At 40.0% G+C, this 258,960-nt stretch overlaps 4 protein-coding genes across 6 annotated transcripts in view; 1 reads left to right on the top strand and 3 right to left on the bottom strand.

The window, feature by feature from the left end:
• Nucleotides 1-5,780, bottom strand: part of LOC109863965 — a 10,171-nt gene extending 4,391 nt beyond the window's left edge. Inside the window, exons 1-5 of the mRNA XM_020444698.1 lie at nt 5,284-5,780; nt 4,711-5,090; nt 4,347-4,566; nt 4,046-4,265; nt 3,594-3,831 (exon numbers count right to left, since the gene is read on the bottom strand). Of these exons, the coding sequence (XP_020300287.1) occupies nt 3,594-3,831; nt 4,046-4,265; nt 4,347-4,566; nt 4,711-5,090; nt 5,284-5,761 (1,536 nt within the window). The 5' untranslated portion in view covers nt 5,762-5,780. The remainder of the gene's footprint in view (nt 1-3,593; nt 3,832-4,045; nt 4,266-4,346; nt 4,567-4,710; nt 5,091-5,283) is intronic.
• A 30,551-nt stretch (nt 5,781-36,331) lies between these two features.
• Nucleotides 36,332-162,903, top strand: LOC109863975 (transmembrane and TPR repeat-containing protein 1-like). Its single transcript, XM_020444707.1, has 15 exons — nt 36,332-38,940; nt 89,235-89,412; nt 104,864-104,937; nt 106,826-106,957; nt 107,220-107,292; nt 111,834-111,937; nt 127,573-127,762; nt 136,914-137,035; nt 137,119-137,283; nt 137,732-137,845; nt 149,037-149,177; nt 151,213-151,412; nt 151,597-151,732; nt 157,869-157,998; nt 159,179-162,903. Exons 1-15 carry the CDS (start codon nt 38,612-38,614, stop codon nt 159,362-159,364), a joined length of 2,274 nt encoding a protein of 757 aa, XP_020300296.1. The 5' UTR covers nt 36,332-38,611; the 3' UTR covers nt 159,365-162,903.
• Nucleotides 162,904-224,701: 61,798 nt separating this feature from the next.
• Nucleotides 224,702-227,607, bottom strand: LOC109863961 (UDP-glucuronosyltransferase 3A1-like). 3 transcript variants are annotated; one of them, XM_020444692.1, is made up of 6 exons: nt 227,078-227,607; nt 226,476-226,846; nt 226,074-226,118; nt 225,899-225,995; nt 225,590-225,809; nt 224,702-225,419 (listed from the first exon to the last, which is right to left on the bottom strand). In XM_020444692.1, exons 1-6 carry the CDS (start codon nt 227,562-227,564, stop codon nt 225,122-225,124), a joined length of 1,518 nt encoding a protein of 505 aa, XP_020300281.1. In that variant the 5' UTR covers nt 227,565-227,607; the 3' UTR covers nt 224,702-225,121. The 3 variants fall into 3 exon arrangements, with proteins under 3 accessions (XP_020300281.1, XP_020300279.1, XP_020300278.1); XM_020444690.1 differs by having other exon boundaries at nt 225,590-225,776; nt 225,899-226,118; XM_020444689.1 differs by having other exon boundaries at nt 224,703-225,419; nt 225,899-226,118.
• Nucleotides 227,608-228,936: 1,329 nt separating this feature from the next.
• LOC109863956 (UDP-glucuronosyltransferase-like) lies at nt 228,937-232,430 on the bottom strand. Its single transcript, XM_020444674.1, has 5 exons — nt 231,878-232,430; nt 230,689-231,059; nt 230,112-230,331; nt 229,803-230,022; nt 228,937-229,634 (listed from the first exon to the last, which is right to left on the bottom strand). Exons 1-5 carry the CDS (start codon nt 232,362-232,364, stop codon nt 229,331-229,333), a joined length of 1,602 nt encoding a protein of 533 aa, XP_020300263.1. The 5' UTR covers nt 232,365-232,430; the 3' UTR covers nt 228,937-229,330.
• Nucleotides 232,431-258,960: the final 26,530 nt, after the last annotated feature.

Here is a 258,960-nt window from a genome sequence, read left to right as displayed (position 1 = left end):
CTCGGCCGCGCGGCCTTGGCGGGGCACTGACCTCGGCCGCGCGGCCTTGGTGGGGGAGGGTCACTGACCGCGGCCGCGCGGCCTTGGTGGGGGGGGTCACTGACCTCTAACTTCGGTCACGTGATTACGGTATATATATATATATACGTCTTATAAACCATATATATATAATACACATATGAGAAATGTCAGAAATAACGCATGAAAATCAAACTCAAAAAATAGTTATTATTTCTGACATTTCTCATATGTGTATTATATATATATATGGTTTATAAGACGTATATACTATCTATCATCGCGGTGACGGATTGTGTTCACTGACAACACGTTAAATTAAAATGACAATAGCGTGCGCGTAGCGCGCGCCTGTGTTGTGCTAGTAATTCCAAATTAGAGATTGTATTGAGCTGTTAGAATCTTGAGCGAGATGTTTTGCCATAAAGAAACACTTAAAATTGATTACTCGAAACGTTTCGATATTTGTTTTTAAATCAAACTGTCTATTTAGTATTTGGTAAAGAAATTAGTGGACTGAGTAATGTATCTAGTTATAACTATACTGTATTTAGTTATGTTAAATCTAAAACTCTATTATCTTGTACGCTTAAAATGAATCTCGAATGTATTATTTTTGACACTCTCTTTAAAAACAATTTGTACAATAAAACTCAACAGTAACGTTGAAGAATTTTGTTTTGCAAGTTTTGATAGAAGAGAGAAACGAAGTCTATATACTGACAACGAAATGGCATCCGTTTGAGTGCAGCGAACGCGATCGCGGATATTCCCGCGCATCTCCCTTTTTTTCGAGCTTCCGTTGAAAAATAAAATATTTCTCGCAGTACCTCACGCGTTAAGCGCATCCCCAGATTGACGCACCTTTTATTAATTCATGGTTGTCCGGAAAGGTAGCGGCGCGCGTGAGCGAGCACGCGATCCGCGCAAGCACCTGCGGCGTTTTCCTCTGGTTCCCGTCATGTGAACATTATAAGGCTGCCACGGTACATAGCGCGAGGCTGTCGGAAGCTTACGACGAGGAAGACCGCGATATGAGTGCGCGCGCGGGGAATCCGACAGTTTGCATTATAACGCGGGTGGAAAAGCCGAGGGAAGAATTCAAGAGGACGTCAATATAAAATCCGTTTCGCGACGTTCGCTCGTTCGGTGTTGTTCTCCGTAACGCATGTTCAACGAGAAAAGAGAGAAGGAGTGACAAGCGATATTCAATGAGCGAGAGAAATGTTTGCATTGTCATTCTGACGCCCGAACACGTGGGATATTCTTAAAGATTACGCGCCACGTGCTCGGCTGCGACGTCAATGCGACAGTTATTTTTCTTTTCAAACAACATTCAGTTTCCTGAAACCGCGAGCGATACACGCGTAATGTTTCGTCGGAAACATTTCCTACTTTGATAAAATCTTTTCATTCTCGTTATTTGTCATCATCTGCGCTCATCAGCCGTCGACAATACATTATGCAATCGGATATCGATGTATCTTTCATTAAATAAAAGTCTTTATATTATCTTACAATCAATTTCTAAATTATCTTACAATATTAGTTGGTTGATAAAAGAACCTGCTGAAATATTTTTCGAACATAATTAAAACTATCTAAACTGCAAATGTTTGTTAAAAATAGAAACATACAGGAAACATAGATAGATTGCGGTTATTTTAAACTGTGCGCGATATGCGCGGTGAACGAAATAAAGTTACAACTGCTTTTCGAAATATTATGTTTGAATTTACAATTGCAAATATACACATTACTAACTTTATGTGGCAACGTCAAAGTAACGCGGTTGTGAGATAAAAGCGCAAATGCGTCGATTTGGTGACGATTTAGCGACTGAACACACTAATCGACAAAAAAAAAACCCGTGAAATTGAAAATCAATCAGATTATGCACATATTTCAGATGTATACATATCGTTCTTTGACTTTATATTTATAAATATTGTATCTTTTGCTTTCTTTCTCGTTGTTGATGCTTTAACAGTTTTTTTTTTATCTGCATTTATAAAATTTTGTAAAATGCGATTAATTAATATCTGTTACATTAATTAACTTTATCACAAAGTAACGCGACGAGAGAGAGAGAGACAGAAAGAGGAAGCGGGGAAAAAATCTGGCGGGGAAGATAAGAATTCGTCTAATTGAAGTATTTTAATTATTCCGTCCTTAAAAGGAAGTTCAGAAAGGGCACGAGTAAATTTTAGTAAGTATCACAGGAACTTCAACTCAGACGACTCGTCGACTATTAAAAGGTAGTTAAATAAAATACCAGCTATCTAAGGAAATTACAAACGGAACGAAGTATAATTACTGAGAGGAGCGTCATATAAAATTCATCGTTTAATTGCGATTTCTACTTGTCTACATTGACTTGCCGTGTTTTCCGTTCGGCGTCGTGCAGTAATACACATATAGAAACAGACATGTAAAAATTTTTCTACGAACGTTTTTTTAACACAATAGAAAATGCTGTCTAAAAATAATATCGACTGCGGCCGCATGTTCGGCATTTTTCCAAATACGCTTTGAGCAAACATGTCTGCAGTGCATTTTTTTTATCGCCGCGACCGTGAACGCAAATATGTGCTAATGGATGTGCATCGGTAAAACATCGACAATGTTTAAACATCACGTCAATGTCAAACCTGTCGGTCGTTTCTGTGTTAGATACCGATTGTGCAAACATTATCGGGCATATCGCATCGGTGCGGTCAAAATGCGCGTGTTGCACTTTCGACTCAGAAATACCGATGCCGCGATTTCGATTGCGTCACTTGACATATTTAATATAAAAACAGATAGCATACACAGAAAGCAAAGATATAATCACAAAAAAATATCCATATGTTAAGTGTTTTACTTCATATTTTTATTTCTACGGCGCACGCTCAGTCGGAATTACTGCAAATTTCTGTTTAAAGCGCTATGGAACATTACACAATGAGCACAATTATGTGAAATTTTTAAGACGTGATATGACAAAGAAATCCACCGCAATTTATCCGCACTGTGTATATTGTTGTCAGTGATTCGACCACCGAAGCGGGACGGTGTGTGGCCACCGTTTGTACCTACCTTCGATTCCGTCATTAAGGCAACACTCATGGTTTATTCAGATGACCGCACCGAGTGAAGCAAAGAGAAAGGGAGAAAGAGAGCGGCGAAGCTGTGTGTGTTGCCCGCACGATGTCGACCCTCCGGAGTCACTTGCTCATTCATTCAGTTGATTACGTCGATCCCCAAGTATGGCTCTTTCCCTATGTCTGGGGCAGCCCGCAATCCCATCAACGCTATAGATTGTTTTACGCGCGATCTTAAAATATCAGTTGACCCCATCGACGTTTACAGATTCAAACGCGAAAATCTTTCTCGTGTCGGCGATCCACATATCTTTTTTTTTTTTTTGGTTTTTGCAGAAACGTAAATAACATATAACGTTTGTATTACTTCTACTTTTCTAGAGGTTTCTCGAGTTAAATAATGTTACACCTAATGTCACTATATTGTTATTGAATTTATATTATTTAATTTTATAATACGTATTTTATTTTAGAAAACAAAAATTAAACAAAATATCGTATAATATGAAAGATGATTAGCGTTATTATAAATGCCGCTGTAAATAGTATCGTGATAAGCAGCGCAATGATGTCGATACTGTAAAGTTGATACCACGGTTCGTCGATTTTAAATTGTAGCTGCTCCTTATGACGCATCACGAATTCTATCCACCAAATTGCATTTTCCATACTGTCATATGGTTGATCTTTGAAAACAGCGCTTATATGCTCCATTTTTTCTTTATACCTAAGTATTTAAATATTCGTTAAATATTGTTTTAATCGCATTGTTTTGCATTTTACGCAAACATTTCTCCAAGTAATAATATATACATATCTGACTTGTGTATTTACGTGTCACAGAGAAACTATATATAGTAAACTTGTTTGCATTTATATCTTGTATAATTTATAACAATAGAAATAATGTTATATATCTTATAGATCTTCACGCACGATACCTGTTATTACTGGTAGTCTGATTAATAACTGATCGAAGCTTTTCTGCGGTTAATGTTCTGGAGTTGATGTATAATGCCACGCCTAAAGAGGCCAAGCGATGAAGTCGACCTACTTGCTCGTATATAAAAGGAATTCCCACGACTGGAACCGCGTAATGAATAGCTTCCTCGGTACTTTGACATCCGCCTTGATAAATAAACAGCTTGATCTTCGGATGAGCTGCGCGAACAAATATATAATTAATTCATGCAACTAAGATTATCAATCGTGTGAGTAAGCGGGTCACACTTTTAATTTTACCGAGTATGCCTTGTTGCGGGAACCACTTCGAGATAAATACATTATTACCGAGCTCCTCCGGTAACTCCTCGCGCGCAAATTTCCATACTACTTTATATGGTAACTTCGAGAACACTTGAACTAAAATCTTCAGCCATTCTCTTGGGAACATTTCATTGGGAATAGTGCTTCCAAAACTCACGTAAATAAATTCATCGCCGTTTAGGAATTGTATTAAGTCCTTGTTATTGATTATATAAATTTATTGCACACGTTTACATTAAACAATAAACGTATGCAATAAATAACGCAAGTAAAGCTACGCAATTATTCTAAATATATAATGTAAAAAAATATACAATATTTAAGAAAAAAATTTACATACTTTTGGCAAAGGTGGTGGCGTTTTTTTTATATGAAAACCGCTGAAATGTACTAAATTTGGATGTTCAGGTCTGGGATACACATGTACCGGATTCTCATTGGTCAAAAATAAATTTATATTCTTCAGTATATCTGTGACAGGTGGCATGTCATTTCCGAGATATTTTTTAATGGTTTCTTGTTCAAAATCCACAAAAGTATTCATCCAGTAATAAACATATCTCCATGTAACGATAAAGTTTCGCAGTCTTTCCCAAATCGACGAGTTCTCAGTCGGTACATCAAATTCGTAAATAATTTCCCAATTAGATGCGTGCGACGGATATATAGGACTACCAAATACGTATCGGTGATAATTGTGCATATGCAAACTCGACAATCCTGTGTGTTTAACAAGTTAGTCAATATAAATTTTCTCTTCCAGAACATCATCAGATATTCCAAACATAAGGTTAATATTTAATCTTTCAATATATACTTATCTAAATAATAGCATAATTTTATTTATTATTTTAGAATCTTTTGATTTTTTGACTTTCTCGTGTATATTTCATACTTACAAAAATTATCTCACCTATGATAGAAGCGTTAAATCGATGTGCCAGAGCGAATAGAGATGGGCTGCTTACTGCTTCAACAATAACCGCATCGAACTTTTCATTACTGTCGTGTCTATAAAGTTTTTTAACTTCTGGATTATTGAATATAGTGATGCTGATTTTGCTTGATATTTGAGTCATAGTTATGGGCGTTTGTATCGTAGACAATTCCCATATATTCATATTAAGCAATACACTGTCAATCAGGAGTTTTACTTCCGATACGATTATTTCCGTATAGTTTTGTGATGTATTTCTCATTGAATGTGGAGTTATGACGACCAGCTCGTGTCCGCGTTTGTTTAATTCTGAGCAAACTGACTCGATAACCGTTTGATGACTGTAGAAAGGCGCGATTGTAATCACAAGTATTCGTTTGGCAGTTGCTACATTGTTTGTCGATAATGAACATAAAAGTAAACTGATACACGTTGCACAAGTGACGAGCCACATTTTGTCATTATTCTATACCTCTCTGTCATTATTCTAACCTCTCTGTAATACATTTTTCTATATATATATATATATATATACATACATATATATATATATATTTATATGTATATAGAAATAAATATATCATTAAACAGTACATATCTGTCTAAGCGCAGTCCAAGTCATTGGACTATATTAACATATACGTGATAGACAGGTGATTAGATATTGTTGCAAATGTGACAAAATATACAAATTTTATGCAAAATGTATAAAACATGTGCTGCACGTGTATTCACCAAAAATATTAATTATTTTCTTATATTTTATTTTTTGAAAATTCAGATTATAATGCTCATACAAAATGTGGTGATAACTTTTCCATCTATATGCCACTTATTCACACAAGATATGAGCAAAATATTCATAATATACTGTAAATATACAACTGCGTAAGAAATATGTAACACGCATAAGATGCGTCCATTTAAGCACATGTAGTATGCAAAATAGAAAATTCAATTTTTACATGTCTTTTAATGACAATATACATTTCTAGATACCGCTATTTTATCTGTGTATATCTATTGATAATAGTAGAATATATACTATACTTTATGTAAGAGAAAAGTAATAATAAAAAGTATAATGGAAAAATACGTATGGCAGTAAAATGTGTATATAACATACCAAGGTTTTTAAAAAAACATTGTAAAACCGTAGTGTAGACGAACGAATAAAAACTGTTTGCTTCTGCGTAAGTCCGGAGGCGCTTGTCTAACGAGCGAACGGTTTCGATCGTCTTATGTCGTCTTTTTGTTCGCAAAAACTTTTCTTCTAAATCTAATGTATAAGTGCAACCCCTCAAGGGTATCTTTGATTAAACCCTGCGCGTACGGCAACACACAATATCGCCTGAATATAAAGTAATTCTTCTCTCGCAATCCGAATTTTCCCAGGCAAACGCTGAGAACTATCTACCCGATTTTAATTAATACCATCCTATTGATATATTTGATCCGCGAAGCGCGTTTGCAGGTACCAAATGACGTATTGCATTTCGAGCTGCACGTTCGAGTTACACGCGCGGGCGCGCGCGCGCGTTTCTCGTGCTCTCGCATACTTTCTTTTCTCTACACACAGAATCGAATATCCAAGTTATGCGTTGATGTTGTGTATAGTTTTGTGAATACACGAGCTAAACGCGGGAGAAACTGTATGAACGCGTGCTTTTTGTGTGTTCAGAAGAATATCTATTCGCCAACATAGCTCGCGCTTATATATATATATACATATCCCGCGCTGTGTGTGTTTCAAATTGCACAATAATATTTCCCTCCCAGTTCGCGCTTCTCTATCCGTTCGTGCTCGCCCCCGCACTTTCTCGCTAAACGCGAAAGAAAAGGAATTTCTCGGCAAAGTTTAAGAAATTCTTCGCTACCTGCCGCGCTCTTTTTACGTAAATAACGTTCCGCCAGTTTCCCGAGTAATACTCCGAAGTATCATAGCCCATAGAGAAAGGGTCGGGGGATGTGCTCGCTCGCCTCGGTCGAGCCGCTTGAAAGATTCCGCCTTCGGAATTTCATGCCAAATCCCGCTACGGAATTTCCGGAGTGGACGTTCGACCTAACCGACAATTCAAATCGCGACCGCAGAAGCAATGGGAATATTTTTCTTTCCCGACGATCTGAATTTCTGCCGATACACGACTACGACTGGAGAAACAAATCTACGATCTCTCCGTACGATTGTCCGACGACGATCTGAAATCGCACTCTATCGCACTTTGCTCTTTTGTCGTGAAAATCAAACATAGTCTCCGTGTCACATATCCATATAATAATCCAGTTTATTTTCCAACTTTTATGCAATTAATGATTAAAAACGCGTGTCTTTCTTCTGCCATCCGCTTCTCATATGTGAAACATTTTGATAATATGTGTGTGAATGTTCCGTGATAATTAAAATGTAATTATACAATATGTATCTCAGAAGTTTTAATTATCTAGAAAACGATTATTTTTACAAACTCTTCTATCTTTTCTAAGTCTCTCGCGATCAATAAAAGGTTTGCGTACATTTTGCTTCATTTTTTTTTTTTTTTTAATCTACGTACGTCTCGGAGACCCGATAATTTATCTCTCCTCAGTGAGTTTAGCGTCTAGATTCTGGAGTTTGTCAGCTCATCAAGAAATCACAGCGAGGTATCGAGAAAGTACCTCGCCAACTCTGAAATACGATTCTTCCCTGGCGTGGAATAATTTTTATCATCGTCATAGACAGTTGAATATTCAGGGGAATCCGTTCGATTCATCTGCGCACGTGAATATTCAGCAGTTCCGCTCGTCCGTCCCCCGTTCGCCCTTACACTCTTCTCCTCTCATTTCCTGCCGCGCCTTTCCGCTCATTCGTATCTATGATTCACAAAGAATCCGCGGTTTTGTGATACGCGATGAAAATAAACCGCGTGATATCACCGTCGCGGTTCCCTTTGTCAACCGTGAGTGTGAGTGTAATAACGCTGACGTCTTTTACTTAAAACGCGCTTTAGATTCATCTAAAATGTACACTGATATATTAAGTTCTTTTTATTGCAACAATTTTAACTCTCTACGATTTTCGACGAGATAAGATAAAATTGTAAGAACAGATCACAAAAATTTGTACAAACTCTTAGACTAAAATTTTTGATTTTGAACAAAAATTTATTTAATATCAATATAAAGACAAAAAGTACACATTAGAAAGAGCTGCAGCTGAGATAGAATAAAAAGTAACAATGTAAAATTAATAAATCTTTTATAAACGTTATCATTCACACGAGATAATATATATATACATATATATATATATATATATAACTATCTCATATATCTGTTCCAAGTTTAATCTCAATCTCTGCTAGTGATAGCCTCGATAGTATTATCAACGGTTCTAGGTCACTCGGTTCAATCCACACACAGATCTCTGATCTTCCTTTACGTACGTTCCCACGCGTGTTTTTCTCTGCGCCAGTTTTTTAGATTAGAGAATTAAAATTGGACGGGTGGGATGATGTAATCGCGCGGATGCACGAATCTATTTCCACGTTTCTCTCCACGAGAGAACGGAGAATTCAAATGCAGTCACATCAGTTGCATGGCACGCTGGCTCCACATGCTTTTGAATAGAGAGCAATCGCAAAGCCGAGTCGTCTCGACAACTTGTAGCAAGCTTCAGCAAAGTGGAGAATCGTTTGTGGCAGGCCACAGGCCTTTATATGGTAGCAGGAAGCTGCGTGGAACTCGATATTGCGCAAGGCGCAACGTAATGACGCGTCGTCGCGCTTCATTCCGGCGGTTTCTCATGGAAGAACTCGATCATGCCGACGCGACGAACTAAGCTCCTCACCTAAGTTTCTCTTCTCGCAAGCGCGCACGTAGTCGCGCGCGAATGCCATTAATCCCGTGTGACAATCAGATCCGCGGGATATCTCTGGCGACACGTCGCTTAATCGCCACGTGACATTCCGCGTTTTTGCGTCACGCCAGGTGGAAAGGCGAAATTAAAATTTCGCCCGAATACGCACGCCCGATATGGCGTGGCAGTTGCAATTTCACGCATGGCGTGGCAACCTCGCCGCGCCACGCAGCCTCGCGCGACCGCACGATCCGCTGCCGGGAAATTAATACCGCGCGCGCACTCTCTGCCGCCGCCGCCGCTCGCACGTGATCGCGTATGGTTTTTCGTGGATTTAAGAGTACGCAGCTGGCGCGCGAGCCGCTCCCCGTGAGTTAGATAGGCGTAAATTCTAAATTTACAGGACATCGTGATATAGGCGACCAGCGACGATAAACGAGTCTCCGACTGCTAGACACAATTGAATTTGCTAGCGCTGCGATTAGACGCGACGATATCCGCTCGTATTTTGCACGTTACGATTATTTTATTAACGACGCATACTACACCTTACTGATGAATGTATTTTCGAAGCGACGTTTTTCACAGAGCGATCATATTAAAAAAAAAAAAAAAAAAAAAAAACAAACGTATTGCGACCGTATTGTTACAACGCGTTACAGTCTTCGAAACAAATTTTCTGCAGTGCGGATCAACCGTGTTCGCCTTCCAATTTCATCACGGTCATCGTTTACTACGCGCTGCAGCGGCAATTTGCAAAGCGCGAGCGACGCAGATCGAGTGCGAAGGCAGTAGTAGCGAAAACGCGCGAGGAACAAATGAGACTTGAAAATGTGACGAATCGCGGAACGACTACGACGCGTGCCGTCGCTGGCATTTGTAAACGTGCAACAATGAGCGAAACGTATGACGCTGTGTCTTCCCGCTGACACGCGAATTCACACGACGAAAAAAAAAAACGTTAAAAGACGAAATGTTGCACCCTATGGCAGAAATACAAAAAGTTTGATCACTGAGGCTAATACTTCTCTCTTTCTATTGAAATATTTCTCTTTTAACACTTTTTCTTTTAAAAAAAATATAATTAAAATAAGAGTTATAAAAAAAATTAATTTTCTTGATGGATCTTTTTAGCGTTCAAAGAAGACATCACATCAATTGAAGTCGAGCCCGCGCGTTTGTTTTTTGTACGTGCGACGGTTCGCCGGAGAGGAAAATGGGAGGAATATTAGGCACTGCCGCTCGAAAATCGGCTGAAATGTGCAAAATCTTGACATCTCTACGGTTTTAAACGATACCAACACTGTCACAAGTGTCGTGTTATTTGTTGCCTGGTACGCTTTAACTTCTGTGACGCGCACGTATCGCGTTTTATTATCGCGCGCTCGTGTGTTCGTCGCCTGATTTTCCGACCGTGACTACTGGCGGGAAATTGCGGCGATAACGCATTTAACCCTTTGGCTTTCTCGCCATGGATCGTATAACGCGGTGAAACGTAATATTGCCGTCTACGGTAACGACGTATTCGAAACCTTCTCGCACGTCTTTACGTGTCACGTATAAAATGATCAGAAAAACGAGATAAAATTTTCGTAAATAAAATATCTATCATCATAGCGCAACAGAAGTTTCCTTGTTAAAGAAAAAAAACACGTGCGATGACGATAGACTTGTTTAAATTAGTATTAAAAATAAAAAAACCTGAAAAGAGAGAGATATATAAATATAAAAAATGTAAAAATATATCGTAAATGTTATTCTGGAACATTTGAAACGATTTGCGCGTCAAGGAATCTTCCCGGATCTTTTGTATGTACGTACAAAAGATTACATAGAAAAACCGTTGGCTTGGTGTGTACGCGAGAGACTATGCAGCGATATATATATATATATATATGTATATTTTGTGAAGCGAGCTTATCGGATAGAATGTGTTTGCGTCGTATTTTACGAGACCTTACTCGGGAACGATTACGCCGCGTATATGTATATTTAAGTACGACTCACATGGTTAACGACTAAGATAAACAACATTTGCGTGTGCAATATGACGAAGACAAGAGTCGCGCGTCCAAGTAAGTAGGTGCAACCTTGTTGCATCTACTTGTGGCTTAGGCCAGTTAAGCTTCATCGATGTCTCGTGCATTAGATACTCCCACGGTAATCTCGGCTTATGCAGATAGGAGGATCGGGAGAGATTAATTACTCATTCAGTTGGGAGTTAGGCCTATTGACTTAAAGCTTACCTTCCCCACCTGTTCCTCTCGATCAGATCAGAAATTAGTCGGAAAGCGTATCCTCGTATATTGAGAATTTATCTAGGAAAAAACCTGCTGATTGCTTCAAACGCGAAACTTTTAAACTGAACTTGAATTATGTACATGTGGATAATTCTCCGGTGAACATTGGAAAATCTAAAATTCTATTAAAACTTTCACCAAGCCGTTAAATTAAATTAAAGTAACTATCTTCGGAAATATTTTCACTTGAAGAAAAAGTTTTGCGTGACTTTTTGGAAAATCAACGCAAGGAGCGGAACTATCGGTTATGGGCTAACAAGAGAAATCCCAGCGCGCATTGATACAACGATTAGAGGATTTTAAAGGTACAATCGGTGTAATAAGTTAGCGTGTTGCAAAAAAAATAAAAAACAGAAAACGTATATCCTTCTTTTTTGGACCCGGTAAAGCTACCGTACGTGACCGGGATTCCTGAAATGTCCGGACGAAAAATGCGACTGTACATATATACACGTACGTATCTCTGGATCGCGGAGATTTACAACAAATCTTGCGCTGCTTGTGTCTCGCGTTAATATTAAATCTGTTGAATTGTTCTTTGTCTGATATATCATTATGTTTATTCTATTTATATTGTATGCGCGGACAACAGAGAGAAATGTGTTACGTCGCGTTTATAACATTCGGACATCTAGGTGAAAAAAAATGCAACAAATTTGTTAATACCTTTTTTTTTCATCGGTGCACAATAAATTAAATGCATTATGCGGAAATCAAAAATATATTAACAAAGTAATGAAATAATTTCGGCAAAAAATTTTTTTTTAACTCACTTTACGCGTATAAATTATCCAATTTTACGCGACGCGCAGGTCATGTTTGCTCAAACAATTATGGATATTGTCAAGTTGTAACTTTTACACCATTTAAACTGCACCGGCGCGCCAATTAAAAAGAAAAAAAAAAAATTCGACAGCTGCGAACCTCGTTCGAAACAGCGCGCCGTCGACATTCTAGAACGCAACAAATGGAATTATACGTCGCTGCGAAATTGCATACCATTCACTGATGCGTATTTCCAACAATTTATTTAGCCGAACACTCGTTCTTGCAGCGGGTGTAAACTGCTAACCGGATTTCATTCTTTTGCAGAACGTGTCGTTCGGTATTTATGTTATTCCAAAATGTAATCGTCCCGGTTGTGTTTAATCGCATAACTTGATTGAAATGCTTGGCAAGTTTGCGCTGGCGGGCTGAAGTGTTTTAAACAAAAGTTTATGCAAAACCATCCTGCGGATATATCATCGGCGCAACACATACCGCGCAAAATTGAAATGCCTCTTGTCCCTACGTCCTCGACTGAACGAGAACGATAACAGTACGTAAGTATGTTTGCGCTGCCAACGAATGGGATGAGCTCGAACGAAAATAACGACGGAATTGCGACAAAAGGGTCGGAGAAAGGAAAACGCTGTCAAATCGACGACGCGCGGATGAATATGACAGACTGCGAAAAATAACACACGTGCGCAAGCGTGCTTTGCATATTACTTTGCATATTACTTTGTAAAACGAAAAAGAGCGCCTCAAAATATCTTTACACGCATTGAATCAAGACGGTTTCCCTTTAAAAAAAATTCTTCCGTTTTTTTCATCCAAAATATGCACAATAACGCTAATGCGTTTGCAGCGCGAAACGCAAGAGAAGAAAACACAATTTCATACCGTGACTTCCTCAATTATGTGAAATTATACGAGAGTGGAGAGCCGCAAAGCGGAACGAGGGGTGCTTAACTTTCGCGCCGTAAAGCTCGCTCGATAGAATTTGCGAGTACACGAAGTACTCCGATGCCAAATGTTTTTACGACTACAGCTGACTGGTGTAACGGTAGAAATCCATTGTTCTCGGGCAAAACCTCCTGTCGAGTTTCGGGGACATTATCCGCAAGTAAGTTATCATTTCTTCTTACAATACACGCGCTATTCGCGACGTGTGGTGATCTTTCTTTGGAATGTCTCGGTCGCAGGACAAAATGTTATCACAGATAAACGTTCTTCATCCCTCAAAAAAATTAAAACACTGCAATTTACACATTTGAATATATAAAACAATTTACAACATCTTTTATCATCATTATTTTTATCATCTGATGTGTTTTTTTTTTGTAGAAACATATATGTAGGCTCTTTATATATTTTTGGGGGATAACAAATAAGATTAATATATCTCTCTCTTTCTTCTGAAATCTTAATGACGAGATTTGTTTTACACGTCAGACTTATGTCGATCATTTTTTCTCGCGAGGGTTTCTCATCTCCCTTATCGTCAAGAAACGTTTATGGGATGTACCGTAGAAGGGTCCACTGACATAATCCGAAAGCTCTGCCACGTTGATGGATGCAAAATGTGTACAGTGTGATAATATAGAAAAAAAATTGTAGTAAAAACAACGAAAAGAAAAACAAGAACGCAATCTCTCATTTTGGTTTTTGTCTGTTACACGTTACCGCTACTTCTAAAGTAATTGTTCTACCGTTAGTTTCTTCAATTTACATGCGCGCAGCAGTTTGTAACAGCGGAATTACGTACACATTACATCGAGCGAGCGGGCGAGCGATGATAATTCTGTTACGCAAATGATTCAACGTTGAGTCGTAATGTTCATTACGGCTGATTGCACAAAAATCAAGAACTTCGAGTTGATTGCAGTTTCATGACGACTAGATTTTTATACGGTCGGAGTTTTGCGTCGTCCATTGTATTTGTCGCCCAGGGAGTTTTTGTTCATTAAAATTTTTCGTGCCGCGGCGACTATTGCAGGTCGCAACGGCATTAGCGAAATCCCACAGCTGCGACTGTATAAAACTGTGGACGATGTTGCTCGCGCGCGTCCGGATGTTTCGCATCTCCATTAACATACCTAATTAATCTTCGATAAATAAAACCTCCCCTCTCGTCGCTGCCAAGCCACGTCGCTCGCCACGCATCATTTTTATGCGGGGCGAATCTCGTGAATAAGCACAAAGTCATAATAAACGTAATTAATGTTGGCATAAGCAGATATATATATATATATATATATATGTATATATATATATATATATATATGTTGCGCGGTGCGCTTTTGTAGATGGGTACTTGCGAATTTTTAAGCGGAGAGGCCGGCTTTAAAGAGACTCCACGCTTGGTTTCGTTTTTCTCGTGGAATAATTAAAATTTACGAAAACGCGCGCTCCGGCTCCTCTCTTCTGCCTGTGGCCGCGTCTCTGTCCGTCTCTATAGATACATATATAACGCGGGCCAAAGCTAATAAGAATTATATACTAGCTTATAAAACCATTAAAGGATAGCGTACATAAATAAGTATCTTGAGAGTCGAACGCTGAAGAAGGCGGAAGAGTTTACTAGTTTCTTGCTAAGACTGCTAATCCGAGTTACTCCGCTCGGTACGAACCAAATAAATAGTTGGCCAAGTTTCCACCAACAAACAGCCGCACTACTTCCTGAGTTCTTGGCATCAGGATTCTGTTAATCTCCATGTTTCTAGAGTAAAGCAAATTAGTCGGCCTTTACTTATATAACGTGCACGTAATCGTTCAATTTATTCTTTTGTTGATTATTAATTAATGTGCGCGGGAAAACTGAAGGACTGAGCATGTGTTACTCGTATATAAATTCACGCAAAGAGAAATATGTTATTACCAGTCTGTTTAATCACGTCGTCTGAGTGTTTCGTGCAACAAATTATCCGTGAAATAGCGTCTTGATAACGGCAAAGAAGCGGCTGACGAAGCGAAATGGAAGCGCGTTATAACACAAGACAATTAATTTAAATAAGATGATAAAGAGTCGAGGATTATAACTCAGAACGTGTTAATGCTGTTCCCGGATGTAAGAGTGGTTCCGAAAACTCGCCCAAAGAGGAATAATGAAATACGACGGATACCATATCTGTCAAACATTGATAATGCGCATACGATCCAGTTCGCGCGCTTGTAATCAAAAACACGAGGCAGCGGACTTAACTAACTGACTTAATAATGACAATGTTGCCGCGAGGATCCTATTTAAATTTGAATCAAGCAACGCGATTGAGTTTCTAGCCGACTCCTTGATGTACCATCCCAACGGGTGCTTCGCATTAATTAAGGCGAGTTGCTCATCAATCTTATTTTCTCTTACGCCGCCGCGGTGGAAGGGAAGATTAATGTAGGTAAGACAGAAAAATCGAGAAAAACCGAGACGCGCATCCTTCCCGTAATTTACAGCCATAGAGCGGCGGGTCGCCGAGATGCCGCGCGTGTGCGCGGAAACGATTTTCAGATTCATGCAAATCATTTTTAAACCATTCGTGCAAGATCTACGATTACTCGTGTTTTATTATTATTATTATTTTTTTTTTTTTGAGCTTTATCGGTTACGTGCCAAGAAGTCTGTTTCTTTTCGCGACGTTTTGACGTAGCAATAAAATTGATTCACTGGAGTAGAATGTGCTTTAAAAGCACACATTGATACGTGTGAGAGCAACGTGTGGGAAAAAGTTGGTTTTATCGGCTTATCCCGATTATAATATTAGCGGATTAAGGAGCGCGCCAGCGAACAGGCGGCTTTTACTTTGCTGCACGACCGCGAGTAAAAAATTGAATCGAAATAATGAGTCCGCGCTAATGTTGAAATTACAAGTTGTCGTTATAGGTTTTACGATAAGGAAAAAAAGATGCGAAGTAGGTGTTTGATATATTAAAAAGACTGTTCAAGCTCTTTCCATTATCTAAAAAACTGACAAAGTGATGTAATTTATATAGACACAATAAAAAGATGAAATTGATGAAACACTCGAACAAAAATTGAGATCACATTTTCTGTTACCACTTAATAATTCTAGATGTTCGCTTACTAGATGTCACTTGTAATGTCACTTATAGTGTCTTCTGATGTGTATTTAAGTATTCATAGAAATGATTTTTTCACATATTCTACATGGAACTATCGTGGATGCTTGAACAATTTCGCAACCATTTCCATTAGCTAGATAAATTGACTTTCGAATGCATTAAATTGAACAGCAAATGGATGTAAATATGATTGGTCTAATTATAATAATAATTATGACATACTTCTCTCTCTGTCTCTCCATAATTAATTGAAATCAGGTTGTGATATACACAGATTGCTATTTTGAATAATTTCGTAAATTTACACATAATTCATATATGTACATTTGGAAGAAATTTAATATTTTCGAATTTATCTATTTTTTTCCAATAAATTTTTATTCATACTGCGATAGTCGTTAATTAAAATTCTACAATAAATCTATAATATGTATTTATGTAAAATTATACTAATAAATAACTGGAATAACTTTCAGAATATTAGGTATGCTCAAACAGCTCTCTCTCTCTCTCTCTCTCTCTAAAGTGCTATCGTATGCTCTAAAAGATAATTTCACTCGAGAGCAGTGCTCGTGCGCAGGCAAATTGGCCATATGGGATAGTGTCTTAACGGGCCGGGCGTAACATCTGATAGTTCAGTAAGTGCAACGTTAAAGCTGAATATAAGGTGGCAGTCGCGCCTAAGCTATGAATCTTGACATGTGGCGAGATAACATTCGCCGCGAAGAAGGAGCGCGCGAGTGTGCGTTTATCGTTAAAAGCATCGAGGGAAATTTCGTTGCGAAAACGAAACCGTAAGCATCCCATTATTCTGTATTATTCCACGTCGTCTTTTGTAACACACTACGACTCGTATTTTAAAAGAGCTGAGTCTCGTTCTCCATTTTCTCGTTATTTCGTTGCTCGGCAAAGAAAGTAACGTTACCGTTCATTTTTAATGAACGTCGAGCGGATCAATAAAGCCGCGCGTTCCGCGCGTGAAGCTATTTAAACACATTATTTATTTATATATTTATTTGATTTGCTTAAAAGAAACTGCGCTTTTCCCTGCATTTCCCGATTCGTTCTTTCAGACATTCTCATTTACTCCGTATCTTGTTTGTTTGCTACATAGTGATGTAATTTAAAGATATGCGTGTCGCAATTTGCTTGCTTCTAGTTCGATGTTAAATTCTTTTGATTCTACATTTTGTACAACTGCAAACATTTTTATGATTTATTCGATTTTACTGGTTTTGTGTATGGTTATGTGTGCGTATTGTTGTTGTTGTTGTTGATAATTATATATTCGCAATTTTACATAGATTACCTAGTTAATTGGACAAGGGAGGATAATCTGAAACCATTAGTAATTGAGATATTCCCTCTCCTCTCTTCCTCTGCTCTACATATGTGCGTGTATATTGTATATAATAATCCTCGGTATTACGGATTTATCAGATTAAATCGAGAAACGGAAGTGGCTCTGAATACAAAGCTGTTTCATCACTCAACCCGTATCCTATTCTGTTCGAATTATAAATAGTGAGATGTACAAATTTTGCGCAAAATTCTTTATTTAAAATAATATGCTCGAATATATTCATATTGAAAACCGTAAACATCAATGTCAGAGCTGACATTAATCAATCTTTTCGTTATTGTCGTCTGCGATAAAAAAAAAAAAAAGGTAAAATCCCGAAGAACGAGACCAAAGCTTGACAAATACGTTCTTTAAATACCGAGGCATCTTCATTCTCGCTGAAAGAGACTTTATAAAAAGTATCGTTACAATATTCTTTTTCGCTTTTGATTGGTCAAACATAAATAAAAGACCTCCCCTCCTTCGTTCTGTGTGTGCCGCGACACGTCCGACGAGTAAACGCAATGTAACGTATCTCGAGAGAGAAAGAGAGAGAGAAAGAGAAAGAGGTAACGTTGCGCTGGCGTGGATAAAATATATTTTTGCAGCGGTGCCGGACCTCCACGTCAGTTACAGACGTACTTCGCCGCGATTGCAGCGCTTTTATGGACCGTTTTTACGATCCGCCTCGCTTCTCTTCGCCCAGCCTTGCTTTTCGCGCCGCGCACTGTACGCGAAACCTTCGCGTGCACACGTTGCACACGCAGTCAATTGCAAACACAAACACGATAAGCGCCGTCGATGCGCGCCCTGTGACGGATCTCAGCGTAAATCGTGCACTCGTGTCGTGCTGAACGCGCGACGTAGTAAGTATATATTTTTTTCTCCGAGTTTTAACGCCCCGCGTAATCGCTCGTCTCACATGTTACTCGTTACATAAATAATCCCTTGTAACCTTCCAACGGTCTTATACCGCTTCGCAGTACGAGAATAGGTTGCAAAAACCAACGGAGAACGAATTGTACAATATACCTAATGGAAGGTCTCGACCAACAACGCAGTAAACTGTCCAATCGCATCGTAGAATAAATTTTATTTACCACATGTGAATTGTGTGTGTGTGTGTATCTATCAATTGATAGCACGTGTGCAATCAAAGCGTTTATCTAACACACCCAAATTATTGAAGAAAATTAACTTGAAAAAATAAAACAAAATATTTGTATCTCAAAGACAATATTTTGGACAATTTGAGTTTACATGCGTGAGATATATAAAATGAATAGCGCGTGTTTAGAGTTTGCATACAAGATCAATGTTTTATTTCTATTAACTAGCGCAACACAGGCGCGCGCTACGCGCACGCTATTATTGCTTTTATTTCAACGTGTAGTGTCAGAGAACTTAATCTGTCACCGCAACAACAGCTGATGTATACGTCTTACAAACAATATAATACATGTGATGTACATATGAGAAATGTCAAAAATAACGCATGAAAATCAAACTTGAAAAATAAAACAAAAAAGAGAGAATAGAAAACAATAAGTGTCTAAAATCACGTGACAGAAAAAAGAGTAAAACAGAGAATATTATATATATTATATATAATATTCTATATCTATATATAATACACACACACATATATATGTATGTGTGTGTGTGTGTATATTATATATAGATATATATACCGTATTATATGTATATATATATACACCGTAATCACGTGACCAAAGTCAGTGACTTTGCCGCGGTCGCGCAGCTGAGGTCAGTGACCCCGCCGCGGTCACGCGACCGAGGTCATTGATCCCGCAAAGGTCGCGCGGCCGAGGTCAGCGACCTTACTGTAGTATGTATATAATACATATAATACAATGTAAAGTATAATATTATAAATATATAATAAATTTATATGTATAATATATATTATTTAATGTTATATATAATATAAATTACAGTCACGTATTGTTTTTCTACTCTTTCCTGTCACGTGACTTTACTTTAGTCACGTTTTTAATTTTTTCTACGTATACGACGAACTGTCAAAATCGCTTTTCTGTCGTTATTTACTCTTTCGATCTTACCGATTCGATTTGACTCGACTCAACTGGATCAACCAACCAAGCGGCAACACGGAAAAGAGGCAACAATAGATGCAATACATTTGATATCAAACTGCGCAATTCGCGGTCTAAATAGATTTATATATACATATATATATGTATGTATAATATAAAAAAAAGAAGAAAAGAAGGAGATATACTAGTACAAATAAATATATAACTATCAATATATCTTACAAAAATCGTAACAATGGTTTGATGGTTGGTATTTATTTACGGACATTATGCGGTACGGATTATGCCGTACTATTTGTCACAATAGCGCGATAACGCATTTGGGAAGATAATATAACATTTAATTATAAGAGACACAATTAGAATAAAGAGACGATAATGCGCCAATACACACAGAGCAAAACGACGTCCCCAGCTTATCATTTGTGTTCCACCTCACCGCAAAACAATGCAGCGAGATCGCCTCCTCGTATTGTACATCCCCGGTTGTGGCAAACTGCAAGTAGTATAGATACGCCACGTGCCCCGGCTTAGTGTCACAGAAAACGTTAACACAACACGAGCGGGATTGCATTTCTCCAAGAGTTACGATATTGGCCAGGTGTGTGCGTGCGCGAGATTTGTGCGTGCTCGCTAAGGCTGCATTCACATAAAAGAGAATGAACGGAAAAAAAAATTGCGAGCTTCTCGTTTATGAAAAGTTATTGCGGCGAAAGTGATATTACACAGCGCGAGACAAACAACGGCGTGTAACATTGTTTACTTCGTGTTTTCCCATTCCGGTGAATAATGTGAAAGAAACTATAAACACAATAACTTATTTCCTCGCACACGGAAAACATATGTTCATGACAATGTTTTTCTCTGATGTAATTATATTGTTGCGCAGCGCGATGAATACACAAACATTTTATTTGTTTTTACATATTAAGTGAAATAAAACTGTTCATGCGATTTGTAAAAATGTATAAGAAGCGTAAGAACTCGCGCGAAATGGGAAAGAACTTTCTACCAGTCCGGGATTTTGCACTGTTATCTCACACCGAGCGAGAAGATCGGCTACGTTATCCGGCTCGATGAGAGCTCAAACCATTTCGTCGGTTTTCTCCACCGTTCAAACTCCCCCATCAAATAGCTCTCCCGATCGAACGCTCGTAATCTCCATTCGCTCGTTCGCTTCATTCGCCCGTTTGCGTTATTTCGCTCGAACGTCGATGTGAACGTAGCTTAAAAATCCGGCGCGGCGCACGTGCTTCCGCGAGAGCTCGACCCGAACGCGAGATACAACCAGGCGCTGGCTTTTACTGCCACGACGGGCGCGGCACGCGGGGTTTATTCGCGAAGTCGTAGATGCGTTTTGCGGTTGCGTGACCGCGTCCATTCCTCGGTAATAAAATCGCGACAAATTGATTTCAATCATCAAAGGGAAACGAGAAAAAGAGAAGAGCGACCGACCGACTGGCCGGCTTTAAAACCTTTTAAAGTTCTCCCGAGCGCATCGAGCATTTTCAATCCTTTGCGTAGGCCGGCAGATAAAATTCCGCGCGCGTACACCTCGTACGATCGTTTTCGCATGCGGTTGTGTTGCTCGCGCTTCGCTGGATGTGCGACGGGAAGAGTATAAACCCTGCGCAAAGTCGGTTTATCGCGACGGCTTTTGTTCCCGCGATCGTTTCAGGAAACGCTCGCGTCGGGACTATTTACATATTTCGAGAGTTACTCCCTGCAGAAATTTGATTGTTCTTACGCACTGACGGATATTAATTCGTATCCAGGCCGCACCCCTCTTCTCTCTCCCTCGACTCACCGATTATCGTCCGCTTGGCTTATCGCCCCGTTATTTATCCGGCTTGTTAGCTCTCTTGCCTGTTAGCGCTAATTGGTAGCTTGCTGGATATTTCCTTAACATCGAGGCATAATACAGGGCGCAATAGTGCAGACTCAGAATTTTTGTAAAGCCCAAACACACGAGTACGCGAAATTAGAAACCCTATTCAGGAACGTCGTTTAAACGAGAACAAAGATAAATGTGTTTTTTGTTTTTGCACCAGATACAGTCCACACATAAATTGCAAGTAAACTAATTAAGGTTTAATTAACTGCAATGTACGCGTATATATACGTGTGGTGTATAAAACAATTTCAATCACGACCATACACAGTATCGCAATTCCCTCGATTTTGGACCTCTTCAACGTCAAAAGTGCCGACAAAGAGAAGGGGAGAGAGGGGTGGGCCACTATATAGATGTACTTTGACCGCGGTGTACGCGCTCGTGTGCAAACTGCTAGCCACGTGCAAACGTTGACGGCGTTAAAAATTGACCCACTCTCGGATTACGCAATGAGAGCGCGCCGGTCGATGCGCTTGACGGGATAATCAAGGAACAACGAGGTCGAGAGTTGTTTTGTAACTGGCTCGCTACTCGCACGAATAACGTGCAACCGACGCGGTGGTAACAGCGGTAACCGTTATGTCCAATTGCTCTAATTGCTCGGAAAGTTCGACGACGAGTGTTTCGGTCGGAGCGGCGGACACGTATCGTGATTTACCGAAGTCCCCGAAGGAAAAACTCGCCGTCTTAATTGCCCGGGGGCGCGGCTCTTGCGAGTTCGACACTATGATATATAATAACCGTAAGTGCTTCTCGCATTAGGACAGCTCGAGTTTCTCATTCAAATGACTTCGTCGCTTCGTGTCGCGATCCGAGTTTAAACCCGACCTTAAGAAAGGTCCTATTAGTCCCGCCACCTGCCACCAGCATCCCTAGTCCCTTCCGCGGGGATCATTGCGTGCGAGTTAAGCGAGTTATGTCGGTAATTTAATGCGACGAAATTGAAATGCGTCCCTCGCGAGACGGGCGCGCGCGCGCGCGCCCGAGTTAATCGACATCTCGCCGAGTGCGCTTTGTCGACGACAACGACGACACGTCGGTGCGAATTTACTCACGACAGAAAATTATGTCGCAATGTGCGCCGCTGTCTGAGAGATGTTTAATGCATGCGCCGCCGCGCCTTCGCGGAACATTGTTGGAGCTGAATTGACGTGCGGATCGATGATGAAAGAATATAAACGATAGAAGACATGCGCGGAGAGCATAATCTTATTATAAGGTATCAGCTTTTTCGCGAAATTTCACGAAGAGTCTTTATTTTACTTAAGTTTCTATTTGTCATCTGACGAAATATGTACTTGTTCGTATCTCCTCAATCGTTCCGCGTTTATATACGCGTTTCTTTTCCGCAATGTCTGTTGACGACCGAGACATATCTTTATTCGCACATACGTTTCGGTTTATTTTATTTTCCTTTCGCCTCCGCGTTATCTTTATTTCAACGATATTCGAAACATGAGAGTAGAATTTGTGAATCTATGATGCGTGTCGGTCTTTGACAACAGAACGTATAGAATAATATAAAAATACGTTATATTTACTTACCAACACACACAGAGAAACGGAACAAAGCGTGACCGTCTTACAAACCATATATTACACATATGAGAAGTGTCAGAAATGACGCATGAATATCAAACTCGAAAAATAGAGGAAGGGAGAGGTGGAAAAACATCACGTGACTTTTTTTTAATATTTTGTTCCGAAGCGATTGAAATTAAAACAAAATTGATTGGCTTAGTCGGTTTTGATATATTACCCCAGAAAAAATCTTCTCGATCGCGCGAATAAGAGGCACGGATTGCTTCGCGCCGTTTGAGCGCGACTTCGTTGCGCGTGAACTCGGCGCGAGGCAGTACCGTGTGCCTTTCTTGATTCGTTTTGTGCGATCGCTCATTTCACTTCCTCGCTAGCGTCCTCCTCGATTGCGTTCGATACGAATATTGCGTCTAATTAAAACACATGGCGCAGTGCCGCTTGTTTTCGGGGCCGCATCGGGATTAATAAGCCATATACTAGCACGAGCGCACGATAGCGCGTCGGCTATTTTACACGGCGTAGTTGACTACGTAAATCGTAAAGTGTATTATAGGACGGGCTCTTTCTCTCCGACAGAGAGAGCGCGGTCGCGATTATCGTTCGTCAGAGTGTCACGCGCTGCTCGGTAAAAAGTTCGCTACAATAGCCGCGCCGCTGTTATAAATTACCGTCACGCGTATGTGACTGCGCGCGTGTAGTATTATCGCGCCGTACACGCGGTACAGATAGCTCGTAGCAAGCCAAAAAATAAAATTCATCTATTAACGAATTCCGCGTGTAAAAAAAGCTATCCGTTCCCTTCATCGCTACAAATGTTCGGAACCGTGAGTTATCTTCAAATCGCTGTCAAACCGCGTCGACGTTTTTCATTGCAAAATTGCGCGCACGCGCGCAAAACCTATTCTCTTTGTCATTCACGCGATGTTTTTTTATTTTTTATTTTTTTTTATTTTTATTTTGCGGAATTCCATCCGTTCCGGCCGTAACCTTCGCAGGGACGAACATCTGCGTTTAATTACAATTGCGCCGGTCGCGCGTGTTTTTACAGAGATGGTTCGCCTTTTGCGAGAATTAATAAATTACAGACCCGCGTCACTGACGCGCTCGGCATTTTCAACGCGCGCGCGGATTAATTCCGAATAATGTCCCGCAAACTGCGCGACAGTAGGTACGCGATCGAAAATAAAATGCCACCGTCGACGCGCCGCACAAAAAAAAAAACCGGGCATGTGTGCTCTCCATCTCTACTCCCTTACGCATCGGTCCGAAATTTTTATGGGGTGTACAGCGAGTTTTATGGGCCGTGCATCGTGAATCACTGATACCCCGACCGAGAATGTCCGAGAGATTCCCCTCGTTGCGCCTCGCCGGGAGAAACGAGCGAGCCGTTAACCTGATAGTGCCTTTAAATGCCGTCGTCACGTACGTCGGTTCAAAGCAGCTAACGAATTCTCGGCAGAAATTCGTTGCACGTGAACGGAAATACGCGCAGCAGCTGCGGCGGGAAGCGATCGCGCATTCTTTCGAATAGATCCGCTTCCGCGTGGCTGTCACCGAAACGGAAGAGCACGACGGCTATGTACATGTTTGCCGCTCGTCGTATTTTTGAAACATATATTAACCGTTTTCGCGATAATGCGAGATTTGAACTCATTCGGAAAGAGTAAGAGAAAGAGAGAGAGAGAGAGAGAAAGAGAGACTATATTTGTGTGACACGAGCGGTAAACGTTCGTCAAAATTTTACGTACATAGCTACTTCTTTTACTGTTACGTTTTACTTTATTGTTTTCTATTAACTATTGCAAAATTACACATAAATCTGATACGCGCGATTTTAAATATTTATTGGTCTACGTGTCGCGCCGGTTTGGGTTTATTATCTTATTATATCGCGGCCGATAATTGGAACAACACAAATCGAAGCAGGGTAAACGATATCTATCGAAAGCCGTAGCCGTGGTTCAATAAGTGCATTTAATCGCGCGATCTAGCGACAGTGCGACCGTATAATATAATTGCTGAGCGATTTGCTTAATCGAAGCACCGAAAGGGCAGGCTGAGCGCGGTATGTATGTACATATGTGATTTCGGAGAGGTAACACCGTCGAGAGGCAGGATGCCACGTCTAGAACAGTTCGAGATTAATGGCCGACCAAATGCGCGTGGCCTGTGTGTGTATGCGTGTTGCCGCACTTTGTGCGTCGTCCAAACGCCTATATTGCTTCCTCGCCGCTTTTACGTAGATAAATGCGAACGATATGTGGAAGACTCGCAGGCTCCCAGCGCGGGATGAGCCCGTGTTTCTCGCGCGCGACGGGTCGTAGTAAATGAACGCGGGGGAAGGAACCGGAAATGGTAATTTCGTCCCTTCGCGTGATGAAAATACACGCGTTACGAAAATTGAGTTTGACCGTTTTGTCTTCATGTTTGTTAGTTCGCACGTCTCGGGAAAGATGGCTCGACATTTACGTGTTACGAGGGGATCTAAATGTGCGCGGTTCGCTCTCCCGAGCGATTCTCCCCCTCTCTTTCTCACACACTTTCTCTCTCTCTTTTCTCTTTTTCTCTCGTTTCCAAACAGAAAAGTGCTCGATGTCTATCGAAGGCAATATTGGCCCGTCACGTCGGTAAATCTATTACGTGATGCATCCACGGCTCGGCGCGGAAGTAAGTTAGCGAAACTGGGGCATCAGATAAAGCGGAAGATCGTCGAGAAGCTTAGGCGCGCCGCGGAGAAACGTTGATACCCGTTATCGTCGTTCTTCGTTATTTTATATCGGGTCCCGACCGCGGCGAGCCGATATAACCTACCTTTCTCGCACAACGCATAAAACCCGATCGCTTTATCAAAGTCCAACAATAGCGCACTTTGCGACGAAATGTTTTTCTTCCTTTCAAGTTCAGCCAAAGATTGCGGATCTTTGAGACGAATTTCGTAGAGCGTGACGCGCGTAAAACGCAGAGATCACGATGTTTCATGCATGCGGGTCATATTATTATTCCTCACGACGTGTTTTCGTGTCTCACCTTTGACAGTTCCACCACGGCGAGAGAAACTATATTTTTGCGCCTTTCGATCCACCTTCTCTCGCTTTCCTCGTGCATTTCATTTTACATCGAGATCGTTCGCGTAGCGACACGGTCGCCAGAGAGAGAGAAAGAGAGAGAGAGAAAGAGAGAGAGAGAGAGAAAGAGAGAAAGAGAGAAAGAGAGAGAGAGAGAGAGAGAGAGAGAGAGAGAGAGAGANAGAGAGAGAGAGAGAGAGAGAGAGAGAGAGAGAGAGAGAGAGAGAGACCGAGGAAGCGCGCTATTAAAAATTCAATAAAGGACGCTCGTAAGAAAACGTAATGAGTGTCGTCTCTCGGTGTCCGCTTTATTTATTTACCGTCGGCGCATCCTCGCTTGCTTGTATTCATGCACCGGTCTCGAGAGGAACTGCCTATCGTTCTCTTCTCCGGGCGATAAAACGGATGTGAAAAGGGAGACACCGGAAAGAGTTTTCCTGCGTTTCCGACGCATTTTCCGCCGAGGTGGCGGGAACTCGCGGGCGCGCGTAAAACACGCGTGCGCGCGCGCGCGCACGGTAACAACGTTAGCGGAATTACCGTCGGTTTCGCGGTCGCGCCCGCGCGGGACCAATTTTGCGTGACGCTAATTGTCGACAGTCGGCGGACACGCGAGAGGGGACATCCTCCTCTCCTCCCGTATATTTAGTTACCCCGGCGAATCAATGAGACAAATTTCCAGAGTAAATACGGCGCCCGGCGCGCGGCGCGCGTTGCATTAAATCAAAATGCATTATTCAAAGCGTATTATTCGCGCTCTAACTGCGAACGTGATAAAACGCGAATTCGCTTGTTGATAAAACAACGCGCGCGGCTACACGCACATAGAACGCCACACCACCACGTTATAGAATCATTCCGCTACGTTCTGTTTTCCTTTACTTGCTGTTTGTCCGGTAGCCGTTGTTAATATAACGTTGTCGTTAGCGCCCGCGCGACGTATGTGCGATTATTACAACCGTAACGATCGCTATCAACTATTGCCGCGGCGTATTCCGCGGCGGAATTACGAGACACGTAAATGTTTCGTATCATTAGAAAGCGGAATTAGCATGCCGGCGCAGTTCTCGAACTCCAACGGCAAATGCGATTTAACTTTTCAAAAGGGGAAAGGTATTATTAAGCTTTTGCACGACAATAGCGGGTGTTTGCCGCGCTGTGTAATGAAACCGTAACGAGGCTTGTGTTTTGCTTTTTAAATAAATGGTCGACGATTGTTTAGGTTTTGTTCCGTGAAAATATGATACGCTTAAAATGTAATCGATTAAAACACAAATTAGACTGGAGATGGTTGAATTTCTAACTTAATTTTGTGTGTGTGTGTGTGTGCGTGTGTGTGTACAACATAAAATCTTATCAGTAACTATTCAAACGTGATTCGCGTAAAATGGTCGTAAACTTTTACTGCAAGTACGACTGCAGACAGGTCGAAGTCGCAGGACGACGCGCGATCAAAATTCCACCGTTAACCGTCGTAAGAAACGCAGCCGATTCTTTTCGTATTACAAGCGGCACTTTGCGAAGTTCATTCTGCGCACCGTCGAGCATTCTGGAAGTTCCCAGATCTTCCAGGACAATTTGGTAAAGGGCGATAAAGTCTGCAGCACCGTAAAAGCTTATTCCCCCGTTCATCACGGGGTGCGAGGATACCTCGCAAACTTCTTCCGGAGATTCGTCTCAAGGACGAACCGCCGACAAGGAATTGTCGGCGTGTGTTCTCTCAAACGAGCACAAAACGCGGATAAAGGGCATCTCCATTCCTCGAATGCTTGAACGATGGCAAAGAAAGAGAAAGAGAGAGAGAGAGGGGGGATTTAAGAAAGAGTTTGCGGAATGTGAGGAAAAGACGCAGGATCGAGTAGCGATATTGCAGCGAAATTTTCGACGTTTGGCACGTAACTGCGTACTTTATAGAAAAAGCTTTCTACTTTACTGGCTGCTGTACACGTCCGTGCAGCCGCCCCGGCGGGTCTCTCGCGCAGCTTTATTGCACATTCCGGCACTTTCCTCTTCAGTTCGACGCGCGTCTCTGCAACCACGCGGGGGTGGTTCGCGCCCCTCACGGCCGGGTGCACGGATAAGGGGGTTCGCGTCGAAGGCAGGCGTTCACCATCCGCAGCACTTATCCAAGTTTTCAAGGATAGCGAACATTCGGTAATTGCAAAAGTTTTGCGCCTTAAATTTCGGCTCATTCGACTTTACTTTCCCGTTCTATGTTGTCGCAACCCTTAATTCTTCGCGGGGCTCAAGATTTCGGTCGGCGCGCTGAATTATACGCGAATCCTTGCGCGGAGGATATACGAGTCGACGTATTATTGTTATATTACTGAGAGATGACTTCCGCGCGGCGCCTTTCTTCACGCTGGATTGGACGAGCAGCCGTATTCCCGATCCGTCGTTACTTCCACTTTTATTCCGTCGGTATTACCGCGCCGTAGTTACGTCTCCGCATCGATGAGAAATTTTCCGACCTTGACGGCGCTACTTTGTGACGACGACTTCTCCGCTAAAGCCGCTCAAGAAGTTTGCGTCGCGGATTCTTTCCTCTCCCGAACGTTCATATTTCCCGCTCTTCTTCTTTATTTTACGATCGAGTATTTACGCGAAAGATAAAGCAAGCGATAAAGTTATATCGCTGACGTCACGAGAGCTTCGTCAATGATGGATTTTTTTACGAAGCCGTACGTGCGTTACAGTTACAGTTGACGCAAATAAGTCGTAAAATTAAATGTCTAATGTAGCGCGCGAGAAATACGATAATGGACGTCTTATATATATTATTCCTGTATTAGAAGATAAATAATTTCCATTTCCGTTTGTGCGTTTCCCCAAGGCGCTTCGCTCCGCTGAATATTCAGAATTGAATATTGTATTCGATTCCGTCATCTCGATTAAGTATCTTCTTTCAGCAACACACATCGGAACTCCCATAAGAGTTTCCGTCAGATTACTGTCCCTATTTTTTCTATTTACAGATAGATCGTTTTAGTTACTTTTCTCTTCTGTTAATTTTGTTGATGTCATAAGACAGACGAGAAGATGGATCGGCGAGTTATGGAAGTTTGTCTCTTGGTGGTTTTTGAAGGTCGAAATGTTATCATCATGTCACGCCAGTAATAACGAGCGAATCGGACTTTTTGCGATCGGAAATCCGACGTGGAAATGTTTCGTTCGTTTTCTGTCACGTTCTCTCTCTCTCTCTCTCTCTCTCTCTCTCTCTTTCTCTCTCTTTTTCGTTCGGAAACGAAAGTTCGCTGCTGGAAAACTAAGAGAGGTACAGGGATTGACCGCTTCCGGGACATATCCTTACTTAGGATAGAAAAGTCAGTCGACTGCGTCGACAAATCGCACATCAGCTGCGAAAGAGAAAAACCGAGACGGGAATGTGATCAAAAACGAATCTACAAAGTATTACTTCGTGACTGCGGCGAGCTTCGCATGACGTATACGAATTTTTGCCAGATTTGAAAGTGACATTTCCTTGTTCCTGACAGTTACACATCTCGTAACAAAACCTTCTCTCCCACATTTCGTTGTTCGCCTTATTCTCTCTCTCTACGAGGGATAAATTATTAGAAGAAAGCTTCGAAGCCCTAAAAAAGAAGTTGCTCTCTCGCAAGAGAATCCAGCTAAAAGGAATAAAAGAGGTGTTGGAGTTATAAATACGAAGTCGCAGAAAATTGGAAAAGTTTCGACTTTGGGCGCGTTACATCGACGGTTTCTCGCGCGAAACCATCGTTGATATGTCGGGCGACCAATCGTTAGAACCGATAACTGAGCAACCTTATCGTCGGAAGAAAAATTCTCATCGCGGTTATCGCGGTGTCCCAGCTCCCATTACTTCCACGCGGCTGCGAAAAGCCGTACGTTTACTACTTACGGCCGATTGCTGATATAATCGTGCAATTTGTCTCATTTTCGTACATATTTCACGGAGTTTTAAATTTTTAATTTTTTTAAATTAAATGTAACATTTAGACGCGCGCGTCAGTATTTGTTGTATTCGACACGGTGTTCGCCTATCGCGAAAATTCTTTGGCAAATAGTATTTTACATACCGTAAATCGCGCGTCGTGCAAAACAGGAAAACAATACAATTTTGTAAGCTCTTTTTTTTTCTATTACCTTGAAGAAAATTGCGTTTCACAAAATAGGTGACAGCAAACTAAATTGCGATCGCAGATAACTAATGAAAAGGTCCGACTTGGAGACAAGCACGACGGGGATGTGCATCGAATTACGTTGTCCCACGTTACACTGGCCGTCCTCATTTCGCCGCTTGATTTATCGTCGTGTTACTTTAAGCGGCGCTTTAAAATATTACATGTCGATCTCGTAGTTTTGTGTCGGCCATTTGTATCCGGACCCGTTTTCCGCGTTTAAATAATATAAAACGAGCAAAATGTTTCGATCGGAATCAAAAATATGGCGGATGCGAAACGCATCCTGTAACCGGTTTTGCAATCCGTGCTTGGTTCCATTCTGATCGAACCTTTATGAAATGTTGATGCGGTTGTCGTAAAATCCCACAATTGAAAACGGACGTTGTCGGCAGCAGTGGCTCGCCCTTTCACCGCGTCTATCGTCAACTGGCACTTTTGCCGATTTTTCATAAAAGTGTATTCGAATCGAAGTGTATTCGCGATCGCGCGGATGAATTCTCGTACAGATCAATAATAAATTAACGATCGAGCTGGCTTTGATCAGCACTAGTCGTCTGATCGGCTGACGTCCGATTTTGTTAAAAACTTTCGCAAGAAACATTAACGAGCTTTTTTGTAATTTATTTACTACTGCCACGTACGGATTCTGCGCTTTCGAGTTTTTATCAACGGCGAGCAATGGCTTATATTAAATGTCGCGCATTCCTCTCAAAAAAATTTCAAACCAAACTCGGTTGGATAATATAATTCGATCAATACGTCGCGGGGCTCGTATATAATCCGGCTGGTTATGCGTATCTCCTTGAGAGATCCTCCGTCGCGAGAAACTCTAGTTCTCGCTATTGAGTATTCCCTATGACCAGTCCTTCCGAATCTTGTTGAGTCGCTAAGCTACCGATCGGAGATAGTGAACGTAGCTCGCGCGGCGCCAAGTCGATCACAAGAAGACCGTGAATTTATTACGAATGCGGCGATATCCTTGTTTGGTCAGCTCTCGAGAAACCGAAATTACCGGAGTGCTCCGTTAGCAAGCGCGTAAGCCACCTCGTAAGTCCACGCGCCACCAAAAGCCGTCCGAACGCGATCGGTGCTTCACGCCGATCCGTTTACCAATGCGATTATATTGATCGAGCGACGACCGGGGGCCCGTGTTCGAATACGAGAGCGCAAAAATCTCCGCGCGCGGAGATCTACGCTTCAACACGCTCGATTCGAAAACGAAAATGCGATCTAGCAAGACTTACCGAGCGCGACCGACTTAACGTGCGCGTTATTCGAACATGCTCGCGAAAAGTGGAACGCGTTTTTTCGATTTTTCAGGTAATCTCGTGTAACTTCCTTCCGATATCTTTCTCTCGGAATCAAGCCGGAATAAGCTCGTAATTAAAATCGTACTCGCGTAGTTCTCGCGTGTATTTCTTCGCCAACCTGGACGGAAGCACGTTCTGCGAGAATTCCAGCTGACGCGGAAAGATCTCACTTCTCATTACATCCACCTGGCCTTCTTTCTCCTGTCGATCTCCTGTCCGCCCTTCGTGTTCGGTAAATCGCGGCGCGGCGCGAATTGTCCTTCTGATCGATAAAGTTGAAAGCACAGACATGAACATTTGGAAAAAAAAAAAAAAGTGAATATTACGATCGCAATAATTTGTGATGTAAAATAAAGTCACGCGCGTGCAATAAAGCGAATTAAGCAAGAAAGTGTTTCCCGGAGTTCAAAAGGCGAGAGAGTCGGAAGTTTCCGCAATATTTTCTCTCCAAAGCATATAATCACTATAAGCTCGCAGCGCGCGATACCTCGAAACATTAGGTAATATTTCTACGTACAATGTGCAAGGAGTTCTCTTCTCTCTTCGTTCTCTTCCTCCCTTGTCACTCTATACTCCTGGAGAGGGGAGCCCGAAACTCTACGCTCGAAATCATTCCAAGTTTCCCGTGTAGTACCGTGAAGGGTGTCGGGTGGCGGGCAAGATCCCGATTACGTTCTACCTTGCTCGGCTCTCGTCGGCGAGATTCCTCCGACAGTTGTAGCCTCGGGAACGTCTACGCCCTTCTCTCGTAAGCTCGCGACCCCGCCTACTTTGGTTGGAAACGCGGGGGAGCGAAAAAGGGAAGAAAGAGAGAGATAGATATACAGAGATAGAGAAAGAGAGCCGCGTTCCGGAAGAGCGCGAAATTTTGTTCCAGATTTTGGCTGTTCTCTCTTGTCCAGAATCTCACAATGCACACGCGGGCGCGGGAGCGAGACGTCGCCGGAAATTGCGGACGCTGTCTTTCGTCGCGGGAATAGCGACTGTCGGACACCGGTCGCCAGTACGAAATCCAAACGAGTTACGCGGTGAATTCGACAGCTCGGTCCCGCCGCACACGCACGCACACGTGACGCGCTACGTGTAAGTTTGTCGCGTACGTGCTCGCGCTACGCGAGCTCTCTCTTTCTCTCTCTCTCTCTCCTTCTCTATGCCGCGTGTACCCGTTGCTCGAGTGCATTAATTAAATACATTCCTCCCTCGACGCTCCGCACGTGTCACTATCTTCTGTCCGATCCGACCGAGGTCCGCCACCTTTGATTGTCCGCGCAGTTTCTATTGTGACCGGCGAAACTGTCTCTCTGACGCGCGAAATCCAGGAGGTGTTTAGATGAAACCGCGCCGTCCGAATTCATTAGTGGCGTTAACAGCTTTCGCAGCAGTCGCGGTCCCGCCGGGGGACTGTACGAGTGACCGGTCGCTAGCGATTTTCGTGTCGAGATTTCGGACGCGATGCCATTTCGCGACCGAACGTGTCCGCGGAAGGGTTACGCGAGCTTCGAGATATCGATGCGCTCAGTTGGATTTCCGTGCGGGGCTCTCGCTTTTGCGCTCGCGTGTTTTGCGTTACGTACGAATTATAGGCATTATTTCTCGCGTCGGCTCGCGTTTAAGATTTCCTCGTCGATCGATACGGCACGTAATATATATACATATATATACACATATATATACATATATATATATATATAAAAGTACATATGTCGAGTAGGTAGTATCCAGTATGTGATTTCTCGCGGAAACATTCCGCTCTTGAGTCGCAGATAGCATCTCGCGCCGAGAGTCGAAATATTTCACGAGATGAAGATAACCGAAAAGCGATTTCACGATTCGCCGATAAAATAGACAAGAACCAGGTCGTGCGGCGCGATAACAAGACGCGAGGAACAATGAATACTTTACGCGGGAAATTTAAATGAGATACCGGCGGACGATCGGACTGTGTCTGAGTTGTTTTCGTCGGAACTACCGCGCGAGAATACGAAAGGCGCCTGTGTTGGCCGTACCTATTGGCTGATGTTTACGTCTCTGACGGGAGGAAAAAAGAAAGAACCCCCCCAGAATGTGTGAGAGAAAGAAAGGCGCCAAGCAATTGGTCGATACACGCCAAGGCGTTTAATAAATAAAAAGCGCACGTGGAAAGCAAAAGGTGAATACACGGTCGTGTCTTGGGAATCGATCGTGAATCTTTTTTTCTCTACAGTAAACTCGTAAAAAAAAAACAAACATTCTCACGTACAATCGAAAAAAATGACAAGTTTTACATCGTTGGAGAATCATGGATTAACACGTTTTGGTTTTATCTACATTTTAAACGAACTTGTTGTCGGTGTAGTGTTTTTTTTTTCTCCCTTTTCTTGCCTTGTAGTCTGCGAAGGCAGTTGTGTGGACAATTCCTTCGTAGCGCTCGCCCTTACAACAGCACCGACACCTTTTCACGGTCGTTAGCAGACCTTGCTCTCGTGGGGCGTCGCCGTCGTTGGTTAGGTGCATTATTAAATACGGTCAGGCGACGGCAAGCGTTAATCGGACGGGTATAACGAAGTAGGCAGCGAGCGAGCGAACGAAAAGCCGCTGAATATTCAGGCGCAACGAGCGTCTGAACACTATATTTCAGTGCCGTCTACAGACGTTTGTTCCGCAACTATAAGTTTCCAGTTAGAAACTTCCGCGGCAGCAGCATAAAACCAATTTATACTTCAACGCAAAGTCCACAAAGAAACGGTTTGAGCGCACCTTTCTCGCGCGCTTTAGCGAAATCTCGTCGCGAAGAGGTTATATCGATTTTTTTAAAGCATTCTCCGATGTTAGGTCGTCGTACGTGTGTGTGTGTGTGCGCGCGCGCACGAGATTTGCGAAAGATTGGCGTCGCACTCTCAGTCAAAATGCCATTGAAAGTACACGAGGCTTAAGATCATTTACGTAAAACGTGAGATACGCAATATGTCGTGCGTTTATAGACAAATTTGAACCGAGGAAAAATAAAGAGTGCAAAATAAATTATCGCAAATAAAATGGCAGTTCGTTTTTCGCGGCGGCAAAAAAAGTCACAAAGAAGCTTCGTGCGGGAAGCAGTTCCCACGACGCTTTGAGCGCGGCAAGCCAGTAAACCTGACACGTAAGTGGCGTTTTTCGTTCTATAGGGTCGTAATTAAAAATTCTTGTGTAGTTTGAAAATGGATTCATACGGAAGTTCTCAGCGTTGCTGGCGCGGTCCAAAGTTACCCGCTCGCTCGCGAATCGTGCCACTGACGGCTACTCTCGCCACCATCCAACTAAATGATCATTAATTGCGCGCGCTCCTGGTGTATTATGCGAATTACTCGAGCGACAGTCATGTCGCTAATATTAAGTTTCCCGTTGGAAGAATGCCGGCATCTCTCGCTCAATTATAACTTTCCTTGGAGAAACTTGCTTATTACTGGCGACGAAAAATCCTGATCTATCTTTGCCGTTGGTATCTTTAATAGTTTAAAAATAATTTTTTTTCTACTTATCTCAATCTTACTTAATCTTATATATAAAAAAAAAAACACAACCGGGGAAAATTGCTTCTGTACCAAAAAGTAACTTTGTTTTACGAAATTTCATTGAAACTTTTGTTTTACGAAATTTCATTGAAACGGTGTCTTGTCATAAGTTTTGCGAATTGTAAAAAATATAATTGTAATATATCTCTTCAAAATACGTATGCATTATTGTAAACTTCGTTTTCTTACAATTACACAGCATAAATTATTACGTTAATTGTTCTATTTCTGATAATTATTTCAGGCAATAATTAAAATTGAATTCTAATTATGTCTTGATGTAATTTCAATTTGATGTATGCTCGAACGCTTCGACGGAACGGTGTAACCAAATTCAATCATACAACGCAGCATCACTTCGCCACTACGGGCTCGTTATCGTATCATCATCGTCGGTAACGAGCTCGTATCGTCATTACGTTCACTGATTCGCGCGCCACGATCCGTTATATTGTTAGATTCAAGATATCCAGAGGGAAATGTAGATAATAAATAATTGGAACCGAATATCATCTTTGGCTCGTAAGAGCCAATTCGAGTGCTATTAACTAATGCATAACGTAGCGTTTAATTTATACAAAAAACCCGCCTTTAATAATTAAAGGCATAAATCGAGTGAACTCTGAGTACCGCAAAGAACGGAGCAATTAACTTAAGTATTGCATTTTATTAATAGACTTAATTATTTTTTAAGAGAATTGTTACCAATCATTTAACAAACATATTTCCCCTCTCTCTCTCTCTCTCTCTCTCTCTCTTTCTCTCTTGCATATTTTAAATCAGTTTAATTAACAGCTACTAATTTCCGCATCGCAAAAGCTCTTGATAAGCAACATTTATCCAACAGTTTGAACTCCGACCACTTCATCTTGCTGCATCCTCGAGATGATGTTTTGGCAGGTAAACCATAGGTAAACAACGTGACGTCAGTGAAATCCAAGGTTGCGCAGGTGCCGACGCATGGGAAAGAAGAAGAAAGGGTAGGCGCAACGACGAGGATGCAGCAGGCAGGAGGGAAACTCGCCGGGGGTGGCTCATGCGCGGGCGCGGCTTTGCGGGTCAGAGTGCGTCGGCTATATAACCGGGCGGATGCCGTCGTCCCTTAGTCTCGCGCTTATCGTCGTCGCGACGACCCGCTCGAGCTCGACGTCGCTCTCGCGATCTGTGACGTTCCGATGACGATGCGCGCTGCGTACCGATCTGCGCATTCTGTCGATCGGCAGAGTGCCTGATAGATAGCGACATAACGACGATAGATCGTCATCGGGAGGTGACTGCGTATTTATTCCGTCGTATAATCGCGTTGTTGTCACTTCCGATAATCAGTGAAATAACGATTTCGCTTTTTCAATTGTATTTTAAGCGTCTCTAAAACCAAATGTGGTATTTCCGATACCGCAAATTACATAAATGATAGAGAAATACTAAAAAGAGAACACACAATAAAATCTATGATTTAAATAAAACACTTGGATAAAATTAACGATCAAGCGTATCCATCACGTATCTTCAGTTAGAAATCGTTCGTAGTTTTTTATCGCGCGAAGTTTATTTCTTCTCCAAAAGTTACCGAGTGTGATCCTCTCGACGTGGATGACCGAGGTGAACGTTGAGGGAACGTTTACTGGCTGCCACTTGAGCGCAGAAAACGCCCGATTTTTCACTCAAGTGTCATCTCGTCGCGGAGGCGGAGCAGCACGTATCGCGCCAGTGAGATCGCCGGAAGTTCAATCCTGAAGATCCCAAGTCGAGGAAAAAATTATCGCGACACTAGTCTCGAGATTGAATTCGACGGCGCGAGAGGCAAAGCCAGAAGACGGGGAAAAAGAAGAAGAGAAGAAGAAGCAGCGGCCAAGTGGCGGTGGCGACGGGGAAGGAGGTAGAAAAGCGGTAGGCAGAGCTGTTCGTTCGGGGGTGAGACTGCTGCCACGAAGGATTTCAAGTCGTGCCCCCGAGATACGAGCCGCTTGTATAGATCTATATGCACAGCAAAATTGTGGCGACGGAGGTGACCCGAGCTAACGAATATCTGGGTCATAGAGCCGTCCTTTCGCCGCAGTCTGCTCTCCATAATTCCGCGGGATTTTCTTGATGCAGCAAAAAAAGTCGAGATCCATCTTCGAGGAACTTCGCGCTCTTAAGACGAAGGACTCGCCAATCTGGGACGGTAGAAATAATCGCAAGGTCGTTTCTTCATTATCTTTCATCGAGCAATTTCTCACCGTGTACTTGCGCGACGATTTTTTTTTTTTTGTGAACAGTATAATTTATGTGTTTTATATAATAATACACATACGTAACACAATAAGATCAGTAATCGCAACAATCGGAATACAAGGCGCAACGTAAAATCCAAAATACACTAGGTATACGACGTTCCCGTATTTTACATTGCGGGGAAATTTGTCAGAGTAGACAGATATATTGAGTATGCGAAATATATACACGATTCGTCGCGAAGCAAGCCGCAACCTGCAAAGCGGTCGCGTTAATGTCACTTATAAACGACAAGTGAGACTCGCAAGTATATCGCCGGTTTGATCCTCCGGGACGAATACGTAACGATCCCCGCGGATCAGTGATTTGCGGACGAAGAGACAGGTCGATCCGACACCGACCGGTAACGAGCTGTTACGTCGTTACGCGGTTACGTAAAAACTACCACCTCCCCCCGAGTGAATTCCCACGGGGACAATTCACAGAGGAGAGTCCACGCGAGAACCATTACTCGCCTCTTGAGAAGCGGGTGGCGTGTGCGCGCGCGGAAACGCGCCGTTTCTTCTCTTCGTCGAGAGTGAGAGAGAGAGAGAGAGAGAGCACCGAATCCAAGGTCGGTTGGCGCCAGGTAAATAATGAGTTCCCGCAGTCATTTATCAAGCTCATCGCAAAACGGACAAACGTTCGGGGTATCATCGTCGACCTGAATGGAAGAATCCAACGCGAGGTACCAACCGCGACACATCGCGTTGTCGTTTAGCCGCGCGCGCGGATACCGCGTTTCTCTTCACTCGACCGGTGCTTCCTCGAAAAATAGCTTCGCGACTTGCCTATATAACTCGCGGGACTATTCACTAACTTTTCCACCGTACTCTTATGAAATATACTGCGCGCCGTGAAATATTGCGATTCAAAGTGGAGCTTAGCAGCGACCCGTAAACTGCTGAAAGGCAACGCAGTGCGCTTGATCGTGAACTCTTTTTCCCCCGAGCGCTCGCTTATAGAAATGCGACAGTCAGCTGATTTCGATCGCCAGCGGTGCAGTTACATCGCGCGAAACGATCAATCGCGCAAAAGGTAACGGGTGCTCCAGAGAAGTGACTTCGCGACTTCATGATAGTGATTGAGTTTCGGGCTCGCGAACGAACGAACGTGAGAGCTTATATTCCGCGCGTACCGAGCGGTGCCGGGCAACATGAAGCGTCAACGCGTTTACAACAACGGCTCCACCTATTGCTATCACTCGGTTAAGAAGAACGTGCGCAACGGATACAATGAGGTCGAGACGAACGATCCACCCGGATGGTGCATCTACGCGTTGGTCGCGGTCGTCGCGATCGGCTGTTACTTTAACGCGCTCGATTGCGACTTCGTGCACGACGACATACCGGCGGTGGTGCGGAACAGAGACGTGATCGGCGAGGCGTCGTGGAGTAGCGTGCTCAACGACGATTTCTGGGGCACGCCGATGGAGAGCATCAACAGTCACAAGAGTTATCGACCTTTCACCACTTTGACGTTTCGGTAAGCTGACATTATTCTCGCGCTTTACAAAACCGTATGTGTTGTTATTGTTATTATTGTTGTTATTATTATTATTGTTATGTCATATGAAAATTAGAGAGAGACGAGTGACCCAATTAATCGCCACTCGAAAGTCGGCGCGACAGGAAATCAAATTACTGTCACGTGAAATTACACGCGCGACAGGTCGAGCATGTATTTCACATGAGACGGTCCAGACAGACGTCCGGCTGTCATTTCGTACATTATTTAGCGCGCGTTCTTTTATATATATACGCGTATAGTCGGTCTTTCTCTCTTTCTTTCTTTCTCTCTCTCTCTTTCTCTTCTTTTCTTTCGCAAACATTCGTCGAATCGGTCCCGAAGGACAATCCGTTAAACAGAAAAGTGAATACGCTTTTGGTGCACGGGTCGTATACGTCGGGATGAAATAAGACGGGCAAAAACCCCGTCTCGAGAAACGTGTCTGGCGTTGCCTGACGTTCCGAACACATGGCACGACCACGTAGCTCGCAGCGCCGGCATCCGCGCCGTTCTTACCGTGTAGACGTAGTAGATTCTGTGTATACGTACTACGTGTACATATGTACCACCGTATGTACACACGTCTGTACATACATGGTACGTATATACACACGTAACCCATGCAGTCGGAGATGCGCCTTATGGTCGTACCACCAAGAACGGATCGGCAAGAACCGTTCTCTGACCACGACGGACGCGACCGAGCATACGAGATAGTGTGCGCAGCGGCGTGTCGTGTAAAGCACACGAAACTTCCATCTTCCCTCTGTACGTACCTTGGCCCCTGCCTGTACTCTCTCCACCCTCTCCGATTTGATGCATGGATACCAGTTTGCCACTCCACGTGCAATACTGCATATTGGCTGGTATTGGACGATCCATCACGTCGCAAGACACCGGTACATCGCTCATCCACCTTTAACGCTCCAGATGCTGTTGCCAACTTCGACGAGGTGTGCGGCCGCGGATACGCGAGGGCGGGGCACAGGGGGATCGAGAAAAGGTGCAGCCTTGGGTGTTGGGCGAGAGGAGAAAGAAGGAAGAGAGAGGGAGAGAGAGAGAGAGAGCGAGAACGGCGCTAAACACGCCTCCGCACGTTTCGCGCGTTATCGGAAGTGGAACGCATCCATAATCCGTTTACCGGACACGAGAACGCCGGCGTCGCGAACCGCATTCGTCTCGTCGTCGGCAAAAGACGAGGCTTTAACGATCCGGATCGCCAGTGACGCGCGCGACTGCCTTTGTATCACGCGGCCCTACATCCCATCCTTCATTGTTGCCACCACTCTCGAACCGCGAGCGGTTTATGCACGCGCGAAAATGCACCGCTTACGCTGACACACGGCTGAAAGGATAAGCGAAGATTTATGCGTCAGCCGTTTAAGGCGACACTTGTCTCGCCACACATATTGGACGCTTGATGCATCGCGCTTTCGATCACTTAACGCGCCCCGTATGTATCTCTTATTTAGTTATCAATTTTAGCTGTTTTATCGCGTTTTCATGAAATTGAAAATTAAAAGAAAAAGATTTACACTCGCGACTTTCTTTATCCGTTGAGAACTTACGTTTATATTTTAGATGAGTAATTTGTTTTTCTGGACAATCGCGCATTAGTCTTTGATATATGAAATTTAAAGGGTTTTGAACATTTAAAAAAAAAAGAGAAAAAGAGAGAAAGTTCATGTGTGTTTTATTTCCTATCCTTCTTAAGGTGAGTCTCTTTTTAACAGCCTCGGTCTCTTTATTGCCGCGAAACTCTGACGGTAGTATGCCGCTTTGAGGATTCGAGTTCTCGGATGAAAACGTGCCGTCGACCTCAAAAGTCCAGAGTGCATTCGTGCCAGTTGACCCGACACCTTCTACACACTCGGACCGCTCTAAAGTTTCCGAGAGATTCCCGAGCGTTTCCTCGAAGAAGCAGAAATCGCGCTCGCGTATATATATATATATATATACTATTTATTATATATACATATATATATTTATATATAATACACTTTTATGCGGTGGTCGATATTATCGCAGAGCATGCATCGAGGCTGTACCGTCTATTCGCGGAATGACAAGCCGGACAATCCTGCACTCAACATACGCGGCGTATCATTTCGTTGATCGTATCGCGGTTGATAGTTCTTTTCCCCTGTATTTAAACTACCAATTTTGTTGTTTTTCACGCGACTTTTCTTGACGCGACGAGTGCTAATTGAGATGATATCGGCGTGTCTTATCGGCAACGGAATGAGTGTTTGGCAAGCAGTTATCCACGGTTATATTTGCAGTCCTGCAGAATCGCGTGGACTCGTATTTGATAAGAAAAATGGGATTTCATGCGGGTTGTACGTATTTCAACTACTTCGTTTCGCCCGGAAATAATTTACGGGTGCGGTCGAGCGTGAGTCTTTGCCCCGGCGTCGAATGAATAACGCAGAAAGCTCGCCGGGCGATTCGTTTCCACGTTTTCGAGAGAGAGAGAGAGAGAGAGAGAGAGAGAAAGCAAGAGAAAAAGAAAGAGAGAGAAAGAAGGAGAGAGAGGGAGAGAGAGAGAGCGAACTTCACGGGTTGGCGACCATGTTAGATTATAACGTCGGCAAATAGAAACGGACTGCGGAGCACGCTCCAGATAGTCCGATAAAAGAGAAAAGCTTGGATGAAATCAAACGACGCGTAATCTTATTACTGCGACCGAGAGGACATGTAAGTGTCCAATACTGTAGCGCTCGAGATTGCGGCATAGTTTGCAGCAAGTCGCAAGCAAAAATGCCCGGTATTATTTCCGAGACGCGGTTAGGTGAAATTTGTAAAACATGCGGGCTGTTCTGTTTTGTTTTTTTTTTTGTCGATTTCGAGGTTTATGAATGAAAATATATTACTTGCCGTAAAAGAGTGATGTGTCTTCAAATACACGCGGTAATAGCGCGAGAGCGATTATTTGAAGTTCGGCAAACATTAAATTTACACTTTCAATTAACACCGCGCACTCGTTCGCGCGATATCACGTTATTTACGTCAATTTAATTAAGAGAAATCTTCCCGTCCGCTCTCTCTCGGCATGCTGTGGAATATTCGCCGCTCTATTACGTTCTTCTATTACGGCGGATTTGCCGACGCACTCAGTGTACTTTGATAATACACATTATACACACTCACACGCTTCCGCTCACCGAACCCTTTGTGTCCGTACAATGACGATCGATATAATCGCGTTCGCTTCAACTTGGAACTTGTATCGTTTCTGTGAAGATTTTTCTTTGTCTCGTCTCACTCGGTTAGAAAAGTACCCGGGCGTTTCGCGTCGAGTAAAAATTGCGGATCTCCGGTGATTTTTCCGCGATATCGGGCGACTTCAAAAGGCGTTATTTAACTTTGGTTCTGTCGATCTTTCCGTAACATTAAAACGTGATTTACGAAGCTTGCTATATTACTGTTGGAGATGCTTTCAGCCGATTAGATTTGACATTTCTTTACATTTGAGCTCGTTTATGTTTGTTATGTACATCGTTAGTAGAGCGAGAATAACGATCCAACCGTCCCGACCGATGATTTATCCATCTTTGTTAACGATTTAGTTGTAATAAACGCGACGCCTTTTACCGGTTTTGAGCGGCGGTTAGCATTTTACCGGCACTGCCGGTTAAATCGCGATCAGCGACTAAAGCCGCCATCCGGGTGATTTATGAGTCGGTCGACGGTGGCGATGGGTCGAGCTTTGCGCTTGATCTCCTCCTCCTCCTCGGTCACTACCGCGACGGAATAATTATTATTAAATTACTTGACCGAACGCACGTGGTGGAATCTCGTCCCGCGGCGCCGCCGACACGCATGAATGATTGCGTTGCAAGCTCTAATTTAGACGTGTGATATAGCTTTGTGTTGCGCGCCACGTACACCTACCGCCACTTGATCGCGACTCGCTATCCATGATGTTTCATTCAGTTCTCGCGAGTAGGTAATTCTCATTATTGTAATGTAAATGCGGCAATTTATCGCTATCGCAGTTGATTGTTGACTTGTCAACAATGAAGAAGATTCTCTCACGTAGTTTTGCAACAGATTGTATGCGCAAAGATAAATATTTACAAAAAAACCGAAGTTTGATTATTCAAATTTTTTTATTTTTGCACGAATATGTGCAAATTTGATAAATTGCGCACTCGAATAAGTGTGTAAATATAGAAGAGATTTGAGCCACAGAAAAGTTAAAAATTTTTATTATTACAGCGCATATATAAATGCCACGCTGTTATAAAATCTGTACTTTGTTGTAAACAGACAAATCGCAATTTTTCTTGAACAGCTTGACATCTTATCGTGCTAGCATAATATTGCAATCCAAATAGCTACTGGTACAATGTCGCATTTTATGTATTCGGTATACGAACAACGGAAGAAAATCACGTGGATATGAATACACGTATGCCGGTTTGAGAATTGATGCACTCGTTCCGACGATACGCGGTCGTATTTCGGTGCAAGTTCGAGGAAGAGACATAGCATTCGAGCGAGTCGCGCTTCCACTTCAAAAGTGGGCATTTCAACATTCAAGCGCATCGCGTTTTCTTCTGGTGTGTTTTTCGCCGTTCATGACGGATGGAAGTTCTTCCCATTTTATTTGAGTTATTCAGCTGGGACAGTTTCATGAGTGAACTCACTTCTCTCTCTCTCTCTCTCTCTCTCTCTCTCTCTCTCTCTCTTTCTCTCTCTCTCTCTCTTTCTTTCTCTCTCACTCACTTTCTTCGGTTCGAAGTGCATTCGGAGACACGACCTTCGACTTGCGCCCGCGCCATCGATGCGCGAGAAGAGAAAGAGAAAGATAAAGAGAGAAAGGACGAGCACTGCAGTTTCAAATACGACAAGACTATACCATTTTATGTATCTATGAATGTCCTTTTCAACTCGTGATCGTGACGAGGAGTCTGCAGCGCGCATTTGTCTTGCGCGAGATGCACCACTCCCGTTTATTGGATCGACGAACTTAGAGTTGTGTTACATACAAACTACGGTACATGTAGCAAGAGGATGAGATTCCGTAAATCCCGAAAGGACGAAGTCTAGCGTTTCTGAGCTCTACGAACGTAATAGCGTTCTCCTAGCAAACTAGATTACGTATATCACAACTGAGTTAAATTCTCGCACATTAATATAATTAAAACCGTTTGTTTTTGTAAACAACACATTGTAAAATATAAAAGATATACTTAAGTAAACAAATCTTGAAGAGGGAGCGTACACTTGTCAACAACCATTTTTTAATTTCCGTGACGAAAGTTTTAACACAAGAAATCTCTTATCCGTTCCGACGTTCTTGACATTCTCATCGCGCTCGCTCAGTCGTGATGTTCTCATTTCCAATGTTAGCGCGAGAATTATCATATTTCCCGTCGATTAATCGTACAATCGAACGAACGTGAGCCATTAAATTTTCGTCGTGATGAAGTGCGGCCGTGTACATCAAGGAAACGGTGGATTAATCAGGTGCGAGGTACAGGCGGTAGAAAAGATAATTCGCTTCCGCATGGACGCGCGTCATTGCGCGCACTCTCCGGGGCCGTTCACTACTCCTATATCACTCTGCATGTACTTCGTGCTACGCAGTGATTCATCTAAGCGGGGTTTCGTGACTCGCGGCAGAGCGTGTCGTGAGCAAACGCTGTAAACTCGCCGCACACTCGATGGCACACGTATATTAAAGGAACAGTTTTCGCGAACGGCCCGCGCCCAAGCGTGCGCACACGTGGAGAGAGAGAGAGAGAGCCGCGATATAAACCTCGTGGTTTCGACACTTTATTGCATCCGCCATATAGATAATACGCACAAATTCCATTAACCTCGATAAACCGAACGAAAAGGACGAATTGCGCCCCAGACCCGACCTCGAGAGAATTAATTAATGATTAGGCGCCGCTCCGGCTTTCTCTGACCGAAACTCTCATTATCGCCGTTCAATTATTGCGCGCTAATCACATCGCGATCTCGCTTGTTTAGCGCGGCTAATTAAGCGCGGATTCTGAAATGTGATTATCGAAAAAAATTTTACCTTTCGGCACATGAGAGTTATATGCACATATGTTATGTAAGTACACATTATCTAAAATTCGCGGAACATATCGCGCGGAAGTAACATTCGCGTGTTTTGATTTCGCAACACCCCTGATACTTACAGAACAAAAAAAGTTTTAAACGTAAGATATGAAAATATGTGTTAAATATAGATGGTTAAATACGCGTGGTCAACGCGCATTGCGTGCAACAGTGTTAAACAGTATAAATAATAGTGGTTAATATAAATCTCACACACGTAGGATATTTTTCATTAGTATTAATTATATACGATACTGCAAATAAGATAATTAAATACATTTCTTTGTGTGTAGTTAGAGACAATTGCAACTTTAATAAATATTTCTCACAAATTGCATCAGCTTTAAATGCGCATACTCTCATAGACTGAGATATCGAACGGTGCGCTTTGCAGTCTTCTCTGCTAGATAGTTAATTACTTAATTACGTCGTCGTAATTAGTTCACGGTTTCAAAGTCGAGCGTTCTGTAGTTACCTGATTGACATATCACGTAACAATAAATCGTTTCCTTACGTGTGCAAGTGTATGAAGGTGTTTCTCCTTGCAGAGAGAAAAAGAGAGAGAGAGAAAGAGAAAGAGAGAGCGAGAGAGAGAGAGAGAGAGAGAGAGAAAGTTAATATCACAACGCGCCGGCCAAGTTTGCGAGCGTTAATTTACACTGCATTTAAATGGATTCACTTATACCTCGAGTATTATTTTTTAACTCGCTGATTCCCGAGTTCTGCAAACTTTGATCTAACGACAATTATTTATCTTCATTGTTACTCGTATGAAATTTTCAATGGGAGTAAAAATGCATAATACGCGAAACGCCATTGTAAAGCTGATATTAAATGTATATATATATATATATATATATTGCATAAAGAATTTATCACTGAAAATTCATGTTACGCGGGGAATTTAATTTACAACACGTACAGACAGGTGCTTTATTCGCTCGAGCAAATTCAATTCTATTCCAAGGCCTTTAACTTTCTAAGTTTCAATGCAAAAGAGTTCAATTACTCCGCCTTTGTGCGACGGAACAGGTGACATCTGAGACCCAAGAAGTAAGCCATGATACCCGCTACAAACGATTTCGCCCGAAGCCTGTACATCCAGCGCCAGAAAGAACGACGCAAAATTTCTAAAGTAAATTTAAGCAACGAATCAACAGAAGTCTATTTTCTGAAGGGTAACAAAAAGAAACTAAAACTCTCGCGGCTCGAATACAATCTTAAATATGAGCGCATAATTAGTATTTATATTTTCCACGTTTCTTCCTCAATGAAATAATTACACGACGTGTTTAGATTTTGTAAAATTAATTAATGTCTTTCCGACTGATGCTGATGTGATGTTTGGCGTGGCATAATAATTAAAAACTCTTTGATGCTCATGTTTTCATCTCTCTCTCTCGCTTGCTCTTATCTTTTGTACGAGTTCCTTCCAGAAATACGACGCTTCTGGAAGTATGCACGCTAGAAAGTAAAAAAATTTTCTTTCTCGCATCGCATCGTATGGCATTCGAGTTCTCGCGGAGCTTTCATCAGAAACAAAGGTGTCAGACCATTTCTTTATTATTTGCATTCTCTTTTCTTTGTCCGAACGACGCGGCGTGAACTTCGCGTTCGTAATATTCACTTTAATATTGAGAGTATCAGCAAAATATGAGATAACACGGATTCGAGGGATAACTGACGCTCCGATAATGTAATAATAACAGGGATAAGCCTCATTGAATGTTATTAAAGCGCTGGATACTGATCGGATTTGATATGGTTGACACTAAAATCACGCGACTCCGAATTTAAATATCATGCTTTCATAATTATAACCACAATGATTAAATCTGATCTTCACAGCGGGAGACAATGACTTGCTTTTCTTCGTTATCGCGTTTTGTGTCTTTCCGACACATTGTAATATAATCTCATCGTGATATGTACAGCGATTTCTTTCCTACGTTATTCCCGACGTTATACGCAAAATATCTCAAATTTCTCATTCTTTGCGTTATCCTTCTCGCGAGAAAAAGGCGATGTTTGTTGACGCGTGTAATTTACATCGCGGATAAAGTTTTTGATGACATCGTATTAATTTGTCCGCATAGCAATCAGTCTCGTTGGTTATCGCGTTTCATTAAGATGCTAATAAGTGGGTGCAAAAACTACAAAGCTCGAAACATCTTATATATCGATTTCTTCTTTCATTTTTCCGCGTAAAAATGGAAAATATCGAAATAACTTTCGGCACAATGGAGCGACACTTGAAAGACTCGTGGCGCGCGGCGATCGAGAAGAAAAGGCAGACAATGGATTAGGGAAATGTAATGGCACACGAGAGCAATGGTACATGACGCGGTTCGCAATAGGCGGTGAAGGAAATCGTCGAGGATTCATGCGAAATTTATATCCACGTCGCGAACGAACGTGTAACGTATAACAATAATCTTTCATTTCGCTGCGGATCTTTGCGACATCAACACGCCAACGGAGCGTTGTATCCGTTCTCATTTCCGTCCGGGTCGTTCTAGGGAAATTGGATCTAACGCGCATCCCGCACAGCTGCTTTTTTTTTTTTTTCCCCGGCTTTTTTCTTCTTTTTTTTCTTCCCGTCGCAGACGCGAACACCCCGCAGAAGCGGGGTTCTCATATCACTTGTAGGTCGCAGTAAAACCCGGGAATGTCGCAACGTTAATCTCGTGGCAATCGTAAACCGGGTTATATCAAATGTGCGACCTCTTGTGATCCCGCGGTCGTGATCGCGCATTAAGTCCAACTTCCGGCCGAGATGTTTACCGTTGCCGCAACTCGGTGCGATATTGAGTCGCTCGAGACGAGCTTCATTAAGTATTACAATATAGTAACGGCTCTTCTCCCGTTATTACACCGCATTTTCTAGCGTCGTCGCTTATCTCCCTCCCTGTCTTTCACGTAGACGGCCGTCGCGTGCGCGCCGGGATAACAGAGGCGTTATTAAACAGACAGTGCAACGGGCCAACGAAAGAGAGAGTGAGTGAATAAACGAAAGAGGGAGAAAGAGAGAGAGACAGAAAAAGAGAGAGAGAGAGAGAGAAAGCTGTTCTCTTACGGCTGGAAATGCGATGTTCATAATAGCGGTGTCATTGTGATCGTGGCAGGAGAGACGTCAAGGAGATTAAAGAACTATGTCGCTCCCGTTTCTGTGTTGACATTCGTGTCAAAGTTTCATTTTATGCCTCTCTTGAAAATTCTTTTCACGGTAATTTCTCTTTAACATCGCAATTTTTGAAGAAAAAGAAAATCAGTGATACGATTTGGTTTATAATGTCAGAATAATGGGATATATAAACGCGTACGGGAAATAAATGTATAAATAAATGTAGTATAAACGACGTAACAATCGAATTTATTTGTTTTATTTATTTTCATTCCGTGTGTGATGTGTAAAAGTACATACAGCGGTATAATATCTCCGTCAAACAATTCGCGGATAAATATTAATTTCTTTCGACGGTAATAAAGCCCGGCGTGATGGGAACGTCGCTTGATAAATAACTCATCCGTTATTCATACGTTCACGAGCAGTCGATCATATCGAACACGATCGATAGAAATTTCGCGATCAAACTATTACTTTTTTCTCGCGATAAAACTATGAATATCGTGATAATCGCGTTCTGAATGAATTATGTTCTATTATAAATTCATGGGCGCGTTTATTCCGGCGTTTTGACGTCGACAAAAATACGGATAGCGTGGATGATGATTATTTCGAGAAGGATCCGAGCTGCTGCCGGTGCTGCCTGCGCGGTAAGAGAGACGCCTCGTAATAGGAGCGCGCTCCCTAATAGCTCCCGTTCCCCAACGGAATGGCTTATTGGCTGTCAATGTTCACCGCCGACCGTTTCGCCGTAGTTGCCGTACACTTCGGGTAGAAACAGATTGCTTCCCTTTTACCGCAAAGGGACCGCCAAAAACACTGTCCTCCCGGTGGTAGCTTTTCCAACCCGCAGACATCGTTCTGTCGTCGTCCCACGGGAAGGACACGGCCCCGCGCGTTAGCAGGGAAATGCATCGATGCTATCGGAATCGAGGATCTTCCGTAGCGATCGTCGGGACGTGACGGATCCGCATTACGAACGTGACTAGTCACCGTGTCCACCGGCAAACGCTCAACCGGCTTCCCCATCAGTGCTTTCCATTACACCGAAATTGTGGCAGGTTACGGTAACGCTTGACACGCGATTTCCACCGCTGTGGATATTTGGTCGCGCAATACTTCCGGGATTCCCCTTTCTCTCTCTATCTCTCTCTCTCTTCACACAGCTATTTATTGCCTCGATCGTTTATCGATCCGAATCGCTCACTATGCGCAGCAAAGAGAGAGATTGTAGATTTTGAGAAGATTTTTCTTTTCACTTTTTTTTCTTATCGATCATTCTTTTTTTTATAAAATTTGATTTGATACTTCACATTTTTTTAATAATCTTGCATTTATCACCCGCTTGTGATAATCCAGCTAATTATTTCCTAATCCTAGCTCTAAGTTTATGTTCCACTTTTACTTTCCTTCCAGTGATTTCAATAGATAACAAAAAATTGCGAGGTTACCCGGTCGTTGATGGGAATATAGAGATAGAGTTGGGCCGAAGCAATTTACGTTTAACCAGTGCCGGGTCGTAATCTGTTTAAACTCCCAGAACAATGTACGAAGGGCAAAACGTTATCTACGGAGCTTAGCGAGGCTCAACACTCGCAAACAGTAAAACACGGGTTGACAGTAGAGTAGTGGCAGCGACGACGACGGTAGGTTGCCGCTATCGCAACTTACATCTCGCCTACCCGGTCATTCCAATTGTTCCGATGTCGCGCAAAATTCGGGAATTGTTTAAGCAGCGTATAACACTTGCTATATAATTTCTCCAGATCTGGAATTGAATACAAAACGTTAAACGCTACTAGAAATACTTGTCAACGTGCAAAATTTCGGATATTTCTGATTTTGTGAAATATTCAACGCGAAAAGGAATTGATTGATTAATTTTATTACACAATTATATAATTGAATAAAAACTAAATTAGATATTGTGTAACTTGAGCGAATCAAGCAGTGATTACACAGGTAGCAAATGCGAAAGCGAAGTTGGTTTAGATCTCTCAAGTATATCCAGCTACTCCGATGATTGGAGGATGAAATCGTCGTGGTCAGCTGGATTATGTAGGTCTGATTCGATTCTGGCGTAGTCTCATGCCAAGATCCATTTTCCATCGCAAGGGTTGGCCGTTTGCGAATTGGGCCAATATCGTCGACCACTATCCGTAAGAAATGGAAAGGGGCCAGGAGTGTCATCGAGAGCCCTCTTTAGAGACCCCGATTCTCCGCGTTGATAGTGAAATGATATAGGCGCGGAGAAATTTAACCTCCGCAAGTTTTTCACTCTCGGCTCGTCACGGTCGTCAGATTTTAAGTCGTTTTACGTCGAGATTTGTTCGAAATTGTTCATTCGGAACAAATGCGCGAAATATTGTTTTTATTTCCAAACCGCAAATTGATCATTTAGCGATTCTCTTCTCAAACAATTATCTAAATTCGTGCTGCAATTACGATTGTAATTGCAACCGAATATCGTGTGTTTATCAGATAATGTTTATACCTCTAATTGCGTAATTATCTTTGGTAAATACAAATGTTGTTACTAAAATCATAAGATCGAATTTCAATTCGTTGTTTCCTCCCCGTAGAAATCTGGAAACGGTCCAATCAACCAATACCAAATACATCGCGCATAGTTTAACGCGCTTACTACCTCCCGACACGCTAACCATATCGCTGCGCGCTTCAGATCTTGCACACATACACGCGCGCGCACATATATCCGCTGCGCCAATACCTAATCCGAACCGGTAATTGTTTTTGTACCCTCTGTGTCAGGCAATTATCGGCTGATCCGGAGAAGCACACGTAATCAATTATCTTACACCGCTTCACCGCGCACACATCAAATATGTACCCGCATATACGATCGTTGTATTTTATGCATTTGTTATAAAAACTTTCCAATATAAATATCGTAAGAGCGTAATAAAATTTCAAAAAAACTGATCTGCGAACAAGCAAATGCACACGAACGCATCTTTTAAAGTCTGCACAAACTCCGGAACGGCGTTCCGCTGGAAACGAAGATCATAAACATGAATATCTTAAACGTCTAATGCGTTTCTCGCCAAAGTCTTTCGCCAAAAGTGACGACGAAGCAATATTTCGTCGTACAATAACATCGTATTTACGTAAGCAAATTCCTCTCTCTCTCATCGAGAGAGAAAAGGAGAGAGAGAGAGAGAGAGAGAGAGAGAGAGAGAAAGAGAGAGAAAGAGCTCTCGAAGAAGAATTTGCATTCATTTAGAAGTAGCTTATATACCAGTTGCTGGAAGGCCCGTTCCTTTTTCATGCAAATTCGAAGGACTCCGTCATTCCCCGCGGGGAATTTCGAACTCCGCGTTACAAAGTAGCAGTTAACTTCTCTTTCCGTGTCGGGGCGCAACTTTTTGCCGCAACTTCGGGAAATGTTAAAAATATGGACATCGCCAACGACGACGTTATACTTTTCACGAGCGTTGTCAACCGCCTTGGCGAAATTAACGCGTCATCCGTCGAAGCTCTCACACAGAAGATGGAAAGGAAGGTTTTATTCACGTCGTTATCGCGAAGCTCGGATACTCTCGGAAAGAGAATGGCTAATGATACCATTCCGAACCGCGCGCGTAATGGCAAACCCGAAGACACACTTCCCGCATTCGCCGTGTTCCTTTGATCGTGCGCGCGTCCAAACGGAGGGGATGCTCCCTCTCACACATATATAGCATCTCTTGGAAATTTATGGATGCCGAGCTCACCAATCAATGCCAGTAAAAGTACGGCGGAATTGGAATGCCGGTGAGCCGAAGCGCAATCGAGTACGGCGGAATTCGCGCTCTCCAGGTAGTGTACGGGCTATCCGCGAATCACAATGAAACCGGCAATGACGTATGACATCGTTCCCGAGCGCGCGCTCGTGGGGACGGGAGCGGTCGGAGTGTACAAGGGGTCGGAGAATGAAAAGCACGCGGCGGCGATATCTGAAACGTGTTTCACATGTACGCGAGAATAACGGCCTCGGCACGAATCCGCGGCCGCTGCCTCGATAATTGGATGCGCGTAATTGGCCAAAATGGAGGGAAAACGGTATCTGTGCCGGCTATCCGTAACTGTTGTGTTGCGTTTGGCCATATGACGTAACGGCGGGAAAGGCCTGTATAGTTCGTTAGATCCTAACGATCGCGCGCGTCCCGAGTATTTCCGTAATGCTCTTAATTGTTTTGACAGATATATGAAGATGTTTCAGACAATGGAAATTTAAATTCGTTCCAGTTATTTGACGATATAAAATTCTATACAATAACATGATTAATTTTGCGCTTTTCAATTAGCTGTTACTACAAAGATCGATCGGTCTGAAGTTTAGTCGTAAAGGGAAATCACGCCGAGAACACGATGTAAAGTCTCACTTTTTACAATCGCGTATTTAGGAGGAGTCAGGGACCTCGCAGATTATGCTAACGAGCTTCTGTCCCGATGTCCATGGCATCTTAACGAGCACCATCGCATTATAAGTTCCGCGGCAAAGTTCGGGCTTCGTTTGGAACGCCCGACGTTTTGCTCCGAAACGTTACACTTACCGCCGTTTCCTGTCGCCGCGCCATTAAGAGACATTATTCCGACGCTGTCGCGCGGTCGACACCGAATATCGTTATGTGTATCTGTTCCTTTCCCTTCCTCGAAACTTTTCCGCCGTTAAATACAATCGATTCAACACTCGGGCACCGAGAAGATCCTTGTCGCAACACGCCACATCACCGTTCAAAGACGTTCTAGAAAACTCGAGGACATCGGAACGCAATGTGCTCCCTACCGCTCGCGATACGGTCGGCGGATATAAGAACGGAATTGGAACCGAGAGTATCATACGAAGACATTTTACGTGCGATAAGATCGGAACGTAGAGAATTTCAGGTACCAATCAAATGTCGTCATCGAGTCCATCTAGTTTTTCGTATTTTCGCGAACCTTAACGTTTTTTTTTTTTTATTCTGCTTATCTAGCATCGCGCACGCGCGAACAAATGAGCATTACTTAGTATTATCGCTCGCAAGCAAAGTACCGCGACGAGATAAGCGAAGTCTTTAGCCGGCGTTCGCCGATTTTTGATTACACATCCAAGCGCACTTTGTTGTCACTTGTCACCTGTGTAATGAACGAAGTTACATAAGCTGCTGCCGCGGGTGGCGTGAAAGGTTTTCCGCCTGGCTGCGAGTAAACCCCGCGTTTGCTGTACACTTTTCAAAGTAAACTTTTCGCGGCGTCAACAGCTGTCGAGAAGTCCCAGTGCGAAGTAATGAATTTCGCGAAGACAGCCCGACTTCGGCTCTTAAAGCGAGCGTGGGTCGGCAATAAATCTCGCCGGGCTGCCCGGCATGCATCCAACAAATCTCGGCGGCGCGCGGCAAGATTTTCCCTGCCGGCAATTCGAAAAGTGGAGTCGTGAAAAAAGCTCTTGCCTTTCTCTCACCCTCCCCCCCCCCACTCTACGCGTACTCCCGCGAGACCGCGTCTTGATAAACGCAAATCGCACGGGTGCAATTTTCTTTTCGTTTCGCTGACCCCCGAAGTCCAGCTCTTTCGAATTCTTTTTGTTGGGTGCGAGAAGATCCTTTAGGATGTGATTTCCCAGTGGTAAAAAGCTATGTGTTATCAATATTACGTCGACAATGAATTCTTTCCACGGCAACAATTTCGGTCTCACATAGTCGGCGCATTTTTGGAAAGTTTTGGGAAATTCCAGCCGCGTCGGCACAAGCCGCGCACGCTTTGAGTATGCGTTATGAATTTGATTAATAAATGAAAACCTCCGCGTTTAAATGTGCACTATGTTGTATCGCGAGAATTCTATTAACATAGCAATAATAACAAGCTTGAAATTGTCGGTTTTTTTATGGCTCTTGAAATGAGACTTCAAGGCGAATAAACGCTGCGTTATTACACAAGCGCGTTGCAACAAATGGAAATAACGAGCATTCGATTATCATATTAAATATTTCAAAGCATAATAATTAACAATAAAAAGTATAATATGATATACCACACAACAAAAGAGAGAGAGAGAGAGAGACAGAGACAGAGAGACAGAGGGACAGAGAAAAATACCGTATCACACATTACATATTTACGCGAGATATGATTTTCAACGAACGTTTAACATATCACTCATCTACATTTGATATACAAATTATGCAAAATCGATTTGCGTTCTGGTTTAATTTGCGAAAATATCAATGATTCTCACGTGTTTGAACGCGCGTGTATAGGCTGTACACACCAATTTCTATGCGGGTCGAGGAATGATCATTTTTTTCGACCACCAGCTGCACCAGCTGCGCGAGATCGCCATTTTTCACGACGGAAGATTTCCAGACGCCGCACGTACCGCGCACACTTCCCTTCCGCCTCACGATAAAGAAACGCTTTCGTATCACGCTCTCATTAGACGACACCCCGTTACGTATAGCACGGACACATGTGCGCTCGAATTAATATTGATCCTTGCGAAAATTCGGGATATTTGATTTTTTTTTTTTTTGTAACATATTTCGACGGGGAAAACATTTTTTGCCATAATGGTATCCCAATTAAATTTTGCACTTTGTATGCGATTTGCTTTATGTACAATTTCAACTCTTTACGTTCTTTAACATAAAATTAAAAAAGAAATATTCGTGTTGGTAACAACATCAGTTATTTAATTCAACTGTGTGTAATTAACTTTGCGTAAGCAACTTTTACATTTTATTTTATTTTTTTTTTTTTGCCACAACAACATAAAGGAACATGTACACGACCTAGTTCTCTCTAGATCTCTCGCAATTTTGCTTGTACTATTGTTTTACTTGCGGGTCAAAGAAATTATAATCGCCCGCATTTTGGCACATGCTGGCGCAATTCGGCCGGTGACAGTCCGGAACTAACGGGTGCTGCTCGGTCGTCGACGAAATGGCGCGGCGATTATATCGAGGATCGGGGTTGGAGAACATAAACGCGCAGCATGAACGGCTAGAAGGACAGCGTTTGTGGCCCCAAGTAAATCGACCGAATCGTAACCGCCGGGTCAGCGTCCCGACCTCCTACTGGACCTGTACTTACCGTGCTTCTCCCGCTTCCGCGTGCCTCTCCGCTCTCCCTTTCACATCCACCTCTAATTAACCGAGAATTACCTACATTGTCGGTCTCGTGCCGTTTCGCGATGCCGTTTACGCTTACAACTGTCATTTGCAGGGCTAATTGTCGTGATTATTAACTGCTGTTGTGTGATATCCTGTCATTTCGTCGATAGAGACGTGCGTTACAACGACGACGATGACGACGACGACAACGACGTCAGCATGCGAATTCACGTTGCGCTTCTGTCGACAGCGTTTCGCTTTGCGCGCGAGTTTCGCGAAATGTAATTAGACTTCTTCGCTGAAGGAGACCCTGACACTTGAAAACAACTTTAATACAAGTACTCTTTGCTCTGTTAAAAAAATATTTCCATTAAATATTTTTATTATTCTTTGAACTCGCGAACTGTGTGCACTATTTCTGATTGCGAGACAATACAAACAGCCAATCGCAATTTATCAATATTGTATGTTATATAAATAAATCTGTACACGTTCACAGACAAAAAGGGTATGTGTGTGTTGTATGTAAAATATGAATAAATAAATATTTCAATTTATTTTTAATCAGTCACGATGTATTGATGGCGCAGATGTGGATATTAATTTAGTACACCTATATTTGAAGTGCAAATACGAACACGGCGAACGAAATTAATAAAAATGTCGCTGCAAGAATAACGAAATTTTCTTTCTATGCATAAAGTCAACAAAGGTTAGCCTCTCTCTCTTTTTCTTTCTCTTTCTTATATATATACACACATATATATGCATACGCATGTCTCAATGATAAAGCATAACTGTACCGTTTATAAATAACCACGCGGAGACAGTGCGACAAGTAAACATCGTATCTCTTCTTATGCGCTTGTGCAGTTATAACTCGCGCATAAACGCTTCGACGATTTTGTAATTTGTGGGCCGAGAGTTGGGTTTAAGAGTTATGTCGCTGTGCCGCTACGTTGCCCCGGTAAATACAACGGGCGCGGAATTACCGCGTAAAGGATATATAATCCTATTTCGCATCGAGAGTATATTAACAGGCACACAGCTGTCTTCGCGCTATCGCGCGCGCGCGCGCGCTCGATTCTCTTTATTAAGGCGCGCTTTACTCGCGGCTTTACGTTCCGCTTTACGCGCGTAACGCAGCGATACAAAAGAATAGAGAGCGAAGAGAGCGCGTAGTAAGTTGAAATTACACACCGAATTCAAGGACAAAATATGCATCGTCGCTTAATTCAAGTTTACGGAAAACGTTCGCGTTGGAACAGCTGACAATTTTTCACAACGTAACTGGAGCGACAACCCGTCGTTTCAATTCTTTTTTCTCGCTCTATTTTCTCAAGAAGAGAGAAAATATTCTCCGTGCTCTAGCGTTTAATCAAACGAGCGGCAGGTGGCGGTTTGGCGGAACATTATTATGCAAACGCGCGGGGTGATATGCGTCGAGCGTATTAACGGAACTGCTCGCTCCCTTCTCGTTAACTATGCCCGTGGCGCTCTTTATTAACGCACGCTTTACACCGCCGCTATTTACGAAGGTTGTCCTTTCGCCTTACTTCGAAATATTACGTAATCCCGTTGAGAAACGGCGGTGCTCCGCGTGTGTGTATGCGAAAATTATTTATACGCGACAGCGCCATTCCGACGTATTCGAGAAATAATGCGTCCAGGGCGTTTTTAGCTACTTGCAAAGCGCGGCGCTCCCGCGAATTGATATATTACGCCGGATCGTTTTACCGCCCGGGTTTTATCCGCGCCACAAAACACCGCCTGGCATTAATATCGCCCTCGAACGAAGAGTCATCCTCGATCTCTCGCGGCGAGTCGAACGTAATTGTAATATCGCGATTGTTTAAATTATATATTTTACATATACATGTGATATCGTATATGTATAATATTGTGTGCAGATTAAATTTTGACATAAAATAAATACAAAAATAATTTTATAATTACTGTTCTATTTTATATTACTGTTCCTTAAAAAAAAAAAAAAAACGGTTCAAAACATAAGTTTCTCGTGAAATTTCCAAATTTTAATCAAATCGTTTCTCTCACCTATAGTAAAATGTACTAACAAATAAAAAGAGAACTCAGCTATCACTCTGTGTGCATAACTTATCTGGTCTTTTAGCCGCGTTAACGCTTGATGCACCATAATCAAGTTGCCGCAGTTTTCGAGTGAGGGAACTGCGCAAAGCGCGCTCGTGCGGGCGAGTATACATGCTCTACACGTGCGTGATTAAAGCCTTCCGCGATCTCGCGCGGACACGAGGAGGACCGCATTTTGACCATTTATCTCGACGTGTCGTTTAAAGCGTGAAATCGGCTTAAGCTGCGCGCGCGCGCGCTCGCGGTGCTTTACGGCGCAAGATAAAGAGGTGCGCGCGTTTTGCGTCGGTGCGGGACGTCGAGTAATCATGTCGCGCGTTGCTGCTCTCGTTACTCTCCCCTCTCTCTTTGTCGCGCATACACTTCTTCTCGTCTTGCGCGCATTTTCCCGGCGCTTTCGTTCGCGAGCATATCGCTTTTCTTTCTCCCGCGGTCGAAAGATTATGCTTTCACGTCGGTCCGTCCTTCAAAGCCGGCACAAAGGCCGTAATCAGCGGTGGTGTTACACGCGGTAATGGGCGAAGGGAAGAAGGAAGTGACCGCCACTTTCAAGCTCGTTCCGCAAACCGGCGACAAAAACGATGTCCGGCTATTATCCGGTAGTCTCGTAGTCTGGAGGGCTGCGACAGTATCGCGGGATGAGCTTCTCAACTGTTACGTGAGGAGAGTACCATCGGACCTTTCTTGTCTGCCAGTTTCTCTCTCGCGTTCTCTCTATTCTATTAAAGATACGCGAGAGAGGGTATGTGTGCACGAGATGTGCCTTTGTGTTTTCCTTTCCTACAGCGCAGTTCAAGCTCCGATGTATCTGGTTGTACGCATACGCGAGTTCGTTATAGACACAGACCGCGCGATATATATAATGTTATTTTAAGGATAAATAATAATTCTCTACGTATATGTACCAAGTACGTAGAAAATGTCTCTGTGCGCGGTGGAGATTGAAACCACTCTAATTTTCGCGAATTCAATTTACGATATTTTTATGTGCAACAACCGCGTATCCAACATTTAAAAAAAAACATTAGTTTTGCATTTTGGTCTCTTCAAACGTTTTTTTTTCGCTCTCACGCAATTTGCAAAACATATATACAGACATCACAAATATGATAATAAATTGTTTGTCTAAAAAAAATACGCGGTCAAAATTATGCGCGTGCAAAATGTCAATATCATTTTTCTCGCTTCGTGTGGTTCGCGTACAATCATCAATCGTCAATACGGCACGAAGTTCGCGATTATCGCACGACAGAGCGAATCCGACTCGTATTTCTGGGATCACGTATGCATGATCGCGGTACTTGCGTCATGAATAATTTCATTCTCGTTTGCATGCAACGAGTGAGATTTCATAAATTATATCAGCGCACTTTTCTCTCTTTATACGGCGCAGCCGTAACGCGTTCGCGTTTATATGCATCATCGTGGCAACATGTGTCTACTGAAGGTACTAAAACCCATGCCCATTAAAATGGACGTGCCGGCTAAAAGGTTCCCGGGAGCTGCTGCTCCCGCCGCACCGTCGTGCTCACCTTCCCTTCTTTCTTTCCAACATCTCCACCTCCGCCTTCCGGTCCGCTAAGAGACGAATGCAGCATCGCTCCTGAAAAATGCATTCGTTCCTTCGCATACGCTCTTGCGCTCACGTAACTCCCGCATTGCGTTTCTGCCGTCTCCTTTCTCGCGCGTAGAATCCTATTGGATTCATTCGTGTACACGTACACTTTTCCTCTGTGAAGAAGAGCATGCGCGACGTATATTCCTCGCGGATATTTCAGACACGATTCTCAACCGTGCTCGCGCGGATATTTCGCGCGCGATGCAAACGTTCCACGTAATTTCCTGTGAAACAATTAAGAGCAACGTTCCAGATGAGACGTTATGATGATCATCCGTCATAATGTCTCATTTGGACTGAAATAAAAGAGATAAAATTTGTTGCGTCAGGAAAAGCGCTATACAAACGTGCGTATCGCAATAAAACGTGAATGCGCATATTTGCAATTTGTTTTTTACTAGCACAATACAGAAACGCGCTACGCGCACGCTGTTACTGTTTTTATTTTAACGTGTTGTGCCAGTAAACTTAACCTGTCACCGCAATAACAGCTAGTATATATGTCTTATAAACCATATAATACACATGATGTACATATGAGAGATGTCAGAAATAACGCATGAGAATCAAACTCGAAAAGTAAAACAAAGAGGAGAAACAACACTAAAAAAGTTACATGATAAAGAAAGGAGTAAAAAAAAGAGAATATTATATATATTATATATAATATACTATATCTATATATAATATATATATAATATTACATATATATGTATATATATATACGGTATATATATATATTCAATTTACGATATTTTTATGTGCAACAACCGCGTATCCAACATTTAAAAAAACATTAGTTTTGCATTTTGGTCTTCAAACGTTGTTTTTTTTCGCTCTCACGCAATTTGCAAAGCTTTTAAGAAAAGCTTTGCAGTTGAAGCTTTTAAGAAAAGGTATATATATATATATTGTAATCACGTGACCAAGATTAATGACCTCATCGTAATTACTTGACCAAAGTCAGTGATCTCGTTGTAGTCACGTGATCAAGGTCAGTGACCTTTTACCGTAGCATATATATAATACATATAATAGAATATAAGGTATAAAATTATAAATATATAATACATTATATATATAATATATATATATGTATATTATATTTATTTTATAATATATAATAAGTACAATATATATATATATATATATATATATATATAATGTATATAGTCACGTGATGTTTTTTTTCTTCTTTGTCACGTAACTCAAGTCACGTGGTGTTTTTTTTCTTCTCCCTGTCACGTGACTTAAAAAAACGCAAGAATAATTTTGTTTTTTAGTGTTTTGTTCTGAAGCGATTCAGATTAAAACGAAAGTGATTGATTCAGTCGTTCTTGTGTGTGTGTGTGTGTGTGTGTGTTGTGTGTGTGTGAGATGTTGCTTTATGAAAATCTTCTCACTTCTCAATTGCATGAATTTTGCGTATAAAAGACACTACCGTGCGTCTTGATGTACGACATGAATCAAGAAACACATCCTAGAAATGTTCAATCAGCGTCAAGATAAAAATGACAACAATCAATATTGAGAGAATCGATTGTGATTATTTACACACGCTTTTTCTGGTAGGAAACAGTAGAACTTAATTGCATTTCGAAATACATTTGTGTAGTATAAATGATTAACTGCACGATGTAACAAACATAAGTAAATATCCTGTGTGGCAGAATATTGCAAATATTAACACAGAGATCCAAAATAACCGGCACGCTCGGTATGTAATACATACATACATATATATATATATATATATATATGTATATATATATGTTTAACTGTAATGGTGGCTGCTAGATAGAATGAGATACTGTGTAAGTGGGATCGCGAAATCTATATCCTGTTTATAATCGATATCAGCTGTTGCCGTTAATACAATAAACACGTATGAAAGAATTTAATTTTCGCCCCATTTCGCGATCAGCGCGATGATCGCCAAATTGCGATATCCGGCGCGCCTCATGTCAAACGCGGGCAGCGCCGGCCGGTCTAATTACAGGATTAAATTTGCCGTGAATTTCCGTCTCGCGAAAATTCGCGCCGCGCGTTCGTGATTTTTGATTACGTGCCGGTGTCGCGCGCGCGATAACGCTCGCAAAATGGCCGGGACGCGCAGGTGAAATCGTTCGAAAGAATTTATTTCACCTGCACGAGCGCACATCCGCGAGGTTCCGTTCTGCATTTATCCCGGGCTATATCGCGCGCGAGCGCGCGATAATCGCGACCCTATAATAACAATCGTACTCGCCCGTTGCGTAACGACATTTTGGTTATTCGGTGAATTTGCAACATCACCACCTACGCGCTATCTCATCGACCTGGTATAATTCTTGGCGTGCGTGGACGGCGTAAATGTGTTCAGGAAAATACGATTATAAAGCGATCGAGAAATCCTGCGAAATTTTTTTCTGCCGCGTTTACCTCCGCCGTATATCGTACGCGCGTTTTTTATATTTTTATTTTTTTTTTTTTTTTTTACAAAGCGTTGCATGCGCGAAGGTTTACGACCGAAAATTCCACACGCGTTGCAGTATCGCGCTTGAGCGAAATACAATTATGAGAATGCTTCGGCTCGTACTGATGTGTTTACAGGTCGATATTGATTCAACGCTCGATCAATTCGTAATTTGACAAGCGTTCGTTTCGCGCGCTCTCTGCGAGCTCGATTGCGCTACCGTGACGACGACGATGATATAAGAGATATTTTTGGAATTTTTGACGATGGAAAAAAAATATATATTTTTTCGGCGTCGCGCCGGAAAGCGGAAGCGTCGCCGAACTGATCGACAAATTATTTCCGAAACAGCCTTCGCGTTTGCGTCTGGCGGGACTCGATCGGGAATGAAATGTCCCGGATGTTGACAACGAGCGGAAGTTTTGCGGTGACACCCGACACGAATTTTTGTGTGTTCTCTCATTCGTATAGTGTCGGTTTCGTCGTAGAATGAGAATGGAACACCGGGAACGAGTAAGACGCGAATTGCTTTCTCCGACTCATTTTTCACACGGACGTACACCGGAAAATAGACTGTCGCCACGTGGCCGATCGAGCACAATGCCATACGCTCGCTGTTTGGCAAGTCACTCGTTTCAATCAAGCTCAGATACGTGAAACATGTAATGCTGGTGACGCGAACAACTGCGGTTTAACGCAAAAATTGCAGTTTTTTTTACGCAAGCAGACGACGGCGACAAGAAGGCGAAGACGAATACGAAAGCAAAAAAAAAAAAAAAGAAAGAAAAGAAAAACACCGCGATCTCGGCAAGCCATACATCTGTCATTCTCGTTGAATGTTCGTTGTCAGAAGCATGAAAAAGCCAGAGAAAACTTCGGTTCTTGCCTCATCGGAAATAGCAGTCCGTCCCGGGACAAATGGAAGAGGAAGCTTCTCAGACTTTTATTGTATGCAAAGTACTTAACTGCTCTACAAGAATAGCGTTTTCTTTGCCAATTTGTACGCTTGTATTTCTGCGCTCCGGCAATAATTATGTGCATTCTCTCTCTCTCTCTCTCTCTCTCTCTCTCTCTCTCTCTCTCTCTCTCTCTTTCTACGTTATATCACGGGAAATGTTGCGGAAGGCGGAACACCGGAATATTATTTCCATGCTCGTCGATATATTGTTGGTAGGTGCCTCGCTATTTCGTCGTTTAATCAAGTTAAAACGAATTTCAAAAGCCTCTCTCATGTTTACGTTGGAAATAATAATCCATCGGGAAGCCATTATGCTCACGCGTACAGTAAATGTACGTGGCAAACTTTGTACTCGGGAAACTGTTCACCCACACGCGTCGGAAATACAGGAAATATACTCGATTGAAAGTATACAAATGTTTACCGCGCGAGGCGCGCAAGCGAAGTATAATTTTGCTATTCATTCTTTGGACGCGATTTACGGCCGATCTCTTTCCACGTCGGCGAGAATCATCCCAGCGGGTATAATTAGCCGTCTATCGTCCTCGGGACGTTGATCATCTTCGGGCAGCCGAGGAGAGGATTTTTCTAAGGGATATAAGCGCGGACCGGGGGGAATAATGCGACTCCGAGGAATCGTATACCCTTGGCGGGAATTGTTTCCACAGTCCGTGGCGAGTGCCCGCACCGCCCATCGCAATTCTTGGCAAGCATTGTTGATGAGAATGAACGATGAAATGGCTCGCCGTGGCGGTCTCTGGCCGTAGGTATGGAGTCGTGCGGTTGATGAATTGGTGCTGCGCAGACCCTGTGCCCCGTATCCTCCCTTTGGAGCCTCCCCCTCTCGCCCCGCCGCTCTATCTCCCTGCTTTCCCAATCCCTTCTCTTTTTCCTCCCCTTGTCAGACCTTTTCCCCTCGTCTCTCCTCGCTTTTCTCATTCCTCCCTTCGCCGCACTCTTTCTTTCCTACCCTCTCTTTCAGAAACCGTCGCTATTATATCTATTCTTCTCCTCCATTATAACTCTTCCGGGAATGTCCGCAGCTTCTCCCGCGTCGTGTCCACCTCCATCCTCGAACCGCCTTCTTTTATAATTGTTTTCCGCGATATCTCTCGATTCTTCTTTTTTGCTACGGCGAGCCTGCCTTTGCGCGGCCACCGACTCGACTCGAGAGTTTTTCCCCGCGGAAACGAGCGTTACACGAGAATCTAATGCGACAAACGAGCGGAAGCGCATCTTGTATGGGGAACGAACATTGAGATAGGACGAAGCGTGTGTTGGCCGAGTTTAATCCTAGTACGCGGCGCTAATGCGTCAAAACGTACAAAAACTTGTCTAGCGGCAAATCCGCGATGAAATCTTTAGATGATTTACGAAATACAGTCATGGTACATATATGTTTGAGAGACTAGAGAGAATAAAAAATATTATATCCTCTCATCTGTGTATTATCTTGTTTTATACATTTCAAATAAATGTTATATTAACACACAAAAACTTGTATCTGTTTTTCTGCCGCATACTTCGTTTATAACGTGGTGATTTTGTAAATTGCTAAACTAAACAAATCCGCGTGAGCTACTATACATCGTCACGATCATGTTAGTCAGATAGTGTTAGCTACATCCTTTTATGTAACTTCGCGCATTTCAGAGTGAAAGCGACACTTTAATTAACTTCTGTCGATACGCCGCAGCACATGCGTCTTTATAAATAACGGTGACGCTGATCCGAATAATATTCGGCCGTGTGTAATTTCGTATCGTGTGTGTAATACCAGCTCGTATCATTCGTAGATTATTTGCCTCCTCGCGCAAGCGCCCGCTGTGTGAAACACGAGGAAACAGCCCGAGAACGAATTATTTCGCGCACAAATCAACGGCGAAACGTGCTACAGCGATGGAAGATACCGGTAACGAAACCCATTACCCAGATGTGTTATTCGTTATTCTCACTGGAAAAATAATTGTTCTCTAATTCACGCGAAATTCTTTACCGTTTTTTAATGCATTAAATCTAATATCAGCGAAAATAATGCGAAGTATACGTACGCGCGTGTAAAATGCCTCGGTAATTTTATTTTCACGAAAAAGCTTCAGTTTCTCTAGAATCAAGATATTTAAAATATCTTGTCTGAGTCTGAAGTAAAAATTTTCGGGAGAAAATTGCGACGGCTGCAAAGCAATTTTTCGCAAGTAAATTTCACGGAGAAAGAAATTTCTACTTCAATCTTGTGTTCCTTAATTTGCTGGTAAAATCTTTTGGGAGCTGCTCTAAGTGAGGGCAGATTAAACAGTCATTGAAGAATAAGAGAGAGAGAGAGAAAGAGAGAGAGAGCAAAAGATTTCGTTAATATTAAATTACTTTAGAGAGACTTAAATGCGAGCGTAAGTCTTTTTCAAGGCTAATACTTTAATCTGTTGACAGTTAATGTTTATCAATTTTGTATTTATTCGCAAATAATAATGTTGTAACATAAAATAAAAGTACAACGTTATATTTTAAACTATTGAAGAACTACACATTATGTGAATATCGAGAAAGAACGAGAGGAAATACGAAACAAAATTTTTTTAACATACATAAATACAATAAAGTTGAAAAGTTTTCTTATCTCTGGCATTGATTAAAATATTATTCTGTATTTTTCTTCGCCATTGCATTTTCACTTTTTGGAAAGTAAGAACGAATAAATGATCGTTTTTATCGAAAAATTTACTGGTGATTGTGATAACGATTTTGGCTGCCGTGACTTTCGCGTCGCGTGGTGTAGTTTGACACGTGTTTTACCTCGCTCGACACGTACACACGCGCGACCACGTTCATTACACGACGTCAAACTTGGCGCGATGACACGTTGCGATAAGTTCTGACAAATATTCACGCGCCCCCTCGGCGCACATCGGCGCACGTGTGTACGTGGCCGTAGCCGTGATCCAAATTTCACGTCAAACCGACATCACAAGTCGTTAACGCTTCGGCAAAGGTGTTCACTAATTAAAACGTTCCATCCCCGCGTGTATCGCAACATACATTAATTTTGTGCGGCACCACCCGCAACACAATGAAAATTATTTTTGTTAGAACTTTGGATTAAACATAAAGATCTGCAAATCTCTACGTTTTCCGTCAACATACAAAAAAAGATTAGCTTGACGTTTAAAGGGCCGTCTACAATAAAGGTAATAAGGCTGTAAGAGTAGAGTAAGGTTCTTGAAGTGTGTGTTATTTCATTTTTGTCTATATAAGTAATTATTTTACGTTTTTTAACACACGTTTTTCATTGGTTAACAGTAAGGCAGTAGATAATGCAAAATGAAAATTGACCATTTCGTTATTCCTGTTGTTTCTTCGAACCGAAAAATAGTTTACTCTTTATTCCTACAGCCTTACTACTTTCATTGTAGACCAGCTATAACATATTGGTCAAACACGATGAAACATATAGTTTTCAAAAACGCACAGTAAAAACGTCAGAACTCATTTCTCGCAGCGTGCAATTAAATCTTTTGCTTCTCTTTTATGGAAATTTAGTTGAATATAAAGTTTCGTATGCGAAATGGCCGCGAGTTCCATTATACTTTTTCCCGCTTGTAGCTTTCCTGTACAAACTTCCAACTAATTATCACGCGTGCAAATTTCGCCGGCGATGCACATAGTAATAATAATAATATCAATGGACCAACATTAGTTACCAGTTACAATACCAAGTTTGATGGCGTTGCGAGAAACGAGGATGAATACGTATTGAAATTTTTCTTTCACAGTGTGGTCTTTTCATTGCTATACTGTATTCAATATTATAATGCACTAAAATATTGTATAAAAGTACTGGATAATAATTTTTAGGGACTTTACCAATTTGCGCAGTCCAATGTCAAAGGGACAGTCATTATTGCAATTGTTCACGGCCTCGAAAAAATCCCGTGAAAGGAGCTGTCGCACATGCACCTCGGTTTAACAGGCATTATTGACGCTTGATAGGTTCGACGATCTAAGAGGAAAATTGAGCGCACGTGTGTGTGTGTGTGTGTGTGTTGGCGATGCTGAGAACAAGCCTTTGATTTTTACGCCGGGTTTTTTTCGGATGCACACAGGCATCGTCCTTGACGCTCTTTGCAGTTCTCCCTCTTTCCTCGGGGCTTTTTTCCTCCTCTTCTTCTTCGTGAATTAACCCGTATATGCAGTCACGTTAAACGTATCGAATCTAGCCGTTAGCCGTATCGACATTCGCAATATTCGCATTTTTATGCAGCAATAGCTGCCGCGCGCGGCGCCACGCTCTCGGTACAGACTTTAGACTTAACGAATCGATCTTCGATAAATTGCACGCGCCTTTGCACAAGCGAGCGAGCGCGACGATACTTTGATTACAACTGGTTGCAGCAGGATCTATTCGAGAACACGCTGTTTCGCCAAGCGAAACATAAACAAAAAAAAGGTATTGATAAACGATTCTTCCTTATGCAGAAAAAAAAAAATAAATAAACGCGAAGCACGACGATACATTTCCGGCGCACGTTTGTAAACAGGTTTCAAGTCAAACTTTAGAAATGATGTTCGCGCTACTACATTTCCGCGGGCGCGCTCGAAATTGCCTCCATGTTTTTCAACGCGTTCAAACGAGACGCAATATTCACGAATCGATACATACGCGTAGGTCGTAATTTCTTTGCCTTTTACGGGGAGAGATCTGCGCACTGGTCAGATTTTTTTTAGAAATTCCGGCTTCCAATCTCCAGCATGTGATTTGCAAAAATATCAAAAGCGAGAGAATCACGCGAATTTCCGAAAGCGATATTGCTTTCACAGGCCTACAGAAACGGTCTCTCTCTCTTTCCTCCCATGACGTTTACCACAAAAAAGAGGGGTGGCAAAGAAGTCCGCGCGCCTTTTTCTTCGACAATGGGCCATCCATTTGTCAGAGATGCGTTTTACGGGCCATTCGTCTGTCTGGCGCTGGCGATTTATCAGTCCGAGCCTCGACGTCTACAAGACCGGGAACACAGATTTTGCGAGAATCTACGAGCAGGCTTGTTCCGAAATCCCAGTAACTTTGGCCGACGAGGCAATGTAATATTTTTCCGATAACGCGTCCACCGAAAATCAGCCGAGTCACGTAGATCCGGTATCGTCTTTCGGAAATCGTCTTTTCGCAAAACAAATAGAGGAGAGAGAGAGAAAAAGAAAAATAACAAAGACACAAGTCAATACTTACTGCCTCCGAGGGTTTGCACTTGCGCGCGTGATGAGTCATTAATCAAACACACTCTGTACATTTCTCCTCTCATTTCGACGTATGATGAAAGAGACGCTCGGCTTCTCTCATCGTTTAACGCTACTGTAATTCGAGTAGCGGGCGAGCAATTCGCTTAATTGAAACTCACCTTTTTTTTATGATGAAGATTAATGACAGTACGCAACGGCCGATTGATAGATGAAACGCGATTCCGACGATCGCACACAATTCGAAAGTTTCGAAGGGCGCGTATATATGTCTTCGAAATTTTCTCGCGCGCGGCTCGCGCCGAGAACGCCGGGCTCGGACGACCGTTGAGTATTTTTCTCGCGATTCGTCAGGAAATACGTCGCGCAAGACGTATCCTCGACATAAATGGTATATATAACGCCGTCTCATCCATTAGGTGTTTGTAGAGTTTAATCGAGCCGTCGTCGAAGTCACGTAGCTCGCCGACGCTGCAGAACAGATCGTTTATTGCGATTCCCGGCACCCGGGCGGTTATACGAGCGCTTTAAGTCATCGTCTTCAATTAAGGGTAATCGGTAAATTGCTCGAGCTTCCCATCCCTCGACGGCCAGGCGAAAGATAGGGTAAGGCAGAGGCGAAAGGGGGGAGAAACACCCGCGACTTTCCTCCGAGATACGGCACGAATCCTACTTCTGCTTTCGCCGACATTTGCATGCATTAAACCTATCTCGACATCTACGACGCCAGGCGTGATGATTCAGACTCGAGTACGCTCGAAAAAGAGAAGAAACCTCGAATAGAGTCCGCCACGGAAGATTTTCTTCTTGATCCGGAGCGGGTTTTAGATTTTTCCGCCGTTGTTACTAACAGAAGAGAAAAAAAATCTCCTCTCCACGGTTTTTTTAAAGATTTAAAGGATGCAACAGACAAAGAATTTTTTAATAAAGTTACAACGTGTCTCTTGCACAATAAAACAAATCGCAAAGACTAAAACAGAAATTTGTGTAAAATATTATTATTTTATAGTTTTAAATAAACAGTTTTAATTTAGTTAAATATGTTTATATATCAAATTTCATTTTCCTTCTATGTAATTTTCCAAGCGCTCGGAGATGTTGCTTCGCAGTGACTCCGTTCTTTGTGCATCTTGTTGCAACATGTTCGTAATCTCCGAGTACTTCACCGGTTATATGAAATTTTGTATTCTGCTGTGTAGAAGCGAGTTGTTTCAAAGCTCTCTCTGCATAAACGACATAAAATGTTATTGCGCACGAAAATAGCCGTTTCGAGTTCTGTTCTTTTATTTTTAGAAAATGTCCTCATACGCGCGCAATTATCGCACAGTTAAAGCCATATTTATTATGAACTTTTTTTTCATCAATTTGACACCTATTCCCACCTTATGAAATTGCGTATTCTCTCATTTTGACCATAGATGTTTTGCCATTCCGGTTGATACTCCGTGCAAATGCGAATACGAATTTCCGCGTTTTTTTGTTTCGCCGCGCGAAACGGCTGTAACGCTCTTTCTCTCTCTGTCTCTTCCGCCTCTTTGATGTCGCGGAAATAAATCGAGACTCACTTGTGCATTCGCTTTTTATTTCAGTCGACGATTCTCATTCTTGTTCGCACTCTTTCGAAGGTTTTCGATCTTTTCTATCTACTTTCTCCACTTTTCGCCTATTCTGTTCCTACAAAGATCACGCAACAATATACTTTTCGAGTGAGTTTGCTCGACTTGTCTACACACGCGCGAGATTCTGTGAATCTCGAAAAATTTTATTCATCTTGTGCGTGAAAATTGTTTGTGTATGCGTGTGTTATCTCGGGACGTAAAATTCGACGGATCGCGAAAACTCGTTGAGATATGAATATGTGTCGCGCACTTGTCGACAAGATCTCGATGGCGCGTAAAAAGAAAATTGCGGTAATAAATGTCACTTTGACAGCTCTCTCTTTTTGCGCGCAACGAGCGATTAAGTCTTGACAGCGGGGAAAGAAACGCGCTGCCGTTTCCGTTTGCATAAAAGGGAAATCTGGTTTATTAATATGATGAATGGTAACTAGAGGTTGAAGTTTCTACGACGGTAGGTACTCGTCTCTCGTATTCCACGTAGCGCGCCAAGGCCCGCCAAGCTTCTGACGAATACAAATCGTCGCTCTCTCGCTTTCCATTCGGACTATCCTCTACAGCGGTTCTTGCGTTTCTTCTTTCGCACGGAAGAAGATGAAACCGAGTCTCCTCTCCGTTCTTGTACTCCGAGCTACGTGTAAGATTTATTGCTGAGTTTTTCTTCAGCCGCAGCGATTCGTTCGCGCGGTATCGCATCCATGCGTCGCAGTTATCAAGCACGTTTGCGTGATTTTCGAACTTTCGCGTTCGTGCGCGACGAGGAATCGTTCCAACATTTTTAGGTCAACATCCGAACGAAGTGGCTCGTACGACGAATGGGCGCAGCGGCAAGTACAAAATTGATTTCCAACGATGTCGTGTCTACTAAAGAAGAGAGAGAGAGAGAGAGGGAAAGAGGGAAAGAGTTTTTCCTCGATCGTTATCAAATAAAACTGCTCGGCAGCCACACGGCAGATAATAAATGATGGCGATCGAGAGTCTTCCCGGTGAGCGCGAATCAAACCGTTGGCAAGTTTTTTGCACCACTTCGAGCGACGCTTGCTTATTCACAGACGGCAGTTCATAATCCTTCGCGGCGGCTTTCCGGCTCCATTAGAACCGTTCAATCATAGATATGATCGATCGTATGTCAGCTTTTTCCATCCGCGAGGAAAACCATCGCCCGCGTGAGGCTTTTGCCATCGTCGTTGCAACACACAGATACGTACGAAGGCGGAAATACCGGATAAGCCGAAAGTTCTTCTCTGTCGGAGAGAGAGAGAGAAAGAGAAAAAGAGAGAAAGAAAAAAAAGACACGCGGAAGACGGAGTGGTAAGTGCCGCTTCGCTAACGCAATAAGACCACCGAGCTTTTACCTCCGTTTCGCGGCGAGCAGCAAGAGTTGTTTCGTCGGATCGCTTGATCGATTACTACCGACCGATACAGTTGCTCTGTGTCTCGTTTCGCCGGCTAATACTTTAATCCGACGCGTCGTCTACGACGAAAAATTGATGAAAGTCAGTTCTCGGATGGAAAAAAAAAATAAATAAACCGACGGGAAACGTATGAGTTTTCGCGAATTTGTCAATAATAAAAATTCTATAAAAATAAGAGTTTTCCTGATGTCAATATGATTTTAGAATCATATTGCATTAACGCGGAATGTCAGATAGATGGTAATTGGGGTGTGACGTTATCAGTTGTTTACATAATATCATCCACCATCTAATATATGTTGATCTTTGACCTGAAAGAGCGACTAATAAACCGCGCGTCTTTTTGTTGTACGCGTTTGTATCATTACATAGGCGACAACAATTTACTTTCTCGGCTCGAATGTTCCAGCGAAACGGACATAATTTATGAACTATGATATCATCTAAACGCACGCGCGCGCGGCATACTGAACGTGCTCAGATATGACGTTGTTACATAATTCGTTGCTGTTGCATGTTTGCCACAATTGCGGACTTCGTATAAATCGCATTATTACTGTTATGACGTTACAAACACGATTAGCAATTATTCTCGACGTTTAAATGCAACAATAGTTAACCGAGGATGTAAACGAGATGTTCGACAACAATAACAACTGATAGTTAGCAATAATCGATCGATGTTCGAGCATTCGGACGATTATATTGCGGGCGGAAATAGCGTTCTAAACAGCGATAAAGAAGAGTCATGGTAATCAACGACAAGTTTGCGAGTTCACGAACTCGATTAAACGTGAGCTTTAAGTGATATCATCTTACTAATCTGTCTAAGTGACTTTTAAATCTCTTTTGATAATTTTTCTTGAGTTGTTCAAAAGGCAAATGTTTGATTCAAAACAAACTATGTCAAATCGTCGTGTAAACTTCGCACATCCGTAATTTAGTCGTCGTCCCTAAAATATTTGTTTAATCGGTCGCGATGGAAGTTGTTCCACGTGACCAACTACCACTCGTGAAAAATTAGTAGGTAAATTACTATTTCGTGCGATACACACCTGTCGTGTCTAAAAAAAGGGTCACCGAGTTCCCGATTCGTGCGCGGCTAGTAGTTTCCTGGCAGAAACGGAGTTTCCTTCGCGCGCAGCCTAGTAATACTTCGATCAAATCAGATTTGTACTCGCGGAGTCATGTAAACGGTAACGTCTCCCCGAAAATTGACGATTTTCTCACAAAGTGCGGATTAGGGGAATAAATTGTGTTGTAACTAACGCCAAGAATCTATAGAGAGAGCTGGGGGAGACGGTGACATACCATCGGTTCGTTTTATTAAGGGAGATTAGTAGCTTGCGAAGCTCTTAGTGGGTCCGGCCTTAAGTGAAAGACGAGCAGAATGACTGCCGGGAATGATTGATCGCGTCACGCCCACCCTCGCGCGTTGACCTCCTTTATAGGACGCGTTCTCTTCTTCTCTTGCCGCGTTTCCCGGACAAGTCCTCGAGAAATATTCTTTGACAGTGAATAAACCCACGCTTAAAAACTTTCTCAATCTTCTCACTTCGTCCCCTCGGACGAGCCTAAGACTCAAGAAGAATCACGTTCTTGCCGGAGTCGTTCGTGGTATCGATAATATACCAAAAGCAAGTGGCTTAACGAGCAAACTCGAGTTTTATTCTTTATATTTGCACACGTATACACAAAAACTCAATCTGTTTTCGTTGAATGTATTATAGTTTAAATTTGCATTTTCGTTTAACTTTACCTCATTGTGTTTCTATAAATGTGATTTATGTAAACGTCACATTTTCTGTGAATATACACTGAAAAAAAATTCGGTTGAGCGAAAGACTGAGGGCGAAATATTGGAGGGAGAGAATTTGATCAAAATATTTCAACGAGATCGATGCCGGATTGGTTGTCTAATAATTCTCGCACTCGCAGCAAAATGAAACTCGTGATTAAAATCGATCGCAACTTGATTACCCTTAGGCTGTGTCGCCAATAACGTAGTACAAAAGTAATTTGCAAATTGAATTTATTGTCTATTGACGATGAAACAACCAAGATTCTATTAAATTTCCAAACAACAAAATGTTTACAATGCATGATATCAATCATAGCTGAAACAAAAACAAATTAATAGACTTCAATATAGAAATAAGATACAAATTATTTATTTCTCATTTCTTTCGTATTATCGCAGCAGTGATAGCACGTGTAACGAAATTAGGCGACGACGATGTGACGTTAAGTACCGTTATTTGTTTTTTATTACCGGGCCGTAAGAGGCAGAAATACCGGCGGAAGGAAGCAACCGGTCAATAATTATTGGTTCAACCTTTTCGAAGAGGGGACGGACATCGTCGCACCCTCATCATTTGTTCTGCGGTCTCGTTTACGCGATAAAATTTGTCACGCGAAAAAAGGTCCGAAATATCTTCGTTTATTGAAAAAACATTGAATCGAAAAAATATTGACGGCTTTCTTGGATTCTTTTTCCAAGATTAACAATCTTATTACACATCACTAGCTGGTGCGTACGTCATTCTTTCGTCCGCGATCGCAAGAAGAAGCGAAAGGACCTCCCTTCGCTTGAAGAGAAAAATTGCTCCCGTTCTTCGAAATGCCACCGTAATTTTCCATACCTTTAACCCCTCGCCGCGCATGGATTGGAAGACTCGCAATGAACCATGACTTTGTCGACGAGATCGACGCGACATTCTCGGGCCACGTCGCGTGATTTTTCGTTTTCTCTCGTTCCGCAATCACCACGGGGGAGAGAAGACAGATTTCCCGCACGTTTACACGAAAGCACGAGTGACGATTTGCCGTCAACCAATTTCGGACTCGTTCCGGATCGGCCTCAGAGATAGGAGATTCAAAGCACCGGGGAATTTTTTTTTTCTAAGCAAAATGTTATTTAGAAATTCTCTTCTTTAAAAACAGTGAAATTATCTGAAAAATAATTTAAGTATATATATTTGCCGGTGTGTAAAGCATATGTCTTATTTAAGAAATAATTTGCACCAGAAAATAATTTTATCGAGTAATGTCTCGCATTAAGATTTTGAAATAATCAAAATTCTTAACTGGTCAACAATGCGCACGCCGCTGTGGTTGGCCGCTAAAACACTCTTGAAATACAGTCACTCGAGGAAGCGATATGTCACTCAGGGACTACCGTACACTTAAATCTCGATCATGGCTATGATGAAACAATATCGAGAAAATTCGGTGTCATTCCTGTGGGAATATCGCCGGAATTGAGTCGTAACGATAACATATCAGACTTCCTCAAACTCGGCGAGATTGTCGACACGTTTGACATCGGAAGTCTATCTGTTCGTCCAATCTATGGATGGAAGCCGATCGCACGCGCGATCCGTCTGTCGAGGGGGGTAGGATCGATTTACGGACGTGACCCAGTTGATATCACGTTACCTTTGGCGGGGGCGCACGTCTCGATTCCCTTGTGCAAGCAAGTGCGAGATCTGAGAAACAAACCGATCGTATGGGATTACGTCAGGATGAAGAGAATTGTCGTAAATTAGACGAAAATCTTACCATTACAATAGACTCGACGCAAAGAAGACATCTCTGATCGTTCAGCAGCAAAACCCAACTTCCAAAAAAGTCGAGCAATCGTGCGCAATAGACCAAAGGATTGTACAAAACAAAGCTCGTTAATCCGCGCTGTTGACCGCAAATTGAATCGTCACGCATTTCTTAAAAACAACGCGCGTTTGTGTCGCTCTAACACGAACAAAGCTTGCAATTTTCTTTGACTCTCTAGTCTGTCTGAGTTTGCGGCGCGCTACTACTTCGGTTAAAGAAAAATAAAAATGTCACCCCGTTTCCTATCCATCCTCACGGGACGCTCTGGTTGCAAACGCAAACTTTCCGAGTTTCTCTACGACGTGCGCTCGCAATAAATTCGGGAAATGCATGTTACAAAACCGATTATCCAAGCAAGAATGATTTTTTAATATTTACAAGACAACATGTTTATTTTCTTGATATCTTTTCTTAAAAAAAAAAAGGTATTTAGAGAAGTCAATACGAAATATAAATTGTTGAGAAATAACGCTTTTCGATCGAATACTATATTGTTGACCTAATTCTGTTTAAGTTTAATTGCGGCGTTGTATAAATATGGAAAAACTTTGTGACGGTATAAAGAGGCGATCAAAAGAGATTTCTCTGCCACTAATGTTCTTTGAAGCCTTGAATAACTATAATTCATATTATAGTTCGCAAGAGTTTGAGTATAAATAATACATTAACTACAGGTTGTATGCGTACAAATCGCGACTACATGAAATTGCAGCGAGTCGTGTTTTTTGTTTGCTAACACGTAGCGCGTGTATAGCGCGGAAAGTGATATTTACCGCTGCTTTGTGAAGGTGGATTTAATGCATGCATGCGTACACGCGGGACGCAGAATAATGCAGCAGCGGTAAGTTATATGACATTTAGAGGGACAATTTACAAAGGGAACGCGTTGTACCCGCACGACTGCGAGAGGTGTAAATATAAAAAAAAAACTTTATTTCCGCGCGCACGACGGATTCGCAGTCGACGATATTGTAAAAGCTAACAAATCCGCGCTTGAACGTCAATTATGTTCAATGCGGCGTATACAGATTAAATTTTCCGTACTAAAATTTATCAGCATACAAATTCCGCCGATGTTTTATATATGGAATTTCAATTCTCATATTTATAAAACATATCCCGTAGTTTAACATTACACTGATGATGATATATACGATGAAAGTTGTAACAACACATTGTAACATTATGATGCTTTTCACATATCGGCGCATCCGCAAAATCCAAATTCGATAAAATTACACAATTGCGATAAAATTACACGATATTAAATAACAATTTAACAAAATTGTGCAATATTGTATTTTATTTTGTAAACATGTATGAGAACACAGGGCGCAAAAAAAAACAGTAAAATGAACTAACGAGATCAGACAAAAAATGTACAACGTACACGAGAGAAGCGTAGCCGATTCGCTTGCGGAAAGAAAAAAAATTCGCGAAGAAACGCGAAGCGGAAGAAAGACTAGAAAAAAAATCTCTGCGAGAGAGAACCGCGTGGATACCGATGAGTCAGAGGCCGCAGAAATGAAAATTCCGAGCAGCTCGTTCGTGAAACGCGGTCAACCGTCCGTGAGGAAAGAAATTAGCGCGCAAAGTTTAGATCGCTAATTACGTCTACGTTGGGACTGTGCAACGTGTGGAGGTGCACGTCTTTACCTGTGTGAAAGGCACCGCGGAACGAATTCCCTTATTTCGTGCCGCGCGACGACAGCGAAAAGTAAGTGAGGCGCCGCGCCGGACGGACGTCGAGTCGGGGCGATGCGAAAACTTCCTAGACACGTAGGAACGATGTGTCCGTCGTTTTGCTCGTGCTGCGCGGCCGTAATGACGGCGTCGTGAGGGTTTACTACGTGCAAACTCGCTGCAACGAGTTGGGGTATTAGAAAAAAGTTCGCTGTTGCGGTGTACCGCCGTTGGTGCAAAAGTAGCGCGGCAGGTTTCCGCCGCGGCGAATCATGCGGCGAGTTTTCGTGTGCTTAAAAGCGGCCCAGCTGACACGCCGGGCGAAATGTGACGAGAAACACGACTTGCCGCATGGTCAATCACGCGGCGGAGCTGAAGATGAGAAGATTTTCTGCTATTTTCTATTCCAAAGAATGCGCCGCGCATATATACTCAATGACGCTGTAAGTTAATTAAGCAAATATACCTGTCGGTTTTTGCAAACGTGAAAATTGCATCGTTGGAAAAAGAACTGATATAGACGCGGTAAAATGCTCTAATGATAAATTAAGTACGTTACTTTTAGTTGGATGTCAAACATTAATGATTCTCTTTTCGGTTGGTTGATCGCAAAGATCAATGAACGGAGTGTATAATTTTAGGTATTTGCGTCGAACAATGTTTTCGCTATTTCCACTGTATGTTTACTGGCTAAATTATTGTTCTCATTTCTGCACAAACATATTATTGTGAAACATTATAACACAACGTAGATGTAGATTTAGTTGGGTAAAATTTTCACAAGCGCTTAAATTACGTGCAACGACGTGCCGCATTAAACAAACATATATTTACTCGTATATCTAAAAGAATCTTTATTAAATATATCAATTTTTGCGCTTTTTGAAAAATTAGAAAAAATTTTGCGTTTCAATGTAAAAATATTCCATAAATTATTCTTTTGAGCACAATTTTTTTTCTCTCTTAAAATTCATTAATTCTTTTCTCTTTTAATTTCCAAACTCTATTATCAGAATAATTAACAAGATCCGCATCGTGTCGTGCCTGAAATATATACAGATAATATATTGAGTGGCGGAACGGGCTTATATTGTAGTTTGGTATAGCATTCTCTTGGCATTTTCGTTGAACGTCCGTTCCGAGACAATACAAGGCTCTCGAGACAAGAGTACTCGGCTGGTTCTCGCATAATGAGGGTGGCCTTGTTTCGTCTCTTCACTTTGAAGGGGTTTGATAAGGACGTCTCTAGGTGTCCGACTGGACGAAGGTCCTTATGCAATGAGAAAAAAAAAAAGAACGGAGCCGCCGTGTAAGCTCTTAAACAATACGTCATGCTTTCAAGTTTTTCTCAGAAGATATTAATTAAAAGAGAGTGGTGTGTGTGTGCGTGTAGCACGGAGATCTGTTTAAGCTGCTTTATCGGATTGTAAATTTCAAAGACGTAATTCAATTTCCGGTCTTACTTGCGCAATTAAAACGCGGTATCAATCCCCACGATATCTGTAAAAGTAATTCAATTCGCGTAATTACTAAATGGGACTATACAGACTCGCCGGCATTTTATTTTCGCGAACACAGAAATCTCGAAGAAATTCTTTTTCGCAAGAGCTGCATTCTCTGCGCAAAAACAAACACTGTTATTTACTCGTTACGGACTTCTCGTGAAGTTGACCGTTTGTTCCAATTCTCTTTGCATTCTTTATGAATTAGAGCGATTCAGAAGTTCGGGCTGGTGATGTTGAAGTATCGTTGGCAGAAAACCGTTCTCCGGGGACAAATAATCCCGGAAGGCCGAAAGAGATTTCCCTCTAGCACCACACAGAGTCCAAAGGATTGGAGCCACTTTTAGGAGGGTCGACGAATCGTATCGAAGTTTTTGCTATTGCCAGAAGAAACTCGATGGTATACCACCATTGCCGTTTTATAGGATGAAACGAGAACTGCGGTCTCCTCACCATCGTCTCTCGAGTTCGGCCATTAGCCGTATTGTTTCCACCCTCGAGGTTGCTCTTACAGCGAAATAAGCTTCTCCCGCCAAATGAAGTTAGCATTTATTTGAGCGATTTGCTTTGATTATTTTGGGATAAAGTTTTTGTCTCTTTATGATATCTTCTTCACGAGTATAAAACATGGTTGTGCTATATATGATATATGTATACATATATATCGTCACTCCCTACGTATAATCCCGTAACTCCAAAACGCAAATTTTAGAGGAGAGCAGTTTAAAAGGTTGAAGCTTCATATAGTTCCCCTAGTTAAGGGATCTTTCGGTTTTAAATTTTTATCATACTTATGAATATTTTTTTTTAATACTTGGTGACCACAAAGAACATGACTTTCTGAGTGTCACTATGCAATAAACTGAAAATTCCATATGTGACACTTATGTAATTATACGTAGGGAGTGACGATATATACATATACAAAGACACTAAGTTGTGATGCATTTTCTCTTTGTTTTGTTTTCTGTTAAATAAAGAATCCTCCTTTATGCAAACCTCTCAATTTCTGCAAAGAATCTCTTCTATGCTAAATAACTCTCTGTATTTTGTGAAGTTTCTCTTTTATCTCTAGTTTTCTTTTCCGTTTCCAAGTTTCATCGAAAGGAATAATGAAGCATCTGTCATAATTCACGTGACAAGTACATTTCAAACGGAGAAAATGGGAAAAATCAGTATCTCGCTTCGTGCTGCAATTCGTCCTTTCATGAGAAATGAAACGAGAAAAGAAGACACGTTTCTGTTCTAACTCGACACCGTGTAATGTGCTGAAAATTTAATTTCAGAATTTTAAAACGCTCTTGGCTCCAATGCCGGTTGCTTGTTCATTGTAAAGCTGAAAACTTCACGAACAATTGTATATTCTCCTGCGAATAATTTCTACACCGTTGCTGGACCGAGTGACCTTTATCTGGCTGGATCCACTTTTTTTCCAACGTTACATATGTTCTCTTAATATTTGTTTAAATCCGCTTCTCACAATAGTGATTTATTTCTATACGTATGTAGTAGTAGTAGTAGTAGTTTATATTGATCCCCTTGTGGTTACAAATATTCTTTACAAACACTTTACATACTCATGTTAATTTTACGTTAAAAAACTAACTTAAAACTAACTTACATCTAAACTTACATCTATTCGCCTAGCTATCTAATCGCTTACACTTTACATACACAACCTATCCTCTACACGTATGTAACATCTGCATAAAATCTTGCGTGTGATCTCAATATAGATTAAAAAAAAACAACGCTGCTACGTAAAAAAAATACAGAAAATATCACGCGTTAAGAAGAAAATCGGATTAGCATAAAAAAAAGTCAAGACGCTTCTTAAAATACCAGACGCGTCTGTGTCTGACTCTCGAGACTTTTAAGAAACTGAAAAACACTGCTGCGAAGTAACTTTGGCAAGCTTACGCGACTTTTCTCTAATTTTCATTTTTCAAGAAGGTGTGCAGACAACACACACACACAACAATTTGAGAGAGTGTTCAAAATTAGTTTTTTACACAATCGGTAAACAAGTGTTTTTTGTTTTTAAATAGTTGTCTCCTATTTACTAAGAATACTTCTGGTTAATTGAGCTTCAATACACAGTGAAACACAGACTTCAGATTTCTCTAAGTTGATGTGTGTCCCAGTAAATTTTAATAAACTGTGTGGCGCGTTCTCCGTTCTTCTTTATTTATTTATTTTTTTTCGCATTTTTACATTTTCTCTAACGTTCAGATTTTTTAATAGAAAATATGAGTTTTTCTCTTTCTTTCTCTCTCTTTTGACAAATCAACACTTTATGCTATGGAATTTTACATGAAAGAAATATGCGACGATAGTGCGCGAGTTATTTAAATACTCGCCTTACAAAACATTAGTCATCGTAGCTAATATCCAACCGAATATGTAACGCAATCGCAATTCTCTCTCGGTTGCGGTAATAAATTCAATGTAATAATCCGACGCGCCGACAAAGCCGCGCCAGTGCACAAATACTGCAAGCACAGTAAAATACGAAACATTTACCGTTCGATATATTGCGTTATTCGACGGATTTATGATAGTCTGCCGCATCGATGACGGATGACAATGGGATTTTTCGATGGAAAGAAAGAGAGCGATCGCGCTGTTCTATAGATCGTGCGATTCCGCCATTCTGACCGAGGCTTAGGATTGTGTCCGTCGTATTTTTAGCATTATTCGAGAGCAGCACGCTATAAACTTATACGGAATACGAGGAAACGTCAGAGTGAGCTTATTTTCTTATGGGAAAAGAAGTTATCTGCGGACAGTGAGAGAGAAAAAGAGAGCGCGAGTATAGTCTGTTTCTCTTGCTAGTCTAGTTATATCTCGAGATGTATTTCAATTCGGTCGAAGATACTGTCTCCGCTATTTCATATGGATCCCATTCTCATCCCCCTTTCTGTGTTCTCGTCTCTCTCTTTCTCTACTTCTACGTCTTCTCCTGGGAGACGTGGATTCCCGCGAAGGGAATGTGCGTGGGTTGCGCAAGAACTGCGGGAGTTGGGTATACGCGAGGCACGAAGGCGTTTAGTTCGGCGCGGCACTTTATCCCTTAAATACCCAGAGGTATTCTTCCCACGGAATTGTAGGTCTCCTTCTTTCCTCGGCTTGCTCTGAATGGCCCTGGATATCCTAGGAGGATAGAGAAGTTACCTCGACTCTTTCTCTTTCTCCCTCCTCTTCTATCTTCTCTATCTATCTCTCTCTCTCTCTTTCTTTTTCTCTCTTTCTCGCTATTCCGCTTTTTTCTCCGTTTTTCCTACTCGCAAAGCAATTTATACGCGCCTCCGCCTCGCAAACAGCCGCCCATTACTCGACGACGATAAAGCTGCCCGTGCTTCGCGTCCGAGCTTGCATGTACGACGAGTTTTTTGAGAATTTATCGCGTTGTCCGCGAGTTAAGAATCATAAGGAACGCGATCAAGCAACTTGAAATATGCTCTCGACTCTCTCTCTCTCTCTCTCTCTCTCTCTCTCTCTCTCTCTCTCTCTCTCTCTTTCTCTTTCTCTCGCGAATCGTTTCGCGCTAATTTATATAAATCTCCGCGGACTTTACGATCGCCTTCGGCGAGTTTCTGCGTTCTCGTCTGAGTTCACGACCAATAACATATCGAGTGAATTAGATGACACGATTATGCACCGCCAACACTCGCGTGAATCGCTTTTCTCGATAAGAAAGAAAATCGTATGAGCGTGCAATTGAAAAATCCACGTTGCAACGGTGCACATCTCGGGTTCTCCAATTTCGTTGTTCTCCTCTGCGCATTTCCACCCTTATCATATGTATTTTCTCTCCGGCACTATTTAGGAACACGCGAGCAAAATAACGTAATGACACACCGCGATATCGAGTGTATATCTCAGGCGACAAAATTACGGCTAGCGGGCTTTTTCTCGCGTTATTTCTGCGTCGCAACATTCTCGAGCACTAATATACACGTAAATATATACGTGTAAACACTAGCTTGACATACATAGTCTTTTGGTGACAATGAACAAGGCGGATGTGTATTTAAACAATTGTGACTCACAATGTGTGATTCGCGTTTTAGATATTTTGACTACACTATTGCCTGTTGGTGCGAGCGATTATACTTTTACGGTTTTTAAGCTTAAGTCGATAAACTCGACACCATAAACTCACAAAAATTCGAAGCGCATCGTATATATGCATGCAACCATAAATCCCTAGTACACTCTGAGGACTTTGACTTTACGAGCAGAGCTCTGATTGTAAAACGGATCTTAAATCAAAAGCACTCGTTTCGTCCGAGAGAAGCGAGAGATAATCGTTTCGCTACTTTCCAAGCGCGCTAAATAAAAACATCATGACAAATGCAATTTCATCAGACGGTAAACACATCCTGCTTGTTGATTTTGTTACGAATAACAAAATTTAAAGATCGAAATTGTCGAACTGGAAATTAGTTGGAGATGCTTGACGATGACTTTGTTTTTACGCTCGAAAGTTCATTTTTAACTTCCTCTATTTTTGAAATTTATTTATTGGAAAAAATGTTTACTCGCATGACAGTTTTGAAAATTGAAAAATCAAGAAGCATTCAATTGTAAATCTGATAGGACATGCATGCTTTATATGTGACGCACATATAAAGCATGTATATTGTGAACAAATTATCTCTATAAATATTTAAAATATTTTGAAAATATTTGATAAAAATATTAATATATTATAATATTAGCATATTTATATTAATTATATTAAGTAAATATTAATCATCAATAATAGAATAGACAAATTACATTTTAATCTACTATATAATTTCTATCACAATAATACAACTTGTGCAGTTTAATATATACTCTTATTAATATATATAAGGTCTTATATATATATATGTAAATTTGCTTTTTCAATCATACAATTTAATTAACTATTGTTGACTGTCGCTAAATTCAACAAAGAGCTATCCAGCTTTTCTTTGTCGTAAAAACACTCACGCGACGATGTCCCCATTAAACCCGATAATAAACCCCGTGTTCTCTTCCTTTACAACTCGCGCGCATCAACCCTCTTCAGATATAAACGCCGAGATTCTATTACAGCACTACGGTGGCGGCGGCGCGAGGGCCTTAATTCCGCTCGCAGTTCGCCGTACGTTATCATCGTGCCCGTCCGCCTACCCGTTGCACAAAACGTGAGGATCGTTCAGACGTCGTGTTTAATGCTTGGGGTAGGACGAACCTGGAACGTGATTAATCTCAAGGCACACGAGAACTTACTGCCCTAGCGCAGTTTCTCCTTGCACTGCAGCGTGCCAGTTGTAACGATCGCGAGCGCATCCAATGCTGCGCCTCGCGCAGCGCGAAATTGCAGCAGCTCATCTCTCTTTCGAATCTCTCTCTCTCTCTCTCTCTTTCTCCTGATCTGTCGGCTGCGGCCCATTCCTCGCGTTATTTGTACGTGAAAAAGCGAATCACCCGGTCGTAAAGCTCCCGGCGAGAGCTGATTGTGCGCCGGTGATAAAAAGAGCGACAATTAAAGGCGACCATAAAGGCGGCTGGAAGCCAATGATCGCCCATCAGATCCTGTATGGTGCGATACCATCTATGAATTTCAGTGACGTTTTTACGGGTCGGGGAGGGTGTATGGATGCGCAGACGGTTAAGGGAGGGCGCGATTCTGCAAATGCACGTCGTTTGCACTCAACGACAATGACAGATTTAATAGCCGCGTGTCGCGGCCGCGGTCTGACAATTACGATGACACTTCGTATTCACGCGAATATTGTTATTATACGTCCAACCGGTTCGGTTATCGGACGCGATAAAAAATGATTAGCACGCGCGAGGATCACACGTTGCAGCGCAACACGGTTTTACCATTTTTTTGTTACAGACATTCCTTGCGTAGAGACGTTTTATATTACAGACATTATTTTCCTTGCGGAAACAAACTTCAGAAATACAGTTGGTTTAACGGTGCTCATACGTCGCGCGTTTACGAAGCGAACACACAACGTCATCGCGAGCAGTGACAGTTAAATTTTGATGTGAGACGCACGGCTGAGACTCACTTTTTATCGTTTTCGTTTTCTCAATGTGCAAATTCACGAACGCGAAGCGATGCCGAGCAATAACAACAATTCGATTTTCTATATAATTCCGATCCGCATCATTTGTTTCACGCGGTCGCAACAAAATATCGAGCTTTCCATTTGCGATTGCGATGGTTTTACACGGACGATTTGCGCCGCTAAAAACCCTCGAACGCAATATGACGCTGAACAACCTTCGTGACGGATTAGGACCAAATCGGATTACAACAAATCAGCGGGAGCTTACTTCCGCGAAACATCGTCAATTGCACCCCTCTTTCCCACCGGTCGATTATCGTGTCGAGTTCAATTGAAGGACGCTCGAATATTGTGGGTCATGGGATTTTAGTTATCATATCTCTTTTTCTCTCTCTTTCTCTTTCTCTCTCTCTCTCTCTCGCCGCGATTTGATAACCGCCGTGTATTAAATATCTTCATCTAGCTCGTCGCATCGAAAACAGGACTTGGAGAAATTGCAGAAATATTAAACCCGCGTGGTAAATCGTTTAATAACGCGATAAGCTTTTTGCGCCTTGTTGCAAGAGGCGCTTTTTCTCTTTGCTCGAACACGGCTTAATCTGTTCCTTAACGACCCCGACTGCGGGGACACGCTCGATCGGCAGGTTAATTTGGCCGCAATGGAACCAGCTCCGACCATTTCCCAGCGGATCCCAATACAAGGGATATCCGAGCGAGCTGTAAGTCGGATTTTCGCTTTAGCGATATCAGGTGCGCCGCACACCATTGATTGGTGGCACGATTCCAAATTACCCTTTGAAACTATCCCATCGCTGTCTGCAATCGTTCGCGCTGCCAATCAACAGTTAGACTCGTCCTCCGTTTTATATATACCGTGTGTGATACAACATACGTATCCCGAACACGCAACGTTTTTAACAAAACTTGGCATAAAAGTTGCATAATTTGCAACTTTTCTCGCAAATTCGCTCTTTAAACGGTTGTTTGTAATGTATGTACAGATAACACATGTGAATGTAAAATAACTTGACTATATATGGGCGAAGAGAATTAACAGTGGAGTCGATCGATAGCATAATTTTGAAGCGCAATTCGAACGGAGTGTGTGTGTGAGTTAATGATCACAAGATATTAGCTATAGGTACTTACTCCGCACGGCCTTCCGGGCAAAGTCCTTCATCATATGTTCGACGTGGACACACCATATTTTCCAATATACAATCTGGGAAAGGAATGAGGCTCGCCGGTTGATATATGGCGCCACTCAAGGCATATAAGCGCCCGTAATTCATGGTTTTATCAGATCTGACCGCATCGGGCTATGTGTAAGCGGATCGTCTGTGTAAGAATGAAAAAGGAACAACGGAAGGGATTTTCGAGAAACATAGAGAGGGACGAAAGAAGTTTGCTCACGTGTGTAGTGATCATCAATGATAATATCGCCAATCTCTCTGATTGGCGATCTTGCCGCGTTACACTCAGGCGACAGTCATAATTCCGCATCGAATGCTGAGGAAACGAAATATACGGAGATAAAAAGAAAGAGATACGCTAGCGTTCGAAAAAATTGCAAAACCGAAAGAAACGCGCTCTTCTTCTCGGAGAGAACAGAAGAGGAGCACGTCGTGTAAATGCGCGCGAACAATATTTCGCGACGATATCGATCGATCGGCATCTCGCGACGCGCGTCCAAATTTCTTCGTGCGCGCAACAGAGATCGAAGTCTCGACGTGTTAGTGATTTATTTCGTCGGACACTTCGCCGAGTGGGACGTGACTGGAAGTACGGGTTAGCCAGTCCCTTAAATCACTGAAGGCAGCACTGAGGAGAGTCGAAACCGGTATCTCGGCTGCTATATTCCGCGCACGATCGAGCTCGAATGGCGTCCTACGATGCTCTATCATTGTGCCTTTGTCTTGCGGCTGCAAACGATAGTCCCCGCAGAGCCCGGAACCCGATGTCGCCGTCGGAAAGGAAACGAGACTCGAAATACGTACGTCACTGTCAAAGAATATCAAGCAAAAATTCTTTCTCCACGAAGCTGAGCGGTACATACCGTGACATTCTATAAAAGGCTGAGAGAATTTTCTATTCTGAAAAATGCGCAAACACAAAAAAAGAGGTTTCCAAAAATATATATCTTTTAATACAATTTAAGAATCAAATATTTAATGACGTCTTTTAGCGACCGGTGAATGCCATGTTCATATTTTCCACGCAACTATAATATATTCTTATGGCAATTTAATATTGACAGAATATAGGACTTTTAGTACGGTCAGTTTTCGAGAAAACCCGTCCTTCGTGAAAGCACAAGAGGACACTAATGAGACGAAAAGATAAAACGGCCGGTCTCCGTCTTGACGACGTAGTGAAGAGTAAACTAAGCCAGGGATGATTTAACGACATCGTTGAAGATTTTAATACCTCGTTACGAGGAGGCCGATCTTTTGATTTTTTTTTTTTTTTTTGCGATACGACGTCCTTAAGAAACGTCTTTTAAAGAGGCCCGAACGTCGAGCATCTCTCCTCGAAAGGTTCGCCCGGCAATTCATCCTTACATTGACCTAAACTTCATTAGTTAATTACGTACCGGAACTCTGCCAACATTTTCTTTTCAAAATGCTGATAGCCCGCGATAGTTTTTTTTTTTTGCGCGATACCAGCTTTTTCTTTACGCGACGCGACATCTCGACGTGTTTATTTGACAGAAACTAGCGTCGGATTTCAGAGGTCTTTTCGTGATTAAACGCGCCTTTAGATTTGCGCGTTTGTTTTGTTTTCGAAATACAAACAACAAAAGTGATAATGACGGAACAGCGGGAAATAAGTATTGATCGAGCTCTGCGGCTGGCCAGTAGTTACGGGCTGGTGTGGTCAAACAGTAGTAATAGAACCGGTCGTGGTTAGCCAGTAGTAAGAGCGTAGCTGCGGTCAGACAGTTAGTATCAGGTCCCGCTGCGGTTTGATACGAGCAACTGCTCTACTTCGTCATACCGCGCTTCTGTTTTGAAACTTTTGATGGCACGGCTGTTACCATCCACGTGTGTTGTTTCCACTCGAAAATGCAAAGTACATATTATGTAACGTAATACACATAAGCTACTTTCTTTCCGCGAAATAACCGAACAACACCTTTTGTAATACGTTTGTTGTAATTTTTTATTATTTAAGCTTATCGCGGTTTTAGCGAATATTAAAAAGAACGATATTTATAAAAGACACGGTATAGCGCAACAATGACGCGGAACGTTGGTAAAGCCAGGTTGTTGTTTTAACTTGTCGCACATTTTCGCAAGAATTGTCTTTTGGAGAAACAAGGCCGATTAAGCGCTTAACGTAATTAGTTAAATGTGTAATTACGATCCAAACATCGCACAGATTTCTCGCCTTCCGTGCAAATCTCGTTTATCTTAAGAATTTCAAGCAAATTAAGTTTTTTCGTTACTTAACGAGAGAGAATATTTCTTAATATTCTTAATATAATCAAATTAATTATTGCAGTATTTTTTTTTTAACTCTGAGAACGAAAGAAAATCAATAGATATTTTAGTATAATGTATAGTCAATTAGTGTATTTTATGTGCAGTACATATCGCTTATCATCAGTCGTGTGCATATTAAATTATTGTATACAATTGTTTCTCTTATATAGAAGAAACTTTTTATAAAGCAAACGTTGAAGTTAATTTTCCTTGTTTACACGTGAACAAAGAGGGTCTGTATTATAATTATTTCCAGATCAAACTCTCTTTTGTGCGCCTCTGAACGAGCTTCAATGATGACATGAATAAAAGATATGAGAGGAGAAATTCGCCGTGGAATAGAAAGTTGCGCCGACGAAGACAAATTGCGTTACAGAGTACTTCTTCGGGGGGAAAAATATAAATGATTATACGCACACAGAAGGAAGGATAAAATGAGAAAAGAAAGAGAGAAAGTAATGAAGAATGAGGCGGAAATGGAGACATTTCGTAATGCGCGGCGATTAATCTCGTCGTTTTTCAGAATCAAAGAACCAGCTGCCAGATGTTAAAGTAACTAGGCTCTACTCGCGTCAAGTGATGTGCTCGTACGCGCGCGCGCACAGATCCAAGAATGTCTCTCGCCATCTAATTGTCGCTTCGTCTATTTAATCGCATAACCGACAACGAGACTGTGTCAATGCTTGTTTAATGTCCAAGTGTGATAACGCAATATCGACGCTGCTTCATTCCGTAACGGGAATGCAGGCGCACGCCGCTGCTCTTGCAGAAACCAGTTAGAGCAAACAAGAAGCTCCTAAGCACACAGCCTTCGTATTCTCTGCACTTCGAACCGTCGCGTACCAGAAACTTGCAAACCGGAGATGCGGCGGAGAAACAATAAACTTTGTTAGTAAGTAGATATAAGTGCGCGCTGAAGTACGGTCTATTATGTTGATTTTTAGAGAAAATCTGAACGCGCAGAGTGAATCTTATTCAAGACTACGTCGAGTCGATCGTCTCGCGAATTACATTCGCCGCTTTTTGTTAGAAAATATCAAGATAATATTTGTTACAAAAATACAAGTTAAACATAAACACGCGCAAAGTTTGACATATAACTATACAAGTTCAGCAATGAAATCTGCGATCGACGTATGCGAGCGTTTTGCTTGATCTAGAGCCAAGGAGGAGACAGGATACGCCTCCGACAACCCATGATCCTTGACACCTGGCGAGAAGCCAAGCGTAGGTCCTCCGAGGGCGTCGAACTTATGCCGTCGGCAGGCTTCCAAAATTATAGCTCGCTTGCGTCAGCAACTACGATGTTTGTTTTCATCTCGATGTCGGCACAACGATTCATGTATAAACGTTCTCGCGTTTCCTCACACACGCGCTGTTCCACTCTCCCTCGATTCCATTCGTTGTTCGCAATTGGCGAACGATTAAGAAGATTGTTTTTACAAATGGCCGACGAACGAAGATGAAGGTGATTTCTCGCGCACGTGTATCAGAAGTCGATATCATTTTTTTGCTAATTGGCAAATACATGTAGCATCGGTTATTTTAATCTTCTAAAAGAAAACGACAACTTTCCTCGGTTAGTTGCAGTGAAAAGAGAATTGTCAGAATGGTTTTCTGAAATCCGATTACCGACCGACTTAAGCGGATTTTCGTCGGAAACTACGTCACGCCCGCGTTTGAAATCCGTCGTGCTTATAAACAAAAAGATGACAGGATTTATCCTCCCGTGTTTCTTTGTATCTGACAACAATGAAATTTGTCTCCCCTTATCTCGCGTACGATAGTAGCTCGCTGAGTGTGGTCCTTTGATGCAGAAACTCTGTGCTCTGTACAACAAGAACGTTTTAATTCTACTCGTGAACAAATGTGTATAATAAATGTAATATGTAAATCTTTCTATAATACGTGATATGAGTTACACGACGACGTAATTGACTATTTGATACCTACTAAAAATTACTTTTATTTGAGTTCTAAGTAAATTTCAGCTATTTATATTGTAAGATATATCCAAAATTGTGGATTTCTGAGAATCTGTTTTAGTCAGAATAATGAAATTCAATATTCATAATATCTCACGGATAATATACAGATATTCTAGTTGATTTTCTAGAAATACGTTAAATTTCCTTGTTTAATTTAAATCAAACGGAATATTCTTGGATATCCGACTCGTCAAAATTCGTTAGTGTATCTAATCTGAATCTCATCTTATTGATTTCAGGTTGAACTACTTGATGGCCGGTTTGAATCCCATGTGGTATCACGCCACGAACGTCGGCTTGCACGCTGCTGCGTGCGTCTTGGTGACCAGAGTGAGCCTCGTGGTGGCGGCACTTCGGCCAGGATTCGCAGCCCTCGCTGGGCTACTGTTTGCCGTGCATCCTGTGCACACAGAAGCGGTACGTGAAACTGCAATTTGAATCCTAAATGTGCAATAACAATTAAAAACTTTGTGTTTTCTTTTAAATGGACAATATCCAAGTTACACGTCGATTCAATGTGGAATTTATAATTGTCGTCAAATGTGTTATTTTAATTAATAACTTAAGCGTACGCGCGTATACATGACGCTTTAGTCTTTCGCTCATCGGTGGCTCGTCGGTGGCAATTTCCTATTAGTTAATATTCAACAGCATATTCGCGAACATGTACTTAGAGAACATATACACAGCACAATAGCGAATTTGCTCTAAACCAAACAAAACAACGAGATTAGTAGAGCACGCTTGCTGCATAATCGCTTCGCGCGCGCGAATAGAGCACGGATGATCCGCTTTTCCTAAGTGCATAAACGTAATTAGCCTAATCTTATTAAGGCTATGATCGTGATGGACAGAATTTGACGTGTTTGTCCGTGAAGAGAGAGATAGATAGATAGATAGATAGATAGATAGATAGATAGATAGATAGATAGATAGAGAGAGAGAGAGAGAGAGAGAGAAAGAGAGAGAGAGAGAGAGAGAGAGAGAAGACGCACACACACACACACACATACAGATAGGGAACGGCTGTTGCTCCAGGATAGAGCTGGTTTTGCTGTAATCAACGTTCGTACTTATCAGCTATAAGAGAAACAATTAGTTACGATGTGAGCGCTATTTTAGGGGAATCGTAAGTTTTCTTTTGAGGTATAAATCGGGAAGACAATATTAGAACCGCAAGCTATCATTTCTACACGCTAACAGCAAGAATGAATACACTTTGCGTGTGTGTGTGTGTGTGTATTCTTGACATCGCTGATAATATTACCCTACTTAACTAGCTTTTACTTGAACGTACCGCGCTTCGCTCGCTTATTGCGCGAATTATGTATTTTTGAAACTAAAAGTTCAGCCGGGATAGATTAGAAAGTTTAGAAAACGGCGAGGAACATTGGTGACTGGGTTCGTTCAAGCGTGCACAAATCAATAAAAAATCGTTATTTTTCGTGTACAAAACAACGTATAACAAAAAATAACTAATTCCATACCATTCAAAATATAAAATTATTTACGAAAATTCAATATGCGGGTAACGTTTGTGTTTCTTGATTGCCTATTCTAATTTGCAAGTTGTAAAGCGATACGCCGTATCGGCGATCAATGCGCCATAAATTTTTCGTAATTCTGAATAAGCAATCAGGAGAAAATAACACGGGAATCAGATTGCGGACAAAGGCGAATTCCGCGTTATTAGCTCGGGGATTCGTGCCTTTTGAACAAAATTATCGGCGGCACACGACACACTGGTTCGCAGGTCCGGTCTGCGCCCCATTACAAGCTCGACCTGCTTGCCGGTCACGCACTGCATCCTGTTACATCACGTGCGTGCGCTACTGCATGTGTTATATTCGTTGCGTGCTCTCTGCCAGCCCTCGTTGCCAGTGTCACCATTGTAATATCATGCTCATGTTGCACGTGGACGGCAAAGTCAGATAATAACGCGCGCTTATATTAGATCGAACGGTATCGTGCCATCCATTATTATTTTCTACGCGGAGCGGCGAAAATATTCAGTTTCTGTAATCTCTTTATCTCTGCAACAGCAGCGATCGAGAGACTCGTACGAGAGATAATCACTGATCGCTGCAGTTACATACATTTAAATAAAATTTGATTTCTAGCCGATTTGTTTGGCATCACGCGTAACCAATTTACACAAGAATAACAAATGCTGTTTCTAAAGTTCGTACAAAAATATTGGAAGAAATTGTGTGCTTCACACACGTATGAACGATATGTCTGACACTTCATTTACATGTCGGGATGGTAGTTTACGAATAGTTTAAAAATATTTCAACTATTTGCGTGTCTATGTTTGTATATATATATATATATATGCAGATACACAAGATATTCACATTAATCAGTCACCGTTTTTCTCTTATGCAACAAAAGCGACATAAAACTTTTTATACGATGTCGTTAAAAACGTTCTCGCGTTCTTTTAATTCATATTCTTTTGTCACGAAACCTTCATGAGTTTCCGTCGCCAATATTAATAAATTATAATTGGCGCATGAGCATCGTAAAAATCTCGCGTCTCAATGAAAAAATAACGCGGTAACATCAATCAGTTTGTTCTTCTTTCTGTCTCGTTACGGCTTGTAATCGATTGTAATACTATATTTCTCACGATATTTTATAACGACGACAAAATCAGCAGTCGCATCTTGTATAATCGACTATTTGCCAAAATAATCGTTCAATAAACGCGTCGTCTATTTCCGGCTTAAGTTCTTCGTTTGTTGAAAGGAGTTCACATTAATTAAATGCAACGCCATTGAGGCGTTTGGCTTCTGGTCCGGTGTAAACCGGCCCGAACAAAGGACGCCGTTTGGACGAGGGTGGAAGAAGAAGGGGTGTCGAGCGAAGAGAGGGATCACCGACCACCGCCCTGGACTTTGTCGTTCGGTCATCGGACACGGAAATCTCTACGATCGATCAATTACCATGCTCGTGCTGCTGTTCATTACATAGGCCGCATTCTACTCGCGCTCATACGACTAATTAATTGGAGGATGTCCATCGGGCATTTCTAGATCGGTAGAATAAAGGATTGGTTTTTTTTTTTTTGCGCGCGATAAGTCTTCATCAAACTAACAACCGAGACTACTAAAAAAAACGTGTTTTCTTGCATAAAAAGACTCAATTACTTTTTACATGTGATTAAAAATTAAAATTTGTATTTTGTTGAAAGTTTACAAAACTTTTCTCTACGTAAAAATTTTTAGCAAAAGCACGTATTTTCCACGGTTGATTAAAACGTATTGTACACATAGTAAAGGGTCATAATTGTTATATTCAGATCCTCTGAAAGTTACATGCACGCGACTACATGTAACAAAATCGTATGTTAGATATTGATTGACTGGCTTTAGCTTTCGCGCGCGCAGTCGTTTGAATGAAACGTCAAATTTAATCACAGGTTTTGCTCGAGGACATTGAGCTGCAATCGTTGTGCGTCTCTGAATCAAAGACTGCTCGTTATATCGCAATCTCCTGTTTTGTTCAAATCCGTATAGAGTATTCAATTTGCGTCAGCCGTTTGACTGGCGACTGAATACGAGAATCGTCAAAAGTAACGACAGACCTGTGACGACACGGTCTTTTCAAAGCGTGTTAGAAAGAAAGTGATTTTATTTCAATAGTACATTTCAGCTGATGTAAATCGTTATTTAAAAAAACTCTCGATTCTAAGGTGCAAATTAACTATAACAAATACTTTTTAAATGTAAACTTAAAAAGAAAAAGAAAGTTTTATATACGTCATATCATATCCTGTTTATTACTGTATCAATATTGTGTGTCTATAAAAAGAAGTCAGACATGTCAATAAAATTATTGTCAGGAGCTTAGAATATTGTAAGAGCTTTTATCTTGCTTTTTGTCTTTTTATCCCAATGTTTCGCCAAAAACACTCACGTCATTCGATAAGATCTTACGCCTTGCAAAAGATCAACCAGAATCGATCGATGTTTTATATAACTTGCACGTGAAATTGGATAATTTTTTACGATACACATCTATCGCTAATGTAACCCCCGCATTATCTAATATACCCCCGCATTATAGAAAATAAGTGCCGTGAGCGAGCTACGAAAGTGTCGTAGATTTAGAATTGAAAAATTTAGATCGCGCGATATTGCTCGGGGGACGTCGTGTACCGACCGTACCGTAAAATCGTCCATTTATTTGGGTCGGAAAAAAAATGTATTCAGTCCATTAAGTGCTTCGGTCAAATATTACTTTATTATTTTACTCGTTACACATCTTTTGTGCAATTTTTTTCTATTTCTCGCGCGCAGAAAGTCCGCGAAGAAGAAGAAGAACAATTCTTCGAAATTACAGCTATTTTATCGGATTAAAGTGCGCTCGCGCTTTCGTACAATGGAACACGAAAGTCGCTCGATTTCACCTGACTATTACGCGAACGAAACGATTTCCATGACAGAAAATGTGAATCAAATAAACGACATTCGAAAAACCGAGACTAAGTTTTGTCATTGCAAACATAATCGCGTTACAGCAGTCGACAATAAAGTTTTTCTTACAAAAATAACATACTTTACATAAAGTATATGTACCAAGCTACAAACAAATTCTAGAAGAGAATGAAAGAGATAAGAGAGAATGAAAAAGATAAGAATATGTTACCTAACTTTAATTGCGAGCACGTTTATATAGTAAAAAAAGCAATAAGTTAAATACTTTTCACACATATCACAAATATAATACGATTAATTCGCGTAGCTTATAAAAACGTCTGAGTTTACAGTGTGTCGCGCATTCGTTTTTATCTTATACTTGGGAAAAAAAATTTAGTTACAGACAATTCGCAGTGATAACAGAACTCGCGGCTATACACAAGACAATGGTCATTTATTTCAAAGGTTGCTTGGAAATAAAATTTTATGTCTCAAAGGCTCTCTCGAAAGTTCAGTCCGTTATTCCCGGTGTTTTATGGATGGGTGATCCTTGTCATAAAATAAACGTCGCCGCGAAAGACAGAAAAGTGACCAATAGTTTCGTAGAGAGACGTATGCTTGTAGAGTTCGTTTTGGACACAAGATTCTTTGAAAACTGTTTAGCAGTATTGTCTTTATACTCACAAAGCGTTCTGCGAATTGAAAGAGAAAAACGCGCTTCTTCCGCCGTGCGCATGTACCGTCGAAAGCAAACGGGTGGACTAAAACAAAATACGTGTTCCGTTTCACGATGCGCAGAAAGAGAAGCCGCTGGCACGGAACGTTCGCTCGGAAGGGAAGACAGAAAGGGAGGGATAAAGGGTGGGAAGATCGAGCGAGTTGCGTCCCGAATACCGTCTCTTTTTATCCAAAAGAACTAAAGAGCATCAGCGCGCACACCGGAATGTTTTCCAGGTATTGTCGGGCGGGCAGAAGGGAGAGACGATGCATTCCTGTTAAATCATTCGTAAAATCGTAGGTACCTGCACCGCGCCGCGCGATTTTCCCGACGCGAAAACGCGAGGCATTTCCTCGCGCGCAACAGTAGTCCCTATATTCTGAATGATCAACAGGGTTGCGCCCGGCGAAAACGCCGCTGCGAGATAATGCGAATTTTGGCATCGCGAGATGCGTGCACTAGAGAGAAAGAGAGAGAAAAAGTCTGAAATAAATGGTAGCATTACTTGTTTGCTTGTTTTTTTTGTATCTACTAGCACAACACAGGCGCGCGCTACGCACAAGTTGTTATTATTTTTATTTTAACATGTTCTGCCAATAAAAACAACCTGTCACCGCAATGACAGCTAGTATATATGTCTTACATATCATACACCATATCATACACATGATGTACATATGAGAGATGTCAAAAATAATGCATGAAAATTAACTTCGAAAAATAGAAAAAGGAAAGCGTGGAAAAACAAAACGTGACTAAAAACGTCACGTGTCTTTAAAAACGTGACTAAAGTAAGATCAGACAGGAAAAAGAGTAAAAAAGAGAATATTATATGTATTATATATAATATTCTATATCTATATGTAATATATATAATATATTATAATGACCTCGCCGTAGTCACGTGACCGAGGTCAGGGATCTCGCTGTAGTATATATGTATATATATATATATATTACAATACATATAATACAATATAAAGTACAATATTATAAATATATAATAATATATATATATATATATAATATATATTAATATATATTATATAATATATAGATACATATATTTAGTCACGTGATGTTTTTTCTCTCTTCCCTGTCACGTGACTTTAAAAAACGCAAGAATACTTTTGTTTTTTAGTGGTTTGTTCTGAAGCGATTTAGACTAAAACAAAAGTGATCGGTTCTTCTTGAGATGTTGCTTCATGAAAATCTTCTCACTTCTCAATCGCATGAATTTCGCGTATAAGAGGCAAAATCGCTTCGCGCCGTTCAAGCGCAACTTTGTTACCGTGCGTCTTGATATACACGACATGAATTGAGAAACGTCCTAAAAACATCCAATCAGCGTCAAGATAAACTTGGCAACAATCAATATCGAGAAAATCAATTGTGATTATTTACACACGCTTTTTCTGGTAGAATAGCAGAGGTTGCAAAAGTTTGAAAATTTAGAACTACTAGAAAAAACTAAAAAAAAAAAAACTAAATGTTATGTGCGTAGCCACTAAATGTTATAAACGCAATTTGAATTTCCTATAATTCGACGAACATACTTGGCAGTGTATTGCTATGAACATTATGCATGATGATCGGAGATCATGTTCATTATATGCGATGAATATAGATAGGTGATATGCGGTGATATCACAAAATCATACTGTGATATGTATTCCGAGATAATTGTACTTAATACATCTAATAGCTTGGTTACTAAATTAAAGGACGCTCAAGCCAAATATAACCTAGATTAACAAAGTAATTCGCGAATCCATGTGGATTAACAATGACTGCGCGGTACCTCTCGAAATTAGCATAGCTCTTGTGGATTATTACATTCTCTCAAATTGCGCAATTGATTGATGGAATAAAATTGTAAAATGTAAAGATATTTATTTGTAAGATTTTTTTCGCGCTCATGATCGGTGATAGCGCATACTCCGCCAAAGAAAATATTGAAGCAGAACGATTAAGAAAATTGATATAAAAGTGGAACAAAATAATGAGAATATAGTGAGACATGTGTTAGATAATTGAATGGTAATATTGAGATAAAAGCTAAACCTAATAATAATAAGAAAACGTTCTAAATGACGTTAATTTCCCTTCCTGTAAGATTAAGCAAAGATTAAAAGACATTTGTCGAAAGAAGAAGAACAACGACTCGTCGGAAACGCACACGCTATTGTTGCGTGATAGTCAACGATAAAAACGCTATCATAAACGTTATATGTCATTGAACAGGCTTTGAGATTGTATTATTGTTGTTAAGCAGTTATATAGTCTATTATGTTTGCATATATTGTTAATATTAGATAAAAAAAACATTATTTACATTTATCTTTCTGCCACTCGAAAACAAAGTTTTAATTACAATTACTTGCTTACTCGTAATGGCTCTCTTATAAATAAAGATTAGAACATCGAATGATATAATTAAGAAATTGATTATTAAAGTGTAACGTGACAAGGGATCAATCTTTATCAGTTTTTACGCCATAAAATGAAACATATTATCTCTAGTGTTACACATTAATTATCGCGTGCCAATCCGATAGAAAAGTTCGATAAAAGTAATGGAGAAAGAATATATTATTTAACATTTCGCGAGTAATTATCTGCTCGCACAGGTTCAAGTCTGTTAATTAAGTGCCGTTCGTCTTCGTCCCTTCGTGAAAATCAAAAAGGTTCCGCGGTAGAACATATTCATTATCTCGTGGACCATCGATTTTTCGACGCTTGTACCCGAGGGGAATCCGCGGCCAAGTCGGCGACGACCTGGAGTTAACAGCGCGAGTTTAAAAGTGATTTATCTCTGATTTATGGAGGGAAGAGCACGGCACGGAAGCCGAAAGTTTCTCGGCTTCTCGGCGACGAGGCGGAAAGAATTATCGGCTGGGCACAATGGACAGGCGGTGATATCGTTTACACGTCGAATCCCACGGTCGTCCGTTCTTTGCGCGAAGACAAAAAGAACGTCGTCTGCCCGTTTTTCTCGCCTCGTGGTCGCGACAAAAAAAAAAAAAAAAATATCGCGCGGCTTCTGCAAAGCTCGACAGATTTTTTTTTAGAAAACGCCGCTGGAAGGAGAACGAACGCGCCGCCGCCGCCGTCGAGACGATGCAGTTGAATCTTCGCGACGAGAGTAGTACGTAATGAAAAATTTAATTCACCGGAAAAACGCGAGTTATTCTCAACGAAATATTTTTGCCGGAGCGAGCGCGTACAGTCTGCGCTGTACATTGTTCGCTTTGGTTTTGATAATTTTTTAAGATGTTTACTTCGCACATGCGTCCGGAGAAAATGCATATCTCAGTTCCCGAATATATATACATGCGCTTTATATACACATATGTTTCAAAACTTAATGAAAACACAGAAAACTCACATCAGTCGTGTTACACGTCGACGTCTTCGTTCTTCGGATGTGTAACGCGTGGTATAAACGCAATTTATCTAAAAGCACTTACACATTATTGGCAAGATTCCGCCTGACTGATTCCCTCTTCTTCGGTCGCGCCTCGCGTTCTCGCGAAATCCCGCAGTGAAATATTCATGGCGATGGTATTCGCGCGACTACCGGCGGCGTAATTCCGCGCACGATTCGTAGGACGTCGATTCAAAGTAGAAGAGGTAACCTCGTTTCACGCGGACGAAACTTTTCTCTCCCCCGGTTTCCAACGGTGTTCCTCTCCCTTTGAGCTGACGTCGAAAACGTTACAGGAAACGTGTCGCTTCGTTCCCAAAGGAATTTCGCCGAGTAGTCGATGTTCAGAAAATATCCGTGAGCTGGGGACGCGCGGGCGGAAGAACTTTTGTCGGTGATCGAAGGTCGAAACGCGCATATGCAATTTTATACAACATATACTTGTGAACAATAAAAATAAAACAAACCAAGAGCACATCAGGCATAGAGAACTGCATTTTGTTGTTCGTGTTCGTGACGCGAATGCGCTCGAAACGTTTTCTTCTTGTATACGTACAAAAGCTCTCGACTTCGGGTTTTTCTATTCTTTCTTCTTTTCTCTGTAGTTTAACGCGGATAAAGAGAGGTGTACTGATGTCTCCGCATCAGGTCGTCTCTTTTAGAAACAGCCGGAAGTAGAAAGGTATCAGCTGGCTGAAATCTCGAGCTCGTGAGTTTCCAGTACTGATTGCGCGATTCATAACCCTCAGAATCCGGGCGTATTCCTTCTCTATGCCCTCGGTCCTTCCTCTCTCCGCGCCTTGTTCTCAGCTGTCACGTGATACTCGGGGACGGATCCTTATATCCGGCCAAGATGGGGTCGCTCGTTACGACCGAAACTCGAATTTGCGCCGCGACGGGCGAGCGATCACAAGCGAGGAACTTACGTCTCGTACTCGAAACGAGCGTGTGTTATAAAACATAAAGAGTGCCTCTCTGCCTGCAAACACCAAATTCCGACCGCTGTGATTTATCGTTCTCACTGCGCATTCGTTTGCGGTTTGCAACATGTGAGAAACGCTTCGGCAAGACAAGAGTTCGCAGCACGCGTTTTCGACATTTTCACGTACGTCGAGTTCTAGTCTATTTGCAATCTCGGAAACATGTCTCTTTCTTAAAAGTCGTAAGCTAGTTGAATCGAAGAAGTCACGAGACCAACGGTCTGAAAAAAGTCCGCGCAAGTTGGAGCGAAAATCCCGACCGCGTAGAAAGTATCCCCTTCCAGCACGCTCGGATGTAACTCGGGATTAAATCGAGGGAAAAATTGAGCCGTGTTCCTTATTTCAGAAAAGTGCGCGCAATGCTCTTTGCAATTTGTTGAAATATATTAAGATTTAGAGTAATTTTCTTTTCACCGTCTTTTTATTTTCTTACGTCGCGCGAGCGTGTCTGCGTATATTTTCGCGTCCTTGTTTCCGCTTTGTCAGTTTGCGTCATTCGATGCAGAAAACTCCCCGATGAGCATGTATACTCGATGCACATACCATCTCTACGCGGCTCTGTAGATGTATGTCCTTTGAGACCTATGCGAACTTTCACGCAAGCACTTCGCAAACAAGATCATAGGAACGATCCCTCTCGTACAAGCGTTCCTGGCTTTCTATATATTTATGTAACTAGTAACTTGTTCATGTATACAATACGTATATATACATATATATATATATATATATATATGTATTGTAATATATATATATATATATATATATATATATATATATATATATATTCTGTATCATTTCATTACTGCGCTCGCAAGTAAAACTTATTAAAAGTAATCAAAAAGAAAACTTACCTTATTTCGCTTTCTACAGGTTAAATTTCCATAAAATTATTACTCACGCGTAATATGATAGGTCGTCTTCACGCGGGCGTGTGCCTAATATGAATACTTTCATAAGGATAATGCAGACACGCAAACTGTCATTTTGCCGGAGCAGACCATAAAACACAAGCGAACGTGTCCCTTATTTGGCTTTAGAGAGCGCGTGGATGGAGAGACACGTGCGGCCAATTGAAGTTCCATTCCACAAAAGTTGCTCCGAACAACTTTCCGGGAGCGACCTACGCTCCCGAACTCAACTCAAGGAGAACCGCAGGAACCTCTGACGGTAATTGGGGACAAATAGAGAAAATACTTTTGATAGTGGCCGCAATGACGATCATCCCGGTGTTCCGTACGAGCGGTTAGACGTTTCATTAAAGGATATTGCCGTTTTCTCGGAAGGAGGAAGATGGCGAACTTCTTAAGCGCGAACACTGCTGTCCGCACGACTCCTGAGGTTTGACGAGAAAGTAACCCCCTCACCCCGTTTCCGACAAATGTTCCACGAGGAGAAGTGTTTGGCACGATTATTAGATCCTCGATGTGAGGATAATGTTCCAAAATGTCCGGATTGAAAGATAAAAAAAAAAAAAAAAATCGGAAGTTAATTGATACTTGAAAAACTCCCGTGAGAGAGACAGAGTCGTGCAAGACATATCGGAGAGCTCGAAGTGTCTTTATCTTCTCTTTTCTTAGAGGAAAAGAAAAGAGGCCATGTGTATAGTATATCTATAGACTCTCTTCCGATCTAATATTGTGACATAAAATCAATAAGTGTTTTACGTTTTCATAGTAAAAATAAATGCTCGCGTCGAATCAGTTGTGTTTATCTTAAAGTTCATGGATAGCTACTATATATTACGATTTTGTAGCGCAATAAGAAGACTATGTTCACTGGCAAATAAAAAAAAATTCAGACGAAGTCCAAAGCCTGTCTTTTCTTTTCCGCCGTTTCCACTCCGTTACTCGTTCGCGCTGCCAACAACTGACACGGAATACAGACGAGGTTAACAAGGTTGTCAGAATATCGTTCGGAAGATCGCAAATAAAAGTATAAAAACGAAGTATCGCTGCGCTGCGCTCTCGTCGCGATGCACAAAATGAATTGGCACATTAATATTGTACATGTTTCTTGTAATATTACGGATTATTGGAAACGGCGCTTCATCGAATCTCTCATTATCGTTTTGGCGTTCACTCACTTCGTTACCCTTTTGTAGGGCAAGTTCGGTCGAGTTTAACGATGTCGTTGTCGCGACGGAGAAGAGAATGGAGCCCCGGCAGTCTGTAAGAAGCTAGGGCTTTATTAAAGCCCGCTATAATATTAAAGAGGCCGGCGGAGACCCCGCCGGCGTTTCCTTGTACGTGCCTATACTCAGCGAATATAATGGCGAACTCCCGGCACGCATTTGGAATATACATCAAAACTGTACATTTTTGTTATATATATAAGAGAGATATTTATATAAAAAAAAATATAGTCGCATTATATTACATCGGTGAATATATTTCACTGTTATACGAATATGTATATTTAATTTCGCGGAAAAGAAGAGAAACTTTTTCTCATAATGTATAATAACACTCTGTAGTTAGTATAAATTGTAACATATATATATATGTATATATATATGTGTCACGCGACGCATATTAAACAATATCTCTTCTGCGAAGATTAACGATTCAATGTATGTACATTTGTAATATTATCTCTTCTCTAGAGGCAATATGAGGTATCGTGTTTTATCGTGCTACTAATCCCGGGCTTATCGACTTCGGTCCACGCGCGCTTAACTGCAAATGAAAAGCGCTTTCAGTGCCAACCTAGGCATGCTACCGCCGTATGCATACCGCCTCGTGTTGACTCGTTGTTACGGGCGTAAGGTAATCATACTACCTGTGTACGTTTCAAACGAGATGCTCCCTCACTCGGACGCCGTTACATTTCATGGCAATGGCTCTCACGTCCACGCGCTTAGGCTGAGCGTGAGAGAGCCGGCATGACCGAGCTGTCGTTTCGCGGTTACGACGTCGTTGCCGTATCGACGTATATTACCGGCAAAAGAGATTCTCTGTTACATGTCGGTTCCGAGAAGGGGATGAATTTTGCGAGCCACGCGGAAAGGGACGGGGACGAGAGATGAGGGGGTTCAGCCGCAGAGCAGCTCGGTTTCAGGCCAAATTAAACATGAAGCTGCGCGATCGTTTCGGCTCTTCGAGTGTTCCCTTTGCCGAGGAGATTCAATGCCAAGCATGCCGTTCGTCCCTTCTCGGACCGGTGCTCGAAAGCGCTTAATTTTATATTACGGTCAGAACGAACATATCATACCGCAAAGTCCGGAAATATTAATGTTCAGCCAAAGAGGACAAACTGCATCTTCATTTTCGTTCGCCCTAATGCAATTCGAAACGGTATGGAATGTAATTCCTGTTAGGTAACACATGTAATATATGAACATTACACACGGCGGAATAATGGAAGATTTTCCGGTATTAAAATAATGATTCAATCTCTCTCTCTCCTCTCTCTCTCTCTCTCTCTCTCTCACACTGTTTGCTTGTCGTACGCGAAAATCCGCGAATCGGAAACTAATTGAAGCTGTTTGATTCGCAGTATGGCCTATTGCAATTATCTTTGGGTACGTATTCAATGTACGATCGATTGTGATGTTCGTGTTCCTCGCGCTCGGAAATTTAATGTGCAACGCTGCACGTCATCGTCAATATACGTCTCTTTTCTCGTCTCTTGCTGCGTGTCGCTTGCGGCGTACCGCCGCAGAACGATGATATTAATTAATTAATTAATTTGCGGGAACATATTGATGCAGAGAGAAGTGTTTGATTGCCATACGAAAGTCACTCAATGAAAAGCGACGGGTGTAACTGTAGACAACTCAAAATGCTTTTCGATCTATGCAAGTTTGAAAATATTTTGACAAGTAATTAGTCGATATAGTTTGAGCAATACATTTTGCTTCTTTGATATTTTTTGAGGAGAAAAGTAAAACGACAGAATCTATGTTTTTATTTTGCTGTTGTCAAAAATTTAGAATTTTTTGAGACGAATATAGATAACAATCACTGTAGACCTAGATATTAATATCTGAATAATAATCCATCTTCGGAAATAAAAGGAATATACAAAAAGAAGAAAAATCGAAAGAGAATTTTAAAGAAGAAATTGAGATTTTGTCTCAAAATAACGAGCAACCTCCTGAAGAATTCATACAATCAATTAGAATTCCAGAACAAGTGAGATAATAATGCACTTGCAATATATGCGATGAATTTTTGCATCAGATTATCATTTCTATCTATAAACACATCTGTTTAAAAAAATATAAGTTTTATACGTTCTATTGTCTTCGCGCGAGAAAAGGAAAATATCGTTTTTTTCTCTCAATTAATATGTATTGTTTTTTAATTCTGAATGTAAAACACTGTAAAAGAAATTAAGTTAAAAAAAAAAAAGAATTGGAACAAACGGCCCCAATAAACGGATCTTATCCTCCATTTATTTCCTGTAACACTTCGCGCCGTTTATTTTCTCGTGGTTCAACGGTCCATCACTCGCAGTTAGGGTAACTGCCTATGCCGATCCCTTTTTTTTTTTTTTTGTTGGAATTGCCCATTATCCCTCGCCATAAATCTGACAGGTGCCGAAGAGACACGCAAAAGTATCTATCGCGAAGTGGTCATCGTAATCTTTGTTATCTTAAGCGGACCCTTCGAGTTATAGTCCCTCGCTCGGTCGCGGAACTTGGACTCTCGGCTCTCTCATTCCCCTTTGACGTTGACGGAGTATTGTTTCTTCGAGCGAGATTTCCTCCGGGTCCACTTGCTGCAAGAGCACGGATGGAGATATGGCAAAAAGGAACGAGAATCTAATGAAATGTCAACTCAGTGTTTATCTTCCGCGGGTTTGAATGTTCGAATCGATTCGATCTATCGTGTGCGACGCAAAATAATGTGTGTTCTCGAATCTAAAATTGTTAAATCAATTAAAAATTTCTCTCTATTGTTTTTTTATTTGCGTGAATTATTATAAGTGTACGATTGTGCGTTTTATATGCGCGCACATAGAACGACTCACGATAAATTTCGAAAATGAATGCTAGTTGTCATTCATATCTTGCGCTTGCTTCGCTATAATTGAATGATTAATTGCGTCCTCGTTCTGCCGCACCGCTGAAAGCATATATATTCATCAATGTCTCTCTCGTATCTATAATTATCGACAATAATTGTAGTTCTCGATATGGTAATAACGTTAACGCCGGTAATGGCCTCCGTTTCAACGCATCTTCGCATTATACGCCATCAGACAGAACAGAATGAACTGTTGAATAAGATAATATGAATCCAATTGACGACAACTTAACTCGTTCGTTTCTCACATGTGAACTCATTAAAATCAAATCAATGAAATTTTAATTTGCGACGAATTTAACGAATGATAAATTTAGAATAATCGGCTTGCCCACTTGTGTGTATCTCACGATAATCTAATCTGATATATTAGCTTAATAAGATTTCTGAAATTATGCGTCGGCTTAGGGGAGAAACGGGATCTTAGCGTGTTCCCTTCCAGAAAGAACCTTATGCCGGAAATCCGCTGATTTCTCACCATCTTCTTACCTCGCAGTTTTAGTTCCCCTACTTGCAGATCGTAACCGTGCGATTCCGCAGGATTAATTCGTTAAGAGGTAGGAGGTTGGCCAACTCCCGTCGTGATAGACGGGGTTCGTAAATTTTAGAGGTACACCTGGTACTGTGTATGTAGCCCAGCAGGGCGGAAGGAAGGAAGGAAGAGAGATGAGTACGATGGGTAAATCCAGCTTCCGCTAGCGGAGAGACGATCGTCTCTCCCCTCGCCCTAGACGATCCTTGAGAATCTCGGTTATTCACTTGTGCCGGACTGTCGATAACTCGGACAATCTAAACCTCCCGCTCAATCTCCCTTTCTTCTCTTTTACACTCTTAAACGAGCTTCGCTCGCGTCTTGTCCGTCATCTCGTTTGCCACCGAAAAAAGATCTTCAGTTTGGTTTCTTCAACGCGCTTCTTCCGAATCGGTCTTCTCGTTTTACACTACTAAATCCAATATCAGGCTGTCGCTTCGTGTTTCCCCGGCACGATCTAGACGCACAGCCTCCATTGCGCGCGTCTACCTCTCTCACGCTTCCAAGACGAGAGCGACTCAGAAGCGAGAAGTTGTTTTCATATAACCGCAACTTGTTGAGTGAATAAAATTTCTGAAATCTTCGAGCTCAAGTGCGCGCTTGAGCTTTTAACTAGCATGATATACACAGAGGGATGCACGTACGTATATACGCGTTAAAAAAAGCTACTTGTGTCTGGCTCTTATATGTTGCACGTGTAGGCTTGATGTTGGAACATTATTACTACGTTTTTATGTCGCTTTACGTGTTGCAGGTGACTGGCATCGTGGGCAGAGCAGATGTTCTAGCGTGCATCTTCTTTTTGCTGTCATTTCTTGCCTATCACGGGTGAGTATGCTTTGCTCATACTTGGAAAAAATAAACCTTGCAGCAGTTACAGCGCACGCGCGCACTAAAATGTTTTGGTTTTATTAAATTTTTCTCTTTATTATTCCGTACTTTGTGCGTAAACCATCAAAATTAGCGAGAGAGAGAGAGAGAGGGAGAGAGAGAGAGAGAGAGAGAGAGAGAGAGAGAGAGAGAGAGAGAATCTATTATGGTTGGTTAAAAATGTATCTCACGTACGAAGTATTATCTAATGAGCTGTGGAATATAATGGCGTAAAACACAGCTTTTTGCAAATCGGAAAAAAATTGCGCATATGTCAAAAATGTCAAGCGACGTTTAACGACGACGGAACGATTACTTAGTTGTTTTTTCGCGAACATAAAGCTTGAAATTTATAAACTGAATTAATTTACTCTACGACATATACATAGCTGCGCGAGAACGTTGCAAATATGACGTGCGTTCCGCTCATATCGATTTTCAGCGTCAAAGAGGAAGAATGACAGAATAATTTTAATTAGATTTCCAAGGAGATACCCCGTATTATTTTCTTGCATTTTGCAAGAAACAAACGTGAATTCACTTAGCTTTACTTCTGGAATAAATTTAATTAACTGTAGGAGAAAGAGGGAGAAGTTCGGCGTATAGCTAAAAACAGAATTCACGCGGCACATCGCGCGCAAAAAAAAAAAAAGTCCGACGTGACGCAAAATCTGTAAAAGACGAAACTCGGTCGCGGAAGCTTTCGCGGTGTTCCGACATAAAAGTACGGTTGCAGAAGACAAGAAGGTAAAACTCTCCGTCTACAGGACTAGCGGCCAATGGCCGGAGGGAGGGTAAGATGCTTGTCTTCGAAGCTGGGAAATTGATTACTCTTGGCTGCCTTTGAGTACTCTTTCTTCCTCGTTTCCTTCCCCATCTTTACTTCATCGTCCCGTTCTGCGTTTTCTCGCCTCTTCTTTTTTTTTTTTTCTATCTAGTGTCTCTCAGAATTTCCTCCTTCGTTTGGTCTCAAGCGTTTACGCGTCGCGTTCAAATCCCTTGGCGATTAAGCGCGACCTATGATTAATTCCAATTATACATTTGGCTTACCGTCAAGACTGTCGGTCGTTTCCTCGAACGCCTCGTTTCCATAGAGCAGGTGTATTCTCACTTGCTCTTCGCCGCGTTGCCACGTTACTATTAATCTTACTTAAAAGACTTTGATGTAAATTGTAAGAAACACCTTCATTTTACCGCGCGGCCCTTCTTACGTCGTTTTTATACGGAAGAGAGTTATACCGGGGACGTGCTACGATCTCGTCCCGACGGACCAATTTCGCATTGGTCTCGTTGTTCCTAAAATCCTGAACGACATCTTGTAACGGATCTGTCACTCCGCGTAAGATTGATGTACACGCCAAGAGACGCGAACGAATAAATCCTACGTGTCTCTGGATCAATGTTCTGGGTGGGAATTGTTTCTCAATATCAATGTTTCTATTCGATACCGTGAGAAGACAAATACATATTGGAAATATCATCAAACAAAGCCGCGTACGAATAAATATTGTATTTTATTATTGCATATCTCTGGATTTTCAATATGAAAATCTTCGAGTGAGAAAATCTTGTTTTATTTGAGACTATATTTTCGCACCTCTTTTTGTGATATTAAAATCTTACGTAAACAAATTTCAAGCAGGGTCCAAGATAAATTTGATCCGGTAGAGTGAAAAAGTTTTTTCATTGTGCTTTGAAAAGTGTCAAAGTGAGTTTCTCTCTTATTTATAATGTGACAACAAAAAGTCGAAAAATTTAAACTTTATCAACTTGCATATTTTCAGTTGTACAATAAACATAATTTTGCGACGATATTTTTTATTCAATTTTCCTAAATTTTTTGCAGCCAACAAACGGCTTACGTGTGGTTCAGCGTTTGTCTCGGCGCTCTGTCGATGTTGGCGAAGGAAACCGGCGTTACTGTTCTAGCACTAAACCTTCTTTACGATCTCTGTCGTTCCTGGCATTCAATCAAGAGGTAAGTGTTTAAGCGCCCGCCATTGCAGCGCGGATATCTTTCTGCGCGGGAAAGTAAAAGGATGATGTCGCGAAATAAACTTTAAATTTTGATATAGCTGTCTTAATTCCAGTTACTTACATTGCTTTAAAGTTGATAGAATTATTTCAATATATCTACGTGCCGCATTGCTCGAAAAATTCGGTTACTTTAACAAAAAAAAGTTTCTCAGAGAATGAAATTCTGAAAGTGCATGAGAGAACACTGGATTATTATTTTGCAGATCTATTTTCGAAGCAAAGTGGAACGACGATTCCAGATATTTCTCGAGACGTGCTGCAGCGTTACTTGTTTCGGTAAGTCATTGTGTAAATAATAAATTATATACATATACATAAATATCGTATATGTGTGTTTTATTATGATATATAACACTGAAAACATTAAAATTAACTCAAAACGCAGACAGAAATAATAGTTTTTACGTATATATCAAGGCAGAACTCTTGTCTGTGTCTATTTTCGTGTTCGGCAAAAAGCGTCATGATACAGAATTAATGTCACTCGACTGTCGAAAGTAATCAAAGGGATATTCCTGGAGGACTGAGGGAGAAAGGGAGACGAGAGAAAAGCGACTCTATAACGACCTGAAGTATGAATATGCGATAATGGTCAAAGAGGATTGGAATCCTCTTAACGCACCATGTACATTCGGTCGTGCGTGGAAACCCCATAGGATTTTCAGACGAACAGCGGCGGGCTCGGCTAGCTTTGTTATTATTGTATTAACGACAATGTCTGCATTTCTGATATCTGGGGAATATATCAGAAAGCGCAGGGACCGTCCGCGAACTATATTTATCCATTTAGGTCCCGCGCACCCTCAACTTATCACGTAACCGGATTAATGGAAAAATCAGGTCCCCGGTTATAAGCCTCGCTGGCGATTCAAGCGTGTATTGTATCGTATAATATTGACTTATCCTTGATTGCTTTATTCACCACGTTCATCAAATATATGAAGAGAAAGGAAAAAGGTTCTAATGAAGCGATCGCGGACTGTGTTTGCACTGGTCCACCCACGTGCTGTGTTATATAGCGTACGAGCTGCTATATAACGCTCGGCATTGCTCCTAAAAGGGATTACATACGTGCTAAGAAAACACGATCGTCGCTCTTCTATAATCCGCGGAATTAACGAGGATATCCCCCATTTCGTATCCGCATCGTTAATTCTTAACGACCGATATCTTTTGTTTTTATCGACCGAGTCTAGTCGGACACCGATGTTTACAGCAGCCCGTGTCTTAAGCAAATTTAACGATCGTTACCGTAGATACAGTGGAGAGACGCGGAGAATTTCCCTTGTACGGTCGCGGAAAATAAATAACATCCTTCTCCGAAATTGCTACGCTGCAAAGACAAACTGTGCAGCAAGCGAAGCGTGGGATGAAATAGCGGCAGTTTCAAAAGATCAACAGAATGATATGTGATTCACATAAATGGGTATTGCACAACGCTCGGCGATGGAAAATATCGCGTGCGCGCGCGGACCTGCCATCGACATCTGCGATAATAATCATCTTTTTCGCAATTAATTTTTTTAAATGACGGCGATAACTAAAATGCACGACAAATTTATCTTTTTTCGAAATCCATTAGACACAAATGACATATTTTCATTTGGACGTATTTTAGATGAGCGTGAAATTTTAATTCGAAGCTCGATTTCCAGTTTAATGTTTAATTCGAAATCTTCTTTTGGAGTTTGTTTTCAAAAATTCAGCTTTTTGCACAAATAATAAGGTTTTTTTTGTGATAAAATTTGACAAATTTTAAAGCACCTTGAATTTTTGAAAACATGCCAATTTTCGTATTTGCGACACGAATCCATCGTGGTCACGCCGATCGATTACGGATTGCGGCACAGTCGTGTAACCCTTGAACGGAATTTACGAGGTGCTATTAAATCCTCGACGCGCTTTACTATCGTCAATGTTCATACTCAAGAAACGTGAGGCTCTTGTGGCGCCGCTCATCGTCTTTATTGCCGCGAATTAATTTAGACGACGTCGTAGTAAGCTTTGCCTGCGCGGGAAAGCGTTCAATAAGGATCGCGTATCTTTGATAAATAATGATCGTGACCAAACAGACATTGTGACAACATTACAAAATACGTTTAATGATTTTCAAATGTTATATATATATATGTATAAACAAACACGAAAAATTTTACGATGTTCTTGAATTCTGTACGGAAAGTTCTGAATGCGCATTAAAATTCTGAATAATTAGACAATAAAGTGTACCGTACAATTTCTCTGGAAAAGAGAATTGCTAAGTAAACGTAATATTTTATCTCCCTAAGACGTATTGTGGTAAGTCAGGGCAGCACGGCCCATCACGCGGGCCAATACGGAAATAAAGGTTGCGCATGGAAGGTACTTTAAGCGAACACGATTCTGAGTTATGCTAATTTATGCCGCCGAACGAGGGAGGCGTGCTTGCACACGACCTACCCTCATACAGTTATCTACATATCCCGGCTCTCCTCCCACGTCGTTTCCGTTGCCCCGCGGCACTTACACGTCCTCTAGCTACGTCGTTCTCGACGATGCTTTTCGACGGTCTTCATCACCGAGAGTAACCGCTAATATCTGAAAATGAGTGCTACTTTGGCCGACGATAAATGCCCTGTCAAATTTATGTACCGCTCCGTTCTACGAAGTTAAGAATAAAGATGTCATTGTGTGGAAAACACTTGTTACGTACCTGCACATCTGTCAAATAAATTGATTAATTGACTGATACAACAATTACTTAGCATTGCGAATCAATTTACAGTTTTTAGAAAAAAAAAGAAAACGTAAGGTAATTTGCATCAAACCGACTACACTTTTTGATCAATGGCGAAACGTCATATTGTGCACACGTCATCGAGTATTATTGTATCGAGAGTAAAATTAATTGCTAAGGGAGCATTGCCAGAGCTCTACATCTAAGGTGACAAACCTAATCAATAGGCCAATCCATTAGATGCATGCTCTGTTTATTGATTGTACGTAGCTAGGTTCACTGTTGTCTGATTAATTTAGAGCGTAATTCATGATTGTTTCACGCTTCCTTAAGACAATGCGATCAAAGAGAAATTACGATCGCAGCTGTTACCCGACGACACAAAAGAAGTATCGTTACTGCGATTTACTTTCTCAAATCGCTTTGTTGTAATTTTAATCATCAATCATCAAATTAAAAGTAACATCCTCTAACGTGCGCGGGAAAATTTTAACAGATATTGTACTTGCAAGAATATAAATCCGCAGTCTCTCTGCTATCGTAACGGCATTTTTCCATTACCGTGTCCGAACACAAAGTTCGCCGTACAAGTTCTGATGCAACAACAACAACAACAACAACAACAACAACAACAAACCAAAACAAAAAACGGAACGATACACCGCACAATATTTTTTGTGCATCGGATATTTATCGGAATTGAATTTCCGTCCTGCTCGCCGTGTTTTCACGGGGTCAACTCGGGACCATACCGTGGCGACGTAATACAATATTCCAAGAGCTTCCTATCGAAGAACAAGACCGGCATTGGTGTCGGACGTCTCGACAGGATATACGCGCGGCGTTTCGACGACAGTGTTCGTACGTGCACATGCGGCGCGTGCTTGTCCGTGCGACCGCTTTTAGGATGGACGACGTTCTCACGTCTATGTCGACTACGATCCTAGAAGGATATGAATACCTCGAATTGGCAGATATTGTCCGGCTCTCTCCTCGAACCCTTCCGTAGCCACTCGACCGTCGTGTCTGCCCGCTCGACAAGAATGCGAGCGTGAGAGGCGTCTCTCCCAACGTAGGTACAAAGGTGGTGAGACAGCGACGACGGCTCTGGATAACTTTGGAGTAAGAGATAGAGAGCAGTCTATCGAAGGATGAGGTGCGGACGTCTATTGGATTAGCGAACTCTGCGAAGGACGTGACGGAAATGTGACGACGGTTTCGTGTCGTTCCCTGCGTGAGAACGTGGAGACGTCCCGACGCAACGGTGACTACCGGAGAGTAAATGTACTGGTGTCTAGCCTGGCTCTTCTCTCAACGCGCATTACTCAATTAGACCGTTTTAAAAAAAACGTGACTGGTGCGGCATCGATTAGCGGGGTTGTCTCGATGTACTATCGAATTTCTTGTTATCTTGTTATCTTGTTATCTTACTGTTAGATGATAAATAATGAAGAATGAGAAAAAGTCGATTCATATGTACGTAGAAATGGACGTGTAATAGAGCAAAAATCTGTCTTCCGTGTTCGCTTTTGCGCCATTAAGTCTACTTTGATTCACTCGCGCTGAAGTCGTGAAATCGTAATAGTTTTACCGCATAAAGTGTTTACGTCTCTGTCGAATCAATAAGCCGTGAGTCGAGAGTCTGCTTCAATTGAAAGCACTCACACACACATACACTGCAGCCACTCTTTGTGTTTTATTTTATATTCTTTTTTCATCACGTAAAACGTAAAAAACACGACGACAGTTCGTGGCCGAATTATAAATGTGAAAATCGTAAATTGCATCACGCAATAAATGCGTTTTAATAGAAATGAGAAACATTCGGTGATGTCACGTTTGGCATTCATATAGCTGCACAAGTTTTTTTTATATATTTTAATGTTTAAAAAAAAATGCCAAGAGAGAAAATTTTAAAAAAAGAGCAAGCATGTTTGCGTTTTGAGTTTGAAAAATAACAAAAACTCTTTCAAATACACATTTAACATTGTTATAAAGGATGTTGATGTGTTTTCAGTGTTTGAAAATAAAAACACGCACAAAGAAAAATATGTTTTCACCATAGCGATATGAAAATTCAATGATCGTTTAATGTTTGCAGTTTGGCATACTTCTTGTGGTGCGGCTCGCTTTGCTCCACGGTACTTTGCCGAACTTCTCCGCGCAGGATAATCCAGCTGCTTTTCATCCCTGTTTCCACGTCAGGTGAGTATCTATATAAATCCTTTATGTTACGCGAGTCGCGACGAGGAATCCTATTACAATGTTTCAAAACTCGCAGCGATTGAGAACGACTGGAAACTTTATACCATTGTCCTTCGTTGAGGAGCAACGTATCGTATATACGTTGAGATCAAAGTGTTGGATGACAATGGAAACAAGACGACTTTATCCTTTGATCTGATTCAACCTGAATTCACCTCTCGCGCCCGGTGCTTTCAGCGCTTGGAAACATTTAAGCGTCAATGCTATTTCGATTGTTTGTCTTCGCACCATTGCGAAAGAATGTTTTCGCCAATCGGACAGTTGGCTGTTTATTTTCGCGAAACTGACACATAAAAATAGAAAAGAACGAATACATATATATATATGTCTATATATACACAAAAATATGTAACAATTAATCTCTTTTTAAATGTAACGTGGAAGAAGAAACAAGAATAATCCAAAATACAAGAATATAAAAGTAAAAGAAAAGTGTACTAGAATGTACACTTGTATGTACTAGAAAAGTGGAACATCCAGTGGATAATGATGATACAGAAAAATTTGTCTTCTATTTATTTCAAATACTTGAGTTATAAAATATCTTCTTCCGCTCCTAACTATCCGCTACGTCTCGAAGTTCGCAAGCATCAGTCGACTGCTCCACCAGAGAAAGATTTTCGATTCGTACTCGGGTTAAATCGAGAGTCTCGTCCGCCCAACTTTTCCACTCCAATTGCCTGCTTGCAGCAGATTCGCGCCGCGTCCTGCTGCGCTGATTCGTTCCTGAGTCTCGTCAAAGAATCCAAACTCGGGCGCAACTTTTCGGTACAACTCGAAAAATCTGTCGGTTGATTTCACCGAAGACGAGACTAGCGATACCGCCGCCACTCGAAACAGCTTTAATCCACTCAACAGCTTCTTGACTCAGTTTTTTTCTTTTTTTTTTTTTTTTTTTCAATTTGTGTTTGAAAGTTTTTTGACAGCGCAATATATAAGTGTTTGAAACCGAATACTGATTCCGTGAACGCGTCCACGAAAAATTCTCTAATATACGATCCGATTTTTCGGTCCGCTGAACATGTCCGGTAAATCCGATTTCGCTATCTTGCGTAGTTCAACGATATCCCATAGCCGTGCCGTATCTATTACGTCTCACAAGAAACGGACGTGTTCTGACATTTCACGTAGATGGAAAATGGAAATGGTCGCGCGTTGCGATTCTCTCGGTGTGTCGCCGCAGAACATCCTTTCATGATGAAAGAGAGAGAGAAAGAGAAATTGCAGAATTTTCACCTTGTAGGAACTTGTTGTTATTATATAAATACACACACACACACACAACGATGTTCTTTCTAACAATAAATAAAATTTCTTTTTCTAGGATATACATAATTCAAATATAGAGAAAAATTATATTTAAAAAATCATGATTGCTATTTAAAGCTCGCCATCTCTTTTACAAGCTGCAATTAGTCTTCTTACTTCTCAGAATTAATTAGTTATACCATTACGTTTTTATGAGATGAAAAAGCTACGTTTTTTAAATTCCTTTCATACATAACAAGGTAACCCGACTGTAAGATTTCTTTTTACACAATTGACGAAAGGAACGTTAATTAAATGCGACATTCTCTCGCCGCGCTCTTTCGCATTTCTCGCTGCCGACGCAGAAATAACATTACAAAGAACTCTAGTTATTCTTTTGTGCGAAAAGAAGAAATGTCTGATCATTTTAGTGTAACGCTGTTGAATATTTTAGCAAAATATCGATCTGTTCCTCGCGTCCCTGTCGTTTCTGTAATACACGTAAACGTACGAAAGTGCTTCCTTTCCCCCGGCGTATTCATTTTCCATTCCGGTATACAATACCATTTTCCCGTACTTCTGTCTCCACCGTGAAGTCAGACAAACGTATAGAAGCAGATCGAAAGGGAAAAACGATATTACGCACAATATTTCCGAGCTGTCTGCGCGGAAACAGGCGGCGAATATACTTTACGAGATGTATAATTTAACCGGGTGTGTGCCGTCGTTTCGCGAAATTTATGATCGCGCAAAACCTACGGTCGGAAGACAATCTTTTCGATACACACTTGTGAACCAATCCATGTCCTTCTGAATTTTCTATCCCACGTACGTTATTCCTTCGCCTTCGTCCTCGAAATATCGGACGCGCGTATACTGGGAAGGACGCACGCGGTGACACGTGTTCGTAAAGTGACGCTGCAACTTGAGCAAATGTACCGGCAGGATGTCGTACGGGGTCGCACGAGGGTTTCGTGCTAATACAGTTATACGTCCCCGCGGTGGTTCACCGGGAATATAGGGGCGATGTATTTGCGATCGCACGTTCGACCGCTCAGGTGGCTACTCGGTTAGATCCCTGCGATGCTACGCGATTAATACGGTAATTTAAGTTTAAGCTTGTTAAGCGGACGACTGGAGCGCGTAACTCCGCGTGGAACGCTAATCGCCGCTTAAATAGGCCACGATATAAATCATGCGCCGCCACGCGCTCATCCGCTATTAACGCGCAACCGTCTTCCCGACAATTACGACTTCGCGCGCTGTAACGGCGCGCGCGATGCCGCTTCAATTTCGCGAAATTCGCAATTTTACGTCGTTTCATGACGCTCCGCTCCTTTGCCCCGAACGCGCGCGTTATTCCATTTCGCACACTTGCACACGTTTGTCACGCATCAGGTCGGTCAATTCGAAATCTGCAAACAAAGCGAGTTTTGCGATTTGTCGCGCGTGCAAACTAACGCGGAGAGTATTTCATATATATCAGAGGGAAATTGTTTCTCTTTGTTGTACTCGGTCGTAAATTTCGCAAAATATGTTGTAACGTCGCATCGTGAAGAAAGAGCGCGCGGTAGGGAATATTGAGTTTCGCGTTTGGACTTTGCGAAATAAGTGGAATTGCCAAAGGGCTAACCCCCGGTTAGAAACGCGGACTATTCGCGTCTATATACGGTCGCGCACGGTCTTTACACGATGATTAATTCCACGTCGGATCCGCCTCATCGTGTTTCCCGCTACTCTTGTACCCATGTGCAATGATATTACGGGCACCATACGCATGTCCCTTCCATCGCGCTCTGTCCCGACTTTGCCGTAAAATATTAACGCGGTAGGCAGACTCCGGAAGACGGTACGACATGTTACGGGAGCGTTACCACGGAAACTTCCCCGTGGTTGTCTCAATAAAACCCTCTTGTTCCGAGGTCGAGTTTGTCGGACTCCGACATGATCTATTATGCTCGGGGATTAAAAGAATATAAATGATCGAAAATGTTCGCCCCAACAATTCGGTAAATACGGAAGCATATTTCTTTTGTCACGTGCATTGCGTTTAGCGTTATTTACGATTTTTTTTTTGCATCGAACAAGTATATTAAAAATTATTCTTTGTGCGAGACGCTTTACTCGCGATAAGCATCAAAATCGCATACAAAATGTATAAAAATGCGCGACATTCGTTTTATGATAATGCAGCGAAACCGGTTACCCGCGGAGGTTACCGCTTATTGTGTTCTTTAAATCGCCGCAGGAGTTCATTGGAATTTATGCAGCACAGTAACTTGAAACTTCTTTACGTTTGTATGTTTGGGATACCCGGGAGATTTATAAGTTTATAAAACAGCTTACCTCTTAGGAACTGCGGAATATCCCGGAAAGCAGAAGGAAACACGCTATAAATGCTTTAACGTAAGTTTTCTCGTAAAAGACTAGGTTCCCCACTTTACCACTTCGTTTGATTTTGATATTTCTTTTGTACGTTTTGCGGTGTGCCGTAACGCGCGCGTAAAAATTTGATGCGTACCTCTAAATCACTGCGCATAACGTTTACGGTAATGGGCGCGGAACAAATTTGCAGAAAATTCGTCGCAACATAATAGTATATTTGTATTATTGGGGAAAAGTCCTCGATGCGCGTATAAATCGACGAGACGTTGCATGACAGAGTGCACTTTGAATTTTACATCCGTGATAGAGAAGCGTTAAAGAATAATAATAATGCGCAAAATCATCCACAATTCCATTCAATGGCGGAACTGGTTTTGTGCGCCGAGATAAATTTGTTTTTTTTTATATTTTTTTATTTTTTTATTTAATGTAAACTTTATTCAATACACGTGAATGACAAGTAAATTGTTGAAATTCGGAATATTCTTAACAATAGTGGAGCGACGAACGTGCGCGCTGCCGCCGTCGAGAGAAGAGTTCATACGCGTGTAGGATTTAGAATCGCGCCGTACAATTCACCGGGAGAACTAGTCAAATCAGTTTTGTCGCGTATCGACGCGCCCGGAGACGATTTTCTCCAAGGAGGATGTCGAAACTCACCTTCATATTTATGAGCCACGTTATGCGAAAATGCAAACGTATGCAGCGCACCAGTCATTTACGGTGCGCTCACAATCATGCACGGGCGATGGAACTTCATGCATGTGATAGCGATGGTGTAATATAACGCCACTCCTCCTCCTCTCTCTCTTTCTCTCTCTCTCTCTCTCTCTCTCTCTTGCGTCTATTTCCATCGCTGTATGTATAATAGCATGTCTTTATGACGTAATCCTTTGACCGAGAATATTGTTATGAGAAAATTTGTATCCGCCACGCTCTCACGGCCATTTTCCTGAAAGTTCTGTTCAATCATCTTTGAAGTATTATTCCCTCTATTTTAATATCGCGTATCTCAATTTGCGCGTACAAAGTATTATTTTGCTCCATATTGCAAATAGCGGTCTTTGATGAGAAATAATACGGAAATAGCGCTCGTTATCTCTCCCGTCGGATTTCTGTAGACAATTTTGCGAACAAACGAGCGAAAATTCTCGGGACATAAAGCACCCGCGATCTATGTAAAACATTTCCGCGATTCTCCATCGAAGATTTCGAATCTACGCGAGGATGATACAGCGAAATGCGCTCTAGCTTCAGAACATTTTAACTGTCGATCAATAATGAAAGATAGCGGAACTTGCACTCATTGTTCTCCGTCTGGATAATCCATCGGAACGCTAAATCCATGGATCAATTTTCGTGCAGACGCCTCATTGCCGGGCGATTAATTCCGATGATCGGAAGTTTCCGCAGTAAATTGCTCTAAGCTCGAGCCTCTCATCTTCTCTTCGCGCTGCTACGTCAATCGAAAGGAAGTGACTGCCCATTCATCAGTCGCGAATCTATTAAAGCGTGTCCCGTTGAACGCGTCTTCTTTTATTTTCCGCTAATGATACATTCAAACCGGGCAACACCAGCCGATTGTGGCGTCGTGATTGTGGTGGTAATGCCCGCCCTCGTAATAACAACGAACGCAAAAGTGCGGGTTGCGCTCACGAGTTTCAAAATTATGAGAATATGCAAAACTGTTTCTCACACGTTAACCTAAGAGAGAGACAAGATTTACGGTAGGTGACATATTTTTGCACGCGAATATTCGCACACTTACGCTCGGGTTAATACCGCTAGTCAACTATACGGACATACGTGTTTCTTTCCCCCGTCGTAGTAAGTACTTTCTCGTAGCAACTTCGTATACTCCCGTCATAATTTATGCTCTATTCAAGCACCTGCGCGCGCGCGCCTTCTCCAGAATTCCGCAACCTTCTATAAACTCGTGTCGCGAGTTCACCGTAAAGATTGCATGATGATATACCCGCCGCAGATAATTAACATCGTTTTACGAAAAGCTCATAATCGAGTCGTTAAATATTAGCCGCGAAAATACATGCTTTCTTTCTTTTGAATAGTCTGACGATAATTTACGAGAAAAATAGCGTGTCTCTCGCAATATCACGAACCGAGCGACGCGACTTAGGTTTTATAAAATATTTAGAGATTTTTTACTAATTTTCATTTTTAAACGATGTATGTGCACCTCGCATTTGAATCTATTTTACGAGCACACATGTGAAAATACATTTTTCAAAGTAATGGTCTCTATAACGCGACGCTACGTGTTGACTTTAATTACGTAACTGCATAACGAAAACGAACTGAACGATCACAACGTGGTTACCCTATCTCTCGCAAGACCAACGAGAATGTACGTGGGCAGAGAACTTCCTGGACAGTGAAAATTCCGGCGTGGAGATAAAACGCCCCTGACAAAGCTACTGCGACGACACCGCTGAGTGCGCGTAATTAGTTATATCCGGAGGGTCTAGGCGCTGTTCTCTAACGAATCCCCCGCGGTAGTAAATTTTATACTTCAAGGGAACAAAGCAACACACACGAAGATGATATCAAACAGCTTTTGTGACTTTTTCCTTCTTTCACTTTTACATCAAAGAATTTGTATATTACCAGCGCGTTTCTTTTTTTTGTTTTTTTTTTTTTTTTTAATTCGTTTTTCTTTATTCTCCCGCGAATGTTTATTCTTAATCCTCACGCGTGTCTTATTTTTACAATAATCTTTTAATAAATTTTAACGTACATGCTAAGGATTACGGTAGAATTCACATCACGTGAAAAATGTAGACGAAGTTTAATAGCGCGTCGTCATGAAACATGATTCTTCGTCGTGTGGTCTTTCGGGGAATCATGTTTCACCTTGTCTCGGCTCGGAAAGCAGCGAGACCAAACAGAAATACAACGTCATCCGCGACAAATAGAGACAAGAGACGGGAAGAAAAGGGTCCGGCTTTCTCGTAAAAAGAAAATGTCGCCGCGGGTGTTGGCTGCGGAGTATCCAATTAGCCGATGTTCGTGAGACGAGTGGATGTTTCGAGACTCGAGAATGTCTGTCGGTATCTTGGGGTCTACCCTCTCGTAGATCGGGCGCATCGTATAAGACGGTGCAATAATGGTTTCCAAGATTACTCTCGTCTTAGGCCTTGTTTTATTCTTCGCTCTTCGTAAAAGAGCGAAAAGAGATAAAACGAATTCTGCGAGGAACAAAATCTACAGCGCAATAAAAGGCATTCTTGACGTTAAAGGCATCCGCCATTTGGGCCGCTGCGCTTTTTTTCCGCGAGGTGTTACGGTTTATTATGCGGGGGAAAGACTACTTGACTTCGCTTCGTTGATCCTCAATAGCTGCCAGCCCATCCTTTACTCCTCGCTTGATTGTCTATCTTCATCTAAAGTTTCTTTTATCTTGTATGCAGTGATGAGAGAATGTTAATTCATTCGCGTGGTATATATTATATAAAAAAAAAACGATCTTTTATTTTGATATTTTGAAATTATTTCTCTCATAACTCCCGAGCAAATCTGAAATTTAATAAAGTAATATTTAGTTCACTAATTTACAAGATGTGTTATGTTGAGTAAATGTTGAGTAAATGACGACTTTACGCCCTGACGAGGCACGATCTTCTTTGATGAACAATTTTAGAAGCACCACCTTGATACGCGAAATATATATGTATAAGTCATCGTGCAGCTATCGTCTCGACACACGTCTCTCTCTCTCTCTCTCTCTTTCTCTTTCTCTCTCTCTCTCTCTCTCTCTCTCTCTCTCTCTCTCTCTCTNTCTCTCTCTCTCTCTCTCTCTCTCTCTCTCTCTCTCTCTCTCTCTGTGTGTGTGTGGCTTGCGCAATGACGTTAAATTATCCATTAACCACTTTAGAGGACATTAAGTCAGTAGGGCCGCGAAATTTCGCTGCTCCGGCGTATATACGACGCCTTGGAGGCAGAGATCCGAGGTGCCTTAAAGATGTAGAGCGCGGTTAACAGCACGCATTTACACCGAGCTCCAAAGCCGCGGAATGTCTCAGACTAACTGATACGGCATGACATAAATTCCCTATGGCCTCTAAGAGCACTTTGGGTAAGCCGCATCGTCGGCTTTCTTAGTCAAACGGCGCGCTTCCGTATGAGTGCCATATCGTATGCGTTACATCCCCGTGTATTATACGCGTATGTATAATGTATATTTATGATTGCGAGAACAGTCAGTTGCTGCGAGCTCGCGCACGACAAAAACCCGTGTAATGTATCATATGCGTTAGAAAAATTGTTCTCGAATAATTCGCGTTGGAACACTGTATAAATTAATATCGCCGTTCTACTCGACGACGCTTGAGCGTGATGCATCATCGGTCCGACGGCGAATAGAATAAATCTAACGGCTTAAGGGATTTCTTGCCGGTATAATAATGGCGGCACCGGAACTGTATTAACTCTTCCGATTTACCGCCGGTGTCACCGATATTTCACTTGAAAACGCTATGTAATACAAAATGCAACCGGGATTTACACGCTGAATATTATTGTTCCGGGAGCGCGCACGCGGATTTATATGCGTGCGTACGGCACAGTACATAAAGCAGAGAACGATGTATCATATTCATTGTATACAGAACGAACATTAATCTTAAATGTATCGCGGGGATACACCTCCGAGTTATCAGACCGCTCTCGTAGTAGGGTAATAAAAATTTGTGAACTTTGTATCACTGTCTGTATGTACAGATTTTAATTGTGCTTAATATTCCCTGGCGCTCATTTAGCTACGTAATCACAAATGAATTAAATTTATTTAAGACCTGAATAAATTTACAATACGAAATGTCACGTATAACATTATGAATACGAATACGCGGCAATAAATCAGAGATGTCATGCATAATCAAATACCATTTTTGTTAATTATATCTGAAGAATTTTATACGTATGAGCCTGATGAATGTTAAAATATCTACAAAAAATTTCACAGTAGTATAAATGATTTAATAGAAATTATGTATTTTTCACTTACGGAAATAACTAGCTCTGCACTGTGACAAGAATAAAAATTCTTTATTTATACGACACGACTGACGTCAATTCCGTCAATCTAAACGCTTCCTCCCATCGATCCGATGAGGAAGGAATTAATTTGCTCATTTCACTCAGCAGCGACGACAATGTCGCCGCGCTAAAGCTTTATAGCCTATCTCATTTGAAGCGGCATTATCAAGGCAGGCATGGCGCATCGGTGGATGCTGCTCTTTCTTTCATGAGATGAGGGTTGTAAACTTGCAGTCCTCGGAGACCTTATCCGTGTACGTCGTTATAATGTGGCGGATACACGAACGGCTGGATGGCGCGACGAGACTGCCGGGGATGTTGTCGTCGACAATCCCTCAACGACGTATCTGATGTACACGGTTACGCGCTGAACCCTGAATGTTTCACCGAGACCCGAAACCTCCGTACGTCATCATCCATCCCGACGTCTTCTATTCATCACAACGTAGCGCGATGTACACACATGTATATACACACACATAAAGAGACATACACACACACACATTTGGATAAATGTAGACACCAGATCAAGAGTCTGTGTATCCGAGCAACGCGACGGTAGTCGACGATGCGGAACAGCTAAATCGCGACGCGGCTTCGTGTACGCGTTTCCTGGATCCATTCTGACGCGTCCGCACGCAGACCTGGATCGTCATCAGTTTCCGTATGTTCGTAAGCAAGACTGACGGCAAAGCATCCTGCCGCGAGGCGATGCTTCGCTTTCGATCAATCAACCCTGCCGCTTCCGAACTCCACTCGTTCGTGTTGGGAGGTAGAGAGGTCTTGCGCGAGTCGGGTAAATTACTGCGAAACGGGTATAGCCGACGCCTTACCTATCCCAGGGCAGGATAGCTGGGGTTGGGATTGCACGCCACAAATTATCTGCGCAGAGACTCACCTACTAATTCTCTCACTTTCCGACAGCGCTACCGTTTTCCGAGAGAGTTTCATCTCCCTCGCTCGTTCACGAGGTCGTTTTCGAAACGGCAAAATAAAAATACATAGGTTTACAGAGATGCACAAGCATTCTTCATTCTGATATTTCATACATGTAAGAGATTTATGTGTTTCACCCGGAGAAATACCGCGCAATACATTTTAATTGCACGTGTTATTTAGTATTGTTGAACTCGTGCATGTTTTGCAGCATGTGGAAAAGCTTATTAATCCTGCAGCGGCAGACGAGTAAGAGCTTAATGTTCTCAGGTAAATTACATGAGACCGTATTAATGGCTGTAGCCACGGCCTTCGTCACAAAGTTCGGAACTGCTAACGCGAATATATCAGAAATAATGTGTGGACATACGTATAACCGAAGTTACACGCCATTGAGCTTAGTTACGCCAATAAAATTCATTCTCGCAGAGGCCGGTGCAATTAATTAAATTAAACCGCATAACGATATTAACATTGAGCGCGTGTTTCGCTTAAAAAAGAAGCGACTCCGTGTGCCTCGCAAAATTAACCAAACGTAGTTAACTAAATGATTTGGTACGTGTATCGTTCAATGTATCATTCATGAGCAATAAACCGTGTAACTATTACACGCACACACTATCTTCGAAATGGCGTTTCAATTCCATTTCGTGTTACGTGAATTCCATCTGATCACAGTTCTGTTGAATGCGTATTGCATTCGCCGGCAAATGTTGCTTTGGCAAGTGAAGTATAACATATACAGAGAATAATCGAAAGATATATATATATATATATATATGTATACATATATATAGATATGCGAATCTTAAATATATTCGCAATATATTAATGGTAATGATAATGCGGCAATTAAGAAGCAAGAATAAAAAATAATAAAAGCAATTAAAAAACGCAAAACAAATAAGGAATGAAAAAACGGGGAAACAATGAAAATCTTGCATACGATACAATAACGAATCCCTTTGCGTGCCACTCGATCGAACGTGCTCTTAATTAAGCAGGAATCTTTCATGAGTTTGCCGGCGTGAGCGAGGCACGTTTTTCGCGTTTATATCCCGAAACACGACTCTAAGCAACGCAGACGGTAATTATTCTTCTCTTTACGGTCTGGAGGAGACTCCCGCGATGTGTTCGCGTGCACGTTCAATTAAAACGGCTCGAGAGAGTCGAACTAATACGAAACGCGATCGTTAACGACGAGAAAAAGAAGTCCCCGTTGTCGAAGAGCTACGTCTACGACGACGATACGAGCGTGGAACGACGAAAAGTCGGGAATCGAGAAGGGAAGAGTTTATTTAAGCGGAAAACGCGGATCGGGTTGAGTGCGGCGTCTCATATGCGCCATTCAGACGTTCGATCTATTTCCGTTTTCACACTTGCTCGATTAAAGGGGAACATAAAGGATTTAGCGGGGACGCTTCGCAGTTTCGGCAAGCGGCACTTGTCATTTTGGCGCGCTAAAAATATATATAATGGTGCCGATGACGATAAATCATTTCGCACAAATATGATTACTCGTGACAGCAGCTGTTGGTGATTGGTGATTCGTTGACAATTCTGATAACAAATAATAACCAAGCGCGACCTTTTTCGAATTCGACGCGGTGTTTATATCACCTGGAACGGAGAGCGTCGATTGAAAATCAAACCGCAATATCGCGGATCCGATCATTGAACGGAACAAAATTTGTTGACGGAATTTGCTGCGGCTATTTACGGAAACAATGTGCTGAAGCGTGCTATTGTTCTCTTCGTGAAACCACCGGTACAAAATCGAACTATTAAATTTTAAAGAAAATCGATACTCTTGCGTTAGAAATACAGAACGTGCACTGTCTATTGACATATAATACAGAATACCTATCATATCAGGCTAGCAATGTTTTTTTCGATTCACATGCGCCGTTGTGATAGTGGCTTGTTTAATAAACGTTCCGGAGTATTTCTTTGTGGCACGTTGAACATATTTCATCGCACAATATCTATTGACATGTAACAAGACTGTTACTTTTTGTCACAAGAGCCCGATGAAGCCGCAATGTTTTTTCGATTCACAAGTGTTGTTGATGGGTTTTTTTTGTTTTTTTTTTTGTTTTTTTTTTTGGTTTGAAATAAAAAGAGACGTTTTGGATTTTTTTTTAATAGAAAATCCATCTCCATGTTTTCTATATTCATGCTTTATATCTCACTGAAACGGATGCGCGCTTCGGATACAATGAACTTTTATGCGAAAAGTGGTAGTGCCACTTACGTACGTAAGCGCGCTCGATCAGACCGATGGGCATCTTGCGAGTACCGGAGGTACTCTGGCAACAATGCACTTCCGGCGCGACTGACAAAGACGCACGGCGCGTGTACCGAGGGATCGGCATCGACGGGAGAAAACGGAGAGGAGGAATGTACGTTTGATTCCGTACGCGGGACGGCGGCGCAATACATCTCTTCTCGGTTTACCGGTCGCTCGCTGAGACGGAAGTGTATCGTGCCCGACGAAGCGGGCACATCCGGCTTGCAAGATTAATTGCCAATAAACTCCCATTACAGAGACCTCTTGCCGTACGGTCGCTCTTCTCACCGATGTCGCGTCGTTTCTCGCAAACGGTCGCTTCGCAACCGTGCGCGCGCGCAAAGAGGATTTTTTTACGCGCAAATTTTTTTTTCTGAGAAGACATATCCTTCTCATAAAGATAAACCAAGATGAGAAAAGTTAGATCATTCGGCGCGAGATGATTTCGCACAAAACGCGCGCGAAAGATACAACGTGAAATTATTCACTATACGCGGGAGAGATAATTTATGAAGTGATATAACATTATTCAGACGTGCGCAATTTATTCCTCTCGGTTATAACGATTCAGAGCGACAGTCGCGATTATTCACGTAATACGAGCTGTCCCGAAACAAAGTGCGCTGTCTCGTCTCTCTTTCTTTGTGAAGATTGATAATTTATTATCTGCTGAAGCGTCTAAATTTCATTCACGCGTTGCGAAAGTTCGATGTCACACGAGAGTAAACAGGAATGAGAGAGAGAACATAATGTTATTTTTCTGAAATTCTAAACGAACTTGTAAACCTTCTTTTTTTTTTTTGTTGTGTTTTGTAGATCACAGGCGGACTTATATTATTTTACGTTTACGTTTTAATCTGGACACATAGTGCGAAAAGCATTGCCAACAAATTGTTGCAGATATGCATACGTTTTTAATTACACGATGCGTGACTTCGCGCTTGGAAATTGCATTTATGCAAATGGGGTGACTATCTGAAAAATTTGACGTGGAAAAATGATGCCGGCGATTCGCGTGCTTAGAAGCCGACGTGATTATGCATGCAATAAATCTCGCTTCGAAATCACCAAGCGAATGCTTAGGAACACGTGCGAATCGATCGCGGCCTATCTCGCACCTCCGCCTGGTAATCGAGGGAAATTGCTTTCATCTGAATTCAAAAGCATGTACGGGAGATCAAAGTTCTTACGTGCCGCTACGGCAAGACGAACGGACGATGGGTGAGAAGAACTTATCACGCGAGCGTCGATTCAAGTTTCCACTTTGCACACGGTTTCATGAATTTCTCGACTGTGATTGATCGCATCGAGACGCTTCGAGAAATTGTCATTTTCGGAGAATGTTTGTAAACATATTGACGAGTATGTATTTTATTATTGCTGTCGAGGTCTGTAATTTAAAGATGTATAATATGTTATAATGCCGTTGACCGTGGATTATCGTAAGTAAGGAATCAAAGACTCGGATTGCCCGTAATTTGAGGAGAGCTCAACACAGTATGTGTTTAAGATCTCGAAAACATGAACGGCAAACTTTAGCGCTTATGAACATCGACAGGATCGATATCCGCGTGTCACGAAAGTGTGGAGGGAAAAGAGAACGTCTGTGAATGTGCGAAAGAGAGGGTAAATTGATGGAACGGTACGATTAAAAGCCAATGACATCGCGTTTCTACGCGAATGACGGCTCTAAAAAGAAAAGCTTTTTCTGAGGTTGCTTGCCTTGACAAACGATCGTAGGACCAACAAGAAACGGTGTCTAGCGCGCGAACAGTCTTACTGAAATGGTCTTAATTGAACTGATTGATTAATTTGTTTTTCTATCAATTAGAACAATTTATATCTGTTATGAAAAAATTAAATCTCCGAAAAAACGTCACATATAAATTAAGAAAATGAAAAACAAATGTACAAATACGGAAGAGAGTTCTAAGTTTTTTGACTGTTCCATTGTTCGACTTTATTTATTCGGCACAGAGTCGAGAAAAACCTTAATATCCGAAAAAAGTCGATATCTGGACTGGAGTCTACGGAAGTTCCATGAAAGAGTCCACAAATCTGAGAAATATTCTTCCCAGATTTATAGCAACCTCTGTAATACCTGCGATTTCTAAAGAGTAGACGTGCAGGTATATGTCACCCTTCTGCCGCGCGACCGTTTTCTCGGGAAAATCCAATTCTTTCGTATGACAGTACGCGCGACCTTACCTGATATATGCCACAAATTATTATTTTGGCGTTTCCTGATCGTCTTTCATTCTCGTGATTTTCGATCTCGTACCGCGAATTCGCGATGCAGAAAACGTCTTCATCAATCATTTCGACAAAATAAAAGTATAGATAGTCGGCGACAAGAAAAATTATGCGCGGAAAAAAGACGTTCAGAGCCGTGATACATTATTGTCTTCGTTTTTTTTTTTTTTTTTTTTTTTTTGGGCCGCATAGCGTTTTTCATTGTTCGTGAGATGGATATTAATTAGCAGCGCGACATGTACATGCTCAAGCATGAAATAATAAAGGGATTAAGGTCGTTAAATCGCGAGACATTTAGAAGAATCGTCTGGACCGCGGAATGTAGATTTTTCTTGCACCAAGGGAATAATCGCCCAGTTACTCTACATTCACATTTTTCTCACGCTTCGTTTTGACGTGGTATTAGAAGAAAGTCGCGCGGATTCATTAAAACCCACTAAATAATCATATTCCCCGACGGGATGTTAGACAGTTTTTTTTTCTTTTTATCGCAAAAGTGTAGTGCACGGTGAAATTTATTTAAAGCTCGGTGATATTTAACGTTCTCGCGTAACGCGTGCGTTATATATAAATTTCCGTCGTAATTTGTGATAGTCGCTCTTATCTTTGCACACTGATAAGTTCGTACTCTCTTGTAACAACCGGGCAATTTATTGAGAGAGAAAGAGAAAGAAAGAGAGAGAAAGAGACAGAGTGAGAATCTCTTACGCTCAGTTGCTACTCGTTTACTTTTCGACTATTCGATGAATAGAGCCAATGCTGGGTGACGTCGCATCTGGTGCCTGGAACAATTAGAAAAGACTCATGAGCCCGTCGGAATTAACACTCACAACGGCACCGGAGAATATTTACCGGACGCGTTATGCGGGCCCGTGCGTTGTGTGCGCGGGGCTTGTTCGCGAGACAATAGACTTGCCGAGTAAGCCGTCGTTTCAGCGAGCGAGCTACGATACACCGAGAATATCCCCCTCCGTCGAAGATCGCACAGACGCCTGCCGTGGAGATACCGTGGGCGAGCATTATATCGGGGTGATTATATCGGTAGATGCTGATAGTGAGAAAATGGAACCTCGGTGTCAGCAACTGGAGGGTACCACTCCAGCCCCTATTGGCCGACCTCTTCAGCTCGTGCCAAGAGGACAATACTGGTCGTGAGAACTCGCCTCCGTCGTGACAAAGGAGCGGCCAATTTTCCGAGGAAAAAAACTAGACATCAAAGAGCGACAAACTTGTGCGTCAACGTCAGATCTCTTGGAAGAAGAGCTGGTTTTCAATCAAATGATGTTATTTGCATAATAATTGAAATTTCATTTCGACGATTTCTTTATGATGATGAATTTAACTTCAACTTTATTCACAAATAAATTACCGCAAATAAATTAATCATATTTGTTGTTGTTGGTTACAGATTACTGACTTTTTGCTACCTTGCGGCGCTGAACTGCTGGCTGCTTCTGTGTCCGGCTATACTCTCGCATGACTGGCAAATGGGATCCGTTCCTCTGGTTACGTCTTTCACGGACACCAGAAATCTGGCTACTTTTATATTCTTCGGCGGGTGTCTGGTGCTCACGTACAAAGCCTTCACGGATTTCGAGGTAAGTTTGCGCAATGTTTTCGCGAACGTTGTTCGCTGAATCGCTGACGGACTCCGGTAAAATAAAATTACAAATTACCGCTGCATCAGAATTCCTTCTAGGATCTCTCAATCGTTTTAAAAAATCACATTATTTTTTTTCTTGATCGGATAAAACCGCAGAGGGAGAGAGAGAGAGAGAGAGAGAGAGAGAGAGAGAGGGGTCGTAGTTTGACGAGATGCGACAAAATTGCGAGTTTTTTTATTTTAGCGCGTCGAGGTAATGTATTGTAAAGAAGCTATTTTTTTTTTCAAGTGGCCGGTATCGCGAATTCGCTGACGTTCTCGACCATCTTGCGAGAACGTAAAAACAGAATGACCGGTTGTCGTCTGTGCGAAATGTCAGATTGCGGTTAAACGGTTCAACTGGCAACCGTCTGACGCAACAAGAACAGAGAACGTAGTACTCCGTACTTCCAGTTCCTGTTGCTTTCCGATAGTCGACATAGACGACAATGACGAAATTGCACTGCGCTCGAGGCTTCATGAAGGAACTTTCGCGGTAATCACATGACAAACTCCAAGTCAAACGATAAGCTCGTGTATCTCTGGTAAAACGCATCTATTTCCTGCATCTTCAAGATCGTCAGTAAACTGCGCTGTGCCTTCGGCGTAATGACCTCTTTAAAGTTCGCCGTCTGGTATTGCACGGCCACTTTTCCTCAAACAGGTCATATCTGCGGCTTTAATGTCGCCTCGCACGCTTTATCTGCCGGCGGCGAGTCGGCTCTTCGCAAACGCGAAATAGAAACGGACATCTTCTCGCGAACGAGGTCAACTTTACTCACACGCACGGAGCAATCTGTTCGTTTGCGCGACCGCTCCAGAAAACAAAGATCGTTTTATCAGGTTTATCGTTGTTCATCACTGTAATATACGAATACGACGTTTAGTAATGTCGCACATTTTGTTCCAAAGCTTATAATTTTTTTTTTTATCTCACAAAATACGTAAAATTTTAGTACATAACATTCTTATATGCTTGGAGAAATATATATATATATATATTTATTTATTTATTTATTTATACATATGTACGTGTATGTGCGCGAGCAAAATCTTTATTTATATAGTTTTTATAAAATTTTATCTGATAACAAAAAATGTTTACAAGGCAGAAAACAAATTTATATATATTAATGTTTTCAATATTTACTTATATTTATTTATATTTTGATGGTATTATATTTAATCGTTATTATATATTATTATATTTATTATATTTAATCGTCGCACGAAACGTTAATCCTGAAATGTAAATTTGCATATATTTTCAATAAAGTATGACGCATATATTAAATGCATAAATGATGTAACACATGTAAGATATTGTGTTAAAATAACTATTCAGCAGGTATAACAAATATTTATGTAGAAAAATAAAAATAAAAAATACTAAATTAGTTTCAAGCGATAAATATCGTGTACCGTAACATTTTTTGCGATATTTTTTTTAGTTGTTCTAATTATTCGCGAGCGGACAATCGGTGCAGAAGATCTGCTTATTCGCTATTATTGTGCTATATTCTCTCTCATATATCTTCCGTAGTATTAATCGATATGCAATAAGCGGCGGTACGCGATTCTCGAGAGTTGAAGAGGTCCTTCGGGATTCTTTTTCATTAATGTGACTTTACCATTATTATGCCGCTTGCTTAATATCCGTTTTAAAGAGAAATGTGTGTAGAATAACATATAATTTTATGCCGCAATTTTCTTATATTCAAAAACTTTTCTTATATTCTAAATATTTTTGCTTTCACGTTTAAGCTTCGGAACCCTGATTTTTTAAGCATCTAAAACAGTGACAACATCTTTTTAACTTTCTTTGCAGTGCTTTTCACTATCTTGATAGTCGATCTTTCGCATGCGTATCACGTCGCTCGTCTTCAATATTGTTAGCGGTTGACGCGCGTGCGTACAGACAGCAACTTTCTTAGCTTCTCTCAAAACATTAAACTTTATCCTTATTTTGAGTACGTTCTTCCGCAAGAGTGGCAGCACTTGACGTTGTAACCAGCTAGTCATTTGAATGAGCTCTTCGGACTTTGTTGCACATTCTCGCTTTTTCTAAAGTTGATAAATTAACGGTGACTTTTTTTATTTTCTTTGAAAATCGACTTTTCCATTCTTAATAATATCTTTATAAGAAAAAATATAACTTCGTTGTTTATCTGTGCTTTTTCATACAAATTAGAAATTGCCAATGTCAACTGAAATAAATTATTCTTCTTTGCAATCTTAATTACTGAAAATCATTGTTTGCGCTTAGTATATTTGAACTGATAATATACACATAATTCTTGTTTAAAACATTCATATATAATTTACATGCTGCATGCTAGAGATTTCGCTTCATAAGAATTACTTCAATCGATTCTTGCAAAGTTATTTTTACGGATGATATTTTGACTATGAAAACATTTTCGAATATCCGGATGGTGTTTTTCAAGAGCATTTGAGTTAGTTTTTTGCACGTTTTGTATGTTAGAAAACAAATTAATCAGCAATATCGTTTTTAATAAATTATCGTGTTGCTCATTTTTAATGCTGCTGAAGTTACTTTTTCTAACAGCATTTTTTTGCAGCATGTTCATCACCATGTATACGTATATCTTTTTTTTTAGTCGTTGCTTTTTATTACTCGTTATTCTTTGATCTTTGAGTTTGCGTGTAATATTTCTTACAAGATCTTTACGTTTACCTGAAGAGTATCAACAAAATTAAAGTTAATAATGCTGATGATGATTTTGATAACATTTGACATCGACAACAATTTTTTCGTGCAATATTCGACAAATATTTATTTACATGCGATTTCAAAGTGCGAATTGAAAGATAATAACATTTGTTTAACAAGTCTTGTTTACCTACTTGTATTCTCGGCATTATTAAAAAATATCGCATCTGCTGATGATACGCTGTTTGTGGCAGCCTTTAAACTCTGTTCGCGCGGTGTTGTTAACAATATTTTTCCTTTTCGCGACTTTTTATGTCACTAGAGGATGACGTCTCTATCAATCCTCGCGGAATATTTAAATTATACTCTGTTTGCGCTTCTGCATGTGAATTCGATAACGATGTAGCCGTTGTTACACTACTTTTGCGTTCATCATCTGTAATAACGTTGGATCTCGTTCCGTTTCCTGATTCAATTGTATTTGTGATATTTGCCAATTTCTTTTTTACTACGTTTTTATTTCTTATATTTGTAACGTGACGAGAATCGGATGATAAATTCTTTTGCACTTATTTGTTCTGTGGTACATTCTTAAAACATTTTTGATATTTGCTGCAACGTTTCTATGTTTGTAATGTTGCAATCGTGCATTCCAAATTTCCAGAACATTTAGATCATTGTTTATTTGCATCCCAGATTCTATGTGAATTAAGTTTTGATATATTTTTAATTGATTTTTGAGATTCGACTTTTTCAAAAATATTGGTGTGTATCGCAATGTATTTGCAGAAGCTTCCAAACTTGCTCTTACAATGTTATTAATACGTTCGTGCTCCATTTCAGTAGATGAGTTAGTTTACGTCACGCTTTCCAATAACTCGTGACCAGCATTTCACTGAAGTTTGTTTCTCCCGTTGACAACAGTATGTTTGAAGTAATTGCCTTGTCTAGCGTTCGAACATTTCAATCATGCCGTTCAGACTGCAATGCTACGATACAGTTTCGGTTTTTACATTATTTTGAAGTTCGATTTGAGAAATGTTTGATATTTCGTTGTCTGACGTTGGAAACCGTTTTCAACACTTGGTTTTTAATCATTACGTTTATATTATTTATCAATTTATCCAATAAACAATTGATATCTTTTTGTTACGTTTATACGTGTGGTTTTTATTAATGACTTTTGATCCTGTAAATGCTTATCGCAGTTGTTTTCATTGTGCGATTATACGAGTAAAGATACTACGATTGACTAAAGTTTATTATTTATTGTATAGAACTTAATAACACTTGTAATACTAATATTACAAGTCACTGAATTAATTATTGTCCAAGATAACTTGGACTTTTAATCAATTTTCGATTGAGTTACAGTATCAATTAAAGACGCTAAATTTGAAAATTAATATTAATGATGTTATTAACATTTCTGGCGCATATATGTATGATATACGTACGTTCATCGCGTTAAAATATCTCTTTATATAAATTATTTAACAATATTAAATGCTTTATTTTTTTTTGCTATTAAAACCATTTATTGTTGCAATTTTATTGATGCAATTTTATTTGCATTATTCGTTCCTTTCAGGTCTTTGTTCAAGTTCTGAAATTAATTAAATTGTTTATGCCAGCATTGTTAATGCTTATTCTGTTTTTATAGGTGAAATGTAATAAATGTAGCTTCAAACTTCTGTTTTTATACTCGAACTCGTTAACCGTCTATTTTTTTTTTTTTTTATTTGAAATAACTGATGCATTCTTCAATAAACTGTCTTGATACGCATTGTTAATTGTATTAGATGTTACTTCCATTAAATTATTTACAGTGCTTTCAGACTTCAATAAATTTAACTTGTTTTGTTTTTCTTGTCTTGTCTTGGAAAATCGAGTTATCTGTTTCATCAAGTTGCTTTGTGATTGTTTATTGGCAGGTGAAATCATAAAATCTGATAATGTTTATTGAAGTCACGTGACTGTATTTGAGTTACACGTATTTTTAAAAACGTGATTAAACTAAAGTCACGCGTGACAGGAAAAAAAGGGTAAATCAACACGTGACAAAAGTAAAGTCATGTAAATTTAGTCACGTGTTGGTTCTTTTTTTCTCCCTGTCACGTGACTTTACTGTAATCACGTGTTGTTTTTCCGCTTTTCCCTGTCACGTCACGTTACTTTAGTCACGTGTATGTAAAGACTTTATTATCTAACAATAAGTTTTATCTTGTTTCTTACATTGCTGTAAGCGCGATATTTGTTTTTATAACAAGGTAGAAGATATTTTATTTGATGCGTTATTTGACATCTGTTGTTGTTTATCTGTAAGTTTTTCAATATTATCTGATAGATTTGCGTTTTCGACGAAAAGATTGCTTTTTCAGTTAATAGATGCGCAGTTTTTGTTTTGTATTAACATTTATATCTTTCCCGCGAGCGTCAGAAATATGTTTTGTTCGTGCACCATCTGCGAAAGAGTTGTTTGATATCGATTCTCGTAAACCCTGCTGATTATATTGTTAACTATTATTGGCTATGTGTTATTATTTATTTTTGGCGTAATATCGGTCGAGATTTATCATAAATCAGACGGTTTGTTTTACAATATCATTTCTTTTAACAATTTTATCAGATTTCTCATTCTCGAGGTTTCGATCGTCACATATTTCTTCGTCGTCATAGTTAAGGTAATTTACATCGTGCATGTACATTCTTGAACTTATAATCCGGAAATTCTGGCATTAATACTTTAGCACTGTTGTGATCCGCAATATCAATCACTTCTATTGACGTTTTACGTCGCGCGGCGGAGAATTAATTTCTCTTCGAACTCGTGCGTTGTTCCTCGTGTTTTCATGTTATCTTCTTCACGCGAGTCGTCTGACGCTGGAATTTCTGAATAATTTGTGTTAATACTCGCTTTTAACTGAACTGAACTCATTGTTATTGTGCAGCTTTGGTTTTTTTTTTTTTATTTCTTTCTGAATTCTTATCTCGTTGTTCCATCAGTATCCGTGCATTTATCAAGCGCTTCTTTTCGAACGAAGCGAACAGTATCAGCGGCTGTGTGTCGGTATCGCGGCGGCCTAGCACCGTGATGGATTTTTTGATTTCCCAGATGCGTTTTTGAGAGTAGACGAGGCGATGAATGGCTCGACGTTAAATCGGTCGGTGGATGACTTTTAATTCCACTAAAACCCATCTCAATCTCCGCTGACGTCGCATTATTATCAATTACGAAGTGAGTCCTTCGCAAGGCACGGCCGTGCTGCTCGTTTGCAGCTTTTGTTTTAAACCGCGCCCGATCCATCATCGACTGATGGCGACGCGAGCACGTTTATTTGTGTGTATGTGCTCCCTTCCTTTTTCATCAGATAAACCCGACGAGAATGACATCGCACTGTTGGCGACAACACTCCCGATCTCTTCGGTGATAATACTATCAATGTTCACAGGTTTTCACATAGGCGTGTCCGTGGAAAGTTTCGTTATTAACATGTTCACTGATTGTGTTTTCTTTGTCTCCCTTCCCTATTTTTGCTGATGTTATGGGACAGATAGTAGAACATTGAACCCCATCGAGGTTATACTGTTTATTTTTGTTCCTGATATTTTGCTCTTCCTTCTGGTCAACTGGAGAATCTATTCCGTATCGATTTTTTGTGTTGAAAAAAAGTAACATCAGTTTTACCGTAAACAAGATATTCTCGATCTCCGGTGTCGTAATAATATCGTTTGTATTCCATCTTTGTTTCTTTCTCACATTTCTCCTCGCCATTCGGATCCTCCTCATCAATATCGTCGTAGATTTTATGTTTTCTTAGATACTCTATGTGTACACAACTTTTCTCTTTTGTTTTCTTTGATATTCCATGTGTATACGACTCTTTCGGTTCAAATCCAGGTTCGAATATGATTTTAAATTTAAATTCTTCGCACAACTTCTTTATGTCGTTTGATGTTTCAAAGTCAAATATTTTTTTTAGAATTAGATACGTGTGTTTGTTGTAGAGTTCATAATTTCGCATGTTTTCATTTTAATGAGATTTGTATCGTCTGGTTTACGGGAATGTAACATGCGGCTTATGCCGGTCGCAGTCCGGCATTCCCCGCATCTTCATCTGATAACGATCTCTGCGTGCAATGTGATATCCTAGGTTTATGGAATATTCCATTTGTCCTATGCTCACGCTTCTCTGCCGAGATAATCTATGCTTCAGACGGTAGACGTTTCTGATGATCTGATTGGCGTAATAACTTTGCACGCGAGCGTTCGGTATCAGCAGTGCTGCGGAATCGAATAATACATTAAGCGTAGAATTTGCCTCGCAATGACGATTCATTTAATTTGAGTAAACACAAACTGTTAAATCAAAAATATACAATGACGCGGTTACCTAATTTCGGCCTTTGAATGTCTCGTTATTTCGGCGTTAGTTGATGGCCTATAGAAAGACTGTTTATAAATATCCGCATTACATGATGACCCAGACAAGAATAATTTGCTAAAATCGTCCGACAGCAGAGATTTAACTGCTTGATTGCCTTTGCTTTTGAGCGAGGAGTTTTACGAATGGTCGCGCGACTGAGCAATTTTACGTTTATCTGAACTCATGTAATAATATTATCCTTGTAACGGATCGTGAAACGAAGTTATCACAAAATTCGATTCTTGAGAGATTAACTCTTGTATCGGGATATGATTTATTATTTTCTTGATCTTTCTTATTATTGTTGTCCAGATTCATAAATTTAATACTTTTATCTGTACGTATGTGTGTGTGTGTGAAAAAACACAGAAATTGTCTTCAACATTTACATTTCTTGTTTAAATGCATCGTTGCAATGTATTATTTTGCAATATTTATATCTATAAACAAATATAGTATTAATGTGAATTAAATACATTATATAAGAGTTAATTAAACAGGAAAATTAAATTTGCCGGTGATTTTAAATGTTTAAATGTAAATTATGTATATATTGTAGAGGTAAATGTTCATTAAAATTTCAAAAACACGTTAACACGTGTGTTTTCAAATTGCGTACATTGCATACACAGTTTGTGCAAAATGGTTTGGAAAATAATATTTTGATCAATTGCTTGTTAACGCTGATGTTACACATAATAAAATTTGTTCTCGATTTAAAAGTTAACTTGTAAAAAACGTACGATGTGTAAGAATTATAATGAAAATCAATTTATTTAGATTGAATAGTCGACTTAATAAGATCAAAGAAAGTATATGTTAGTATAAATGATGTTTAATAATACAATGTTGATATTACTCAGCGCTATTGTACGTCGTCTCTCCACAATCTATTCTCGACAATAATCCTTCTTTTTAAAGGCTTAATATACAAATCGTTTTTTAAAAGCCTTATTTTGCAAAATCGTTAACAGGATATCGAGTATAAAAAAATATTTGTTTCGCAGAATGTCAATATACATTACGTTTCGAATTTAAAGATTTTTGCTAAAAGCTAACGTTATCATAACTTCTATGCAAAAATCTATGTTTAAACTGATTCTTTTCTACGAGATATTTGTATGTAGAAAATTCAATCATTGTGTTGCCACTGTCTGTAACTTAAAGTATCTTGTGACTCTTGAAAGATTCAATGACTATGAAAGACTTTTCTCTCCAATCTTTTTCACTAAGTACTTTATCGAAGATTTTTATGTAAGATTCAAACTATTACTTTTTCAACATTTACATTTGTGCAAATCACTCACACTTTTGTTATTTAAATTTTTACAAGGTGGATTAGACAGACGAAACAAAAACGATAAGAATGAGCTGAAAACTTCTGTTTGTCTCTCTTTATTTCTCGAGAAAACCTCGAAACTGCTACGTGTTATCGTTAATCGTGGGGTTTTATATTTCCCCGAGCAATTGTCCGTACTTTCTTCGCAGACGCGGCATGCGCGTTTAAATGTTTTAAAACACGTTAAGGCGACTTTCTTTTGCGTCATTTTATTTATGACTTTTATTTATGAGTTCTTTGAAAGTTTTTTTCCCCAGCAACTCGGAAGAGCTATATCTTTCCCTAAGTTTATAAATAAAAAGTCACCGAGCGCAACAAATCGCGCGGAATATCGTTCGGAGTATCACTCGTTAAACATATTCAAATCAAAAAAAAAAAAAAAAAAAAAAAAACACGAGAAACGCATGATTCAAACATACCTAATTTAACGAGTTGCACGTGGAGTTGTACGTGAGAGCGGCATAAACTTGCGTTATATAGCGTATAAACTTTAATCGAGTACGCTCATCCGGAGAGGATGATGAAACTTGTGTAGCAGTTTACTCTTCAAAAGATTTCGATGCAGAAACGGTGTACTTATAAAGATCTTAATCTTCTCTCTACTTATATCAGCGAACGTTTGAAATAACGCGTTGCATATATTTCTTTCTGTTTTTGTTATTTTCAGCAACAGAGACATCCACCTCTTGTTCTCGGTTGGATGTTCCTGGTACTGCCGTTTCTTCCTGCGTCCAATCTCTTCGTCACTGTGGGTTTTGTTGTGGCTGAACGAGTTTTGTACACGCCGAGGTAAAACATCTTCAAATTGTCATTACAGTCACACAACGATTGTCATCAACAAGCGAGTACAAATTTCCCATTAACTTTTTCAGCGTTGGATGGATCATTTTAGTCGTTTACGGCATGCAGATGAGCTGGACCGCCGTGCCACGACGGAAAAGCTGGATCGCCGCGGGCGTAGCTCTTCTTCTCGTTTTGGGATGTTACAGAACGGTTGTTCGAAACAACGATTGGACATCTCGAGAAACTTTAATCAAGTATGAAAAAAAAAAAAATGAAATGTACTTTGTAGTGTCGTGTCTTATCATTGCAGGAAGTTGTAGAGAACAATCATTTGCGTATTTGTCGATCGGTATGCACAAAGTACACTTTGTATAAAGTTCCCGGCGCCTAATGGCAAATATACATAATCGCATCGTTCCGCACGCAATCGCAAATTCGGGAATCACGGCAAAAATGATTTTGTCACGCGAAGATGCCGTGAGCATTATAGCGAATGTTTCGACCCGACTTAAACAAGGTGGCTGGTGCGGTGCCAGCTTTGTATAGAATATACGTTCACGAGCTCGATACTGCGGACACCGATTGGCTATGTATGGAGGTCGCGAAACATAACTAACGCAGATACGGGATGACGCGGGTGATGTAGGGTCGTGTCGAGGTCGGCTGGATGGTCTCGTCTGACCTCAAATCGCCTTGTTTCAGAGCCGGGTTGCGGTCCCTGCCCTACAATGCCAAGATGCATTACAACTTCGCCAACTTCCTCAAAGACACGTCGCAACCGAATCTTGCGGTCCACCATTATCAGCTGGCCCTATGGTAAGTATGTACGCTTCTCTTTTTTGCAAGTCCGAAATAATATCTCGAAAATTTCGGAACACTCGTTGAAGAACTCTATTGAATTACTTGAAAGCGGCGGGATGCATGTACACATGTGTAAACGTAATCATGTGTGTTACTTCTGTTGTACTTTGTTATTTTCAAAGTGTAGCATATGATGAACGTCTCATTCCACTTGGACACGATGTTGTTATTTCAAAAGCACACTCTTTTAATTAGTAACATGTTTATAATAAAAACACGTGAAATTATTTTTTATATATATTTTATCGTGAATTTTGCGCAATATATTAATACGTTGATAAATATTTATCTCAGCTGTACATCTATTGCTAATAAGGACTTGTGTAACGCTGTTAGTGGGCGTATTGCTTTGAAACTTACTCAACTCTCTGGTTCAATGAATACGCGCCCATTATATCCGGTTGTGAATAGATCAGACTCCGAGAGTCTTTTTTTTTTCAATACGCTTTTAACATGTCCGGAATTGATTAAACCTCATTACGGTTCGGTTTATCGTTTCCCGATAAATATTTTTGCTATACGCATCTATAAAATAACCGAAGCTCACGCTTTTATAGAAGTTTGTTGAAACATGTAATGACGGATAATCGACGCGATGTAAATAACGCGAAAAACAGCATTGTCGATGTAATTAGAACAATACACCTATCATTTCATAAATCATCATAAATCTTATTTAATTGCTGCGTCAATAGCGCAGTGTGTGCGAGTGCGAAGTTTCTTTATTTTCATTCTATTCTCGTCCAAAAACACGAGACAGAAGATACTGTAAACAACGTATCTACGCGCTGCACACTACTCCAGACTGTCAGATTCAAAGAGGTTTACAAAAATTAATGCGCACGAGACCGCGCAGCATTTATAACAACGCACTAACCCGCATGGTCCAATTAAATAATTCAAGCATGTCAGCGCCATGAATCCGACAAGTTGGTGTATTTTATATATGGCCGGTAACACAGTGTCCTCGTATATCTGCTCTAGAGTGAAAATGGAAAACACTTTTAAAGGATTAAAAGTGTTATTGAAAGAGTTAGTATAACATATTTTTAGCAAAATACGTAAAATGCTTTCAATGTAACACAGAGTCTATAGCCTATTTTTCATGAATATATAAAGCACGTAATGTAAACATAAGTAATCTTCCTACTAGAGATAACTGCATTGTGTATGAAACTGCATATACTTCGAGAAATTTTTCACAGAAATACAATTTATCAATCATCAAAAAAACGTGATAATTTTCGAGCATTGGAGTTTTGTCTGATAATTGTTTAAATAACGGTCTAGATAATCGTCAGTTTGTTGCTCTTGGAGTTGTGTCCTATATACATTTTCAAAGATATTTTCTCATAGCGATGATTAATACACGGCCATTTGTGCACGCTTCGCATATTTCTAGTAACATATTTTTGTCACAATTCTTTTACAAAAAAATCCAGCTATATTTTGAGATAATCATGTACAGTCATAATAATAAAAATAACAAAATTATTTTTATTTCGAATTCTATATTATTATTATTTCGAATTCTCTTGTTTATAAAATTATTAATTAAAATTGATAATTACGTATAATTATTTACAAAAATTTTGTTAACATTAACGAGAAATATGCAAAACGTTTTATTTTATTCTGTGCGTTGTGCGCGTGTCAGTTTTAATAAACCGATTACGGATGAGCAAAGATCTAACATGGATTCATGAATATGAATATTGTTTTGCCAAAGAACGTGTCATCGTCGGTGTCCGGTCTATGTTCACAGTGTGAATTTATAGCTTCTACAGAGAACGTCACAAGATGAAGGGGAGAAAAAGTAATTAAGAAGAATTTATTTATAAATTTCAGCATTACTGAGGGATTGTAATCAACTTTCGACGGCCTTGTGCCGTCTATAAACTTGTAATTCTTTCATCTTTCGGAGATAGGCGACGAGATAAATTAATGCATAAACTCGCCGGTACAATATAATTGCAAATTCATGATTTGCATTTTTTTAACCACCCTGCCAAATATTTTCTCGTGCTCGTGCTTTCACAGGTTTTCCTAAAATGTGTTTGTTGATGTCACATGCAATTTTAGAAGTATACAAAGCTGCATTTAATATTGTATTACTTAATATTATTTTGCTTTTATCTCAAACGATTTCTCTGTTATTATAGTTGGCTTTTTTGTGCATATATGTGTGAGCTTAATTTTCATTTGCGCATAACTTAACATACGGAATATTATAAAACGAATAGTCGGAGCAATGCAATCTTATTACTACACGCAGACTTTTCTATCTGCTTTTCAGCCATCATAGCCCTTCCTTTTTTCCTCATTCCTCTGTCTCGCACATAGCGTGAGCAGGGTCGCAGCAAACCGACAAAAGTGCATTAATTAGCCGCAGCTCGACTGCGCTCGAGATGAAGTGGTAACCAGTCGGTCGTTTTTTTCTGTTTTTGCTTTTCTTTCTCACTCCGATTCTTCCGCTTCTTTCATTTCTCTTTCTCTCTTTTTCTCTTCTCTTCTCTATTTCTTGTCTTACGCTCCTGTAATTTCTGCCTGTGCATTTTGGTTCCTGCATGTACCTTGCGATTTTCGTTATATCGCCTAGCACAAGGGTCGTGCAACGAGAGGGTGCGTAAAAAATAATTTGTTGGAAAAAATAAACACGTTCTACGCTCTCGGGAAGTTGCGCGCGTATATATATGTAAATACATATTTATTATTGCGATACGTCACGCGATTCATCATCGCGCAATCATCTGCGGCGAACCGATAAATTTGAACTCACGCTCGTCACGCTCTACGCGCTACGTGTCGTAACGCATTTCGCGAGCACGAATTTCATCGTAATATCGAATTATTTGTCTACGCGAACGCAATCAATCCGGTAAACATATCGAGGAAATGGTGACACGAGCTGAGTGGGAGAAAAAAACCAACGGGATAGAATCGAGGAAAGAGAACGAAGAGAATTGGCCAGCTGTAGTCGTTGCGGTGCGAGAGCCGACGGATGAAAATTGCATTTCGGCACTACCGCACCCGCCCTCGCCGTCCAGTTCGCTCACTTGTAGATCTCATTTCCTACGATCTCCCGGGCCGTTCTATGCGCGCGGCTCGCACCTCTTTCATTTTTTCTCTTTTCCTGCAAATCCCCTTTTCCGTCACTTCTCGTTACCATCAACGCGCGCGTCATCGTGTCTTGTGAATCGACCGGTATTGCCTCAGAAAAATCGAACTTTCAACTAACTGGCAATTTCCTTCGCTTGTTTCACGCGTCAAATTGTCGCATCGTTCACCGTTCCAGTCGACGCATAACGCGCTGCGTCGTTGAGTGACGAAAGGACCATTTTTTTTCTCTCCCGTTCGTACGTTCATTCCGTATTTGAGGCAATACATTTTATCGTGTATCGATCGACACGCGCGTTTCTGCCACTAAAATTCCTCTCTTTCGAAAGTAATTACTCGAGTATCGTCTTTTATGCATCTCGCATTTCTCGGCCGCGTCTCTTGATCTCTCGTTATCATCGCCCGCAACATTCCGCCGTTCTAAGTTTTGATCCTCGCGCGCGACGAATTAGTTTTCGATCTGTCGTACGAAATTTCCCCGAGGAGAGTCACGGCGAAGTTTCTCTTCCCGCGGGAATATCGCGCCGAGTAAGTAATTTAAAGTAGTCCGAGATTGACCCGGTCCGTGTACGAGTAATAATTGAGCGTCACCGGAAGAACATAGAGTTTCTCCTGGCGTGTTTGCTGTGGGAGGCGTCTCTCTTTCCTCCAGTCTTTCCATCCTTTTTTCACCGCAACGGTTATTGCATTCGCGAAAAGAATGACGCGAGGTGTTCTGAGAATTGTGAACGTAGGATAAAGAAAGAAAAGCGGAATGAAATAAAAGAAAAAAAAAGAGACGCTAGGAGAGAGCGACGTACCCAGTAGGTCGATGGAACGTCGTGGAATCGAGGTAAGACGCGACTTCTCTGTTTGCTTTTCATTCGCCGAGAAAAGCGGACCGTATCGTGAAAACGCATTCCTTCGTTCTCCTTTACTTGTCTTCCTTCTCACTTTCCGATACGTTACTTTGCCATATAGTCGCGTTGCTGCCTCCGTCGGCCTGCCAGTTCGCTCTCTTGGTCGACAGCCATGAAATACCAGAGTTTCATGATATTCTTACTTTCTTTATGTCAGCGGGCTATCCTCTTACAGTGTTTTGAGCTTCTCTCTCGTTTGACCTAGCTCGTGTGTGTTAGTAATAAAAAAAAACACATCGCATATAAAACTCAGGACCGCGTTTTAATCTCTTAAGCTTCCAGTCGAGTCGCCTTACCGTATATATATGTGTATATATATATATATATATATATATTAATATGATTGCAACAAGAAACATCATTATGACAAATATAAATTAAAAAGTGAACTAATTACTTCAAAAACTACACTTTTTTCTTCAAATCTCTCTATTATTGAAAAAAAAAATTTTGTTGCGCGCATGTAGAATAGCAGAACTTGTAATTAGCATCTCTCCAATGATTGACATTTATTGATTTGTTTTTAATTGTTAACATTTTTGTCTGTGGTTATGTTTTCTTTGACAAAGTGAGGTAGAATTAATTTGTGGGTTCTTTGTGACAACATTATTTTAGAATCCTTTAGTTGATATCTTCAAAAAAAAAGTCGACAGGTCTTTAAACTGCCAATCATTGGGCGTTTTATCTTACAGAAACATATTTAAAAAAAATACAACAGTAATTTGTTACACACCAGTTTCTGTTCAAGTGCAATATCGCGGTTTACATAGTGTTTTATTGTAGTTGATTATATCGTTATTTTACGAATTGTGACCGTAGCATGACGGCGCGATACGCGTCATTCGCAGGTGATGCATTGTTGCTGGACCATAGATACCGGACGAGATATATAAACCGTCAGAATTTTACACGGACATTATACAGCCTTATATTTACGATAATGCATTATTTGATTGCAGTTTTACGACGCCGCGCTTTTACTATTATTCAGCTTGGCGCATAAAACCGCGCCCGCGCTGTCATGTGTGCGTGTGTTAGTATGCGTGCGCGCGCGTAGGGTTCTGTATCTTGCAGTAAATCAAGTGCAAAGGAAATCTCTTGAATACACTGATCCGCAATAAAAATTTCCGGGACAATCGCTCGTGAAAGAAAACGTTCAGCAGCAAAGCCATACTAACCGCGCTTTTGCCTTCGGATAGTATCGACGAACTAACAGTAATTTAGTACGTATTTCTCTCCAAGTGCACTTTGCGAGACGACTCATCCGCAATATGAAACCATTCAATTAGTAGAAAACAGTTCCTTACGCTCGGTTGGTTTTCTTAGGCAAACGAGCGAGCGTTCACGTCGACGTTTTATCACTTTTTATTGATCTCTAACAATGCCGGCTCTCTCTTCTAAAAATTATACAGAAAAGATCGGAATGATTAAAAAGTTCATTGTGTATAATCTCGCTGCGAGGTTATTCTCATTTATTTAAAGAATAAAGCGAAACTGGTGCGCTGCGCGTTTTACGGCACAAAAAAATAATGAAATAAAACTAGCATAACTCAATTTGCATAAGACGCGGTTGTTAAGATTATATAAGAAAGTTCGTATTCTCTGTTTGGTAGAGTTCGCTGTGTAAATAAAAGTATCGCGAGTGCACTGAATCGAAACCAAGCTAAAAGATTTCGTATACAGATATTTTTTACTAAGTTTTGTTCGAGTGTAACGATTATTAGTTTTTTTTTTTTTATTTTTATTTAGCATTGGTTTCGCATTATAGAAAAAGCATGATAGAAAAAGCACTGTCAACTTGTATAATATTTCTTATCGCATTTTATCGCACAATTATCTCTCTCGCGCAAAACTTAACGAAATCTATCCGATCGATCGAAGCGTGCCGAACCGTTGCGAAACTGCGCATGTACACATACAATGAACACACAGCATAGAGGATGCTATAGAAAGAAAAGGCACAGTGGGAACCGTGCGGCCAATTTATCCATTGACATTTCCGACGTGCGAGCAATGCGAGCCTACAGTTTGCTCATCGATTTTTCGTGAGTGTAACGAAGCGATGCTCCGTCATTGTTTCACATTCACAATGATATATTTATAGCAGCAATGTTCTATAACGGTGCAGAACTATATAACTCCAATCATGATATTTGTTCTAATAAATCATGTTATTTCAAGTGTCACGTAAAAATATCACTAATTAGCAAATGCGCAAATTTATCTTAAAAAAACACAATTATACCTTTTTAAATCTTATTAAACAGAATTATACATTAACAAATCGCGCATAAAGATATTGTTTAAAAATCTTTTTGTAGATTGTGCAAATAAAACTTTATTTTATAATTATTAAATGTTCAGCTCACTTTGTGGAAAGTAATAGATAGAAACATCGCGTTTTTATTTTGCAATATTATGAGAAACTCGATCGGAGAAAGATTACTTTTCCACTTCTTTATCTCTTCGTATTTTATTCTTCAAATGTCAACATTGTTGTTGTCTTAACTTTACGATGTACTGTAATTAGGAGAAAAGCTAGTCTATCGAAAATTACAATGGGAAATCTTGCAAAGACCAAACTGTCTTAGCTTAACTGCGGACGAGGATTCTTTAGCGATGAACACAGCAAGTTGCGATGCGACTTCGTTCGTGGAGCACAATATTCGAAATCTAGTTTACAGAGCCTCGATGTGCGTTACTTTCTGCATTTTCTCCGTAAAACCGTGAAACTACCATAAATTAACGATCTTATAAAAGTTAAGGCTATTTTCTGTTCTTGGCTGTGCAATGTGGTCAACTATCGTAACTAACTAGTCCGCACTATTTCGGATTAAATTGCTCGAATCAATATTGGAAACGTTGGAATCAATATTCTCTCTTAATTAAAACTTCTAAAATTTAATTTTATAAATAAAACTAAATAGAACTTTAGATAGGAACAATTTTAAACTAAACTAAATAATAAATTTTACCTGGAATAAAGTTAATTTTACATCCAGCTTACATTTCTCTCTTTAGAATACATCTAGAAAGAAACATAGTGTTTCCATGTCCGCAACAATCGTTAAAAGTATAATCAAATGTGCAGAGAAATTTTCTAGACAACACAAAATTCAAGACGTACGGATCAATACAATTTGTTTTTATAAGATGTTTTTATATTTTACGTTGTATCTGTATTTCGATCGTATTAATTATTTAACAACATAAAAAGTAAACCTATTAAAAAAATATCAGAAACGTAGTGCATAGTACACTCAGAGTGCAGTATACTTAGCAATTTCAACTTCCGAAAAATGATGGCGCACGGAAGAAAGAGTCGGCAAAGAAGAATTTATCTAGGGAGCACATAGTCTACTACACTTTATCTCCTTCTTATAAATGAAACAGGTTATTTATTATCCAATAAAGAGACACTCCTGGCACGCGGCACCCTGCTAGATACTTTACGGGGGTGGCAAACCCTGACGTGTAAATATCGAGGTTTCTCCGCGTCCCTCTCTGGAGACCACTGCGCACGGCGTTCCATCTTTTACACGAGTTTTCGACAGCGCATATTCCGGCGCGTCGCAACGACGGAAATCTCAGCTCACAGAGAAGGATCCCACCGGGGATCCTAATTACAATAACGAAACACGCTTAATTCATTATTTTAACACTTGGATGTTGCGCTATCCGGATAATTAACGATCTCTATCTTGTTTAATGTAAAATTGTACGTTCCGCATTTTATAATTTTCATTTATTTGGCAAAAATAGTTTCCCGGTAAACACATACAGCAGCGCGTTTCTATCAAATTCTCATTTCTGAAATTGCGCGCCCGGTCAGCCTTATCTCTCAGACGGATGTCATACTTGTTAGAGCGCTTTTGTGTGTGCGGTGGCACGAATGAAAAATTGTTACGCGGCCAGGTCATTCGACAAAGTGGCCTTCATTAAAACTTTGTACAGCTTTATGGAGGCGACTAGCCTCGAGGTTGTTTTGCACATAGTGGTGAACATGTCGCGTCCGAGACCAGGGCAACGAAGCGAGCCGATATGGCCTGTGTAGATTGCGAGATATGAAAATCCAGGATTATCAAGCGCTTTGCCTGCCGAGCATGAAAGACGCGACAATTTAATCATTGCGCGCACGCGCGCTGCAAAAAAAAAACAAAAAAAGAAAATGTGAAGCAGCAAGTCGCTACTTATCCGCAGCATCATTGCTTCGATTTTTCTTTCTCGAGCCCGTGAGCTCTCGCGATTTTCCGCTCTCGCTGGCACTCGCGCAGCCACGCACATATCGCGCGGAAATTCGTAACGAAGTTTGCGAAACGGCGCTGATTGATTTTCTCTCGAAACTCGATATCAAATTACTACCACGAGCGTGGGAAACATCTCGAGCATCAGAGATCGACCGGAATAAACATAATGGCGGTCTCTTTATCTCGAGGAATAACTGCGGTAAAATTAAAAGTATTAAATTAGAGAAATGATGCAAATTAGAAGTAATGACCTTTCTACTTGATTCAGTAATTCTCGTGACTACGTGTAATTATTCGAAGAAATAAAACTTTTGACATCACACATCTCACGACAAATTTAAGAAAGTAATTGTCCGAAGAAAGAAAGTCGAGGGATTTTCGCATGAATTTGAAATTTAAAAGAAAGTCATCGAGCGTGAACGGCGCGGTTTTGCTTCGGAGCAGAATAATGACCGCGACGTTTTTCGTAACGACATCCTTTGAGATTTCCGCTCGAAGGATGTATGCAGATCATCTTAAGTTGCGATTCTTTTTGTGTTACTCTTTCCTTCGCGATCTTTAATTGATCCTATTAATACGTCTTTCGCATAACTCAGACTTCCTGCACGCTTTCGTTCCGACTAGACTTTCGTCAATTTCTCGCGAAAGAATTCATATTCGACAGCGTAATGCTCTTCCCGGGTCGCGTTGAGTTCAACTGCAACTTTTGAATTCGTCGCGATCCTCGACCGAATTTTCCACTGAGGAAAGGCACGCGAGCTCATGCTGCTACTTGGAAAATATAGATTTTCTTGTAGTACGCCGTTGCTTTGTATTTTCATCCCCACGCACGCTCTTAACATTTTCACGGATTGTGACTTATTCTCGACAGAGAGGCAACGCATACCTTCGACGCAATCCTCTTTCTCGAAAGCAAAGAAGCCAAAGTACAAGGCACGTCTGCATCTTAAGACGGTGGAAAGAGTTACGAAGAATTTGATAACAACCTATAACTAGCGTCCGTAGCTTCTGCGACGGAAAAATTTTTGTTTCGCTAAAGCGGCATTTCGATGCAGATGGGGAAACAGCAAGGAGAAAAGCGTTTTGCGCAAAAATTTTCTATTGAACGTATCTCATTATGTTTCACAAAATACCGCACTTTTTCATTAAAAACATAACGAAAAACGCCGTTATTCAGGTACAAGGTAGAAATAGACTTTTAGGAAAATCATGCGGATATATATGTGGGGACACCCCCAGTGATTGCGTTACCTTTTTTCCGTGCCACTGGTAGGTAGCGGCGTTAGATCTTTTCGTGGACTTTTATCCGCTTTCCTCATTCCGCTCTGTAACTCTTACATGAATCCTATCTCCGTATTTTTCTTCGCCCTTGATGTTCTCTCTCTCTCTCTCTCTCTCTCTCTCTCTCTCTCTCTCTCTCTCTCTCTCTCTTTCTCTCTCTTTCGGAGAGCAACCCCTGCCGAGCTGTTATATCTACACACGACCATTGTTGGATCCTGATGGCGGATACATCTCTTCTCTTCTTCTAATATTTTCCGATACAACGTCGAAGCTGAACCAAGGTCGCGCGCACCACCACACACATCCGATTTGTTCTTTTCCCAATTCGACCGTTGTTATTTACGTGTTATTGTTGAACGGCATGCTATTGTTGGATATATAATCCAATCGTAGTACACTGAGGAAAAAAGCTATCGTGAAATAAAAAATATATTTTATTTTATTCGAAAAAACTAGTTTTATGCAGTTAGTGCGCTAATGACGTATTTACTTGTATTCAAAATTTCTAGTTTTTAAATTTAAGATTTATTTATACTTAAAAGTATATGTATAATTTTTAACTATTTGGTTTTATATTTCAATTTATATTTTAATGTTATAAAAAATTTAGTAGAATGTGTATTTTTTAATTAGAAACAAAACTGTAATTGTTTAGTTTTAAAAATCTCAATAGACTTTAATTAATAAATGATAGTGTGTGTGTGTATTTTATGAGAACAGTATTTAACATAAAAAATGTATAAGTATAGAATAATACATTTAATAATAATAATATGTATATTTACTTGAAAGTAAATATTTTTGCTCAACTAAAATACACAATTTCCATCAAAAGCCAAAGAGAAGAAGAAAGAGAAAGAAAGAAAGAGAGAAGTTTCAAAACATTATATTTTCTTGATCTAAACTAATTTTTTCTTTAGCGTAATGATTTTATATAAAAGATATTTCTAAATTGGACATATATGTATATTTTACTGATATTGGAAAAGTCAAAATCAATGAGAACAGCATACATATTTATGTATAACTTTTTGCCTTTTCATAAAAATTTCACTTTTTCAATTTTAATTTAATTTTTCAAAAGCAGAAACAAAACTGTATCTTTTAGTTCTAATGAGTTATATAATAAGGCCTATTACAATATCGCGCGAATTGATTATTCACCAAATATATCTGTAGAAATGTTTTCAAAACACGTTGGGGTCGCGCGATTTATAGACGGAAATACTATTCCGCTGAAATGACCAACGCCATCAAAGGCTAATGAATTCGGTCAGAGTAATTCCTATCCATTATCTCGCTTGTAGAAGCTCCGTTCGCGCGGTCTGTTCAATCCAATCTTTTGTTTCTTTTCCCTGTTGAACCGAATCTCTTTTCTTCTTTCATATATTCTTTTCTCTCGATTCTCCAATTGTCTACGATTCATTTAAAATAATTTTTCACGTCAACGACATCTTCGGTAACGTTAAAAGAAACGCGAAATATTATTACGACATTATCTATCAGATTTATATAAAAAGAAATTATTCTCACATATCGATAGACTTTAGAGCCATATTTAAAAACTCGGACATTGAGGATAGAATTTTGCTTTTGTTCCAGGCTTTGGCCGGGGTACGCCAGTGCGCACAACAATCTTGGAACTCTCACGATAGACGATCAAGCGGAGTATCACTTTTTAGCGGCTATCAACGCTCAACCTGGACACGTGAATGCTCATTATAATCTCGGACGATTGTACAGGTCAGCGAAAACAAATAATTGCATTCTCTTTCTGCGCATGAATGCGTACAAATCTCGCAGATTATCAATTGCAAATAATTAATCAATCGGTTACCTCAACTGTCAACGCGGCTTGGCGAATTGCATTATATCAATTAATTATTAGAAGCCGTGTTGCTCGTTTTGACACGCGATAAAAGTGTATCTTTCCATCTCGTAGTTCGCCATTTCATCAGCGAGTTATCGATCCGACGCGCGCGAGTCGCGTTTCCGACGGTAAATTTAGTGTGGGCTGTAATTCCGGTGGGCATGGTTAAAATTAAAGTTTAATTAACGCCTTCCTACTTGATAAATTAAAGTTTAATTAAGGGTAGAAGCGGGACATGCATATTCAGCCGATGCGTAAATGTAACAATTTTCCGCTCATCGTGCGTAAATTGCTACAATAAAAAACAAACGTTTATTTATTCTTTTGTCTCTTTTTTCTGAACAGTTTTGTTTAAGCCTCTGCTCAGATTCGATAAAATGTTCACGTAACAATTAGAATAATATGAGATTCGGATTTGTCGCGCGTACAATAATAGTGTTACATGAAAAATAATGTACTATTGTTTTCTTATCATAATTATTATAATTATATGACATTTATTTCACATAAAGATGCATAATAGAAATTGCATAGTAGAATATAATTTATTTTATATTAATGTGTTGTATAAATGTTTCAAATGTTGTGTAATAAACAAATTATATATTATGTGCATGTTGCATGAGAAACTCGTGCAAATATATGATGTGCGCTTTAATAAGGCAACTCTCTTTGAAATAGAATGACTACAATTTGCTCGCAGACCATGATGTATATACATATATTCTTGTTTCCGTCTTCTTTGATTTATAGAAGCGCTCACATTACCATTATGATGAACATGTTACTAATGTTATCTTCAGAAGAAAATACAGAGAGATATGTATGAAATTTTATTTTTTTAAAGGATTGTTTTATATCTTTTTTTTTGCACGATAGGCTATATGAAAATTGCTTTCCTCAAATTATTCAATACTGATGTTTACCACTTTTTTTTATCAGTTTTGAAAAGTTGCTGTTCTAGATTACCTAGTCATTTTCTTTTTTCTCTAATTCTCCGCATAAAAGTAAATATGTGGCTGTAAACAAATGTTTTTTTTATTCGTTACTTTTATTTGTTTCTTTCTTTCGTGATTACGTGATACTGTCGATAAAGCGAGATGTTGGTAAAAAAAAAAAAAAAACATACGCCAAGCTATGAACGTAAACAGTAAAAACTGCATTGTCAATCGGCATTATTGGCGTCGCAATTCTCTGACAATTACCGGGTCTTTTGTCGGGCGTAAAGTCGATTACATGAAAGCGCAACGACTATAATTCAGCCGGACGCGTTCACGAAATTGCCGTTCAATTTGTACAGGAACGTCGAATTCACGCGGTAACTTGTCCGTCGCTCTCTTCAACGTCGGGCCTTTGCCAGCCTATCGATCTACTTCTGAATATGTAGCATTTTCATTGCAATTATTTACACAATAGAGCAAACCAAACAAGAAACAAATTATTTGTTATTTCAACGAGATGCAATGGCGTATATTTTGTACGTGCGCGCGCGCGCGCGCGTGTGTGTGTGTGTGTATATATATACGCAATAAATGATTAAATAATATTGCTTGAACGGTATGCATTGAATTTATAATTGACGCTAATTACAATCGAGTTGCTCGTTACTGGTTAGGAATAATAAATGGCGATCTTCTCCAATTATGTTGCTTTACCCGTTGATTACATCTCACAAAAGCCTTCTAACAAGCGACAGCATATAGTTTTATTTATTTATAAAGACGTTACAAAAGTTTGCGCTGTTGTTGAGAAAATGTTGCACGAAATTTTGCGATAATATTAACTTTTACTTTGTTATATTTTCCGCAGAAGAAACTAAACTGATGAAACATAAACAAATTAATCTACTGTTAAACTTGCGTCAAACGCGCTTCCAGTTACATTCCCGGGGAAATTCTGTTTTTCCAGGAGAACAAACCGAACCGAGCAGTGCATCGAAATGTTGCGGAGATGCGTGTTGCTGGATCCGGCGTACGCGCCTGCATTTCGAGTTCTGGCGAGGATCGCCACTGGTCCCGCAACAGGCGAGCTCCTGAGGCATGTGATACACCTACAACCGCGAAATCCGGACGCTCTTGCCGAGTACGCGTACTGGTTGTACAAGAACGGTGAGTTACTAAACGAAATAAGCTCGGAGTTGCGGCAAGCGGCGAGAAGAACCTTTAAACTCCCTCTGATAGGAGTTGCGACATATAACGTCGACGAAAGTGGAGTAAATTCTCAATCCAAAGCCACTCGCAATTCGCATAGTCGAAATTTGCACTTGCGGCAAACTTGCCTCGTTTCTTCCAGGCAAATGGCTACCCTCGCTCCGGTATTACTTCAACGCTATGGAAATTTTCCCGTCGCACAAACCGTCGCTTATCGGCGCGCTCAGGATCCTGAGGTTGCGAGGACAATCGTCCAGGGTGCATCAGTTTATCATCAGGTGAGAGCGTTTACGACTTTTTCTTGAGTGTCGTTGTATGTACATTTAAAAAATATTATTACAACAACAACGCACCGCGAAATCTCTCAAGAACAATACAGAGTATATTCTAACGGAGTTACGGCGGAGAATATCGCTTAATCGTTCGTGCGAAAGCGTTAGAATAAACGCCGGAGATACGCCAAGTGTTCCATAAGATTACACTCGAGATAGCATGAAATCTACATTCCGGGAAACATCACGACGGTTTCAGATGCGCGACGTAATGTCCAAATTCGTAATTTCCCCGGCACCGACACGGAGAGATCGTGTATAAACACACAGGCTCTTCCCGCGTATTGCGAATTCCGTGCATGCGACGAAGCGTGGCTTAGTCGCGCGGAAATCCTTTCAATTTCAGATGGGCTTTACAGCGTTGCGCGAATCGAGCGGCGGGCTTATTCGCGCGGCAAGTAACTCGGCACGTTAGCGCACACGTCGATTCGCAATCAGCCGACGAATTCAATTTTTTTTTCGCGCCCGAGCTACCCGGATTCGATCTTCCTTTTCCGCGAGGGTTGATTAAAAATTCCAACCGATTTTCGCATTTCACACGGAAACGCGAAGAATACAAACAAAATAATAAAACAAACGGGAGAAGGGAAACAAATTTGGTAATGTCTCGCGAGTTGATGCGATCGTTCAGTCTCAGCGCCGGGTTCTCCATCCCGCCGTTTTATGTACGTGCCGCGTCTGTACGTGCACAGGTAGATTATACGATAACGGGCGCGCAAGCGGCGGGTTTTCGTGTTTTCGCATCGGCCGCCACACCGCTTCGCCACCCATTTTTTCCTCCCTCGCACTGTAATCCTCCCGCGTCCCGCTGTGTGTGCAAATAGCACCTATAAAACACGCACGGTAAATTTGCCGGCGACGATTCGCGTTGTTTTTGCAGCCGGCATCTCTCTCTCTCTCTCTCTCTCTCTCTCTCTCTCTCTTTCCCTGTCTCTCCTGACAGGCTTGCCAGTCGACGGCCGCGAATCGTCGTCCGAGCGTATACGAGTTTTGCAGAGCAAGGGATAGACACGTAGGCGTGGCCCGGGGGATGTAGGAGCAACGGGGCGAAAGGGGGTTAAATTTTGGAGAAACAACGCTCGGAGAGGCGCCGGCGGACAGGCGGTCGAACGGCGAGTGCATTCTCTCGTTCTCCTTCTCGTTTTCTCTCTCTCTCTCTCTCTATGTTGCTACCACATGCGAAATTTCAATATGCATCGTTTGACAGATGTGGCGCAACGCGGTCCGGATTTTAAATGCAAATATAAATCTCCCTACAGTCCGGATTGCCGAGGTAAAGGACGCAAAATCACAGCGGTGTTACCGAAGAGAGAAAAAAAAAGAGAAGCCTCTTGAGTTGTCTAAACTGTTATTTTATAAGCAACTGAATGTAAATAACAAGTGTCGCTTAGATTTACTCTAAATTGCGTGATTGATCACAAGATTTTTTTATCTAATATTCAGTCGATATCTTGACAATATGTTTTTCGAGCTTTAGAATGCTCGGAATGTCGCTTTCTAGATAGATTTGAAGTTTCTTTAGGTTTGTACAGAAATGAGCGCCTATTCTCACACACACAGCTATTATAAATTTATAACGTTTTATCACGTCACCTTGATCAATTCATTGAATTTTATGTGCGCGTTATGCATTTGCAACTTGCTTACTATTTCGCGACATGAATTATTCGACCGAGAAAAGCGTGGAACCCGCGTCTGTGACACAACAGTCTATTCAACGCCGACGACACAAATCATACGCTTGTAAGAGAATTATTATCACTCACACACATACACACATACACACACACATTTCAGAGTTTATTCTTGTGCGTCAATAAACGTGCGAGAGAGACAAAGTTTGAAAGGCATTGTGAAATCCGACGTTTGGCAGTGCCGACCTTGTTTAATTATATTATTTTGAGTCGCGCTCCGTTGTCAATACGACGGAAAGTGTCTCGCGCAAACTTTCTATAACGCGAGAAGGTGGTGCTTCACGTTTCATTTATTTAAAACCAAGCCGAGACGCGCTTCCGATATTTCCAGTTTCCTCTTCGGTTCACGAGAAATGATAGGATTAATTTCTCATAAATTGCCCGCGGTTTTCGTTGATTGGGTCACGGTTTCATTTGTGTGCTCCTCGCTCCGGGACACGCCGTTACCGATCCGAAGTAATTAAGTGTTGCGATCGGCACGTAGTTCGATATCGAGTACCTCGTCCACGTCCGCTTTTATAGACGTGTACAATACGATATTGACACTGTGTCGAGAGAACCGATCGACTAACGTGTGACATATTACGATACCATTTCGAAACGGTTGCTTTCTCTCGGAAGCGGAGTGCCAGAAACAATGGAAAGTGTCGTGTCTTGTTATCGCGCGCCGCGTGCGATACGACAAAAATATAATAAACATAATTTCCTAGTGAACTTACGAAGAATGAAAATAAACTTAATATAAAACTGAACATTAAAACGTGATTATAAATATACACGTGTTTCTTTTTATATAATATATAGAAAAATATATAATAAAAATTATTATTGTTGTTTATGCGTGACAGCAGTAAGAATGAAAAGAAAACACTTTATCATGCTTCATGAAATATGCTCTACCACGTTCGGTACGTTATCGAGACACACCATAGTTTCTTTCCGCCCACATAAGACCTCAGATGCAATTTTCTCAGCCATTGACGAAGGTCTTTCCACTACATTGTCGCTAACAATAGAACTATATTCTATAGAATGTTCGAGCTCGAAATGAACATTGTAAAAAAAAAAAAAAAAAAAATAAGAAATAGACGCGAGCATAATCGTTTTTTTTTGTTACGTTTCTCGTATTTATCGTATCTATCATAAAATTTTTTTGCGGCGGATACAAAAGTTAAAGTTGACACAAGTATATTTAATTATTTTAGCAGATAATATATTCATAATTTTGTGCGTCGCGTGAATTCGTTAACAAAGTAAACATTTATATGCAAAATTTCGTTTTAGTTATAATATCAGAGACTAATCAACATATTTTGTGTGTGTATCTTCACACATATTAAAAGCCTTGTTTATTTATTAATTGTTTAAGTGCAATCAATAGCTTTTTATATAGTCGAATTACTAGCGGCAAATTTAATTAAACTCATATCTGTTATATCTAAATACATGTGTACATATATATACATATATATGCAAACATATATAACACATTAATCAAAAACATATACTCGCTAATATTATTGTGTTCTAGAAATGTTTTCTTTGTAAGTGTACTAAAACCGTTTGATCATCACATATGAAATCGCTTGATTTTCCATCCAATGCGTTTCCATTTCATTTAAAGAATTGCGCGAAATGTTCAATTTCCGAAACATTGACTAAATTACTGCAAAATGCAGAGTCACGCGCAACGCTATCCTCGAAAGTATATATACACCCCCTTCACACACACATACACGTATACATACAATCGGCGGAAAATAATTTTCAAATACTGTGTTAAATTCGTTTGTTTGCCGATCATTAAACTACACTGAATAACTTTTAAATGGGCGTGTAGTATAAGATAAATATTCACTTCGTACATCACACAGAATCAGCGCTGAAGAATTGTAAAACTTCCATTTTCACGTGCATATTGAAGTTATCATATATAATTGCAATTTTTGTTGAAATAAAACCGATATTTGTTCGGAAGCGCGCGCGAATTGATCGTCTAAAATCACATCTGGAATACAGGTCGGCGAGAAAGTCTCGATCGAATGGCTGACACGGTTACGGCGGAAAAGCGTCAAACACTGCCCTCTCGCCTCGCACTCTTTTTACCCACTATCGGACATATAAATTCAGAGAAAAGCCACTGCACAAGGGGATAATGCCACGGGCGCGATAACGTCGTCGCCATTGCGTTAAGCGCTCGACGAGCTGATAAATCGTGAATTTACCGACGCTACCTGTATTTTCGCAGATTTGACCGGGCGAGATGCGCAAAACGTGCGCGCGTACGCGTGCAAATATTTGTTTTTTTTTTTTTTTTTTTTTTTCTGTGAAATTTAACACTCGCACGATAAGCGTCGGGATGAAAGCGACGGTCTGTGTCGCCTGCAGTTCCGCCCGGACGGCGATCGCTCGCGGACCGCCGCCATGATGCATCGTCGCGATCGCGACACACGACCTAGTGTCGCGATCTCGCGCAACAACAGCGCGAATGCATCTCGGGAAAGAAACGAGCGCGCGTCGCAATAATTTTGCATCAACGCGTTTGTCGCTATCGTTTTCCAGGATGCGATATTTACACACCGGCGTTTCGACTCCCGAGCGCTCCGCGACACGGTTCTCTATCTTCCGCTGTAAATAGCGATTTTATAATTCATGGGGCGCCGTGTTTCATTCGGTCTATCGGTGAACCACCGAACGACCGATATGACCAGCGGTAGCCGCGCGTTACCACTTCGTTACAACCGCACACATTGCAGTCGAGCTGCAGTTTATTTCACGCGAATGTCCGCTGGAGGTACAAGCCTCGTGGTCGGCTTTAACAATGCTCGCCGCAAAACTTTAATTCTATCAGAATTTTAATCTTTAAATCCTTTGGAATAAAGCTTTATATAAGCGGCATTTTATTTAGCGGTTCGCACATTTCGAGGCTGCGGCGAAGAGGATAATCTTTATATAATACATATAGTATTGCGCATACCAGCCGGACTTTTCCATACATTATATAACACGAAAAAGTTAAAATTTAATAAAATTGTTCCGATTGTACTCGATGCTCAAAAGTCAGCAGTGATATCGCCGCGCGTGGATTTCTCGAAGTTTTGATGTTTTTTCATTTATCGCTTTAATTCCAGGATTATTTTTACACCGAATTGGACATTTTGCGACTGTTACATGTTACTGTCTCTCGAACGGAATGTATCGATCGATTATAAACTGACCCGATGTGCTCGGAGACACGTGAGATTGCTAAGTCACATCGCGATTACAGTCGGACCAAACGAACGTCAACGTTGTCGTCGTTGTCGGCACGGCAGCGGCGGCGGCGGCGGCGGCGGCGGCGGATCGATATCGGCATTGATAGTGGATGAGGGGTGAAGCTATTCGATATACATAGGCGCGCGTTCGATTAACCGGTAGGAAAACGCCCGGTATTGTCAATGCCTCTGAATCTGCTCTAACTGCGTTCGCGTAAATGTTACGGCCCTGATAACGATCAGGATTATTCGACTGACTGAATGTGCGGCCCGGGACAATGCGGAGAGCGTTCACTTTGACGCCGCAAGATTCATGCTGCCTACAGAACGGGAGATATTCGATTATCGGATTATAATCACGAAAGCGCCGATGTGAATGTACGAAGTTCGAGCTGTATATTTTTGCGTTAAGTAAATGACAATCCATCAGACAGTTTTAGAGCGCAGCAAGTATATAACTACCACACAAAAGAAAAAGATTTATTATTATATGGTCAGCAAGAAAAATTTGTTGAGTCTTCTCTGAAGTTTTCGTTTCATCAACAAAAAAGATTTGTTGACAAAACAAACTCTGAAATTGATAAAAGACACAAAAATGGTGTTACAGTTGTTTACATTGTCATCGATTTCTATACCGTACCAAGTTGTGTGGACAGCATATAAGAGACTGTAAGAGAACGCTTATCATTGTATCATTCTTGTTTATCAACATCCCGTATACTACTCTTTTACGGCTCGTAAACACGATGCTCGAGCATAGCCAGAGAGATCAGGAAAACGGACTTAGGTGCAAGTGACGCGTAAAAACGGGTACGTCGAGCTACGAGTTTATTTTATTGAAGGTGCGAGCGAGGTCGACTGATGCGGCTTGTCGTTGTCAGCACGTGCTGAAGTTCTAAGTGAATTCACTTCTTGCGTCAATTATCGATCGTTCTCATGATTCATATAAAACAAGACTATAAAACAGACTTGTTGAAAGAAATGTTGCGTGCTTCGCATTATAAACGCATTCAAAAGCTTGCTTTAATTTTTTTTCGTACAATATAATTGTAACGAACATAAAACAAGCGAATAGGAAATGAATAATGTGACGCGCGCAAACAATACGAAGCTCTATTTATCTCTTTGTTTCAGATGGCATTTAATGTTACGAGCGAAACGCGGAGGCTTTATCTATCGCGGGGATTTGTACATTCGTGCGTGGGAGCTGCAAAGCGAGTCTCGTCAAAAGGCTCATCAACATCAGCGAAATCTTTGTCTATCGGTTAGTATATTATAGTTTCGATCGTAAAATCGTATAATCTCACATCGGAGATCGTTGCGTGTACAGCGATAAGGTTTCGCGGATTTAGTTCGCCATTTTTCCAACTGCCATCTGCTATCTCCCTGCAAATAACTTCTGTCTGCTTATCGAGACGGGATAATCGTCTAAAAGTTATTACCGCCACGATATGATATGCGATTCTGGTGTTCGCTGCGTCGCTGTGTGTTTCTTCAACCTCCTTGGGATACTGATTAAGATTCCTAGGTCACGTCGTATCGCCATAAATTCTAATTAAATAGATATAGTTTTTGTTCGGTCTCTTTTCTTCAGTCTCTCTTATTTCTCATTCCGGTCTCGTTTCTACAGTAAGTTGGCCCTCGACTTATGTTCCACTCATTAAAGATTTAAGTCGTAAAAAACTTGCTCGCTTGGACACGCGCGCATTGTCCTCCCGTCGTTTTATTCGGATTAAGTCGCTTTTAATAATTTTCACGTGCGCGACGATAATAATCGTAAAGCTGTTTCCCCTCGTTGGGAAACATCGCTTCGTCGGATATTCTTGTGAAGTCACGCAAGAGGATAACTGTAATTTCCTTTGCTTTTTTTTTTTTTTTTTAAATACGCTGGTAAGTTTGACCTGCGTTCGAGTGTTTCAGTTGTTGGAGCACGCACACATATTTTATTTATTTCTCTTTTTTTCGTCGGTCGAATAAAATTCGCGTATAAAACGCAGAACTAAAAGCGTATTATAACCGACATTCCTGTATATACATATACGCTCTCGAAAGTAGAGTCGAGCATGGAAAACATGACATGCACAGTAAGTAAAGTTCGTCAAAGTTTCATAATTCTGAAATAGCATTTAGCCCGGCCGGAGAGACTTCCGCTTTCAAACTGATATTCGCCATTAACACTGTCATTGCTATTCAAAAGCGATGGTACTTAATTAACAACCGTACTTGATCATCCCTTGCTCATTATTTAATTTGTGCGCGATTATATCTCGCTATTTATACCAACTGTTATCGCATATCGTATTGTAGCGATTCATTCATTTCATACGTCACAAAGTGCTTCATATCGAATGTGTACGTCACACGAATCGCATTGCACTTACACTGCGTGGTAATGTACAGCGAATCGCAAATTCCGTTCGAGCATCGACGATTGTCTGTTACAGGAAAACGGATGTTCGAGACCGCGCGTGGCCAGCGTGTCGGTGCAGCTCGAACAAGACAGCAACAAGTCGGAACAGCTGCAACGGGCGCCGCGTTGCAACGTGCGCACTTGCAGGCAGCCGAGAAAAGGAAAGGCGCGCGTGACCGCGCCGACCCTGCTCGTGCAAAATTTTCTGGAGACGCTTTAGTCCGCGCGATTCGGGGAACGGGTTTATCTGCTCGTTCGCCAGCTGAAAACGGGCGACAGAAGATGAAGTGAAGTGGGAGGATGCTTCGACCACCTGCTCTCGTCCGACGACCGTCAGCGACGAAGAAGAGAGTCCTATTATAGTGGAATGCCTGAAATATTTTTCGTATGCCGTGTGTGTTGTCGAAGATCGCAAGCTCGACCCTGTCGCGGAATATTCCCGATATCGAATTGGAGGAAGGTACGCATGTATTATTGATGTCGTTTATACAATATGTGTGTGTCTTCGCGCTCTTTGTGACATCTTGATTAATATTATCCTGTCGATCGGACGGCGATATATCGTGCGTAATGATCTCTCAAAAACTAACGCCGTGAGGAAATAGACGATCGTTCCGCAAATAATTCGAGTGGAATTCAAGCACGCCAATAAATCATATATACGACAGGACGGATGACAATGCGCGCGATGATGAGAATCGAATGCTAGAATTAAATTCCTTGAAAATTATTTTGCCACTTTTAAATTCGTCATAAGGATACCCAACGAGAGAGGACCAAGGGAGAGATTCGAGCGGTTAACCACGCGACGAATGGCTGCGCGAAATTTGTCGCGGGCGCGCGCGCGTCGCGTCGCGTGTAGATTTGAACTCATAATTAAAATATGACATAAAGCGATGTGCGTACAGTCAAGCGTGTGTCTATTTACACTTTCGAAACGTGATAATTGTAATTGGTAATAGAGTTACATGTATAGTACGACGTGTTATATAAATATTCGCTGTCTCTCGTGTGTGCTTTCAACGTTTTTATGGTGTTTGTTTCGATGAAGCGATAAAAAAATGTCATTGTAACGTAATACAAAAAAGAATACACACACAACAGTCTCTTTTCACCAAACAAATATCAAAATAAAAATCGAGAGCACAACATTCGTGAAAAATATTTTGACAAAGAAAACTCTCGGTGGACAATTTAAAGTAGAACTATAGCCGTTAGAAAAAAAATATTTAAAGTAATAATATTGAGTGTGAATATTGTTATATTAAAAAATACTAAGATCTCCTCATTAAGAGAAACAAACATTGCTTAAGAACATTCATAATCTTCATTATTAAACATACGCATATTCATTGAGATATACATTAAGGGAAACTGGCAATCATTAGACTCGCTTACTTTTACATAATAATTGATTGAGAAATTGAAATGTCAAAATGTAGGTCGGAGGTACAAGCAGTCTCTTTTTTTTTCTTTTTTTTTTTCTATCGCTTACGCTGACGATAAAAGCCGTTATACGCGCGAAAAAGACAAAATTGTGCGATGCCGAACTTAATTTTTCTCATGACGATGATAGTAGCACAATGTAAACTGTGTACATAAAGACTCTTTCTCGGATCGTTCTTTGTGTGCCTCTCTCGTGGACACGCAATTTTACGCACGTAAATACACGGTGCCAATACTAGGATAATGAATGTAATACCGCTAATGTGCGGCGTTTGGTATGGCTTTTGTATGAAAACAAAAAAACAAACTTCTGTAAACAATTTCAGAGTAATACATTCTTCGATGAGCTTGGTATGGCGATGTTCTATTGCAAGTGTATCGTAAAGAAGACCGCGAATATTTCTTCTCAATATTTTACAAATCTAATATAAAAGCAAGTAAATTACATTATGCATTTCCGGTTTTATACAATTAATGTATTAAAAACAAATACAACACAGAATTAATTTATTTCATTGCAAATATTTCTGTTGTGCAATGACACGTTAATATTAAAATTATAAAAGCGCGTATTAATGATAAAATTAATGATAAATTAAAATAAACATGAAGTATTTAATATATAATTTCTGACGATAAGATATATTATTAAACTGAACACATGGATAATTATTAAATGAATCAATATGCAACTACCTTTTGATTATCACAAGGTAAACGAATTTGATTGCGCGTCGCTTTACGAATACTTGCAACACTAATTTGCCAAAACTTAATAGAAGACCAATGTACATACTGTATACAAAAGAAAAGAAATGTTACATCGAAAGTTTCGACGGATGCTTAATAAACTTCTCTAATATAAATTATTGTCACGTAATAATCGTTATAACAAACTCAAGTATATAAATATTGGCCATCCGTTTGCAACAGCCTGTGGCACTTTGCAAAACATTGCGAATGGTGAGAAAAGTGCAACGAGAGAGAAACATGCACGAGATCTGAACTATAATGGTATATATGGAAATGGCAATGCATATGTATGAAGTTACATTTTCGGTTTACTACATATATCCCTTTTTCTTTATTTTCCGATGTCCGCGTAGTTCAAATATTTTTATTCCAATTGTTTTCACCGCGATAATCGTTGAATAAAATAGTCGCAAGTTCCATTTTCCTGTAATTACATTAGTTACATCGACCATGCATAATATGGTTTTATAATCACACGACTTATACAAGCTATATATATACATATATATATATATATACATATATAAGTTCCGTTTTATTGTACATTTAATACAATTAAATCGAAATTATTTAATTAATAAAGTTTGCACAAGAAAATTATTTGTTCCATCGGCCAGCGTCAATCAGAGTTGCATAAAATTCGCGCAATATCATTGTCAGCCAAGAGATGAGGGAGCTCTTCCTCAACAAATACTGTACGGATGAAACTAATAAAATAGGAAGTCATAGGAGAGTTGCTCATTAGCTAAGATAAGAGACAAAATACTTGGAAGATTACTATTGGAGGAAGTTAATAATATGTTTAATACTGATATATCGAGGGTGAAGCGGAGTATTCTATTTTTCGTACATTTAAGCCTTAGACGTTTTCCCAGTTTTAACGGAAACTAAAGCATTTAGCGCCACTCACATTTTATTATGAAATTCATTGAGATGTAGCATATATATATATATATAGCCGCTATATATAAAACTTATATTATCCGTGACAGATAAACGTCTATTCTGCTATATTAGTGAGGACAATTTTGTGATATTACGTAAATGATCGAACGCGAAAATGAAAAATGGTCTCTCGAAATTACGTGTTTTATTATCTCGAAATTTGATTTCGTAGCTGCAGGAATTGAGAGCCCCCGTACTTCTTACGTATAAATGATGATCTTCACACATAGCAAATAGAGAGAAGATTAAATTACAAAATATATGTCTTATTTTTTATCGCGTACGGTAGCCTTTCTTTTTTTTTTCTTATCAGGACGTTTGGCCGATCCGACCTCTGATTAATACCGTTATTTATACGAACGGAACCACCGGGTAAAAGCATTTTAATGAGAGCTTAGCGTTCGACATCGATCCGTTCAATAGCAAAAACGAAGGCAAAAAGCGATTAAAACAGATACAAAATTGGAAAATTTGCGGTATTGTTACGGAAGTTCGGTGCCGGGAATTGTACGTGGGCCGTGTATAATTAGCCGCAATTTGATTAGTCTAGGTTACTGCTCGCGCGATAGACCAGTTTGTATATCTAATTACAATACGTTATTACTCATACTCATTGTGAATACACAGCAATTATAAATTATCATAATAAAGTGTATGTTTATATACAATATACCCATATGCGCTTGATTTATGTGCTGGCATCCGACCGCTGCCAATATTGGCGATTCCCGACTACCTCTATACCTAATCAATTATCCAGTTTTCCCGCGTTTAATTATGGTCGTCGGACCAAAATTGCGGTCTCGTCGACCGGGCTACGGCAAATTTACAGATCGCCCTTCCTCTCGCGGGCACGGCAAGAATGGGTCGAACAAACTTCAGCCGGAACTAACATGATAGCACGGCCATAATTTTCATTAAGTGCGTAATGCGCGTATTTATTATTGCGCGATCGCACTGTGATATATACAAATCGCAGTTATATATCAAAGTTACCGCACATTCAAACGAGCATTTAATTTAATATCGTTTAATCGCGCATTTGTTTACGCTCGAAAAGAGAGAGAACCGTAAAATTGCATTTACTTCCGCGTCATACGCAAATATTCTGATTGGATCGAATTTCCCGAATTCTCTCGATTTGTGATTAAAACCGGTTAAATAAATTTGTATCTTACGCAAAGTTTTTTGAGCGTGTGAGGCGTTATGTCGCATGTGCACGCTTACATGCGCGCACAAGAAAGCGTTAATCGCGCCCGTCGCGGGAGAAGAGGAAAACCGTCGAAATAAATAATTGCACGCGACTCTTTTCACGGCGCGAACGAACACATGCACGCGAACACACACCTGAGCAAATCTACCAGACCGTCGGCGCGCAGGTGGTTTTGAAGAGTTGCTGGCATTATGTTCACTTCACAATGAACGCGTACTAACACTCTCACCCTATAGTCGGCAACGCCTGGAAATAATGGAGCCCGCCGCAATGCAGAATTTCGGCGCCCCGGGTAAGTATCGTGTAATTTTAACGGTAAATGCCGGCGGTTTAAGCGCGCCACAATTGAAATAACCCTTATTTTGTCCCGCTATGGAATGTCGACGTAAGAGGCAAAGCGGGTAGGAATAGAAATTCTGAATTTTGCATTATTACGTGTCGCGTTGTATTTTCGCGTCTGCGCCGCTTCTATTACGTTAGAACATTTTATTTATATAATGAGACCACACATCTACAGACAATTTTCTCATTAAACTTTCTGGTGCGCGATTTCGCCAATATTTTGTAAAAAGGGATTGTATGACCGCGTTTCGTATTTCGGTCACGTAAAGCAAGTAAATCGCGCTCCTTGCTACGAGATCTTTGAACTTGCGCAAAATTCTTCTCTCGTTATAACGTTCTTCCGCATCGTTGGAAGCAACAGAAGAGCACCCAGGAATCCCTAAGGCCGGCGACGGCTATTCCTTTTCTGTACTTCGAATATACGCTCAATTGACTCTTACGACTCTATATGTAAAACTCTCTCTTTTTCTCTTTTTTTTTTATGTAATATAACAAGAAAAAGAGAGAAAGAGAGAGGAGCTTACGTTGCTACAGCAAGATGTACGAAAGCATTCATAAATGCATTGTGCGCGCCGCCGGCGTTGATTTACATTGCGCGCGAAAGTCGGCTCTGTCACGTTTTCGATAGGCGGATTTGCCCGATAATGGCGGGCGGATTCGCATGATCCGGCGACCACGTGGGAATACGAATCCGGACATTATCCTGGCGCACCGTGACGGCTCGGTAACCTAGAACGGATGAATGTGCGTCCCATCGAGTGCAGCTACGTGATCCGTATGCGTCCCGAGACACGCCTTCCCTCTGCCTAATGACCCTCAACCCTCTTACCGGGGATCTTTTAAACGTTGACGTGCGGTTTAACGGCGTGCGGCCGACAGCTAACAGCGCATACACGAGATCAGATTCCAATGTATTGTAGGAGACAATGGCCAACTCGCGACTGATTGTGAGACGAGAAATTACACTCCCTCACAACGTCGAATGATATAAATTTCGATTTATCTTCTATCCTTGTCGAGCGATAACGTTCCGATACATCACCGAAATCATATCGGCGAATCTCTGATTAAACCATTTTCGACGTACGCGCGCTCCTTGTTTACGCGAATGCACGGAATCCTTCGCGGTTGGTTATGCCGATCTATTATCTTCCGTGTAAAGCGGATTTGCGTGCGAATACAATCGGTCCGGCTAAATTAACGACCCCGCACTTTCCATCCTTCGCTACATGCATATATGCCGCGCGCGGTGATGCATCGTAGTTACGATAAAACTCTCCCGAGAGCCGTGCTCGCGTCGCCGCGATATTAAATCGCGACCGTCGCTTATTTTTATCTACCCTCGTAAAAAAAACCTCGGGGAATCGTGACGCATTAGAACCACGTATAGAAACAAGTTGGCCACGAAAAGAGAAGAGAGTCTCAGTGGTGCACGACCGAGAAAAGTGTGGATGTCGACACACGTATGTGTCCGCTAAGTTATTACCTTCTTTTATTATCGGTAACGTTCCTACGTGTATCGAATACGCAAGTTATTTGTCGGCCGCTCTGTCCCCTCGGGGCTTTTTATTCGCCTGACAGCATTTTATTTCTATTACCCGGGAAGTGGACCGGCGAGAATTGGCCGCGTGACCGACTCGAAAAACGGCGACACTTTCCTTTCGCGATGAACTTCGAACGATAGCGCACCTCAAAAAGCAAGCGGACTGCGAGTATTCGCAGCGGAACAAGTGTGAGACGCGAATGGAATACGCGGTGCGGGAAATATTATTCTCGAAATTTTTCGAGAAACACTGTCTTGTAAATCAATTCATTTCATTGAATCAATTGCAACGCTCGAAATATTTTTACATGTTGCCACATGTGTTGTCAACAAAATACTGTAAAATAATATGCAATTGTAATTGCATAAAGAAATTTATTATTTTGTTACGCGGTTCTCTTTCTCTTTCTTTTTCGATAAAATTTATAATATGCAAATCTATTCTAATATTAATGTCGAAAGCAGAGCCAAATAAATAAATTTTTGTTAGGCAGATGCAACTCCGGTGCGTAAACAACCGATTTACTGCTACGTTCTTTCGTTCGAATTACTGAAGATTTATGTAATAGAAAAAAAAACACCATGCCATTTCGATGTATAATTGACCGGATTTAGCGTGCATTAAATTGCATTCGAAAGTCCGATTAAATTTGCTAGCGTGTATGACAATATTTTTGTTGCATGTTTTCGCGCGCGTTGCATCGAAAAGTCGATTTGGAAAACGAAACTCTATTTTAACAGATTCAACGAAATCTCATCGTGTTCTCTCTCTCTCTCTCTCTCTCTCTTTCTCTCTCTCTCTCTCTCTCTTTCTCTCTCTCTCTCTCTCTCTCTCGAGGAAACGACGTTTTATATTCCACCTACGCGTGTATCTATATACGCACCGACTACGAAGAGGCTGCAGGATTTCAATTTTGTCGGAGAGCAAATATTGTTCGGCCACCCGAAGAATTTCTCTCTCGTTCCATCTTCCACTCTCCCTTCTCGCGCTCTCTCGTACGGGGGTGCTTATTGCGCTGTACGTAAAGTCAAACGTATACGAAACGAAAATGGTCAAGGATGAACCGAAGCACGTCAGACGAGTGTATTTTCCCAAGTTTCTCGCTAGGAGGCTGTCACGTCTTCACGTAATTAAACTTCCTGGCCCATCAGAGCTACCTGAGACTCATCCAAACACCGTCTAGGAGCCTGCAGCGGCTGTCTTTACACGCCAGATTCAAAGCGCATGTCACGGCGAAGAGAGACGAAGAGATATATATTTTGAGCGCGCGCGGCAGCTTTTAATTTCGCCTTCCCGTCTTCACGGGTTTTTGCCGTCGTTGACTGTCTTAGCACTCGCTCGCGTTAAGAAAAGTAATTCGATTTTCCTTTGTTTCGCGCTAATTGCTAAATGAGTTAGATAATTTTAACAGAGAGATATTACAAAGTCTTTTAATAAAATTCTGTCGTGCGCTACGACGTAACAATTTGGCAGGTTTTTATAATTTTATAGTAGAATCACAAATAAGTAGTCTAATTACTTCCATAATCAGACTACTTTAATGCATTGTTAATGTAATCTCGTATGAATCGATTTCTTCTCTTCGTTTTTTAGAATAAGAACGAGAATTGTTTAAATTGTTATCGAGATACATACGTGTGTTAAATTTCTTTTAAAGTTTTTCCATATAAATATTTTATAAAACGTTCGATGTCTCGCGGAGGAGATTAAAAGGTTGAAAAAAGCTATAGAAAAATTATCCAATAATGTAAGGCATCACGCGCACATATGAAACGATTCGTGAGAACACGAAAAAAGAGTCGCTGCAATTGCAGAGGAGTCGGACAGGAAAATGCCGGTACGCTAATGAGCCGTTAATGGTAAATAAATGGACCAGCAAGCTTGCCTGCATTGCACCAGCCCGTGGGACGTGACGTCAGCTCTACGTCACCGTTGATTAATGAGCGAGCTTTGTTCCTGCCGAGGTCAATTACATCCATCCCCGAGCTTACCCTTTCTACCGTGAATTCACGACTGCAGGCTTCGCCTTTTGATCTAAATTTTTTTAGCGCGACACAAACTTGCGCTCTCACAGAGGCAAATATATTTCTTCACTTGAAAAAAAAAAAAAAAAAAAAAAAAAAAAAACGAGGCAAGAAATTTCATAACGTGTTCGCAGATGCAGGCGCAAAAGAGATAACTGCAAGCTGTTTTATGATGATTTCAAAACAAATCGGACTCTCTTGCACTCATTAAACAAGTTAATCAAATTCTTTACATCTGTATTGTAACAAAATATAATATATTTCAACTGATCTATACGGCGACACATTCCGGAAACGACTCTTATGTTTCGCCTCGTTTGTCAAACTAAAGCTTGCACATCTCTCTCTATTCTTCTCACCTGCCAATACACACGTTGTCTATAATCTATTAGCGATTGTTAGAGACAGCGCTTTGTCAAAAACCTACAATAGCTTACATTTACGTATAAGTAGATTAGTTTAAGACAACTTACTTGAAATATAAAATGTAAAGCGTTCTTTACGGACGTATTACGAGTGCATTATGCGACACTGTGCATGGCCGTGTAATTTATATCGAGATCCAATTGAGGATTCGACCGACAAGTTTATCGCTACGCGAAAGCTCTTAAAGGTCGACCAGTGGGTTAGCAGATAAAAGTTTTACGCGGAAAGTCGCGGACACACGGTGAAACGGAGTGTATTCGCCCATCGATCTTCGACTTTCGAACAAGCCGCGGTCGGATCGAGAAAAATGAGTCTTTGTGAGTGCACGTGCAAGCGCGGCGCTGTTTGCGGTTAAGAATGGCGGAAGGAGCGAGAAACGAGAAAGGAAGAGGAAAGTTGCCGCGTTAGGTAGCCATGGCAGCGGATGAGATTGCAAAAGCGTTCCATCGGGGTGTAAATCGATCGATATAAGTTCCAGTCCGTTCGCTCCGGCTCAACGAGAATAATATTCTCGGGACGAGAATTATCGATTCCAGGCGGATGTATGGGAAGTGCGAGCAAGAAATTGCGGGCTGCGAGCAAACTGATGTTGAAATTGTAATTAAATTGAATCGAATATTTCTGGACAAACGTGATATTTTCGTTTTCTGTTTTCTTTTTGTTATTTTGCAAAAAGGCTAGTTTTTTTAACGCATTCTGCGAATGATGGGTACAACTCGACAGGTTTCAACAAAATTAACATACCGTGCTTCACCGGCGTAGTAATTTCCGTACACTGGAATTCCGCAGTACTATCTCTCTATGACAGTGACATATTCACGATGTTACTAGCTTTACGAGACCACGTGAATCGGCTTTCAAGCTTCATGCGTTTCTGTAAATTCCTGTCTCGAAAACCTGTTGTTTCTTATTTCCTCTTTATGCCAAAAAGTTTATATTATTAGAGAATCGGAAAGTTTACTTATACAAGCACAACCATGATGTTTAATTATAACACAAACGTGAACTTTGCGGAATTTTTTATTTTTATAAAAACTATGTTCTATTTGCATTTACTTCTCTCCTCTTTCTCGTTTATATCTCTGCAATTGTACATTTTATATATTTGTCATTTTCAATATTTTCTGTTTACGTACTTTTTTCCGATTTTATAAAAAAATTCTCTTCCAGTTTTTGATCATTTTAATATAACGATGTAATATATGGGCCACAAACTAATAAAAAAGTAATATAAAATATCTTTAAATAAAACTCACGGATATACCACCAAACGGGCTACCAGATTTCATCAACTATTGAGGGAATATGCATACATATATTTATACATATAAAAAAAAATATCTATACATATATATAAATCAGAAAAACTATTACATAGAAATGTTTTATTGAGAAAAGAAAAAAAAGTTTAATATATTTTTTTATATTTACTTTTAAAAACCAATAAATATATATATATATATATATATATATATATATATAAATATACAACGCGCAATATATCGAAGTTGATGCAGTTTTTATCGGCACAATAAAATTTTATTTTATTATTGAATTCGTCAAACCAGGTATGAATATAATCATTTGTAATTAATCGAAGTACATGCAATTATTATCGAACAATGTAATACGACAACGCCGAGAGTGCACCTTTTAAACTACAGGAAGCTCTTAGTCTCCTCAAAACGATAATCAGATGAATATAGAATTTCATTGTCAGAGTGCTAACTTCACATTTGCGAATATTATTACATCAGAGAATCTAGCTTGAGAGTCTAGCTTGTACAATCGACTGCATATGTTTTTAAATAATCGCACCGCGAAAAAAAATCATCCGATCTTCCAATCAGCTTCCGATTCCAAGTATGTTTCTCGACAGAGAATCTCGAGAGAAAATCTGTCGTGCGAATTTCACGCTTCCTGCTTGGGTCGTTTCGACGTTCCCACGGCGATTTCACATTGCGAAACTTTGATGGCTGCCATGCCTACTCCGAGCGCGATAACTTGTCCAAGATCTATCCTTTACTACCGAAGAGTTGTATAGCGAGTTTGTTCTATCGAATTTGCAGCAGCTTCACTATACACACTGCATGTCTGAGGTAAGGGGCTTACTGAAACCAGATTACGCTCTTTTCTGACGCTGGTATAGTCAAGAAGTATAAAAAAAAAAAAAAAATAATAAGAATTACATAGAGAGAGGAGAGAGAGAGAGAGAAAGAGAGAAAGAGAGATATTAGTAAGAAAAGTAAGAAAAATTTGACGTATCTGAAAATTTCAAGCTGAACAATTGTTTGATTACACATTCACTTTATATATTGTTTTTATTTTTATAAAACAAATTAGAAAATATATATTTTCAAGGTTGAACATACTACAATGTGTGTAATAAAAATAGTTGTTATTGAACATTGGATTGATAAATAAAACCTGGGATTTCAAACAAAATGTGTTTGCTTGATTGAACGTATAATTGCTCTATACCGTGTAATCGTTTTGAAATACTCTTCAACCTTGACGATCAAATCACTCGTGACTGCGGTAACGCGCCGGTCCCAAATGCATCCCCGTTTAAACCCCGTAACCCATCGACCCCGACCCTTCTTGATTCTGCATCGATTTATTGCATTTCAGTGTGATGTTTGCGCATTATGCGCGAGCGTTTTGGAAACGATTCTCATTGTAAAACGCGATAATCGTCGTCCTCTCACGTGTGTGTCGGCAAATTCATTATTAATTCCCGCCTCAGCGCTACGGCATGTAATATTCCACGCAATAAACGAATCAGGTCGCTCTTTGTAAAAGCGCGTTTCAGATAATCTGCCGTTCGTTCTCGCATTTTCGAAAATCGTTACATTTCGTGCGGATTCCAGCGCGCGATTTTGTGCCCAAACGAATCGTCTGCCGGCAAAAGAGATATGTATGCGTGTGTGCGCGCGTGTATGTATGCAGATATAATTTACGCGTCAGGAACGCGCGGACTGCTGCGTTCGTTATTAATTTTAATAGAATTTCCGCGCAACTGTAACGAGCTTGTCCATGACCGACGTTAAATCGCGTCCGTGTTTCTGACCCGCGGTTATATTATCACCGTTATCGTGTCGCGCGTTGCGCGAGGCCCGCGCGCGTTTATGATGATAAGCGTGTCACGCACCGTTCCGTTGTGCAAACCGTGGCAACGCCGATTCGATTAGCCGGCACGATAGCCCGCGTTTTCGATAATTTATAAGGGCGCACGCGAACATCGGCTGGCAGGACTGTGGCGCCGCCGCTACCACGGGGTGATCCATCAAATTTGCAAGACCTTCGCTATGTACGCTTGTATCTCCGCGGCAGGTGTGCTCGAAAAGCCTGTGCGAGCTTAATCGATCGATTCTAACTGCTAACTCCGCACCCTGGTCGCGCCGCGCAAACGGAATATCGCATGGAATATTAAAATACATTTGGCAAGGACGAAGTCGCCCGTTGGGATGGTATGTTCCTGCTATCTCACGGTTTATATTCGTATTTTATCCGTAGGGTAGAAACTTCACTCTCTCTTGCCTTTTCTATCTTTCTGTTCATCTTGATGATAGATTTTTATTCAAAATTCATAAGTAGATATATGATAGTAAATTTGATATGTGTATGTAATATATCTTGAGTACATCTTCGTAAACAATTGTTGACATCACCAGGAAAATATCGATTCACTGTTGCGTGCCGTTGTAGTTTATTTTCATAATTATTTTGATGCATGTTGAAGTTAAAGTAGCGAGAGAGAGAGAGAGAGAGAGAGAGAGAGAGAGAGAGAAAGAGAGAGAGAGATTATTGCATACCTACTTTGTTCACTTTAGCAGCAACTGCTAAAACGTGTCACGGAAACAAACGATATAGCGCCACGAAGGCAAGCTTCTGAATCAGTACGCTTTGAAAATCGACGTTTCTCGATGAGAAGGGAACGTTATGAGCATTACTGATGACGGTTACCGCCAGCAAAGGCTATCGTTTGGTCCCGACGACAGCGTTTACTCTATAGAATAGGCTGAGTGGAACCAATGGATGCGGGAGAGGTATGTATTATGCATGTCGCTGGTTGATCCGTGACCTTCTTGCCGACTTTTTCTTTCTTATAGTTCCTTCTTTATCCTTGCTTGCTCGCTTCAGAGTGGCTTCGCCGTGTAAGCGAGTACTATTTTTTTTGGCGAGCCACCTAAATATTTAAAAGCTTTTATCGTGCAATGGTGAAGCATCGTCCACCAGTACACCACGCACACGTGTGATGTATCATGAATAGGTTTAGAGTTCGGTCTAGCTGTAGATTTATCACAGACGATAGTAGAGAGACGGTATTGATAAGGATTTTTCGCAGGGTCACGCGGCTGTGTATCTATTACTTAGATTATATTCGGAGAAATATTCGAAAACGTTGGAAGGCAGTTTTCATCAATACGACATGTGAGAGAGTATTATGTGTCGAGTCAGAAGACAGAAGGTAGATTGAGAGAAAGATAATGTATCATATCCTGAATGATTTCCGATATTGACGATAAAAGGGGAAGGGAAAATTGAAAAATGGCGTTACGGAACGGCAGAATTCAATGGCTATTTATCAAAATTTAATTACCGAGATATTTTCGACGATCATTCTTGCAGTTTAATGGCGAAAATATTACGCTATCATTCATCAAGTAATCGAATTAAACTCAAATTATTATCATTTTGGTTTCGAAGAAAATTAGATTGACTGAATTAGCGAAAGATAATATAGAGAAGAGTGAGAGAGAGAGAGAGAGAGAGAGAGAGAGAGAGAGAAAGAGAGAGAGAGAGAATCTACGTCTGTGAGAATTACTAAGAAAACGGCTAGATAATAGCGGGTTGCACACTAAGTAAGGAAAAGAGGTCGTCCATTGGTGAGAATCGCGAGGTCATTAAAACTTTACATTATTTAGACTTTAGGTTAAATTACAAGTCGCATTCTCCGTCGGTCTTCGTTCGTTAACGGGGCAGAAATACTTCACGGTATTCTCTTCCGCCGCAACAAACTGAAAGTTTGCGAAATGTTTCTCGAAAAACTTGCTTTAGCTTGTAAGTTTTGCATTTTGCATCTTTCAGTGTTATAAGCTATATTGTTTTTTCTTCTGGAACTTTTTCTGCACACACATTACCGTGTACTTATATATATTTATTGATATATATATATATATATATATATATATATATATATATATTGATGTAAATTTCCCTATATTTATACACATAAAATATGTATCTTCCCTTCTGTTTTTAATTAACAAAAATTTCGTTACCAAACCATCGGCTCGCCAATATGAAAGGGATCTAGACGCAATCTAATTTGGCTTTGCTACGCATACTTAAGTGAATATAAAGTAACCTAAGGGAAGCGGCTCCTCTCATTCGCCATGCGTAACATTTACATTCTGTATCCGGCGGTAATCACACCGAGCCCAAGAGCCTTCGTGGAAAATTTATTCCCTATACGCTCGCAATACTCCTGATTCTCTGCGGATTAGGATGCATCAAAGTTAGAGTCGAATCATTACGGCTGTCGGCAATGAGACCGATCCTGACGAAGACAAGGGACGAGATCTTCTTCGAGTCGATCAGCAGTGGCACGACCACTGAATACGAAATCGGTTTTGCAATAAGTAAAAGAAGTAGTTCTCAATTTGCGTTTTAAGAAAATCTATATCGACAAATTATATTATTATATATTTTCTACAAACATTTTTCAAGTCAGAAAATGTGAGCGATAGACATTTTGTGTTCGCGTACATAATAATACATCAATTAAAATCAACAATTGATATCACCATTGCAAAATTGAATTATTTTTCTGATCTTTCTTCACATCATATGTGTGTGTATACGCGCGCGCCAATAGCGACTGAAAGGATATCTCGGGCGAATTCTCGCACGCAGGCAGCCAGAGATTGTTAACGGGGCAGGCGTCATGGAACGCAGGTAGTGAGGGCGTTGAAAAATGACGAATTAATGCACGCTCCATCCATATTCATTCGTCGATTAGCGCGGCGGAACCTCGTTAAACTTCTCGCTCGCGAAATATACGCGATAGCGTAGCGCGGCACGCGGCCGTATGGCCGTGGAATGTCACACAGCGTGGAATCCGAACCGCGATATTGCACATTGCAACGGATGTGTCGGGCTTGCGAATCGATTTTCGTTACGGCTCGACGGCGCCTTCTACACCTTCCCCGGAATATTCGCGAAAGTGTTCGTTACTTTAGACGGTTTCCGTGTCATATCACGAATATTACTCGAAGTGCACCGATTCGCGGCGCGAATTGCTCGTTTCGCGATAAGTAATATATTTGAAAGGTACGCTCTGAACAATATTCTGTACAACAAACGATTTGCGCTGGATGTTAATTCGTGTGTTAAGAAAAAATTAATTAAAGTGTTTTATTTTTTATACATATATATATCAAAACATTTCTCTACTTATGTATCTAGTTGATTGATTACAATTGATTTTGATTAATATTGTGTCATGTCATTTTATTTCTACGAAAAAAAATTAGATTTGCAGTACTTTTCTTTTTAAATAAAATTCATAATTTGTAGAAAAATGTTGTGTGTAGGCCGTCTAGTGCATAGAATTTAACTTGCTATCCAGAAAGAAAAAAGTTTTGCGCTCGTCATTTTGTTGTGAAGTTTATTCCGCGCTTTGACGAGAACTTTTGCAAATATTTATATTCAAGTACCGTATAAAAATCTCACAAGGAGTAATTATAAAAGATTATAAGTTTGTAAAACAGAGAGCGCGATCGTAAAGAGGATAGAGAGCAGCGACGGCGCACGCGGCGGGAGTATTATTTTACCTTGCCGCTACTTCTTCCAGATCCTTCGTCCATAAAAAACTAATTTATTCTTAAAGAAAGAGTGGCGGATGAGAAAGGGCACCGGTATGGCCAGTCTTGTGTCTTCAATGGCCTCTTCGTAGGCTGCGGCGTTTCGTACTGCAGCCGACTACGTAGATATATCATTTTAAAGACGTGCCGCGAAATAAGTTTCTAAGTAGTCTGCCGAGAGTTTCGTCAGGACTGCGTTCCCGTCTAAGTAGTTACCAAGTAGTTTGTGCTGCCGGAGTCAAGCCCTCCCCGATATATTATGCAGGTGCGGGGGTACTCTACTTTTCTTCGCGATTTCTCTCTCTCTCTCTCTCTCTCTCTCTCTCTCTCTCTCTCTCTTTCTCTCAACCCGATTTTCCTCTCTCCAACTTTCTCTTCTTGCTTTTCTGCCGCCCATCCGAACCTTACTTGCTCACTATTCTTGTTCTCATATCTTCTTACGCACTCTTGTGTTTCTTCTTTTTTGCTGTAGTAACTATAAACTTTATCAGCGAACTTTGACCACAAACCCTTGTAACAAAGTGTTAATACCGAGATATCAGGCGGAAGGAAAAGCTATCGCTACTCTTCGATTCACCCGTTTTCGCGAATGCAAATTATTATTCTATTAGAGAAATTGCATTGAAGATACGACACAGATTTTATTCCCGCAGGGATGGAAAAGGTGCCGCGATCTCAAAACTTATTCACTGTCCGCGAGAATATCTCGACGCAGAAAGTTGCGAAAAAATGGGGAGAACGTGAAAGCTCGCAGGAAACGACATAAATGAAAGACGGCTGAAAGATAAATAGGACCTTTCCATCCGGCAATGGTGTCTTGGCGGTCAGCCATCTGGCAGCGCAGCACTTTTATTTTCTACGTGAAAGTTTAAATGGTGGGTTTGCCGCTGCTACTGCTGTTTCTTCCGAGATTGACGCCGCTGCCGCGCTTAAAAGCACGCAGCGGGGAGTAAAAGTATACCTATTTACCGGAGGTATAGCACTTCTGCCGCCGGCCGATTGTAAGTCACAAATTGCTGACTTCCATCACAAGTTCCACGTGATTTATCACGGAAGTAGCGGCGAAGCTTCTCCACCGTAATAAGTGAATTTTTATTATTCAGAGAAATAAACGCGCGAGTAACTTTTAACGCCACGAGCGAGTTCGTTCGTGAAACAACTTTTCGAAAATGTATTTTTCGTATGTAAGTTTGTACGTATGTGTGTGTACATATCGGAAGAATTTAAAATTCTCCGATAATTCTCATTTTTGCTGGACAATAGAAAAATTGTCGGTATGGAAAAAAAGAAAAAATAAACTTTATCGATATCAACTAAATCGAAGGCTATGCTGTGGCGTTGTCGTAGTAGATATCGGAAAAAAAAATAATTGAATTGACCTGATTTCCGCCGTGCGCACCGAACGAGTATGCAAACGTTGATCCATCCACAAACGATGTTCCCTTTCACTTCGCGAACTTGTTTTATTGTGTTTCTTCACAAATAGAAATCACTCATGGAAATGTCGCGCGCGGTGCCGGTGTTTTCATTTTCTTCACATATTTGCCGCGATTCGCGAATTAATCAGTTGCGTACGAGAGACGCGGTTGGCGCGATATTTACGAGAACGCGACTCGAAGCGTTTAAATCCAGACGACCGAGTGTTCGTTTCGTTGTTCTTTTAATTTCGCTAACCGAGAACACACGTGGGCTAAATCTCCACGAGCGTGTGAGAGCGAAAACGAATTCCGTCCGAACGTCGCCGCCATCGTCGCCGAAGAATTTACCTCGAAGGAATTCAAATATACACTAAGCGCCTCCATCCGGTACAACCCCATTCCCCGCACCTCTTCCTGCAATCCTACACCTTCTTGGCGCGGCATGGAGCTCCATTTACCTCGGTTCTATACCCTGCCGTTACAGAGGAACCCCAGTGCGTTCGCAAAATCCCGCACTGTGGAATATTGCCCGCTCGATTCGCCGTATAAATCGTAAATTGAACAGTTTGATCGCGCTCATTTACTTGTTTCAAGAATCGCCGTGTTCATTCTTTTTATTAGATGAAAAAATTATTTTAGTAGTAACAAAATGACTGTATAATATTTTTGATATAAAATAACATAATAACACAAACATAGCTATGAAATAAAATGAAACCATTTGTTGAGAAAAGAGAAAGTAAAAAACCCTCTGCTGCGATAATTGTCAAAACTTACAATCATAAAAATATCTAAAGTCGCAATTTTATGTTACATTTTGTGATTCGTAAATCTTCACGTCATATTTTTGTCTTGTATAAAGATGGATGTTTGTTTAGTGTTTTAAATTTACAAGACAAACTATACGAATACATTTCGTGTATTTCTCACCTACACTCACTGCACTAAATGTTGGTTGAGTTATTGTATATCCGGGAGTAAGGAATATTCGCGTGCTTTGCATCAAGCTACCGAACTGCAAGCTGCGCTTCCATTTTGTGCAATTCCGCCTGCATATAGACACGATCCTTGGTAACTACTCCATGTTACACCGAATTTACGATCTTTGCGGTAAACGTTAGCGGAGGTGATCTTTGCCAGAGAATATACACAAACACACTTGGAAACTTATAGTTTCTTTTTGTCACGTGAAACATATTGAAGACCACATTTCTCTCACGATTCTTCTTACACATGTGTATTCGCGAGTTACATAATATATGCGTATACATAAATACGTGAATATATTTGAATTAAAAATCGAGAGAGAGAGAGAGAGAGAGAGAGAGAGACTAACCTTCATTTTTACGAAGTTACGAGTTTTTCGAAATTTTACACGTAGAAAGAGAGTCTAAAACCCTTAGGGACAAGTTTTGCATACTTATGAAAGTTTCGTCCGACGACGCACGTTTCACCTGATAACGTACAACTCGGAAAATATAAATTCAGTGAAGAGAAAAATGTGCCCGGCAATTGCTAAGAATTGTATTTCTTGAAATAGTATGCCGGTAGAAACTATATTGGGAACTTTGAATCCGTGCAACTTCGAGATGTCCCCTATATCTACTTCGGGAGTTTATATCCCGGCTACATACGAGATGCCATATGTATGCGAAACTATACACTTCCGAAAACATGTCACCTTCAAATATATAACAGATATATATATACTTGCATGTTAAACAGTACATGGAAACTCGGTACACGTGTTACTACGTGAGTGCATATTACGCGCTTGTGGAAAATAACTAGATACTTTGTTCCGCTATACTGAGATTAAGCTTCATATTAATCTCGAATTTACTTTTATTGAATAAATTCAGTTTTGTCTCCTTTATTATCTCTCATATATATTTTTATTTTTTTCACTTATACGTAAATTATAAATTTCAATAGTTGCTTGAAGATTTGAGTAGAAGAGAAACGGGCTCTATTATTTCTCGCACTACACATAAAGGAACAATATACATCTTTGTTAAACATTTTCGGTGACGTTGCCAACATTGAAATCACTTCAACCGTAACGAAGATGCGAGGCATGTCAACGTCAATCTGATCCTTGCAGCGCTCTACGATAGCTAAGTTAATCTGTTCGAAGCTCTCCTCGCATACTAAACAGCCTCTTAGTGCGAACAAGGTGTTTTACTGAAGTGCCTCTGCACAAGCTACTTAAGTATGTAACGCCGCGTCCCAAGTTCGTGCACGTCTTTAACACCCAAAGCAGCCGAAAAGACTTTTACAAAATTGTCTCTCTTTCTCTCTCTTACTCTCTCTCTCTCTCTCTCTCTCTTACGTTCCAGCATTTGCATCATCTGTTTTGTAGCAATATAATTGCTAATTCTCCGTAAATTATTTGCATTTCAAAACCCACACTTATGAGAGAACATATATTTAGAATTAATATATCTGCATAAAGTCATGGAACATGGAGAAAGTAGCGCAAATAACGTAACACCGGCAATTAAAGCGGTGCTGTGTTTGAACACGCCGTTGTGGGCGTATAAATGTGCAAAATCGCGTGTGCTTGCGTATACAACAACCCGGACGAAGCAATAAAGAAAGAAGAAATACAAATATTCGGTTAATCTCCTCAAAAACCTAATGCTTCTTCAAACGCGCGCGTGCAACTATTTTTAACAAAGAAACGCGTTACTTTTTGTAATCTTGCTAACTCGTTCGCCGTTTAATTTACGTCTCGTAGCTTTTCGAAGCTGTTTCTTCACGGATTACATTATTAAAATGGATATGTACGCGCGCGCGCAGCGTTGCATCTATCGTGTACCTGTCGAGTTTTAGAGATGGAGCGGCGGACGCACAAAGAAGGTGAAAATAAAATAGCCTCCGCTTAACGAAGACAGGATGTGCCGTGATTGATTCACACCGTGATTGATAGAGAAATCTGGAAGCTCGGAGACACAAGCGTTCCGTGTCCCATGGCTACCGTTGTACATATACGCTGTAACGTATGGTAGACTGATGGTGATGGATCACACAGTGGCAAAAGTTCTTGTTAAAGTGACTATTCGACTAGCTAATAGACGCTGCGCGACACAAGGATATAATAAAAGTGTATTGCGACGATTTTGCTATGGTTTTTCTCAAAATATTCTCGATGGGGCTGAAAGTGACCGATCAGTTGTGGGAACTTTTAAAAGAGAACTGTTATTCTTTTTTTATTCTGAAATTTCCGCATATTTTTATACGAGGATAATAAATCATCATGATCGCTCGTTATTATCGTCTCAAAAAAAAGAGAGAATTATAAATTGCGCACGCGACTTTGAAATTTTCAAAAGAATTTACATGAACATCGTCGTCGCACGCAGATGTTCCGTTTTTTTTTTTTTTTTTTTTTTTAATCCAAAACACGTTCTCGTGTATGTCGAAGCGTTACGCTAGCCCGATATTTCGACCCAATAAAATCGTCATGGTCGATGACAGCACCGCGAGAGAAATAGAGTAACGGGGAAGAGAGGAGGCGGGAAAATGTAGAAGGAGAAGTGCGAAGGACAGGACCAGGTATAATCTGCGGCTCGTATAACGAAATAAAATATTCCATCGATCAATGTCAGTCACGTTACAGCGATCGCCAATTTATTCTAGCCGGAGTCATGCAAATGATCGAAATTCCCGATAATCAATCAGGTACAAGCCACAAACTATTAAAAACCCGTCATCCAGCGCGCCGCATCTATTGCGTGATCGAGATTAGTATACGTCCCGTGATCGCGATCACGCGACTGCATTACGTTTTATTTTTCGCTTTAATCTGAGCATCATTGCGCGAAAACACAAAACCCACTTTCTTCCGCGACTAATTGCATCGCCTGGCTACGGTCAATTCGTGATTTCCTATATACGCAATGCGCTAGCTAGAATTCATTAAAAACATCGATTTCCGTAATCTTTTTTGCACATTTGGCCTACTTTGTGCGAATAATTCAAAAAAAAAAAAAAAAAAATGATATTTCACAATATCTGTTCAATTCCTACCGGAAAACGTGTGTATAAATAATCGATTTTCTCAATATTAATTGTTGCCACTTTTATCTCGACTCTGATTAGACGTTTCTCGGATGTGTTTCACGTGACTTTATTTTAGTCACATGTCTTTAAAAACGTGACTAAAATAAAGTCACGTGACTTTAGTGGTGTTTTCCCACGTGGTGTTTTCCCACTCCTCCCTCTCACTATTTTTCAAGTTTGATTTTTATGCGTTATTTCTAACAGTTCTCATATGTGTGTTATATATATATATATATATATATATACATGGTTTGTAAGACGTATATACTAGTTGTCATCGCGGTGACAGGTTGTGTTCACTGACACAACACGTTAAAATAAAAATAATAATAGCGTGCGCGTAGCGCGCGCCTGTGTCGTGCTAGCATTAACAAAGAAGAATTAAATATTTAAGAATCGCGAGGGAAATATTACAGCTGCATGAATTTAAATTACTTACTTGACAGAAAGAAGATTTTGATGAGTTTGATAGGAGCGCAATTGGTAGTAGTTGCTGCTAATAATGTTTGCGTTGATCCAGATTCTAGGACAAATGTAAAATAGATTCCCGAGAATTGCACGTACGATTGTGGTAAAACATTGACTATCTGATTAGGTCGTTGATGGGCTCGCAACGGGACAATTTACTATATAAATCGGTTCCGAGAAAGCGACGTATTAGCTATAAATAGAGTGCAATTGAAATTTATTTTGTTATATCAACAAATCAACAAATCAACGAATCAGAAATATGTATAAATTATTGTGTAGAGCAATTACATTTTTATTTTGATCGTAGAAAAATCTTCTGTGTCATTGTGTTTACCTTCAGTAGTTCATTTATATATATATATATATATATCTTGATATTGATTATCCTAGTTTCGTGTAGTATTGATTTTCGGCAAAGCAATGAAAAGCGACAGATATTTGAATCACATAGTTCGGATCATCCCTTTCCGGTGAATTGTTCGCATAAATGTCAACGTATTAAGATCACGTGGATTACAGTGTGATGAATATATATCGCGTTCAGGGGATTAAGATTTCGCAGCTGTATCGGACGGCAATAAGCGATTAACCCGAGCTATACGGTTTACGTCAGTAAAATTTTCGAACGGGTTTTGTATCCCCGTCGTATTGAGAGAAGCCGAGATTCTCTTCGGGATCAAATGGCATATTTTTTATGCGCTTTTCAGATCTTTCAATAATCGCTATTCAACCGAACCGTCGGTGAGCGTCGTTCGTACCGCCAAAGAATTGTTGGCGGCAGTTTATTTTAACGACTGCATTGTCGCGCGAGGTGACACCACCCCTTTGCTCAGCAAAGTGTCACCTCCCACGTGTCATTAGTTTGTTCGATCGACGAACTATGTGATCTGCCATTAGTCAAATCTACGAACGTGCTCTCAAAAATGTTTTGATACAAATCTTACTTTAGTGTAATATATACATATGTAAATACGTTAACAAAGTTTTTTCCCTGATACAAAATAATATTTTGAAATAAATTTAAAAGCTTTTACCTATATAAAATAATATACAAATTTTTAATATATAAATACACATATATAAAATATAATACTTGGTTCTCAAAATGCTTGGCAAGTAAAAAAAAAAAAGCTTGTTAATTAAAATTTTACTTTATAACTCGTGTCTTTATATAAATACTGTTCTTTCTTTGAGAATCTGCTTAGAGTAACTTTCGCGGCTGTCACCGTATTTATATTGGATACGAGAGTCGTGTTCTTATATTACAGGCGTTGCAATTTAATTCTTCAGCTTTATGTTATTTTGCGCAAGAGGAGATTATTTGATCAAAGAACGTAAGAAATTTCTCTCTCTTCTCACGCGTCATCCGTAATATAAAGCAAAGGAACATTGTTTCTTTAATATATTAGATATTTGAAATAACAACTTTGTGAAACTTGATATTTTAGTTAATCGACTTCTTGTTGGATTAAAAATCCAGAAGCGCTTGCGAAATATCGATTTAGTGAATTATCGCGGATGAGACTTTATGAAACTTTTGTATGTATCTTTTGGCTTTGCGATCTAGAGATTATTGAAGTGGTGGTATGCTGGACTCCGAAAAGAGTGTCGGGTGTTTGATCGATTTTCTTCTCGAATCGGCAATTTATGGAGTTTTCTCCAATAACGTCTTTGTTAAATCGAATGTTGCGGATTCTCCAAGACGAAGCGACCGAGTCGTGAGGGATAAGGGGTATTATGGCCCAAGCCTATTGGATAAATGGGATTCACGCATCGTTAATACCGCACCGTTGCCCTCGAATCCACACTGGGGACCAGATGGCATCGATTAATCGGCTAATTACTCAAACGCTAAATTTATGATACGACTTAGATAAAGGATAATGCATGGGGACGCATATGCTTTTCCAGTTCAAGTTTTTCTCGTCTTATCTATGTTTGCAATTTTACAAATAAATATACTTATTATATATTACTAAAAAATAACAATATAAATAAATTGTGCGCATTTTATAGTTTATTGATGTAGCATTGAATTTATTACAGGGTGCAATCTAATTAAAATATGCATCAAATAAGTAAACGATATTAAAATTCGATGTTTGATCATAATTTACATCATTAATGATAATTAAATTCGCTCTCACACACACACACATACGTTAGATCTATAATAAATTTGTGGCGAGTTGAAACGGCTCGCGTGTGCCAGCAAAATGATGAGTTTAATTGTTCTAATGTCAACAATGTTAATTTGTGTGACTTAATGTATTTTCACGTAACAAACGAGAGGCACATTTCATCATTATTGCAAACACATTACCCATCAAATCGCACAAATGATTCAGCACGATTGACAATTCTCCCTGTGATTAATGAATAGATCTGCGTCATAAAGTAATTTTTTTATGTTCTTTATTGGAATAATAATTGTTTAATTGCGGTGTAGATAATACATCAATGTGATACGCGCACTACACGCAACATTCGTCAAAAGAGCTTAATATTCAAACGTGTTTGCTATAGCGTCGACCTCGATTTTGTACTCAATTATTTTCTAAACAAAACATCGCGTGTTTTTCTACGTGACTGATCTAAACAAATAAAAATCTGTGTTTCCGTACGCGACTTGTTCTCCAAAATACACATAGAACACATATGTACACATAAGTAATGAACGTCTATTATGACATTTGCGGAGGCATTTGAACGGTCGCCTGCACGTGGACGTGCGGGTTCCGACCGATAGCAATTTACAGGACCGTAAGCAAATACTGCGGATGTATTGACTGCCGAATATTATTTGCAGTTAACGATGTCTAACGCTAACGCGGTGCTTCATTGTAGACGTATATTCCACGTTTAGGATTGCACCTAAAATATTTCGCGTGGCCTGAGTGATTAATTATTTAACGTGCCGTGTCGGCAAAAATAATGCGTGCAACTGAAAGCGGTCAGTTAACGATGAATTTTCATTAGCGGATCTATATTATGAATACGCATAGGTACACTTACTTGATATTTGCACATTCATCGGCTCTCGCAGCGAGCTTTATACACATATATTTTTATTTAAATAAATATAAAATAATTTATTATTTTACGATATATTTTCGTGAGAATATGCGTTGTTAAATATTAGGTCGGAAAATTATTGCGCTATTACGTAGATATATGAAAGATGTACGCGTGGTATTTTTGAAAATTCTCTCTCTTGCTCTCTCTCTCTCTCTCTCTCTCTCTCGCAAACAAGCAAGCAGATAAATTAATATTCACTCTCAAAAATATTAACGATTATTGACCTCATATCGCAAATGTTAAATGTTGAAGAGCAAATCTGCTGCGATAGGGCGGCGGTAAATTGCGACAATAATTAATTATGCACAACACAGCTCTATTTCTCTCTTTCGTAAAACCAATCGAAGAATATTATTGGACTTTATGTGTATCCATATTTCCGGGCATGAGCAATAAACACGCGAACTGTATTTGCTGAATTTTACGGCGGCGCGGCAAGTTCGCGAATCAGCCAGTGCTATACGACTGTACTCGATTTTGCTGCGGTCGTCATTGAATTAATGCCAACGGCGCAAGTAGATACGAAGAACGGATGCAATCAATGTCGCGGTCGTTAATGCACCGTCTAAACTAACTGCGCTCGCAAGCGCCGACCACAGTAGTCGGAAGTAATTCCTTTCGAGAATTTGCGAGGGGAGGTGGTTGTTCGCTTAGACTTACATTAGCGAGGCTTACGTACTGAGTTAACGTTGATTGCGTTCACGCGCGATGTGTTTACTTACCGTGCTTTCGTCAACTAGGGAGATACTGTATGTGAGACAATACCTTCAGTTGTGATATGTACGTGCGCTCGTCTGTTGTAACAGCGAATTTCGAACTGAGAGGTGCGAAATCGACGCTTTTGATCAATGATTGTAAACTTTTTTTTTTTATTTTGACACGTATATAGGGGTTATAGGGGCAGATAAATGCTGTTCTTGATTGCACCCCGCATACATGACATTTTTTCGCGCGCTTGTTTCGATTGATCAAATAAAATCGTTTACTGTATGAAAGTAAAACACTCGATAAAAAATTTCTCAAATCACTTGGACAACATAGTTCTTTCACAGTTTCGGCGATAATTTTTATATGAGAAATAAAAATCTAATATTGAAGCATATATATTTCAAGAGCATTAATTTTTTTGGGATGTGTTCTGGAAGAAAAACAGAATTATTTATGTTACATTTTGTCACAAGGCGGATATATAGTTTCTGATAAAGTGATAAGAATAAAACGCTTTCCGATAGAGTTTTCGCAGGTTCAATTAGAGTCGCATCCGCGCTCTACGAAGTCGCCGATAAAGTCGAGATACACAGATCCGATCGTGGAAGTAACGAGTGCGGCGCAGATGTTGCCAATTTCCGCTCGGGCGAGCAAAGCAGATGCTTGTCGTTTGGAAACGCGCGAATCCCGCTGCGTCGGAAAGCATTTTCGATACCACGCGGGATAGGAAATGCTTATACTTTACGACGTCGATCGCCGCGTCGATGCACCTTCCAATCTTGACCAAGTTTATCCCGGAATTGCAGCCACGCATCGTAAAATTTTATTCGAAACGATACGATATTCAATAAGCATCCGTCATAATCCACCTTTTCGAAGAAAATGAGAACGGCGATATTCTCCCGATATGGCTGAATCATTCATCGTGCTGTCGACGCGGTTGTCGTCGTTAGAAACAAAATAACACTTTGTGAATCGTGTAAAATATTACACAACATAGTTTATTTTTAAAGTAAGAATTTTAAGTCGTTATAGTTTATTTTTAAAGTAAGAATTTTAAGTCGTTCGTTGGGTTAACCGCTCGTATAATCGCGAGGATTTCTCACAATTTCGTTCGTTTCCGCTCCGCTTTTCCGCTTTCGGCGGTAATCATACCGGTGTAAATAGCAAACGAAGGCAATCAATTGCCAACTGAACGTTTCCAACGGTACATCGATGTACGGCGTCGCCACCGCAGTTATCTGTCGACTCACCAATTCCATCAAGCCGAACCCGCTGTTACCTCATGTGCGACGACTATTTCACTTCGGCGGTTGGTGCTCGGCAAACCCCCGTTAGAACACTAGCACGACGAGTATACTCATGGTTCGAAATGTGATCGGCGATATGTGTATGTATATATAAATACGCGTGCATAAAGTTGTAACGTGACATCTCGATATCGTTTATGCGGACGTAACGATGACGCTTGTCACGGTGTATGTTTACATTCCATCACGCGTTTGATCGCGTTGATTTGTTGTACAATATATAAAGATGCGACATTACTCTGTTGTAATATGATGATACTTTATCAAGTACCATTATATCGTGCTCACGAATTTATTGTACCTCTCTTTTTCCATGTAGTTAACAAAACAACTAGTAAAACAAATTTATAATGAGACCATTTAATAAAAGGAGAATACCTCTCTCTTTATGAGAGGGCTGTTGAAAGCATTACCGTAAGCATAAGCCGTGCGTGATTTATATGAAATACTTGAGTCGATCGCGCGCTGAAGAAGCATAGGCAAGTGAAACGATTGGCTATTTGAAGCACTTGTTACAAGCGTTTGAAGGCCACTTACACTTCATCACGCAGGCAGCGGTTTGAAGTAATCGTTATGTAAAAATTTGCGAGCCACGAGGGAGTAAACGCGCGGCTTTTAAGCACTCGCCACGCCGTGAAAGCCCATGAGTTTTAAGAGAGGGAGAATTCATTGCCGTTACAAGCGTGTTATAAACAGCTAAAACCGGGAGAGAAGACGGATGCGACGAGAAAATAATCTCCGCGCAACCGTTCGTTCTAGTTATTATTTTAAAATATTCAGTTGTGCCCATTGAATTATATAAAGAAGTTCGCATATTTCAGATCTCTTTTTTATTTCACGCGATATCGTATGAATGTGATAAAAATAAGTCTCAAATAAAAAGTTAAATTTTTTTGGACATTAAAAACATCGTTGAAAATTAAAAAAAAAATACGTCGTTATGTGTCAATATTTGTTTCCAAGCGATCGTCGATCACGTGTATTTTGTTAGTGATTTTTCGCGCTTTGATTGCGACGATGTACATTTTTTGTTTTTTTTTTCTCTTCCTTTTTCTTTCTCTTTGCACCTTCCATCACTATCGATCTAATCTCTCGCCTGTAGCAGTGCGTCTCTTAATCCGTTTCGTCGTATTTTCCCGCGCTCGATCCGCACGCGCGCTACTTCCTTGGCAATAGTTCGCGCACATCTACCATCGTATCTCAGATTGGCTTTCCACGTTGCGTCGTAAAGTCGCATCTACTGGAGTCGCTTGTTTGAACGGTCGGCGAAATCGCGATCGTTAACGTTTCCCAAGAAAAACACACGCGTACGTGCACTACCTACGAGTATGAGATTTCATCGCCGCTATCGGCCGCGCACCCTCGTTTCCCTCCACATCCCTTCTTCTCTAGCGCGCGCACTGGCTTCGATAGTTTTTCCTTTAATATGGTTGCTCGCGAGAGTGCCGCTCACAACACGCGCTCGGAAACGTGTGCGCGCTTGTGCGAATGTCTTTTCCACTTCTACGGCGAACACACGAAGCTAACGGAAAAGTCGAATTATCGTGCTCGGCGTCGAATGGCTTTCCAATCTAAAGGCAAGGATTTCTCGCGCGCTTTTAGCCGACAAATGAATTCGAAGAAGCGGGCGTGGCGTGAGTTCTTTCGGGATACCGTCGTCGGGGTCCCAAACGACGCAATTCCCCTCTTAGCGTTTTCGTAAAGAACTCGCATTCGTGTACGAGATTTCTATTTTGTTCAATTTCTCGTCGTGTTTATCCCGTGACAGAGCCTACTGCAATCGCGCTGGATTCGCTTAAAAGAGCCGTAAGATTTGTTTTTTCGACGAATCGGTTGTCGAAGCTTCTATTCGTGGTTTGAAACGTGGATAATGTATATATTTTTTTTGTACTCTAAACAGATTGGAATTTGCAGATAAGATAAAAAAGTTAATTAACAAATTTACATATTAGTGACGAACTTCGTCGAAAGCAATTCTCTCGTGTTAGCAGATATCGACGAATGTTGACGAATTTACAAACGTATTGAGTTACGATATGATTATATCACACATACACATACAACATTTGTATTGTCACACAACAATGCGATAAAACGTATAGGTGATGCAAAACCGAAGTTTATTTTTCCGCAATTGCACGTCAGTTAGAGCGCAAGTTATTCCGGGTAAAATACTACTATCGATGTTGACGTAAGCGCAGTCATTTTTAATCCCATAAACGACGTAACAGCAATATCGTGTATCGGATCAATCACTGCCAATAAACGGCGCGATGCAGCAACGATCGGAGCACCGATCTATGAAATGCATCGATTTCATAGCCAAACAGCGTGTCATGCCCATATCGTCGTTTATAGCATCCGACGTTCGCAGACGTGACGGAGAAGATCCGGATACGAACGGCCGTTAGGCCGTTTCGTAATAACAGAGCGCAAGGAAGGTCCGGTCTCGTCTAGCACAGAGATTCTGACCGGTAATTTGAGCCAAAGTCGCAGCCGGAGAATTAATGGAGATGCGGTGGCACGGCGGGCATGCCCTGGCATACTGATGGAGCGTCGCAAGAGTGGATTTCCGTCGTTTATAGAGCACCAGATCCGGTCGAAGGCGGATGCACCAAAAGGGAAATCGAAGAAGTAAAAGGGAAAAAAAAAAAGGTAAAAGTTGCACAGAAAACCGGCATCGTAAAAGCTCGAGCGCGCTTTTCTTCGCGAACGTCTTTTCTTGACTTCCGTCGAGCCTTCTCTGCTCGCTTGCTTCAGTCGCGATTCGTTTTTGCCCATCCCGGCCGCCTCGTTAAAGCTGATACGTAACCTCCAAGTCGTATATAAAAGTTCGCGCAGTTATTGCAATAAAATATGATAAAAAGCTGCCGGTTTGGCGAGACCGGCACATGGGAGTCGAGTAGCGTCACGTTGTCGCTTGTGCAGAGCCGGCGCCGCGACAGCTTGGACTGGAAATATTCCCGGATATTCCCGAAACTGGAGTCGTAAGCAGGAATATGTAAAATCGACACCGTTTTCGAATCGCGCGCAAGATAAGTCGTTGCCGATATATGGGAACTACGAGTTTCCGGATGGATGCGCACGATCTGCAAGGATGGCGAGCGGCTCAGCGGGACTGGCTGCCAACGAAGGAAAACGATACTGGAAATTGAAAACTGAATGCGACGAAGAATTACAGATAGAGAACAATTTTGATCGCAAAGACAAAAAATTATATCAAAAGAACGAGAAGATAAAATATAGAGGAATTCAAATGAAATCTTTTGACATGGAAATATAAAAAAAAAAACAACGAATAAAATAAAATAAAAATACAAAAAGACTAAAATTAAATATTCCACTATTACAATAAAATAATGTAATGTTTTGTCAATGTCTAAATTCGACGATAATTATTACTTACACTTGTTAGAATTCGTAACCGCGTGGTTAATTTAATATATTCTTCTTTCGAACCGAAGCTTGTTTCTTGAAATTGCTTGTCTTTTGGATCTCTTTTTTTCAATCTCATTCCGTCGGAATCGCGAGAAATCCGCGAACTACAGGCGAGTATTAAGCTCAAGCTTTATTGCAGTGGCAGTTGGAAGCGGTATTAGATATCCTTGACAACTTCACTGCTTCGAGAGAGGATCGCGAGGGTTACAAGTGGAGTTTGCTCCGATTGCGGAAGCTTTTCTTTTCCGAAGCCGTATGAAATGGCCTCCGAGTTTGCGATATCACGGGTTTTATCAATGAGACGCACAGGTTTACTCGGCCGAACGAAATATTTTCCGCGATGTAAGCCTGGAAATGTTTTTCTCCTTCTTTCGTATTGATTCGTTTATATCTTCGATAATTGGTTTATAATCAGATTTTCAATATCTCTCAAAAAAAGTGTATATATGTATGTGCATATATGTAGTGTTTTTGTGCATACATATCACGTATCTTCATTCCCCGACCAGTCCGAGCAACTTCTGTCGCGAAAGGACTTGGACATTGATATTCTTGACGCATCCTCAATCGACAAAAAAGACAGACTCAACTATCAATAGACAAGTTGCGGGTAGATCCACTCGAGTGTATGTACAGAAGACCCGATGGATTCCACATCGGCGCATTGAAATTCAGAAGCGTCGGCAGCCCGGCCGAAAGTCGCGACGGTGCACCGAAAAAGCTCTTCTTTTCCCGTCGCTTTCCCTCGCGTGTCCAGAGACCGGGAAGATCCGCTCGAATCTCCGCAATACGGAAAAGACCGCGAAAGAGATATCCGTTTACTTCGCGATGCGAAACTTCTTGATGCGCACCTACGTACGCGGTCTGGGAAAACTGTCGGATAAAGTCGAAACGGTACCAGGGACTCTTATTTCATTGCGTTTCGCGAACGGTGCCACGCTCAAAGTTTATATCGTCTAAGTGTTATCGGCGATGTGTCGGCTACTCGCGGCTTCTCTCGTAAATACTGGCGCGCAGGATCGACGCGGATAACGTTTCGAACAACGTTCTCGACGGCGGCAACGTTCTCGGTATTTCTGAATCCGTGTGTATCTGAAACGACAGCCTAACTATTTAACGAGTTTACATAATAGAACCTTTGACCCGCACAAATAGACGATAGAGATAGACGACTCTTGTTCACAAGACGGGTTACGATACGTTTACACGATCGTGCGTGTACTGGGATTTCCTGTGAGCAAAGGATTCCCTGCGACGTCACGAAGTCACTTTTATTCCACTCGCTCCACTCGACAGATTGAGATTTGCATAAATATGCATATCATGAATTTCGGTGCGATACGTTAGTTTCTATCTCGAGAGTTCGAGTGTTATCCGACGATACACGCGAGTGTTGTTTGTGTTTCGTACTTTGTGTTTATGTTTCCACACTGCTGACGATGAACAAATTCGAGCGCTCCTCTAAACACGTAGCGACATTATTCTTCCTAATGACTCAAAGCTGGTTTACAAATATCTTGCAAAAGACGCGAAAGAGAGAGAGAAAGAGAGAGAGAGAGAGAGAGAGAGAGAAAGTTTGCCTGAGATCCCGTGCAGAGAGACGGCGAGAGAGTGGCGCAAGAAAAATTACAGAGATTATTCGAGAGTTTCCAATTTGCAAGTACGTTCGATATCACGTCGCGCGTCGCGATAGGCCATTTATATTCCACATTCCAATTTTGCTTCATTTGCGCAAGAGATTGAAAGAACTTAAGAAAAGAATTTAGCTGACGTGAGTTCACATTTTAGAAAATAATATGCAAGAAATTACACTACACATTGATATTCGCGTTCCAATGTTATGCTCAAATTTCTTTAACAACGATTTAATGCGTAATACAATGAAAAATCGCAACTGCCACATATATTTACCTGTTATTCAGTTATTTATTTCATTAAAACAAAATACGCACAAGTACAATCGGAGACGAAGTACACTCTGTTTTATTTGAGTTTTTTAACAATGACTTGTAATTTTTCAGAGAGTGTCGAGTGAGAAAGAGAGAGAGAGAAAGAAACTTAACTACAGTAGTAATAAAATTGCGAAGCAGCAGCTTGCAAAGTGGAAGGTAGGTGTGAAGAAGGAGGTGAGTGGAGATTTTTCGCAGTTACGCCTAATTGTAGCGCTAAAGAGGGCGGCGGATGCGGAAAAAGAACTTCGTCATGATATTTTCTTGCAATTATGTTCAGGAGCTGGTTAAGGCGCGTCGTGTCGGAACATTCGGTGTGTCTATTGTCAGTTAGCCGAGAACGCCGGGGATGCCGACGTCCGCGCGCGCAACTCTAAATTAACGTTAAAGAGGCGCGTTAAAAGCGTCGACTTCGTTAAAGCTTGTCGAGCGTTTCCCGCTGCTTTTGTCCCGGTAATAGAGTATTAAGGAGCCGAGATCTGATAAGGTCATTGCTGCAGTCGCGCCAGTCCTGTATGCCAAGCTGCAGGAAAAGCTGCAAATCGAGACGCTTGGCAAGAAAAAAAAAAAAAAAAAAAAAANNNAAAAAAAAAAAAAAAAAAAGATAGAAAGAAGAAACTAAAGTTCGAAAGAAGAGATCAAGTCTTAATTTAAATTAGATCTTATCTGTGCTTATCGATGCTATAGTATATCGATCGCATGTGTATACGCGAGTATACGCCGCTCTTGCTCCGAAATTCCTCGCAGTTTTCGCGCGGCATCTTATTTCGCTAGGCGAAACGAACCGACAAAGTTCCCGGCAGCAACTTTTGCGTAGTTTTCGCGCGAGTTTTACGAAGGAGAGCTCAAAGTTTTTCACCTTGTGAGCGGCAGAGCGGATTTTCTTTACGCTTAATTACTTCCGGACTCTACGAATATGCGGCGTCTTTTCCGTTTGATACATCAGTCAAGATTTTACAAATTTCCGATATTATATATCAGAAATATCTTCAGAAGAGTATTTATGATTAATTTGATAATATTCTGCACCCGAAAATATAAACAATGGTTTGATCAAGGTTTTGAAAAGTTATATCTAAGTTTTTGTATATTTTCTTTTGAGCAAATTGTTTAATTTGTTAAATTATTTGCAAGAAGTATTGATGCAGATATATATATATATATAAATATATATATATACATATACAATGTATATCTTCAAAAGGTGATTGAAGTTTGGGATCAAAAGGAATCCGTTCGTAACGAGCAAGCCGGATGAGTGATCGTTTGAGAAACGGGGAATAAATTTAAATCAAGCTTTATCCTCAGTACTATCGATCATGACCGGCTTTCGGAATGCTTAAGGCTTTGTTCGCATTTAATTTCGCCGCAAGCTTCAACTTTTTAGTGGAAAATCAAAGTTCTGATCCTCTGTGACGTATTTCGAATTTCTCGAATTTTAATTTCCATTGTGTTCGTTGAGAATACGTGATAAGGTCACGAGAGGTCTATTAAGTGTCACTGTGACTTTTCTCAAATATTTGGTCGCAATCGAACGAAAAGACGAAGAAAGAAGCTCGCATAAATCGAGAGTCGTCTTTGGTGAAAAGTCACGAGAGAAAAGAAGAGAAAGGATAAGAAGTAAAACTGTGGAATCTCTCGCTGTGTTTATGAGGTTAGAAACGAAACATCGACATATAACTTCGTGGAAGCCGAGTCGCGAGGATCTGGATCTAGCTGGGAAAAGTGTTTAGAGTCGCAAGATGCGCCCGGCTGCACCGGCAAATGAGATCGACTGAAAACTCCTCCAAGAACCATCCGAACCAATCCTCCCAACGGAATGTATCACTTCGGTGTAGACGCGCACGATTAATGGGTTTCTCTTAGAAAAGGATCTCGTTTATGTCGGAGAAAAGTACGATAGAACTACCGACAGGCTAGGCTGTTACCGACTTCGCTTAGAAAAATGTGTTTTTTCAAACGTAGCATAAAGATTTTTGCTTTGAAAAGAGAAACTTTTCATTTTTTCTCTCTCGATGAGATAGGAAAAAAAAAAGAGTTATACGTTTCATCGCAAAGTATTTATTTCTGCGATTTATTGTACGATATAAATAGATGAATCAACGTCAATCGATACGAAAATATAATAAAGTAATTATTGGATTGAAGTTTGCATTTTTCTCGAATATTCCAGAAGTTTAGTTTTACAAAAAATATTTCAGATAAATTTGTTAGATTAGAAAAAAACTGAAATTGACCGAGTTATTACATGGCAATAATTCTCGATTTAGTTGAAAAGTTCAACTCGGCGTTTGTTGAAGAACTTGTGCAATTGCTTTCCAATCTAGAATTCAAGAACGAAATCCTCTCTCTTGCGCCATCGCGTGCATTGCGTAAAAGTATTTTTACGAAGTACCGTGAGCACTTGCCGAAATTATCCTATTGACGAACTAATTTATCTCAACTTTTTCGTTACTCGGCCGACTTCTGTTTAACCCGACGCACAATTTACTATCCAAGTTTCTATTGGACTTCAAGCGACAGGTCCAAGTTATGTTTGTTAGGCGTAACGAGCGGTCGTCTTGAAGTTTGTCCGAGGCGAAAGTCCAACGAAGTCGTTAAATTATAACGGGCACTTCCACAGGCATTTCCGAATATCCGAGAATTCCACTTTGCGGACGAGACCGAACGTAGAGAGAAATTTGGGCATCAATTATCGAATATATAGATGAGTAAACTGCGCGCACATACGCTCCCGCAAACGAGAGAACATAAATATTCCAATTATTATTTCATCACTAACATCGTCAGGTTTGTTTTTTTTTTGTTTTAATGAAACAATTGCACTACGCAATAATTAGATTAAATGCAAATCCGCGCGATAAACTCAGCTCAACAGAGAAACTGAGCTTTCCTGAAATATCATTTATTTCTCGTCTGTTTATTTCATATTCACTTGCAATTATTTAGTCATCTCTTTTCTTCATTGAAATTTCAATAATGAATATTATGACATTTCTATACAATACCGCGGAATACCGCACGAAACGGTTGCATTATTGTGAATTATACACGTGTATGTGTTTAATTTCAGTTAATTAGTTACATGTGTGTAATTAATGACTTGTGTGAAGGTATTCATAGGATTCGAGAGGTGGCTTTGTCAGATGCATTACATTGGTAGGTGTGTTAATTACAATTGCTTCGAGAATATCTCTGTATTACCGTTATCTTCATTACCTGAACAACAACTATTGTGCGTCCTTTTTTATTAAATTTTCGTTATATTTGAAATTCCGCCTGCAGTTATCTCGTCGTGCATTAGCTAGATTAAGATTTTATCCGGCGAGAGAACTCACAAAAGAAAAATGGACAGCAAGAAGTGACTTAGTCGGTTCAAAGAGACAATAAAAAAACCAACTTGTACGAAAAAGGGGGAGGCACTGTCAACACACATATATGTAGATAAAGACGGAACGTAAGTGAGCGGTGCGAGGATCAGTGGATGAGAGTATCGGTGAACATGATGAAGGAGCGTGCTCCGGAACCAGAGAAGAGCCGAGCTCCGTTACTCGCTCAAGAGACGAAGATGGATCGCATCTTCGTTGAATCCCGGCAGAACCTATCCACCTTCGACCTGCCAACCAGCTTTTGCCGAATATAGTCTTTTCTTTTTGCCTCGGATCGAGCTGTGAAAAAGTCCGTGATTCGGTTACAAAAACTTTTTCACGCTATTCGCCTATATCGTTCCTCGAGCGGATTTCGCTCGTCAACCGGAAGTCGTTGATTAGGATCTCTTCGAGCTGTTCTTATCCTATTTAACCTATTTAACAAAGATGTTCTCCTCTGTTATCTTATACACTTCGAAAGTTAATGCTAATAGACTAGACTCGATCATCGACTAATGAACGTTGAGCGAATTACGATAGAGTAGCCCTTCCTCTCCTTTCTCTCGAAATATTTAAATGAAGTCTAATGCTGAAAAGAAATCGAACGGTTGGACACCCGCGACTCATTGAAGAATGCAAATTTTCGAGAGCGTTTTAATTAGCGGTCTTTTCCCTCTCTCGTCAGAGCCGGGCCAAGTCGTCTCGTGACAGGATCTTGAGATCCAAGTCGAAATTGAATTTCACCAAAGAATGAGAAGAGTTCTTCGCGGAATCGAATCAGGAGAGATCGTCCTGACATCTCGTTAGATGGAAAATTCCATCGGATATCAGGGAGGACGAAAATGTTCAGCATGAAAGTTATATCATCTCGCTTTCTAGTTACACGGAGGTAATACGATTTAATTCAGCGTAACTAGGATGCCGAACGGGGAAGGTTCGAAAGAGAGAAATTCTTTTTTCCTGTCATCCGACGATAGCATCTTCCGGGACAGCCGTTCTCTCGATGAATCGCCGTAGTTGCGCGGGAGCATCGCGTAAACCAGGCGCTCGAACCGTAAGTGAAAAGTTTTTCATACATACGTAGTGCCTTTTTGCAGGACGAGGCAATAAATAATTTACTCTCATCCAGCTTCTTCGGATTTAATAGCTCTTCGATAACAAGCGACCGATGAGTTACTCACCGTTTTCTCTCGATCCGCGTTACAATTTCTATCACGCATCGGAATTATGCATGAGAAAAGAGGGGGAGAGAGAGAGAGAGAGAAAGAGAGAGGAAAAGGAAGGCTCTTTGGTTGGAACGAGAAAAGGCCATCCTGTATCTTACGCGGGCTGTGTTGCCTGAAGGATGGGAAGATTCGAAGAGGCGGGTGCAGCAAAAAAGTACCCTATTACGAAGGCACCGTTCGAGATGCTTGAGACCTCGTCTTTTTCCTACAGAAAATGGAGAGCGCGATAAAACAGCGCGTTCGGAAAAGAGTGGAAAGATAACAGAGAGAAAGAGAGAAAGAAAGATAGGCGAACGGAGTCATATACGTTCTATGATAGCTACATCAAGGCAGAATAAAGAGCGTGGATGTTCTCTCGCGGGATGTATCCGACCGGAATCAGCGTTCATTGTCCTTTATTAAGCTGTTCATTGTTGTTAGTAACGGTTGCCTGTTATAATGCCAGTTTAATAGTCGAAGTTACACCGCATAACGACCGGTATTAAAATGTCGATACACCGTAAACGATAACGCGCGAATAAAATATTGATGATGAGGCGCAGCCTGTTAGTTCGTTTGCATTGACAAACTGATAGCCGCGGCTCGTAACAACATGCATCACGAACGGAGAGAGAGAGAGGGAGAGAGAGAGAGAGAGAGAGAGAGAGAGAGAGAGAGAGGGGACGCTTTACTGCTTCAAAAAGATATTAACTATAAATTACTTTCTGTCTTTTGACAGTAATTAACGTTTGCGCTAGAAAGTACACCGCGAGGTTTCTCGCAAACATTAGTAGCAAGTAGCATCGTCCTAACGGCATAGAGAAGCAGATTGAAGTATTAAAGTATAACGCGATAAAATGTGCTTGTAAACTTGAATAGGTATGTATATGCAATCTCTCTCTGTGTTGTGTTAGATGAAACGATGCTCGTTTCGACGAACTGGTAAACACGAGAGGTACTTCCTATTTCGCGTAATCGTGTAATTCAAAATCCCGTAGCACGTACCTGTACAGAAAGTTGTAGATATCGTAGATAGTTTTCTACACAAATTGCCAACGCTTTACGCGTGATGAGATCGCATAAAGTCAGGCGCAGGTCGATATCGGTCTTAAGAAATACTACCGCCCGAACCGTTTCCCTTCGAATCCAATTAAGCTTTAAAAGGCTTTCAACGTGTCCATTCCGGAAATTTATGCCACGATAATTTCTTTCGACGCTTAAGCCGTTTATCGTTTAATTTGTACGACTAAATAGCGCCGCGGCCTATTTTTTTTTTTTTTCTCACAGACTATTCTTGTGTACAGTTACCTATTTGTCTCTAATTTCTGTGTTTTATTTGTCAAATGTATCGATAATTTATTCATGAAAACGTGTTACTTCGTTGTATTCTACTTTCTAGCCAAGTTCTTTTATAAAATCGAACATGCGTATTCTCTCGGTTTTTAGCGACACCTTAACGCCATGTTTAATTTTGCGGTTACCACTTCACGTGGTTAAAAAACAAGTCGACTCGTTTCTGAGTCACGTCGTAATGGTTCGGTCAAATAGTAGCCCGTTTGTGAGCGCGATAATGTTACTCGGTACCACCACCTCCCGCGATGGAAGAATAGACGTAGCTTCTCCATGGTGGTTGTCGACTCTTCTCTCTCGCGTACTATATCGCGGCGAAACAATTAAAATTGCTGCCGCGCGCCTCGTAACGACCTCGCAAATTAGCTGTGGGGAGGCCAAAGGGTGCCTCTAAGGCCTTTCTCACCCGGGACGAAAGTAATGGCCCGCCGATTCGCAACGCGCTGACCCCGGGCAAAACTGCGGCATGCACTTCCGGACGAGCGGAAGTGCCGAGTTCGCCAACCGCTACAGCGTGTCCCGCGTACCGCACATACCGCGATACCGCAGCGGTACTCAGACGCCTCTCTCTTTCTCTCTCTCTCTCTCTCTGCAACTACTATTATCTCTTCTAAACGATTTGTTCGATGCAGACTGCAGGCGCGCTGATAGTCGTACCGGCGAGTTTAGTTGCGGTCGAGCGACTTCGGGATCGCGCAGCCGTGCTTGATTTTATGCATCAGCGACGTGTGCACGGCGGAAAGGACGAAAACGCGACGTATCTCATTCTCTCTCTCTCTCTCTCTCTCTCTCTCTCTCTCTTTCTCTCTGTAAATCGGTCTTCTCGTTGCGTGCGAGTATAAATCAATAGTCATGTGAAGCGTCGACGGCATTTCGTGGAGTTTGAATTAAAATATACGCAATCTATTTAACAAAAAATGATCTAAGACAAAAGGTCACAAAGTCTTTTGTTACGCTCATAATCTGTGATAATATATAGTAGATAATATATATACTAGATGCAAGAAACAATTATAGAAAACAAAGCTACATGTCGCGGGGAACTAACGTCGTGGCTAGTTCTTGGTGTTTCTCGCAGCGGAGCGAGCTACCCCACGGGCTGGGCGATGCGTTTATTTCCATTCTGCCCGGTTACCGTCGCGAAGGACCGCGGAGGAGATGAGAGCCGCATTTGTACGTTAAGCCGCATTTGCACGTTGCCAGGCTTTCCCCAAACTACTACGGACATTGTTTGCCGTTCTGGCGGGATCGGAATGGAGTGGAGAGAACCGAGGGGGGAAATAGCTGGAGACTCGGGCACGTAGGAGCGGTGGAACGCAAACGACGAACCGAGACGGAGAAAAGCAGAGAAAGGGGTGCTCGCAACACCCTTTCCCCCTTTCCCAACCCTCCCTTCCGGATCCACGAATTCGATTCCCCACGCCACGGGACAGAAGCAGCTTGCAACTTGCGAAACTGCTAGCGCGATGCGAGACGCTGTTATTACGCGACAAACTCTCCTAGCCAAGCCGGGAGGAGGAAGTGCGCACGACTCGCTGGACCACGTCAGGCAGATCCTGGAGAATTTTAGATAGGTAGGTACATCGTTCGTGTAATAGTCGAGAGCGAGAGCCAGAGAAAATAAAGAAAAAAATTCGCAAAATTGTTGTGGCAAAGCTAAAAGTTGTAACGTCGAGTGCTCGCATAAAAAACTGTGTCACTTAATTAAACGTACATTGTAATCAAGAATTCCACTCAATAAAATTTTGAACAAACTTCTACTTTTCACGACATCCATAGTTTTTACCGAGAAGTGCGCAATAATGCAGAATGTCTCCACGAAGCAAACCTCGATTAGTTATATGTCGCGTGCGGCCTGAATAAACTAGAAATAAGATTGCGAGACTTTACACAATTAAGGAGCGATGGAAGGTACACGCGCTTTACCGCGACACATACTTTCGAGAACTCGAGATTGATTATTATTCTGTCTTTGAATCACCTTGCAAAAGAATATCTATTAATCAACGCACTCCTTGCTCTCGTCGTTAGTATCTGAGCTTTTTACACTTTAATCCCGTCAAACGCTAATGCACAACTTGAACGCTTTCAGTAAAGATTGACGATAATTTTTGGCCAAAGAACGACTCGATTTTTTTTGTATTCTGATTAGATTTTTATATTACTTACGCAAAGATGGGTCTCTGCTTCTTATATTTTACACAAAGTTTAAAAAGAAATTAGATTTAACGCTTGAATGACCAAATGATAAATTGCAATTATTGATGTTGAACATAGTTTTTGCAAAGAATAATAAACATAGATCTGCAAGATTATTTTCAGTTACTCGTTTTTTTTTTAGTAAGTGAAATAAAGTGAAGTAGAATTGCTCTTGTAAAATCGATACGTAGCAGTGCTATTTGTGTCGTTGTGCCATTGAAGAAGACAATAACGTTTGACTGCCAATCGGATCGATGTAACCCAAGGCAAATTGCGTTGACTTGACCTTACTTTAACAAGACGACAAGTACACCTACATACAGAGTGTATCAGACTTACGTATTTTTTCTTTTCTTTATTTATGTAGATTCGGAAAAAGACATAAGAGTTTTTATCACACAAAGTTTACACTTGAAAACGTTGAAGAAAAGTGACAGGTTATATCGATAAAAATAAATAACGAAATATTTCTATCTTCCACTGCGCATTTCACTTCGACGTGTTATTAAGACGTCTTGTAAAAAAGAACGTGTAACTAAATTTATTGAATTAAATATATTTGGGAGGACTGTAATTACACACGTTTGTTCGATAAAAGCGAAGTGCGTGATACACCGTGTATATATCGGGGCAACGTGTATGTCGATACCGTAGGCGCCGAATACATTAGAACGTCTGCCTCGGGCTGTGCTCTTGTACGCCGCATATGACGAGTTCAGAATGACGCTTACGGTGTATTGGTCGTTTTAGCAGAAAATAGCTACTCACAAATGTATCTACATCGTATCGCCATTCGGCAATAAAGTAGGATATAAATAATTGATTTGCATCGATGAACGCAAATAAACTTGGCGGTAATACAACGTCGTTTCAACGTCATGACAAATTAAAACGCACAAGCGCGTCGGTTAATATTAAAAAAAACAAGTAAAAAATACATAGTCAAAAGCACTTACGATCTTATTATTTATTAATTTCCGATCTCATTATTAAGCACTTGGTTAGGCTTCAATACCGATTAGGTTTTTTTTTTTTTTTTTTATTATGAGTAGACTGTGTAAAATTAAGTGTTGCCATTGTCTTTATAGAGCTGTCAGATTATGTATCGCGCATTATTCTAAAAAAAAAAAAAAGTTTGTGTGAAATACTGTCACGTAAGATACAAAGAATAAACGCAAACATATATTTACCGTTTATTCACTGAATTGTCCATATCTTTTATTTGATATGTAGCGATGCTGTGGTAAAAGCTCTGCTTTGTTGATTGGATTTGCTTGTTTCGCTGTTTTTACGCTTGGCGAATTATCTGTATGAAACTGTATCAAACTTTATTGAACGAAAAAATAAGAAAAGTTGTTAATGATAACTCTGTAACGAGTTGATAAAAAATGCTGCCGATTTGTTTTCACATTTACTCTCAAATCTGCGCTCTAATTCTTAGATAATTGCTCCGCGTTACGAAAAGAAATTGACGTGCAAATGGTGCGACTAATGTGTTTTAATGTTAATGTACTTTTTTTTCGACACAGAAAGTATATTATGCTTTTTTTCCATCGTTTGTAATTACTCACATTTGGAAGCTCGCAGTTTCGATCGTTTGTCTACATCATCGCGTTAAATATATATATATATATATATATGCATCCAAATTAAAATGCTTATTTTTCATATACACCGCGGATGAAATTGCGTGTTGCCTTGATGAGTTCGTGTTTGTTAAGCCGTAAGTTTGTTGAGCAAAAAAGTAAACGTTTCTCGCGTCAAACTTTTACAGAGAAAGCATCTTCCAACTCCGCGAGGAACGATCGATACTTCCCTTGAGGTGCTCTCGCTGTTGCTACGGCTATTATTACGGCAGCAACAAAAACGGGATACATGGATGAAAGTTGATCGCTATCGGGTATTACTTCCGCATCCATATATTCATCGTGTTCTTTTGCGCGATGTACTAGATACAGAAGATCGCGTTCGCAGAAAAAATTCGATTTCATATTCATCGCTTTTTGTATAAATATCTTTGTCTATCACGAACTCTTGTATGTTTCGGACGAAATATATATTATGAATATTTGTGAGGAAAAGAGAGAGAGAGAGAGAGTGAATTATGATTTCACATTTGATATGAATTTTCAAATAATACCAAAGCACGGGCACTAAGTACATGTAAATCATTCTGACGTTTATTTACAGTGGCGAAATCAAGCTGTAAAGTTGGCAACCTCGTTTGCAAATTTTTCTAAAAATTTTGCATTACTTCTCCACGTTTGCTTTGCATTCACACATTTTTTCGTCCAATCTTCCGAAATCGAGTTACCAACTTCTCACATTCGCTTATATTAGAATGAAACGGGAAAATAACATTGTATAATAAAAACTATTGTTTAACATATACATAGTTGTTTTTATTCTCGAATTTCTGCAATTTTCTTGTATACTGTTTTATTGTAATGAACGATCGTGAAACAATGTTCTTTATTTGCAATATTCACTGTCCTCTTCACCGGAGAAGCAAATGGCGATGCCTCGCGAAATCTCGCAGGGTAATACTTCGCTCTCAGTTTGACGGCGACGGCAGAAATAAATTCACTTCCAATATTTTTTTCGTCCTTTGTACCTTCGGTACGATTAAGACCGGCCATTTAATAACTGCACGATGAAAACTTGGAAAGATTGCCCCTTGAATTGTGAAGATTAATAATGGTCGATATCCATCCAGGTTCCCGAAGGAACTGGAACATGAACGCGCTGGGATGGGGAGAAGGGAGAAAAAAAAGAAAAAGAATGGACGTGGGTGAGACGAGCTCTACGAGTCGACGGAGCCACTCAGAAAGTAATTTGCTCGATGCTCGAGCGAACAGGAGGAATCGTGCGTTCACAGAAAGTAAGAAACGAAAGACGGGTAGCGGAGGGAAGGGGAGAGGAAGAGACGGTGGCGAGAAGGAAACGGGAAAGAATGAAAAACTGCAGGTGGAGGTGGGATTCTACGCGTAAATAGGGAGAAAGTCGGTGACGACTTTCCTGCGAGGAGAGAAAATGCAAAATGGCTCTGTAGGACGTACCCAATAAAAGCGCGCTGCCTTCCGCCCACGTCGTTGTAACACCTTCATTTCCAAAGTAAATGAGGATGCGCCCTTGCTTGAACGCGTCGCTGCGAAAACATAAACAGCCAGCAACGCGATAGAAGGAGAACGAGGAGGAAAGACGTTTGAAAAGAGTCCTACTTTGCTTGTAGTGCTGCCGGTAATACCGCTACGTAAAACGAAAGAAAGGAGAAGATGTTCTATTAGGAAACGACCGAAGGCGCAGCTTCATCTCTTGAAACATACGTAAATGACTTCATCGCATACACATCGTGTATGCTACAATCGCGCATTTCGGCTTCAGCTTTCCCGTTCTATTGTAGAAGCGGAATTTTAAAGTTCTATCTTACTAATTATACGGCTGAAAGTTAAATTGCTTTCTAGAAATAGCAAAATGTTTCAGAGCGCGCGCGCGGACGTAGGTGAAATCGGAAAATTAATTTAGCAAGTATCACGCATGAAAATAAAGCAAAACTAATACGAAAGTTATCTCTGTGTGCAAAAAAAAAAAAAAACAAAGAGCTCAAATAACAAAATATAGAACAATTTTCCGCCAACGTGGTTTGCAACATATCGTGTGCGTTTCCAAGTTGCGGAAAATGCGTCACATTCTGTTCCACGCCCGCATGATTTTCGTAATGAATATTAATTATCAAAATTCTCGCGAAACTTTGGTAGAATCCGCCTCACCGCACAGAAGCAACATGCGTTGACACGACGGCGGCGATGCGCGGAATAATCACGTAAATGTCATCATGCTAGGGAAACTTTGCGCCTAGAATAATAAGGGAGTATAAATGCAAATGAAAATTATGAAAATGAGTCATTAACCATGCATCATTCTCACACAAAATTGAAGCGGATTGCGAGTTTTCTCATGATCATCTTTCTCTCAACGGCATTTCGGAGAGAGAGAGAGAGAGAGAGAAGAGAGAGAGAGAGAGAGGGAGAGAGAGAGAACGGGAGATTTCTCTCGCACTCCGGCATTTTAAATAATTATCGTACATTTGAACAAGCACGGATCACCTCGTTGGAAGATAGTCTATCGTTTCGTTACCACTTGGCGCGACGACGCGCAGCGAAACTCATTTTCGCATTTAGTTTTTCCCCCTTTTTCTTTCTCGCAATCAGGCTGCTGTTAGCGCTGCGAGCATTATAGACATATAATCGTAGAAAACCATTGAGCCTGAGAGGTTCTGTCAAGTGTTCCGCAAATACGACGACGTGTTTGCCGCCATCTTCGGGGAAAATTTGATTACTCGTCTCTCATGTCGGCTGACAAACTGGATTGACGTAAATCTCCTCCACGCCTTCGTGTCTCTTATTCATGGCACAGCGACTTATGAAAAACTGACGATCTCATGACAGCTTTATCAGTCGTGTTGAAGAATGCGCTACTTATCTCTCTGAAAATTTTCTCAAGACCGTTACCGCGTCAAACTTTGTTTTCTAAATCAATTGTGCGCGCGATATTTTCCGCGAGAAAAGTTAAAAATTTGTCGATGAAAGTTGTTCACAAAATTGTCACATCGAAGTAATTACTTAAACATAAAGTTAAAAATTGCTTTCCATTGTGTCATAAATATGAATCGGTTATGGTCGTGCGTCCCATTTCCCTTCGTCACAGTTCCGTGATCGGTTTGCTCGTTTCAAAATAGCCATTGCAGTTTGCATTACATTGCATAAAGTTTGTATCGCGGGGAACGTAGTCGCACGTCACCAATGCTGAGTGTGTGGCGGTTGTAACCAGGAGTAGGTTTGTCGTAAAGCGTCAACTCTTGGCGATATTGCGCCGAATAGACCGCGCCGCAATGACGTACTGGTACCGTTGAAAATGTGTATACGATGCAACATGTAGGTACGTATACTCGCCGGTGGAGCAGTAAATATTCTTTCTCATGCATTATGTAAACGCAGAGTATCTTGTTTCCTGCGTTACCGCGCACCCAAGAGACCTCGATTCTTTATGACTGCTCTTTCTTTTGTTTATACAGCAATCTTGGTATATGGTTGGTACACAACAATGCATCGACGATGCATGTGCGCAAACCGCTGTTAGCGCACTTGTGGAACCCTCGTGACGAATATAAGAAGTTCCACTCTGAGAAGAAGAATCCCGCAATACAACTTTGCTTGTCAAAAATGATGTGTTTCTGGAAATTTTTTAACGCGCGAAGATAGCGCGCAAAAATATAACGTTTATTTTTGCTCTCTTTCTCTCTCTCTCTCTCTCTCTCTCTCTCTCTCTCTTCTTATTCACTTTTAATTATTATAATATCAATAAATAATAGATGTGAAAGAAAGAATTCTTTTGCGACATCTTTCCAAAAACTATTTTTCCACTGTTTTATTATTTTTATAATAAATGAGCGACCTAATAACTGCGTTAATAATAGTCACTTGAGTTTTTGATAGAAATTGTAGAAATTTACATATCGTCAAGTCTGCTTACCAGCAAAAACGATAGACAAATGTACGTATGTATAGAACATGAGTCTGAGAGTAAAAAGTTGATGAGATGATATCTACAATCGAAATGTTTTTCGTTTTACCACAAAATTCTCGGATTTATGTTTTTATATTTTTTAAACGCGTGTTCTCTTGTATTCGTTTTTTTTTTTTGGGCTTCCCAACTTCCGTCGCAATTCTTCGCCTCTCCTCTCATTCGCGACACCAAACGTAACATCTCGCTATTTGGTATTCGAATTGCCGTCCCGGCATCAGTCAAGATTTCTTGCACGTATATCGCCAGGTATTCACCTCGCTGATATTCAGCACCAAATATCGTCCGTACTTTTTATGCAAAACGGCAAGTTTTATCGAACCGCAGGAAGCGAGGTTCGGCTGGCACGTAGGGACAAGTCCGAACACGTACATCGCCTTCGGAAAATGTGTAAACAGAAAATATTATTCGTCATGCATCGTACCGAGTGTTTCCATATATTTTTCTTGGGTAACGCGTGTATTTGAATGTATTTTTAGTGGTCGAGAGTTATTATTGTATGCACAAGTTATTATTGTTATTATTACGTAAATTTGTTAACGCGCAATTCTTACGTAATTCTTTATTTGCACGACCTGTCAACAGTGCAACTCGAATTCTTTTGCGATGTTTTTTAATCTACGCGCAGATTGAAACGCACGTAGTGCTGTACCGTGTAAACATGAGATACTCAAATCTCCGAGCAACGCCAATGGAAACCTGGGTATGCATGTAATACATCGCGTGCGACACCAAGCACGAAATCCTCGCATCAGCGTATATATAACTTTTGCTGCGATCTGTCACGTTAACATATGTGTTTCTGCGTATCAACGTTGCAAGGATAAGGCGTGTTTGTTTGGGATAAAGCGTAACCAATGTAAAACCACATCTAGAGTGTCACAGAACTGCACCGTATCTCTTTCTCTTTCTCCCTCTCTCTCTCTCTCTCTTTTATTTATAAAGTATTAAATCAGTTTGCAACTGAGTTTTCGATTCAAATTGTTAATCAAACCAATCAGATATCATTTTTAATGCACCGATAAACCGATTTTATTTTTTGACTTCATTTTTCGGTCCAGTTTTTTTGACGACTTTTAGTTATCAAAAATAATCGTGCGAATAGGAAAAAATGTTTTCGAGACACTTTGTGTAAAACTGAGATACATGAACGCGAGTTACAATAGAATTTTTTATAAACGGTGCTCGTATAAAAATTTGCTTAGTATTAAAAAGGACAAGGTATTACGTTAATCTAGATAAACGACACATTGTTCCATATCACCAAAGTACATTACTAGCGTATTACTAAATCCTGCACTTGGTAAAAATAAAGGAAACTCGTCGTACATCTTCCTTTACAGCCGCGGTTTTTCTTTCTTGTTTGAACGTATTAAGTTATAAATTATCTATGTAACGCTCTGGTAGTATGGAGGTTGCATCAACGAGAAATATTCTTGCGAGATAAGAGGATGTGAAACATGGAAGCGCACTTAACGGATAGCGATTATATTTATATACTTTCTTTGTGCAACTTATTTCGCGTGCAATCTATCTACTTTCAATGCTGTAAGAGTATATTCATGAGATGATGAATACTGTCACAATGAAAATTGTTATAAGGACACAAGTTGTGAACAATAACCGGCTCACTTATATAATTCGCTTCCAGAGACATGTTTTAGGTGTTTTTGTAAGAGGTGTCATTGAGATACAAGTTGACTGTTGTAACACTGACTGTTGTCAAGTCAAACAAGTCGTATAGCCTTATCTTATTATCACAAGGATCGTGTTCCCACCGCAAATGTCATCGTGTATTGACGCGTATCGAAATGCAAATTTCTAAAACCAAATTACACCACGAAACAAAGCAACTTGAATTTGCTTTTCACTTTTAAAATAACAATTTCTGACAACAATTGAATGTTTAATTGTTCACAATCAGAAGTATTTTTTTTTCAAAAATAATAAAAAATATTGGAAAACATTTTAATTACAATTTCTGCAATTTTATAACAAAGATTGATGACATTTATTATTACAATAAGACAATACGATAGCAGATATCAACTGCCATTTTTAATTAAAGCCATTCGACTATAACCTTTATAGCTTCTCCTGATAAAACAAAAAATATTGCTGCTTATTGTTTACATTGTCAAATATCTCTCGGCGACACTGCGGATGAAAGAACGGAGACGCAGAAGATTCAGCAGGAGAAGATAGTTTTAATTTGTGAGCAAGAGCGGCAACTGCCGTCTTATTGGCAACTTATATTGGGTTTCTCTATTGCTATGATCAAGGCCATAGCCAGGCGGTAGCCACAGTTCTGGGCAAGCACGATCGATCGCTTTCTTTGTCCCGCACGGAGGATTCCGCTCGGAGATCCTTATTCCGTCGAGACTTGCTTTCTTGTTGTTCGCGATAGCTCGCAATAACGTAGAAAAATAAAACATTGGCATTTCTCCTGATACAATCTCTCTCATACTTTGAAAAGGCAGAAAAGTTTCTCACTCTTATTCCCATTAGACTGTACTTACTCGTGCTTCGTTTCCAGAGAAAGCCAGTACATCTCTGAAGAAGTTAGACGCGTGTGTATATGTGCGTAAATTAGTTTCTTCTAAAAAAAAAAAAAAACGTCTTAATTTATATTAGCGATATAAGTGCGTGTAATAGCACAGATAAATATTGTATTAGAACAGCTCTACGTGTTTAAATTCTCAAGTATATAATTGCGCTTTATTACTTAAATGCAAGATATTTGATGTGCAACGCGTTTGAGATTCTACAAATTAGATATAATTGAGGAACATAATTTAACAGCGTCAATTGAATTTGAATTTGTTTTTCGCAAAACGCATTTTGTGAATGTTACATATTCTCCGCTCCGTCAATTCTCTGCGTAACCACCATTTAGTCAAAGAAGGATGATGTGTACGCTCCGGCGCTGTGTGCTCGTCACATTATTGGAATAAGTAAACCGTATTTACAGAAAGTTCTGTCGTAATTCCCGTCATCTCGACGGAGCGTGGCTTTTATACAATTCAGCACGCTCGAAAACACGCCGGGAATTTATGTTTCGTAATGAGCCGACGAATTTGCGATTAGTGTTAGAGGAAGTCGTCGGTGCGGTTTATTATCCCGACGTACTCTTTATCGGAAAACCGCGATCGCTTGCTCTCGACGTGTCGCTGGCACTCGAGAGCACTTAGTTATCACAGCGATTCGTTTTCATGCGCCCGCTCAACGCCAAACTCCCCCGTTTCTGCCGAAGCTCGATAATACCGCAACAAGCCTTTCAACTCGATTCTCCGTCGCGCCGCTTCAAAGAGCCGCACTCGATTCACTTTTCCACCGCCGCTGTCGATCGATATACCGCCCCCTAGGTGGTCGCCTCTGCCCGAGAGAGATCGTTTCGTCGAGATTGTGGACGATTCGGGTGGTACCTTCGATCGTACCGGGAACAATGCTTAAGTGGCTGTTATCGCGTTTGAGCACAAGCCACAGGGCGTTCCTGACCCATTTCCGGGGGAAGGTCCTGCGGGATGCAATAATGTCGTCTCCTCCGCGAGAGAGCACGTATCCTCGATTCTGCGCTAGCGAACGGTGCACTGTAATGAGAATTACGTTGTGCATTATCGTAAACGTAGCCGCTGCCCGAACATCCCCGAGGTAATTATCCGCCAGTTGGAGAGGGCTCGGACAAGTAGCCGATGTTCTTCGGCACGAGCGCACCCGATAATCGGAAGTATCTCATATGCGTGCAATTTCATCTATTATCGTATCTTCTCCGAGCTATAATAACGCGTATATTTATTCGCGATACTTATCGCCGTAATTGCATCGAATGCGCGCGAACCAGTAGATAGTAAATATAAGTTTTGAATATTGGCGCGCTCTAACACACACGCGGGAAAAATATGAATTTATATATATATAAGATTTCGGATTTTTATTCGAAAAACTTAAAAGATACTTTTAACACGCCGATCTAACGTGCGATACCTGTTGTGCCTCCGCGTAACACTCGCGCGGGAAAAATCTATTTTATTTCGTGCACGAATTAAATAATCGCAAAAAGATCAAGTACGTCTTATCATTCCGTGTTACACTATCGTGTTGAACGCCACTTTTATTGCGAACGCAAATGTGTTAGCGGATTAAAACGAATTAAATCACACGGTAAACAAGACACGCTACAATAAACAGCTTTGCATGATTTGTTTGGAATAAATAAAAGATTTTATTTTTTTTTCCACATTAAATCAAAATGAAGAATATACGCGTGTGATGTAAAATCGAGTTTAGCGATAATTAAATAAACCATAAATCAACTTGCGAGAGAAAAAGATAGAGATATATTATAGATAGATGCGCGTCTAATACGCATTCTTTGCTCGTTTCCCTCTCATCTCCGCAACCCGAGGCAAACTTCTTCGCTTTTTTTCTTCCGAACTTTCTCTCGCTTCGAAGAAAAGTAAGAAGAGTGAGATACGCACGCTGGCGGTTACAGACAGAACGAAGTACGAAACGAGTTCGAAGCTCGTTAACATGAGAAAGCACGCGGGATTGGCAAAAATGTCGTTTCTTCCGACCAAGAGAACAACGGGAAAATTACGTCCAGCCATTTAACTGCGACGTTTGCTTTCAACGCCGTCCCGCCGCCGACAACAAAAGGCGGGCGGAATATAAGCAGGCCTTTTATTCCCCTCGTGGATTTATGAATATTTGCGGAATAAAAGTATACCCGCGAGAGAGAGAGAAAGAGAGAGAGAGAGAGAGAACAATATATATCGCTTTGTAAAACGGCCGCCGACACGTCGCTGCAATAGTTGCATCGTCGCTGTTTGCGCCGCATGCCATGCATCGAAGCGCACCGGCAACGATAGTCGAAGTCTACCACGGTCCGCGGACTATACACCGTCGTAGAAATTGGATGCAGGGATATAAATTCAGCCCACTCTCCCCGCGCTATTATTTCCCCCTTTACATCGAAACATCTCTGAAATTGGTTCGACGCACATAGAGCGTTAGTTACTCTTCTTGCGCCGCGCTGTCACCGCGTGGTGCGCGTTACTTTTCTTTCGCATAGCCGCTGGAATCGAACTAGATTAACGATAAATTTGGGAGTGTGTAAAAATATAATAGTATATTTATTGGCGTTTGCCAGTCACAAGAAGATCGTTATCAGGAATAGAAAATATGAAGCACATTAAGCATAGGAATTCAATATATATTTAATATATAATTAATTGCATTTATAGCTTTTCGATCAATTATAATAATAATTGATAATAATTGCACACATCTCTTGTATTTTTAATTAAAAAACTCGGATCAATACGGGAAAGAGTAAATAATATTTTTAATAAGATATTTAGAAGATCGAACTGTTTCGCGAGTTGGTAAAAAAAACTCGTTTTCCTTAATGATGCTACGTAATTAGGAAATTCGGGGAGTTCATATAATTCGCATCAGCAATGTTCGTAGCATTTGAAATTCGGTCGACGTTACCGTTGGCTACCTTCCGCGAACTTTCGAATAACATTCCTAAACGTGAGTGCATAATAGCGGTGTAAATGCTCTCGCACACGGAAATGTCACTGTAATAGCCAACTGAAATTCCGAGCGAGCGCAGGAGCGACAGTCCGGCATATAGTCGGCTTTGGAAACTTTATATAGTATATACATACGTATTTATATAAATACATATGTACAAATATAAATCTCCCAATATGTACACAAATATAAATCTCAACATCAAAAATTGAAATTTTTTGAGGATTTTAGTCGAATCGTGTATAAAAATTAGAAATTAACATTCAATTTTATTGCACATTTATTTGATACATTTTTTTAAGTTTCTAGTACGCGCTGAATGACATTAGCGGACATTTCTCGCAGACACAAAATCGACGATTTGAGATAGGCATTTATCGCTCATCTCATTACGATTTATACTCGCGCGAGGAACATCGAGACTCTACTTTCGCGTACAAAAGAAACGTCATTGTTACGTGCGCGAAATTTTTTTCCGATTCTTTTCTTCTTAAACGAGTTTTATCGCTTAATACATGATAAGAATTTATCAAAACCGATCGCGGATCCAATTTCTGTAATTCCGTGGTTGGTTCCGCGATTCTTTAGCGTAGAAGACGGAATTATTTAAAATTTCCGGAAGAAAAGTTTCTCGAGAATAAGAATAGAAAGAGAGAGAGAGAGAGGTAAGAGAGAAAAAGAGACTGGGATAAAAATCGCCAGAATAATACCGAGAGATCTGTGAAACTGGGTCGTATAAATATAATACTCTCTCGAAGTGTTGTAATATCGAGGTATCCTGCCCTCTTGCCTGTCCTTTGTGACGGCTCTATCGAGAAGGTAGGATGTGATAAAACTACTCTTTGTGTGCAGCATGGAATCTTCCTATTTCATCACAAGAAGCTCGGATCATAAGACTATTCGCGAATCCAAATAGTAGCCACGAGAAATGTTTCTTTCTTCTTTTTCTCCCTTTCTAAAAGTTTTTTTGTGAAGTATCAGAAAACAGAAGAAAATGATTTTTGACGTAGAATTCAGTACAGATAAATGTGTCGTGTTAATAAAGTCTAACATACATCTGTCTGTACTACATACTGTTTACTTTGTAAAAAATAAAAAAATTTACATCAAAATGTCTAGAGTTTTTCTCTACTTATGTATTACATACCTCTGAAATATATGTTTAATATATGAAATAGTGTAATAAACATTGTCACTCTTTATTTCAGCTATTTTATTCTTTCTTTTATCAGTCAATGTCAGTTACGTGTCCAATTTACAAACCTCAGTGAAAATTCACTTTTAACGCGCATTTTACTTACACAGCGTGCTTTATAAAGCGGTTCTCGAGCATTTTCCGAGCGGACAATTTCAAAAAGATTAATTTTATAACCGCGGCCCAAAAGCAGAGAGAGGTTGTGTCGCGGAAATAAAATTATCTACTCTCCGAGATACACGAATAATGACATTCGTTTCGTGTAAGACGAACCGCCATTTATTAGCAGCGTCGCATTCTTAAGCTCACCGAGTAACTCGATGCCGGCACGTAGAAGTTTCGAAATGAACTAGCTCGCTTTATCCGTTGCTGCCGTTCCGAGTCGTTTCGAGAAACTGAAAATATGTCTTTTCCCGTCGTATACGTGAAATTGCGATATTGAACGTTATTTTTATTGCGCCAAACTACATGTCGCAATTGAAAGATTTGAGGCAATAACATGCTAAAGGCCGTTACATCACTGGAAAATCTTATAAAACTTTTACTTCGTATGTACTCTTCCATTATTATCACAGTTTTATTGTAACATAACTTATCGCTATCACCATAAGTAATTGTTTTACATATATATGTATATATATATATATAATAGTGCATTTAAAATTGTAATATATTTATAAGTATTTTATCAATAAAATTAACAACGCGACATACGTTTCAATTGATTATAAATTATGCGAAGCCGTTCGATTGTATTGTTTCAAGGAAAATCGATAATATGAAATGAGAACTGCCTTTTTCCGTTTCTCGAGTTTCTATCTCGATATTAAATTATCGATAGCATAGAAATGCGAAAAAACATATTGCAATTATACATTTTCCGTTACTCTAAAGAAGCAATTGATATTCCGTTAGTTTGCGCACTAAATGAGCGCGCGATCATCGTGGTTCGCCTCTGCATTTTGGTTTATTTATACGGTATCTGTTAAGTAATTGACTAGATTAATTAATCGAGTGCGCGGTCAGTAGCGGTGACCTGCGCTCTGACGTAGCACGTGCGGACCGGTGTTCGAATATGATCGCCGTTGCGTTGTCGGGTCACAAGGGACGCCGCAGGCCCAACGTGATTAAATGGGAGGAAGCAATTTTACGAAAATCACGATTTGGTTGATTCGTGCGTCACGCGGAACCCGCCGTGTAATCCGCGGTTATCCGGCACACTTGGTCTTTTCGTGTAATCCGTACAATTATACCAGATCTCCGGGCGAATACCGAAAATTCCTCGCGGCCTGTGGAAATGAGAGAGCGCACAATGGAAAAGTTTAAGTGGCAAGCCGACGGCTCGTTAGCCGGCGCGGAATGCGCAAACAGAAAGTACCGTGAAAGCTTTTATTGAAAATGCTGGTTACCTGTAATTGGATGTAAGCATCATTCGCCGTATAACTTTATCCATGTACTCCTCTGAAAGTATTTAAATGCGCGCGGCAAAAGTTTTCGGTACGCACACAGTAAAAAATCGTGCGTCAAAATGTAGAACTTTTCTTGTGTTACGACGTTTTGATTATTACTTCAATGTAAAATTAACATAATACTGATATGTTATTATTTTTTTAATCTTTTCACGTGTTAAATTTATGTTAACTTCACAAATTAACATTTTTTGCATGTCATTTAAAAATGGAATATTGTTTAAGTGCTTTTAACACAATAATTTCAATTAATCTAGATGTCTCAAAGTCAATTTAACATACAAAAAAAATTTTAAAAATCTGTGGCCACATTGTACAAACTAAAATGTTTTATTAACATTTCTTACGAGTTACTGTAACTACTGTTTTATGTAATTTTAATTATTTTATATGTTATTTTTACATCACGCTTACAGTCAAAATAACAAATATAAATGTAAAGTATTGTGTCAATTATTTAACTTTACTAGTTTGTCAATAAGTGACTCACAACGAATAAGTTGTTTTAACTTACAATTTAGAGTGGACCTCCTGGGACATGCAAAAAATGTTAAAATTAACATTTTTTTTTTTACTGTGCACGAAGTACCGAATGCTTCGAGCAAAATTAAAAAAAAAAAAAAAAACAATATTTATGTAGCGACAAAAATAAACTTCTACTTGTCACAAAATCTCAGACTCTAATATATATATTTATATTCACATAGTGGGATATATTTGCGTGAGAGTTTTTTAAATCCAGTCTAAATTCTCTTAGACAGAAGTAATATTTTAGACTGTGTGTGGACATATTTCTTGGAAAAACAAATTCTCGAAAGATAACATTACAGGGAGATGAAATTATGTACAGAGAAAATATTTCGCATATCTACACTATGTCGGTATTGCATCGCGACTGTGTGCTGAAAATTCTAGCTACATTATTGATGTTTTCAGACGTTCCGTTCTCGGGCAAGGATATTGATATTATCTGTACAAGCTCGGTCCTGGAAAGATATATAATTATTTCATTTCAATTCATTCGGGATTGAGTTTCGTAACACGAAGCTCCGTGTAATTCGGCTTTCTTGCGGCAGCAACCGCGCGCTCACGAAGTTCCGGCAACAAGTTACAACCTCCGACTTCTAGCCCGCCAACTTTAACGGCGAAGAACTCGAGACGCGCCAACGTGTCAGACGCCATAGGCGTTCGGCCTGATTCATAGTTGACCTCCCGCGGCTTGTAAAGGGGATTACCTGCCGTTAATCTAAGAAGCTGATCATCGCGCATGCAAGCATCGTGTAATTAACAGCGGCGCAAGTCTTCCGATGCTCGTATACTCGTTTATCTTTTGCAGAAGACTGCGGTCAACAATTTGGTCTCCGCGATGCAGCATACACACATTTCGAGTATATCGGCGGAGAAATTTGCTCTTATAATCTAATTCGAGTATCAATTGCAGCAATAATCTTTGTTACATAAAGTTGCTTTGATTTGATTGGTGACCAAATCGCCGGTCTAATGTGACAGTAAACAAATGGATGGAAAAATTAGGAGAGACGGCTGTGGAGAGAAAAGAAACGACAGCGTGTTGCCGCGCTTGTTCTTGCAAGAAAAGACGGAAGAAACGCGATAGACGCGCGTCAGAGGGTGCACACCCTCGCCGCCCCACGTGTTATGGCGAAAGGGCGGAAAGGCGCGACGGGATATAGAGTGGGCTCGCCCGGGCGCGACACGGCCACCCCCTTTATCAAAGGCCTTGGCACTCTGCCACGTCGCACCGCATAATGAAGCAGCACGTTGGGCTTCGGTTATACTGGCGCCAGTGCCCGTGTTTTGCCTCCCGGAGGATAGTTTATTGTGCCGCGCACCCCCGGCGACGGGTTCTCCACTGTCTCTCTTTCCAGACCGGCAGTTCTGCTAGCCTTGTCATGTACGATATTCGCATTTGGTATTAAGGCCGCTTAACGCGGCGAACTCTCTTTTGGCGCGCAGCGCGTGTAGACGGAACGATATCCGTATTATCGAGAACGTAATCCAGAAGATACCGCAGTAACAACCACACGGTGCATTATGTGGCATATAGAGAGAATAGGGGATTATTTCACTGAAGCGAAAAATTTATTCCATTTACATATAGAAATATAAATTTAATTTTACATAAATTAATTTAACCACCATTATCGGTGGATTATACCTGTCGAATCTTCCTGATCAAATCGAACTTGTTTTCTTTATAAAATTTATTTAATTTTATCCGGTATTGTCGTTCAGGAATTTTGTGTCTCACAGTTTTCTTCTTATAGCCAGATAAAAATTATAATTTATCATGTCGGATTATCCGACATTACTTATTGGCCAGGTACAAATTATAGTTACTCCTGTCAGGTTACTCGACATTACTTCTTGACCAATCCAACTTGATATATTATAAAAATTATAATTTATCAAAAAATTAAAAATTATAATGTATCAATCCAACTTGATAAATTATTTGGATAATCCTACTCGATAAATTATAATTTATCGAGTTGGATTATCAAAAATTACTTCTTGGCCAAGTAAAACTTAAAAACCAGGCGCCAAGTACACGCAAACCACGTATTGTATCGTATTTACTTACTTAAATTAAAACTCTTAAATTGTTTTTCATTTTTTCAAGAAAAAGTTATCCTATACACAAAAACAATTTTTCTCTACAAAACCTGCTTTATAAAAAAAATTGATACCAGAAAGTAGCACCAAGTAAACTTTTTCATTATTAGTATAAAAACTCGAAAAACTTACCTTTTCAAAGAAGGTAAAAAAAAGCGCCAAGTACACGCACAATACGTATTGTATTACTATAAATATTACTATAAATAATACTTGTTCTACAACATTATATATTACAAAACATTTTTTTATTATCAAAATTTTTTTATCTAAAATTTTTACAAACTACAAAAAGTTGTTTTTCTCTATAAAACTTGATTTACAAAATATTACATACTACAAAATAATCTTTCTCAAAAATCGCGCTTTTTTATTTAAACGCAACTGCCATTTGTTTTAATATCATTAATTTTTTTAAATTAAATATATCGATTCTTCTATAGCTCGATTTAATACGTTCGATCTTCTTTTATTTACTTATGAGACAGAATTAAAACCGACTCAATTTCTAAATAAGAAAACTTAATCATCTTCCACAATCAACAAGTACTTAATAATACAATATCTTTTGCATTATAAATTATACAACACGACATTAGTTTGTGTGCAATACGTAACCGCGTGATATATGCGATTCCAATTGGTTTAGATTGGTGGAAATGACGTTCGCAACTATTGCGGAAACATCAAAACTTTCCCGAACAAAGATAGACGTTAATGCCCGTTTATCCGCTAATCGTCGGGACAGCAACGGAGTGTCATGGTTTGTTAGACCACAGCCATATCCGCTTTGTATTCGAGAGTGTGGTTATCGGAGGAACCGTAGAGAGACGGCATAACGAGAGGGTTATTATCTCCGCTGCTTAATTTATACAAGTAATAAACTCATGACGCCATTATTGGCTCTGTGGCTACGTAAGCGCGATAGATGTATGTATGAGAGCATTCATAAGCAACAAGACTCGAAATTTCAATGGTTTCTGCTCTGCGTGAGTAACATCATGTCAGGAAGAATTAATGCAAATAGCAATTTGCGATGTAAAGCACGTGGAAATGCGCATGTGTAGATAGGTGTAGATACGTATAGAACACTAAGGAGGTAATAAGAAAGTGACACAACATTGTATTTCTTTTTTTACTTGTATTAGATGACTGAAATTATAAGAATATTTATCATTGAACACACACACATTTATCGAGAGTATTATAAATAAATGAAATCTTTCTTACGTACAGTAAAATGTTAACTGTTTCAATATTTCATGAGACGAGATTTATATTTACTCGGAACGAGAGATCGCTCTCTTCTCTAAAATAAGCGTAATGCATTGTTAAAAAATTAGCTCGGAAAGCAAACAGAAGAAAAACAAGCAGATCTTGAATAAATCTGGTACTTCCGCGAAAGCGAACGACTTGGCTCGCGCAGTTGCCCCGGTAATATACCAGAGGCATATTTTGACAACGTGGGGTTGCTGCCGTGGATTCGCGAAAACGTCGTAACCGTTTACCTTGGCGACCTAAATTATGCAGTTTAGTCTCGACTACCGTCCGCACCCACGACGTTCGTTCGTAGCACCGTAATGTGAATTTAACCGGAACTTTGCAGACGATCTAATTAAAGAGTAAGGGACCGAAAGTACGACTCCGCGTCTGTTTTCAGTATTTAAATGAATATTTACGGCGCGGACGAATAGCGACCATTTATTCGTACGAAATGTTTACTTTTTGATACGCGAATCTGCCGCGATTGAGATGTATTGTTGATACATTTTTTTTTTTTCTAGAAAAAGAGAGCGAAAACACGAAATGGATTCACTTATCGGTGACGTTGATCTCAATTTCTTTCTGATCTTTACCAAACATTTGTGATATAAAACCGAGACACTCTAAAGTGAGAAATTGCTCGGCACTTTATTTTTATATACGGACCAAAAAAACGAAACACGGAACGGGATCTTTATGAGAGTAATGGTGCAACGATAAGGCGTCTCCGGCTTCGTCCCTCGAACATCGGATAATCGGCACATAAAGCCCGGTTTAATGCTATCTTTAAGACTCGATCGATTATCCGCCACGTAGAGCAGTAATATCACGCTCCATTTCCGAAAGTTCGATCTTTGTTATCAAAACTCGAAGTACGTATCCAATGCGATACGTAACGGCCGGTCGTCGCGAAAGCATACCGATAAATCTATGAGAAAATCCCAAATAGACATCAAAAGACGGCGCGGGTAATACCGCGCGGAATAAACAACGGATTCTTACATATAACTCCAAATTGATATCATAATGGGAAAGGTACGAGTAGATAAATGAAATTTCGCGTTGGAAGTTCCATGACAGATGGTCTCGCATTTCCTGGAAGAAAATATCTTTTAAAATTGAATATCAGACTGAAGTCTCTTTTCGCTTTGCTACCACCATCTTACTGAAAATGCATTCGTCGTACGGAAGAATAAGAATTCGCCGAGCTTTTCTTCCTCGGTCGTGAAAATATAAATTAAAGTGCTATTAGTCACGAAACAAAATGATTCATAGCCGAAGGAAAGTTATATCGCGCGGAACTCTGCCGTTTCGGAACGAAAACAGAAACTCGCGCGAGAAATCTGCCTCGGTAAAAATCTCGCGAAAGCCGGAAACTTTTATACATTTGGTCTGTGTGCGAGCGAAAATTAGAATTTATAAACGCGAACTCTGTGTTTGTGTGTGTATGTACATATTATGTATTACATATACTTGGCGCGCGCCGCTCGGTTCGATTTTCTGCCACGGGGAAGACAGAATAATGAAAAGAAAAAAAAAAGTAAACGGATGCGACGTTATATCTATTCTTTCAAATTACTGTCGCGCCTTACGACGTGGATTGTACAACAACACGCCGAAATGCATACGCATGTAGCAGGAATCCTCTGATCCACTTTCTTCGCGAAGTGTCGTAAAGCCGCGCATTCCGGTACACGACGCTACGTCGCGCGGAGATGCGCGCCTTATTCTGCATCGGGAACATCGGGAACACTTGCAGGAAAGGAAGGAAGCAGGGGACGCGAGAGAAGAAGCGTTATCTGCTTCCAGCAACAAAGTTTTCGTGCTCGCAACGTATTTTTCTGTTTGGGTTATATAACCTTGCCTCACAACGCGGTCGAATGTTTCGCGGAGATTACCTGTCAGAATACGTATTTCCCACCGGCGAGTAAATTTCTCTTCGGAGCGGGCCGTGAAAATGTTTCAATGTGGCAGGACGGTCACATTTAGAAGCTGAGCGCATTATTCTTCGTCTGCCGCATAATCTTTTTTGTCCCTTTAATTTGATGTCAGCACACAAAACTACACAGTAGCGACGCGCTAGACTGTGTATAAAAGACGTTGAGCGCAGAAATTGAACGAACGAACGGGTGCAATGTATAATATTCAGTGAGAAATCGAAAGTGCAACTGTGCGTCTGTGGATTTCATTCATGTCAAGACATTTTATTCTCTCCAAACATTTCCGCGATGCCGATTGGTTCTTTTTGCGGTTCGCATCGAAGTTTGAATTAAGTTATATTATTAGTAGACTCGCGGAAACAATACCACGCCGAGCGCGGATAGACAAAAGCCGGTACACGTTTATTCCGACGTGAAAGAGAGCACAGATCCATCACGGCCGGAAAGTACTTCGGATTGGCTCAGAGAGTTAGTTAGCACGGATGATGCATACTAATTGCGTGTATCAAACTAACGGATATCAATTTTCGCGAGCTCGAAACTTCTGTTTGTATAGGGTTTCGCTCGGAATTCATTAATTTAACGTTGATAACACATCAGGCGCAATTAAGTCGTACAGACGGTTTAACTTATTGTTATGAATAATTCATTCATTCGGTGAATAATTCATAGATAGTGCTCAATGTCATAAATTGAAAATCTGAATCGAATGTATTTCGGAAAATGTGCATATGTGTCGAAAATTCGGCCGAAACTGAACATAATTGATTAAATTATGATTGATATATATCAACGAAAAACGAGTAATTAACTGTCGTTAAATGTATCGTTGCGAGATAGCGAATATTTCGCGCTCGATTTGTATTAGCATGTTGATGTCGCATTTCTTGAATGTAACAAAATATATATACATAAACAGACAAAGACTAATAATATGCCTAATATAAAATTTACAATATTTATCCATATCCAATGTGAATTGCTCTATATTCTCGACAAATCAAACATGATTCGTATATATTTTGTTAAGTCCGGTTAGATCAGGTTGAAAATAATAGAAAACAAACAAGACAGTGTGTACAAAAGCATACTTGAATAAAACATGGTTTTCCATGTGAATAAAGAATGTGGAAAAACTACTTCTACACAAACTAAAAAAGATGTGATACCTATAATGCAAGAGACAACGATAAATGTAAATATCACTGTGTTCTATACATAATACTCATACATGATGTAGAATATATTCCGACTTACGATCGGATCAGATCGTAAGAAATAGCGGAGCAGTCGTAGCAATCGTGATTCAAGAAATAAACGAACTGGTTTTCAAAAAGAAGAGTAATCGCATGCCATTACTCTCGGGAAATACCTTCCATCGTGTTCAAAGCGAAAACCGTGGCAAAATAACGAGAGCTCTCTCTTTCAGCGAAACGAAGTAACTCATTATGGCATACGGTTTGTTATTTTTATTCGCACGAATCTTCAATCTAGCGAATTTCCAACGAAACGCACTCTGAACGGTTCCTATGATACGTGGAAAATTTTACACGAAAAGAGTAATTAAAATTAATTTGTTCTCCGCTTTTCTCAGATCTAAGTAAATATTAAATTTTAATTTATATAAGATAAAGAGAGACACACTTTTGCGCATTTTTCTGTGTGACACATACACGTGCGAAATTGATACGAAAATCACTTTATAATATTATAGAAAATGTATTGGGAAGTTTGCGAGTGCAAAAGTTTTGGTGGATTTTTGATGATAGCAAAATAAATCAAGTAATTTTATTAAATCTGAGAAATTTTATTACTTACCAAATAATATCTATATCAATTATCTTACTAAATAATCTTCGTCGTGTTTTATTATCTTTTGCTGTGGTATTTGATAAAATCAATGAATCGGTTTTAATACAATTGATCCATTTTTCTATCACAAAATCCATCAAAACTCCTGCACTGACCCAATATACACATTGCTGTAAGATGTAAGGTTTTATCGCTTAGCAGTGCCGTACCAGTTCGAAAGTGCTCGACGGGGAAAAATTCTATAACGAAAGTCATTATCGCTTCTGACTTTCCTTAGAAGGTGCTTTTGTCGAGAAAATAAACTTTACCATCGATAAAATCTTCGATTAAATCACGATTTTTTGTCAAGTCACATTTAGAACAAAGAAAATTAGAAGTTGAAAAATCGTAATCATTTAAAAAAAAAACAATCTAGAAATCTCTAAAAGAGTTCTAGAAAATTTGCTGTTTTGCAAAACTACTTCTTAGTATCATGCCGATCTGTCGACTGATAAAAAAAAAAAAACAGAGGAGTTTTAACAAAACTAACGGATCTCTCTTTGACAAGCAAAATTAACGTGTAATTATCAAACCGGCATGATTGCACGTTTATCGATGCTGTGAAATGTAAACTCGTTAACAATATGGACAAATGTGACATACATAAGTCTTGACTGTTGAAGATACATGTGTAGATAGCGATGATTTATTTGATCACACATGTACAAGCGCAAAAAGTCCAGTATATAACGTCCAGTTATCGGTGTACCGATTATAATGTCTTCTTGTCCGGGACGCTATCGGCGACGCTTATTCCGATACCAGTAGCAACCGATCTCGATATCACACGTGAGAGAATAATATCGACGAGAGTATGGGGGAACGCGCACACATCATTACGAGTTATCAGCGACCATTCGTCAGTATTCCCAGGCATCTTTGGCCGTTCAATATCGGCTTGGCGAGTGTTAATTGTACCCGCGTGCGATCTGTATATACTGCGTCATCCCCGTGCACACAATAATTTACGCATAATTGGTACAATTTGGATAACTCGTGGTGTATCAAATTATACCGTGTAAACACACGCGAGAGCCCATCTGCGCGTGCATAGTCTGTACATATCGATAATTACGTATTCGTACATATTAAATGAGGCCGTGCGCGCGCGCACACAGATTCGACAGTTTCGACAAAGTACTAAGAGGTGTCTAGACGGGGAATATGCATACGCGCCGTAACAACTCTCGAGCTGCTTGAAGATCGTTTACATTCTAATGTAAATATTGTATGTGCACAATATATGCACGTAGACCGAAAATCCGTGCCCGAGAATCCCCTGGGTGAGATTAGCTATGCGCTATGCGGGGAGCTGAACAAATTTGTGGGCGGTGGGCCGGAGGTGTCCGTTTTTACGGTTAATTGCACGGCATAAAATGAATAATCAAATGACACTTGACTATCCGAATGATATTTAACGAAGAAAAAGATGGTGGTCGTGAAAAGTTTAGAAGACAAGCTTACGTAGAAAAATTACGAAAGAGAAAAGTTTCTTTCCTATATATTCTTTACAATGTCGATAAAAGCTGAATTTTTTATTTTGAAAGTAAAACGAAGAAAATGTCTTCTCGCACGCGCGCGCGCGCGTATGTGTGTAATATTCTTAAATAAATAACCAAGATTCTACGCATGCATCATTTATATCGTAGGAAGAGCTTTGTGATTGTTAAAAGAATATTTAACTACATCGTAAAAGCTTTGCTAGCTACAATGGAAAAAATATGAAACCTCTCTCTTTTGCAAAGTGGTGAAATGCAATAATGGCGATCTCGCGTATCGTCCCGATGTGTTTTTGTCGCTCACATCGCGAAAACAACCGATCTCAAGACGTAATACGTTTAATCATCAAGAAGTGCTCGACGATCCATTTTCTATACGTTATCACTTACTGTCTACTCTTATGTTTCCCCTTCTCTCCCAATCTTTTTTGAGACGTTGCTAACGCCTCAGCGGGAAACGCAGAAATATCTCGCGAGTTGCGAGGAAAATGACGAGAATAAGAAACCACGTTGCGTTCTTCTTCTCTCTCATTGAGAAATCTACTAGCGAGTCTCCCGGACAATCCAACGGAGTCAGTATGCTACGACGGACGCTCGACGGCAACTGCTTTTGTGCCCAGAGGAATATTGGGAGCACTGAAGGAAAAGAATGAGAGAGAGAAAGAGAAAGAGAGAGAATGAGGGACCAAGTGAAGGCGTCGTGAGAGGCGAATCCGTACAACGATGTCGCCGTAATTGTGTAACTTCGTGGCTGCGACGAAACAATAACCGCCGGCAAATCGCATCAAACAATACCACGGCAGATTGCATCTTCCCGGTCGCGACGCGCGTCTCCCTCCTTTTTTCGCGCTGATCTCCTTTGTCTCCGCTCCTTGTGTCGACTTTAGTCTGTTCTTCCAACAAATAAGTACGTCCCTCTATCGTTCCGCGAAATCGTGATTCTCAAAGGCTACCGTCTTCGATGAAACGTGGCGAAGTGGAGTGCGGAAAGAGACGGCGGATAAAACGCGTTATCAGGTACAGAAACGATTACGCCTCTTGGCGCGCAAGTGTCGAATAGGAAAGAGAGTGAGGAAGCGTAAAAGGGTGCTCGACAAGAACAAAATGTTCTTTTCTATCGCTTTTTGATAACTTCTCAGAATGTCACTCTTTTGCAAAAAAATACGATATTTTCAATAATGGCACAAGAAAAGAGAAAAACAAAAAAGCAAAAATAGTTCTTAATATATTTTGTTAATTTAACGATATTACACATTTTATAAGATCGATATTGTCATGTAATGTGGTATTGGATATCACCTGTAGTTTAACGGAATTTTAAAACCAAAATATACCTTTGTGACACGTTATCTATTTTTTGCATTATTGTAGTTAGATAATCCAATATGACATAAGTCCTCTTTCATACAACGTTTTTAATTTAAAATTTTATTACAAGTTGTCATCTCTTTAATTATTCATTCCATATTGTTTCCATTATAACTGTCCCGTGCATTATTACAGGACAATCAGATCAGACAAGAGAGAGAGAGAGAGAGAGACTTTTCACTAGGACAATATAATTATTTAGCTGGCATAAATTACATTTCAACGAACAATTATTGATAATAGTGATATAAATTTAAAACTGCGCGATTCGATTGTGCTAATTACGCAACATTGGTTCTACAAGTACTAATGTATGTATTATGAAATATGGATTTTCTACTCATATGTATAATGTAATGTACATATGTATGTATATATTATGTACATATATATTGCATATAAGTATTGCATATTTCTAAAACATAATTAATTAGTTCTAAGATAACTTTAATATATTCGACAACAGAGATAAAAAAGATTATAATATAAATATACATACATATAGCAATGTGTGTGAGATTTTCTCTCTCTCTCTCTCTTTCTCTCTCTCTCTCTCCTTTTCTCTCTTCTAAAATATTTTAATGTACGTATTTTATTAAATGTATATGTTTTATTTATTATGTTACTAAAGATAACATATATTTTAAGTCAACGTGATATTCTACAGATAATACAAATGACTTGCTATAACATAAAATAATTTACATACGTCATTGAATTGTCAATGACGTATGTAAATTATTTTATGACTTTTTTTATCAATAATAGATTTGTTGCAAGTCCAATGCGTAGAATAACACGTTACCATAAAAAAACATTTAGCATAATAAATACATATCTATTTGAAAAACCTGTTAAATAATAATAACGACCGATGAGAACCTACAATTAATAATATTAATATTAGTATATGGTGATATACACATATGTATACATATGTGTTTTATACATCTTTTCTCTCTCGATAAAGTATACAAAAAAATGTTAATTATCTTGTTATAAATCCATTTACATGTGGTATTTTAATTTTATTGTATATTTCAATTTTTTCACGATTAAAGTAATAAAAAAATTATATTTATTTAAAATCTTTATTTAAAAAAAACAGTAAAATTGCTTTATATAGATCTTCAGACGTATTCATATACAATTATATACCATCACTTATTGAAAATGTAATACTATATTATTAGAGAATTGCAGTGTTTTCCAGAAGTATACTCTTATGCAATAATAACCGACGCAACTAATAACAAACTGTAAACTCTTGGTTTTACACAAACAGCAAAAACTAATGTTCTCTACGAAAACAAACTCTCTACCGTGATTCTCAGAAAGTATACAATGTATAAAACTATTTGATTTATCAAATATTTACAACCGTTTCAATATATAAAATGTTATCCCTTAATTTTTTACACATATACTCTTAATATTATGTAAATACACAAATAAAACATGATGATATAGACGTATACATAAATGTAAACATACTATCAGTATCTTATATAACTACTTAATTTATTTTTTGTTTCTTAATATTTAACTCTAAAGAATAAAATGACCTTACTACATTGACTAGTTTATAAATAAATATTAGGGCACAAATTAAAATTATAAATGTAGAAATTGATAAAACTGCTATAACGTCTCTATCATATCTTTGATGCCAAGGTTCATAAACAATAGTGTTAACAAGATGAGAAGCACCTTTGCGACGAATTACAAATTCAATCCACCAAATAGCGTTCTCTAAGAGATCATATGGTTTGTCTTTAATTAGTGCTTTAATTTCGAGCATTCTTTCTTTATATCTGCAAAAACATATAATTAATTAATATCGTGAAAAGAAATATATATTATCTTATAAATTTATTTTACTTTTTATTACAAAATCACCATCAGTTTCACAGGAAATGTGTTGTTATATTCAAGAACTAGAATCTGTTTCAAATAAAGTACTGTTTATTAAAAACGATATTACCTTTTATCGCTTATCACTTCCATTATAGTTGCGTTCAGAAGTTCTTTCGATATTTCCATAGCATTTAAATATTTCGCAACACCAAGATATACCATTCTGAAAACTTGGGCATATTGATCGCCTAATATCGGTATACCTACGAGCGGCACTGCATAATGAACAGCCTCTTCCGTGCTTTGAAGTCCTCCTTGATATATAAATAATTTGATGTTTGAATGAGCTATAAATTAATATGTTTCACAAAAATTACGATCCTATTATTAGAAACTTTATCACCATTTAGGTGTTTTTTTATATTTATAGTTTTACCAAGAAGACTTTGTTGAGGGAACCATGGCGCAATATAAATATTGTCACTTTTATTTGCAATTTCGCCATTCACTTTCAAAACGACTTTATACGGCAACTTTGTAAATACATCAATAAACGCATTAAGAATATGCCTAGGAAATGATAACATATTGACATTTGTGCCGAGACTCACGTAAACAAATCCATTCGGTGCGTTTGCTAAAAATTTCTCTAAATCCTGAAATAAAAATATTAGTATTTATTACTTTGACTCATATTTTTTGAAACAAGATATTTTGAACAATTAATAATAAAGAGTCTAAGGCTCTCTGTATGTATATGTATACATTTATTTTCGCACAAACACCCAGCGTATGGCTCTTATGATCGTTTATACATTTTGAACAAGTAAATACCGATTAAATTTAAAGTTGTGTTTACAACGAGCACAATATTTTTAATAACTTGTGTTAACAAACACACTTACATATGTGTGTCAATATGATTATACCAATAATGTCACAGTCTGAACTAAAGCATAGGCAATGACTCCGATATTAAAAACTTTCATCATTATATCAAATATATTGGTTACCTTTGATAATGGTGCGAGTTTACTTGAAACATGAAAACTTCCAAATAGTATAATATTTGGCGTTCTCGGTCTGGCAAACGAGATAGTATCTTGTTGATTGACAAGAACAAGACTCATGTTTCTTTCTATATCAGCGATATTTGGTATATTTTTTCCAAGATATTTTTCTGCTATCGTTTGCTGTTCAGGATAGAAGTCTTGCATCACGCGATATATGTGATACCACTGCCGAATAAAGTTCTTTGTTCTCTGCCACAGTGAAAGATTGAAACCGATGTCGTATTCCATTTCCCACGTTGAAGGATGCGACGGTAAAACAGGTGAACCAAGAAGATAATGAGTATGGCTATAGATTCCTAATGACAATCCACCTGCAAACGAGCACACAAAATATAAAAAGTAATTTTCTCAAAATAAAGTAATAGGTAAAAGCTCTTAAGTGAATTTTTATGCACTTATGTATGTTATATACGTGTGTAATAATAGTGTATAATAATTTCATATCTAGGAATATTATGTATTAGGTAATACTTTATTATGTTTCACAGAAAATCATAGTAGAAGTAGACTATTTTGACATAAGGTTCGATTATTGTACTTACCGATAAGAGGCGCATTAAATCTATGCGCCAAAGCGTAGAGAGCAGGTGTTTTCAAAGTTTCAATGATTACCAAATCGAACTTTTCACTACTATTTGGTGCGTACATTTCACGCACTTGTGGATGTTCGTATATAATTTTTATCAGTTCTCGACTCATTGGCCACAGGTGATCTCTTACCGTCTCTAACCATGGATACGCATCATTTAGATTATTTACAAAATCTATGTTAAAGTTTTGAAACAACTTATACGCATGTTTAAAACTGATCTCTGTCAAATTTGTTAAACTGGAATTGTTTATCGGATTCGTTGTCAAAAGGACAACTTCGTGTCCTCGCTGGCTCAGTGTGGTCCATATCGGTCGATAAGGAATTTGGTGACTATACGACGGTATCGGAATAATTGCTAGAATTCTTGCAGCTTCTATTGATGTAGCAATGCATAAATAACAAGTTATATAACACGTCACCGTTTTTATTTTAGTCATCTTATTAATATAAGACGTTATTTATGTCCTTATGCCGAACGTACAATCAACACGTAACTGCGCTGAGCCGAGAGCATACTTCTGCTTATAAGGCTTATACAGGGTGTTCCATTTAAGTTGACAGCAAAAAATCTTGTAGACAAAAGATTTAAAAAAAATAAGCTGACACAAGTTTTTTAGTATTTTGAGTGAGAAGTTTTAAATGACACTATTATTTTTTTTAATGTGTAGGCGTTTTCAAAGTCATTTTAAGTTTACTTTTTTTTGTATCATGAATTTATATGTTTTATTTTGGAATCGTATTCTACGTAAAACAATGCACAACTTGTGTCTGAAACATGGTTTTGTAGGACTTCTGTTTTTTAAGATATTGAAAAAAACATTTACAATTTCTACAACTGGTAAATATTTCAAAAATTTTAAATAATATTTTTTTATAGTAAATCAAGACAAAATATAGGAAAAGCTTGTTATTTATATGCTTTGTGATGCCTTGAAAGAAGATACTCATCACGTCGTACATTTTATCGTAGAATAGACAATTTATATTGTAAATGTTTCTCTTGATATCTTGTGAAACAGAAGTTCTAAAAAAAATGTTTCAGACACAAGTTGTGTATTGTTTTAAATTCGATTTCAAAATAAAAAATGTGAGTTTACAATATAAAGAAAAGTTAACATTGAAATGACCTTGAAAACGCTCACGCATTAAAAAACTAATAACGTCATTTAAATCCTCACTTAAAATATTAAAAGATGTGTCGGCTTTTTTTTTAATTTTTTAAATCAGGTTCTCTACGAGATTTTTCGCTGTCTTAACTTAAATGAAACACTTTGTACATAAGTCGATGTTTCTCTTATTTGCTGATCTCGGATCTAGATATATAGACTATAGATCTCTGTCCAATATAAACAGATGCGCTATTACGCTACAGGCAATTAGTTTAGTTTCTTATTATTTCAATATTCAAGCAAATTAAATTTTTATAATTTTACTTAAAGATAATGATATTTTTTATATTCTATTTTTTAATCGCGTATACAAACGTTACAACTTAACTGCTTTAAAGTGACAGCTTATCAGTTTCTACTTATTCAACACACTGACTTGACAGTGACTTTGTTAAAAGCAGATTTAATGCAGAATTCAAATAATTGTAACATGTGATTTGATGGGCAAATTTGAACTAGTAGCGAAATGTTGTGCAATAAGTAACCGATGCTTGTGATTATTTCAGACGTTGTAACTTTATTTTAAGTTATCATCAGTTGATTTCACTACAGTGAAAGTTGTTAGAAAAATATATAAGTTGCAGATGTACAAACTTAAATCGAAAACGTATGTATAAAGAAGATAATGGTTAGTACAAAAGTTTTATAGAAAAAAGATTAAGACAAAAGTTTTACGGTTTTAAGAGAGAAAAATGATGACATTATCAATTTAATTTATAGATGGCGCCACTTTCGAGATTGCATTATGGCGACCATTTTTAAAAATGGAAATCGATTTTTTGTTTGAAACAAAAGTTATAAGCGGCAATGAGACAAATACAACGGTTTTTTATTTTTTACATTTAGGTCATTTTTTTATTAAGTTACAGTTTTCTAAAGTTTACGCACACGCACATACATTAAAACAGGCCATCTGAATGGCCACACTTGCTTTTGATAGTAGTTTAGTTTCCGAGATTTCTCGTGATACCGGTACTTTTAATACACTCTGTACGTAAACATACTATCAATATCTTATATATAGATATAGATGGTCAATTTATTTTTTGTTTCTTACTATTTATCTCTGATGAAGTAGAATAAAATGACCTTACTGCATTGACTAGTTTATAAATAAATAATAGGGCACAAATTAAAATTATAAATGTAGAAATTGATAAAACTGCTATAATGTCTCCATCATATCTTTGATACCAAGGTTCATAAACAATAGTATTAACAAGATGAGAAGCACCTTTGTGACGAATTACAAATTCAATCCACCAAATAGCGTTTTCTAAGAGATCATATGGTTTGTCTTTAAGTAATGCTTTAACTTCGAGCATTCTTTCTTTATATCTGCAAAAATATAATTAATTAATATCGTGAAAAGAAATATATATTACCTTAAAAATTTATTTTACTTTTTATTACAAAATTACCATCAGTTTCACAGGAAATGTGTTGTTATATTCAAGAACTAGAATCTGTTTCAAATAAAGCACTGTTTATTAAAAACGATATTACCTTTTATCGCTTATCACTTCTATTATAGTTGCGTTCAGAAGTTCTTTCGATATTTCCATAGCATTTAAATATTTCGCAACACCAAGATATACCATTCTGAAAACTTGGGCATATTGATCGGCTAATACCGGTATACCTACGAGCGGCACTGCATAATGAACAGCCTCTTCCGTGCTTTGAAGTCCTCCTTGATATATAAATAATTTGATGTTCGAATGAGCTATAAAATAATATGTTTCGCATAAATTACGATTCTATTATTAGAAACTTTATCACCATTTAGGTGGTTTTTTATATTTATAGTTTTACCAAGAAGACTTTGTTGAGGGAACCATGGCGCAATATAAATATTGTCACTTTTATTTGCAATTTCGCCGTTCACTTTCAAAACGACTTTATACGGCAACTTTGTAAATACATCAATAAACGCATTTAGAATATGCCTAGGAAATGATAACATATCGACATTTGTGCCGAGACTCACGTAAACAAATCCGTTCGATGCGTTTGCTAAAAATTTCTCTAAATCCTGAAATAAAAATATTAGTATTTATTACTTTAACTCATATTTTTTGGAACAAGATATTTTGAACAATTAATAATAAAGAGTCTAAGGCTCTCTGTATGTATATGTATACATTTATCTTCGCACAAACACCCAGCGTATGGCTCTTATGATCGTTTATACATTTTGAACAAGTAAATACCGATTAAATTTAAAGTTGTGTTTACAACAAGCACAATATTTTTAATAACTTGTGTTAACGAACACACTTACATATGTGTGTCAATATGATTATACCAATAATGTCACAGTCTGAACTAAAGCATAGGTAATGACTCCGATATTAAAAACTTTCATCATTATATCAAATATATTGGTTACCTTTGATAATGGTGCGAGTTTACTTGAAACATGAAAACTTCCAAATAGTATAATATTTGGCGTTCTCGGTCTGGCAAACGAGATAGTGTCTTGTTGATTGACAAGAACAAGACTCATGTTTCTTTCTATATCAGCGATATTTGGTATATTTTTTCCAAGATATTTTTCTGCTATCGCTTGCTGCTTAGGATAGAAGTCTTGCATCGCGCGATATATATGATACCACTGCCGAATAAAGTTCTTTGTTCTTTGCCATAATGGAAGATTGAAACCGATGTCGTATTCCATTTCCCACGTTGAAGGATGCGACGGTAAAACAGGTAAACCAAGAAGATAATGAGTATGACTATAGATTCCTAATGACGCTCCACCTGCAAACGAGCACACGAAATATAGAAAGTAATTTTCTCAAGATAAAGTGACAGGATGGAACTTTTTAGTTTTATGCACTTATGTATGTTATATACGCGTGTAATAATAGGTTTTAATAATTTTTTAATTGAAGAATATTATAGTTAATATCTCTCTTATTTCACACAAAATCTTATTAATAAGTAGTAGCCCAGCAAAGACAGATATATAACAGCAACATAATCGTAATAAAATAGAATGTAACAAGTAATATAACCTGATCGTTGCATGTAACATCCATGGTTGTTGTAATTTTCTACTCATTATACATTGCAGTATAATATATAATATAAATATAACATGTAACTGTTTTATTACTATTAAATTGCAATTATATATTAATAGTGTTATATAACAGCAATATAAAATTCATATAACATCCCGGTAAAAAAAATTTTTCATGTATAAAATTGTATAGACATATTTGGTATATATATATATATATATATATATATATATATAAATTTACATAATTAGATATAATAATTTTAATTTGTGTATAAGTATATATATGAAAAATTTTGTACTGGGATTTGTTATGTAATCTATTACATATCTATTATATTGCTGTTATATAGTCATTACCAGCTAATACCAAGCAATATAATAGGTATATAACATGATTATATTAAAATTAGAAAACAAAGTTATATAACATCAATGGTAATAGAGTATAACAGCTGTTATATTACGTGTTACTTCTATGTTATATAGCAGTTATATTCTGTATTTGCTGGAAGTAGACTATTTTGACATAAGTTTCAATTATTGTACTTACCGATAAGAGGTGCATTAAATCTATGCGCCAAACCATAAAGACCAGGTGTTAACAAATTCTCAATGATTATCAAGTCGAATTTTTCACCACTATTTGGTGCGTACATCTTACGCACTTGTGGATGTTCATATATAGTTTTCGTCAATCCGTGACCCATTGGCCATATATATTCTCTTGCCGTGTCTAACCACGAATACGCATTGTATAGATAATTGACAAAATTTACGTTATATTCTTCAAAAAACTCGTACGTATGGTTAAAATTGATTTCTGTCAAATTTGTTAAACTAGGATCGTTTATTGGATCCGTTGTCAAAAGGACAACTTCATGTCCTCGCTGGCTCAGTGTGATCCATATCGGTCGATAAGGAATTTGGTGACTGTACGACGGTATCGGAATAATTGCCAGAATTCGTGCAGCTTCTATTGATGTAGTAATGCATAAATAACAAGTTATATAACACGTCACGGTTCTTATCGTAGTCATCTTATTTCGTAATACAAGATGTTATTTATGTCACTATGCCGGACCGACAGTCAACACGCAACTGCGTTCAGCCGAGAGCATACTCTTGCTTAAGAGTTGATACATGAGTCGTTGGTTTTCTTATTTGCTGATTTTGAGTCTAGATAAATTATAGATTTGTGTCCACGATATAAAAATATACGCTATCACGCTACAGATAAATACTTTCGTTTCTTAGTATCTTAATATTGTAGCAAATTAAGGTTTTATAGAAGATAACGATATTTTTTATATTCTAGTTTTTAATCGCACACATACGTTACAACTTAACTACTTTATAGTGACACAGTTTATACTTATTCAGTATATCACATGTGAGTTTGTTAAAAGCAGATTTAATGCAGAATTAAAATAATTATAATGTGATTCAATAGACAAATTTGTTATTGCATAAAACCGATAGCGAGATGTTATGCAATAAATAACCGCTTGTGATTATTTCAGACGTTGTGACTTTATTTTAAGTTATCATCAATAGATTTAACTACATTGAAAGTTGTTAGAAAAATATATAAGATGCAGATGTACAAAGTTAACTTAAAAACGTATGTATAAAAAAGATAGTGGTTAATACAAATTTCAATAATCAAGTATCAAAATGAATAAAAACCAAATATAATAGAAATTAATAGAATAATCTGATCTCATATTTGACATTATTAGACTTTACTTTATACTTGTATTATTGTACGTAAAAAATAAACTAGAATATGTCAAAAAACAATCATTTAGTAAAATTAAAATTCGTTAAGATGATCTTTGAGAGTTTTGTCTGTACTGTAGTAACAGCGAAGGTTGAACGACATAAATAGTGTATGAAAAGATAATGTTCCAAAAGTGGTAGTGTTTCAAGGTTCATACACTATTTATGTTGTTTAACCTTCGCTATTGACACAGTACAGACAAAATTCTCAAATAACATCTTTAATTACATATTGGAATTTTTATGCAAACCAGATTTTCACTATTTAATTTTATTTGAAAATAATGTTGTATTGGATTATTAAGTATGAAACTTGACATATATATAAAATTACATATGAAGATCACAAGAGAAGAACTTGTTAAGTCCTGTTTTTTGATTTTTTGTTTTTTGATGTTATTTAGTAATTAAAATAGAATATTTTAATTATCCAAAGCGAGAAGGTGAAATTTGTGATAGATTTCGAGAGTTAAGCATTTTTTTAATACGTGTAACACAGAAATACATGTACGTATTTCGTTTTGAACTGTAAAATCGCTCTCTTCTAAAATTACGGAAATGTGACGCATCAAGTTCTTTTTCTGTGGTCTTTATACATATATGTATATTTATATACGTTTTTACTTGTATATGTATGATGTTTTACATTAAAAAAAGACGCTCTAATGCATTGAATCTATCAGTTTTATTTAGGATAGATAAGAATTATCAGTAGACACGTTACGTAAGTATATACGCATATATCTATTTAGAGATAAGAAGCAAGTGTTACTAGTAAGAAGCATTCTTACTAGATAGATTTTAAACATTGTAAATAACAAATGTGTTTGTGTAAAGTAACGTGGAGAAATAATTTGAAATATTAGAGAGTTGCATGTTCTCTCCATAATAACAAAATTCTGTTTTGACATTACGTTACTGATAAAAAAAAAACAGCTTTCTCGTTTTCTCGTTATTACATGACTTAGGAACGTGGTCAATTCGTGCCTCGGCGGAAAGTGAAAGCAGTTCAGTTATTGCATCGCTTGTCTCTGATAAACCGCGATCCCAAAAAAACTCAGTACAGTCAGTGGACTGAAACTGTGGAATTTCTCTTTTTCTCTCATTTCTTGTTCGCTTTTTTTACAGCGTAAAAAAGTATATTTAAAGATATATATTATTTTATTAAATTGCATAAATCCTGTAAAACATACAAACGTGTAAATACAATTGTTTTTATTTAAATTGTTATAACGCAATGTGTTTTTTTTTATTTATTAGTTGATTCTTTAATTAAACAATAGTATTTATTCTGACATATACGTATATAAGAGCAAAACGAATATTATCGATTATAATATAATAATAATATAATTACAGTTTACTCTTACACACAGGTTTTACTTACTCATGCAGAACAAAAATTCCATTAGACATCTATTAAATATCGCAGCTGATCTATCGGAGCTGATAACGTGTAATGGACGTCTAATAGACGTATAAGGTTTTGTTCTGTATGGGTATATGAGTTAGAGTGTTTTACTTAATAATCTACAGATAATAAATGTTTAAATTTGGTCTAATATATTATCTTACGTAAACTGTTGCAAGAAAAAATAAAATAAATTCTGTTGTATTTTCGGAGCAAAAACGACAAGAAACTATTCAGGGTTACGGACCAAAATCTAAACTTTTTTCTCACAAGCATAGATACGTGTACGTATATATCTATCAATTTTCGCGATAAGTAAAAACTATGAGCGAAAAATCTATATGTGATAGTAATGAATGAAAAACTCCTTACAAAACATTCATGCCATTCGACGTATCACATTAATACTCCTGTTAATAATCCTTATGTAATCAAATTATACATTACCGTAATTAATGAGTGTTTCATCAAATATATTTATATTCTTTGTTGTACTACTCAGTTTGTACTACTTAAGTTATTTTTATACATTTACATTTTTAACAAATTCATGTTTAACTAAAGTGAAGAACCATGGTTTATTTATTTATTTTAATATTAGAAACAAGATTCTTTATTATTTTTCAAGATCAACATTCTTAAACCTTTATAATTTTGATAACGCAAGAATAATTTTGATGCAGATATTGACTCACTTCATTCTTATCGATAAATATATTATTAAAAATGCATTCGCTTTGAACGCTTTAAGCATCAGTCCATCTTTATTGCTCTTTAAATGTGAAACAAAGATAAACTGACGCTCAAAGCGCGTAAGCGTCCAAAGCGAACGCAACTTAAATGCGTGTGCAGTTCATATACATATATTATAGATTTTCACAAAGAAATAGACACATTTGTAAGTATTGTAATAATAATAAAAAAGCACATTAATCTTCGACAAAAGCGTGGGAGAACGAACGAGACGGAAGGATCATCTCTTGTACTTTATCTCGTAACTGCAGGAACTATTTATGACTGCAGTCCATTTGTCGAACGTCACGAGGGATTTCTGGAAATTGGTTTAACCGCGTATAATGGCACGTCCGCTTTCGGAGTTCACTCGTTTGGATTACCAGAGCTGCCGTAATAAAAACGTTGATATTGTCCCGCGATGGTACCGCCGGTGTGCGTGACTATTGCGAATTGACGAAAACGATCAGCAGACGCTAAAGGATAGACATTCCTTCGCTCGGAGACGAAGCGATTTCACACAAGTACACACTCTCTCAACATATATAAATTTTTTTGCATTAAGTTTTTTGTTGATCCATGTTATTTGCGTTATGTTGCAATTGTGTACCAGAATGCAATTGCGACATGCGCGTTGTGTAACGCGTTGTGAGTTTGGTTAAATAATCCTACAACGTTTCTACTTCTATTTATTGGAAAATTTTCAACAGTTAAAACAATTTCTAATGATTATTGTTACGCAACGATTAACATTTACGTCAATGATTGTATTCAAATAAACACACAGCTACGAATTTATTTAATATTTTAATAAGAAAACACTTGAGCTGTCTGTGAAGGTCGATTCATAATTTACATTTAGTAACGTTCAATCATCTAACACGTATAAAAACAAACTTTGAGTCATTTATAATTTTATGTGTTCAACATCATATATGTCAAGGAGAGTCAAATCGGTTCCGGACAGGTGCGACACGTTTCTTGTTAGCGTGATAACAATAACGACCTAAAGGCATCCCTGGTACCGTCTGAATTCTTCTGTAGAAGTTCGGCATGCACGTTTCAGCACAGCTGAAATTATTAACCTAACCTAAACTTCCATATTGTGTCTCGTGCAGAACTCGGTGGCATAATTAAGAGGACTCCCGCTGTCGTTGACTAGCACGTGACTCGGTACGGCCTGGCACATACATTTTCAGACATGCAAACCGTTTCTGTGAAACCCCGACGTGTCTTAGATTCAGCTTTACTCGGCTATCTGGATCTAGTTACGAATTTGTATTACGGGAAAGATCGTCAGGATTTCTCGACGAAATTGGAAAGGTTCTCGCACATTTCTTTAAATTTCTTTTGTCGCGATTACAAGAAACGAGATATGTATATATTTAGTCTTCGTAATTTTCTAAAAAGCTTTGAACAAAATTACTTTATAAAATATTTCTGTTGTTTAAAGAAAAAACTTACGACCGAGTCACAAAATTCTCAAATTCAATATATATTTTTTTCTCTATTGGAATTTCATTTCTTGTTCTAATGTTGGAGTTGGATTTTTGCAAAAATAAAAGTCGCACGCGTGAAACTGATTTTGTAAAAGCCGTAAAAGATTTTTATCACATTTTGTAGACGGTAAGTCGGAATATGTACGAAATAGAGAAAAACGTTACGCACACAGTGCAACTGACTGGCGCGACGCGTTGGTGCAACGTGGGAATGCAAACGCGTTGCAAAGCAAGACTTTTAACATCGCCTTTAAATACGACAGCGAGCGGCGCACGCAACGCGGCGCGGTTTGGCGCGGATATGTTTATTCAGTAGTACTTTGTGAAAAGGGTCATCCGGAGCGCGCGGAAATAGACGACGATACCACCCAGGAGGATTAGAGGCTTTAAAAGCGCGAAGTGTGGTGGACGAAGAGAGCGGCGAAGATGCGAAAGGGGGATCAGCGGCGAAGAGAGTCGCGACTATCCAACTCGCGACTATCGCATCTTGTAAATCAAGTATAATTGTAATTTATACCGCGCATCATCCTATGTTAATTATAACCGGGCGCAGCGTCACGCCTCGACCGCGAAAAAAAAACGAGTTCACGAACGCACACACCGCAACCCCAGGATTTACGAGTCTCGCGGAGGGAAAAGTCCCTCGCACCGAGGGTGTTCGCTCGCGTCGCTCTCAAATATCCCCTTTTTTTCTCTTGTTCGTATCCGCGTTTTCTTTTCTCTTTCTCTCTTTTTTTTCTCTTTCTATCCCTCCTGTTGGAATGACGCAGAGATATCTCCCGGATAGCGACGAACACTCGGTGCAAACGTAATGAACGGCCCTCCGGGGCTTTTCCAACCCACGTGAGTCCAATGGCGGATAAACTACGAAATATTATCCCGCCACATTCTGGCCGAGGGATTGTCATCTGACGTGCATGTACGCAACGAGAACTATGGAATACTTGCTGATGTATATCGCGTGAGTTACGAGCGAATGAATGCAACTTTATTCTTTTCTCATGGTTTCACAATGCGAATCAGAGATTCGCTATTCGATATAGATGAACTATCGTACAAACTTTAAAGTACGTGTCATGATTTATTAGTTGCGACTGACACGGTGTCATCAAATATATGATACAGTCGGCATCGTAAATGCTTTAGCACGTGAAGTTGCATCAGTATCTTGAACAATAAAAAATGTTATCAAATAATTGACAGATGTTATCAAACAATAAAAGATGTTATCAAATAACATCTTTTATTGTTTAAGATACTGATGCAACTTCACGTGCTAAAGCATTTACGATGCCGACTGTATCATATATTTGATGACATTGTGTCAGTCGCAACTAATAAATCATGACACGTACTTACATTTTATTATCATACATTTTATGCATAATGACGAGCAAATTTTCGCTCGAGTCAAATTTTCATAATTTCGATTTTTTCTTTATTTTTGTCGCACGATCAATTGAATGCATTTCAAGCTTGCAGACACGAGCAACGCATCGCGTTATAGACGCACACAAACGCGAATCCGATGCAATCGGCGCGGAATAGCGTAAGAGAGCACTCGAGAACGGCGAGCTAGCTCCCGGCAGTAAATGGCGGGCGAAGCGCCGGACATTCGATGCCTCTGAAGCTCATCGGTTCGCAGCTGACGTGTACAAGGAAATGGCATTTAACGGATTAAAATCAGCCGTCCAGAGAGTTAACGTGCGCGAGCTTGACAACGACCGGTTTTGGAGGAGGATTTTTGCGCGTTCGATTTTTTTTTTAAATCAGAGACGGTATATATATATATATATATGACTTGATGTGTTTCATCATAAAACACCAACAAAATCGTTCAATAAGACATTGTTCAAGAGACTACTGCTCAAAATCTTTGTAATCTCTGTTAAGATATCGAGTATGTATCTACTTTGTTTGACAATGACACAAGAAACCTCAAAGAAATCACGTCTCTCTCTCTCTTTCTCTCACACAGCTATATTATAGTATTATGTTAATATTATAGTATTTATTATTTATATACAGAGAAAAAATGTTGTTTTATAATATATTTACATACACAATCAGATTTCTTTAATAATATTTTTAAATGTAATCTTCAAACACGTGTCGCCTTGTCAAATTCTACGATATCTTATCTTAAAGATATCACTTATCTGATTACTAATATATCTTACGCATCAAATTATGACTTGCTCGTTAACTAATAACATCTTCTCTCTCTCTCTCTCTCTCTCTCTCTCTCTCTCTCTCTCTCTCTCTCATTGATATTTTCAAACAGTTCAAAAGAAAAAAACCTAAAAGTATTTTTCCACCAAACATGCAAAGTTTGGTAGCCGATGCAAAGTCTATAAAAACTGTCCTCGAACAGAATTTGAGATAGTTACAGATCAGAGATCACATTGGTCAGTCCTAAATGTTATAAACGTGAATATTGTAAGCGTAACACATTGTCGTGAACATACATCTTGTAAGTAAAAACTGTGTAAAAGAAAATTGTGTAAAGACTTTGTAAATAAATTATTTTTTTGAACAAACCTTGTTGACAATTCTTACACGAGAAATATTTCTATTCTGTATTTCTCTATTTCAGATGTGCTAAATAAATTTTCTTTTTTTGAAATATCTTAATATAGCAGCGAGTTCTTGATATATTTCAAATTCATTAATTTTTCTAAGAAATCATTTTATGTTTTTCTCTAAAAACTTTATTTTAATAAGAAATTGCATAAATTTTGGTAAACTTCAATATCACTTTGAAGAGGAGCAACGACAGACTGTCGACTTCTAAAAGCAGGATTAACGAAAGCCGAAGTTATCTGCTGGTATATGAAATATACTCGTTGCAAAACCACGCAATATTTTTACCTTGCGGCGACGTGGCCATTCTTTTTTCGTTTTCGACGATACCATATCGCGAAGCATAACGAGATTTTGGGATCGATGACAGTAACGGCGGGCCCCCATCATCGAATTTGCTAACGAGACCCGTGACGATATCGCGCCATCGACTCAGCAAAACTGTCATTAAAAAAAGCCAGTTATGCCGCGAACCTCGCCGTATGTATCGGGGGAAAAACACGCGGTCCCGCGATTGCGGCAAACGAAGCCACTTTGAAAACGGCGAACATAATCGATATACGTCTGCCGTACTGGCAAACGAAACGAATGGAAAAAGCTGGACGCGGATTAAGCCGCGGCGCGCACGCGATGTCGTTGACAATTCAGTGAGGTGAAAATGTTTTGCCGGCGTATCTGGTTGCACCAGCTGTTTCGTATATAACACTGCTCTCTCTCTCTCTCTCTCTCTCTCTCTCTCTCTCTCTCTCTCTCTCCCAATAGCTCTGTGGATTGGGAAAGATAATTCGATGTGTAACGAATTGCTCTTTGACGAACTTTCGTGTCTCCCGCGTTGTAGATCGTGACTATGATCGGCCAAGCGATTCATATCGAACGGGAATATTGGATGCTTTATATATGATTTTGCCATGTAGAAACTTTAAACATCAGGTCAAATGTAAAATAAAAAAAATACAATATTTATATGTTATTTGATGCTTTCGCAGTGTGTTGTATTAACATTCGAAGATGTTTTTCGAGTTTGAACCGCGTTAGTGTCATTTTTATACCGACGTTTCGTGAACATTTCAGCTCACTTCTATAAAACTTACAAATATATTTTATAGTAAAAGTTTTATATTAAGTGTTCATAATATCTATATCATTCATATGTAATGTATAATAAGTTTTAAGTGTTAAATTAATATAAATTAGTTTTATATTATTGAAAAAGAGATTAATATTACGCGCGTATGTTCTATATTTATTTGAGGAATTAGGTTACGACACATTTATTCTTACTAAGTTTTTAAAATGAGTTTGAAACAAACCTCTGAACTAGATTAAATTGATAGTCAGCCGGCACACGAGGAAACCCCCCGGCATATTACTCGACTAAACTAGAGACATTGATCCGGTTATGAAGAGGTCACTTGCGGAGCGTCGAGTCACGATAGCGTTGTTAAATCCAATCTGCTGTCGTACAGTCGCAATTCTTCTCGATGGTGACTACCGTGGCGTTCGCGGTTAACGAAGAATGCATGCCGGCCGCGTTCTGTTTGGACCGACGCTAACGAACTATGAATTCTAAAAGCAAAGAAGGGAAAACAACAAAAAGGGGGGCGAGGGGAAAAAACGAAAAAGAATAGGAACGCGGACGATGGGGAGGAGGCAATTGTTCCCCGCGAGCTCAGAGACGACCGAAAGTGCGGTCGGAACTCGATGAATTATTCACGTCTGTTCTTCGTCCGACCGATTCCGCATGAGACGAGAGCGAGGTAGAGAGAAATTCAGCATGACGTGCAACTGCGAGTGACCCCGAGATCTGCGGCTGTTTCACGATAACGACAACCGGTAGCAGATGGAAATTCCGTTCGTCTATCTTCCGTCCGGTCGGTCGTGTGTGAGCGACTTAGGCGCGTTTCGCATACGCGTGCCTGCACGTGCGCGTGATGGCGCGTGAAGTAGCGAGAGCCACGCGCACTCACGCCTCTGACCACGTAAATTGGGAAACGTAAATACGCTTGTGCTCCACACGCGCTCGTTCTCTATCTTCGCAGAGAGTGCACGTACACACATACAGGGAAGGGGATCAACCGGTTTATCTGAAGCATAACCCGACGATCCGCATTAATCGTCGTCGTCGTCAATCAGAGAAGGCCGTCACCACTGGCGGAATGCGATTAATATCGATCAAGCGGCGTTTCTACCGTGAACGAGCGATATCGACCTTGCGGAGAAATCGGGACCGGCTTACCGGTAATGGCTTCCGCGCGATACGTCGTTTACGATGTTGCGGACAGAAACTGTAATGTGTAAGCTGGAGGAAAATTATAGATTCTATAGATAGAAGATTCAATCGCTTTATTATATCTGTTTTTCGATGATATCACAGATAGATATAATCCTCAGATTTTCTATTAATTATGTGCACAATGCCACGTAGTTTTCTCAAAAATATACTCTGCAATTTCACGTTTATTACTTTGTCCAGAGACTCTTTTTGATGATGTCGTCCGCGATTGACGTCGATTCGTTAACGGGCATTAGTATAAGTATAAAAAGCTCGAGCATCCTGAGATTTCTATTTGGATTCGCGGCGATTTCTATCTCTTGACGCGCAAGAGAGTCGAAGATTTCGAGAATTTCACATCGAGTGTGGTAAATGCATGAAAGCTGATTAGGAGAGGAGGGAGTGAGCGGACTTGGCGAAATTATCTTCATAATCCGTTTCCAGCGCGGATTAGAGGGATCGACGCTTAAAATAGGATTTCGGATTCAGTGTCGAATTTAAGAGGGGACGAGCCTTTGCACGTCCGGTCGCGCGTCTTTGCTCCGATCTTCTTCATCGGCGTTCTCCGCTCCGCGCTGCCGCGCGATCGAATTCGCTTTTGTCATATCTCGCGCGAGCCGGCGAGAAAATGAGTGGTTGGCGAGAATGCATGCAAAAAAGGAATTAAAACCGGCGGTAAACCCGGCCGCGGCGGTGAATCCCGCGTACTCTCCGGAAATGAATTTCACAAGAGGCGGGATTGTCTAACGAGAGAGAGAGAGAGAGACGCGTCGGCGAATAGTCATTCTCACTTCATTGTCAAACCGGATTACGAAAACCGCGAAAGCTAGATTCTTGAGCGGGTTTGCGCGGGGAATTATGATGATGCAATAATCTGCAAGCAGTAGCTGAATCGTACAATTATGGGAGTGTCAGATGAGAAATAAATTCTGCGTGACAATTGAAGCAATTGCTGTGTTTCGCGCAGTCAATTTACAGAAATAAAAACGTTTTATTTGCAAATGCGATCAGAATATGTCTATAAATTTAACCCAATTGTGTCGTCGTGTAGTAATTAGAAAACAGATTTTGATGTGGATCAGTTGCATCTTCTATATTGGTATACACTGCGGAAATAGATTTGCATGCCGCCTGTCAGTAAAGATGAATAGTAATTCAGAAAGCTGACATGGCGTAACAATACGCGTTTTGTTACCGGTGCAAATGCAATGTAGACGCGCGTGGAATGTTATGCGCGAATATCTAAGCGTTGTATATATAATTTCTATATAGCTTAACTTCTCATTAACTTGAATCTATCTCGACAAATGCGAGTGCGTCTCTCGTACAAATAACCGTATTTGCATTTATGTAGCTCGCTTACTTTACTTGTCACTTTGCGCGCCGTGTGTCAGAATTCTCGAGCTATTGCTTTGTGTAATTTATTTGTTAACGATCTGGCGCCGTCGACAATGCGTCGCGGTTTTTACCGAGATCTCGCGGGAACCGCGATTATCGCTTTTAGTTTCGCGAGATCGTTTTTTTTTCTCGACAAAACGAAGATGCTACTCGCGTTCCCTGGCAAGCACGTATAGACTCCGAATTTGCAGAACTCACAAAGTTAAACTTAGTCGTTGAAAGACGCCGTGAAGTTATAAACTGCAATAAATCGTTCGTAATGTAGGTTAGCGCCAGAGCAGAAGAATTATCTGCCGAATTTACGACGAGCTTGTTGCCAAAACCGCCGTCGTAAAGAAAGAAGGATCCACCCCTCATCGAGAGAGAGGGTCGATATTCGCGACGATAATGGACTCCATCGTAGTGCGAGTTGGTGCAGTCGGGGAGGTTAATTTAGAAAAGAGGATTGCGCGTTGAAAGAGAGGAAGGACGTTTGTAATCCTCAACAAAGAATCGCGTATGTTTCACGAGGTCAACTTGAACGGAAGCGGCCCTTGAACGTAAGAATAATCGCAATGATAAATAAGCAAGTAAAGCAATCGTTCATTTTCTTGTTGATATTTTTTTTCTTCTATCGCTTCAGTCAATCAAATCAGAGTTATTTTTGTACTTACGGTCGTCAATTATTGTTACACATGATTATCGTGTTAAAATTGATATTAATTATTACAAATGATTATTATTAAAATCGATAATTATTATTATAATTATTATTAAGCTATTATTAACATTAATTATCATTATAATTTTAAGTGGTTAATAATATTATCATCTCTCTGACATTGTTAAATTATTCTATAACATAACAATACACACACACATATGTCATATCATACATATATACAAATATACATACATATATACATACATACATACATACATACATACATACATACACGTGGTCATTATAACATGTAACAGTTATCGATATCGCTGATATAAAAATCAATCAGTTACAGTAGCGTGACACTTTGTTATTACATTATTAATCGATTTCAGTGTGATATAAAAATTGGTGTTATTAATCATCCACGATGAGCGACGGCTTTCTAGTAGATGTCATAATTATCAACTTGGCGGAATAATTATAACGAGCCACGAGAGCCCGAACGGATATGTGACGCCGCGAATGGGAGGCGAATTGTTCCTTTCGTCGCGTCAACGTTACACGACCGCGCGACTGTTTGGACGTTTCGCGAAATAACATCGAAGGCTGGGAGAGTTGAAGGGACGCGGGGGTGATGGGGTGCGTAAATTACGAGGAGCTTGTTCGTGCCGACAATAAATCATACGCGGGGCTGACAGCAGCCCGGTTCGCGACACCGTTGCACACCCTCTCGCCGATTTAAAGTGTGTACGTGCGTGTCACTAGTATTTCAGAATTCGAATTCAGAAATACATCGCGCGCGGCACACGAGAGAGAGAAAGAGAGAGAGAGAGAAAGAGAAACGTGGGCGAGTTTCGCTTGTCAATTAATTCCCATGGCTTTCCGATACCTCGCATTCGGCGTTGCGCGTTGCAAGCACAACTTCGTCGATTGAAATCGTTTCACTTTATTGAAGGCAGAAGAATTCAATTAATTATCGTCACTTATTGTTTGATAGTTTTCGTCTTTTTTTTTTGTTATAACGAACACGGTGATAATAAAGCGTTGTATCAGCTATTACGAAAGACTAAGAAAAATCTATCTGGAATTAATAACGTACAAAAAATGTTTTTAATGATCAATATCTGACTAATTACAGATTAAACAATTACGAGTTCTAAAATTGGAATAAAAATTACAAATGTTTTGATTCAAACATTACTATGATGATTATGATTATAAAGAATACAAATTGTATAATTTAATAAGCAATTGTAATTTAATAAGTAACTTCTAATTATAATACTGAGCACTTTATATGCAGGTATATATATATTGGTTCCACAGCCATCAATCAGAGGATCGTCAATTACTGTTCTGTCTGGGACAGTTTTGTCATCCTTCGATTTTTACAGGCTCAGCCTAACTAATGAAAATCCTCGGAAAAATTGACTTTCACCCTAGGTTCCTCTCGGTCGTAAAACCTTGGAGACGAAGAATCTTCTCGTAACCTCAGCTCGTTCTCACTCCACTGTTCTCTTTTCTGCAATCGTATCCCGGGGAAGAAAACTCGAGAGAGGAATTCAATCTGGTCTATGTGACTAATGAACGAATAAAACGCTTCTCTGTCCGAGAGAAGCATTTCTCTCTCACTCATTTTCAGCTACGTCTCCTGCCGAGATATATTTGCGAAAGAAAAAAAAAAGAAGAGTCGATGCAGCGTGTCAGAAAGCTAATTTGTTGTGTCACGGTAAGCTAGTTTACTAATTACTTAGTCTCTCTCTCGTTATCATTAATTACTCCGTTTACGTCATCTTTCTGGCACCGAAGTGCACGCGACATAGTTTCGATATTCAGTCGGTTCCGTTTTATCGTGTGTGTTTCGCAGTATCGCGAAACGCACACGAAATACCATGATTAAGCGTCCCCGTTACAATCGGTGTAATAACAATGGTGATTGTAGCACTCTGCAAATTAGTACGTTGTACTATATCGCTCGGCGAAAACGTTTTACAATTCACGCTGCATTTAACCCGATACGGCAATGTTATGTATGTATATGCGCGTAACTATATATATATATATATATATATATATATATACATCGTAATTCGCAATGTCAACTATAATTTCTAACAACTGGCTGTGTGTGTATATATATCAAACTTTATGAATGAAGGACGCATCTTGCTCGGCACACAAAATGTGCCGAATTAGTTTCGCGCGAGTGATGTACAGCGGCGCGTTCTGGTATATGAGAATAAAATATAACTTTTAATGAAACATCAGAGCGTGTCAGACAGATCGATTTTTATTACGTGCGGAACGCGCTCGTAATATTGTCGTTATAAATCACTCGCAAAAATTCAGTCGCGATGACAAAATTGGCAATATTTACGATAGTAAATCGACGTTATCGGCGCGATGCCGATGAATTACTCTGCCGACGAATCAATTTTAGAAGGAAGAATGGAAAAGTAGTCGAACGCGAAAGAGCGCGAACGAAGATACTGACATTTCTCGAAGGTGATAATATCCGCGATTTACAGATGTTCTTTCTATCTCGGACTGAAACGTAGCCGTCACAATTTTCTTTGAAAAGGATTGGATTTTTGTCAGCGTTTTTTTAGAAGAATAGAATTCACCGCTGAGACCGCTCCGCGATAAATGTCTGAGCGAATGTCGTAGCCGCTTATCATTTTAAAATACTGTGTGTTACTATATTTTTCCATCATATATCATTTCAAGTGTGATTGTACATAAATAACAGCGATATGCTCTATATATCATTTGTAAGGATCTAAAAAAAAAAAAAAAAAAAAAAAAAAACTAAAAAGTCACGATTTACAAAAAGCAATAACGAGACGATCGTTTATCTCGAAAATAGATCCTCTATGTACATGGTTCAACTAATATCCCCAAAGAGAGATTTCGGAGTTCCGCGAGTTAGAATTCCCGCGTCATTTGAAAAGCCCATAGCTCCGAGCGCGTGATACTCAAATATTCGTCCAGAGGAAAATTTCACCGACTATTAGCCGCGTACTGCAGCGCGCTCGGTCAGATTTCAATGCGACGACCGAAGAGAGTACAGCCGATCGTTTATGATCGTAATAAGCGGAAGGAGCGCTTGCGGTTTCCCGTGCTCTGTCTCGCGAACTATCTCGGGTCATTTTTAGTGACCGACAATATAAAATTGGACTTATATATGTATATATCGAGTCAACGCGAACAACGCGCGTGCGTGGAAAGCGGAAAAGACGAGCGATATTCCGGAGCCATCACCGGAGGCAGACCCGAGAAGAGAGGCGGAAAAGTTTCATGGAGAGTTCAGCACTTTAAAGCGGTTTTCATGCGAGCCCCGTTTTCTGCGAAAACGAAATTTAAGGGTCACTCGCGGACGGTTGCAGAGCCGCGAGGGGGAAGATAATAGGATAAGGAAAAGTTTCTTTCAAAGCGCACGGGGAATTCGCCGACCGAATTTTCACGGCACCGTTGAAAACGATCGTTCTCGGTTGACTTTGGGAATTAGAAGGACGCGACGTGCGTTTGAATCACGCTTTTTGCACGCTGCGCGCAAGTGTTCTCGTTCATCATCGCGACATGAAAAAGTTTTTTGCTATGTTGATCAATGATATGTTGATCTGTGTGTGTGTGTGTGTCCGGACATATATATACATATACGCACACTTTCTAATTATTTTGTAAAACCGGAGCAAACAATTTTTCTCTAGACTTCTTGTATATCTCTCTCTTTAGCGTATAGTTTTTACATAAAACTCGCCTTACTTTTAATTAAAAATTTATAAAAAATAATTGTGATAAAACAATTTCACGTAAAATATAAAATAATATTACGTAGGTTATTTTTCTTTTATCGTGTTAAATTTTAATAATAAAAGTTCTTGTTTAATTAAACTTATGTTGTACTAATTTTTAATTTGAAATGTATTTGGATATTATATAATAGTATATTATATAATAGTATATTATATAATATCCAAATATGGGTATCGGTTTAAAAACTGAAATTTAGTTTCAAATTACGTGACTTGTGCAAAATATTTATTAGTGTGTGTATTAGTTTTTATGATTTTTAGGAGCACGCTCGACTTAGGCACGTTCGTCTAACACATTGCCTACTAGGTGAGTCGGACGTATTGCTGTTTGAAACAGAACGTGGTTAGACTACGTTGTACTCTGTAAACTTTGTTCACGTTTATGATGATATAACGCAAATCGAATATGTGTACCAGTATAAGCTCTGAGATTTATAGCGTTAAGTTGTACGCACCTTCTGTCGTTGCTCCATTTCTCTCTATATCTACTATGAGATGTGTACTAATATATACATATATATATACTTACTACTTTTTTAGTATAGAGAGAGAAAAATTTCAATATACAATATTCATTGCGTATATTATTTTCTAACCTGTTTTTAATCTATCAATGTAAACGTCTGTTTTTATTCCTGTGTGTTTTACTCACACTAAAATATTTTGATCAATCAAAACTTGTGTAAATACATTAAGAGGGTCCAGAAATAAATATAAACGAACACTTTAGAGATAATTAGAATACTTTCGTTATAAAGATATATAAATATAGTGTGTACATTGTTTCATATTTTTATCACGTATGTGAGATCTGTCTATTCCTTTATTACGACCGTATCTTAACGAGTGACTTCCTCGATCGGCGAACAATCGAACACACAGAATGCTGCAAGTAGCACAAGTAAATGAAAAATCCATTCGAACGTGAACGCAGTTCGCGTCTGAACAACACGGCCAGCTGAATCGATTGGCAATCGGATTAATAGCTCCCGGCGATGCTCATGGGTAATAGTCGATCTACGAACACACACTGATCTAGCTAACGCCGAACGTATCTATATGTCTGTGCGTTGATAAGTGTGATAACACAAAACGTTTCATGCTGAAAGAAGCATCGAGAGAAAGCAGAGTTGCTGTTTTTTTTTTTTTTTTTTTTTTTTTTTTTTAATACACACTAGCACAACACAGGCGTGCGCTACGCGCACGCTGTTGTTGTTGTTTTTTAAACGTGTTGTGCCAGTAAACTTAACCTGTCACCGCAATGACAGCTAGTATATACGTCTTACAAACCATATAATACACATGATGTACACATGTCAGAAATAACGCATGAAAATCAAACTCGAAAAATAAAAGAAAAAAGGAGGAGTGAAAAAACAACACGTGACTGTATTTTAGTCACAAGTCTTTAAAAACGTGACTACGTAAGGTCACATGACAGGAAAAAAAGTAAAACAGAGAATATTATATATATTATATATAATATTCTATATATATATATATACCGTAATCACGTGATCAAAGTCAATGACCTCACCGTAGTTACGTGACCAAGATCAGTGACCTTACCGTATATATATAAGTATATACTCTTTCCTGTCACGTGATTTTACTTTAGTCACGTTTTTAAAGCACGTCATTAAAGTGCAGTCACGTTATTTTAGTCATGTTGTGTTTTTTCTCTTCTCCCTGTTGTGACTTTAAATAACGTAGAATACTTTTAGTTTTTAGTGTTTTGTTCTGTAGCGAGTAAAACTAAAACGAAAGTGATCGGTTCAGTCGTTCTTGAGATATTGCTTCATGGAAATCTTTTCACTTCTCAATCGCATGAATTTCGCGTATAAGAGACACTACCGTGCGTCTTGATATGTATGTACGACGTGAATCGAGAAACACACATCCTAGAAACGTCCAATCAGCGAGATAAAAGTGGTTACAATCTATATCGAGAGAATCGATTGTACACACGCTTTTTCTAATAGGATAAGCAATTTATCGCAGAAGACTAGTTACGCGGATCGATGTCTTTTTACTAACAAAATAGTTTCGGAAAATAGATATTTGTTTCGAGAAACTAAACATTGAAAATTTGAAAAATCTCAACAAAACATGTAAGTAATTCTTTTTATACATATTTTTGATACTGAAGCGCGTTGTGTACTAAAGTTTGCATAATTGCGAGCAAAATTTTATATTAGAAATTTTCGAGAGTAGTTTTTAACTTACTATACAATAGACACAGAGGCCGTCGAAAACAAAATTTGACTACTATATTTTTGCAAAAATAAATTTTCTTTTTGTCTTTATTTTCATATCGATAGAGATACGGAAGATGAGCGTGAGATTGTGGTCACAGAAGAGTCCGATAATTTAGAGATTCGTCGATTCTAAACTCGAACGAATCAATTGTCGGTAGCGTTTCAATGCTTCTTCGCCCCACGAACATCAATGACCGTCCGAGAAGAGACGAGCGGAGTTTCTTTTCGCGTTGGAAAGTCCAACCGAGGTTGGCGATTATTCGATAGCCGTAGAGACTGCCGGAAGAAACGTAAAACTACGAAAAGACCGGTCTTACTGATAAATACTGATTACGAACGCTCGAGCGACCTCACCCAGAGTAACCGTTCTCGAGCAAGCAGTTTTTCCCGATTCGCGGCCGAAAGTTCTCAAGTGAAAAATATTATACCTCTCCCTTACCTCACTGGGCAATTTGAGCGAAGTGGTTAGTGAGAGGCTAACCAGGAAAGTTAACTGAATTCCTCTCTTTTTTTTTGTAAAATGGTTGTGCTTACAATCGCGCGCGGCAAACGTCGTTGTTGAAAAATTTTTTTCCCCTCTCGCGTCGAGTGGTGACCAGTTATCGAACTGAAAATGTCGGATTTTATGAATCTCGCGCGTCTTTCGCCGATGGAGTCAACCCGACTGTTTTTTCTGCAAAAATAATTTTATTAACATTTTTGATATAGAAAAAGAAAACAACGAATCGACAATCACAGCGCGGTCGCCGCGATATACGAATGCGAGATGTCATTTATGCGCGTCTTTTTTTCGGATTATTACAGTTACTGCGCTGAATACGAGCCAAACTAAGTTTGTCTCTTGTAATTTTAGCGATTAATTAAAACGAGTTTCGTCGTTAAGTTGTAAAGAAGACGCTCTTTCGTTGCGCACGCATTATTTCGACCTCCGGCAAAATTGAGATTTATTATTACTTCGTGTCGGAGAGAGAAGCCCGTTACAACGTATTACTTCATATTTCTGGATTATATTCTCCCGCTTCTCCTCCTTCTCTGCTACAGTAGGCTACGCACGAAACAGCCGCTTGTCATGCATCTTTTATCGTACGCGCCATTTCCTGCCGAGAGAGCTTTTCTTGTTTTTTTTTTTTTATTTTTTAGTTTTGTTTTTTTCCTCATGGGGATCGCGCACGTTGATCGCTGCACTTCCTAAAATTTCGTTTGCGACAAAAACACAGTTTGTCTTAACGCGATGCAGCACGTATTTACGACGTGAATGAGCTCCTGTAAACTCATGGTTGATACATCAGTATAAAGAAATCGAGGAAATTTTTGCTACAAAAAAAATTGTTCAATTTCTACTCCACTCTCTAATTATAGTTTTTTTTTTTTTTGTATGTCGTTCGTGTACAATACGTGCGCACGTGTGTGTTTGAACGTACACAATATACCTATGATTTCGTCACATGTGGAACACAGGTATCAAAGCGTTGGACATTGGTTACTCGATGGTGAGTCGCCAATATACCAGCAGCTGGCTCGGCACAAAAAACGATCTTTAAATAAATCACATTTAATTACTGCCTACTGTGTTTTTCCGGACCATAATGGTCGGGATTCGCGCTGCGTTTTCGACTCCGACCGCCCTTCGACATTGAATCAACACGATACCGTGACTTCTTATGTAAACTGGCAAATAAATCTCAGTACCGGTAAAAACACACAGTCCGCGTATACGACCGCGTAATTATACAATACAAAACGGAATTGCGAAATAATCTACAGGTTTGAAGAAGGATACGTGCGTAGTTTTGGTACCCAGGTATATATATATCTCACGGAAGTTTCCAACACGAGATCTAATACAATAATTGCATTTGTGCGGCTTGTTGTTAATTGCGTATGGATAATCGCGGGAATTACGGGCGCAACAAAAGCTCTCGGAACTCGCATTTCGCGGATTGCGCGTATTCCTGCAGCAAGCATTTGTTGTAATTAGTTTGACATTGAAATCGGATAACTACGGTAACGTTGCTCATCATTAATGCCCGTTATAACTCGCAGCGAGTTTAACAGAATATTAGTTTGCAATCAGTTCGGGAGATCGCGACGATGCGCTTCCATGTATTTTCGCGTATCAGTTCCAGCCCGAAGTTTCTATCACTTCGCACAGGAACCGTGTATTCAGCATGCAGCTCAGACATTGCGCGCGAGAATCCTCGTGGGCGTTAGACTAAGTTTAAATGTCTTCAAGATGGTGGTACTGACCCATTTGCGCGCAGACGGGTTAACCATTCGGTTTCGGTTGCTGTACTTCATCAAGGAGATATGTTCAAACATATGCCGCGACGAGAATACAATATGCTATGTGGACGGAATAGACTTGTCAAGTATGACATGGCGCGGACTTGTATCGTGCTTACGTTGTCGCATAACAAAGATTTTCATTTAAATCTGAGAAACACAGTCCGCTCGGACGCGATTCTCTGTCGTCGTGCGATTTTGTGAATAATATACAAAATATATATTACAAAAATAAAAATAATGTTATTTATAAGATGTCTCTGCAACAAATGATATAAATAGACTTTTATTGAGTCGAATGTTCTTTAAAAAATAAATGCCGCTCTTATTAAGTTGAGTTTCCTGTAACGAGATATATTTTAGTTTTCGTAGAACGCGACTTTCGACACGAAGTAGGTAATTATCGCCTGCTACTGCCGCGTCTCACCTTCGTGCGATATATGCATTTGTCGGTATACCGGATAACTTCAACGTAGAACACGCATACTTTGAATGCGGCTTGTTAAAAGTTTCCTGGTTAGACGGAAATGGATTTTGCATTCGATGGTAGTAGGTGCGCGCGCGACTCGTAGGCACGAAACAACTTCATGTCGACTTCCTCTCCGATTCTACAGCAACCAAACGACCACGTGATAAAGGAACTTAAACAGAACGGCGACGAAGGAAAATAAAAGTGTATGTAATGATACAATTAACATAACACGTATGTACATACGTTGAAAAAAAGTTATTTAAATTGCAAAAGTTTTTTAAATCTTTTTTTTGCTTCGCGTATTTGATAATAATTAAAAGAGAAAAAACATTTTTCAGCACAAATCTCTCGGTTTTTCGAAATTGTAGTGTATTTTTTTTTTTTACATTTCACGCGAAAGAAATTTTAGATGAAAAGATAAAATGTTTATATATATATATATATACTCGCGCAAGAAAACTTTTCACGTGCGAAACAGTCTTTGACGGTTTTCAGTTGGACGAAGAGGCAAAAAGATATTAATGATGTGCGTACCGAGAATTAACAGGCAAAAGGAAACGAACGACTTATCCGTTTCTTCGGGACCAACGTAGAAAGAACTCGGCGGATCGCTCATAAAAATCCCGCTTGGCAGGACGCGATTTATGCTGGCGCCACCCTCAAGGATTATCATATTTCCCTCGACGTACGAAACCCCGCGCGAGAAAGTGTCGGCTGAGATTGCGCGACGTTATCGTCCGCGAAAATGGTCGTTCGCTCGGCGGAGGTGACGGGCGACGGCGCTTTCCAAGCACGGCGGCAAAAGAAGGAAGCATCTTAATGCGTCCGTAAAGAGCCGTGCTACGCGGGAGAACAGTAATCGGTCGGGAGAATAGCTTTACGATGCCGCTCGGGCGAGCGACAATACCGGGACGGCAACGTATCGAGTTTTTTTTATTTTACTGAAAAAGACTTCCGTGAAGCGACGCGGGGCGGCATGAGCAAACGCGAAAAGGGAGTGGGACGGCCGTTCATAAAGAAAGAAAGGGCTGCAAAAAATCGACCGATTTATTAGCGTGATATCGGTGTGACGGCGTGCGTGGCGACGTCTAAGTTAACTCTTTTGACGGCACGCATGATCGCTCTGTCGAGCACACGTTGCTGCACACAACACGGTGTACACAACAACTACACCGCCTACGAGCGCAACGCGATCGAAACTTTTTGCTCGCTCGTTCGATCGCTCGCGCTATTCTCGCGTGATACAATATCAATCCGCGCGCGCTCTGTTTATGCGAAACGAACCGTTTACTTTGTGCCGCGCATGTCCGCTTTTCCGCGACGACAGGAAGTATTATGAACTTGCGCTAAACGACTTCCGTGACAGTCGCGCGCGCGATAGGTTCGAACAACACATCGAACGTGTGAATACATCTCAAAACGTGCACACCGGTTACGCAGTTATACACAGTTTGTAAACGGTTGTTGCAATATTCGTTCGCGCGATAGCGCCGTTTGGCTTGTCACTTGCGCGCGTAAATGCAAGCAGTGCTCGATCCTTCAAACGCAGAGAGAAACGCTCGCAGAGGAACGAGAAAATCGACGGCATCTCGTAATCGACAAATTGGCGAACGTGCGAGCGCCGAAAGCGCGTAAAAGTAGAGAAATTACCTCTAATTAGCAAAAGAAAGGTTTGATATATTTGCGCGGCGGGGCGGATTGCTTTTTAAGCCCCCGGCCTATTTAACGGAGCCCTTTGTTAAGCGAACGCTGTTTAAATGATAACTCGATCGAAAGAGAGCCCGGCTGAACCGAACAACGGCATTTAATTAACAAAAGTGCTCACCGAAAGAGTTTTACCGCCACCCACCCGGCTCTTATCTTGCGGGGAGACCCACTTCGGATTCTCGCGTTCCTTCCTTGCTTCTCACCCTCTCGTCCTCGCTCCTTATCCACAAGCCGTGCCTTCGTTTTCTCTTCACCGACTGCTCGGGAATAATTGTTAAAATGTAGTATCGCCGTACAATCCCACCGGATTTTGCCCTCCCTTTCATCTTTTCAACTTTATTATAACTGTTCTGCTTCTCGTTTCCCATTTTGTCTCGTACGAGACTATTGCTACTTCACTTTCGAAAACCGGTCGTTGTGCGAACGCGGTTTTAATAACATTTTTTACTCCACATAGTCGTTAATCCGGCTGGTTTGTCATGCGCGCGGTATCACGGAGCAACGAACGCACTCGCACATTTCGATGCACACGGAAAAACGTTGAATGAACAGTTTACCGGGGCAACTGGCAAATAGGGAAAGCACGTGTTGTATCTCTAGAAGTAAATTCTATTATTTACAAAAGCGCCGTGAAAAAAAATGGAATTTTGACAACGCTTGTTATTTGTTTCCTGCGTTCGTCTGACGAAACATGATGGTTTTTTGTTGGTATTATGTGAAAAATATATTTGCTTCGAATTACAGAGTGGTATAGTGCGCGTCGAGCTTTGGGACTATAATTATTTATCTTTGTTCGCTGACAAGGTAATCCTGAAAATGTTTCGTCAATTAAGCTTGTTTGTTCTCTCGTGTTTATTAAAAACAAAAAATAAAAAACCAAAAAAAAAACAATTCGCAACGGGAACAAAGTATAATTTCTCATAAATCTTGCGTTATAAAAATAAGACAAATTTATGTTATTTCAGTTTGCGCACAGATATAAAATCGTCGTAACGATGATAAAGATGACGCACCCGCGCGATTACGTTTGTCGAATTAACGAACGTTGAAATCCGTCGATTTATAATGCGATAACTACCGGCGTGTGAGAAATATCGATGGTGCTCATACAGATTGATGAGACGGACGGGAAACGCGTTGCAAGTTCGCGTTAAATCTCCTCGACAGCGAGTAAAAGTCATGCACGTCGTAAAGTCGAGCGTCGAGCGCCGATAAAAGGGTGAAGATGAAATGCTTGCATATCGATTTGTTTGTTCTTCCCTTAAGCGTCGGAAAGCTCCAACCCTTCTGTCGCATCCCCAAAGCGTTTGATTTTCTCTTTTTTTTTTCTTTGTCACTTTCGGCGGAATCCGATTGACATAAAGAATCCTACTTATAAATCTCTTTTTCGAGATTCGTTTTTCTATACCCTGCATCTCGTCTATTTCAACTATGTATGCAAATATAGTTCTTTTCGTTTGCCTTTCAAACTCGTTCTTACTTCGACAAAAGTAATATAATTCGAATTTCTAATGGCGAAAAATTTGTGATACAGCTTTGGTCTCTGCGTGTAACGAAAAATTTATATATGTATATAAATTACGTCAATATTGGATTTTTGAAAAGAGAACCAAACATTTCAAGTACAAATACACATATTTTACTGTACTTTGTATATTTCTATCTGTGCTGCTTTTGCAACAAATTCGATACACATTTTATTTTCGAGCCGTTTACAAGCATTACGTGTGTAGTTCCATTCATTAGAGAGAACACAGATACGCGTGTGTTACGTTGTTCATTGACATCTCGTTTCGCGGCCGCGGCGTTCCATTAATTTTACTCGTTTAAAACGAACCGTAAACCGTGCATCGTTTACACGAGCAATCCCCCGCAGCCGCGAACACCGATTCATCATCGACCCAAACATCGCACGGAACGTTTCGTTCCATCGCCGGTATTCCGAACGTGCACTTTCCGCGGAATTACACCATCCCTTCTTAAATCGCCCAGCCGGAAAGCGCGGAACGAATTTCAGTTACCAGCCTTAGCAAATATTCGTTCAACATCGCCGACGCGCGATGCAACTGACAGCAAAAGCAGACGGTTCCTGGAAACTTCTGCGAATCCTACCCACGTATCTCATGGCTGTGGCACCTTGTGATTTCGCGATCTTCCCGTCTTCTTTTTGTTATGCTCGATGAAAATTCTCCCTCTCTTCCCTCCTCTTCCTTCTTCTTTCCTCTCTGTGTATCGCGCGAAAATCCGCGAGAAGGAAAGGGGAAAATCCCGGGAGAGATGAGAGAGGAGAAAGAGCGTTAAAAAGACTCGGTTCCCTCGGAGACCTATTTTCGCAACAAAAGAAAACCGCGAGTTGTACGAAGGTTCCGAGACAAAAAAAAAAGAAACAAAAATGACGCGGCGAACGCGCACAGATCTTCGAGAATATATTTTGTCAAGAACAATTCAACCGCAATTCCATTGCTCTCTGATTATTGCATAATTGACCGCGGTTTAATTAAGGCATGCGGACGGCTCGTAGCGCGCGCACGGCTGTTAATTAAATGATCCCGTCAACATCATCGTTCGCATGCACGTACCGAATTTCCGTCCTGAATCTAGGTTTCCTACAGCGTCTCGCTGGGCCCGTTCGTAAAGGAGTCGCCTGTGGATGCGTTGCGGGATAGTGGGAAACAGGATGGGTGGCAACCTCGAGTGGGAATAGTACCGGGCTATGAGTTCTAGCCCGGAGTTGCGCGAGTGAGTTATGTCTCCTCCGTGAACTCCATCCCCCGCGTTCGAGGAACTCCTATTCAATTTAACGTATCTCGGCAGTATCTGCTAATTTCCTCCCTTACATCTTACGAATTTCGTTCGCCCGCGTTCGCGCTTTTCGCGCACGGCGCTTGTCGTTAATTCTTTTTGCTCGCGACCGGTAGCTCTTTCCTGAAAGGTCCTTTCAGATCTGCTTCTTTTGTGCCGTTTTCGGTTGCTTCTTCGTACGGACGAAGAACGTAAAAAGCGTTTGCACGAACAGGAGGAGCTTTTTCCGCAAAACTCTTTGGCCGACTCTTTATCCCGGTCCGCTTCTCTCGAAGCAGAGAGCGATTTCACGGGAGAAGTGCGTTTTAGCAAGTCCTACGGGTAAGAAGGGAAGACACGCAACGCCACTATATTTACCATGAGAATATCTATACAGTTGTTTGGCTTCTCCGACTTGTTCCTATGCCGAGATTGCGGTATAACTGAATTCCGTAAGATTTCAATTTACGATAATTTATAAACAAAAGGGATTCAACATGTACCGTTTAAATTGTGGTTCTTCTTGCTGCGCGCGTTGAGAAGAAATCTGTATTATTAATTACGTCTCGTAATTTGCTTAGGAAGAAACTACATTTGCATTAGCTCTTGCGCTACGCGATTTATCTATCGTTGACATTAGCGTCATCAAGAAATTCGCCGAGACGAGATTAAATGTTTATTCTGTTAATTGCCCGGTTGGTAGTTCTCTATCCATCTACCGTGGAACAATTATTCGTCCGTCGATTGAAATTCTGCGGTCTTAGCCGAAAGGTAATTAACTTTTAATCGAGAAAGTTCAGTGGGGCTCCGCGTTACTTCCCCGTCTCCGAATTACTTCTTACCTATTTCTCATCCTTTCGACCCTTCGAACACTCGCCTCGGACAGGTTCCTGCCACTCAACGTGTCTAAACGTCCAATTGAGGAACGTGCGCGCTACGCGATATACCTCGGCTTATATATAACGGCACCTCTAAACTCTCTCGCTCTTTCACAAGTTTCGGCGTTCTAAGCGCTGATCGATGCGCATTCCTTCTCTCCGGCAATGAATGCACCGGGTCGCATTGTTCGCAGACGCGCGAGCGCGCGCTCACCGACTTTTATTTAAAACGCAACAAATCCGCGCGTCAGAGACGCCCGGATTGCGAAACTATAAAAGAACTTCGATGCACGTCACGGTGCAAGACCAAAAAAATACGGACAGAAATTGGGTGGAGTTGTGCCGCGCGTGCAATTTGCGCCGCTACTTTGGCAGCCGAAAGCGGATCACTCTCGCATTCAAGAGACACGTTATCACGTTTCGCCGCATCAACGGAATTTGGAGTATTTTCAATTTCCTACGGCACATACAACGAGAAGCGTCCCGATACGAGCAAGTCGTAGACGCGGCCGCGGCTCGCAGCCGCCAATAAGGGACAACCACGCTCCCAACAAAATCGCTCGATCGTCCCGCAAACGAGAAGACATATTCTCAATACTTTCCCGTTGAAACGATTGTCCAATTAGATTCGAAATTCGAGTCACATTACTTATAGGTGTGTTCTCGTTGATTGTTTTTATGTTCAACTAACACGACTATTATCGCACAATTACAATTGCAGTTTGTAAGTGCAATCGTCTATCGCTGCAAGTTGTCAAATAAAATATGTAAAAAATACAATAATTACTAGACAATAGTATAATATATATACAATTATACAGGCATATTTGTTTATATGTAGCGCATATTTCGCGACAATAATTCTTTGGCGAGAATAAAAGTCCGAAGTTGAAAAGCCCGATTCCAGTATCCGCGTGAAGCAGAGAAAGATTTGCGAACTTTTATTAATAATGAAAAACCGCCCGCAATGCTCGCGATTATTGTATTCTCTCCCCACGTTCTCGGCCCACTCTTGGATCGGCTTGATCAGTCGATGAGTTCATCGTCGATGAATCGAAATAATCAAGTACAGATGGATTTGCATACAACGCGGGAGAATCGGCTACATCTCTGTAAGTT

Source organism: Pseudomyrmex gracilis, unplaced genomic scaffold (genome assembly GCF_002006095.1).
Source record: "Pseudomyrmex gracilis isolate BER0280 unplaced genomic scaffold, ASM200609v1 scaffold_15, whole genome shotgun sequence".
NCBI classification, from domain to species: domain Eukaryota; kingdom Metazoa; phylum Arthropoda; class Insecta; order Hymenoptera; family Formicidae; genus Pseudomyrmex; species Pseudomyrmex gracilis.
Note: the sequence above shows the minus strand (reverse complement) of the source record. Positions and strands in the feature narration are given on the sequence as shown.

Bases quoted from the DNA above. Each gene is read 5' to 3' on its own strand.
- LOC109863975 (XM_020444707.1), top strand. From the start codon at position 38,612: ATGAAGCGTCAACGCGTTTACAACAACGGCTCCACCTATTGCTATCAC. The intron at 111,938-127,572 runs GTGAGTATCTAT...TGTTGGTTACAG, and splicing joins CATCCCTGTTTCCACGTCAG to ATTACTGACTTTTTGCTACC. The intron at 151,733-157,868 runs GTGAGAGCGTTT...TCTTTGTTTCAG, and splicing joins GTGCATCAGTTTATCATCAG to ATGGCATTTAATGTTACGAG.
- LOC109863961 (XM_020444689.1), bottom strand. From the start codon at position 227,564: ATGACTAAAATAAAAACGGTGACGTGTTATATAACTTGTTATTTATGC. The intron at 226,847-227,077 runs GTAAGTACAATA...GCTCGTTTGCAG, and splicing joins ATTTAATGCGCCTCTTATCG to GTGGATTGTCATTAGGAATC. The intron at 225,420-225,589 runs GTAATATCGTTT...ATGTTTTTGCAG, and splicing joins GAAGTGATAAGCGATAAAAG to ATATAAAGAAAGAATGCTCG.
- LOC109863956 (XM_020444674.1), bottom strand. From the start codon at position 232,364: ATGACTACGATAAGAACCGTGACGTGTTATATAACTTGTTATTTATGC. The intron at 230,332-230,688 runs GTAACCAATATA...TTTTTATTTCAG, and splicing joins AACTCGCACCATTATCAAAG to GATTTAGAGAAATTTTTAGC. The intron at 230,023-230,111 runs GTAAAACTATAA...ATTATTTTATAG, and splicing joins CCCTCAACAAAGTCTTCTTG to CTCATTCGAACATCAAATTA.